The 273472-nt window shown below is 39.1% G+C and overlaps 5 protein-coding genes, 1 long non-coding RNA gene and 1 other non-coding gene across 12 annotated transcripts; 4 read left to right on the plus strand and 3 right to left on the minus strand.

Moving 5' to 3' along the window:
* Positions 1 to 8280: 8280 nt before the first annotated feature.
* GCH1 (GTP cyclohydrolase 1) lies at positions 8281 to 57678 on the minus strand. 3 transcript variants are annotated; one of them, XM_030319162.1, is made up of 6 exons: positions 57203 to 57678; positions 28664 to 28773; positions 25519 to 25574; positions 11897 to 11928; positions 10877 to 10961; positions 8281 to 9698 (listed from the first exon to the last, which is right to left on the minus strand). In XM_030319162.1, the coding sequence occupies exons 1-6, from the start codon at positions 57540 to 57542 to the stop codon at positions 9608 to 9610; spliced, it is 714 nt and encodes a 237-aa protein (XP_030175022.1). In that variant the 5' UTR covers positions 57543 to 57678; the 3' UTR covers positions 8281 to 9607. The 3 variants fall into 3 exon arrangements, with proteins under 3 accessions (XP_030175022.1, XP_030175019.1, XP_030175020.1); XM_030319159.1 differs by having other exon boundaries at positions 9670 to 9970; XM_030319160.1 differs by lacking the exons at positions 10877 to 10961; positions 11897 to 11928 and having other exon boundaries at positions 9670 to 9970.
* Positions 57679 to 57895: 217 nt separating this feature from the next.
* LOC115516482 lies at positions 57896 to 118330 on the plus strand. The gene is made up of 2 exons (XR_003969560.1): positions 57896 to 58157; positions 118277 to 118330. It is a non-coding gene; the product is annotated as an uncharacterized LOC115516482 (long non-coding RNA).
* WDHD1 (WD repeat and HMG-box DNA binding protein 1) lies at positions 96051 to 163915 on the minus strand. 2 transcript variants are annotated; one of them, XM_030319154.2, is made up of 26 exons: positions 163826 to 163915; positions 163514 to 163606; positions 153856 to 153967; positions 147389 to 147540; positions 146135 to 146246; positions 145910 to 145960; positions 144896 to 144991; positions 143068 to 143160; positions 142178 to 142284; positions 141679 to 141820; positions 135182 to 135392; positions 132209 to 132396; positions 130196 to 130380; positions 127442 to 127683; positions 124706 to 124843; positions 122860 to 123016; positions 115947 to 116061; positions 115154 to 115285; positions 109558 to 109775; positions 109342 to 109460; positions 109099 to 109155; positions 106829 to 106872; positions 106049 to 106216; positions 104469 to 104599; positions 99591 to 99729; positions 96051 to 96859 (listed from the first exon to the last, which is right to left on the minus strand). In XM_030319154.2, exons 2-26 carry the CDS (start codon positions 163588 to 163590, stop codon positions 96659 to 96661), a joined length of 3387 nt encoding a protein of 1128 aa, XP_030175014.1. In that variant the 5' UTR covers positions 163591 to 163606; positions 163826 to 163915; the 3' UTR covers positions 96051 to 96658. The 2 variants fall into 2 exon arrangements, with proteins under 2 accessions (XP_030175014.1, XP_030175015.1); XM_030319155.1 differs by lacking the exons at positions 96051 to 96859; positions 99591 to 99729; positions 104469 to 104599; positions 106829 to 106872 and having other exon boundaries at positions 106064 to 106216; positions 163826 to 163905.
* A 93-nt stretch (positions 163916 to 164008) lies between these two features.
* SOCS4 (suppressor of cytokine signaling 4) lies at positions 164009 to 183789 on the plus strand. Of its 2 annotated transcripts, XM_030319157.1 has the most exons (3): positions 164009 to 164287; positions 167326 to 167358; positions 177512 to 183789. In XM_030319157.1, the coding sequence occupies exon 3, from the start codon at positions 177604 to 177606 to the stop codon at positions 178927 to 178929; it is 1326 nt and encodes a 441-aa protein (XP_030175017.1). In that variant the 5' UTR covers positions 164009 to 164287; positions 167326 to 167358; positions 177512 to 177603; the 3' UTR covers positions 178930 to 183789. The 2 variants fall into 2 exon arrangements, with proteins under 2 accessions (XP_030175017.1, XP_030175016.1); XM_030319156.1 differs by lacking the exon at positions 167326 to 167358.
* Positions 183790 to 185357: 1568 nt separating this feature from the next.
* On the plus strand, positions 185358 to 200458 carry MAPK1IP1L (mitogen-activated protein kinase 1 interacting protein 1 like). Of its 2 annotated transcripts, XM_030319164.2 has the most exons (5): positions 185375 to 185518; positions 187388 to 187489; positions 193430 to 193451; positions 194139 to 194843; positions 196070 to 200458. In XM_030319164.2, exons 3-5 carry the CDS (start codon positions 193434 to 193436, stop codon positions 196079 to 196081), a joined length of 735 nt encoding a protein of 244 aa, XP_030175024.1. In that variant the 5' UTR covers positions 185375 to 185518; positions 187388 to 187489; positions 193430 to 193433; the 3' UTR covers positions 196082 to 200458. The 2 variants fall into 2 exon arrangements, with proteins under 2 accessions (XP_030175023.1, XP_030175024.1); XM_030319163.2 differs by lacking the exon at positions 187388 to 187489 and having other exon boundaries at positions 185358 to 185518.
* Positions 200459 to 218300: 17842 nt separating this feature from the next.
* LOC115517377 lies at positions 218301 to 218410 on the minus strand. The gene has a single exon (XR_003969830.1). It is a non-coding gene; the product is annotated as a U6 spliceosomal RNA (small nuclear RNA).
* A 34559-nt stretch (positions 218411 to 252969) lies between these two features.
* On the plus strand, positions 252970 to 271600 carry LGALS3 (galectin 3). Its single transcript, XM_030319158.1, has 6 exons — positions 252970 to 253060; positions 260135 to 260156; positions 261845 to 262252; positions 264318 to 264406; positions 267924 to 268089; positions 271301 to 271600. Exons 2-6 carry the CDS (start codon positions 260139 to 260141, stop codon positions 271454 to 271456), a joined length of 837 nt encoding a protein of 278 aa, XP_030175018.1. The 5' UTR covers positions 252970 to 253060; positions 260135 to 260138; the 3' UTR covers positions 271457 to 271600.
* The last annotated feature ends 1872 nt before the right edge of the window (positions 271601 to 273472 follow it).

Consider the following 273472-nt stretch of genomic DNA (forward strand, 5'->3'; position numbering starts at 1 on the left):
GTAACTATTGTCTGGCTTACTCACGGGCAGAAGTAAAAGTAAGCTTTTCCTTAATATCATTTGTGCTGTTTGAATTTTGTTCTAAGTACATGTGTTACCAGTATAAAAAAATTTTTTTTTAAATGTGAGCATTTAAGACTGTATGACCAGATGAAACAATACACGTAGCCAATTCACAACCCTATCTTTGCACTTTTGAGTTCAAAGGACAAGGCCAATTTACATTTTCAAAAATCAGATTCCAATTCAAAACAATGGGGGCTCAGCGTTACAGAGGTCACCTGGAAAAGATTAACTAACTACGATGATGAGCTGTTATGAGTAATCTAATGGCCTGAGCCCATTGACTAATAGAAAGACCAACAGATGGAGCAACAAGATAGGAACCTCTGTTCTCTAATCCAGTGGCAGTGATGCAAGTCATTTAATCTTCCTAGAGCCCAAACTTGCTCACCGATAAAATAGAAATGTTCTTTATTCAAGAAGACGGTCAAGAAAATAATACTGTGGGAAGTTCTATTGAATGTTTACCCCACTTTAAAAGATCACCTTGGGGATGCCTGGGTAGCTCAGTCAGTTGAGCATCTGACTTCGGCTCAGGTCATGATCTCACAGTTCATGGCATTTGAGCCCTGCATCGGGCTCTGTGCAGACAGCTCGGAACCTGGAACCTGCTTCAGATTCTGTCTCCCTCTCTCTCTCTGCCTCTCCCCCACTCACTCTGTCTCTCTCTCTCTCAAAAATAAATGAACATTTTTTAGATAGATAGATAGATAGATAGATAGATAGATAGATAGATAAGCAAGCACCTTGTAGGAGCACCTGAGTGGCTCAGTCGGTTAATTGTCTGATGCTCAGGTCATGATCTCCCAGGTTCGTTAGTTTGAGCCCTGCATGGGGCTGTCTGATGTCAGTGCAGAGCCTGCTTCAGATCCTCTGCCTCCCTCTCTCTGTCCCTCCCCAATGTGCATGTGCTCTCACTCTCTCACTCAAAATAAACAAACATCAAAAAAAAAAAAAAAACCCAAAAAACAAGCATCTAGTAACAACTTTTCCAGATTTAACATTGGGTACACATGCACATGTGCACATCACACACAGTGTTAAATCTGGAAAATTCTTCTTCCATCCCCCCAAAATTAAAATGCAGGAAACAAATGATCGGTTTTTAAAACTCAGGGTTTCACCTTGATTTACATTTTTTTTTACAATGCTCTAGCTAAAAAGGCCATGAGAATTTATTGTTGACCTATCTATACTTCAAATGTATAAGACCCTTTTTATTTTACAATTATTTTCTAAACATTAAGTTTATGTGGAAAATTCTGTTAAAATATTCAAGGATTGACATAAAAAAATCACTCTCCCCTTACCCCTTCATTGTGAGGTGATTTTGACAATTGCTAAGCAAGAAAAGGTCAAATTAGATTTGAATAAGGACTTCAAGTTCACATGCTCCTAGTGAATCAACTTTCAGGAGAATCAACTTTCAATCCAGAAATGAGAAATGAGAAATTTTGCTCTGAGATTAGTTGTCCTTGGTTAAAGTTACTTTCCAAATGACCAATATGAAATAATCCTGTGGTTCCTGCTAGTTGTTTTAAATTGATTTTAAAAAAAAAATTTTTTTTAACGTTTATTTATTTTTGAGACAGAGAGAGACAGAGCATGAATGGGGGAGGGTCAGAAAGAGGGAGACACAGAATCTGAAACAGGCTCCGGGCTCTGAGCCATCAGCCCAGAGCCCGACGCAGGGCTCGAACTCACAGACTGCAAGATCATGACCTGAGCTGAAGTCGGCCGCCCAACCGACTGAGCCACCCAGGAGCCCCAAAATTGATTTTTTTTTTAAATTTACTAACTTTTCTGTCTCTTTTCAGTTTATCCCTAGGTTGTAGATGTGAAATGACCCTCCAAAGAGAAAAGTCTCCACAAAGAAATTTACCAGTTAAGATAGGATATGACTGAAAAAATTAGTATCATCACACATATAATGGGAAACCCCACAAAAAGACAAACTAGAAAGAAAAATATCCCATTGGTCTATTCACTCAGCACATTTCAAATAAGAAAAAATCCAGGAAAAAAAGAGGGAGAAGAAACTCATCCTAAAATGAGAAGAAAATCAACAAAACAGAAGTGTGACAGCCTCAGAGGAAGTTTTCATACATGCCCAGGCATTTCATCCCAGACTCCCCTCGACACAGCCTTCTCTGCACTGACCAACAGCCAAACCACATCTCTCTGGGCAGCACAGTCAGTTCCAGAAGTTAAAGGATTTCTCAAAAGGTCAGGGTTGTGGACACATTGCTCAAACCAAACAGGAGAATGTAGAAATAAGAGGAAAAGAGGATGGATGTATTAGGGCTGTGTAATACATGTGCTAGGAGTTATCCCAACAGGATTTGTAAGCAAGTCATAACTACACCATTAGGGAGAGAATAAAAGAAGCTGCTTATAAACAAGACCTGGTGTGTCACTTCCTTCTCCACCCCAGTCAGCCAGAGCCAGCCTGGTATCCTTACTCAGAGGGCCATACAGATGTAACAGCAGTCAGGCACCCAAACACTCCTACCGTCCAACCCAAACCTTGGAATTCCCCAAGGACAGGACCTCAAAGTGATGTCAAGTCCTGGCGGATTCACTATTTCCAGTCCTATAATAACCCTTCCACCTTAACCAAATCTTGGCAGCCAAGGAAGCCATGTGGCAGATATTTTAAAACTAAAGCCTATCCAGAAAAGACAGACACCTCGCCCCACCAAAAAAGGAATAAACTCTATTCCATACCTGGGTGGGTGTTACTGGGTTACAAAACTAAAAAGAGGTGTGTCCAAGTTGAAGGGTGAACCTGCACTACTCAGTGCTGCCTCAGGATCCAGGCTGCCTTGGGAATAGGAGTTTAAGGTCATGGAGGAATGTCATGGAAGACAGCAGCCCTTTCTCTTCTGCTTAATTGAAGTTTCACTTCATTCGGGCAGCCACAGACATCCCAGCAGTTGACATTTCATGAGCTCACAGGGACTTCTCCAAAAGCAAATGACCAAATAAATGGTAAGGATAGTATAAAAGAAAGGGAGCAAGAGGTGAATCTACAACTTTACACAGACTTAAGAAACATATCAACCAAAGAATAATCCAAAGAAGAAATTAAGAAAATTCTATTTACAATAGCATCACAAAGAATAGAGTAGGTGATGAATACATGGAGCACAGATGATACTTAGGGCAGCAAAAACTACTCTGTATGACAGTGTAATGGTGGATACACATTATTATGCTGCATTACTATATTGTCCAAACCAATAGAAGGTACAACACCAAGAGTGAAACCTAATGTAAACTATGGACTTTGTGTCAATGTTGGTTGATCATTTGTAACAAATGCACCACTCTGCTGTAGGATGATGATAATGGGGGAGGCCACATGAGCATGGGCAGGAGGTATAGGAGAAATCTCTGTATCCTGACCTAAACTGTCTAATAAAGTCTGTTAAAATAAAATAAAATAAAATAAAATAAAATAAAATAAAATAAAATAAAATAAAATAAAATAAAATAAAATAAAATAAAACAAAATAAAACAAAATAAAACAAAATAAAATAAGATACTTAGGAATAAACTTAACCAAGATGGGGAAAGACTTAAACAGTGAAAACTACAAAACAGTGATGAAAGAAATTAAAGACATAAATAAATGGAAAAAATATCTCATGTTCATGGATTATAACACTTAATATTATTAAAATATTCATACTACCCAAAGAATCTCTACATTCAATGAAATCCCAATGGCCTTTTTTGCAGAAATAGATTTATATGGAATCTCAAAGGACCCCAAATGGCCAAAACCATTTTGAAACAAAGCCGGAGGCCTCACACTTTCTCTCTCATTTCAAAACATATTACAAAGCTACAACAATTAAAATAGTGTAGTTCTAGCATGAAGACATATAGACCAATAGAACAGAATAGACAGCTCGGAAATAAAACCGCATGTATATGATCAAATGATTTTTGACAAAGGTGCCAATGCTACACAATGGGGGAAGAGAATCTCTTCAACAATGGTGTTGGAAAAACTAGGCACCCACTTGTAAAAGAATGAAGTTGGACCCATACTTTACACCATACACAAAAATTAACTAAAAATGGATTAAAGATCTAAACGTGAGAACTAAAACCATAAAACCCCTAGAAAAAAGCATAGAGGGAAATCTTCACAACGCTCAAATGGGCAATGATTTCTTGGATATGACACCAAAGGCATAGGCAACAAAAGTAAAAGTAGACAAATGGGACTACATCAAACCTAAAAACTGTGCATCAAAAGAAGCAAAGACTGAAAAGGCAATCTATAAAATGGGAAAACTATTTGCAAACTATTTATCTGATAAAGGGTTATAAAGAGCTCCCATGCTCAATAACAACACAAAATAAATAACCTGATTAAAAAAAAATGGGCATAGGACCCAAGTAGACTTTTCTCCAAAGAAGATATACAAGTGACCAATATGCTTATGAAAAGATGCTCAAGATCACTAATCGTCAGTGAAATGCAAATCCAAACCACAATGAACTGTTATTTCATGCCCCCTTAGGACGGCCATAAACCAAAAAAGCTGGAAAATAACAAGTTTTGGTAAGAATGAGGAGAAATTAGAACACTTGGTACACTGTTGGTAGGAATGTAAAATGGTACAGCCATTTTATGGAAAACAGAATGGAGGTTCCTGAAAATTTTTTAAAGAATTACCATATAGAGAGAATTATAGAAATTCTATAATCCCACTTCTGGGTATATATCCAAAAGAATTAAAAACAGGTTCTCGAAAGAGACTCATAAATATGGAGAATGAACTGAGGGTTGCTGGAGGGATTGTGGGAGGGGGGATGGGCTAAATGGGTAAGGGGCATTAAGGAATCGACTCCTGAAATCATTGCTTCACTATATGCTAATTTGGATGTAAATTAAAAAAAAAAAATAAAGTTAAAAAAAAAGCAGGTTCTCGAGGAGATATTTGCACACCCATATTCATTGCAGTATTATTCACAATAGCCAAGAGGTGGAAGCAATCTAAATGCCCATGAATACATTAATGAATTCTAAAAATGTAGTAGATACATTGTGGAATATTATTTAACCTTTACAAAGAAGAAAGCCCTGTCATATGCTACAACATGGATGAGTCTGGAGAATATAATGCTAAGTGAAATTAAGCCAGTCACAAAAAGACAAATACTGCATGATTCTACTTTATATGAAGAATCTAAAGTAGTCAAACTCAGAAACAGAAGCAGAATGGTGATTACCAGGGATTGGGGGGAGGGGGAAAGAGTTCAGTGGATATAAGGTTTCAGTTTTACAAAATGAAAAAGGTTCTAGAGATCTGGTGTGCAACAACGTACATATAGCTGTTACTAAGTGTATACTAAAAATGGTTAGGATAGTAAATTTTATGTGTTTTTCACCACAATTAAAAAAAAAAAAAAACCAGATCAACCAATTGCAATGTATGGAACTCATCTGTAGCTTGATTCAAACAAGCAATGAATAAATTTATGAGACAATGAGGGAAAATTGAATGCCAACTGGATATTTGATATTAAAGCATCATTTTTTGTGTGTGATAATGGATTTTTTTTTAATTTTTTTTTCAACGTTTATTTATTTTTGGGACAGAGAGAGACAGAGCATGAACGGGGGAGGGGCAGAGAGAGAGGGAGACACAGAATCGGAAACAGGCTCCAGGCTCCGAGCCATCAGCCCAGAGCCCGACGCGGGGCTCGAACTCACGGACCGCGAGATCGTGACCTGGCTGAAGTCGGACGCTTAACCGACTGCGCCACCCAGGCGCCCCGATAATGGATTTTTTTTATGTGATTCCTCTCCTTTTAGATAATCAAATATTTCATGGGTGAGATAATATCTGGAATTTGCTTTGAAATAATCCAGCGGGGATGGGAGGTAACGGAGGAATCAAGATGGCCATGAGTTGAGACTTATTGAAGCTAGGTGATGGGTACACAGGGGTCACGTAATTATGTACTATCTACTGTTATGTATGTTTTTTTCTTTTTTTAAATTATTTTTGGGGCGCCTGGGTGGCTCGGTCGGTTAAGCATCCGACTTTGGCTCAGGTCATGATCTCATGGTCCGTGGGTTCGAGCCCCGCGTCGGGCTCTGTGCTGACAGCTCAGAGCCTGGAGCCTATTTCAGATTCTGTGTCTCCCTCTCTCTGTGACCCTCCCCCGTTCATGCTCTGTCTCTCTCTGTCTCAAAAATAAATAAACGTTAAAAAATTTTTTTTAATTATTTTTTACGAAAAAATTTTGTTAATGTTTATTTATTTTTGAGAAAGAGACAGAGGGTGAGAGGGGGGAGGGGCAGAGAGACAGGGAGACACAGAATCCGAAGCAGGCTCCAGGCTCTGAGCTGTCAGCACAGAGCCTGACGCAGGGCTCGAATTCACGGACCACAAGATCATGACCTGAGCTGAAGTCAGATGCTTAACCGACTGATGCTTAACCGACTTACCCAGGCGCCCCTGTTTTTTTTTTTTTTTCCATAGTAAAGACTAAAATAAACATAAACCAGGTACCTCGGGGGAGAGGGGGGCGGCTATCATGTATTTATACTTCACCTTGAACTCATCTGCTGAGACTCCCTCTTCTCATCATCATCAAGTGGACCCAGGCCCTTCAGGGTGAATCCAGGTGTTCTGTGTTGGCATCATTCTCTAAAACCTTTGGTGTCTGCAACTGCTCTTTCCCTAAGCGACAAAACAGGGAACTCAGCCAATCTTTAAAAGTGAAAAAAAAACTCAGGGGCAGCAACTTGGGCTTAGTTGAGCAGCTCGTTGTTCTACTGAGTTATGGTTTTAGGAATGTGGTATTTCAATAAGCATTTCTAGATTGGGTGGCTAGATTCACCGCCCAACGGTCCACAGAGTCCTTGAAGGAGCAGCAGGCCACTCCAGAGCCCCAGAATCTGGGCACATGGACATTAGTGAAAGGCAGGGGCCTCTGCCTAGGTAGAGCAGCAAATGGGGAGAAGAACCCCAAAGGAGGTATGGACAAGGGCACCAGACACAGACAGAAAAGAGGCAGCAAAAGCTTTGCACTTCGTTGGAAGTTTTGTCCAAGGCAGGCTCTTCCCTAGAAGAAGGAGGGAAACTCTCTTCCACTCCCAGCACTGCCTGGCTCCCTGCCCCAGCCTGCTCTTCCTCCAACAGCTCCCACACAGAAACAGCACCAGTTCTCAGGAGGCTGATGTTTTTCAAACTTAGATTTAGGACAATAGGGACATGAGGGCCACTCAGACTCCTCACTCTTACCCCAGACCTCCTCTTCCCTTACCAGCCAGAGGGTGAGGACAGTAATACCCAAACCAAATACCAAAGGAAGACAGAGAACCCCAGGTTAATTTCTACTGCCACTGGGATTTACATTTTAATAGCTTGATGACTGAGGGAAGCCCTTATGATGGGTATCTTTGATAAAAGAGAATACAATTAAAATAATCTATTGTTATATCTATACAAGTGGTTCAGAAAGAAACTACTTTCACAAGAAACTATGGTATAACACTTTAATAATTTCAATAGAACCAACTTCAGGAACAGATGCACACATACATAAAATTCAAACAATTGAACAGTGTACTTAAATGCATCAAATTCTTAAAAATCCCCAAAATGGATTCACAGATATGAAAATTTTAAAGTACTGCAGACTAGAGTAAAACAGACAAGATTATTACTTTGCATTTACCAATAAGACAATAGCCTGTAGATACATTAGACCTTTATGAGAACACTTGTAGGAAATGTTAGAGACTCATTAAAAAGGAATACAATTGATCTCAGAAAGATGAATTTATAGCTAATAATTTCTTTGGTCCTCCAAATCACATCTTTTTTTTACTTTAAAATACCAAACATGAGTTGAGTGCTTAATTCTAGTTCTTAAATGTCTAAACATTAAGCAGGATAATGTTTATATAAGATTAGATTTTTTTAAAGGAACTCAGAATGAATTAACACTGTATTTCAGAAACTCCAAGTATAGAAAAATATAGAAAATAGAAGTAGGGAAGAATTTTTTTTTTTAAACATTACTTCTGGGGGCGTCTGGGTGGCTCAGTTGGTTAAGCAAACAACTCTTGGTTTCAGCTCAGGTCATGATCTCATGGGTTTGTGAGATCAAGCCCTGCATTGGGCTCTGTGTTGACAGAGCAGAGACTGCTTGGGATTTTCTCTCTCCCTCTCTCTCTCTCTGCCCCTACTCTGCGCATGTGCGTTCACTCTCTCTCTCAAATAAATAAATAAACTTAAATAAATAAATAAACAGCACTTCTGCCACCGTGTCCCATCATAAGTCAAATGACATCAAAGTGGCAGATTTAGGACCATCAAGGTTAAAGAAAGCACTGCAATTAGTTCTTAAGGTAACAGAATAAATCTGAAGAGCATGAGGTCAACCAAATAAGAGACTTTTCCATGGAATGACTGTGGTTGTGTTTTTGCAGGGGAGTTGGGTTTTTTCTTTGTTGTTTTAATTTGGCCCACACTGCCCCAGTGGAGGAAATTTCAGGTAGTCATTAATAAGGCAAGAGCTTCCTGGAAGAAAAGACCTATATACCACTTGAACAGTTACACTGAAGACAAGACCCACAGGGACCACAAGAGGAGCCAATATGGGGGCTTCCTATATTTTCCAGTAATTCCAGAAAATTACAGTGCATTTTCATAGGCACCAACAATGCAGCTTTCATTAAACATTGGATATCGGTCACAATGCAGCCCATGGTTAGTTCATTCTGCCATCTTTCATATTCACAGAAGCTATGGTTCTGCAGACCTGAAAATGATGGACATTCTCAAAAGTTTCTGGAAATACATAGAAAAATACTTGATAAGACTTTAAAAAAAGTTTTGAGGCATCTACAAGGAATACACAAAGTAAGCTTGCAAGAGACTTCTAAAGGTAAAATTGTGAGGACTAGTTATTTGCAGTGTTGGTACTTAAGTCTCATAAAATAATGGCTTTTTAAAAAAATGGCAAAGGTAGCTACACTCTAAGTGGTGTGATATTCGCATCAAGGCACAGAGAGTTAAATGTCTAAATCCCTGTATGTTGACATGTATTCCCATTTACATTCGTAAACAAAAGGAACAAATTCTTTGTACTTGAATTTAAAAAAGAACAGAAAGTAGAAACGTGACAGTAAAATCAAAAACATAGATATCCTACCACCTTCCCTTTCATGACTAACATTATAACTGGACAGTTAAAAAATAAATATATAAAAAATAAAGTGCCCTGGCAGTTTATGAAATGTGATTATGGTGGAGCCTGTTGGACTTTGTGTTTGCAGAGCAATGCTGCATGCTGTACAGGGATTATTTTAAGCACTATACCAATTTTGTTTGGGGAGGGGGAAAAAAAAAAACAGTATATTGGCCATAATTTCCTCCCATTCCCAAAATTCCTACGCTTATGAACCCAATTACCATAGTATTTGAACAAAATACTTGAGTTTTTCTTCCTTTCCAGCACCCAATGGTTATCCAAATGGCAGTGATTTTGTGCATGTAACTTACACTATTTGGCAGTTTCCTTGACAGTTACCACTAAAAGGTGGCAAGAAGAAAGTAGAGGGCTCACCCCTTTATTAATTATTTTTATTTCATTTCTATAAATAATTATTAAACACAATTAGTGACAAGGGATAAAGTTCACATCTGTAACAACTGGAAACAGAATGTACAAACAGTTAAGACCAGACAAACAATGTTTCTAGTGGCATGATCTGCAAACCACAGGACACACGCTGAAGTTCAGCTCTTAATGAGAGTTAGAAACTCTTCCCGAGTCTTTGGATCTTCCCGGAACACACCCAACATCGTGCTGGTCACAGTTTTGCTGTTCATTTTCTGTACCCCTCGCATTACCATACACATGTGTCTACAAAACAAGACAACAGAGGTGGCTTAAAGAAATCGACAGTTGCTGGTTTGGTTTTTAAAGTAAGAAGCAAGCCAAAAAGTTAAATCTGATTATACTGAGTTCACAGCTACCAGCTGTATCCAATATCACTTCTTAGACAGATTTGACCTGAAGTTTTCATTAAGTTTCTCAGTGGTTGAGTCTTTGATGCATGTAGCAGAAGGGGAAAAAAAGGAATTTTCTTTCTTGTGAAAATACTACAAGGGGTCCGCAGAAATACAACAACTTCTGGATAAAAAGAAATACAGAATTTTCACTTGAACAATCTTTAGGACCCAGACAACACAATGCTAGCTTAGGTGCTAGGAGAAACACTGAAGTATGCTGGTCTCACCAGGCGAATCCAGAGAATGGTGACCACAGTGAGCCTAAGCAACCTGATGAGGCCAGACAGCATGCACAGCACAGAGCTCATGCCATGCCAGGAGAATGGAGAAGATGTGCGCAATTCCCATAATTCATTCTCACTTAAATAAGTGTCTTCAGGTGCCCTGTGCACACAGTCTTAGCTCCATTTTTTAAAACGTGTGACAAAATATCAGGAAAAGTCTGCATAGAGCAACAAAGAGCTAAAGAAGAAATCAAGAGAAGACATAAAATGCCACGGTTGCACAAATCACTACACGGATGACTCCCTACACCTCCATAACCCTCACCAAAAACAAAACAAAGCCTGTCTCCTGTACCCAGGTTCCTATATCAACAACGCAGTAAATGAAAGAGGTTAAAAAAAAGCTTCAGTCTCAGAGACAGAAAATGGGACAGTGTCAATTGTGTGCCACCACCCAGCGCTGGGAAAAGAGCAGCACTAAATATCATTTCCATGCACCACAAGGACATTATGAAAGGCAAACATAGACTTACGTTGCTTCCACCACCACCCCAACTCCAGCGGGCCGCAAGGCTTCTGTGATGGCTACCGCGATTTGTTTTGTAAGACGCTCTTGAACTGTGGGTGTGACAAGAAGCTTGGTTTAGGAGTCTGACACACCCAGCCGTCTTTAGAGTATTTGTTGTCTTTAGAATATCTGAAGTCTTAAAAAGCAGACTTCTGTGAGGTTTCAGAGCCAAGGCACACCAGCTTTTCCCAGTTTGCTTTGTCTGCTGCCTGGCCCACAGGGGGCAGCTGTTCAATTCCCTCACCTGCAGAATAAGTACTGACGGGGGCTCAGCACCACTGGAGGGAATGGTAAGAATGACAGCTGTCTCTTAGGTGTGCAGTGAGACCAACAGAATATTGATAACAAGCACCTCCATGCAAATGAACAAGTAGCTCGCCACATTATTAACAAAGGCGCTACAGTCCAAGTATTGAATTGTATGTAAAGCTGGAGACCAACCATTTAACCTATGCAATGCAGTTCCTGTGCTGAATAAACAACTCATCTCTGAAAACACATTAAGAGTGTTCACTGCAGCACTGCATCTATTTGAAAACTGACAAAATTTTCAAACATCTATTAGAGCAGGAAATGGTTAAATCAAGCCCCAGCACAGCCGTACAATGGAATGCTAAACAGCCAGCAAAATCAATGAGACAGTTATGTGCATGTGGGGAAAAAAAATGTTTTATTTGTTAAGTGAAAAAAAATAGGGGGAAAAAAGTGAAGCCCATTACATACAATATGAGGACATTTAAAAATATAATAAAAATAAATTGATTTCAAAATGTTGGTAGATGCATGAAATACGAAGGAGTGTGCAAATACATCAATGATTTCTTCTGGAGGCTTGAAACACTGCAGACTTTCTCTATCTTATATTCCTATGAGGTTTTGATTTTGGTAAGTCGCATGTATTCTACTTGAAATAAGAACAACAACCAAAAATACTTTTTCCTTAAGAAAAAAATGTTTTTCTGTAAATAAATGTTTAAAAGTTTACCTTGTAATCGTCTACTATAGATTTCTACAATCCTAGAAAAGAAAGAATCGTTTTAGTTAATCATAAATTAGTTTGAAGTGGAATTCATAAGGCTTCTTCAAAAGACTAAAAGGACTTTATTGAAGCAATTGTAGGGTGTGGGCAGGAGATTGAATCTTCTAAGAGGGGAAAAGATACAAAAACTAATGGAAATGAGAAGAGGGAGGGTCTTGAGGAGACCACTAAGCATGACACAGAGTGGTACTTCCCAATGTCCCCAAAGAGAGAGAATTAGATGAATATTCACTTAGGAAAAACACAATGGGACGTAAGTTTAGAGCTCCCAAGTCATCAATTTTAGGCCAAGTCTCAAGTGTTCTAATTAGTCATATTGTTTAATCACAGCTTAAAGTTCAAGTTAAAAATAAAAGACTATTTGTTAATTAATAGCAGGCCACTGTCAACTATTGTACCCACTAAACCTATTAGGATAATCAGATTAGAACTGAACAGACTTCTTCAGACATCTCTTTATAAGATAGATCTATATAAGCACTCAATACGATTAACTCCCCAAATTAAAAGCCTCCTGATCTTCGCTTATAACACAATCTGTCAAGTGATGGATTTTCCACTTTCAACATCTTTCACTCTAACTTGTGAAATGTAAAGATGGCCACGTGAATTACTCATTTGAGGATAACAATTCATGTTAAGGATCTTTTTTTCAAAATTTGGCTTTTTAGTCCTGAATTTGGACTCAATTTAAGGATCACCTCACCTATGAGGCACTTTATGGCTCTTCCTCCCACCACTATGCTGCTCAGATAAAACTGAAAAGTTGTTCCTTTATATCCATTACAGCCAATAAAGTCAGTAATGGGTATGCCACCCTGTTTACCACTCATCCTGAAGGCAGGAGCCACCCTGATTCTTCTTCGTGTTTCTAGTAGATTTACAACATTGAAGGAATACATGTTTTCAATTTTGAACAAAAACCTGAGGAAGGATGGTATTCAAGCTCCTGGATAGGTCTCATTTCTTCCGGACCAAATCTTTCTATATATTTCTTCTGACAGTTCTCCAGTTGATTATTTTCTGTTGTATTAATAGGAGATGCCATTAATTTAAAAATTAGTAATGTCGGGGTGCCTGGGTGGCTCCGTCTTGATTTCAGCCCAGGTCACAATCTGACAGTTCATGAGATGGAGCCTGCATCGCACTCCATGCTGACAGTGTGGAGTCCGCTTGGGATAATCTGTCTCCCTCTCTCTCTGCCCCTCCCCAGCTGCGTGTGCTCTCCTTCCCTCTCTCTCTCAAAAATACACTTTAAATAAATACATAAAATAAAAATTAGTAATGTTTTCCTGCTCATAGTCATTTCTTTCTCTCGAGAATTTCAGGTACAACATTAGACAACAGTGATAATATTAGGCATCCATATTTTGCTCTACACTTTAACAGGAATGCCTCTAACATTTGCTATCACCCATGATGCCTGCCTGTTTCTGGCAGATAGCCACTCTCCTGCCAAAGGAAAGCCATTCATGTAGATCATTAATTGAGTGCCTTCTACATGTATGATTATGTGATAAGCAGGGCCCCTGTGCTCAGAGAGTTTATAATTTATTCTTAGTTTATTCATTTTTCATTTTTAAGTAAGAAGTTGGCATTGAATCTCTGTCTTCTCAGCATTAAAAATAATCATATAGCTTCCCTGAATTAAAAAAAAAAATCTTTATTTTGCCCTCTTCCTTGAAGATAATTTGTTGAGAGGTATTTGTTGAAAGTAGAATTCTAGGGGCACCTGGGTGGCTCAGGCGGTTGAGTGTCTGACTTTGGCTCAGGTCATGATCTTGCAGTTTGTGAGTTCAAGCCCCATGCCGGGCTCTGTGCTGATAGCTCAGAGCCTGGAATATGCTTTGGATTCTGAGTCTCCCCCCCGCCTCTCTCTCTGTCCCTCCCCCCACTCACACTCTCTCTCAAAAATAAGCAAATATTAAAAAGAAAGAATTCTAATTTGACACTGATATTTGCGTTTTAACGTTGCCATTAGCAAACAATCATCAGTCTAATTGTCATTACCCTCTTAGGTAATATTTTTCTCTGCCACTGCTTTTATGACATTTCAGAATGTGTACCCTGAGGTTTTTTTTTTTTAATTTTTTTTTCAATGTTTATTTATTTTTGGGACAGAGAGAGACAGAGCATGAACGGGGGAGGGGCAGAGAGAGAGGGAGACACAGAATCGGAAACAGGCTCCAGGCTCTGAGCCATCAGCCCAGAGCCTGACGCGGGGCTCGAACTCCCGGACCGCGAGATCGTGACCTGGCTGAAGTCGGACGCTTAACCGACTGCGCCACCCAGGCGCCCCAAGGTTTTTTATGTTGTGTCAGATGGGGGTTTAATTTTATTTGCCCTGTTTGGGATTCATTAGGGTCCCTAAATCTAAAGACTATGTTTTTTTCCATATGCTCCCCAAACCTTTTCAGCCATTACCTTCTCTAATATTGCACCTACCCCATTACCTCTGTGATCTCCAGGAATTTCAATCAAGGACATATTAGACCTCCTCAGTCTTCCATATCTCTTACATTCTCACTCATATTTTCCACCTAGCCCTCTGTGTTACATTCTGTGCAATTTCTTCAGACCTTTCTTCTAGTTCACTATTTTTTACTGTGTCTAACCTGCTATTTAATGTAACTGTATTGGGCTTCAATCCAATTATCACTTTTTTTCCTAGAAGTTTTTTTTTTTTTTTTTTTTTTTTTTTTAAGAAGAACCTTTTTTTCTTTTTTGAGACAGAGAGGGACAGAGCATGAACAGGGGAGGGGCAGAGAGAGAGGGAGACACAGAATCCGAAGCAGGCTCCAGGCTCTGAGCTGTCAGCACAGAGCCCGACATGGGGCTCAAACTCACAAACCGTAAGATCATGACCTGAGCCGAAGTCAGACGCTTAACCGACTGAGCCACCCAGGCGCCCCAGAAGTTTTGTTTTTTTAATCTAATTCTGAAAATTTGCCAAACTTTCGGTACTCTTATTTTCTAACGTATTCGTTGTATATTCTGCATCTGCTAGCTTCAGTCTCTTCCCTGTTTGACTATTTGTTTCATCTGACTCTGACCCACGGTAGGTTTTTTTTTTTTTTTTTTACTTTTGGTGAACTCATGCTCCTTGGAATTCTTTGAAGCTTAAATAAAAGTGCATCAGAGAATGAGCACTTGTCTCTGCCAGGTGCTGGAAGGCTACCTCATTGGCAACCTCTGAAATTAAATTACTGCCTTGGGTTTTCTGAGGACCACACATGGTGATGTGAATTTTGAACCCAAATCCTTGTGAATACATAGTTATGGGTTCTTTTTCTTGCACTCCCCAGAACAAAGCTAACAGGTAACATCTCTCCCAATTTGGGGTGGGATAGGGAGGACAGAAGCCTGACTTTGACTCCAGTGCCAGCTAATTCTTGTGAATTCTCACTGGAATTGCTTACACTTCCACCAATGTTTGAAATGTTCACACACATTATATCTCCATATGCTATACTAGGAGGGATATCATTACCATCTAGTTTACCATACTCCCAGAATCTATAGTTCTTGGAGTTAACCTCCTTGGGTCATGATGAAAACAATACTTGTGCCTGTTAGAGGAGTTTTTTGGGGTTTTTTTGTTTGTTTTTGGTATTTAGGATTTTTACAACTACATTTATAAGTGAGATTAGTCTATAATCTTTTTAAATGCTAGCTTTATCAGACTTTTACCAGGAATAGGTAGCTTTATCAAATTAATTGTATAGCTTTTCAGGTTTACCTGAATAATTTATGCAACATTGGAATTAGTGGTTACTTGGAAGTTGCCTATTAAATTGACCATCCACTCCTTTCCCTCCCACCCAACTCACATTACTTTGACTTTTTCTAATGGTTACTAGTCTATATAAGTTTTCCAACTCTTGGTTCATTCCCTTCTCCATCTTTTTTTTTTTTTTAACTTAAGATGTAAAGTTTCTAAAACATACTTCTAGTTACATAGCCTCTCATTTCTAGGTATAAATCTTTCTCCTCTCAGACTTCTAAGCAATCTATGATGTATGATATTTTGGGTTTATGTTTTCTATTCTTTTTTAATTTTCTAATTTAATCATTTGATTTTCTTCTTTCCCATTTGTTCTATTAAACTTGCTTTACAATTTCTTTTTCTTTAAAAAAAATATTGGATGCTTAATTTACTTGTAGTGTTTCTTTTAAAAAAATTTTTTTTAATGTTTATTTATTTTTGAGAGAGACAGAGACAGAATGCAAGTAGGTTAGGGGCAGAGGGAGAGGGAGACACAGAATCCAAAGCAGGCTCCAGGCTCCAAGCTGTCAGCACAGAGCCCAACGCGGGGCTCAAACTCACAAGCTGTGAGATCATGACTTGAGCCGAAGTCAGTCGCTCAACCCACTGAGCCACCCAGGCGCCCCTGTAGTGTTTCTTATTTAATAATGAAAGCATTTGTGGCTAAAAATTTATCTCCAAAGTGCAGGTTTTTAAAATTTTCATCTTTACTGAGATATAATTGACATACAAATTATAAAGATATTTACAAGTGTATGTAAGATATTTAAAGTGTAGACTGTGATTTGATATATGATGCACTGTGGAAAAATCCCATCTAGTCAATACACCCATCACCTCACATATTTATCTTTTTTTTTCCCCCAGTAAGAACAATGAACACTGGAGTACAGATATCTCTTCAATATTCTATCTTTATTTCCTTTGGATATATACCCACAAGTAGGATTGCGGAATCATATGCTAGTTCTATTTTTAATTTTTTGAAAAATCCCCATACTGTTTTCCATAGAGGCTGCACCAGTTTACATTCCCACCAAGAAAGTACAAGGATTCCCTTTTCTCCACAGTCCCACCAATACTTATATCTTTTTTATAATTCTGTAGCCATGCTAACAGATATGAGGTGATATGTCATTGTGGTTTTGATTTGCATTTCCCTAATGATTAGTGAAATTGAGCACCTTTCACTTACCTGTTGGCCATATGTATAACTTCTTTGGAGAAATGTCTTTTCAGTTCATTTGCCCATTGTTAAAAATTGGATTGTTTCTTTGCTATTGTGTTGTAGGAGTTCTTTATATTTTTTTGCACATTAACCCCTTACCAGTTATGTAACTTGGAAATATTTTCTCCCATTCTGTAGGTTGCTTTTTCATGGTTTCCTTTGCTATGCAGAAGTCTTTTAGTTTGATGCAGTCCCACTTATTTATTTTTTATTTTGTTGCTTTTACTTTTCCAGAAAATCATCACCAAAACCATTGTCAAGGAGCTTACCCCCATGTTTTCTTCTAGTTTTATGGTTTTAGGTCTTATGTTCAATCTGTTTTGAGTGGATTTCTGTGTATGGTATAAGAAAGGTATCCAGTTTTCCTAACACCATTTTTTAAAGTTCACTGATTTTTTTTTTTAGTAATTTCTGCACCCAACATGGAGCTCAAACTCATGAACCCAAGATGAAGAATCACACACTCTACCTACTGAGCCAGCCAGGTGCCCCCCCAATACCATTTGTTGAAGAGACTATCCTTTCTCCATTCCTTGCTCCTTTGTCATAAACTGGTCATATACACATGGGTTTATTTCTGAGCTCTCTATTCCATACCTTTGGCCTATATGTCTGTTTATATGTCGTTGCCATTCTGGTTTGATTTTATAGCTTTGTAATTTAGTTTAAAATCATAAAGTGTGATACCTCCAGCTTTTTTGTTCTTTCTCAAGATGGCTTTGACTATTCAGGGTCCTTTGTGGTTCCATACAAATTTTAGGATCATTTTTTCTATTTCTGTGAAAATGCTGTTGGAATTTTGAAAGGGATTGCATTGAACCTGTAGATTATTTTAGGTAGCATGGACATTTTGACAATATTAATTCTTTTAATCCAATAACATGAGATATTTATTTGTATCTTCTTCAGTTTCTCTCATTAATGTCTTACAGTTTTCAGTGTACAGATATATTACCTCTTTGATAAAATTTATTCCTAGGTATTGGTGCAATTGTAAATAGGATTGTTTTCTTAATTTCTTGGACAGTTTGTTAACGTATAGAAACACACTGACTTCTGGATATTAATTTGTATCCTTTATAATTTATTAGTTCTAACAGGTTTTTGATGGAGTTTTAAGGTTTTTTTCTTAAATTTATTTATTTTCAGAGACAGTGAGATTGTGTGGAGTATGTATGAGGGAGGGGCAGAGAGAGAGAGGGAGAGAATCCCAAGCAGGCACCATGCTGTTAGCACCGAGCCCAACATGGGGCTCAATCCCACGAACCATGAGATCATGACCTGAGCCGAAATCAAGAGTTGGATACTCAACTGACTGAGCCACCCAGGTGCTCCTTTAGGGTTTTCTATATATAATATCATGTCATCTGCAAATAGAGACAGTTTTGTCTCTTCCTTTCTGACCTTGATGTTTTTTCTTGTTGTATTGCTCTGGCTAGTATTTCTGATGCTACATTGAATTAAAGTGGTGGAATAGGGTATCCAGGTGTTCTTGTGTTGTTCCTGATATTAGCTGAAAGCTTTTCCTCATTGACTATGATATTAGCTATGGGCTTCTCATATATGGCCTTTATTATGTTGAGGCACATTGCCTTTATATCCAGTTTGTTGAGAGTTTTCATCACAGATGGATGAATTTTGTCAAATGTTTTTCTACATCTGTTGAGATTACCATATGACGTATACTTCATTTTGTTAATGTGGTTTATCACTGCATACGTTGAAACATCCTTGTATGCCTGGAATAAATCCCCCTGGATCAGAGTGTATGATCCTTTTAATGTATTGTTCAATTCAGTTTGCTGGTATTTTGCTGAGAATTTTTATATCTATGTTTGTCTGGGATATTGGCTTATAGTTTTCTTGTATAATTTTCTGTTTCAATATCAGGTTTAATGCTGGCCTTGAGAAATGAATTTGAAAGTATTCCCTCCTATTCTATTTTTTAGAAGAGTTTGAAGAGGATTGGTATTAATTTCAAAGTGCAGTTTTTTACTTTGAATTGCACACACTGACATGCAGTGTTATGATTTTCTATCACATCAAAGGAGTTTAAAAGAAATTTAACTTCCAAATAGTTGGTTTTTAAAAATAATTTATTAATATATAGTTTCTTATTACACAATAGTCTATTCATTTTTTTTAAGTTACAGCTAGTTTTTGACCAAAATCCTATTACTCTGCTTTGTATATCCTTTTTTGTACATCTCAATCAAACATTGAGAGGTAATTGGTGTTCCCACTCACTTCTTTGGAGTTTGTCAGTTTCTCTATGTATTTCATCTAGCTCCTGTTCTGTTTTGAACCCATTTGACAAAAAAAGATTCATGACCACTTTTATTATGCAAACTTCAATATAAGAGGACCCACCTTGTCTCCTTTGATAAATTTTGCATTTTCAGCTTTTGTAATTTTTTTTTTTTTTTTTTTTTTTTTTTTAGAGAGTGAGCATGAGTGGGGGAGGGGCAGAGGAAAGGAGAGAGAAAATCTCAGGCAGGCTCTGCTCTTCCAATGAGGGGCTCAATCCCAAGACCCTGGGATCATGACCTGAGCCAAAATCAAGAGTCAGACACTTAACCAACTGAACCACACAGGCATCCCTGTAATTTTTTTTAAATAAAGGGGGCATGATTAGGTACTTATAAAATCTGTGTTAGGTCCTGTTTCCTGTGTTGCATTATGCTTTCTCTCCTCTTCCTCCTCCTATGACAACTGGGAAAGTAACCTGGTGACACCTTTGCAGGTAGATGGTATAATTTAACCCTTGCAAATCTTAACAGTATTTTTGATGCCTTCATATAACTTGACTTGTCACCAGGCTGCAAATTCTCAACCATGGCTAGAGCAAAGAGCAAAAAAAGCAGCAGAGGGTAGAGCTGGATCACAGTGGGACTTGCCAGCTAAAGTAAGGAGTTTGAACTTTATCTTAAAAGCTATGGGGAGCTACATCAAATCCACACTTTAGAAAGTACATCCTAATAGTGTATGAGAGCAGATTTAAGGATGCAGAGAGATTAGAGGCAAGGAGGAGTTCAGGGTTTTATAATCCAAGAAGAACATATGCAAGGCCCAACAGAGTGGCAGCAAGGATAGCAAGAAGGCAGCATGGTAACAGGAGGGAAGTGGGGGTGCTGTAGGAGGTCAGTGAGCATACAACAGCAATGGATGGATTCCTTCTCACTCCTTGCTCCAAAATACATTCCAGATGGAGTGAAGATTTAAATATAAAAATAAGGCCATAAAAATAACCCAAAAACATGAGTTTATGACTACATAAAAATTTTAAACTTCTTTATGGAAAAATGATATTATCAAACAAAAACAGAAGACAAATGACAAACCTGGAAAAATTATTTGCAGCACCTGACCTAACTGGTTTAACATTCAAAGAGCTCATACAAATCAGTAATAAAAAGATATGCAATCCAATGGAAAAATTAGCAAAGGCTAACTAAGAGAAGGCAGTTTCTATAAAGATTCAAACTCTATTTAAAAAATGCAAGTTTGGGGCGCCTGGGTGGCGCAGTCGGTTAAGCGTCCGACTTCACCCAGGTCACGATTTCGCGGTCCGGGAGTTCGAGCCCCGCGTCAGGCTCTGGGCTGATGGCTCAGAGCCTGGAGCCTGTTTCCGATTCTGTGTCTCCCTCTCTCTCTGCCCCTCCCCCGTTCATGCTCTGTCTCTCTCTGTCCCAAAAATAAATAAACGTTGAAAAAAAAATTTAAAAAAAAATGCAAGTTTTAAAAGTGCAAATTAAAACAATAAGTACCCTATCCCACTTATCAGTTTGGCAAAGATTGAAAAGTGTGATGAGGGGCACCTGGGTGGCTTAGTTAGTTACATGGCCAACTTTGGCTCAGGTCATGATCTCATGGTTTGTGAGTTCAAGCCCTGAGTCAGGCTCTGCTGACCGCTCGGAGCCTGGAGCCTGCTTCAGATTCTGTGTCTCCCTTTCTCTCTCTGCCTCTCCCTTGCTGTCACTCTCTGTCTCTCTCTCTCTCAAAAAATAAACATTAAAAAAATTTTTAAAAAAAAGTGTGATGAAACTCAGTGTTGGCAAAAGTGGAGAAACACACACACCCTTTGACCTATTATTAGAGTATAAATTGATATGCTCTTTTTTAGAGAACAACTTAGTAATAGCAAAAATTTGGCTACCCTGAACCCAACAATTTAATTTCGGTAATTTACACTATACAAAACATGTTCACCAAAGCATTTTTTCTACTTTTTTTAAAAATATGAAATTTATTGTCAAATTGGTTTCCATACAACACCCAGTGCTCATCCCAACAGGTGCCCTCCTCTTTTGACAACAGTCTTAAACTGTAAACTCTCTATCAAAGACTGATTACATGAATTATATTAAACAATTAAAGAAATACTATGTAGCCATTAAAAGGGAGTCAGACTTTCTGGACTAAAAGGTGTCCAAAGGACTTCAAGGTTTTTTAATTAAAACAAAAACAAAAACAAAAACACAAAGGGGCACCTGGCTGGCTCAGTCAGTAGAGCATGTGACTGACCCTTGATCTCAGGTATGTGAGTTCAAGGCCCCCCCCCCCCACCTTGGGATTACTTAAAAAAATTAAAAATACAAACAAAAAACACAAGTTGTAGTACAGAATGTAGGGTATGATCTCTCCCTTTTTTGTTTTGTTTTGTTTTGCTAGTCTTAAAGTGATATATGTTTGTGTTTGCATAGAAATTTTCTGGAAGGACAATCTCTAGCCAAGAGACAAGAAATGTCTAGTTTTAACTTTGAGTAATGGAAATAGAAAGGAAAGCTTTCCCTTTACTCACTCATTTGTATTTAAGCTTAACTGGTAAGTACGTTATTTTTATAATAGAGAGAGGGGCGCCTGGGTGGCTCAGTCAGTTGGGCATCTGACTCTTGATTTCCGCTCTGGTCACCATCTCCTGGTTTGTCAGGTAAAGGCCCGCCTCAGGCTCTGCACTGACAGCTGACAGCATGTAGTCTGCTTGGGCTTCTCTCTTCCTCTCTCTCTCTCTCCTCTGCTCATGCTCTCTCAAAATAAATAAACATTTATAATAGAGAAAAAAGGAAAAAATAATGTCCTCCTTGTAATCTAATGCCCACCCTACCTTTCTGACGATCTTGCAGTCATCCCTGCCTACATCTCTTACTTCTGTCAGTTAATCTATCGACTTGCCTCTGCTTACGCATTTACCATACCCAAAGGAATTTCTCTTCCCTGTAGGATTTTTTTTAAATGTCTTATTTATTTTTGAGAGAATGTAAGCAGGGGAGGGGCAGAGAGAGAGTGGGGCAGAGGATCTGAAGACAGCACAGAGCCCAATGTAGGGCTTGAACTCACGAACCCTGAGATCATGACCTGAGATGAAGTCAGATGCATAACCGGCTGAGCCACCCAGGGGCCCCTCTTCCCTTAAAATTCTGCTCAGTTTCCACCTCTGGGTCTTTCTTTCTTAATTTTTTTCAACATTTATTTTATTTTTGAGAGACAGTGACAGAGCGTGAGTGGGGGAGGGGCAGAGAGAGAAGCAGACATAGAATCTGAAACAAACTCCAGTCTCTGAGCTGTCAGCGCACAGCCGGATGTGGGGCTCAAAATCCACAAACCTCGAGATCATGACCTGAGCCAAAGTCCGACACTCAACGAACTGAGCCACCCAGGGGCCCCTCTTCCCGTAAAATTCTGCTCAGCTTTCCACCTCTGGGTCTCCTTAATCCTGCCAGGCCACAGTCATCTTGGCTCCTCTGAACTCAGAGCTCCAAACCAGGCATTTCTGTGGTACCTGCTGCCTCATATTGCCCACCCTCCATGAGGGCAGTGGTTGTGTCCCACTTCTCTCTAGCAGTCATCATGGCTGACACAGCACCCTTTCACAGTAGATACTCAATAAATAGATGAACCACAGCTAACCTGAGGCACTTCAATTCTATATTCAAGATTTAACTATGTTCACTCAATTATTCTAAGGCAAGAAAATGAATACATGTTCAATGGATATTTAGCAACAAAATGAATTCTTTTTTTTTGTTGTTAAGATTTTATTTTTAAGTAATCTCTACACCCAACACAGGGCTCAAACTCACAACCCCAAGATCAAGAGTGGCAGGCTCTACCAACTGAGCTAGCCAGGCGTCCCAACAAAAGGAATTTCTATTCAAACTACATTTACTCTAGAATTCTACTAGAGTTAAACCAGATCAACTCACTTCTGGCATTTTCTTGTTACTTAAGGCTTTACTGTTTGATATTTGACTTCCCTGGCACTAAAAGGTCATTCATTTAAAGGCAAGCATATAACAAACTTCACATACAAGATTAAAATGAGCAGTGAAGTTTTGCTAAGACATTCAGCTTTCTTTATGACTCTTCATTCCCTAAATATTCCACTTCTTATAAGAAATAAACTGGATAAAAATCTTAGCTTTCTTTCCTGTTTAATAAACACTTCAATCAAATTTTTCTTTACAAATATCTGAAAGTAACATACACTCTGTTCTTTAGTTTCATGTTCCTTTTTTTCCCTTAAGTTTAATCCTATTAGTGTAAAGACGAACCCCATGCTAATCATTAACTTCTTTGTATTATTTCCTAAAAGCTTAATTATTTGAGATCTTTCCATTTCACTAGGAAAGGAGGTAACACAAGCATCAGCAGTGCCCAAGTTTCTATATAGGAAAGGCATAGGGTTGGCAGTCTTGCTGAAAGGGAGGGTGCCAGCAGACTGGGCCTGCAGCTAGGTTTGCACAGAAACTAAGCTGGTTTTACTTAGACTGTGGCTTATCAAACAGTAAGAATAACCAATTTTAGTACAGACACTTCTTTCTCAGTTGACATGACTTTATTATTTGGGAGTAAGTTACTAGGGAGGAGACTGCTAATAGAAATTAAAGTAGGATTTTTTGCCCCCTCCCATTACCACCAACATCCACCCACCCCTCGGCACTGCCACTGGGTACAGATCACTGAAAGGTGGCAAGATGTTTCTGGATTTGTGTTAAGAGCCTTACTGCAGTGAAGCAGTTACAGCTATGACATAATAACATCTTTTCATGGTACAAGTAGCCCTGTCTGATGGAGAGTGCTAAGCAGGAATGAGGTCAGAAACCAGGGAAGTTAAATTTCTCTCTTCTACCTACTTTCTCCTTAATCCCAAGAGGAATGAGTAAGAAAGTGGAAGAGAAAACAAAGTAAAAAGAACAGCTGTGTAGAGCAGCTGTCAGATTGCTAGCGTGGTTTTTACAGATTCCAACACAGAATTGAAAAAGATCTGGACCACCATTTCAGGATTGTGATGAATCCCATTGTCTAAGTGGAAAAGCAGCAGGAATACATCAGAGTCACAGTATATATAGTTAGTTTGGTCACAAAGATTCATTTATTCAAAATTTTTTAATGTTTACTTATTTTGAGATAGAGAGAGAAAGAGGTAGGGAGGGGCAGAGAGAGAGGGAGAGAGAGAATCCCAAGCAGGTTCTGCCCTGTTAGCACAGAGCCCAACGCAGGGCTCAAACCCACGAACTGTGAGATTATGACCTAAGCTGAAATCAATAGTCAGAAGTTTAACTGACTGAGCCACCCAGGCACCCCTATTCCAATTTTGATATGGTCACTATAATCTCAAATTATCCAAACTTAGCTTGGTTTGGGGCGGGGGGGCACCTGACTGTATGTTCATCGCCTATTACCTCATTTTGTCCTTAATTCTCTCCCAACACACACACAACCACACCTCCCAGCATTCCTCCATACCCAGGACTCACTAACTCCAAACAAAGAAATTACAAAGAAGAATATTTAGGTGCAATAAAATACTGGTTGCTGAGCTATCAGAGATACATGAACACCAATCATCAGGTTGATTTTTAAACACAGATGACAGTACTTGTATATTACCTCTCCTTCCTAAAGCCCAAATAAAAATAGTAGCAAAGGAATTTTTTAAAAGGCATGAACCCACAGGATAAAGAAGGGAAAATAAGACTGTAGTAGAAAAGAGAAACAGAGAGGAGAGTAGGTATTATTTTTGGAATATTGCTGAGAAAGCCAAGGAAGGCACAGCACAGTTTTGTGCCTGCAGAGGTATCAAACCAGAAGTGAATGGATGGCCCTGCAGGACCCCAGAAGATGCCCACAAATACTCAGGTGCAGAAGACCCCAAATGGTAGTATGATTAAAAGTCTGAAAACAGTGCAGTGGAATTAGACTCCTGCTCAGGTTTCCTCTCCCCTCCCCCGCACCCACTGTTAGTAAACCACCCTTAAACATGGGGGGCTGGACTGAATGCATCCTGGTCCTTTCCAGGCTCTACAGAGAAAGGTATGAACTAAGACTTCAAAGATGTGCCAGTGGGAAGAGTTGTGGAAGGTGGGGGAGAAAGGCAGTGATGGATGAGAATAAAAGGGATTTGTGTCTCAGGTCCTCCAAATACGCTTCTCTCTGTGACTATAAATTTTATGTTGTAATGTGACTTCCAAGTTAGATCCACACCAGTCAAGAAAACAAGCCTTATGAGATTCTAGCCATATAAGGGCAGGTCCTACAAATCTGTTTTCCTACTCACCACACAGTCATACTTACCTCGCAAGTTTGCTAAGGCCAAGGACTTGCTTGTTAGGAAGATAGCCAATATGAACCTTCAAAGAAGAGACAGAAATCACGAGTTAGTTGAAAATCGAGTGCTTCTTTGTTTTTTTTTAAAAATTTTTTTTTCAACGTTTATTTATTTTTGGGACAGAGAGAGACAGAGCATCAACAGGGGAGGGGCAGAGAGAGAGGGAGACACAGAATCGGAAACAGGCTCCAGGCTCTGAGCCATCAGCCCAGAGCCTGACGCGGGGCTCGAACTCACAGACTGCGAGATAGTGACCTGGCTGAAGTCGGACGCTTAACCGACTGCGCCACCCAGGCGCCCCTCGAGTGCTTCTTTGTAACAAAATAAGGAAATAGAAGACAGTATATGTATTATGTAATTCAACACGATGAAAATGTCTCTTTAAAAAATCTAGAAGTTTTGGGGCACCTGGGTGATTAGTTGGTTAAGTATCCAACTCTTGATTTCAGCTCAGGTCATGATTTCAAAGTCATGAGATCGAGCCCCACGTCAGGCTCTGCACTGAGCATGGAGTCTGCTTAGAATTCTCTTTCACCGTCTCTCTCTGCCCCTCCTCCGCTCATTCATTCTTTCTCTCTCTCAAAATAAATAAATAAACTTAAAAAATCTAGAAGCTTTAAGACTTAGAAAATGAAGGACTAACAAAAGCATTTAGAAAATTACAGATGTGCAGGAAAAGGAAAATATATGAATGACTATTAATGAAATGACAAATATGAAATATAGTCTTGATATTTCCTGGTGAAGCTAAACTCTTGATACAATTCTTCCAGTCTTTATTCTATTGAGGGGACATTCTCTCAAGACAGTGCAAATTATCCTATAGCAACATTAAAATGTAGCCAGGAGAGCTTCCTTTAAATGGCCCAAACTGGGGGCGCCTGGGTGGCGCAGTCGGTTAAGCGTCCGACTTCAGCCAGGTCACGATCTCGCGGTCCGTGGGTTCGAGCCCCGCGTCGGGCTCTGGGCTGATGGCTCAGAGCCTGGAGCCTGTTTCCGATTCTGTGTCTCCCTCTCTCTCTGCCCCTCCCCCATTCATGCTCTGTCTCTCTCTGCCCCAAAAATAAATAAACGTTGAAAAAAAAATTAAAAAAAAAAAAAAAATGGCCCAAACTGTAACTGTGAACACTGACATTCCGCACATCATAGTGGCCTTAAAAGTCCCACCCCACTGCACAGAAAGAGGGTCTCCATGTCCTTTGTCATGGTTGGTGGCCCCATCTCTAAGCTGCTGGAGAATACTATCTTCCTGATGGGAGATAAAGGACACAGCTACAAATGTGACTTGTCAAAACCTGGACCTTAAGATCTAGGTTCTTATAGGACCTACTATGAGGCCAAGCCAATTCCGTAATCTTAAAAGTCACTAACATCTAATATGTCCATGTTACCTCTCTTTGAGCCAAGTATTAAATTATGGGAACACATTAGTTCTACAAAAGGCTAATAAGTAAGTGGCCATTTGTAGGCAATCAATTAACCTAATATAAAAGTATAGATTTATTTGCATCATGGTTTGCTAGCATTTGTTGCATTCGCTCACCTAATTAATATCTACTGTACATGTGAATAATGGATATAGTAGTAATTAGTGATTTTTCATCTATTAGCACTGTGCTTTGGGAATTTAAGAATACCAATTCATCACCTTCCTGGTCAGCAGAAGGAGAAAGTAAAGTAGCACCTGAACTATTTCAAAGAAAAATTAGAGAGTTGAAAGTTTCCCACAGAGCTAAGATCTTCTGTACCACTTGAAATTTTATACTTATATGCAGAGCTATAATTTGTTTATTGTTTGTACTACTTTTGATCTTTCTGAAGATCTTAAGTCATTTCAATGTCGATTTTAGAGAAACACTGCTGAACAATAGATTTTTTTAAAAGTTAGCAAGAACACAAACACAGAGATAATCATAGCAGAAGGTAAGAGGATATAGTGAGAGGCTGAGCACAGATCAAGTTCCTAAGTCTAGCCCCAACCCAAATCACTAACTTCCTCCGTCTTCTTGGACAAAGCCTATGCTTTCTGGGCCCAAATTCCTCACTTACAATAAAAGGTAGTAAGATAAGCTCAAAGGTTCCCTCCTTCTTGAAAATCCTGAGCTCTTAATTGCAGGCACACTGGAGAGCAGGGGAGGGGCAAAGGGAGGGGAGGAGGGGAAGAGGGGAGGAGGGGAGGAGGGGAGGAGGGGAGGAGGGGAGGAGGGGATGGGGGATAGGAGGGGAGGAGGGGAGGAGGAAAAAGAGAAAGAGAGAGAGAGAGAGAGAGAGAGCACGCGCACACATGAATCCCAAGCAGGCTTCACACTTGGTGTAGAGCCCCACACGGAGCTTGATCCCAGGACCCTGGGATCCTGACCTGAGCCAAAATCAAGAGTCGTATACTCAACTGACTGAGCCACCCAGGTGCCCCCAAAATGAAATATTTTAACAAAAAAATGTGAAGCAAATGTTAACACATTAAATTTAGGTGATGGGTATACAGGTATTCATAACACTATTTGCTAAGTCTTCTGTTTAAAAACTATTAATAAAAAGTCAAAACAAAATAAAATTATAATGGGAGAGAGAGGACAGGACTACTTTTGGTCCTACATCCACGGTTTCAAAGATATGCTTAAGTACAACAAGCTAGACAATATTAAGCAGCTTGCATTAGATTCACTGTTCCTAATACAGAAAGAGTTAGAAACAAAGTCCACTAATACTATGACCTCTGCCATAAGAAATTCTGCAATCATTGCTGCTCATGCCATATTACACAAAAGTACATCTTGGATCAAACATTATTTAGTCAAAATAAAAAGCAAAGGTTTTCAGAGTCTGCTGCAGCTACCTTAAAAAAAAAAAGGCAACTTTATCTCATTATTTTAACCAATACCATGGTACTTACTATGAAATATTTACCCTGAGGACCTTCAGCTACTTGGTTTTTGTTTTGTTAATTTCAAATTATTAGATTAGTCAGGTTGATAAAGAGTAAATGTTTATGTGTAATTCTACATATCTGGGATATTAGGAATTAGCAGGTGATGATTTTAAAGATAATAATCCTAATTTAAAAATTTTTGTTATATTTTAAAATTAACAGGAAACAGAAAAAACCCTTACCTTTCCAACAAATGGAACCAGATGATGTTCACACATGGAAAACATATCTATGTCCTTCACAATCACCATCTCATCATGATCTTCATCAAATATAGCATCATTTAGGACATCTGAAATCAGAGGCTTGCTTTAGTAACATTTCCAATTTTACAGAAAGATTCAGAGTAGAAAAACTAACAATCTCCACGGTTAAACAGAGATTGACAGTCAACAAAGACAAAATGTTAATCCTAACTAAAATGTTAAGGAAAAATGCGTTAAAACTAGTTATTTTTCTCCCACCAAATTAGCAGTCTTTTTCTTTAAATGATGAAAACAACCCTTAACTATATAATATTACATAACAAATGCAGGATTACAAACAAATGTGTCTGCTGCATGAGAAAAGGAGAAAGGAAGAAATATGCAAAACAAGAGTTCTGGTGACGAAAGGGAGCTGTTTTCCTTTTCTTCTTTATATTTTCTTGTACCTAACACTTTCTCTATAGTGGATGTGTAGAAAACCTTACCTGACTTCTGAGGCCAGAAGTCCTTAGCCATCTAACCTCTGAGGCCAGATCTCAACACCCATAAACTCGACATTATCTATCCCCCAAATACTTGTTTACTCATAAAATTTACTAATTCTTGAATGCAAGCACAAGACTTATTCTAAGCAGTTACATTTTTCCCTAAGGAACTAAATGCTATAATTTTTATGTATATGTCTGCCCAGATTAGCTTTTGACCTCTGGACTCTGGCACATATGGCCAGGCATACAACAGACATTTAAAAACATAAAAGCTTTATTTGTTAAACGTGCACTGATAGCTGGACATCATGGCAGCCTACATACATTCAAGACTCCAAGCCGTAGGATTTCAAGGATCCGGGGATACCCATCTACATAGTACGATGAGACGGAGGGGGAGGAGGTGAATAGAGTTTTGCGGCCACCTACAGTTAATCTCCCCTCAGAAAGCCAGGCTGCAGTGTGAGTCACAGGGAAGTGCAAACGTCCACCCACACAGCCTGACCTTCAGTGGCTCCGTTGTTGCTAGAATAGAGGCTCACAGATATTGAGGCTCACAGATATTGAGTCATCACCGAACCACAGTTATCATCCCCTGAGTCAGGCTATTCAGAGACACATTTGATTGTGGAGTGGAAAAGTCATTAGCGTGGTCAACAAACGTGAATATGCAGGGTTTAGACACACACAGACAAACACAACACCCCTGGTAGGAGAGGCTGATAAAAATCCACGGAAGAAAAGGATCAGTGTCATCCTTGAAGTAAATACTTCGCCAAAAACAGTTTTCTATTCTGAATACTCTGCCCTAACCTACAGTCATATTTCTGGAAGAAGTCTAAAAATAGGCCCTGAGTGCTCCCCAAAGTATCCTGGATTTCTCCAAGATTTTTAAGTAATATTACTGCCATGCATAGCTTATTAAAATCCTTAGTCATACAAGAAAACCCTGAAAGTAAAACAAAGTTATTTCTTAAAGAACAAAAGAATTATCAAACAGAAGCATTCATTTTCTCTGACAAAGAATGAGAGCATCCCCATTCTAAGTTGTGACAACTACCATACGGCACATGTTAAAAGCTGGTCCTCAAGTTAGGCTAAATTAGTGTCTGGGTCCATTACTAAGTAGCTGTTGGACCTTGGAAAGACTATTCTTTGCCTCAGTCTTCTAAGCTGTAAAATGGACATGAAAAAAGCATCTACATTTTCAGGAGTATCCTGAGCATTAAATGAGATAATCCACATGTTTTTAGAAGTACGCAGGTGGATTAAGTAGTAGTTGCTGTCATTACTGTTACTATAATTACGGTTGAGGGAGTGGCTAAACTATGTGTCTCATGCACACTAATATACATCAGAATTTAAAAAGCAGTAATTTGCTTCTAGGAGACAGACTACAGAAAAGGAAAAAATAGTAATTTTACACCGAGGAAACCTGGCAAACCAAGTGATCCAGTTTAACTCTACCAGTAATAAGACATAGTAATAACATGTAGCTTCTGGTAAAATGTGAAAAGGGCACATCACCTCTGTGGTGTTCTTCCCCCGAAGTGTGTGACTGGAGTCTAATTACTAGACAAACTGAGGGACATTCTGCAAAATACCTCAACAAGCACTCTTTTAAAATGACACGGGGGGAAGGCGGTGTGTGATAGGCTCAGCTGGTTGAGCAAATGACTCTTGATTTTGGCTCAGGTCATGATCTCATGGTTCACAGGATCAAGCCCTGCATTGGCAATGCACTGAGCATGGAACTTGCTTGGGATTCTCTCTCTTCCTCTCTCTCTGCCCCTCCCCTGCTCATTCACACTTTCTCTCTCTCAAAATAATAAACATTAAAAAAAAAAAAACACAGAGAGATGGAAAGACTGAATTGTCACAGATTAGAGGAGACTAAAGAAACATGAAGACTAAATGCACTGGAAAAACTAAAATCCACACAAAGTCTATAGTTTATAGTATTGTACCAATATTAATTTGTTAAATATTTTTAAAGTTTATTTATTTTTGACAGTGTGTGAGAGCGTAAGCTGGGGAGGGGCAGAGAGAGAGGGTGAGAGAGGAACCCAAGCAGGCTCCGCACTTCAGCACAGAGCTGGACGTGGGGCTCAAACCCATGTCCTGTGAGATCATGACCTGAGCCAAAATCAAGGGTCGGACATTTAACCAACTGAGCCACCCAGGCGCCCCCCAATATTAATTTCTTAAGAAATGACAACTATACCATGGGCCATAGGAGAGGTTAACATTTGAGGAAGCTGGGGCAATGGTATATAGAAACTCTCTGTACCATCTTTGTAAGTATTCTGGTAAGTCTAATGTCACTTCAAAATAAAAAGGAAAAAAAAGCAATAGGACAATGCCCATCAACTGGAATGTATAAACAATAGAGCACTATTCTGCAATAAAATAGAATAACTACTTATATATGTACTAATATGGCTGAATCTTCAAAGAATTATATACATAGTGAAAGAAGTCATATACATTCACACAAAAAAAGTATGTATGAAATTCTAGGAAAGAGAAGTATAGTTAGAGAAAGCAGACAGATGGTTTAGCAGGGACCAGAGGGGCGAGAGGATTGGCTGTAAAAGGGTAGAAGAAAACTTTTTTGGGTGATGGAAAGAGTCTATACCTTCATTGTACTGGTGGTTGCACAACTGTATGTATTTGTCAAAATTCAAATTGTACACATGAAGTTGTTGAATTTTATTGAATTTAAGTTATCCCTTAGTAGAGCTAACTTTTTAAAATAATCTTAAAAGAATATAGAATAACATGCAACCTTTTGTGTAAAGAAAGTGGAATGGGGGGAGATATAAACATATATATGCTTATCTTCAAAAAGAAACACTAGGAGAATAAATCAAAAAACGAATAAAAATGATTATGCATAAAGGACTAAGAAAGCAGGAGAGAAGGGATATGGATAGAAGTGAGACATCTTTAAATATGATTTGTTACATAGTTGACTTTGAAATCATGTAAATGTTTTACATACTTAAAATTAAGCCAAAAAGAAAAAAACCCAGTGACCCCCATAAATCTTAATGGTTTGTGGTAATGGAACAATATTATGTTGCCTATATCCCATTTCGTGAAAGTGAACCCAGACTATAAACTTGACCTAGCTGAATCATTTTTCTTCAATAATGAAGTTTCCCTGCTATATTTATTTATGTTTTGCTCCAACATATCTGAAAGCTACCATCTGTGGCTAATAAGAACAAAACACTATCACAGATTGTTTTAATTTCCTGCCTGTTATCAGCAGCAAGAAGGTAACCCTGGAAACAAGGATTTATGGCATTCTGTTTCCTACTCTTGGTCATAACCAACAAAGAAAACTGAAGGGGCCTCCAAAAGTTGAAGGTTTGTCTATTACAATACCACACAAAGAAAAATGTAAAGGTATACCTTGCTCGTGTCATTAATGATTAAGCAATGACAACAAATAACCCTGCTGGGCAGCGATCCCTTAAGTAGTTAATCCCTTCCTGAAAGTACAGTTAGTCAGGTCCACAATAGGAGCCCATGTACCTGTTTAAGCACCCCCGGAAGCAGGGTGCTTCTCAGACTCCCCCAGGGGGCTTGTCAAAACACAAATCACTGGACCCCAGTCCCAGAATTTCTGATTTAGTAGTCTGGGTGGGAATGAGAATTGACATTTCTAACAAGTTCCCAGAAGATGCTAATTCTCCTGGTATGGGAACCATACTTTGAGAGCCCCTGTATTTTTTTTGTAGATTTTTTATCTAAACGTTTATTCATGTTTGAAAGGCAGAGAGAGACAGAGTGGAAGTGGGGGTGGGGAAGAGAGAGAAGGAGATACAGAATCCAAAGCAGATCCCAGGCTCTGAACTGTCAGCACAGAGCCTGACGTGGGGCTTGAACTCACGAACTGTGAGATCATGACCTGAGCTGAAGTCTGACACTTAACCCACTGAGCCACCCAGGCACCCCAAGAGCCCCTGTATTAAAGTTGTATTCATGTTTTGTGCTGCTACACAGAATCTTCACACCTTCAAAATGCTCCTACTCAAACATAGCAATATAAGAAACACAGAACTGCTTCTGCCATGGTGAAAGGCGGTAGGAGTAACAGGAAACCTCTGGGAGAGATTCCCCACAAAAGAAAAATTCTATCTAATGGAATTTCTTTTTAACGAATGGTAATAGGAATTAGCATTATCTAGGATGTTTGGCACTAAAATTTAGAGATCTCTGAGGAAGCCAGAATTTCACACCTGATGCAGCTTCCTGGAGAACAGCATTAATAGGCAATGGAAAAAGGCTTGGAACATTGAATGTACATCCATCCTAACAGATAAGAAAGAGAATGGGGTCTGCCTACCGATTTATTTGAAAAAATTGTTTCTCAGTTTATTTATTTTGAGAGAGAGAGCACGAGCAGGGGAGGGGCAGAATGAGAGGGAGAGAGAAAATCCAAAGTAGGCTCTGGGCTCTCAGCACAGAGGCTGATGTGGGGCTCGAACCCACAAATGGTGAGATCATGATCTGAGCTGAAATCAAGAGTCAGACACTGAACCAACTGAGTCACCCAGGCAACCTATCTGCCTACTGAATTTAGAACTAAGACAGCAAAACACAGTGACAACTAATAAGGCAGGAAAAGTTTCTTTGCTCTTGGCTGGAATTAAATCAACTTAAGGGGCTAACAGCCACCCTGACTTAGTGGAGAAAGGTCTGAATTACTGGCCCAAACCCCTCAACATCAGAGCTGTCTCAACCAGCATTGGGCACTTACGTCATATACCTCCTGGTACCACCGTTATGTCTGTAATTTCTCCCAACCTTGGAGCAGGAATTGTAGCTTAAGACTTTATGAAGTTTCAGCACAGTACCCTATATGCCATTCACAGAGCCAGAATTAAACGCAAATTTTCCATTTTATCCAATTAATATGTCAGTCTCTACCCTGTGATTTACTTCCTTAAGATAGATTTCAAAGAAAGGACTCCAAAAAAACTGATGTGGCCAAGGGAACAGAAAAAATATTATTGCAGCATTATTGGTAATAGCAAAATTAAGGATTTAAATGGACATCAGAAGAATGATTACACAATCTGTGTAGAGTGATGTAATAAAATATGGCCCAGCCATGAAAGTCAGTGAATCTAAGCTGAATTTATTATTTCCTGAAACAATGTCCAGTGAAAAAAGCAAGTATTAGAGGCAATAGCGGATACACACAGTAATATCCTTTAAATGAAGTGGAAGCAAAAACCACATGTTGCTTATGGACCTACATATGAAATAGAAGTACAAAAATAGGCATGAGAGTAGAGATCAAATTCAGGATAGTGGTTAACTCTGTGAGGGAGGGGAACAGGATCAGAAAGAGGTATCTATGAAACTTATCTGTACTTTCCAAAGCAATTATAGCAAAATGTTAATATTTATTAAAACCAGATGAATGTCGGTTAAACTAATTCTTTGTCCTTTTTCTTATATATTTGACGCATTTCATTAATTAAAAAAATTTGGAGCGCACCTGGGTGGCTCAGTCGGTTAAATGTCTGACTCTGGGTTTCAGCTCAGGTCATGATCTCACAGTGTACAAGTGTGAGCTCACATCGGGCTCCGTGCTGATGGTGCAGAGCCTGCTTGGGATTCTCTCTCTCTTTCCCTCTCTCTCTGCCCCTCCCCTGCTTATGCTCTCTCTCTCAAAAATAAATAAACGTTTTAAAAAATGTTTAAAATTGTTTTAATTGCGTTGTTCATGTACACGCTGGTGTTCTGGGTTTTTTTCCTGGGGGGGAAAAAAAGCAAAAACCCTGAAGTTACCTTTGCACAGAAGTTCTGATGCTAGAGTGGCATTACACAGGAAAGACCGAGCCTGCTTCATGTAACACTGCAAACTCCAGAAACTTCCCTTGATCACACTCTGCAATTAAAACAAAGACTTCTTCTGCCTTCAGTGTGGCATTAAAACATTTTGCATTTTACTCCTGTTTGAAAAATTTGTCCTACAAGTAAGGGCAATGTTAAATTAAAAGACGGAAGAATATCACCCTCTCTGCCTTCATTTCCATCATGATGGTGCACCTCTTGTTAGCACTTCCAACACGCATAGCTTCACAAGATAGAGCGAACATTTGTAAAACTTGGCCGAAATAAGCATGAACTCAAACATTCCACAGACTGACATAGGTGGAAACTAAGATGACTTTAGACAACCATTCATACCATCTGGAGTAGGCAGAGCTGTGGCACAGCTCTGATATGCTCTGTGAACTTATTTCAGAAACTGCGAATTTGTCAGCAGGAAAGATCCAATGCATTGCAGAGAAAGTAAAAGTTTGGTTATTTTGCAAATTTTCATTTCTGTCATCCCTGGCAGAGATAAATTCCCATGCTGCTTGTAAGCAATTAAAATATAGCCAAGGGGCTCCCGGCTGACTCTGTCACTAGAGCATGTGACTCTTGATCTCATGGTTGTAAGTTTGAGACCCATGGTAGGTGCAAGGATTACTTAATATCTTAGAAAATAAATAGGAGCACCTGGATGGCTCAGTTGGTTGAGTGCCAGACTCTTAATTTTGGCTCAGGTCATGATCTCACAATTCGTGGGATCAAGCCCAGCACGGGATTATGTGCTTAAGTGTGGAGCCTGCTTGGGATTCTCTCTCTCCCTCTCTCTCTCAAAATAAATAAGCTTCAATAAGTTAATAAATGAATAAAAATTAAAAAATAAAATATAGCCAAGACAACATGGATGGATCTTGAAAGCATTATGCTAAGTGAAATAAGTCAGAGAAAAATATTGTATGCTGTCACTTACATATAGAATCTAAAAAAAGCCAACCTCTTAGAGAGTAAAATAATGGTTATAAGGGGCTGGGAGGGTGGGAAAGATGGGGAGATGTTGGTCAAAGAATACATACTTCCAGTTAAAGATGAATAAATTCTGGGGATTTAGCGCACAGTATTTTTTTAAGTTTTTTTTTTTTTTTAAGTTTATTTATTTTTGAGAGAGCGAGAGAGAGAAGAGAAGGGACAGATGATCCTAAGCAGGCTCTGTGCTGACAGCACAGTGAGATCTGTGCTGTGAGATCGTGACCTGAGCCAAAGTCAGACACTTAACTGACAGTCACCCAGGCACCCCACAGAGTATTTTCTTTTTTAATGCACACCTTTTTGATTACAGTTAACGATACTGTATTACATACTTGAAAGTTGCTAAGACAGTAGATCTTAAATGTTTTCATCACAAAAAAGAAACAGTGATTTTGTGATGTGATGGAAATATTACCTACCTATGGTGGTAATCACATTCCAATATACACGTGTATTAAAACCAACACGTTGTACACCTTGAATTTACACAATGTTGCATGCCAACTTTTTTCTCAATAAAACTGTAAAAAAAAAATGTAGCCAAGGCTATTGAAATAAATGTACTGGTTGCGTTAAAAATAGTACTGGTATGCATCCTTTTTTTTTCAATCTTTATTTTTGAGAGAGAGAGAGACAGAGCATGAGCAGGGGAGGAACAGAGAGAGAGAGAGAGACATAGAATCCAAAGCAGGCTCCAGGCTCTGAGCTGTCAGCACAGAGCCCCATGTGGGGCTCAAACTCACCAACCATGAGATCATGACCTAAGCTGAAGTTGGATGCTCAACTGACTGAGCCACCCAGGCACCCCTTGATGTGCCTCCTTTATTTGCCAAATGCAATCCTGGAAAGCTGTTCCCTTCTTAGCTGGGCTTGTCATGAACATAATGTCTGTTGCTGAGGGCATGTTCTCACATGATAACATAACCAAGACTTTTTCCTAATTACAACAGTGTTTGTTGTAGTTTATTTATAAGACATTGAAGTACTGAAATAAGAAAATAGAAGTACACAAATTGCTCTACCTAAACACCATTACTTAACTGGCCCCTAGAAAACCACATACACGCAGTGGTTCAAAAAGCATAACAGTAAATTAGAAAAGATGAAGTTTAAAAGTCCAGAGACCCAAGTTCTCATTTGGACTTTGTATGGACTGTGACCTGGGCTACAGGATCGCCACAGGTAAGAGAATGGTTTTTGGAGAAGGAATTTAACAAGACTCCCAGGTTCTTGGCTTGTACAACTCTAGGGATGTTGGAAATCAATGCCAAATTACAACACAAGTTATCCACCCACTCCTACTGGTCAGTCACCTTTTGAGATGCGCAAAGGTACTGGCTAGTGGCTTTCAGTACTGAGGTAGGGAAAAGCACCTGTTTTAAACTATTCAGATTTTTTTTAAGGATAAAACTCAAGGCTATCAATCCTATACATTATTAACTCCCAAAGTTATCCAAGCCTCCAAGCCTAAGAAGGATCGGTTTTACTACTCTGAAAATTTGTGGTAGACAAAAATTAGAGCCTTAAAAGGCTATCTAAGGAAAGAAATAAGAGTGTATTCAAGGAGTCATTTAAAAAAAAAGGATGCACACTTGCCAAATATAGTCTTTTAATTGGATAACTTTGTATATCTTTCACAATCCAGCTGTTAAACTGTAAATGGAATTTACAAAACAGATGGTGGTAACAAGGTCTGGTTCACAGCAGTTCTAAAGAAAGAACACACCAATCTGATAAACTATCCATTTGCTTCAGAAGCCTTTAATAGGCTCATCCTTTATCATCCTACATTCACTTATGCCAAGAGATATCATACAGATGGATGTTATAGAACCATCTGTAATCCTATCCAACAAATAAGTACCAGCAGGGTGTGCAAGCCACCATCATTACTGACAAATGATTAAGGGAAAAGGGATCACGCTTTAGAACAGTGGATCCCACATATGGCCAATCATAGGGAGCTTTGGAAAATACACCTTCTCAAGCTACCCTGAAAAATCTGATTCACTAGCTGTTGGGGTGAAACCAGGATTATTAAATCTTTTAAAAACCCAAGCAATTCTGATGACCAGTTGGGCTGGGAGCATAGGCTTTTGAGAGAGGTTGAGGGTTAAAAATGGACCCACTACTGGCCTTAATTTGCTGTTTAGCAAGGTTGAACAGTTGGCAATGTTAATTCCCCACCATAAACCCTCACTATAGTCACCAACTCAGAGGATGACAATTCCTGTGGAACACTGTGAGGTCTGCACACCAGCTGGGGAAGGAGGCTTGGAACAGAGAGTGAGATTGGATGGTGAGGTGGGGAACAGGATGGGGAGATTAGGCAAAGAAGCTGGAGCCAACTTTCCAGAGGTCCAGTGAAAAGTAAAGGAAGGAGGACCTCACATAAGAAAATTATATCCATATCCTAGAAAAATATCAGCCATTTAAGAAACCAGTTGGGTCCTACATACTGCCAGCTCACTATAAATCAGTTTCAAGGGTAACATGATCAAGTTTTCATGGGAAGTTCTGTACTAGTTTCTGAGCTGGACACAAATATATCAAACATGACCTCAAGAAACTTAAGATCTGGGGAAATAAGAAAATAAGTGAAGGGAATTAAGAGTACACTTATCATGAGAAGCACCGTAATGTACAGAATCATTGAATCAGTATTTGTACACCTGAAACTAATATAACACTGTCCATTAATTATATTAGAATTTTTTAAAAACTCAGCCCCCCAAAATGGAAGGCATGCCTAGAAGCTAAACTATAGAAGCAATACTTTATATAAAGGAAAAATTATAAGCTGGAAGAAAACATACGGCTATATTGAGCATAAAAATTTGATCCAGGCCTTAAGGACAGATTGAAGGAAAGGAAGGGAGGGTTTTCCAGAGGGGGTAAGGAAGAGAGATATTATAGGAAATGAAATACAGAAATACAGGAAACAACAAAAGGTAGAGTTGACTGCCTGAGTGGGTCTATGCATTCAGCAGAAACAGATGCCCTTCTATTTCCGAGCACATAAAATTGAATTTTACATTTCGCTCATGACTTCTTTCAAGTCCTGTCTTATTCTGCAGTCGTCAAAACAGTTATTATCCCCCATTTTACAGATGAGCAAACTGATGCTCTATCTGGAAACATTAAGTGCCTGCTAAAGAAGAGTGTACCTGTTGGCATGAAGAGCTGGATTTTGACCCCCTGTCTTCTGACTTACACATGAGAGCCTTATCACCAGCCACCATGAGTCTGAACCTGACCTGTGAGAACAATGGACTCAAGGGGGAGAGCCCAGAGGCAAGGAACCAGAATCAGAAGTTGCTGCACTTCAGTCACCATGAGGTGACAGGCCTAAAGCCAATGACAGCAAAGGAAACAAAGAGAACCAATCTGAGGTTTTAAAATAAAAGTAAGATTAGTGATAAACATGGGGGTTGAAGAAGAGAAGTGTCAAGGTACCTGCCAGCTCAAGAGAACAGACAGAAAGAATGGCTTGATACCCAGAGGCTGCCAGAGCCCAGAGCTGGTGCACATTGGTTGCAAAATACTGTTTTACCAACTATTTATTTGGTTTATATGAGGAAAAATTCTGTAATTTAATGCTACTTTGACCTTTACTTTTTGAAATGAAACTGGAACAGTTCAGGGGAAAGGAGAATCCCATTAAATCTTCAAACTAATAAAAAGGCTTGAGGAAAAAAAAAAAAAAAGAACCTCTCTATAGAAGTTTATCCTAGGAAACCAGTAAAGAATCGCTTTTACAAACCAACCACAGTCTTCAAATCTTCAAGATCCACATATTTTATGTCTCTTGGTGTGATATGGTGTGAAGAAAATAGCATTCTTGCTAAAATGGTTTTCCTGGAATTTAATCAAGCCTTTAGACCTAACTTCCACTTCCAGGAATATGAAAGAGATAGAAACAAGTTAAATGAAAACAAGAAGAAAACAAGCAGACAAATCCCAAAGGTGGAAGATCTTATAGGACAACTGAGAATTGGATAAATCAGTGTCACAGGGTGGGGGAGAGGAAAACAAGAAATCTTCTAGATTAAAACCTAACAATCAAATATAAATGTATGGATCTTGAGTGGGTCCTAGCTTAAACAAGTCATGAGTAAAAGACATTTGGGGCAACAGAATTAGGTATTAATTCTACTGTTATGAATGTAGATTAGGTATTAAAACATATGAAGAAATTAATAGTTAATTTTGCTAAGGACACTGTAAGTGGTTAAGAAGAAAAACACTTTCTAAGGTGAGATTTCACCTCTAAATACAGGTCTCTGATTTGTTCTCTGTAAAATAGACCATGCCAATGTGGCAAAATGTTAATTTTGAATCTAGGTAGTAAGTACATAGCTGTCCATTATACAATTTTGTCTATGTTTGTGTTTGAAAATTTTATATAAAAAAATCAAAAGTAAAATAAAATGTCACAATCCTGACAGAAAACACTGTTTCCTTGTTATTACTGTGCTACCAAATAATCCAACAATCCCTCTTCTAATTGATATGAAACCTTATTAACAGACTAACACCTCAAGAGCTAGTAGGACTAGCAATTGCTTTTTCTTCTACAAGTATCTACAATACTCCTGAGGAAAAAGTCCTTAAATAAGGGCTTTGTCTAATCCAAGGGGCCATAGGTTAGAAGACCACAGCATGAAGAACGTTTTCAAAAATGTGTGTGACAAGAAAAAGAGAGAGATGTGTTACCATAGAAACTTCTGTGTGGCTTAAACATTCCAAAGGAAATCAGCACCCCTAGCAACGAAAGAAGCCTGAGATTCTTAGTAGGACCTCACCTGTCAGCTGCTGGAAGTCAACACAGCGAGCGATGAGGCAATACTGACAAGCACACCCATAGTACAAAGACTCCTAGTCCAACTGCCCCTCCCTGTAGACCAGACCCAGAAAGCCTTGCAAGGGACTTGTCTAGGGTCATAAACTACTTAGTGGGGATGCTGTGACTAGTCCAGACTAGTTGTTCTTCCCATTATACCAGGATGAGTTTGTTGATGCACTAAAATAGTTTAAGAAACACCAAAAGGACCTTGGGATTGTATCAGTGAACACAGTTTCTAACACACTAACTATAAAGCTGAAACACTTGACTGTCTTATAAAGTACTGCACTTGTGGGGTGCCTGGGTGGCTCAGTTGGTTGAGCTCCCAACATCGGCTCAGGTCATGATCTTGCAGTTTGTGAGTTTGCTGACAGCTCAGGGCCTGGAGCCTGCTTCAGATTCTTTGTCTCACTCTCTCTCTGCCCCTCCCCTACTTGCACAAGCACTCTCTCTCTCTCTCTCTCTCTCAAAAATAAATAAACATTAAAAAAAATTTAGAAATAATAAAGTACTTCACTTGTAAAGAGCCCCACCCTCAAATTATGTTGGTGGTGGAGGAATAGAAAGAAATGGATATCAAAATGAAAGCAAAAAACAGCATGGAATAAGCATGACCTCCACTGAGACAAAGCAAGGGCACTAGCAGCTGTAAGCTGTAAGCTAAGCACTTTGTGCTGCTGAAAGGCAAGTTGTTCCTGGTGGCGATCAGTGGCACACCTCCAGGATTGCCTGTGCATTAACAAAATATTTAATATATATTAAATACATACATATATATATATTTAATGTTTTTATTTATTTTTGAGACAGAGAGAGACAGAGCATGAGCAGGGGAGGGGCAGAGAGAGAGAGGGAGACACAGAATCCAAAGCAGGCTCCAGGCTCTGAGCTTCAGCACAGAGCCTGACGCGGGGCTTGAACTCACGGACTGTGAGATCATGACCTGAGCTGAAGTCGGACGCTTAACCGACTGACCCACCCAGGCGCCCTCAAAAGCACTTATATTTTGAAGGGGTAGTCAATAAGTTCTTTGGCAAAGTCCCCAATATCAGTTAAATTCCAGCACCTACCACCTCCGTTGCTGCTCATGAACCACTTACCATAAAATAGATACGATTGCATTTGAAGCTATGTTATTAAGAACTTCCTTGTTTGGGACATTTGTCAATGGCCTCTGTTGAACTGGGTTCTGATTCCTACTTAGAAAAATAAACACTCATCTATGTACATAAAACATATCATACCTCAGAGCAAGAATCATATGTTCCTGGCAAAGCTCTTCACTGAAACAGCACTTGGACCAACTGGATCTCAAAAGACTTCAATGCAGAAACTCAGCAATGGGCAATTTCCTTACCTAAAACTGCTTTGTTGTTCAGACTCTAGAGAGGCAATGGCTGTTAATAAATGGGTGGTGGGGTGGGGATCTTCATGGTGAGCAACCAAAACCAAAAAAAGATAGTGAAAAAAAAAATTAGAGGAAGAGAACAACAGATAAAAAGGGCCAAATATTTCAGACAAACAAGGCTTGGGCAGAATGTCTCCCTCGATCTACAGCTCCATTGTGGGAAGAGACACAGTGGTTCTTCAAGCTAGACTGCGCACTAAACTAAAATACTAAACTGCCTCTCATGAGGGGACAGTGATGCAACAGAAGGAAAAAAATGCAGGCAAGAGGATGGAATACTACAAAACTTCAAATCATGGTGAGGAAAGACCAGAAAAAATCAGTTAAGTATTTCAGCAGGAAGTGATCTATTCAATTTAGTAAAATTACACTGGCAGTAATGGACTGGAGCAGAACAAGCTAGGCGGCAAGGCAACCAGTTAAGAAGTCACTGTACTACAGGGTGCCTGGGTGGCTCAGTCAGTTAAGCGTCCGACTTTGGCTCAAGTCATGATCTCACAGCTTGTGAGTTCAAGCCCCGTGTTGGGCTCTGTACTGGCAGCTGACAGCCTGGAGCCTGGTTCAGATTCTGTGTCTCGCGCTCTCTCTCTCTTAAAAATAAATAAACATTAAAAAAAAAAAAGTCACTGTACCTCTGGTAAGAGATGACAAAGAATCAGAAGTGAAGACAAAGTCTAGAGATACTCGAGAAGTACAAGAGCCAGGACACGAAGCACAGGTAACCAAAGAGATTAATAAGAAGTTAGAATCACAAATAAACCAACCAACCAGATTATAAAGACTAGACCAAATAGCCCAACTAGCAACATGCATTCAAGTAAAGTTCATAGAAGGGCTGGGTGGCCAAATGGACTTTTAAAACATTAGGGGTGCCTGGGTGGCTCAGTCAGTTAACCATCCAACTTTGGCTCAGGTCATGATCTCATGGTTTGTGAGTTCAAGCCCTGAGTCAGGCTCTGTGCTGACAGCTCAGAGCCTGGAGCCTGCTTTGGATTCTGTGTCTCATTCTCTCTCTGCCCCTCTCCTGCTTGTGCTCTGTCTCTGTCTCTCAAAAAAATAAATAAATGTAAAAAAATTTTTTTTCAAGTGGCTAAAATGGTAAATTTTATGTTATGTATATTTTACTACAATAAGAATCAAACAAATAAAAAAAAAGAACATACAACATGCAAGTGTATCCATTTAGATAAGGTTGCAAATATACAGTAGGGAACACAATTTGGATAGATTAGCACAGATGGAACATAATTATGTTGTAGTATATTTGCCTAATTGTTCAAGGTGTTAAAGTAAGTTTGTATCTCTGAAATTTATATACCTGGTGGTTATAGATAAAATTACTTTTAATGAAATATTATTTATAACTGCATTTAACAGAAGGTACAAGCCCTAAAAACTAACATTTAAAACAGAAAAGTTCCTTGGGGCGCCTGGGTGGCGCAGTCGGTTAAGCGTCCGACTTCAGCCAGGTCACGATCTCGCGGTCTGTGAGTTCGAGCCCCGCGTCAGGCTCTGGGCTGATGGCTCAGAGCCTGGAGCCTGTTTCCGATTCTGTGTCTCCCTCTCTCTCTGCCCCTCCCCCGTTCATGCTCTGTCTCTCTCTGTCCCAAAAATAAATAAACGTTGAAAAAAAAAATAAATAAAATTTAAAAAATAAAATAAATAAAACAGAAAAGTTCCCAAACAATAAAATTATTAAAAGACTCACATATATAAAATACAAAATGGCCACAACACAATTCAATGTGCTTTAAACAAAATATATAAAATTTTGGTCTTCAGATATCTCCCTCAAAGGATGAAATAGGGAAAAGTTTGTTATAATCCACCTTAGAATTGAACACAATTTAGCTAAGACTTTTGCATTATTCATGAATTCCCCTAATCAAAAACTTCATGAAATCTCTTTCAGTCAGGGTAGTAAGAAATGCCTCAAACATAAATCTACTTGGCTCTCTCCTTGCTAGAATTCAGGAAGAAAAGCGGATTCCTATGTATTATGATCCTCACATATAAATGGATCTTCATATAAAATTGTAACATAGGCACTTTAAACCTGAGGGGGCATGATGTCGATTAGAACATGAGCGCTGTAGTCACAAATACCTCGGTTCTGCTCCGTGACCGCTGGCAAGTGACAGCATGTACCTCCTCAGTTTCCACTTCTTTAGAATGGGTCCAACCTTCAAGTTGACAGGCGTATCATGTGAGATCACACGTATACCACCTGGCCCACCTTCCCAGAGTTTTGGGTTCATGCTTTTGTCTGACACCTAAGGGTTTCACTCAGCAACATCCAGCATCCAGCATGTTGATGCCTTGATACACATCAAGGGGAAACTCACTTGATCCTGCCAGTCAGAAAAAGATACCTCAAAATTTTGTTGTTTTCCAGAATTACTCCCTAACATCCTAGAAGCTGGCTTCTGACCACATTAAGCTATAGAAACTACTAACATCATCCCCTTCAAATCTCAGTCCTCATGGCTAACGCGTACAAAATGTCTATAGAGCTTCCTGTATGGCAAGCATTGCCCTTACCACTTTTTGTGTACTAACTCATTTCATCCTCACAATAACCCTATAAGATGCATGAGTACTATTGATAGCTCCATTTTACAGATGAGGTAATTGAGGCATTGCTCACAAATAACAGAATTTGAAGCCAGGTAATCTGGCTCAAGTTTACACTGTCTCATGACCTCTAGTTTTTGTTCCTTGTCTCTCTTAAAACCATTTTCTGCCAACACACTGTTGGATCTCCTGCTTCTGATATGTCCTTTTAAGACTGTCTGCTGGCTGGCACAAAAACAGACACACAGACCAATGGAATAGAATAGAAACCCCAGAACTAGACCCACAAACGTATGGCCAACTCATCTTTGACAAAGCAGGAAAGAACATCCAATGGAAAAAAGACAGCCTCTTTAACAAATGGTGCTGGGAGAACTGGACAGCAACATGCAGAAGGTTGAAACTAGACCACTTTCTCACACCATTTACAAAAATAAACTCAAAATGGATAAAGGACCTAAATGTGAGACAGGAAACCATCAGAACCTTAGAGGAGAAAGCAGGAAAAGACCTCTCTGACCTCAGCCGTAGCAATCTCTTACTCGACACATCCCCAAAGGCAAGGGAATTAAAAGCAAAAGTGAATTACTGGGACCTTATGAAGATAAAAAGCTTCTGCACAGCAAAGGAAACAACCAACAAAACTAAAAGGCAACCAACGGAATGGGAAAAGATATTTGCAAATGACATATCAGACAAAGGGCTAGTATCTAAAATCTATAAAGAGCTCACCAAACTCCACACCCGAAAAACAAATAACCCAGTGAAGAAATGGGCAGAAAACATGAATAGACACTTCTCTAAAGAAGACATCCAGATGGCCAACAGGCACATGAAAAGATGTTCAGCGTCGCTCCTTATCAGGGAAATACAAATCAAAACCACACTCAGGTATCACCTCACGCCAGTCAGAGTGGCCAAAATGAACAAATCAGGAGACTATAGATGCTGGAGAGGATGTGGAGAAACGGGAACCCTCTTGCACTGTTGGTGGGAATGCAAATTGGTGCAGCCGCTCTGGAAAGCAGTGTGGAGGTTCCTCAGAAAATTAAAAATAGACCTACCCTATGACCCAGCAATAGCACTGCTAGGAATTTATCCAAGGGATACAGGAGTACTGATGCATAGGAGCACTTGTACCCCAATGTTCATAGCAGCACTCTCAACAATAGCCAAATTATGGAAAGAGGCTAAATGTCCATCAACTGATGAATGGATAAAGAAATTGTGGTATATATACACAATGGAATACTACGTGGCAATGAGAAAAAATGAAATATGGCCTTTTGTAGCAACGTGGATGGAACTGGAGAGTGTAATGCTAAGTGAAATAAGCCATACAGAGAAAGACAGATACCATATGGTTTCACTCTTATGTGGATCCTGAGAAACTTAACAGGAACCCATGGGGGAGGGGAAGGAAAAAAAAAAAAAGAGGTTAGAGTGGGAGAGAGCCAAAGCATAAGAGACTGTTAAAAAACTGAGAACAAACTGAGGGTTGATGGGGGGTAGGAGGGAGGGGAGGGTGGGTGATGGGTATTGAGGAGGGCACCTTTTGGGATGAGCACTGGGTGTTGTATGGAAACCAATTTGTCAATAAATTTCATATAAAAAAAAAAAAAGACTGTCTGCTGGCTCTTCTCTCATTCTTCTTACTATCTAAATGCAGACATCTTCTAAAGTTTTAGGCCACCCATCTCCTATCACTATTGTGAGGAGCCCAGGTACTCTCCTCGCTTCAGGTATCAGCCTTATACTGATAATTCACAAATTTAAATCTCTGGCCTTAAACCATAATGCCATCTCTTGGCTTATTTAACTCACTCCCTCTTCCTCTGTACAAATGCAAATCTAACCACCCTCATCTAAAAATTTGCTCCAGTTGCTTTTAGTGCATAACAAAACGCTCCAGAATTTAGTGGTGTACAACGATTTTATTATGTCCCTGGATTCTGTGGGTCAGGAATCCAGACAGGACACAGAGAAGATGACTGGCCTCTATGCCTCAATGTCTGTGGCATCAGTGGAAATGGCTGGGAGTTGGAATTACCTGGGGGAATCTACTCCCCTGTCTATTTTTCAATACTAGCTGTTGGGGGAGACCTCGGGTACAGCCATCAGCCACAACACCCACCTGTGGTCACTCCATGTGGCACACCTTCCTCACAGCATGTCTGTGGCCTTAGGGCTCCAAAGCGTCCCACAGTCTTAAAACACTTCTCAATTAATCCAATGTTACAGTTTTTCCTCACCATAAAGAAGGACTAGATGAAGTATCATGTGCTTTCTCACATACCTTCTTAATTCTTAGAAGAGCCCAGGCAAAGCAGGTATTACCACCCTTTACAAAAAGGGGAAAACGACAAAGTTTAGAGATATACCAGTAATTATACAGATAGTTAAAAGACAAGATCCCATTCAAACTCAGTCTCTATGTAGTAATGATCACAACAAAGATCAAGCTCACAAATATGTATGTCCAACTATTTTTCTCTAATTTCAGGGTAAACATTTTCGGTTACCAGATTTTTCTTGTTAGCTAGCTAGTTAGGAATTTGAAACAACTTTGCCATGATACTATTTTTTTTAACGTTTTATTTATTTTTGAGAGACAGAGCATGAGCGGGGGAGGGGCAGAGAGAGAGGGAGACACAGAATCTGAAGCAGGCTCCAGGCTCAGAGGCACAGAGCCCCACGCAGGGCTCGAACTCACATGCTGTGAGATCATGACCTGAGCCGAAGTCGGACACTTAACCGACTGAGCCACCCAGGCACCCGCCCCAATATTATTGAATTATCTATTTGAAAATAAATGCACATACCTCAGAAATCAAAAACTGGAAATGGTGAAAAGTCTTGCTTCTACTCTTATCTGTTACCCCAGTTCATATTCCTGATGAACATGTAAGCACTTGTGTATCCTCCAATTCTTAATACGAATATAAACAACATGTAACTATGCCCCCTCCCAATTTTCCCTACAAAATATAACTCCTCTGCATAATTTAGCCACTCTAGGGGCCTAGACATTGAGGTTGCTTCCACATTCAACGCTACAGTGATGAACTCTGAGCATATGTCATTTCGTGTGTACAAGTACCTAAGATAAATTCCCAGAAGCAGGATTTTCAAGTAGAATATATAAGTTTATATATGACAGATGTTGCCAAATTATCCTCCATAAGGATAGTTACCCTTTCAACAGCAGTATTTGTTTCTCCATCACCTTAATAACATAATAGGGTATCAAATTTCTGAACTTTTGACAATCTAACAAGGAAAAAAATGTATCTTGGTGGGAGTCTGTGTGCATTTCCCTTATTGAGGGTGAGGTCAAGCATCTTTCCAACTGTTTAAAGATTCTTTGTATTTCCTGGCCCTTGAACTGTCTGCTTACGTGTCTTCCCAATTTTTCAATTGTGTTTCTGGCCTTTCTCTCACGTTAATTTTTAGTATCTCTTTTTATATTAGTGTGATTATCCTGTCATCTCTGATAGGAATTGTAAATATTTCCTCCCATTCTGTCATTTGACTTCATTTGTATTGGTATTTCATATGTGAAAATTCATAGTTTTTATGTAAAGTTTAATTATTTTCTTTTATGGCTTCTAGACTGAGTCACAACGAGGTAGATATCCACTGCAGAATTAAAGAAATTAACAACCTATATATTTTTAAGCTTTATTTTAAATACTTTTAAACTTACTAAATAGTTGCAAAGATAGCCTAAAGCATTCCCCTATACCTTCTTTATAAAACTCCAGTCGACAAATCCAAAAGGAATTAAAGAACCAAACATCATTATTTTGCAACTTCTAATAATTACTGAATGGCTGGTAACACCTAAAGTTGATCAACTGTAACATCACAAAAAAGATAGACAACTAGATTATTTAGCTGCTTCCTGACAGAAGCCCATGCCACACCTCTGAATTATTCTTGACTAAGTTTAAGAGTTATTTTCAGTGTGGGGGCAGCGAGGCATACCTCTAAATCTACTAGTATATAAGCAATACAGGAGCTAAAGGAACATGTTAAACTAAATCATGAGAAAATAATGAGCAAAACCCAGAATGTAGGAAATCCTATAGGACAGACGACCCTGTTTCTTCGAAAAGTTATTAGGGGATAAAAAGGAATATCAAACTGTAACAAACTAAAAGAGAATTAGACATTTATCAAATATAATGTGTGAATCTTGCTTGAATCCTTATTCAAAGAAACCAATTTGTAAAGAACACCTGTGGGAAAATCAGAGAAATGTAAACACTGGTTAGATATTCTAAAGTAAGGAATTTATGTTAATTTCAAGCATAATATTTTTAGGTTTTTATAATTTAGATATAGTGAAGTATTTATCAATGAAATGACATATCTGGGATTTGCTTTAAAATAAGTCAGTGATGGAAGGTATAGGAGGCAGAAGGGATAACACAAGATAACCTATGTTTATGTTAACAGTTGAGGCTACGTAAAAGGCACTTGGCAGTCAGCTCGTTATGTTATCCTAATTTTGTGTACATTTGAACACTTATATAATATCTTAAAAACTGGTTACAATCCTGACAGATTTTCTAGAGATCCTTCCTCATGATAATTTTTATGTGCCAGGGAAACAGGCCAGTCACTTCAATACCTTGAAATAATATGTTGGTTGACTGTAACAGTTACCTCACCAAACAGGTGAGTTTCTGTAGGTGCAGGACTCTATGACTCTACAATATGTCTAAAGGGTGTCCTCTGGCCTAAAGTATTCAAGAGATGCAGTCGGAATAACTTGTAGCTTCTTTCATAAAGAAAAATCCTCTGCATTTTTCTTTAGTGTATAAAACAGCCAGTATTATGGAGCACCTATGTCTGAGCATTGTAGAAGAAAGATAAGAGTTAAGAAGGGGCCTTTGTCTTTATGAAATAAATTCAAACATTCATCAAGTCGTCCACATGTGCTGGGCAATTTGCTAGGGATTCAATAATGAGTACAAACAGTCCCTCTTCCGCAAAAGAGTCTTTTAAAAAACTGCTACTGAGGCTATAATCAGACAAAATTCTAGTGAGTAAATGTCCTCTCAGCCCTGACTATAACAAATTTACCTCAGTTCACAAAATCTTTGATCAGCCCAATCCAAATTATCCCCTAATTACCACAAACTGAATAGAGAATGTAGAACCGTAGGGAATGTATTCATTTATATAAACGGGAATTAGGAATGGTTCATATAATCCAGGACTCATAATCTAAGATTCATCAAAGATTAGATAGTTGCCCTCTCCTGGCAAATTTTAATACTGCAGTCTGGCTCAACCTAATACTGGGATCAAATTACAGGGGTATACTGCAAATAAATCAGTGCGGGAATACCCAGCCATGAAGGAGTTTCAAGAGCTGAACAAAGAAAACAGCAATTTTTTAAAAAGGAGAGGGAAGGGGGTAAGGGGGAGTTAAATAAATCAGTAAAATATTATTAATAAAATTAAACAGAATGTCAGAGATTAGGACTCTTATTCTCTATCATCCTCCCAACACTGCTACTTTCAAGATAGGATCTTGGACAGGTCCTCTCTGTAATTTCAGTTTCCTTACCTATAAAATGGGAATAATATCACCTACCCCCTAGGGCTCTTGTGAAGGCAACAAAGGTTATGCATGTCAAGGACTCAGCACCTAGTTAAATCCTCAGCAGTGTCTGTTGTTATTCAGATGTCAGCTCAGGCTTCCCTGCTTCTATCTCCCAACACAGATAAACTCCTCTGCTAAGTGCTCTCCTTGAGCACTCTTTATCCTTACATCCCTCTATCAGTAATCACACACACACACACACACACACACACACACACACACACACACACAGGTGATTCTGATGAATATCTGTTTTTGTCCAAAAGATTGTAAATTCCATAAGGGCAGACACTCATCCTGTGTTCCTAGCATTCAGTGCGGGGCCTGGCACTCAGCAAATTTGTTAATTGAAACTGTAAAATTGCCAGTCTTTTGAATAATCATATTTAGCACTGGTATAGGTATAGGTTGAATTGTGTTCCCTCCCCAAAAAGATACCTTGAAATCCTAAACCCTCATACCTCAGAATATGACTTATATGGAAATAAGCTAATTACATCTGCAATTACTGTAACTAAGACGGGGCATACTAGACTACAGTGGACTCAGTCCTAGGTGACTGGTATCTTTAAAAGAGGAGAATTTGGACAGCAACAGAGGCAGGGATTAGAATAATGCGAGCAGACAAACACTGAGGATTGATAGCTACCACCAGAAGCTGGGCAGAGGCAAGAAAGTTCTCCCCACTACAATTTTCAGAGGGAGTATGGATGCACCCACACCTTGATTTTGGACTTCTAGCCTCTAAATAACAGAGCTCTATTGTCTCACAGTTCTAAACATCCCAATTTGTGATACTTTGTGTCAGCCAATGAAACTAAGAGAAGTATTAATTTGATGGCTTTGTTTGGTATTTAAAGGTATGTATAGGGATTTTTTTTTTCTCCAAGGCCAGAAAAATTGTTTATAGATAATATATATTTTTTTATTTTTAAAAAAATTTTTTTTCAACGTTTATTTATTTTTGGGACAGAGAGAGACAGAGCATGAACGGGGGAGGAGCAGAGAGAGAGGGAGACACAGAATCGGAAACAGGCTCCAGGCTCCGAGCCATCAGCCCAGAGCCTGACGCGGGGCTCGAACTCACGGACCGCGAGATCGTGACCTGGCTGAAGTCAGACGCTTAACCGACTGCGCCACCCAGGCGCCCCTAGATAATATATTTTTAAAAGAAACCATTAGGGCAAGTTTTTCCCGTCTATTCTCAATGACTTCTTAATGGCTTTTTAAAAACATGCTCATTTTTTTTTTAATGTTTATTTATTTTTGAGAGAGACAGAGAGAGGCAGAGAAAGAGAGGCAGAGAGAGGGAGACAGAGGCTCCGAAGTGGGCAGCAGACAGCAGAAAGCCCGATAAGGGGCTCAAACTCATGAACCCTGAGATCATGACCTCAGCTGAACTTAACCAACTTAGCCACCCAGGCTCCCCTTTAATGTTTATTTATTTATTTTGAGAGAGGGGGAGAGTGTGAGCAAGGGAGGGGCAGAGAGAGAGGGAGAATCCCAACGCTGTCAGCACAGAGCCCGACAAGGGGCTAGATCTGACAAACCAGGAGATCATGACCTAAGCCAAAATCAAGAGTCGCTTAACCAACTGAGCCATCCAGGCACCCCCAATGACTTCTTAACAGCTTTAATCAACTTTGACTACTCCCCAATTCCAGTCATATATTCCAACAGCCTCATTATTTTTAGTTCTTTATTCATAGTACTCTTTCTGGCAATAAACAGAATTAAGTCCTACATAAGTATTCATTAGCAAAATAAAACAAAAATCATTAGTGAATCAAGATTTATTTTATTTTTTTTTAATTTTTTTTTCAATGTTTATTTATTTTTGGGACAGAGAGAGACAGAGCATGAACGGGGGAGGCGCAGAGAGAGAGGGAGACACAGAATCGGAAGCAGGCTCCAGGCTCTGAGCCATCAGCCTAGAGCCTGACGTGGGGCTCGAACTCACGGACCGCGAGATCGTGACCTGGCTGAAGTCGGACGCTCAACCAACTGCGCCACCCAGGCGCCCCGTGAATCAAGATTTAGATGAACTACATACATCCAAAAATAGCACCTCAATGATGAGATTAAGTTTTCTTTAATATACTTTCTTTTTTTTTTTTAATTTTTTTTTCAACGTTTATTTATTTTTGGGACAGAGAGAGACAGAGCATGAACGGGCGAGGGGCAGAGAGAGAGGGAGACACAGAATCGGAAACAGGCTCCAGGCTCTGAGCCATCAGCCCAGAGCCCGACGCGGGGCTCGAACTCACGGACCGCGAGATCGTGACCTGGCTGAAGTCGGACGCTTAACCGACTGCGCCACCCAGGCGCCCCTCTTTAATATACTTTCAAACTTGGGATGTAAACTCACCTTTCACCCACGATATGGGAGGGATAATAAAAAATTTGACTTTCTGTCCCCATTCATACCTTATAAATTGTTACAATTTTTAGTTCTTCATCAGTCTGATTTGTTAAATCACAAAAATCTATGATTCAAAAAGAAAAAAAACAAAAACTTTTCTAAGTGCTAAGCACATTCAGCACGAAGTGGCTAAGACTCATTTTTGTATAAACAAAGTATCTAATTGCCTTGTGTTATCTTTAAGGAATATATATCATCTTGCAGTGAAAATGATTGAGGCAGGGACAAGACTCCTCAACCCTGGCGGGTTAAGAAGTTCATCACCTGTGGTACCATCTCCTCATGCTACATTATACACATGCTCAAAATTTGGGACACGGTCAACTTGATTTATAAAAACTGCTTTGGCATCCTGGATAAGACAAGCTAAAACCTACTTTAACTAAAAATGTGACAGAAGAGTCAAGACTCTTGAGTGTTCTCATAAATTCATAAAGAGGACAATTGATGGGACAAGTTACATGCACTTAACCTTTAGTAGATAATGTTATTTTAAGAATTATTGCCATTTACACCCAGGAGGGCACAGGGAATAGAAAGGGTCAGACACAGACAGGGACAAGACGACCAAGAACCCCAGAGAATAGTAGAGCCTCCAATGTAATTAAGGTTCTGAGTAAAATATAGGAAAGATCCCTTATTGAGAAAGGAGACATCATCAAGCTAAACTCTGAATACATACAAAAACTAGGATGTGGTTAAATGGAAATGGGACAGCAACAGATAAAGATGAACTGGTCTAAGAATCACCATGTGATGCCAGATTCAAGAGAGAGCCAGTTTCTGGGAGAGGTGACAGTATCTCTTTCAGAACTCCCTCCCAGGCTACAAGTTAAAGCCCAGTGGTGAACAATAACCAGGAGGCTTGCACAACCCTCACATAGTCCCATCCCCGCTGATCAAAGATGTACCCATGGTAAGGTACACACTGGAATGTAGAGGAAAGGTCATGGAGAGAAGGGGCAGTGCAGGGAGAAATGACAAATTCCCCAGAACACCAGAATTTAGCATCGGTCCACTCAGGAGAAACAAAAAATAATTCGGAGAATAATTTGGGGAATTTTCTATTTTACAACACTGAAGTCAATACCATTAACCAGGAATTAATATAGACAGATATAAAAATACAGAGTATCTTGTTTACAAGCATATAAAAGTGAGAGTTTGAAAGAAGTTTGTTTCTATCCAAAACAATTTCTAGTAGTCACTGACTTATGCTCTCTAAAGAAATAAAAATTAGAGATTGTGCAGAATTGTTTTATTAGTCTCTGCCATATTTGCTACAGACTTAAAAGTCTCCTTCCTTCTCTCTCCCACCTAGGCTGGCCCACGATCTGGACCACTGCCATTTGAAGTTTATTCCTTTAAGTTCAGCATCATCCTCATTGTCCTCTCCTCTCCGTCTTCTGTACCTCTAAGAAATAGATGTTAATTCCTTAAGTATGATCCCTTAGAGGCTTTCAAACTTTTGACCACAACCCACAGTTCAGAAATATATTAACATCTGGAGCCAGTACACACCAAAAAAATATACCTCTAAAGCGGACTCAGAAGCTCCTCACAACTTGTATCCTTACTTCATGTTATAAACGCATCTTTCCCATTCTACTCCACCTACTTCATTTTTTTTAAATGTTTATTATTACTGAGAGAGAGAACGCAAGTAGGGAGAGGGGCAGAGAAGGGGAGGGACTGGGGGAGGGGGGCGGACAGAGATTCCGAAGCAGGCTCCACACTGACAGCATCCAGCCCGATGTGGGACTCGAATTCACAAACCATGAGATCGATCGTGACCTGAGCCGAAGTCAGATGCTACACTGACTGAGTCACCCAGGCGCCCCTCCACCTATTTTTTTAAGTTTTTTTAAAATTTATTTTGAGAGAGACAGCAAGCAGGAGAGGGGCATAGAGAGAGAGGGAGACAGAATCCCAAGCAAGCTCTGAGCTATCAGTGCAGAACTGGATACAGGGTTTGAACTCGTGAACTGTGAGATCATGACCTGAGCTGAAATCAAGAGTCGGGTGCTTAGCCAACTGAGCCACCCACGCGGCCCTACTTCACCTTTTTTTAGTGCTGGTAACCCAATGGTTAGGTCACAACTCACAGTTTGAAATACTTAGTAGATAAGACACAAGATAGCAACATAAGAAAGGAAGTAAGAGTTCGGCATTCAGGCTGTGGGAATTCAAACACCAGCCCTACCACTTGAAGCTGTCAACCTCTCTACCTCAAGGTCTTTATCATGGGGATAAGAGAACAGTGTTTATCTCAAAACTAAGGATTAACCAAGACTCTCCACAGAAAGCACTTAAAGCATCAAAATATTCAATTAATGGCTGGTAATAATTCTTAAATGGTCTGTGGACTTTTTTCATTATGGTAAAATACACATAAAATTCATCATTTTAACCATTTTAAAGCGTACGGTTCAGTGGCATTTAGTACATTCACAATGTTGTACAAATATCACCACCTCTCTAGTTCCAGAACATTTTCATAACCCCAAAAGGAAACCCATTAAGTAGCCACTCCCCATTCTATCCTCCTCCCCAGGCCTGGGCAACCCCTAATCTACTTTCTGTCTCTAGGTCCAGAGACGTTTTTAAGTAATAAATTAACATTTTACTGAAACAATTTTCTAAGGTATACGGAAGTGTTCTTTGGATTCATTAGCCCTACGGCTCATGAAACAAACTTCTGCTCACCATTTGTTTAAATAAACCTTGTGGGTTAGGTAATTGTGACCTGTCTTTGGAGTCAGAAACCCCTCCTGTGAATTTGGAGAGATTCCCAAAGTCTGACCCGTGTTATGGAGGAGACTGTATTCAGTGTCCACAAGAGACAGAATGAGCAAGACCCTAAAAGAGGTTTCTTCATTACCTTGTGGAAGATCACCGAATGACAGAATATTCACCAAATGCAGACTGCTTATTCTTCAGTCTCTGCATTTTGAAATTCTGCTCTTGAGTCTCGGAAATTTTTCCATCAAGAGGTAAAAAAGTGAACTTGGACACAGAACTAGAGGCCCATTTCTTGGCTTTAGTGTGTAGTATCATTTCCTTTTGGGGCCCCACCCCTCTCTCACTGATTTCCCACCCTTCCTTTGGGGTGTGGAAGACTGGGCAAAAAATAACTTTGTCCTTCCCAGGATCTACTGGGTGAGTCGCCGGATACTTGATCAAGAAAATAACAGGGACAGGGAGTTACTTTGCAAAGCAGCACTGTTATTCCTTGAGACATGATGAAGGCAGAGACTTCTCAGGCCAAATAAATAAATGTCACTAAGAGGCACAGAAGATTTGAACTGGAAAACAACGTCCTTGGTCCCAGTTGCAGAAGTCAGACTATATCTTTCTCTTTTGTGAAGACCAACACCGTTCACCCAGCAAATAAGCAGTGAAGTCCTCATTTTCCATTCTCCCTACCCATCCCCTACAGCTTTCTGGCCTTCTGGGTGAAAGCCTGACCCGCCTCAAGCACGGATAGCATTGGGCAAACCCGGCTTAGAGGTACTCCGATTCCGGGTCCCAGAGCTCAGCAAACCTTCCCGACTCCCAGGGAAGAGCTCTATGGCTTTTGAGCTTTTACAGTGGGGGCGGGGCTTCAAACAGCAAACTAGCCCGAGAAACCTCACGCCTCAAACCCTGGGAGCATCCTGAGATGGAGTTAACTTGATGTGGACACAAACTACACCTTTCCGAAGACCCGGGTGCCCCCTGGCAAGTCAGTGAGAGTGCGGATCTCTGAGTTTGCCACAAAGGATCACCCCCAGCCTCCAAGCAGACGAAGCCGAAGTTTCACCCCAGATCTATCAAAGAGTGAGACCTCGAGAAAAAGACCTGGGAAGCCCTCCCTTCCGCAAGCGCCAGGTGATCCTAATCCTGGCAAGTGTGGGTCCAGCACGTGCTTCAAGCATCCGGCCCTGGACGCTCAGGCAAAAGGGGCTCCAGCCGCCCACCTGGCAGGGAGCTCAGTGACCGCGGTCCCAGCGCCCCGAGGCTCAAGGAGACGGCTGCGCGCAAGGCAGGGAGGACCCCGCAAGGACTGCTGCGCGGACCCTTGGGGAGGAGAGGCTGCTGCCTCCCTGGGCGCCAGAAATGCGTCCCGCGCAGGGCTCTCTCCAGCGGGGCCAGCGCAGAAGGCGGGGTGCGGAAGGGACAGCACTCGGTTCACTCCGCCAAGAGTGAAGCAACTCCGGAAACTTCCCGGAGCCGGCGCGCGCCTCCCGCCGCCACCTACTCGGCGCCCCGCAAGCCAGAGCAGCCCGCGCCCACGCCGCGGGCGGGCGCACTGACCTGAGATGGTCTCCTGGTAGCCCTTCGTGAAAAACTGCATGGCTGTGGCCGCCCTCCAGGGCGTCTTGAGCAGTCCCTGCCGCTGGGGGTCCTCTCCTAGCGAGCGCAGGATAGACGAGTAGGCGGCCGCCAGGTTGGGGAGGTTCAGCTCATTATCCTCCTCGCTGCGGGGCCGTTCACCCTTCCAGCCGTCCGCCGGCTGGACGCTCTTGGTTTCCGGCCGCGGCGGCTTCTCGGCCGGCCCGCTCGGCCCCGGTCGCGGCGACTCCCCCTCGGGGAACCCATTACTGCACCTGGCACCCCGCGGCTTGGCCGGCGCCCGCACCGGACCCTTCTCCATGGACCTGCCGCTGCCGCTTCGGAGGGACTCTGGGACTCTTCGGGGACTGCAAGTAAATTGCACCGGCGGCCGCAGGCAATAGGCTGTGGCCGGGATCACCTGAGGAAAGTAGGCGACCAGCCTGAAACACTCTTCAAGCCAGGGACAGCTGAAGGCTAGGAAGCGCGGCGGTGCCTCCTTTTTATGGGCTGGAGGCTCTGGCGGCGCCGCGAAGCGTTCCCATTGGCCGGAGCCTACGCGCGTCACGGCGCTCGCCCCGCCCCCTCGCCCGTCCTCTGCCCCGCGCCCGAGAGGGGGCGGTCCCGCGGGCTGGGCGCAAGCGGGGCTCGACCCCGCGAGCTCCGGAAAGGCAGCCGCCGGGGGCAGTGGAGCAGACCCGCGCCAGCCGGGAGGAGGGGGTTGCATCCCTCGGGTTGTGGCGGCGCGAACCGAATCCGGACGGAGGCAGATGTCGAGTGCTGGAACCTAGGCTGGGGGATGCACGCTCCGGGCGCCCGGCGAGCCCTCTCCTCTTCGGCAAAGAGAATGCTGCTCAGAAGTGCTCGTGTCCCCTCGCTGTAGGAGAGATGACCAAACAGGTGGGCTCGCCGGGGAAAAGACTGCGTTAAGCTGTCGGTAAGGAAACCAACTCTTACGCTTTTAGGGCGAGAGAATAATATGACATGACACTCTTGCGTTCGTTAGTTTAAAATATGGCCAACGCACCTGCCACCTACGAGAACCCACTCGCTGCTCTGAGGGAGAGTGTTGCACCAAGTGGACCTTACGTGAGTCCCTGTATCTAGGAGGATGGCATTTGTGATGGCCAGAACTTTGGCCCTGGAGAAGAATTGATTTGTAAGCGAGGAAAAGTTAGGACTTTCATTAAAAACCCATTTGCGTTCTGTGGGTATTTGGTACTGATCATTTTGGAGTGACGTGCTAAGCTCCTTTCCCCTGATGTTGGTACAAATTGTGAAACGTTATTGATCAACTGGACTCGTAACCAGTGACATCACCTTTGACTGTTTTCTTTAAGATTAAAAAATGTGGGGTTTTTTAATGGGCTTTTTATCCCCCCTCGCTGGGGGGATTATTTCTTAATGCCAAAGGTAGGTTTTAAACATGTGTCAAATTATTAACATGATTTGCTCCAGAGTTTCTCATGCTGACTTTCTGACATATATACAGGTATTTGAACAGCTTAGAATCAGACGAACCAGGAGGGAAGCCCTTGAAATTATTCTATACTGATATATAATATCAGTATTATATCATATTTTATGATGATTATATTTATTAATATTATTACTTATTTATATGTATTAATTATTTGTTAATATTATAATTATTAATTAGTATTATTGGAACAGGCGTAGCCCTGTTGTTAACATCAAGGAGGGAAATATGGAAATTACTTGGCCTCCTCAGCACCTTTAGTCTAAAATAGAAGTATTTGGGCGAATGTGCCTTTTAAAGATAATTGTTGAATTTCTACATACATTAAAGACCAAGATACATAAATCAAGAAACATGACCATCTCTTGGAAAACCTCTTTGTCATTCTGCTAACATTTTTGTAAGTCCCCCCTGCCCCCCCCCCATCAAATTCTTGCAACACTTTTTCCCTGTAAATGCACTGCCCACTGTCCACTGATATTTCCTGGTCAGAGTTATCCACTGGGTCTCAAACTGCTTCAGCATAGCTGCAGACAGCGTTAAAGAATGGTCTTGTAGGGGTACCTGGGTGGCTCAGTTGGTCGAGCGTCTGACTTTGGCTCAGGTCATGATCTCACGTTTGAGCCCCAAGTGGGGCTCTGTGCTGACAGCTCAGAACATGGAGCCTGCTTCAGATTCTGTGTCTCCCTCTGTTTCTCTGTCCCTCCCTGCTTGTGCTCTATCTCTGTCTCTCAAAAATAAACATTAAGAAAAAAAAAGAATGGCCTTGTATTTAACAAATGAAAAGAAAGATACCAAGTGAGGTACTTTTTTAAATGGAGGGATTCAATGAAGACGCTTTCAGTAAGAATTTTTTAATTTTTAGTGGCAATCTTTTTCCTTCCTTTAAAAACATTTGTGAACGTTAACTAATATCATATTCCCCAAAGACAACTTCTAATTAAATTTTTACCCTAAAAATTAACATTTTCTTATAAACACTGCTACTGAAGCATTAGCACTTTTGTTGCCAAATAATGCAAAATCTCCAGATTTGTTCGATAATATAATTAGTTGTAAAATGGAGGCAATGCCTTTCAGCCAAATGCCCAGAGGTAATATAAGGAAACTTTAAAATCACCTTTATATAAACAGTTTAACAGTGAAATGTAGGTACTTGGCAGGGGTAGTTACAAGTGGAAATGAGAGAAAAAAGAGGAATAAACTAAAATAGGAGGGACATGTTCCCAGAATTTATTAGCACAAAAAAGTGCAACAGTAAAACTATGTGCATTCTCAAGCAGGAATTGTAATGGCATGTATGTATCTAACCCAGTAAGGGACCCATTTTCACCTTGGACCCAACCTGGGAGTTGCTTTGTATCAAAAGGCCAAGGAATTTTTTTTTTTTTAATTCTCCCGCTTTTGGGAAAGTAGCAGAACAGAGAAACAGATGAGTGAGATCCACAGTATCAGAGATTGAATACTGCAGGGCTATAGAAATATATAGTCACTTGCCAAGGGTAGCAGGGAACTAATGTTAGGAATCTGTCAATGGTAACTGGAAAAAAGGAAATTTCTTTAAATACACTTGATGGTGATTGTATATTTGAGATTCAAACTTTAGAGGATATTCTTGCATAAGGTGGAAAAACACACAGGAAAAGTGTCCTTATTCCACTCCTAACTTCCAGAAATAGGACTATGGAATCAGTGCAATCCTGAGATGTCTCACGAAATCCCTCAAATGTCAGGAGAAGCAAACTAAATTGAGGCCTTTATCTTTCTTCTCTTCTGACTGAGGAGGAATGGGACAACTTTTGGAGAGAAAATGGAAGAACACAAACACTGAGCTGAGTCTCTGAGATGGAAGGAAGGATCAAGGGCTCCACGCTGACTTGAGGAAACTGTCCAAAGCCCAAAGGTACCTCACAAGGGTAGGGTAGACATACCCCAAATGTCACATATTCCTGGCAGGGGATCTTAGATACCATTTCAAAAGAACTACCACGTGCTAAAAACAGGGATACTAAGGAAGAGTACACTCTACCACAGATGAACACTGTCCCAACCTTCATAATCCCTTATAGAAGAAAGGATATATTACAGTCACCTCAAGTCCCCAACTGTAGCAGAGTCAGCAAAGCAAATGAGCTTCTGCAATAATGGGAAACACAAAGAAGTCACCCTCAATAATATCAGGAATGGATAGAACAGAGAAATAACATGGCAACCATGCAAACGTGTAACAGCCAAACTAAACTAAACAAGGGCGGAAATAAAACAGCACAAAGAAGACACAAACATAAAGAGTGCAACTGAGTAGGAAGTAAAGCTCATGGAACAGAAGCAAATTGCTCACAAATGTTTTATGCTATAAAACAAATTAATAAAAACATGGGTTCAATATGATAAAAAAAACCAAGATAATAAAATTGAAAAAGGAGTTACAGATCTAAGGAAATATATTGAGGACCATCATTATTATGGAATTTATTTAAAAGAACTATATATAAAATAGACACTGTTAAAAATTTAATTACTGGGACACCTGGACGGCCAACTCTTGGTTTTGACTCAGGTCATGATCTCATGGTCATGAGATCAAGCCCCATGTGGGACTCCACACTAGGCATGAAGCCTGCTTGGGATTCTCTCTCTGTCTCTCTTTCTCTCTCAAAAAGTAAAAAAATAGGGGTACATGGGTAGCTCAGTCGGTTAAGCATCTGACTCTTGATTTCAACTCAGGTCATGATCTCACATTTTGTGGGTTTGAGCTCTGCATGGGACTCTGGGCTGACAGTGCAGAACCTGCTTGGGATTCTATCTCTCCCCTCTCTCTCTACTCCTCCCCTACTCATGCATGCTCTCTCTCTCAAAAAACAAAACAAAACAAAAAACTAATAATAAATAAAAATAAAAATAAAAAATAAAATAAAAAACCTTAAAAAAATTAATTACTGACATGGAGAAAGGCAGGTGAATGAATGCAGAATAAGAGACAAAGATAAGAGCTATTAGAGAAGACAAAGATGATCCAGCATAAGAATAATTAGGGTTCTTGAAATAGAGAACTCAACAAATGGGAGGGACTATAGTCAAAAATATGATACAAGCAGATTTCTGTACTAGAAATAAACCCTTATATTTATACGCAGTTGATTTTCAAAATGAGTGCCAAGATGATTAAACAGGGTAAGGAGTCTTTTCAACAAATGATACTGGGACAATTGGATACCCTCTTGCATGTAGCAAAAGAAAGAACTTGGTGGTGGGGAGATGGGTGAAATAGTTGAAGGGGATTAAGAGGTATAAACTTCCAGTTATAAAATAAATAAATTACAAGGAAGAAAAATACAGTGTAGGGAATATAGTCAGTAATATTCTTTACTTTTTTTATTTTAGAGAGGGAGTGTGAGCAGGGGAAAGGGGCAGAAGGAGGGAGAGAGAGAAAAAAAATGTCAAGCAGGCTCTACACTCAGTGCAGAGCCCAACGTGGGGCTCAATCCCACAACCTTGGGATCATGACCTGAGCCAAAATCAAGAATCAGTCATTCAACTGACTGAGCCACTGAGGTGCCCCTTCTTTTTTTTAAGTAGGCTCTACACCCAACATGGGGCTCAAACTCATGACCCCAAGATCAAGAGTTGCATGCTCTACCAACTAAGCCAGCCAAGCGCTCCAAGTCAGTAATATTCTAATAACATATGGTGACAAATGGTAACTACAGTTATATGATGAGCATTGTCTAATGTATAGAATTATGAGTTCACTATGTTATACACCTGAAACTAATATAACATTGCATGTCAACTATACTTTAAAAAAAAAGAAGTTGGATCACTATCTCACATCATATACAAAAATTAACTCAAAATAGATCAAAGGCCTAAATGTAACAGCAAAAATTATAAAGTGCTTAGAATAAAACATAGGCATAAATCTTCATGACCTTGGATCAGCTAATTAGAAATGACACAGAATGAAAAGATGCTCAACATTACTCATCATCAGGGAAATACAAATCAAAACCACAATAAGATACCATCTCATACCTGTCAGAATTGCTAAAATGAACAACACAGGAAATGACATGTGGTGAAGATACAGAGAAAGGTGAACCCTCTTACACTGTTGGTAGGAATGCAAACTGCTTCAGCCTCTGGAGAACACTATGGAGGTTCCTCAAAAAATTAGAAATAGAACTACCCTAAAACCTAGCAATTGCACTCCCAAAGGATACAAATATAAAAATTCAAAGAGGTACATACACCCTGATGTTTATAGCAGCATTACCAACAATAGTCAAACTATGGAAAGACCTCAAGTATCCATTGACTAATGAGTGGATAAAGAAATGTGGTATAGGGGCACCTGGGTGGCTAAGTCGGGTAAGCATCCAACTTCAGTTCAGGTCATGATCTTACAGTTTGTGAGTTCAAGCCCTGTGTTGGGCTCTGTGCTGACAGTTCAGAGCCTGGAGCCTGCTTTGGATTATGTGTATGTCTCTTTCTTCTCCCCCCCTCTCTCTCTCTCTCTCTCTCTCTCTGCCCCACCCCACTTGCTCTCTGTCTCTCTCTGTCTCCCAAAAATGAATAAACATTAAAAAAAAATTTTAAGAAGATGTGGTATAGATACACAATGGAATACTATTCAGCCATCAAAAAATGCAATCTTGCTATTCACAATGATGTGGATGGAGCTAGAGTGTATTATGCTAAGTGAAATAAGTCAGAGAAAGACAAATACCATATGATTTCACTCATATGTGGAATTTAAGAAACAAAACAGATGAACATATGGGAAAGGGGGGAAAAAAGAGGGGGAAACAAACCACAAGAGACTCTTAACAATAGAGAACAAGCTAAGGGTTGATGGAGGGAGGTGGGGAGGTGGGCTAAGTGGGTGATGAGTATTAAGGAGGGTACTTGTTATGATGAGCACTGGGTGTCATATGTAAGTGATGAATCACTAAATTCTACTCCTGAAATCAATATTACACTACATGTTAACTAACTAGAATGTAAATAAAAATTTGAGAAAATAAATAAATGGCCATTTTTAAAAATGTTTTTATCATTTATTTTTGAGAGAGAGAGAGATAACATGAGCAGAGGAGGGACAGAGAGAGAGGGAGACACAGAATCTGAAGGAGGCTCCAGGCTCTGAGCTGTCAGCACAGAGCCTGACACGGGTCTCAAACCCATGAATTGTGAGATCATGACCTGAGCCAAAGTCGGACACTTAACCAACTGAGCCACCAGATGCCCATAAATAAATAAATAAATAAATAAATAAATAAATAAATAAAATGACTCACGAAGTAGAAGCAAAAAAGGGAAAAAGAAAAGATAAACTAGGCTTCACCAAAATTTAAAATATAACCCACAGAATGGGAGAAAATACTTGCAAATCATGTATCTAACAAGGGACTAGTATCTAGAATATATAAAGAACTCTAACAACTCAATAAAAAGACCAATAACCTAATATACAAATGGGCAAAGGATTTGAATTGACATTTCTCCAAAGTAGGTATACACATGACCAATAAGCACATGAAAAGATGCTCAACATTAGCTATCAGGGAAATGCCAATTAGGGCCTAAGTGAATATTACTTCACACCCCCTAGGATGGCTGTATTAAAAAAGATGATAACAAGTATTTCAAAGGATGTGAAGAAACTGGAATTCTTATACACTGCTAGTGGGAATATAAAATAGTGCAGCTGCATTAGAAACTGGCAGCTCCGGGGCGCCTGGGTGGCTCAGTGGGTTAAGCGGCCGACTTCAGCTCAGGTCATGATCTCGCGGTCCGTGAGTTCGAGCCCCGCGTCGGGCTCTGTGCTCACAGCTCAGAGCCTGGAGACTGTTTCAGATTCTGTGTCTCCCTCTCTCTGACCCTCCCCCATTCATGCTCTGTCTCTCTCTGTCTCAAAAATAAATAAATGTTAAAAAAAAAATTAAAAAAAAAAAAAAAAGAAACTGGCAGCTCCTCAAAAGGTTGAACACAGAATTCTCATACGACCCAGCAATTCCACAACAAGTAGAATCACAGGAGTAACAAAAACATGCCTGTACAAAACTTGCACATGAATGTTCATAGCACCATTATTCACAATAGCCCAAAAGTAGAAACAACCCAGGGGTGCCTGGGTGGCTCGGTTGGTTGAGCATCTGACCCTTGATTTCAGTTCAGGTCATGATCTCCTGGTCATGAGATCAAGCCCCCACATTGGGCTCTTTGCTGACAGCATGGAGTCTGCTTGGGATTCTCTCTCCTTCTCTCTCCACCCCTCCCCCACTTGCGCTTTCTCTCTCTTTCTCTCAGAGTAAATAAATAAACATTAAATAAAAGTGGACACAACTCAAATGTCCATCAACTAATGAGTGGATAAACTGTGATATACATGTACACTGGAATATTATTCAGCCATAAAAATGAAGTACTGATATAGCCAATAACATGGATGAACCTTGAAAACATTATACTAAGTGAAAAAAGCCGATGCAAAAGGCCACATATTGTGTGATTCTATTGTATGAAATACCTAGAATAAGCAAATGCATCAAGACAAATCAGATTAGTGGTTGCCAAGGCCTTATGGGACTAGGGAGTGACCACTAATAAGTGTGGGGTTTCTTTTTGGGGTAATGAAAATTTTCTGGAATTAGTGGTGATATTTGCACAACTTTGTGAATATATTAAAAACTACTAAACTGTACAGATTAAAAGAATAAATTTTATGGTATATGAATTATATCTCCATAAAAAAGGATATTCCTCTTAAAAACTAAAATACAATTTGCAAAAAATATGTATATATATCCATATATATATAATTTTCTAGAACAATATCTTCTAGAAAAATTTAAGACAGAATGCTTAACACCAAGCTGGATAAACTTCAAGAATAAGGACAGTTTCAAGGATAGAGTTTTTCAAGCATCCATGCAAAAAAACAAAACAAAACAAAACAAAACAAAAACAACAAATTGCCTAAAAAGGTTTGGGAGTAAGGACATAGGCTATCCTCCAGTTTTTCCACAGCAACAGTCATTGCCAAAAAAACAATACAATTTTTTTTCTGAAGGAGAAAGTTTTATAGCTTTAAGGAAAGTAAGTTATACCCACTCAAGAAAGCATTCAAAGACAAGGATACACTGCCTCAAACATGTATGAACTCAGAAAACACAATGTGTATATAAGTTCCTTACTGAGAAAATCACTTGATATGAGATCCTGCTAATTAAGAGATAATCAAAATAAAGAACTCAAGAATTAAGATGGTATGGTAAGCATTTAAATATAAAATCAATTTAAATTTTTTAAATATAAAAACAATTCTAAGTATAAAGCCAATGCTAAAACACCTAATATCACTGTCACAGAACAGAACATGAACAGTATGAACCTGGACAATATAAGAATAATACAACTAACCAAAACTAAAAATTGAAGAAAGGGAGATGGGCACAGTCTTCACCCTTCATTAAAAAGGGTCAGTAATACTATTTAAGGTGGTGGGACGCCTGGGTGGCTCAGTCGGTTGGACATCCAACTTCGGCTCAGGTCATGATCTCTTAGCTTGTGAGTTCAAGCCCCACGTCGGGTGGGCTCTGTGCTGACAGCTCAGAGCCTGGAGCCTGCTTCAGATCCTGTGTTTTCCTCTCTCTCTGCCCCTCCCCCACTCTCACTCTGTCTCTCAAAAGTGAATAAACATTAAAAAAATTGTTTTAATATTATTTAAACTGGAACATATTAGTAAAAAAATCTTCATTTTTTTTAGCTTTAGAGGAATTGTTAAAGAAATACCACAAAGAAATTTTATGTGTCAACTTGCCCAGATATCTGGTAAAACATTTCTGGGTTCATCTGTGGGGCTGTTTCCAGAAGAGAGTAACATTTGAATTGGTGAACTGAGTCAAGAAGATTGCCTTCCCCAAAGTGGGTGGGCATCATCCAATCTGTGGTGGGCCTGAATAGAACAAAGAGGCAGAGGAAGGGCAAATTCACTCTCTCTGCTTGAACTGAGACACCCATCTTCTCCCACCCTCAGGCATTGGACATCACTGCTCCTGGTTTTCAGGCTTTCTGACTCAGATCAGGACTTATATCATCAGCCCCCCTCATCCTACACCCGTTCTCAGGCCTTATGGACTCAGACTAAAAGTATGGCTCTGGCTTTCCTGGCCTTCCAGCTTGCTGAAGGCAGATTGTGGGACTTTTTGGCCACTATAACCACGTGAGTTAATTCCTATAATAAATCTCCTCTTATATATCTCTCTATATATATTTTATTGGTTCTGTTTCTCTGGAGAAACCTAATACAGATTTTTCGAAATAGATTTCTTCAGATTTGCTTCAGATCCCTTTTCTTCTATTGAATTCAAATAAAGTAGATGTAAGTGTTTCTTAAAAAACAGAATTTCTGATAGGATGCTATTTGGCAAAGGGTTTCAACCAGCTTTTACTGAAGAACTGGAAATTCATATTATAATGCCACTGCGTGGTATTCATAGTCAGCGATCCACTAAACTGTATGTGGTTCTCATTCTATAGGATAGGCTCAGTTATAAATTCCATTAAAATCCCAAGTATAGAATAAGCCACATGGAACCCCAACTGAAGACTGGATCCTGATGCCCAGGGTAGACAATCAGGTAAATGCCATTTGGGAATGCTGTTATAGCCATGTTTCTCCTCTGGGTGTGTAACATGTTAATTGCAGCATGGGAAATATGGTAGGGAAAGCAAAATCCAAGTTCCTGTTTCCTGGGTAGCTATGAAAAAAGTCAGGCAACACGTGCTGTCATCACCCTAAGTTGTACTAAAGATGTGAATTCATAGAGAGAGCTAGATGTGAAGCATTCTTCAGTCTGTTTGATGATGGGGGTGAGAGTGGGGCTTCAGTCCTGGGATCCCTTCCTTCAATTACTTCCCTGGCTCAGGACCACCTGCAAACCTTCTGTAAAATGCAACAAACCTCTTTCTATCCATGTTCCATTTAAACTTGTCTATGTGAGTAGGCACCAATAAAAGATCCCCTAGAGACAATTTCCCCTATCCTGTATTGGACCCAAAACCAGATGTGAACCTTGAGGTTGAGAATCCCAAGGCAACAAGGAGAAATTTAAAGTTTCATGAAATAGTCCAAATGCTTTCACTTTGAGCTGGTTCTCTCAGGGTTTTAATCCAATTCTGAGTATGTTTAGGGGGCCCTTTCTGGTCTAAAACCCACAATGTGCAAAATATTTGTGGTTTTAGAGATTAACAAAATTAAGTTTGTAATCTGCTCTCACTGAGTTGATAAACTTCAGAGAGGGGTTCCATTGCTATGGCCCCAATGGCCCCATGATACCATCAAGATCAGGAGTCATTTATTCGTTCAACAAATATTCAGTGAACATCTACTATATGTTAGGCTCTGTGCAAGGCACAGGGAATACAACAGTGAAAAAAGACACAAAAACTCTGCCTTCAAGGAGCTTACATTTATTCATTCAACAAGTTCTTTGATGTTGTTATGTCTACAACATATCTGCTTTTTATTATTACTGATTTTGGAAAAATTCTAGAGACTGTTGCCCCTTAAAAAGTAAAACTATGTAAGCTCACAAGTTAGAAAAAATAAGAGTCATGTAATGTTGTGGTTAAGAAACAACCTGTGGTGTCACACTCTGTGGGTTCATGCCCTGGCTCCATTAATTATCAACTTAGTGACCATGGGCAAGTCTCCTAACCTCTTAAAGCCTCGATTTCTGCATCTGGAAAATGGGTGGTATAGGACTTTCTCCATAGGCTTGTATGGGGATGTGAGACTATCCATGTAGAGTTTAGCAACAGCACTAGATACATAACAATTGAGTGACATATGTTAGCCATTGTTAGTGGCAAGGTTGTTTAAAATACAAAAAGAATATTTTAATTATTGAAAGATCCTTTGGAAAAGGAGTATTTAAGTATCGATTTACTCAAGGGAATCTAGTTCGGATCAGAAAAGCTTAGTGACATCTCTTATGATTAACTGAAAATTAATCAGAAATTAAAATAATGTGAATCAATAAGAATATTTAGGTCTTTCAGTAATAGATTGTAATTGGGGCAAAGCTGTGTAAATACTGCAAGTTCATTATCTTATTTAATGCACTTTGTACAACCCCTGATCGTGGAAGTACAGAATTATACCTATTCAGTGAATACATTTCCTGTTAAATGCCCATGCATTGAGCTCCTGACCAGGCACTGTGCAGCGGTATGAGTCAGCAAGAAAGGCTGGCAAACTCATGTATGACAGAAAGAATGAGGCAGTGCTCTGCAAAGAGTGCCATCCCCAACACAGCCACGTCTGATGGCAAGGCTGCACATCCCATCCTGGAATGTCCCCTTGTCCCAATGTCCTCTATCAGTTAATGTGCTACTTATTTCTGGAAGATTCCTAGTTATCCAGAGTAGAGGATTTGTTTTCTAGTCAGCGGATGCTTTCAAGTGGTAATTTAAGTGTCAATGAAAAATAAACAAAAGGTGTTGCAAATTCTGTAAGATCTTAGCAGTTCATTGAAGCTCTGTTGTTACTGAATGTATCTCCCTCTCAGTTGCCTGGGGAACTGCATTTTAATGTCACACATCAAGCAGTTCTTTCCTGAATGTAATTGTAGTTTTTCTGATGCCATGGTTAAAGCTGTTCAAATGTTTGGCTCCTGGCAAATACTTCCTAACATCATTCACGACAGTGATGGATCTGAAGCAATTTTAATACATTTTTAAATCCTACTAACTTGTTAAATAACCAGAGAAAGAATCCTATATAAATTGAAAATATCTTTATTACCAAAAGAGGTGTTTGGGAAGATACATTCAAATTTGTAATGATCTGATGTTTTCAAGACTGTGGTTGGTCCTTTGCAGGATTTCTTCTAGAGGGCAGCCATGATCTCTTATGAGAGAGGTGCCTTATAGCGAGATGAAGGCCCGCACTGGATAGACCATTGGTTTCTGACAGTCACTGCTAGATGCCTACCCAATATTTTTTCTCACCTTCTTTGTTTACTGAAGGATCTCCAACTTAGTTCAGAGAGACAATGTGCCTGGACTTGGCTAAAAACACACATTTTCCAAGCTCTCTGTAGCTGCAGTGGTCTTGTGGCATAGTTCCATCCAAAGAATTATCAGCCACTGGGTAGCACTTCAAAGGATATGTGCCTTTCAAAGGATATGGATAGGTGCTCAGCTGATAGGCACATTGTGTCCTTCACATTCTTTCTCTTGCCAGGAGTGCTGAGGCCATGCTCAAAGGATCAGTCATCTTGTGGCCACAAGCACATGCTCTGGATGGCTGAGCAGAAGGATAGGAAGCTCCTAAGTCCCTGATAACACAGCAAAGCCTTCTTTCCAGCCCTGGACCACCTCCCTCCAGGCTTCTCATTACTTGACAAAAGTGAAACGATTTATCAAACCACTAGTGTTTGAGTCCCTGTCATTAAAAGCCAAACAACTCCTAACTGACACAAAATTTGGTACCTGTAAGCAGAATGCTGCAGGTAAGAAGGGAAACTAAGTGTTCGGATAGAGGGCTTTAAAGACCCACCTGTTGGAGGCTGGAAAGATAGTGGTCCCTGTTTTGGCAAGGCATTTGATCAAACTGGCTCTGCTGTACCTTGCTTACTGTGCCTCATTTAGCACTATGATGGCAGACTAGGAAGAGAGAAGGGATCTTGTCCATTGGTAGTATTGCCAAGTCATTCTAGATGAGCTCTGCTACCTCCAGACTTCTTACTGGGTAAAAAGAATGATCCTTTATATTTTATTTGCATTTTACACTATAGAATCCATTCTAGTTAAGGCACATAAATGAGATGAACAACTCCAAGTACTTTGCATGGTGCTGGGTATATGAAAACTATTTCAGAGGAATTTGCTGAATAACTAAATGGAACAATCTTATCATCCTATTTTTGTCTCACTTCAGAATGTGCAAGGATAAGAATCTTGCTTTTGTCGGTTTTACTATTATCTGCTAATTTATTATCCTTGCTTCAGGAAAGTGAACAATTTACAGATTGAATAAATAACTAGATTGGAGGGGCACCTGTCTGGCTCAGTTGGTAGAGAATGTGACTCTTGATCTCAGCGTCATAAGTTTGAGCCCCACATTGGGCATAGAGTTTACTTTAAAAATACCTACCTACCTACCTACCTATATACATACATAACCTACACAAACTGGACTTTCTGATATCCATCCCTAGCCAAAACATAAGACAATAATAAAACACTTTTTGAATACTGTCATGTGCCAGGCACTGTTCTAAGAACTTTAGTAACTGATTTATTCTTCACCACAATGCCATAACATAAGATTATTGATAAGTTAGTTCTGTCAGTGGAAACTATTATTATAATAGTTTTGTATGTACAGAGGGCACAGGTAAGCTAGGTATCTTGTCCAAGATCACATACTTAGAATGAGTGAGTAGCAGAGCCAGGATTAATCCAAGTGTGTTAGCTCTTGTATACCACACTTTAATGTTACATTAGTATTATTTTTCTTCATTCTTTGTCATCATTCTCATTTTGCCTTTGGCCTCTGTGCTAGTTGCTCTTGCCTTATGAATTTGGGCTTTTTAAAGTCTTTGCTTGATCATGCTATGTATTTCTTCTTCTATCCACCTGTGAGGAGGTGGTTCTTGGGTTCAGGCATCATGTCCCCCATGGAGGCAGGCTCTCTATACAAATGATTAATGTTTATACTTGATGCTTTAAAAAAAAAAAACAAAATTGTAAATTTGTTTTATTATAACAGTGAGGCAGAAACATTTGCTAATTACTATATGACTAGTGTAGCAGAGAATTCTAGGTGTTTCTGTCTACATTGTCCCCTTCTTCTAAAGTAATAGAATCCTAATATTAATATGGGTACATGGCCACCCTGAATGAAGACACTGTGCAGCCATCCTCACACTTAGATGAGGACACTGATTTCTGTTCAATGGGATGTTCAGAAAAGGAATGTATGCAACTTTTAGGTTGCATCTCACTTCTTATAGCCTGGAATAGGAACATCGGGGCTTAATGGAATATGTAGACAAAGCAATTTCCTATAGATGGTGGAACCACCAGACAGATGGAGCCTGGAGCCTTGGTGACTATGGAGCAGAGCCACTCTGTCAGTCCAGTCATATACTTGAGAGAAAAATAAATTCCTCTGTTGTTTAAGCCACTGGTATTTTGGACCTCTATTGTTGGCTAATAGAGCCAACAATAGAACCTATGTCATAATTAATACAACTGGGATATACAATTTAGACTTCAGAGCCAGACCTAAAGAAATACAAATGTCAGTCATATCATGTTGGTATCCTGCATGATTTATCTGAGTTACCAATCTTTAACTGACATCATTGTTGTATAACTCTGGATTGCAGAGGAGAAACTCCACATTTTAACAAAAACAACTCTGAATCTTTCCTGGAATTAGACCCCTCCCTGATGACTTCTAGTCTCAGAGCCTCCAGATCCCTTTCTGTAGCTGTCAGGGACTCTGTTTAAACTATCGGAGAAATGATCTTGCCATTCCCCTTTGACTTTCTAGTTTTTTCTTGTTTGAGTCAGTGTTTGAATGTCTAGACTTGACAACTGGGGTGTGGTGTAAGGTGACAACCATCCCAGTTTGCCTGAGGTCTCCCGAGTTTTAGCACTGCAAGCACAGAAAAACCCTCATTCTTGAGCAAACCAGAATGGTTGGTGACACTAATTATGCTTAAAATATATTACTGTTACTTTTCCCAGAGCTTCTGAGTTTTTATCTATAACTACCTTTCTACTTTCTTTCTTCCTTTCATTCTCAACCAACACTTGTTGATTGTCCATCATAAGCCAAGTAGAATGTTAGGTGTTAGAGAAGTACAGAGAATAATAGGATAAGGACCTTCTCATCTACTAAAAGAAGCAGATGTGTAAATCTAATTACAATGCAGTGTAATAAATACAATTAAAGAGGGAGTGTGAAATACTTGGGGAGTACAGAGGAAGCAAAACTTGAAATACTGGTTGTGTTAGGAAAGGGCTTCATAAAGGAGGGGGCATTTGGTATGCATCTTAAAGATGGTTAGGTATTCACCAAGCAGGGAAATTGCTAAGAAGTTGCTTCTTACTACTTAGTCCTTCCTTTATAATGGAACTGTAATCTGAACAGAAGTTCAATACAAAACAAAACAAAAAAACAAAATAACAACCCTGGAAACGGATGCTGATTATTCATGATTATGTGAAATTTTTGTCTGAATCTTTCTGCCGCTCAGAAACATGTTATAGTTGTTCTGGTTAAAGAAATGCAAACAGAAGTTGTTGGATGGATGCAAAGACTAATTGAGAGGGACATACAGTTGATTCAAGTCCTTTTGCCATTTCTCCTTTGCTTTCCTGGGATTCCGGGGTGTTGACTGGCACTCTTACAGCCATCTTGGACCATGAGGCAACTTTCAGAATGAGTGCACTAATGATGGCAGATTGGAAAAATAAGAGGAATCTGGCCCGTCATTACTATAGAGCAATCATAGGAGTCCTGGACTATCCACCTCAGGACTTTTACAAAAGAAAAAACTCATCTTTTGTGTATTCATACCATTGCTATTTAGGGGGTTGGGTTAAATGAAGTTAAACCTAATCACAAAGGATATAAGTAACTAGTCAAAATTTTAGTGATTACTGTAATAGCAAACACCCACTACTACTCTGACAGTTTGAGTAAGAATTCTCTGACATAGTACAAAATATACAGACTTCATTGTAGATAATAGAAAAATATCAGACAACTTTTGGCCATATCCCACTTCACCCATCTCTTTTCAGATGCTGGGTCCCTCTCCTACCACTTTTCCTCTTCTCAGGATTAGCTCTTTTTTACCCACCATGTCAACCATTACATTCCTGTCCATTTATTTGGTAAATTAGTTCATCTATACTCCAGGTCTCAGTCTTGCTAAGTCCTGATGATCATGTACTTTCTATTCCCAAAAGATATTTTGCTTATTATAGACAATTTTTCTCCCCTAAAAAGAATACTGTATTAAACTAACATTTTCCCTCTACATGTATGTTATCTCAAAATCCCAAAGCTTCCTGAAACAACTTGTAGCTATTTCTTGCAGTTCTCTATAACTTAATATCCATGGAAAAGCTTGGTCCACAGAGGAAATTCCTAACCTAAGATGTATGGATTGAGTTTATCCTGTTAAAAGAGAAACTGAAGCATATTAAATTTTTAAGAGTTTTTGAGCAAAAATTGATTCCAGTCAGGCAGCACTAAACCAGAAGTGGTTAGAAATGCTCCACCAAAAGGAGTCAGGGAAAAGGCTTATAGAGAAGTTGTGGAAACAATGCAAGGAAATTATTTGATTGACTATAGCTTAAGCGGTTGCCTTATTTGGGAAAGCCTCGTTGGCTGTTTGTGATTGGTTGCTATCCTTAGGTTTTGATTTCTTTACCATGAGTAGTTTTCAGTCTTAGGATTTGGTTTGCTTAGTCAGGCCACGAAGGCATTTAAGCTACCTCAGTCTAATGGACTCCTTGTTTAATTAATTTAACAGTCTAAAGCCCTGACAATTTCTTCATACTCCATCGGTGCAGTATAAATGGCTTTTCTAAATCTAAGGAGTGTGATCATTAATATTAAAGCTGTGTGTGTTTGTTTATACCCATCAGGTGAGTTAAACTGCAGTCCTGTTCAGGTATCAGACTTACATTTTTGTGAGGAAACCTAGAGACAAAAATATTAGAATTTTAGACTGGTAGGGAGGTATTTTTGAGCAGGAAAGCCTCAGCACCCCTCAGTTTCCAATGAATAAGAAGCCCCCACTCCCAACCTTCAGCCTCTAAACAGCTGTCTTCGGCTTCCATGTACCGAAAGGTGAGGGGGGAAATGAGAGAGTCTTTAGTGGCATTGGAAAAAGGAGTATATCCCAGCAACAACCACAAATCCTGGGCCTTGGGAAATAGCATTAAGTAGGTAGGTATATCTGCAAAGTTGGGAAGAATCTAAATGGAGAGTTGTATAAACTTTCCTCTCCAAGGCTAAGTCAATTTCCTCCTCTTAACTCCCTGGGTTTACTTGACCTGTTTCTTTCCTCTTCTCTTGGCTTATTCCCCGCTTGCCAAAATCTGCCCTTCTCACTTTTGTTGTATACCTAATATTAATTATTATTTAAAGAAATGAAATATATTTCCAAACTGTGTTCGGGTGTATATCTATATCAATATCAATATAAATATTGATATCTTCTTATTGAAATCTACAAAGAATTATATAGGAGTAGGTGGTTGTAAAATTTGAGGATGAGTTTGGGAGATGTAGCTTAATTAGAAGAACAATGAGACTCTCCAGAATGTTAACATAATAGGAGCCTGTGTTTCAACAGTATATCCTGGGGTGCCTCGGGGCTCAGTCAGTTAAGTGACCAACTCTTGATTTCAGCTCAGGTCATGATCTCATGGTTCGTGGGATTGAGCCCTGCATCAGGCTCTGCACTGACAGTGTGGAACCTGCTTGGGATTCTCTCTCTCTCCCTCTCTCTCTGCCTCTCCTGCACTCATGCATGCTCTCTCTTTTTCAAAATAAATAAAGTTATATATATATATATATATATATATATATATATATATATATATTCATACATATATGATTCAAACCATGAAGAGAACAGGCCCTTTTGGGCCAAGGCAAGAATGGTATCCAACTAAATAAGGATCAAACAGAAATCAAGAAATGGCCAGAAGGCAGAGAAACTCCCCCACACTCCATGTCCCCTCACCACACTCCCTCAATCCAAAAGAGAAAGCCACAACTGAGCACTAGGCTGATATAGTCTTTACATGGAAATCTGTGAGCAGTGGCAGAGATTGAAAGGACGGGGAATCCTTTGTGAAGAGCCTCTGAAAGCCATCCGTTCTGATTTTGGCAATGATGTAGAGAAAGAACACAGTTTGGCATTTAGACAGGCCTGTGGAATTCCAATTTAGCCCCTTACTAGAAGCTCTGTACCTTGGGCAGGTCTGTGTACTTCATTTTCATCTTCTGGAAAATGGGACTAACAGTATCCTCCTTGCAAAGCTAATGAAATGATTTTTAAAAATATAATGTATATGATATGAAAGTAGATTAGTTGAGAAAGGGCACAGTGATATTTTACTGAGCTTTCCGTTTATGTTCTGGGCACTTTTTTATATGTAAACATATTTGACTTTTGTTAAATTTGAAAGAAATGACATACATAAGGTCCTAGTACTGTGCCTAAGAGATTCTAGGGATTCAATGAGTGATAGTTGTTATTTGTTGTCCATTTTAGATGTGAAAACCTGCTGAATTATATGCGATTGAGAAATCAATAAGAATGAAGCCCGATTTTAAAGGTTCTGATTAGTTTGTGCAGAAGCATAACATGTCATTAACAACCCACATGGGAATTTGAGAAAAACTGTTATTAGCATTACAGAAGGAAGTAGCTGGAAGGTGTGGAAAACTACATTTCATATCATTGAAGAGGATCAATTTTATTGTTATATAGCACTTCACCTAGTTCCTATGTCCCATTAGAGATGCCCTAAAATCTTCCCCCCTCGTCTGATCCATCCACCATTTAGGCCCGCTTATGTCCATTTTAAATGAAAAATCGGTTTCCACTAGTTAAACACGCAAATTTTGCTATCAAAAAACTGGGATGAGCTTTGATATAATCAAGGTGGTTGATCTAATCAGGCCTTGATTTAGTAGCCCTATTTATTATAACACTGACAGGAGAAGACATTTAAAATGAAATACTCATTTTCATAATTTTCTTTCACTATCACAATTTTCCAAACAGTTTGGATACAGGATTTTATTGATTTGAGTCTGCATTTATTTAGATGTCAGCAATAGGAGGACTCCATAAACCAGAGTAGGAAATAATAACCCAAATATATACTACCCCTTGACTCCTAACTTGCCCCTACCCCACAATCCACGTTTCCCAGACTGACACCTTTTAGTGTGTCAGAATTAAACTAAAACATTAACTATTGACCAAAAAAAAAACAAAAAACAAAACAAAAAAAAAAAAACAGTTATAGAGGAGCAAAAACATATCTTTAAACAAGATCTGGAAGTTCACTTATTTGGCTTAGCCCAGACCCCAGGGAAAATTAGGATCTGGTTGATGTTATCAGCTGAAAAGAACAGATCAACATGAGTTGCCAAGTTTAAATAAATGAACAGAGGTGATTAATAGGGAAAGGGGGCAGAGAAATTTAGCAGGAAGCAGCACTTCAGAGGTAAGGATTGTTATTCCCATTTTACAGAGGCAGAAACTGGTTTTTACTTACAGAATGTTACTAATTTGCTCAGCTGGTGAGTAGCATGAAGCCCCAACTGGATCAACTCACCATTTAACCCCCGTGTGGCAAAAAGGAAGGCCAAGGTATCAGCAGTTTTGGATGTAGTTCCTGCCTTAGGAGAAAAAGGATGGAGGGCCTCCCTCCTGACTCTGATGGCTCTTGGAAGACCCAGGGTTGACAACCAAGGCCTAGAGGATCACTGGGACACTTTCTTTCACACACCATTTGTCTTCCACCTGTCGCCTAGCCCTAAGACCAAATTCCAGTGGGATGCACAGCAATTTCCGTATTATTGATGTCCACTAGTACTTAGATATCACTATAGGGAAGTGATCTGTCTGTGGCAGTTTTCTCATCCCACCTTCCCTTCACAACCCTGTCTGACTTTATCAAAAGAATGTAACCCACCTCAAGTATCTGCATATCTTTCTATGATACCCTGCAAAGAAGCAATTAAGAATGTTGGCATCAAAGCATAAGAGACTCTTAAAAACTGAGAACAAACTGAGGGTTGATGGGGGGTGGGAGGGAGGGGAGGGTGGGTGATGGGTATTGAGGAGGGCACCTTTTGGGATGAGCACTGAGTGTTGTATGGAAACCAATTTGACAATTTCATATATTGAAAAAAAAACATAAAAAAAAAAAAGAATGTTGGCATCTGTATGGTGAGCGTGAGTAACTCTAATGACATGCAAGTTAAACAGTTCTCAATTATTTATCTTCCCCTAGTGTGTATTAGGAAAATATCAGAAAAATTTTTCACTGGCAAACATATATCCAATTCCCACAAACAGAATCTAAAGCCATGCCCAACATCCTTTGGGCCCACAGAGAAGATTCTTATCATTTTAATATTTTCCTCTGACCACAAGGAAATGATCATTTGGCAGCTATGGGTAGAAGAGTCCAGGCCAAAGTTTGACAGACCTAGATTCCAAATCTTAACTCTTCTCTATACCGTGTGACCTTGAGAAAATACTTAACCTCTCTGGGCTGCATTTTCCTCATTTGCAAAAAGGGAAAAGCTGTTATGAAAATAATGAATGGAAAAGACCTTGTTAATAATTGTTATAATGATTATAGCAAATAATTCTTTATTCTTTTTCTTCCTTAAAATCTTCCATTAGCTTTAAACAAAATAAGAGCAAGCCTTCATCTAAGAACAAAAAGCCTAACTGGTGTTTGTGTTGCTGCACCTGTCTGTTCACTTACACAGTGTCACCATTTTCCAAGAATCAATACAATTATTTGCCCCTGGACATAGTTTCCCAGCAACACACATCTTGAACCAATTCAGGTGAATTTCCTTTGTCATTTGTGATCACCTGGCTCCTGCATCAAGTGGCTCTTTGCAACCTTCCATGAATATTAGGATTATGCCTACTCAAGGGAAATGAGTTAATGTTATGTTTATACACTGTCTTTCTCTTGGGATTTTATGATACTGAGCAGTCATAGCGAGGCCACCATAGTCTCTTTGAAGGGAGTTTGGCAGGTATTTTTGTGCCATACAAACAGAACAGGACAGATTTATTCCCAGGGTTTTCTGACTGGAAGGAAAGGCAGGAGTTTCAACAACTATTGATGATCAAGAGACACCCAGGAAATAATCTGATTTTCCTGCACAAGAGGCTACCCTGACATTTTCTCTCTTTCCACTGGGAGCAGGCTGGCAAGTACCTTGAAGGCAAAACAACAGTCAAGATATTGCCAAACCATTTAGCAAATAGTATATAAAATTTCCAGGTTTTAAGTGTAAATATCCTTCACTTTAATTTCCCTTTATTCCTTCCAAATCAAATTTTTTAAACTTTATGTTGTTTGAATTCCTGTAGGCAAGATGTTTACTTTGATATTCACTAAAGTGGTTTTTTGTGATTGCTAAGCAAATTAATCATACTTTTAAATAATAATGTACAGTTTTTATTTTGAAAAATGATAATTATTTTTGATAGGGCTAAAATCCCGTATAATCTCAACACAATTGTCATCGATTTGCTGTATTTCTTTTTAATATTTTTAATTTCCTGCATACAAACGGTTATTTTTATTTCACATTGTTATATTCCATTGGCAACCTGCTTTTTTCTTTCACCTCTGTATTACATGAATTTTTCCATGTTACAACAAAATTTTTATAGATGCTTTAAAAACAAGTAGCTTACAAAAAAAAAAAAGAAAAAGTAGCTTACTATCCAGTTAATTTGATAAATCTTTTATTAACAATAGAGTTCAGAGGCGCCTGGGTGGCTCAGTCAGTTAAGTGTCTGACTTCAGCTCAGGTTATGAGTCTGAGCCCTGCACTGTCCTCTCTGCTATCAGCATGGAACCCACTTTAGATCCTGTTTGCCTCTCTTTGCCTCTCTCTCTGCCCCTCCCCTGCTCACACTTTCTCTCTCTCAAAAAGTAAACATTAGGGGGAAAAAAACAATAGAATTCACTGTTATTGACTATCACTCAAGAACAATCATTCTCAGATGACCTTTGCCAGGGTCCTAAATTTGTACCAGGCATAGATAAACAAACTACTCTTTACTTTCAAGGTACTTTTCCTTATTCTGTACTTAGAAAAATCTAAAGTACAGGAATATTACAAGTGCTGTGTCCTTGCATAAGTTATTTATCCTCTAAACTCAGCCCTTTTGTCTGTAAAATGGGGATGATAATAGAACCCAGTTCAAGAACATGTGAAATCAATTCCTTTCATATGCTAAGCGATCATAAATGCTACTGATAAATGAAGTGTGTATTTGTTAAAAGATTCATTTCCAGTCAAAGTAAATGGAAAAGGAACTGTTGGACTTTTTTTGTTTTTTAAGTATATTTATTTTGAGAGAGAGAGCAACAGAGAGCAAGCTGGGGAGGGGAAGAGAGAGAGGGAGACAGAGGATCCAAAGCAAGCTCTGTGCTGAGAGCAGACAGCCCAGTGCGGGGCTGGAATTCAGGAACCTTGAGATCATGACCTGAGCCAAAGTCAGACGCTTAACCAACTGAGCCACCCAGGCGCCCCAGGAACTGTTGGGCTTTTATTAACAGATATTAAATTAGGTTATGACCTTGCCCAAAGCGTAGGGGACAGCCTAGAGAAATATGTCACACAGTAAATGGAAAATGTTAACTCCTGATCCAGCAGTGCCGCGCTTGTCTTTGTCAGGCACTGCCAGGCTCCCTCTTTGGTCTGGTCTCAGACCACGACACAGCCACACAGCGGCTCTCTGCACTGGTCAGCTCAGTGCCTCCAGGCAAGCTAGGCCAAGCTCCTTTCAGTTGTCAAAGCAAATCTCAGAAACTCCACCAGACAACACAAGATTGCTCTCCTGCAAAGGGCAGGACATGTTATTTTTCTTTAGCCTCCAAATGTCTAGATGGTATTCTAAGCAAAATTTTATAATGGAGTCCACATTTGAAATTTACTATAAGATATTTTTCAAAGATTCTAAAATGCCTTGTATGGGGAAGAGGAAGAAAAACTATGATATTTTCAAATTTAAAAAAATTATTTGGAAATAATTTTAAAGACAATTTGCAAAACGAGCACAAAAAATTCCCATAAACCCTTCTATGAAATCTCTAAAAAACATTTTTAAGTTTATTTATTTATTTTGAGAGAGAGAGGACATGTGTGCGAGCAGGGTAGGGGCAGAAAGGGAGGGAGAAAGAATCCCAAGCAGGCTGTCAGTCTGGAGCCCAACGTGGGGCTCAAACCCATGAACCGTGAGATTATGACCTGAGCCGAAATCAAGAGTTGGAGGTTTAAATGACTGAAGTCAACCAGGCCCCCTGAGATCCCTAAATGTTAACATTTACCATGCTTGCTTCATCATATCTCTCTCACTATTTCAAGTCACTGAAAACTGTATGAGCTCAGTGTATTTTCTTTCTCTTTTTTTTTTTTTTTTTAAGCAAGCTTTCTGCTCAATGTGGGTCACAAACTCATGACCTGGAGATCAAGAGTCACATGCTCTAGACTGAGCCAGCCAAGTGCCTCTCAATGTATCTTATTTATAATCATTTCCTTCATGTGAACTAGTACTTTTTTCCTATAATTTATAACTCAGCATATGCTTCTATATGTATACATACGTATACACACACAGACACACGCATTTATAGTTTATCAAAGCGATGAACACATATGGCCAAAAAATTAAATAGAAAAGATGACTTTATAATGGAAAGCCATAGGTCTTTTTTTTATTTTTTATTTTTTTAAGTTTATTTTTTTTGACAGAGACAGAGACAGAGTGAGTGGGGGAGGGATGGACAGAGAGGGAGAGAGAGAGAATCCCAAGCAGGCTCTGTCAGCATGGGGCTTGAACCCACAAACTATGAGATCATGACCTGAGCCAAAACCAAGAGTCAGATGCTCAACCGACTGAGTTACCCAGGTGCCCCATGCAAAGCTATAGTTCTACCCTCAGCTCTGCTCCTCAGAGGCAATATTTTAACCAATCCCTTTTGCCTTGGGTTCTCCCGAAACCTACACATCTCTAAATAATACACTTCTACTATTTCTTACTGATCAACTGTGGACATTTTGTTTTAACTTCCTACCATGAAAAACAATTTAGCCCATTTACTCCCTCTCTCCCATAGAGATATAACTATTCTTGTTTTTCTGCTGGTCACCTCGGTATCCTCAACAAACATGCTAAGTCTCCACTTGTGTTCCAGCCATCATGGAAAGACAACTGGTCTGCCACTTTGTAGGTAAAGGATATTAATATTCTAATTCCTTACCCTCATCCCTTCATCTAAAGGCTGCCCCTTTTTTTACATTGTCAATTTATAACATTTTCATCCTGTTTTAAAACCACCACTCAAATGTCCATAATTTGTCTAAGTTCATCTTACAAGATGGAAAACTAATAAGAATTTACATTTCCATGATGATGTAAACGTGAGTCACTGCAGATCAAGTACCATGTTAGGAGTTCTTTTCCACAGGGCCGGGCTCATGACCACCTGTCACTTAGTGGAGAATATTCCCCATGTCAAACTGAGATAGGGATTCTAACCTTTCACCTCCACTAAATCCCTTAATCGAATCTTCATCTTTTTCCAACTTCTCACTACTACCTGGTCAGTCATTGTCTGGGCATCTGATTTTGTCTCTTTGGCTTACTCCTCCTTTCTCAGGCTTGTGAGCACGCAGGAACCCCCTAAATGCCAGAATGTGCTGGCTCTGGTTCTCCATAAAAATTTGCTTACTTTCTTTAGAGCAGCCTTTCCTTTCAATTGGTTGCCAAGAATGAAACAAATTCAGTAGAATTCACATAAATTCTAGGTTTCTCTCTTCTATTGAAAAATTACCAGATTGGGTAACTGGACTCTGATTCTGCAGTAATGTGCAGCAGCCCAGCTTTCTTCCATTTATTTCCTTTACTCGTCTGACCCCCGTGGTAATGGGTGTTCAACCCTTGAAATACAGACTTGCACTTAATCTCCTTGGCTCCAGCCCCACGTCTCCTTCCTGCCTCTCTCAGGTTCCATGGGGCAGGCTGTGCCTCTCCTGAACAGTATTCTGTTCTCCTTATGCGTTCGTTCTCCTTATGTATTCTCCCTCCCTCAACATGTGGTCCACGAACCAGAACAGTCTCAGTGGCATCACCTGGGAGCTTGTTAGAGATGGGGAACTTTGTCACCTGCAGTTTAACAAGATCTCTTAGTGACTCCTAGGCAGATTGAGAAAAGAACGGGTCTAGACTATAGTTTCTTGCACTTGCTTCATTGGGCATCCCCCCCTTTTCTGTCTTCCTAAATATATTGAATTATGCATGGATGTTCCCCACCCTTTTCACTTCATCATTGATTCTTTTTAAGTTTATTTACTTATTTTGAGAGAGAGAGTACGAGAGAATCTCAAGCAGGCTCTGCACTGTTAGGGCAGAGCCAGACTTGGGCCTCAAACTCACGAACTGTGAGATCATGACCCAAGCCAAAATCGAGTCATATACTTAAACCAACTGAGCCATCCAGGCACCCATTGATTTTGTAGATTTATTTACTGTTTTAAAAAAATGTTTTAATGTTTATTTATTTTTGAGAGAGAAAGAGAGGGTGGGGGAGGGGCAGAGAGCGAGGGAGGCACAGAATCTGAAGCCGGCTCCAGGCTCCAAGCTCCAAGCTGTCAGCACAGAGCCTGATGCAGGGCTCGAACTCAGGAACTGTAAAATTCATGACTTGAGCCAAAGTCAGATGCTTAACCGACTGAGCCACCCAGGTGCCCCAATTTATTTGCTTTTTATTTTCATTTCTTTTCCATATTTCATAGGATCTCTAGAGACAAAGGAAAAAAGTTGTGTGGTTGGTAATTCAGCATTTTGACAGCCTTCAGACATAGGTCTTAAAACACTAGAGCAATAGAAAATTTTGCCATGTGCTGTTTTTGTTTTGTTTGCTTGCTTGTGGTTTTCAGCCATCCTCTCAACGAGAGCACAGATGTGAGAGGGGATGACAGATGTTTATGATCTTAGTGGAACAATTTCTCACGCAGGAGTCTCCTGATGCCCTCTGGTTGATTACTTTACACCTGGAAAACTGAGAGACTCTGCTGCCTGTAAGACTGGTGGCCACCATTCTGCCAGAAATTACAATAAAAACAAAAGGAATGGAACAGCTTAGCAGAGACATGCAAAACCATGTTTCTTTGTTGTTCTGGGTGTATTTTTATTTTTAGCATCACTACTGCGACTGTACATTTGTCCCAGCCCGTCATCCAAGTATTTGTGGAAATTAACTGCAATGTTATGAATGTTTCACAGATGGATGAACCAAAGCTGATGAGAAAACAAACTGGTTCTGATCTTTTCACCATTTTGGGGATCTGAGTTTTATCTGGCTGAAAATAGATGTTTTCAATCAGAAACTGTACCACGTAGATTTTTTTTTTCCTGCCAGAAACTGAATACCCTACTAAAGTAGCTTGAAGTAGTGTCTTTCAAAATTGGCTGCACATTGGAATTACCTGGGAAACCTGGCTTCCACCAGGCAAGGTCTGATCTCATTGGTCTGGGATGTGACCTAGGCATTGAGGGTGAGTCTCATGTACAGCCAAGGTTGAGAACCACGGGCTTACACAGAGCAGACACTTATTGTTTCACTTAACCACAAGTCTGGAGATGGCACTGTAGGCATGGCTCAGGGACTCACTATGTCATCAATGACTCAGGCTCTTCCCAACTTTCTCCTTAGTCATTCTTAGCATGTTGTTAGTGTCTCCACCCTGATACAGATGGCCGCTGTAGCTCTAAACATTAATGTGTTCAAACACAGCAGGAAAAGGGAGGACTTGTTCTTTGTCAGCAAGGAAAGCTTTCTAGGAACACGCCCCTCTCCCCCACCTCAGATTTCTTCTTATTTCATCGGCCAGAACACCCTCAGACCAACTACCCAATGACCAGTAAAGAAGAATGGCTTGTATCAGTTACCCTGTTGCCATTACAAAACAAAATGAGGGTTCCATTAAGCTAAGTAAAAAGAGGGGGATGACTGTTAGGTGGGCAATCAACAGTGTCTGTCTCTGCTATCCCAAACACATTAGCGACAATTCATCATTAACCTGTGGGATGCCATCAGGCTCAGTTGGACTTTGTATTAATTTTTATTTTCTTTTTAGTGCAGTTCTATTTGTAAGAAGTAATATTCCATGACTTTAATTCTTTCTTAGGGGTCTTCCAAAGAACAAAGAGAAATTTAATTTAAAAAGAAACAGAATAAAACTCATTCTGTTTTGGTGATTACCATATGGGTTCACTGACACTTTTGTAAATTTAAGTTACATTAGGGGATCTTATTGATCTGATTTTTCTTTATGTTTTGCCATTTCATCATTTAGGGAATTCTTTCTCATACTCTTCAATTTTTCTTAGCTATATTTTTTTAGAAGTTTATTTTGAGAGAGAGAGAGAGAGAGAGAGAGAGAGCCCATGCATGAGCAGGAGAGGGGCAGAGAGAGAGGAAGACAGAGAATCCCAAGCAGGCTCTGCATTGCCAGCACAGAGCCAGATGCAGGGCTCGAACCCACGAACTGTGAAATTACGACCTGAGCTGAATCAAGAATTGGACACTTAACCCACTGAGCCACCCAGGCGCCCCCTCACTATATTTTAAAAAGCAATTACATTTTAAGAAAATGGAAAAATGATAGATTCACCTAAAAGGCTGATACCATTGTAATGTTATCCTTCAGTTTTCTTTTTTTTTTAATGTTTATTTATTTGAGTGAGAGAATGTGTGTGCGTGCACCACAAATGGGGGAGGAGCAGAGAGAGAGAGAGAGAGAGAGAGAATCCCAAACATGCGCTGTCAGTACAGAGCCCGTCTGAGGGCTTGATCTCACAAACTGTGAGATCGTGACCTGAGCCAAGATCATGTGTTGGACAACTAAGCCACTGAGCCACCCAGGTGCCCCTATCCTTCGGTTTTCTTACTGCATTGCCCAAAGTATTGGATCAGTTTTCAAGAAGGAATAAAAGAAGACTGGAGGAACCATTTTATAGTTTGCTTTAACATTTCACAGAACAAGTTGAGATTTCAGAATTTTTCATTTTCCATCCATAGTAGCAAAGGAAAAGGAATTGACAAGGGGAAATGTTTCAAAATTATTAGATGAATCAGAAGATAAATGCAAAGACACAGATAGCAGCACTCTAGACTCTAATGATGGTGGAATTGATCAGATAAATGAAATCTCAGATGAGTTTTCAGATGATGATGTTTCAGATGAATTTTCCCAAACTCAAAAATCAATAAATGACCTATATATTTCTAAGGACAGAGAAGGAAATATGGTATTTTCATCCAGTTAATCATTCATTCGACAAGAAACATGTTATTATTATACAATATTTTGTGACAAGAACCTGGACTATCTCGTTTTGCTAAAAGGATGTATGATAGTATTCTTTATATCTCTCTTATTGTTTGTACACCAGTATTTGAGTGGTTTGTTGTGTATAAATTCTTTTTTTTTTCAATTAAAAAAATTTTTTTTAATGTTCACTTATTTTTTGACAGCAGAGACAGAGTGTGAGTGGAGAAGCATCAGAGAGAGAGGGAGTCATAGAATCTGAAGCAGACTCCAGGCTCTGAGCTGTCAGCACAGAGCCCAATGCAGGACTTGAACCCAAGAACTGCGAGATCATGACCTGAGCTGAAGTAGGACGCTTAACTGACTGAGCCACCCAGGTGCCCCTGTTATGTATAAATTCTTGTTAACTTTTCTAATAAAGTTTTTTTTTTCTTACTATCCTTGTATATTTCTACAAATTAATCATAAAATGACTTTAAAATGGTAATAGGGGCACCTGGGTGGCTCAGCCGGTTGAGTGTCTGGCTTCGGCTCAGGTCATGATCTTGTGGTTTATGGGTTCGAGCCCTGCGTTGGGCTCTGTGCTGACAGCCTGGAGCCTGGAGTCTGCTTTGGACTCTGTCTCCCTCTCTCTCTGCCCTTCCCCCACTCACGCTCTGTCTCTCTCTCTCTCTCTCTCAAAAATAAACATTAAAAAAATAAATAAAAATAAAATGGTAATAACTATTGTTCTTGGTATATTGACAAAGATTACTCAGATTACCCAGTTGTGGGCTCAGAATCCTTTATCAGTGTCAATGAGGAAAACATACTGTTTAGGAGAGGCATTGTGCCAGGCTCTGAAGATACACAGAACAGGCCTGGTTTTGAAGGGCTTACAACCCTATTGGGAGTCAGGAATATAAATTTTTTCCCATTAGCTACAAATGTCATTGTCAATCGTAGGATATCGTCAGCTGTTTCCCCCCAGCTTCCTCCAATGTTAACTCCTTAAACAACTATAGTAGAGTATCAAAACCAAGAAGTTGACATTGGAACAATTCATGCAATTTATTCAGATTTTACCAGTACAGATTTATTTGTGTATGTGTGTGTGTGTATAACTCAATGCAACTTTAACACATGTAAAGCCTTGTGAAACCACCCCCGTGATCAAGATACTCAACTGTACCATCACCACAGGACTTGCTCTTGTCACTCCTGTATAGCCATATCCCTCTCCTCCCCATCTTTAACTCTATCAACCACTCATCGGTTCTCCAACTGTATATTATTTTATGAATATTATATAACTGCAATCATATAGTGCAATGGAAACAAAATATCCTTTCAGGCTGGCTTTTCTTAGCATGATTTCTTTGAGATTAATACAAACTGTTGTATGTATCAATATTTTATTCCTTTTTGTTGCTGAATTGTGTACCATGGGATGAACGTACCATAGTTTGTTTTACCAGTTAGCCATTGAGGGACATTTGGGTAGTTTCTAGTGTGAGGCTATCAAGAATAAAGCTGCTATGAACAGAGATGTACAAGTTCCCGTGTGAAGTAAATTTTCATTTCTCTGGTAAGTGCCTAAGAGGGCAATTGCTGGTCATATAGTAAGTTCATTTTAGTTTTGAAAGAAATTGCCAAATTATTTTCTAGAGTGGTGGTACCATTTTACATTCCCACAGCAATATGAGTGAGCCCATTTCTCTGCATCCTCACCTACATTTGGTATTGTCAATATTGTGCATTTTAGCTGCTCTGATACGTGTGTAGTGTATCTCATTGTAGTCTTAATTTGAATTTCTCTAATGGCTAATGATATTGCACATCTTTTCATGTGTTTATTTGCCATCTGTATATCCTCGTAGTGAAGTGCATTTATGTCTTTTGCTCATTTTCTGATTGGACTGTATGTTTTATTTTTAATGCTGAGTTTAAGAGTTCTTTACATATATATTCTAGATACACCCAGTAACTATTTTTAATCAGCTGATATAGTGTTTAATTTGAGGGAGAAATGATGTCATGAAGAGTCTCTATCTCATTGAACCACACTGATACTCCTCCCTCTTTAGAAAAACCATCTATATCAATTCCAATCCAGCTGTCTTCATCAAGGAACACTCTTGGGGGTGGGGGTGGGGGCAGGTTCCAACCCTAGACAAAACTTTTTATTTGCCATTAATCTGCTTCACACTCTTCTTTAAAAATTAAAGTGCCAGCTCTTCATCCTTCTTGCTCTAGGGTTTTTGTTATCAGAGCCACAAAAGCAGCTGAGATAATGTGGACATGGCAATTTTTCTGTTTGTTTTAACATCTTCCCCCAACTTTTCCACTTTCACTAGATGGGTGTCTTCTGCCCACTCATTTCTCTGCTTCCCCACAACCTTAGTTTCCCTCTGCTGTGGTTATGGCACTCACTTCTACGTGCCTATGAAGCTCACTTCCTCGGGTTAACAGATTCTGCTTCTGTGTCCAAATTCCATGTTTCTGGGAGAGAGATTGGGTCCCTGAATATTGGGGGCAGTTGTGCATCTCCAGTGCAGCTGTGGCCTGGGGAAGTGCAGGCAAGTGGTATGGGGTAGGTGTCTGTTCTGGGGATCTGGCCTGTGCAGGTTTTCTGAAACTAAGGAGGTCTGAGTAGAAAATTACTGTCATTTTTATTACAAGGACCAGAGGGAAAAGAAAGTCAGAGAGGTTAAGTGGTTCTCAGAGCCATGTAGCTCCAGTAGAAGAAGTAGAGGCAGGACAGAAACCCTAAACCTATCAGGCTCCAATGCTTGCACTGTGTCGACTATGCTAACCATCTACCAACATGGTTCCTGCCCTCGAAAACCTGGGTCTCTTAGTGAGACTAACAAGTATGCAGTTACAGTAGAAACACATGAATTCCAACACAGAAATATACCAGGAGAAAACAGAAAACAGAGATCTGTTAAATGAAATATAATTTATAATTAAAAGAACAATAGCATTATTCCTTTCTTAATGAGTTTTCTAGTAGTTTAACTCTATACTTATTTTATTATCCTCCTCATCAAAATACTTTACTGTGTTTATGAGCCCTTGGGTGACGTGGTTCACTGACATACAGAGTTAATTCCGTAAAGTGATAGAAAAAACCAGAATAGCACAAATCCCTGTAAATAAGATACATGCTTTTATGCAATTTTTGCCCTTCAATCAGCTTTAACTAACTTTCTAATGTTAAATCAATGCTATATTCTTAGGATTAAGTCAATAGGATAACTAAATTGTATCTTTTTTTTCTACACTATGGGATCCGGCCTACTAAAATTTTTAGGAGTTTTCATCCATGTTCATCAGTGAGATTTGGTTTATGATTTGCCTTCTAGAACTAACTTTGTCAGATTTTGATATTAAGATTATGACAGCTGCTGTATTCAATAATTTCTATAAGATTGGAATTTTTGCTTGACTGTTGATAGAACTTGTTTCTAAATTCATCTAGCCTGGTAGTTTCTTTATAAGAAGAATTTTTAAATATTTTGAGAGAAAGAGAGAAAGCATGTGCAAGCAGGGGAAGGGCAGAGAGAGAGAGAGAGAGAGAGAGAGAGAGAGAGAATCCCAACCAGGTTCCACACTGTCAGCACAGAGCCCGACATGGGTCTTGAACCCACAAATGGTGAGATCGTGACCTGAGCTGAAATCAAGACTTGGATGCTAAACCAACTGAGCCACCCAGGCACCCCAAATACAGCCTAAATTTCTAAAATTGGTTACAGACTATTCAGATATTCTTTTCTTCAAATCAGTTTTTTTTAAATAACAACTTCATAGAGACATGCCATACAGTCACCCACTTAAAAGCATACAATTCAGTGGTTTCTAGTAAATCAGAGTTTTACAAACACTGCCACTATCCAATTCCAGAACATTTTCATCACTCCAAAAAGAAACCCTGCAACCATTAGCAGCCACTTACCCTTTCCTCTTAGTCCCCAACCCCAACCACCCAAACACTTTCTCTCCATAGAGAGAAACTGCCTATTCTGCACATTTCATATAAATGGAATCAATCATATAGCATATGGTCTTTTGTGACTGGCTTCTTATAATATTTTCATGTTTCATCCATGTTGCAACATGTAGCAGTACTCCATTTTTTTTATTGCCAAAATTTTCATTGTATGGATATACCACCTTTGGTTTGTCCATGCATCACTTGATGGACATTTGAGATGTTTTTACTTTTTGGCTGTTGTAAGTAATAGTGCTCTGAGCGTTTATGTACAAGTTTTTGTGTGGACATATGTTTTCATTACTCTTGGGACTTATACCTAGTTGTGGAAATGCTGGGTCATAACTCTGTTTGTTTGTTTATAATTTTAGAGAGAGAGGGGCGCGTGGGTGGCTCAGTCTGTTAAGTGTCCGGCTTTGGCTCAGGTCATGATCTCACGGTTTGTGGGTTTAAGCCCTGTGTTGTGCTCTGTGCTGACAACTCAGAGCCTGGAACCTGCTTTGGATTCTCTGTCTCCCTCTCTCTGCCCCTCCCCTGCTCGCACTCTGTCTCTCTCTCAAAAATAAATAAACATTAAAAAATTTTTAAAAAATATAATTTGAGAGAGAGTGAGCGAGCAGGAGTGGGGCAGAGAGAGAGAGAGAATCCCAAGCAGACTCCAAGCTCAGCACAGAGCCTGACATGGGGCTTGATCCCACAACACTGGGATCATGACCTGAGCCTAAATCAAGAGTCAAACACTCAGCTGACTGAACTGCCAAACTACCATTATATGTTCCTATGTTCCATTATCTGAGGGTTCCAATTTCCCCACATCCTCCTCACCAACACTTGTTATTGTACATCTTTTTCATTATAGCCATCTTAGTTGGGGGTGAAGTGATATCTCTCTTTGGTTTTTTTCATTTTCCTGATGGCAAAAGATATTGAGCACCTTTTCATGTGTTATAGGCCATTTGTGTACTATCTTTAGAGAAATGTCTGTTCGAGTCCTTTGACCATTTTTAAATTGGGTTGTCCTTTAATTATTGAGTTTTAAGAGTTGTTTACATATTCTCATTTTTTTAAATGTTTATTTGAGAGAGAGAGAGCGCGCATGAACTGGGGAGGGGCAGAGAGAAAGGGAGAAACAGAGTCTAAAGCAGGTTCCAGGCTCTGAGCTGTCAGCATGGAGCCGACGCAGGGCTTGAACCCACGAACTGGAAGATCATGACCTGAGCAGAAGTCAGACGCTTAACCAAGTCACTGAGACATCCCAGAGTTGTTTATGTATTGTAGATGCAAGTCCCTTAGCAGATATGATTTGCAAAAAAAATTTCCCATTCTGTGGCTTTTTTCACGTTCTTGATAAGTGTTTTTGAAGCAGTTTTAATTTTGATGATGTTGCCTTCGTCTATTTTTGTTTGCTTGTTTCCTTATATTCAAATTCCAGTTAGCTAACATACAGTGTTATATTAGTTTCAGGTGTACAATATAGTGATTCAACACTTCCACACATCATCCACTGCTCATCACAAGTGCACTGCTTAATCCCCATCACCCATTTCACCTTCCCCCCCCCCCCCCGCCCACATATTTCTCTTGTTGCTTGTGTTCCTGGTTTATATCTAAGAAATCATTGTTTAATCCAAGGTCACAAAGATTTACACTTGTTTCCTTCTAAGAATTTTATAATTTTTAGCTCTTACATTTAGGTCTTGATCCATTTGGACTTAAATTTGTTTTAAGTTTATTTATTTTGAGAGGCAGGGAGGGGCAGAGAGAGGGGGAGAGAGAGAATCCCAAGCAAGTTCCATGCTCAGCCTGACGTGGGGCTCGATCTCACAACCATGAGATCATGACCTGGGCTGAAAACCAGAGTTGGATGCTTAACCAGTTGAGCCACTCAGGTGCCCTGGAATTAATTCTTTTTAATGGTTATTTATCTTTAAGAGAGAAAGCAAGTGAGAGAGGACAGAGAAAGGGGGACAGAGTATCTGAAGTGGGCTTCGAGCTGACCGAGAGCCTGACACAGGGCCTGAACCCACAAACCACAAGGTCATGACCCAAGCCGAAGTTAGACGCTCAACTGACTGAGCCACCCAGGTGCCCCTGGAATTAATTTTTTTATACGGTGTGAAATAGGGGTTCAATTTCATTCTTTTCAATTTCATCCAATTGTCCTAGCATCATTTATGGAAAAGACTATCCTTTTCCCATTGAATTGTCCTGGCAATCTTGTAAAAAATCAATTGACTATAAATGTGAGAGTTTATTTTCTAGACCCTCAATTCCATTGCATTGATCTATAGGTCTATTCTTATGCCATGTTGTAGCTTTGTATTGTTTTGAAATTGTGAAGTGTGAATCCTTTTTTTTTTTTTTTTCCCAAAATTATTTTGGCTATTTTGGGCTCCTTGAATTTCCATATGAATTTTAGGATCAGCTGGTCATTTTCTGCAAAAAAAGCCAGCTGGAATTTTGATAAGGAAAGCATTGAATCTGTAGATCATTTTGGGAGTATTGCTATTTTAATAATGCAATGTTAAATCTTTTGGCCCATAAACACAGGAGGTCTTTGCATTTATTTAGGTCTTCTCTTATGTCTTTCAACAATGTTTTGTAGGTTAGAGTATAAGTTTTGCACTTATTTGTTAAATTTATTCCTAAGTATTTTAGACTTTTGATGTCTTCAGTTTTAATAAGCTCCGCTTTTGTAGGTATTCATTTCATCAAAACTTTCCAATTTATTGTCATAAAGTTATTTAGAATAGTCTTGAATTAGTGTTCAACCAGAGAAATAGAAGCAGCAGGAGAAATTAAAAGATTTATTGCAAGGAATTCATTCACACATTGTGGAGGCTGGAAGACAAAGTGTGGAACCCCAGATCCACAGGGTAGACCTCCAAGAAGGGCAGGCAAGGAATCTGGCTTGAGCCGAAACTGCTGTCTACAGGTATAACTTCTCCCTCAGGAAAGCCTCAGTTCTGCTTTTTAGTCTTTCAAATGATTGAATCAAGCCCGCCCATATTATCTTGGATCATCTTACTTCAAGTCACCAGATTATGGAATTTAACATAATCTATAATATACTTTCATAGGTTATACTAATATACTAACATAGGTTAGTGTTTCATTGAATAACTGGCAACTGTGGCTAAGCCAATTGACAAATAAAACTGATTGTGATAGGCCTATGAAAAATCTGTACCATCTGTAGTTAGTAAATTCCTCTTCATTCCTAGTATCACTTATCTGTGCTTTTCATCATGATTAATCTTGCCAAGTATTTTTCTAACTTGCGTCTTTCAAAGAACCAACTTTTGGCTGATTCCATTATGTTTATTTTCAATTCCATCACTTTTTGCCTCTTATGATACAGTTCCAGAGAAGGGAGAAATTGGTATCAACTATTAGTCCATTCCAGCAAAAGGCCACACTTAAAATTTTAGGCTTAAGTTGTTTTTTTTTTTTTTTTTTTTAAACACTTCTTGGGATCTATGTGAAAGAAAAGCACATGCACAGAAAAAAGCCTAATGACATATATCAAAATGTTAAGGGGTTATCTCTGGGTATTAGGATTGGGGATGATGTTTTTCCTCATTCTTCCTGTATTTAATATGTACTTTTATAGTAATGTGTACATATGTATAATTGCTATGTTATACACCTGAAACTAATATAATACTGTGTCAGCTGTACTTCAACTAAAAAAGTATTATTTCTAATTAAATGTGATGGAGGACTATTTTATTTTTTAATGTAGGTTTCTTGATTGATCCTAGATTGGGGCGGGGGAGGCTAAATGGTACTTTGGGGGAAATTTTAATACGAAATGCATGTTAGGCAATAATATTCTTCTCTTAAATTTCTGTGGCATAATAATGATATTGTGGTTATGTAGAAGTATGTCTCTTTTTAGGGGACACATGTTGAGGTACTGAGGGGTAAAATGTCATGATGCATATTTCAAATGACTTGAGAAAAACACTATTTATAAAGCATGTATAGCAAAATGTCAACAATAAGTCAATCTAGATAAAGGGTGTATGTATGTTCACTATACTACTTGAAATTTTCCAAAATAAAAATGGGAGAAAATTATATACTTCTATAATAAAGCAGTTGGAGGACAACAAAGGCCCATAAGAAACCAGTCACTGATGAAGATACTTTCTACATGGATGGATCTCATCCTTTTGTCTCCAGGGATCTGTTCCATGTTAATGCTAGTGGCTCACCACAGGCTGCTGCACCGACCGGAGAGGCTGTAGAGTACCACAGCCCCCGGAGTTGGCAGGCCTAACTCAGTGCTCACTAACTTGCTCTCTGGAATAATCAGATGATGCCCTTTTGATGACTGTGAAGTATTAAAATTACCTCCTTTTTGAAAAGTCTTTACTACCAGTGAATGAAATTAAGCAAATGGCAATATTCAACAGCACAGAATAAGCTCAGAATAGGCAATATTACTGCCATCATGATGGTGGCTAATATATTCATTTATTTCTGTTTCCACTTTCCCACCATTAAGCACTAATTCTCTGGAAAAGCAGTTTTTTGGTTTTTTTTTTTTTAGGGTTTAATCATACACAGCAAAGGAATAAGGATAAGGTCTTGGTTTCAAAGTTCTGATTTATGAGTTAAACCAAGTCAATACAAAAATGTTCCTGTGCTTGCTATGGCATATACAAAAATGCTCCTTCAACCAAATAAAACTAGGGGACTAAAAACACTTTTTGCAAATCCGTGGTATTATCAGGTTCCTATAGATCTACAATATAACACTGAAGGATTATATCCTATGTACAATAAGCAAGTTGAGGAAATAACAATACATGTCTACTAACACCCTTTCCAAAGTATTATAAATAAACTTTTACTTCAGGATCTTGAAATAAAAATTCATACAGTATTCACAATGAAACCCAAAGATAAAGCAAGATGAAATAGTCAACAGCATGATTAAGAATGCTGACATTTGGGGCGCCTGGGTGGCTCAGTCGGTTGGGCGTCCGACTTTGGCTCAGGTCACGATATTGCGATTTGTCACGTGATTTGTGAGTTCGAGCCCCGCGTTGGGCTCTGTGCTGACAGGAGCCTGGAGCCTGATTCAGATTCTATGTCTCCCCCTCTCCCTGCCCCTCCCATGCTCTTGCTCTGTGTTTCTCTATAATAAATAAACATTAAAAAAAAAAATAGCTGACATTTATAGAAAACATTACTATGTACCAGGAATTAAGTGCTTTTATCTCATTTAATTCTCATTAACAATGCTATGAAGTAAAATTATTAAAACCATTTTACAGATGAGTGGTCAAAGGCTAGAAATTTGCCCAAGGTTCATTCAGCTGGTACATACCATAGTGGGTCTTCAGACCCAAGTAGTTTGGCTTTGAAATCTGTGCTCCTAACCATTGTGCTGTAATATCTCTCTATACCAGCCACTAATTAAAACATCAGAAATGTATTCCTTCCTAACCTTGGTCATCGTGAGATGAGTATCTTTGGCTTCTACATATCTAAATTTTCAACATATTATATTCCTTCCAACATATAAAACCATTCTCATCCTGAGCCACCTGATTTTATTTTACTACAACCCGCCCCTGACTCTGCCAAGCCCACCCCTGTATTCTGCCCTCATTAAGTGGCTGCATTTGCATTAAGCTCTGCCTAGAATAACAAAAAATGTATGAAATATTTAAATCTTATTTGTTCAAAATAAAAGGAGTTAAACACTTTCCCTCTTTACTCCCATATCAAGGCTTCGAAGACTTGCTCAGGAAAATACTGCTGATGTTGATAATCAGAGGATCTTACCAGGGGCACATTATGCCCCGGAATGAAAAACTTTCAAAACTGTCCTCCATCTTCTCTTCTGTGTGTTATGATGTGTAGCAGGATGGGGGTGATGGTAGAAATTATGGTAATAAATGTAAACTATGTTTTCTAGAAACATTTTCATTTCATGGAAAAATGATAAGACCACAGCAAACTATGGGGTGCCTGGGTGGCTCAGTAGGTTAAGGCTCTGACTTTGGCTTAGGTCATGGTCTCACAGTTTGTGAGTTCAAGCCCCGCATCAGGCTCTGCGCTGACAGCGGAGAGCCAGGAGCCTATTTCAGATTCTGTGCCTCCCTATGTCTCTCTCTGCCCTCCCTCCCTTGCTCACACTCTGTCTCTCTCTCAAAAATAATAAACATTAAAAAAAAAAAGACCACAGCAAACTAAATTTGGAAATGTGAAAGTCTTATTTTTTTAAAAACCAGGCTATACAAAGACAACTGAAAGCCATACATGAAGAAATTTCCAAAACAAACAAATGAAAAAAATCACACCTACAAAATTATTTACATGTTGAGGGCCCATATTAAAAAACATGTTCCCCAGTCCAATATAGACATAGAGAAACAGTCTACGGTAACACACCTGGAAGAGGATTTCTGTAGTACTTCCCAGTATACGACACAAACCAAATGAGGAAACCCCTTGAAGGTACTTCAATGTTCAGAGGTTTTAAGACCTTGGCTTTGATGATTTTGAAGGTAAGAAACAAAATCAAACTGGCTTCCACTGTGACATGCCAGTGGCTTCAAGTCAGTGCCTACAATCATAATGCTTCTGAATGGCCTTCTATTTGGGGGCAGAGCAATCTGTAGGCATGAAAGTTTTTACACACTCCCTGTTACTATATTACCTTAACAAAGACAAAAAGTTGTCATTAAACTCTTTTAAAAATATATAACGAATTTTCTAAAGATAACATTTTTTTTAAGTCCAGATTCATCAATGATGAGTAAAAAATCTATTACTTCCCTAAGGTCATTTCCTTAACTCTGTCTATTCCTGCTTAAATGCAAAAGCTGATAGTTTCTGATTGGTAGACAGATCTAAAGGTTTTTGCTTTTTTGGCAAATTCAGATTCTCCTTTGCTTTTTCTTTCTGGTTTTCAGTTTCATGACTTTCATCAATCACACGTTTTCGCTTCTTTGCTTCAGCTCCATCACTTGTAGTACCTCCTTTGGCCTTGGTAGCCCATGCCTTTGTAAAAATATGGGAGAAAAGATTTTTAGGCAATAACAAAGAACTAGGAAGGAAATGATTTCCTCACTTTTTTAGGTAACAATCCTGTATATAAAAAGCAGCATTAAAAAAAAAAAAGCAGGGGCGTCTGGGTGGCTCAGTCTCTACCACCTCATGCTCTGTCTCTCTCTCAAAAATAAACATTAAAAAAATTTTTTTTAATTAAAAAAAGCATAATTAGTACTTGAATTGTTAAGCTAATCATTAAGGATTCTCATTGTTAACAAATGTCTTATTAATTGCAGAGCAGGTTAAAAAATTTATGTCTACCTCTGTAATATTTCAACCTAAACTCTGCTTATATTTAACCATATTAAGTGCAAAATATATAACTGCAGGTACTTTTTTTAAAAATGAAACTTTTTATTTTGAGATTTTTCATATGCAGTTGTAGGAAATAATACAGAAGGATCTCGTGTACTCTGTTCCCAGTTTCCCCCAATCATAGCATCTTCCAAAGCTAATATATCACAACCAGGGTACTGACATCAATACAATCCTCCCATTTTTACTTCTACTCATTTGTGTGTATGTGTGTATGCATATTTAATTCCCATGTAGGCTCCACATTCAAGATACAAAACAGTACCATCACCACAAGGATCCCTCATGTTGTTCCTCCAACCTACATTTCTCATCCAGGCCCCAACTCCTGGTAATTAGTTCTCTGTTCTTCATCCCTATCACTCTGTCACTTCAGGAATGACATTTCAGATACTCTTTTGGGGCTGGCTTTATTCAATAAGCACAAGAACCTTACAAAGTTCAGTCATTTCCATCTGTCTCCTAAATCTTTTTTTTTTTTTTTTAATTAGAGAGAGAGAGAGCAAGAGCGTGTGCATGAGGTGGGGAGAGGGGCAGAGGGAGAGACACGGAATCTCAATCCCAATGCAGGGCTCGATCTCACAACCCTGGGATCATGACCTGAGCCAAGATAAATATTGGACGCTCAACTGACTGAGTCACTTAAATCTATTTTAATATGTAATAGTTCCTCCTTCTTTCACTTTATTTCCTTTCCATTTATTTACTGTAGAAAAGAGACCCTTTGGAGCTGTAGAATTTCTCACATTAACAGACTGGATTAAGGTTTAACTTAAAAATACTGATTACATTTTCAAGTATTCAAAAACACAATCACATTTTTTACTGCATAAGATCATTTAGATACCATTTATCTAATTCTTTTTTTTTTATTTTTTAAAAAAAAAAATTTTTTTTTTCAATGTTTATTTATTTTTGGGACAGAGAGAGACAGAGCATGAACGGGGGAGGGGCAGAGAGAGAGGGAGACACAGAATCGGAAACAGGCTCCAGGCTCCGAGCCATCAGCCCGGAGCCTGACGCGGGGCTCGAACTCACAGACCGCGAGATCGTGACCTGGCTGAAGTCGGACGCTTAACCGACTGCGCCACCCAGGCGCCCCTATCTAATTCTTTATTATCCTTTTATAAAGTCTTACAAAAAATGAGAAATACAAAGTTGCCAATGAGATTCTAAATAGGCTTGAGGTGGTTGGACCAGTTTCTAGCTTCCTCATTTTGTAATAGCTTTATTCTTAAAATTCAGTTTATCAAGGCAAGTATCTATTTCACCAGGTGAATAGTGCATGCCCATGCCGCATACTGCATCCCTGGGGAAATGATATCTGAGGATTTAATTGATATACCACACACATTCCTTCCCCTTGCAACAGAAAGCTGCTCCTAGCCCTCCCTCATAACGCAGAAATTTATACAAGGGGCAATAAGGTACAAGCCATCTGTCCTAATTTCCACATGAAAGGCTAGAACAGAACACCAGGTCTTCCACTGCCCGAAAAGCAGTACTCTCACTTTGACTTTGTTTTTGTTTTTTTGTTTTTTAAAGTAAGCTCTATGCTCAATGTGGGCCTTGAACTCACAATCCTGAGATTAAGAGCCACATGCTCTATCGACTGAGCCAACCAGGTACCCCAGTATTCTCATTTTATATTCAATGTGGAAGTAAATAGCATTTTAAAAAATTCTGCTTTTTAAAGAAATTTTTTAAGTTTATTTATTTATTTTGAGAGAGAGGTAAAGAGAGAGAGTGAGTGCAAGCAGGGAAGGGGCAGAGAGAGAGAATCCCAAGTACCCTAAGGTAGTAGTCCAAACATGTATATTTAATTTCATTTTTACTTCTTAATTTTATTTGCTTTTGATTTGTAAGTAATGTACTTTTTCTTGGGGTATCCTCCTAACTTACAACATGCAGGAACTTATACAGATATAAACAGTACATATGACCCAAATTTAACCATTAGCACTAATAACTATTACACATCCATATGTTTAGAACTAACATTTCAGTTATTTAATTTCCTCTCCACCAAGAGTTTACCAGAATATATGCAATTTCCAGAACAGAAAAAGGCATTTTCTATAAGAATTTTTAAGACCTAGGGGGCACCTGGGTGACTTAGTCGGTTAAGTGACCAACTTTCGGTTTTGGCTCAGATCATGATCTCATGGGTTCATGAGTTCAGGTCCACGTCAGGCTCTGCCCTGACAGTGCTGGGCCTCCTTGGGATTCTCTCTCTCTGCCCTTCCCTGCTTGTGCTCGCTCTCTCTCTTTCTCAAAATAAATAAACAAATTTGAAAAAAACAAAAACAAAAACAAAACCCCTGGGAATTTACTAAGATCTCAATCTCAGCAAAATTATTCTTACCTTCCTTTCTTCAGGTGACAATACTCTAAATCGAATCATTCCTTCTTTTATTATGTCTGCTTCATCTGAAAAGTCAGGATTGTCAGACAAAATATTACTTCTGTTTTCTTCCAGCCACATCTGGAACCCAGTCTTTGGCCTAAAATAGCAATTATTGAAAAAATTTCATACTTAGGACACAGTTTAAAGTGCTTTATGATTTTTCAGGTTAGTAATTAACCATTAGTCTTTGCATACCTATATATACTAAGAAAGACACAATTAATTACACTTGTTAATATTCATACTACATATTACCTAAAACTGCTTGAAGACCATGGAAATAATGAACTGAAAAACCCCTTGTAAGATCAATTCAAAGGGTTTACTCACATATGTATTTTCCAAGTGGAGCAACCATGAACTCTGCACTTTCAGCTCCTTTTTGGAATGCTGACAGGCTCAAGGTCTCCAGTTTCACTCAGCCCCTCTGGCCCAGTAAAATTCTTCCAATCCTTGGTGGGTTCTTTCTCCATTTCCAAAACCAGCTATCTTTAATTTTTACTTTTCTCAAGCTCCTATCTCATCCCCTCACCATTGCCCTCACAGATGACCTGGGCGTGTATGTCCTTTCTCATATAATTATTATGTAAAGCATACACACAGCATACTTATCAATTTCATTAGACTTGACTTTTTTTTTTATGTTTATTTATTTTTGAGAGACAGAGACAGACCCTGAGTGGAGGAGGGGCAGAGAGTGGGGGAGTCACAAAATCCAAAGCAGGCTCCAGGCTCTGAGCTGTCAGCACGAGCCCAATGTGGGCCTCAACTCACAAACTATGAGATCATGACCTGAGCCAAAGTCAGATGCCTAACTGACTGAGCCACTCAGATGCCCCTAGACTTTGCTTTTGACACAAATTATCTTTAGGTCACAAGTGAAGATTTAATGCAAACATTTAATATTTACTGAGCACTTACTATCTGCTAGGCATTGTTCTAAATACTTTGTGTGTATTACCTCATTTCATCTATCATAACCCTATGAGGGTAGGTGCAATTACTATCTCTATTCCATAGAGGAGGAAATCAAGGCTCAGAGATGTGAGATAACTTAGGGGCGCCTGGGTGGCTCAGTTGGTTAAGTGTCTGACTTCAGCTCAGGTCATGATTTCACGGTTCGTGGGTTTGAGCCCTGTGTTAGGCTCTGTGCTGACAGCTCAGAGCCTGCTTTGGATTTTGTCTCCCTCTCTCTCTGCCCACCCCCGCTTGGGCTCCATCTCTCTCTCTCAAAAATGAATAAATATTAAACAAATTAAAAAAAAAAAGAAAAGAAATGTGAAATAACTTACTCTAGGTCACACAGATAGCCAAAGGCAGACCTAGGATTTAATACCTTGGCAGTTTAACTGCAGAGTCCCCATACTTCACACAGCAGCTGTACTGGCCCTTACTACACTGTAACCAAATGGATCTTGAATAACAAATTTAAATATACAGCAAAAATTAGTGGCAAAAATACCAGAGGAAAATGTTTATGATAAAATTTTATTTTACTTATTTTTAAACATTTATTTATAAAGTTTATTTTTGAGAGTGACAGAGTGCGAGCAGAGGAGGTGCAGAGAGAGGGAGACACAGAATCTGAAACAGGCTCCAAGCTCTGAGCTGTCAGCACACAGTCCCAGGCAGGGCTCGAACCCATGAGCAGCGAGATCATGACCTGAGCTGAAGTCGGACACTCAACCGACTGAGCCACCCAGGCACCCCTATGATAAAATTTTAAATGGAAACAAAACCACAGGTTGTAACATTCCATCTCTGATGCAGAGCCCACTAAATGTAGAATCTTAATTTTTTTTTTTTAACATTTATTTATTTTTGAGACAGAGAGAGACAGAGCATGAATGGGGGGAGGGCCAGAGAGAGAGGGAGACACAGAATCTGAAGCAGGCTCCAGGCTCTGAGCTGTCGGCACAGAGCCTGATGCGGGGCTCGAACTCACGGACCGTGAGATCGTGACCTGAGCGAAGTCGGACGCTCAACCGACTGAGCCACCCAGGCGCCCCAAGAATCTTAATTTTAATAAAAAAGATTTAAAAAATTATCTTTATGAGTAATTGAGGGATTTTTGTCTAAATTTTTTAATTTTTAGAAAAACAAGCTATAAAAAATATTACTAGCATTGCCTAATTTGTGGAAATATACAAATTTCAAGTAATCTTAATATAATTCTGCTTCCAGAAAAATAATAGAACAAATCAAAACAAATGGTAAACAAAGTTTCTTGAATTTCCTGAAATTAATAAACATTCATTTTAATCAAACTTGAAGTAATGTCACAAATCTAGCTAACAGCAGGCAATCTCCCTGCCCCTAAACAGCTGTTTTTCTTTTTTTTAATTTTTATTTTTTAACGTTTTATTTATTTTTGAGACAGGGAGAGACAGAGCATGAACAGGGGAGGGTCAGAGAGAGGGCGACACAGAATCTGAAACAGGCTCCAGGCTCTGAGCTGTCAGCACAGAGCCTGACGCGGGGCTCGAACTCACGGACCGTGAGATCATGACCTGAGCTGAAGTCGGCCGCTCAACCGACTGAGCCACCCAGGCGCCCCTAAACAGCTATTTTTCAAAAGAAAAACAAAACTGAACATTTCTCTTCTGATTCAGTATATCAATACTCATGACAAAATATTTGGTTAAACAGTTATAACTCCTTAATGACATTCCAATTAAATAAGTTTTCTATATTGAAAGTACAAAAAATTGAATCTTCTTAAATAAAACCTTCAAATGCTTAATACCTAATTTGAATTCAGGGCAAAACAGAAAAAATAAAAACCAAAGCTACCCCTCAAATTACACTGGTTAACATGAGGGATGCCTGCTAGCTCAATCGGTAAAGCATATGGCTCTTGATATCGGGGCTAGGAGTTCGAGCCCCACGTTGGGTACAGAGATTACTTAAAAATAGACTCTTTAAAAAAGTAGATAGATAAATAAACTGGTTAACAGGAGATATTCAATGATAAAAATGAAATGGTGACTTTTTCTTTTTAACTGAGGCATTAAAGTTTTTTTAAAAATGTTTATTTTTGAGAGAGAGAGTGCAAGTATGGGAGGGGCAGAGAGAGAGGGAGACACAGAATCCGAAGCAGGCTCCAGGCTCCAAACTGTCAGCACAGAGCCCAATGCGAGGCTCAAACCCATGAATGGTGAGATCATGACCTGAGCCAAAGTCTGATGCTTAACCTATTGAGCCACCCAGGCACTCCTTAACTGATGCATTTTAAATAAACCCAGCATTTAGAGAGATCACGAAATGTAACATATTGCACTGGCAAACAAATAGGATACAGGAAAATAGGAACTCATTGCTCGAGGTATAGAAAATGATACAAGATTAATGGAGAAAAATTTGGCAATGTCTATTGGAATTACAAGTGCACATTAACTTGAATCATACAGATATCCATCTTACGGCTATATGTATATGTGAGAAATGACATTCATATAAAGTAATTCATTGCAGTACTACTTGTACTATAGCAAAAGACCAGCAATCACCTTCTGTCCACCAGTAGAGAACTGAATAAATTATGGCATATCCATTCAATGGATATAAAAAGATTAAATAAACTGTGTAGTAATATGAGATGATCTGCAAAAGCTGCTATGTGAAAAAATAGTAATGTACAGAACAATGTGTATGCTACCATTTCTGTTAAAATAAACAGATAAATACAAGTGTTTGAACACTTACAGAACAATTCTGGAGGGCTATGTAAGAAATTTGTTGTAGTGACTATTTGTAAAGAGGGGAACTGAGTGGATATGGAAGATATTTATTCTTTATCAGACTTTCTTTTGTATCCTTTCACTGCTTCTCCCACTTAACTATATTTATTTTAAAACAAAAGAAGAATTATAAAATATATGTTTTAAATTTTAATTTAAAACAATTTAAAGCACAATACAATTTATTTTATTTTATTTTTAAAATTTTTTTACGTTTATTTTGAGAGACAGAGTGAGATAGAGCATGAGCATGGGAGGGGCAGGGGGAAGAGGAGACACAGACTCTGAAGCAGGCTTCAGGCTCCGAGCTATCAGCACAGAGCCCGATGCGGGGCTCGAACCCACCAACTGTGAGATCATGACCTGAGCCGAAGTAGAACGCCCAACCGACTGAGCCACCCAGGCGCCCCGTAAAACATAGTACAATTTAAAACACATATATAACTTATCAGAGCATACTTAAGTATTAAGTAGACATTAACCAATATTTATGGTCTCCTTAAAGTTATGTATTCAGGGATGCCTGGGTGGCTCAGTCAGTTAAGCATCCAACTCTTGATCTCAGTTCAAGTCATGATCTCATGGTTATGAGATTGAGCCCCATGTTGGGCTCTGTGCTGGGCAAGAAGCCCGCTTAAGATTCTCCCTCCCTCAGGGCACCTGGGTGGCTCAGTTGGTTAAGCATCAGATTTCAGCTCAGATCATGATTTCACACTTTCTGAGTTCAAGCCCTGCATCGGGCTCTGTGCTGAGAGCTCAGAACCTGGAGCCTGCTCTGGATTCTGTGTCTCCCTTTCTCTCTCTGTCCCTCCCCTGTTCTCTTGCATGCTCTCCCTCTCTCTCCCAAAAATAAATAAATATTTTAAAAAATTAAAAAAAAAAGTATTCTCCCTCCCTCCCTCTCTCTGCCCTTCCCATGCTCTCTCTCAAAATAAATAAATATTAAAAAGAAAGTTATGTGTTCAGAATGTCCACCACCAGTGCCAATGTATTATTTGTAACAGTGAACAAGACAGTTGCATAATTTTGTATTGCTGTTTCTGTATGTCTTTTATTGGAATACTGAATCTTGAGAATAATAAATTTATGTACTAACCTTTGACTTTCAGTGTTTTGAGGACATGGAGCTGGGGTTTCAGATGATGAATTTTTAGGATTTTCTTCATTCGCATCCTCATTCTTATCAGCTTGGGAAGTTCTTTTCTGGAAATAGGATGCTGCAGATGCCTGTAAAAACAAACATAATGAATACTGCAACAAAAATCTAGTACAATTTTATACACTACAATCAAGTTTTGAAAAATGTGGAAAAATATTTATAATTATTTAGTATTCTTATACCAACATGTGAAGTCCTGAAGTTCTCAGTTGAATATAAACATGCCTATAGACATAAAACCCAAAAAAACTATTACTTCAAATTCCATGCTTTCTAAATGAATAAAATTATATAAAATGGAAAAGATAAAAGATCTATTATACTAATGACAAATGTGAGGTGAAATACCAAATCTGGGATGAAATCTAGAAGGCAAAATCAGAATACGGAAGAAGGAAAGATTGGGGCCGGCATCATCATTAAAAAAAAGATATGCGTCAGAATCATCTGGGAAATTTTTTTAAAAGCCAGACAGATGCCTGAGTCTTTGGGGCCTGAGTATACACAGTAAAACCTTGGATTGTGAGTAACTTGTTCTCCAAATGTTTCACAAAATTAGCACACATTTCTAACAAACTTTAACTTGATAAATAAGCAATGTCTTGCAATAGAAGTAGTATGTTACACCATGATCACAACTGAGCCAATGTTTTTCTCTCTCTCACTGGCTGCAAGATTGTGTGTGATCATCTTGCGTGCTCAGATGCTCAGTCTCAGGCTGCAGTGTTTGGCAGAAATCAGTGATTTTTCAGAACATAGGAAGGTGCCCACAACTGGCACTAGTTTATTTTTTGTCACTTCAAAGCACCTGTGGACAGTCCTCCGCTTTTCCATACAAGAGTAAGCTTAGGAATGCTTTGTTTCATTCTAGGCAGGCTGCCTGCAGATATAGACCCTTTCCCCTGCTGCCTTATTGATAGTTACATTAAATACAGTGTATGACAAAACTTTATTAATACTGTATGGTAGTCAACATTGTGCAAACGTATACAATGGCCCCCATGAAGAAAGAGATTCCACTGAGCCAACAGATAGCAGTGATTCCATTAATGATAGTGATAGCCGTCCTACACAATAACCCTCTACTCGTCTCCCTCACACCAGCCATGAAGGTTTTCAAAGGTAAGTGCAGGTTAATTTATTTTTCTTTATACTTTGTATTTTATTTATTATTTTGTATTACAGTAATCATTTTTATGTGAATGTTTTTGGGTTGTGGAATGAATCATCGGAGTTTCCATTATTTCTTATGGGGGAAATTCGCTTTCATATACAAGTACTTTGGATTACAAGCATGTTTCCAGAACAAATTATGCTTACAAACCAAGGTTTTACTGTATATATTTTAAAAAGTGATTCTGAAGCAAAATCAGATTTGAGAACCACTACCCTCCCTAGGCAATCAATGATAAACAACTGGAGCCTCCTGCCCCATACCTGAAAGAGTGAACAAAAACTAAAGCAAGACAAACAGATCATGTGCTACTTGTTGCTGATGTGGGTAGTTGAAATAGTACCTGCTTAGACTTTGGCTTTGGAACTAAAGGCTTTATAACTGGAGACTTTTCATTATTTGTAGCTCGACTGAGTGCAGATTTCTTGGATGATTTGTTCATATTGTCTAAAATATTAGTAGAACGTGCTGAATTCACTGAAATGGCTGGCTCTTTGGAATTGGCTGATACCTAAAGAGCAAACTACTATTAGCATTTTATGTTTAAAGAAGAAAAACCCCAAGAGATTCATTTTTCCTCTAAATTTCTGTTAAGTCTAGGGGCGCCTGGGTAGCTCAGTTGGTTGAGTGTCCAACTTTGGCTTAGGTCATGATCTCATGGCTCATGGGTCAAGTCCCATGTTGGACTCCCTAGTGTCAGCACAGAGCCCGCTTCAGGTCCTCTGTCCCCTCTCTCTCTGCCCCTCCCCAACTCATGCGCTCTCTCTCCCTCTCTCTCAAAAATAAACAAACATTAAAAAATGTATATTTAAGTGTCTTTTAAGTCTATATTGTGTCACATTTGTAATTGAATACATTTTGTATAATCCATATTAAGACTGACACACATATTAAATATAACACATCCCTAAGAAAAACAGGGACTATCGTTCAAAACCATAGGTATTCAGAAGATAAGTCTTAGCCCAAGCATGAACTAGTGCTGCTTTCAACTGTTTTCACAAAGATCTGTTTCAATCTTTAATGTTTCCAAGTCTGAGGAGGGTCATCTGGTGGTTTGGAAATATTTCTCTGTATAAAAATGTACTTAAAAACATGTTAAGTATCACTGGAAAGAGTTTACCTTGAAGGGGTTTACTCGTCCTTGGTTGCTAGAGATAACTGCACCTTTCATAAGAAAGAAACCCTCACTTAATAGTGGTAAAACATAGAAGACTTCTGACTTCTGTAATAATAGGTCATTTTAATCTGTATTATATAAAAACAAATGTGCTTTGCAACTTTAGAATTAACAACTCTATATGACCTCCTATCTATTTTCCAAGACAAAATAAAAGTAAAAGCTATTAAATGGAAACTATCCCAACTTCTCACTATGAAATATATAAACCTGTATAGATCTATCCTTTTCTCCTGTTACCATGGAAGAATGGTGCCTTATTTTAGCTAAGGTTAATAATTCATCTACTTGTGCTCTAGATCCTATCCACTCCTGCTTTGTCAAGAAACTTGTCTTATCGACGGCTATTCCATCTTTGGACTTTTCACTCTTCATTGACTACTCAAGTTTCCTAACAAACAAAAACAAACCCTCTCAATTTCACATCACCTCTAGCCACCATTTATTTCTCCCTCGTCTATACAGTCAAATTCTCAAGAGTTGTCTACATGGTTATTCCCAGTTCCTCACTGCCCCTACATTCCAACATCCACAATTATACAGCTTCCAGCCCTACTACCCTATAGAATTTGTTCTTGCTAAGGACTCAATAAACTCCATTTGGCCAAATCTGGTGGATAGTTTTCAGTCATCATCTTATTTGACCCCCTCAAAAGCATTCTACATAGCTAAGTGTTCTTTTCTTCTTGACACTGTCTCCTCCCCTTGACTTCTGAGATTCCCCATTCCCACCTCGTTCCTCTTTGATCTCATTCTCTTTTGATGGTTCCTCCTCCTTAACCTCCTGGGCCTAATGTTTAAATGTTGGGGATTCCCTCCCCTAACTGCAATTCTTTAATCTCAAATAAACTCTCATTTGACTCTCAAAAAAAAAAAAAGAAAAAATGTTGGGGATTCCCTACGCCTAACCTCACTTTTCTTCTCACTTTATATCCTCATCTATGCCCAGGGTTTAAATTGCTATGGTTATGCCAATAATTTTCACTTTACATCTCCCTCCCAGACTACTTTTCTAAGCTCCTAACCAAAATATCCAATAGTAATTCATCATCATCTTATCAAAATCTGCATTTCCCTAGTGTTTTCTGACTCAGTAAGTGGTTCCATCATTCACTCATGTATTCAAGCAGGAAACTGAGTCTTTCTTTACACCCTAAACTTCCATACTCTCTACATCTTTTTCAGAAACACCTCTTCAGTTCTTCTCATTCTTTCATTGGTCACCACCACCCTATCCAAGCCACTATTCAACGTCACTTTTGGAATTCCTCAGTAGTCTCCTTATTTGTGTTCCTCCTCTGCCAGTGTGCCGTGCTATGCCTGCTTAAAGCCTACAACAGCCTCCCAGAGACCTTAGAATAAAGATCAAAAATCTTTACTGTGGCCTACATGGATCTGCATTATTTAGCTCTTGCCCATCACTCCCAAACCACTCAGCACCACTTTCTCTCTGCCTGTGCTCTTCACACCACTCTTACAATCTTAGCACATGCTGTTCCTTAAGTCATACACTTTTCCTCTGCTTCTGCTCTCACCCACTTTTGCCTAGCTGACTCTTAATCATCCTGCAGGTCTCTGCTTTAAACATTTCATGAGGCCTCCCTTGGGGTTCCCACCTATCTATCACCACTGACTAGATTAAAGCAAACTATTATATACTCCTCTGTACATGTTTTTACAGGTAAATTTTAAAAATCAAAGTAATTTATATACATGGTTTAAAAAGTTGGGGAGTGCCTGGGTGGCTCAGTCGGTTTAAAGTGTCTGACTCTTGATTTTGGCTCAAGTCATGATCTTATGGCTCATGGATTCGAACCCCATGTCTGGCTCTGTGCTAACAGCACAGAACCTACCTAGGATTCTCTCTCTCTCTGTGCTAACAGCATAGAACCTGCCTGGGATTTTCTGTCTCTCTCTCTCTCTCTCCAAAATAAATAAATAAACTTAAAAAAAAAAAAAAAGTCAGTTGGTACTATATAAGATTTATGCAGGAATCAACCATGCATGTCCACTTAACTTTTGGTATCTCCCACCTAGTCAAAGATAATAGGCATTTAATAAATATTTGTAAAATGACCAGCTTCACAAAATTTCTGATAAAAACAAACTTAGGATGGCAGAGTATGTGTGTGGGGTGGTTTAAGTACATATATCACTTTAAAAGACTACTTGAACAATTTTCCTGATATTACAAAATCACAAATATTTCTTACCTGACTTAACAGCTGGCACATCAGAGGAGTTTGCATTTTTGGAAAATGGATTCTGTCCTATAAAATAATTAAGATAAAACAATGCAGTGTAAATGGGGAGATAAAGTTCCTCTCTATAATCAACAATCAGCAAAGGTGTCTTGACACAGTACAGGTATTCAGTTTTCCTCAGCCAAGCAAAATGAGGAAAGCCACAAAATATTGCATTTCTCATCTTTAAATTGCTTTAAAAATGTATCTTACCAAACTTATGTATTTCTGGTTTTTCTTCTTTATCATCAGCTTCTCCAGTATCCTCTTCATCTTCTTCAACTTGGTTTCTGAGCCTTAGCTGGCTCCACTCTGTAGTAGTATTACTGTAACTAAAAGACAATAATATTGTTCAATTAAGAGCTATGCAAAGACCAATTAAATTTTCAGAATAGTAAAGAATAATTTAAACAACTGATTATTTCTTACCCAGCATTCAGCCCTTTTCTGAAATCTTCTTCTTCTTCTTCTTCCACCTGGGTTGCTGCCAATTCTGCTGCCTTTTCCACAGCCAGTTCACTAAGTCTTTGGGCCAATATTAATCTCCGGGAACGAGAAGCATATTTAATGGCTAAATTCACAGCATTTTGAGTCATTAAATCAGCAAGTTCCACACAACGAAATTCCCGCTCCAGTTTACAAGAAAGCTAACCCAAAATGGAAAAAAAAAAAAAAAAAAAAATCACATCAAGCAAAACTTTTAAAAAATAAGAGAATGATACTACTAGTATCTGAGAAAATACTGGTTTTCTAGATAATGTATCTCACTGATTCTAAGATGCATAGTTTTTACTCAGTTTAGCATCTCTGAAAGTAGGAAGCATCTTACAATTTATGGTGGGTCAGAGTTTGCGGCATTTTTTTGGCTTATATAAATAAAATAATGGTGCATTTTACAATCACTAGTAGCTTAGATTCAATGAAATAAGGCAGGTGATTTCAAGCTATTAATTACAAAGGAAGTAAGATTTTCCTTTAAAATTCAAATGTGGTTTTCTTAAACTCATTTTGCTGCCCACCCACCCTCATCCTGCCCTCATCAAATAGGGTAGCAAATTCAAAGAAGGAATAAATTATAAATGATTAATTAGTTATTATTTTTCCCAGAACTGGCACACAAATACTACAAGTGAATCTGGGGGGAGGGGGGAGGTGGGAGGAGTAGATTTATCCACTCATTTTTAAGTGTGATTGTCTATGATTTCCAATTACCAGAAATAGTTATACAACTTAACAAATAAACAACTTCCTTTTTCTTGCTGTATTTTAATAAAAATTTCAATAAAAAACAAAGGGCATTCATTAAATATCTTTGAAAACACTTGATTACTTTTTTTTTAAGTTTATTTTTTTTTTAGTTTCATTTTTTGTTTATTTTTTAATTTACATCCAAGTTAGTTAGCATATGGTACAACAATGATTTCAGGAGTAGATTCCTTAACGTCCCTTACCTGTTTAGCCCATCCTCCCTCCCACAGCCCCTCCAGCAACCTCTGTTTGTTCTCCATATTCAAGAGTCTCTTATGTTTGGGGCGCCTGGGTGGCTCAGTCGGTTGAGTGTCCGACTTCAGCTCAGGTCATGATCTCACAGTGTGTGAGTTCGAGCCCTGCATCAGGCTCTGTCCTGACAGCTCAGAGCCTGGAACCTGCTTTGGATTCTGTGTCTCCCTCTCTCTCTCTGCCCCTCCCCCGCTCATGCTCTGTCTCTCTGTCAAAAATAAACAAACATTAAAAAAAATTAAAAAAAAAAAAAAGAGTCTCTTATGTTTGGTCCTCCTCCCTGTTTTTATATTATTTTTGCTTCCCTTCCCTTATGTTCATCTGTTTTGTATCTTAAAGTCCTCATATGAGTGAAGTCATAAGATTTTTGTCTTTCTCTGACTAATTTCCCTTAGCATAATACCCTCTAGTTCCATCCATGTAGTTGCAAATGGCAAGATTTCATTCTTTTTTATTGCCGAGTAATACTCTATTGTATATCTATACTACATCTTCTTTATCCATTCATCCGTCAATGGACATTTGGGCTCTTTCCATACTTTGGCCATTGCATATAGTGCTGCTATAAACATGGGGGTGCATGTGTCCCTTTGAAACAGCACACCTGTATCCCTTGGATAAATACCTAGCAGTGCAAATGCTGGGTCAGAAGGTAGTTCTATTTTTACTTTTTTGAGGAACCTCCATACTGTTTTCCATAGTGGCTGCACCAGTTTGCATTCCCACCAACAGTGCAAAAGAGATCCTCTTTCTCTGCATCGTCGCCAACATCTGTTGTTGCTGGAGTTGTTAATGTTAGCCGTTCTGAAACGTGGTATCTCATTGTAGTTTTGATTTGTATTTCCCTGATGCTGAACATTTTTTCACGTGTCGGTTAGCCATCTGGATGTCTTCTTTGGAGAAGTGTCTATTCATGTCTTTTGCCCTGGGTTATTTCTTTCTTCACTGGGTTATTTGCCAGTGATATACCCTTTCTTCACTGGGTTATTTATTTTTTGGGTGTTGAGTTTCGTAAGTTCTCTATAGATTTTGGATACTAACCCTTTACCTGATATGTTGTTTGCAAGTATCTTCTCCCATTCCGTCAGTTGCCTTTTAGTTTTGCTGATTGTTTCCTTTGTTTTGGAGAAGGTTTTTATTTTGATGAGGTCACAATAGTTCATTTTTGCTTTGGTTACCCTTGCCTCAGGAGACATATTGAGTAAGAAGTTGCTGCGGCCAAGGCCAAAGAGGTCTTTGCCTGCTTTCTCCTCTAGGATTTTGATGGCTTTCTGTCTTACGTTTAGGTCTTTAATCCATTTTGAGTTTATTTTTGTGTATGGTGTTAAGAAAGTGGTCCAGGTTCGTTTTTCTGCATGTCGCTGTCCAATTTTACCTTGCTGAAGAGACTGTCTTTGTTCCATTGGATATTCTTTCCTGCTTTGTCAAATATCAGTTGGCCATACCAACAAACATTTCTGGGTCCATTGCTGGGTTCTCTATTCTATTCCATTGATCTGAGTGTCTGTTTTTGTGCCATTGATTATTTTCCTTTTGGTATGCATTCTGACAACTCAAAGTGAGGCAACTCAAGTACAATGTAAGGAAAATTAGTACTTCAAAGACTAAGGGTCTCATAATTCATAGAGTAGAAGGATTATTTTGTTACTCAGACATCCCACATCTGATGGGTCAGCACAGAAGCTTTAGATAGTCACCTGCATGTCCTTTTCAAGTTTTCTACTATCACTATTGTATAAACAATACCTCTTAATCAGGGTAGTACTCTGCCTCAGAGGGTGTTTGGAAATGAAAAGAAGTAGTATGGTTCTCATAGTAACAAGGTTAAACTTCAGGCATTTGCCAGGGGGACAGGAATGCTAAAGAAATGACCAGTCCTCAAGCTACTGATACCCTACTAACAACACTGTCCCAGAGGAAAAGCTCCTCTAATGATAAATGGTAAATAAACCAAACATATTTTCTTACATATGTTGTACAAAGAGAAAAGGTTACTAGTTACACAAATGACATTTTAACTTTTTTTTTTTTAATGTTTATTTTTGAGACAATGAGAGAGACAGAGTGCAAGCGGTGGAGGGGCAGACAGAGGGAGACACAGAATCTGAAGCAGGCTCCAGGCTCTGAGCTGTCAGCACAGAGCCCAATGCGGGGCTCGAACTCACAAACCATGAGATCATGACCTGAGCCGAAATTGGACACTTAACCGACTAAGCCATTCGGGTGCCCCTACAAATGACATTTTATAAAAGAAACAAAACTTACTTTACAATAAACTAAATTTCTTTAATACTAAACTCAAGGCAGTGTTGCATAGTGGTGACAGTAGTGAATACCACCTTTTGGAAACTGGAGTTATAATTAGCTCTGTGGTCTTAGATACCACTTTTCCCTCAGAATCTTTTTTCCTCAACTTTGAAATGAAAAGTATGGACCATTTACTCTCTCAAGAAATACTGAAGTCTATTATGTATTACACACCATATAAGCACCCAGCATACAGTGGTAAAGGAGACGTGATCACTGTCCTTAAGGGGCTGGTGCAAAATGAACAAAGAAATTAGGTTATACTCCTCACCATAAACCAACCTCAAGTGAGGACACGAACCATATGCACTTTATATTTTAACTATAGTTATATATCAAATATATATATATATTTATCTCTAGAGATAAATAGACTTAAAATATCCAGGGCATGAAACCTGGTTACTGGCTATAGACAAACTTTCATCACACGATTGCTTAAGAGATGACAAAAGGCAAGCATATCTATAATCCTTATCAAACAAAGTTCTTAAGATTACTCAGCCCTGGAGGTCTAAAAGCCCACACTCAAACTTTATTTTGTTGTAGGAGCTATAGCCAGTTCACAAATTTTATTAAACATCAGAATACCTGGAGTGCCTGTGAAAACATAGACAAGTGACCAAAAGCAAAAAGGGAGATAGCACCAGAACAGTTTATTTCTGCCTATGATCTTAGTTATAGGTAATGTTTCAAATATGTTAACTGCAATATCAACTTGGAAACAGAACTTTCAAGGAAGAAAAACACTACTGGATGCAACTTAAGAACTGGAGGTTGTGCCCTGTTGGTGGGAATGCAAACTGGTGCAGCCACTGTGGAAAATAGTATGAAGGTTCCTCAAAAAATTAAAAACAGAATTGCCATATAATCCAGTAATTCCACTATTGGGTATTTACCCAAAGAATAAAAAAGCAATAATTCTATAGAAATTTTCTTTTTTTTAATTTTGAGGATGGGCGGGGCAGATAGAGAGAGAGAATCCCCACCAGGCTCTGCACTGTCAGCACAGAACCCAATGCGGGGCTCGATCCCATGAATCATGAGATCATGACCTGAGCCGAAATCAGAAGCCATATGCTTAACTGAGTGAGCCACCCAGTTGCCCCCCAAAAGCACTAGTTCTAAAAGACATATGCACCCTTATGTTTACTACTGCATTATTTCTAATAGCCAAATTATGGAAGTAACCCAAGTGTCCATCCATAGATGAATGGATGAACATGTGGAATATATATACACAATGGAGTATTACTCAGCCATAATAAAGAATGAAATCTTATCATTTGCAATAACATGGATGGATCTAGAGAGTATAACGCTAAGTGAAATAAGCCAGTCAGAGAAAGATAAATACCATATGATTTCACTCATATGTAGAATTTAAGAAACAAAACAAACAGGGGTGCATGGGTGGCTCAGTTGGTTAAGCATCCGACTTCAGCTCAGGTCATGATCTCGCAGTTGGTGAGTTCGAGCCCTGTGTTGGGCTCTCTGCTGTCAGCACACAACCTGCTTCAGATCCTCTATCTCCCTCTCTCTCGGCCCTTCCCCTGCTTGCTCTCTCTCAAAAATAAATAAACATTAAAAAAAAAAAAAAAGAAACAAACAGGAAAAAGAGACAAACACACTTTTGGGGCATGTGGGTGGTTCACAGTCGGTTAAGCACCTGACTTTTGCTCAGGTCATGATCTCACAGTTTTTGAGTTAGACCTCCACATCAGGCTCACTGCTGACAATGCAGAGCCTGCTTGGGATTCTCTCTCTCCCTCTTTCTCTGCCTCTTCCCACCCCCATTCACATGCATGTGTTCTCTCTTAAAAATAAACATTAAAACAAACAAACAAACGTACAGACTCTTAACTGTAGAGAACAAACTGATGGTTACCAGAGGGGCTGTGAGAAGGGAGAAGGGTGAAATAGGTGAAGGGGATTAAAAGCACACTTATCTGCTTATGATCTTAGTAACAAGGTAATGTTTTAAATATTTTAACTGCAATATCAACTGGGAAACAGAACTGAGTAGAGAACTGTTGAATCATTGTACTATAACCTGAAACTAATATAACACTGTTAATTATATCTAATTTCAAATTTTTTTTAATTAAAAAAAAAGATTTTGAGGTTGTGGAACTTGGTGCTAACTCACATACTTTTAGGAAATACAATCTATAGAAAAGTGTAACTTTAATTTTTCCAGTATATTTATTTTACTCACCGCAAGCATTTTCATTAAAAGTTCCTGTTGTTCTTTTATTGCTTGATTTTTACTACTTTCTTCATATTCATAACCATTTTTAGCTAAATAATCAAGGTGATTGTGAAATATAACGGAACGCCAAAATTGTTCCTACAAAAGGGAAAAAACTGCTTAGAGAAAACTATCAGCTTAATGCCAGGCAATTGTTAAATATTTATCTTAAGATAACAGTTTCTGAATAAAATATTTTTTGAAATATTCTTTCTATAGTTTATTTTATAATTCAAATTTTAATGTGATACCAAAGTTTGACTTTATCTTCTATCCTTAAAAAAAAGGGGAATATAGTATTTTAAACAGTTTCTTAGCTATCATAGTTAATGCTCAGAGAACTTGTTAAACTATTTTTTAAGAGACCGATTTGCTTCTTGGTTAGAGAAACTAATTGCAAGGTTTCAAATGACTTGATGGCACAAGGCTAGGACCATAGTGGGGCAAGCCTGGTGCCTAAGACACAAAATTTATGGAGGCCCACTCTCTCAGGCACTCAGCCCAACTCTGACAGTGAATGCCTTGCCCTAGTGAGGCCCTGATGATCATACTCATTTATCTCATAGACAAAATCCCTGGAAGTAGTGATGGCAATCAGTTACCCTGGTGGTAATAAGCAGTCCTCCCTCCCTGCTACAACTAATTATTTAATTATAAAGTAATGAGTAGTCAACAATGGTCATCAGGGTAATTTTTAAATGTCTACATCATAAGCAATGTATTATCAAATTCAGAGTGTCAAGGCAAGATTTCCACATACCTCCATTTGTCCTTTCTCTGTTGCAGTCTGACAATAAGGAAGCTTAAAGGATAATATAGCTACAGCAGGGCGTGGAAGGGTGGGAGGAAACCGAGAACCTTTACAAGGAATGCACCTGTCAGTAAAGAAAAAGTCTCACCACAAAAATTTCCTCCAACATCATAAAAACTGCTAAAATATAAAATTTCCAAAAGTCAGTAACTTGGAATATTATTCCAATAGCTAGCTTAATAATAAACAATAAACTACTCTTTTTTTTTTTTTTTTAAGTACTTAGGGGTACCTGGGTGGCTCAGTTGGTTAAGTGTCCAACCACTGGTTTTGGCTCAGGTCATCATCTCGCAGTTTGGGAGCTCGAGCCCCGCATCCAGCTCCGCGCTGACAGCACGAAGCTGGCATTCTCTCCTTCTCCCCCCACACTTGTTCTCTCTTTCTCAAAATAAAAAAACTTAAAAAGTAAAGTACTTCAGGCCTGATTAGGTATAAAAATTAATCCCTCCCTATGCATTTCAAAAATCCCTCTTTATACCAGCTTTATTAAACTACCACTTAAAGTGAAACAGGCCTGGGGCACCGGGGTGATTCAGTGGGTTAAGCATCCAACTCTTGATTCTGGCTCAGGTCATGATCTTGCAGTTTGTGAGTTTGAGCCCCACACTGGGCTTTGCACTGACAGTGTGAAGCCTGCTTGGGATTCTCTCCTTCTCTCTCTGCCCCTGCCTCACTCTCTCTCTCTCAAAATAAGTGAATGAACCTTAAAAAAAAAGAAAGTGAAATAGGTTCTCATCAGCTTTTCCTTAGCAAACTGCCCACTTTTAAAATACAGAAGCTGTGCCATAAATAGCTGTCATGGGATTCACATTATAAAACAGATCACCCAAGATAAGATACTGATGAAGCATATTCACTTTTGTCAGTCTTTTTACTGCTGGTAAAAAGTGTCAAACAAGAGAAAAAGATGGTGAAATGTCCAATACAGATGAGTGTCTATTACTAGATATTGGTGTGAAGCAGAAAGTCCAGTATCATTTAAAAGGTTATAATATATACCTGCTCTGCTAAATCAAAGGTTGCCTTACATGGTAATAAATAGCTTAGTGGGCAAGAACACTGTCTAAACCTTTTCTGACTAGGACATGTAAAGTATTTAAAGATGCCCCTCAGCATTAATACTAATGGAATTTATTAATTAAAAAGCATTCATTAATCACAGAATGATATATGCACATAGAATACTTTTAACTTATGTATTCCAAGTTATTTTAAGGAAACCACTGGAAAACCATACCTACACACTGTAAGTACCTTAGGCAAACTTTCTAATTTTTATAGTCACTTTAAAATACAGTACAATGTCCAGTGCTTACTAATAACCACCCACTTGATTTATAGTACAGCCTTTTGGTCATGGCTTAAAGTCATGCCTTTCTTAAAGGGAAATATTATGTAGGTTTAAATTTTTTTTTCAAAAGTATCTTCTCGTATTATCAAATGCCCACTAGAGTAGTTAAAAATTAAATAATGGCAGTACACAGGAATCTTTTTCAAACTACCCAGGTCCCCTTCCTAGTGAGATTTGAACACACCTTTTTGTTTTTGTGACCATACAATAAAAATACAAACGTTTTTAGAGTTCCAGTATTTTTGTTTATTTTGTTTTTTATTTTTTTTAAGTTTTTATTTATTTTTGAGAAATAGAGAGACAGAGCATGAGCTGGGGAGGAACAGAGAGACAGGGAGACACAGAATTTGAAGCAAGCTCTAGGCTCAGTCAGCACAGAGCCCGATTAAACTTGTGAACTGTGAGATCATGACCTGAGCCAAAGTCGTATGCTCACCCGACTGAGCCACCCAGGTGCCCCCCCCCCCAATATTTTGAACATACAATCTCATTTCTTCTTCTTCCTCCCCTTTTATGAGCTCATATAAATCAGTGGTTTTCACCACACAATATGAGGTGGCAGTGTGAATACCTACAGTTTGAAAAATCTCTTGTGGCAATTCTGTCATTCACAAAAGCCAGTGGTTTATTAGTCATGCAAGATGAAAAAGGGCATGTGCATTCAGAAAAGGACAAGTCCAATTACATACACATATACATATATTAACAAAACCAGAAAGAACATTGGGAGTAATCTTAATGCCTTAACATTATTTTTTCTGTAAAAAGACATACTCTCTTGTGTAAAAACATTTTATAGCTCAAATACTTTACTGATTTAGTCATAGTAAGCAATTATCACTATAAAAACCTAGGATTTTATTAATAGTTTTTTAAAGCCACATTTATATCAAAGCAGAGTACTAATTCACATTTCTTATCCTTTTAGACTTGAAGTAAAAAGACCTGTTATCCATTAAGTGTCCCTTTCATGGATGAAGAGGAAAAACAAACTCATTTGACTGCTAATTTGGTGGTTTTTGCCTACAATGAATGAGCTTCCTGGAAACTATGTGGCTAAACCAGCTGGAGAAGATGTGAAAAAATAAACTACAGTTTACTAAGACAAAATTACTTTAATTCTTTTTCAAATAAACCATAAAACTTGTTCTTGTGTTAAAGAAAGAGTTGAAAATATATCAAACTGGAGACGCTTGGGCCAATATCCAGACTAAGCTTCCCCTCAGCAATGAGTTTTGCTTTGTGTTCTCGGTTGCATGGAGGAGACTTTGTTCACAACTTGTTTTGACCGTTTACTCAGGAGCTGATAATGATTTTACTAGCCAACACTTCCTGGCTACTGACCTTATTTACCTTTGTGTAATATAGCACATATAGTCAGTACTATAACAAATGCTTGTTAAATGAACAAAACAAAAAAAAAATTTTGTCTTTAAGCGTGCCAAATAACTCTTAAGAGCTTTTAAAAAGAAAAAAAAGATGTTTATAGAGAGCAAATTAGTACCACACAAAATTAGTAACCTCTCAGTTATACGTTAACCAGTAGTGATCATGGAAAAAAAAAATCTTCAGTGGAAACAATAAAGACAATTTTTGCTAAAAAATTTGCTAGAACAGAGGTAGGAGTGGTATTTCTACAGATTAGTAATTACTCATATTCATAATTAAAGGCAGGTGTTTTGTACTGATTCAAATGACATGTTTTTAATTCTTTTAATTATATCCCTAGGAGTTGAACAACTAGGTCATATGGTAACTCTGTATTTAACCGTTTGAGGAACTGCCAAACTGTACCAGTTTATATCCCACCTAGCAATGTTTAGGGTTCCAATTTCTCCACATGCTCAACAGAACTTTCCAACTTTTGGGTGATAATCATTCTAGTGGGTATAAAGTGGAATCTTTGTGGTTTTGATTTGCATTTCCATAATAACTTACGATGCTAAATATGGTTTTATATGCTTATTAGCCATATGTGTATTTTCTTTTGAGAAGCGTCTATTCAAACACTTTGCCTATTTTTTAATTGAGTTGTCTTTTGAGTTACAAGAGTTCTTTATATACTCTGATACATAACTCTTATCACATAAATGATTTGCTTCACTGTTTAAAAAAATCTACATAGTATTAATTTTTTTAAATGTTTATTTATTTTTGAAAGAGAGAGAGCGAGCATGAGCAGGAGAGGGGCAGAAAAAAGAGGGCAACAGAGAATTTGAAGCAGGCTCCAGGCTCTGAGCTGTCAGCACAAAGTCCAATGCAGGGCTCAGACTCACGAAGCCTGAGATCATGACTTGAGCCAAAGTTGGACACTTAACCAACTGAGCCACCCAGGCGCCCCTATATAGTATTCTAATGTATAATTGTATATAATGTTATTTCCCTATTCTTCTAGTAATGGAAATTTAGGGTTCCAATCTTTTCTCAGTATCAACAATCTTACAATGTAGAAAATCTTTCACATGTATCATCATTCCCACATGTGCTAGCAGCAGTACTTCCTAAACTTTAATGTACACACGAATCACCTGAAGATCTTGTTAAAATGCAGGTTCTGATTCAGTAGGTCTGAAAGTGATGCCTGAGATTCAGCATTTCTAATAACTAAGCTCTCTGGTGATGCTGATGCTGCTGGTCCATGGATCACACTTTAAATAACAAGTACCAGTATGTCTGTAGGACAAATCCTAAGGCAGAATTATTGGATCAAAGAGCATATGCATTTCTAATTCTGGTAGTTCTTGACAAATTGCCTTCCATAGGGATTGTAACCAATTTATACTCCCATCAGCAATTACAAACGTGATTATTCCCCCATAGCCTCACCAAGAGTGTTATCAAATTTTCAGATTTTCCTCATTTGATAAGAAGAGAATTTTAGTTTTGATTTGTATTTATCTTATTTTGATATCATCTTTTTATATATTCAAGAGCCATTTTTATTTCCCTGATTACTTCCTTTCTTGGAAGTCTCCAATTACAGCTTCTATGATATGACCCTCAAGTGATTTTTCTCTTACTTGCTTAGCTAATAGTCCTCTTCCTCATTCAAAAGCTACGTGTTCCAATATCTGACCTCTAAATGTCGGAATTTTTTTTTTTAATGTTTATTTATTTTGATAGAAAACTCGTGCATAAGTGAGGGAGGGGTAGAGAGAGAGGGAGAGAGAGAATCCCAAGCAGGCTCCATGCTCAGGGGTGAGATATGGAGCTTGATCTCACAACCATGAGATCATGAACTGAGCCGAAATCAAGAGTTGGATGCTTAACCAATTGAGCCACCCAGATGCCCCTCTAAATGCTGAAATTTCTAAGTGTTGGATTCTGTGACCTTTTTTTGTTACTCTTTCTTCTATGTGATCTCACTTATTACTATGACTTTAAATACCTTCTATATTCTGGTGATTCCCAAATTTATATCTTAGAATCATGTATCTTCTTGATATCTCCATTTGGACATTTTGCAGGCAATTCAAACTTAATACAGCCAAGAAAGAAATTGTTTTTATCTCTCTTATTTCTATAAATGGTATGACTATCCGTCTAGTTGCTTTAATTGGAAACATGGGTGTCATTATTGAGTCTTCTCCATCACTACCAACCCCCAACCTACCAGAAAATCCTGTTTCTTTTTCAAGTTTACTTACTTGTTTTGAGAGAGAGAGAGAGTGTGTGCAAGCAGGGAAGGGGGGGGGGGGGGGAGAGAGAGAGAGAGAGAGAGAGAGAGAGAGAGAGAGAGAGAGAGAATCCCAAGCGGGTTCTGCACTGTCAGCATGGAGCCCTACTCGGGGCCTGAACTCACAAACCATAAGATCATCACCTGAGCCAAAATCAAGAGTCAGACACTTAACTGACTGAGCCATCCAGGCGCCCCAGTCCTACTGTTTCTATCTCAAATCTGGTTCCCATAATTTCTGCTGCCCCCACACTAGTTCCAGCCGTACTTATAGCTCACTTAGATGACTGCAAAATCCTCCTTAGTGTTTCTCAGTGAAGGCACTGATAGCATTTGGGAATGACAATCTGTAGTTGAGCAGGACCATTCTGCACACTGCAAGATGTTTGACAGTGCTGGCCCCAGTTCTCTAAATGCCAGGGTAACCCCAAATCATTGTGACAGCTATAAATAATACCCCACATTTCTCACATCTCCAAACATCCCCACAGAAAGCAGGATAAATCCCCTGGGTGAAAACTTGTCTCCCTACTTTCAATCTTACCTCTGCCAATCCATTTGCCACATATAGTTTCTTTTTATAGTATAAATCAGATTACATCATTCCCCAGATAAAACCCTTGAATAGCTTCATGACACAACTTCAAATAAAATATTAACTTCTCTGTATGGTCTATAATGCAGCCTGGTCTAACTTTCTGAGATCATGCCTCTCACCAATCCTTGCTTCTTGTATGCTATTCACATTTACATTCTTTAATTCTTTAAACATACCTAGTTCTTTCCGATCTGTGGTCCTTTATACATGCTGTCTATTCTGCAATGATCATTTGTCACTTCACTCTTTCCAAACAGACTTCCTGGCCTCGAGTCTCATTTTAAATACTACCTCTATTAAGAGTCTTATGTGATGATGCTACCTAGAATGTGTCCTTCTGTTATTCTCCACCATGGGTCTGCTCAGATTAATTTATGGTATTTATCTCAAGGAGTAATTAACATTTACTTGTTTCTGTTATCTGTCTCCCCAATCAGTCTATAAGCTCCATGAAAGCAGAGATCTCTTTGTTCACCAAGTACCTACTCAATGTCACTGCCAGTTGTTGAGACCAAAAAGACATCAGGTTTCAAAAGAGAGAAAAGTACCTAATACAATACTGAATAGGGACGACACGGATTGAGAGTTTTACACTACGAGTCAACTACTACATTTCTACTAGCCCTCTGCCTGGTGACAAAAATTGAGCCTTATAAAAAAATCTCAAAAAGCCACTAAATTATTCAATTCTAAATCACAGTTTAAAGTTAAAGGCAGAGGGGCACCTGGGTGGCTCAGCTGGTTGAGCATCCAACTTCAGCTCAAGTTATGATGTCACAGTTTTTGTGAATTCCAGACCCATATCTGGCTTCGTGCTGGATAGTGCAAAGCCTGCTTCTGATTCTCTGTCACCCCTTTCTTCACCCCTCCCTCGCTGTGTGTGCTGTCTCAAATAAACATTAACAAAAAAAAAAAAAAAAATTAAAAAATAAAATAAAAGGCTGCAGTAAAAGATGAAATGCCACATTTAACCAGAACTGTCTTCCCCATCTGGCTGAAATAATACTACAGTCACACTAATATGCTTAATTTCTATTTAGTTTAAGTCCAGCAATCAGTTGCAAACTTCAAAATGAATATAAACCAATTTCGAATTTAGTGAATATGGAAAGCAAATAAATGAACTAAGGTGAAAGAGAAAAAAAAAAAAAAATTAAATACCTTTAAAGAGTACAAAACAAAAAATTTCAAAGTACTTTTTAAAAAAGAATCAACTAAGCATTTTGTAATAGCCCACCTCAGTTGCTGGGGGTTTTCATGGATACCAACCACCCAGTAGTGATCAGATTTTCCTTTACAGTGTTCTCTTGTGTTACATACAGGAGTCCATGTATTACCAAGCCCTCTGTTAAGCATTCGAACAGTGCCTTCTGAATCCACATAACAGGGGGTACCTATACACCAAAAGAAAAAGAAATCACTTGGAGACACAGCTACATGTTTGTTAAATAAATCCTATTTCAAAAATACATACCAATGATTCAACTTTCAGTTCAAAAGCAAAAAACAAAACAAGGCGAATAATTCAAGATTATTTCCCACAAAACTTAATTAGCCGCACAGAATAAGCTCTAACTCAATAGAAGAAAAAAACCTGCCTGTGATAGGACTAAAATTTACTCAAGAGAATAAGCTGATAGTTTCAGTGAGAACTATGCCACCTGCTGGAATATAGCAATATTTTTAAAAGCCAATTTCAATAAAAACGTTAAATTCTGAATCTGAAGTTTTGCTGGTTATGAAAGACTAGAAAAACAACCAGAACCTAATGTACCATGATGATGTAGAGAAATTTGCCTTTAGTACTCTTCTTCCTCTTGCTCTTTCTTGGCCTTGTCATTGTGTTCCCCAACTCCTAGGTAAGCTATTCTGTTTCCCACTTATTCTGCCCCCATCTCAGGAAGTGCATAGCATTATTCCCTAATTATCCCTTGTATCTGTGACTTCACACACCTCTCACTCTGCAAGCAGCAGTTATCCTTAAGTCTAGATCTGATTAGTAATTGGCGGAAAAAAATAAAGACATATAAATGGAAGTTACAAATGGTCACATGATTAGAACATAAATGACCAATAATATCCCACTAGAAAACACATCCAGAAATGGTTGATTTTTAATATAATTTACTGTCAAATTTGCTGGCATACAGTGTAGTGTGTACAGTGTGCTCTTGGTTTTGGGAGTAGATTCCCATGATTCATCACTTAACATACAACACCCAGTGCTCATCCCAACAACTGCCCTCCTCAATGTCCATCACCTATCTTCCCCTCTCCCCTACCCCTCCCTCAACCCTCAGTTTGTTCTCTGTGTCCAAGAGTCTCATCGTTTGCCTCCCTCCCTCTCTGTTCAGAAATGTAAAAGACAAACTGGAGTTTCCAATAATATAAGTGAAGGGCAAGAATCTCCAATAGAAATAATATTTTAGCTAGGAGACAGGGCTAAATAAGGTATTTCAAATCATCATCAGTTATAAGCCACTAATAAATGAATCTATAAATGTAATTTTTAATTTCTTAGTGCTACATGAGGAAATGGAAAAAGTGAATTTTAAGAACATATTTTATTAAACCCAATATATCCAAAATATTATCATTTTAACATGTAATCAATGTAAAAGAATTATTGAAATTTTTTACTTTCTTTTTTTAAACTAAGTCTTCAAAATTCTGAGAGTATTTTATACTTATAGCACATCTCAGTTTAGATTAGCCACATGTGACTGGGTTACTGTAGAGGATAGTGCAGCTATAGAAATTTCCAATTTTCTGTGTAGAATCTTCAGGAAAAGCCACAACTTCACCACTGATTTGTATCTCCTCCTTGGTACTCATAACAAACTTTTAGAGAAATATATTTCTCTCTTTGTAAGTTTTCTAACCAGAATTCACATGAAGAACAGATCTTATACATAAAATAATGGCTACCTTGCCTAACAATTCCAGTTTCCCACTGCCAACATAATTAAGAAATTTAAACATATAATATAGACATTTATCTTTAAAAGTTAATTAGGAGTAAAACAATGGAACAATTTCTCCTGGAAAAATGTTTTTAATATAAACAAATGGGTTTATCTTGCCTTCAGCTGAAAATCCAACCCACACTATGTAGGATTTCCTCGTAAGAGGAAGAGGATCACCATGTAAAATTTGCTTTTTCTTTTTCCCCAGCTCTAGCAGTTGAACTCCAAGGCACTGATCACCATCAAATCCTGTACCTAGTGAGAAAATATAAATATAAATCAGGTATCAAAGGTTATTTAGCTATAATGCAGTCTAAAGTAATTTCTGTGACTTGAAATGATTTTGTGATAAATTCTTAGATTAACTAGCACTACTTTTTATGGATAACCCACCTGACTGACATATCATTCAGGTATTAGAATACTATATTACATGGACTACTTATATAAAGTGATATTAAGAGGTAATTCATTCACTCAAATATTTACAAGAGCTTATATATGCCGGGTATTGGGGCTACAATGGTAAAGAAAATGAAGTCACACTGTTCTCATGAAATTCATATTCAGGTAAGAGAAGACTAATTTTTAAAAAGAAAAAAATGCTAAGTGTCTCCAAAGAGTTAAAATAATAATATGATACAGAGCGTTACACTGAATGGTTACCTTAGATTAGACAAAGGTGGCCTCTTTGAGAAAGTGAAATTTAGCTGAGACATAAATTGCAAGTTGGAGGGGTGCCTGGGTGGTTCAGTCGGTTAAGCGTCCAGCTCAGGTCATGTTCTCATGGTTTGAGTCTGAACCCTGCATTGGGTTCTGTGCTGACAGCTCAGAGCCCGGAGCCTGCTTCAGATTCGGTGTCTCTCTCTCTCTCTCTCTGCCCCTCCTCGTGCTCTGTCTGTCTCTCTCTTAAGAATAAATAAGCATTTAAAAAAATGCATGCTGAAGCCAGCCATCCAAAGGTCAGGGGGAGGAGCGCTATAGTAAACAGAAGGAACAGCTAATGAAAAGGTCCTAAGATAGGGACAAGCTTGGTAAATTTGAAGAATACAAAGAAGCTAGTATTGCTAGAATGAGTAACAAGAAAAAGTGGCAACAGATGAGGTTCAAGAGGCAAGCAAAGGTCAGATCATGTAGGACCCTGCTGGCTGTGATGAAAAGCTTGATTTTTATTCTAAAGCAATGGAAAGTCACAAAAACTTGAGAAGGATGTGTTCTGACTTTATGTTTTTAAAAAATCACTTAGGTTGCCAGGTGGAGAATGGATTGTGGAAGGCAAGGATTGAACCTGACAAGCTAGTTACGGGACAACTACAATAGTCCAAGAGAAGACATCTGGGTTGAACTGGGGTTTCAGTGGAGGAGATGAAAACAGAGGGTTTGGAATGTGTTATTTCATAGAACTGACATGATGGGGTTGACATGGGGAGTAAGGGAAAGGGAAAACTCCATGATAACTCTTACATTTCTGCCTTGAGTGGCTGGATTAATAGTATGGTATTTACTCAGATGGAGAAAACTAAGTGAAAGGCAAGGTGGAAGGGAAAAAAAACCCAAAGGTTTTATTGTGACCAAGTTTGAAATGCATATCAAAACTCTACCAAGAGATTTCAAGTAGCCACTGGATATGTAAGTCTGTAGACACAAGGAGAGGACAGGGCTGGTGATATTAATTTATAAGTCATGGACATACAGATGTATTTAAAGACATAGGCCTTGAGGACATAACCCAGGGTAGTTTCTCAAACTGCATTTTTGAGCCACGAGTCATGAAATCAGTTTAAAGTTGCAAATAGCATTTAAAGAAAACTGAAATCAGAGAGTACATATTGTCCATGAGACTTCTGTAGTTACATTTACTGATATGTATAGATTAGCAAAATAGAGCATATTTCTTACTAGGGCTAAGCAGTCAAAAGACTGAAAGCTCCTCATCTAGAGAGGTACTAGAGAAGAGGGATTGTGACAGAGTCCTGGAGCACTCCAGCTAAGGGGATGGCATAGGAGGAGCAGCTAGTGGAAGAGCTGAAGGAGTTATCAGTAAGAAAAACATCAGGAGTGATGTCACAGAATCCAAGAAAATAAAGTGTTGGGTGGGGAATGGGTAAAATAGGTGATGGGGATTAAGAAGTACATTTCTCATGATGAGTACTGGGTGATGTATGGAATTACTGAATTACTATATTGTACACCCAAAACTAATAAAACACTATTTTAACTATACTGGAATTACAATTTTTAAGAAAAGAAAGCGTTTCTGATGGAATTACCAAAAAATAAGCATAAAAAGATTATTGGTAATCTTTTTTTTTTTTTTTTTTTAAGTAAGCTCTGGACCCAACATGGGGCTTCAACTCATGGCCCTGAGACCAAGGTCCCATGCTCTACCTACTGAACCAACCAGCTGCCCCATATCAATAACCTTGAAAAAATCAGTCTTCAAACAGTGGTGGGGACTAAGGACACAGTATAAGGTGAGGAAAAGGAAGCAGCAACTTTTTAGTCATATTAAAACTGTCTTGGTCTTGCACACTGGAAGTTACTTTATTTTTTTTTGAGGTATTTAAATGCTGAAAATTCTTATGAGATATAGACATGGAAGTAACTAGCCAAGTTCTACCTTGGAATTCTTTCTAGAATATAGTTTTTCTATAAATAAAATATTTTCATTCCTACTAGTGAATACAACAAAATTCTGTACATTCATAGATTACACAGATTCAAATGCTAAAATGAATGCAAAAGGATGTATATAATCCAAAACAAAGTATGAGAAAGACAAAGAAAGCTCAAGTAATTTTCATTTTACTTCAAGTCATGGCAAGATCATAAAAGACTAAAAAAAAAATCTACCTCTATGATAAACAATGAAAAGCTGTTCTCCATGTCCTGCCATTGATACTACAGGCCCAGGAAGACTGAAGACCTCTTTTTGAACACCTCCAATAGTGAACAATCGAAGGAGCAAGGCACTAGTGGCAGCAGCTGCCCATCCCAGACCAAGACATATGGCTTCAATATCTTCATTCTGAGGCATGTCTACTATCCACTCTTTGCTTGAGTCCCAAGAACTAAAGTGCAGGCAGTGAAGCTTGCTATAAATTAAAATAAGACAGAAACAATCAAACATTCCTATTTGATGTGTTATATATATGAAGCTAATCATGATACCCAGTGACAAAAACCAAATAATTTTTCTTTTAAACATAAATGGTACAAAAATAGCTTTGAAATATTTATGAAATATCCTTAAAATGGAATGTATTAAAACCATTAACAGTCATGTTACTGAAGAATACTTAAAAATACAGGAAAATGCTCACAACATAATGTTAAATGAAAACAGGCAGACTAAAATCGGCAGAGTATGATCGATCCTAGGTTGCAAATACACAGACAAATCACAACTAAATTTTTAAAAAGGGAAGAAACATCAAAATGTTAGTTCTTTCACTGTAAAAAAAATTTAATACAGGAAAACAAAGGAAGAAAGGAAATACAATCACATATAATCCCACCAGCTAGATCACCAACCACTGCTAACAATCTGATGTTTCCAGTCTTTCTTATTTACATTTATTTATATTTATACACACACACACACACACACACACACACACACACACACGAAAGTTATTAAGGTTAAACTTGGGAATGCAGATATTACAGTATTTAGAACCAGAGGCAGTATTGATTTACTGAAGAGTAATTTTAAATTCAATTTTAAAATGAAAAGTAACATTGTATTCAGCTGTGAAATAATATACCCAGGAAAACAAAGAAAAAGATATCTGGAAAAAAACTGTACATGGAAATAAATGTTCTATTTATGTAAGATTCTGAGTCAGAGACATGGAGTCAACAGTGGTTTCTATTAGTAAACTGATTTAATTCAATAATGAAGTATAGAGTGGATTTTACAATGTATAAATTAGGAAACCAATTAAAATGTATTTGTTAGACTCTAATGCATACTCAATCACCCATGGATCTCATTAAAATGCAGATTCTGATTTAGAAAGTCTGGGGTGGGGTCTGAAATTCTGTTTTCTTTTTTTTTTTTTTAAATTTTTTTTTTTTTTCAACATTTATTTATTTTTGGGACAGAGAGAGACAGAGCATGAACGGGGGAGGGGCAGAGAGAGAGGGAGACACAGAATCGGAAGCAGGCTCCAGGCTCTGAGCCATCAGCCCAGAGCCCGACGCGGGGCTCGAACTCACGGACCGTGAGATCGTGACCTGGCTGAAGTCGGACGCTTAACCGACTGCGCCACCCAGGCGCCCCTGAAATTCTGTTTTCAATAAGCTTCCAGGTGACCCATGCCCCTAATTTGTGAACTACACTTTGAGCAGCAAGAAGCTAATGTATCCAATCAGAAAGATTTTAATTTCAAATCACCTCAGAGTCGGTAAAAATCTATGATCAAGTGTATAAACACTACAATCTGCTGAAGAAGAGAGATCAGGAGAGGGTAATCTGGCTGAAATAACAGAAAGTTAAGTAAAAATGTTTTTTCTTCTTTAAAAAAAAAAAAAGGATTCAGCCTCTACTGCTTTTCCACCATATTTTTTTTGTCATTTTTCCAAATATCATTCTCCCCCCTTCTTTTTTTTAAAGAAGTTTCAAGGGGTGCCTGGGTGGCTCAGTCCATTAGGCGTCTGACTTCGGCTCAGGTCATGATCTCACAGCTGGTGAGCTGGAGCCCCGCGTCGGGCTCTGTGCTGACAGCTCAGAGCCTGGAGCCTGCTTTGGATTCTGTGTCTCCCTCTCTCTCTGCCCCTCCCCTGCTTGTGCTCTGTCTCTGTCTCTCAGAAATGAATAAATGTAAAAAAAAAAAAAAATAAATAAATAAAAAACCCAAAATAGCGAAGTTTCTAATCTAATTATAGTGACAAAAAAACCCAAAACCAACAAACAGAAAACCCAGGTGACAAAAAACTTGTCCAAGGAAAGTACTGGATTAACTGTCTAGGGATACAAGAATATTTTGGGTGATAAAAAATAATTTTGAGGGACGCCTGGCTGTCTCAGTTGATATAGCATATGACACTTGGTCTTGGGTTGTGGGTTCAAGCACTACACTGGGTATAGGGAATTCCTTAAAAATAAAATCTTAAAAGAAAAACTTTTTTTGATTGGGACAGTGGTTATCTGAATATATACACATTCGTTAAACTCATCAAATTGTACACCTAAAATGGGTGCATTTTATCGTACATAAATTATACTAATAAAGTAAATTTAAAAAGGACAGGGATTTATACAAAAAGAAATCTAGAAGGATACACATCAAACTGTTAACAGTGGTTATGTCTGACAGAATTCTGGGGGGACTTTTTCTTCCTAAAAATTCTGTACTGCTTAAGAATGTTTGTTTATAATTCATATGTATTATTCTTGTAATACTAATGAAACACAGTAACAATATAAAAAATAGCCCCATTTCTCTTGCAATTACAAACTGTCATATCTTCATTTGTAGTTAGAGAATGTAAGTGAGGGGACAATTAGGCAAAAACAGACATGTTCTGAAGTCTTATGTATGAAACACTTCTATATCTAACAACTCAGCAGTGACGAATTCTTCCTAATAATCTTGAATTTACCTTGCTAGTTCATCCGAGCTTTCACATGCCAACAAAATAGCTTCATGAGAAAGATCTGCTATTGTGTAATTCAAAGTGTTTGATAAATGTGTTGCATGGTGTATGGAGGTATCATGGAACTCCACATCTATGGCATTGTCTTGTTCATCATTATAGCAGCGAATAATTCCAATAGAGTTCCACACCTACAAGCATTAAGGTTAAATACAAGCTTGAGAAAAATTAAAAGGTCCTAGGATCAGTAGACTAAACTACAATTTAACAAATACCATAATTCAGTCTGTATCGAAATTTAAGTTATGGGAACAACCACAGCTCATCTACCTTTAAATAGTTTCAAGTAAGAGTAGTGACATCAGGACTACAATTATTATCTACTCTTTTCATGAGAAGAAGGCACATACTTATTTATTAGCAAATGGAGTATTCCATTTAATATTTTAAAAATTATACTACTGCCATAAAAAAATACAATTTTGTACAACCAAACCATTAAATTCCCCAAAAGAAATATTTCAAAACTGTATTTACTTATAAATACAGACATAAATGACAGCATATTTTCCTGTTCCAACTAACTGGCTTAAATTATAAGAATAAATATATACATTTTAAAGCAACATAAATTGATACCATTTAGAAAACTTATCTTCCATCTATGTACACTACAGGTTCACACTAGGCCCTAGTGTTTCCTTTCCTCTACCACAAATAACTATACATAAAACAATTGACAATAAAAAATTAAGACCTATTACTTGATGATGATTACTGACAGCAACAAAAAGTCTTATTAAAATAAAACATCAATTTAATATTTACCTACAAATTTATGCCAGGTGGATACCAGGCAAAGTCCTCATGAGGTGGAAAACCTCAAATAACCAACAAATAAAAATATTAAACTTTTTAACTCTCAAGCTTAAAATAAAAAGCTAATATATTCACTTATCCATTTTAGAAATATATATTTTTTTAATCTTATTTTTTATTTTTTTTAATTTTTGAGACAGAGAGAGACAGAGCATGAGCAGGGGAGGGGCAGAGAGAGAGGGAGACACAGAATCTGAAGCAGGCTCCAGGCTCTGACCTGTCAGCACAGAGCCCAACACAGGGCTCAAACTCACAGACTGTGAGATCGTGACTTGAGCTGAAGGCGGACGCTTAACCAACTGAGCCACCCAGGCACCCCTAGAAATATATTCTTAATGCCTACTGTGCCATACCTTGCTCTTTTTTTAAGTTTATTTATTTTTGAGAGAGAGAGAAAGTGTGAGTTGGAGAGGGGCAGAGAGAGAGAGGAAAAGAGAAAGAATCCCAAGCAGGCTTCCACATTGTCAGCATAGAGCCCAACGTGGGGCTCGAACCCACAAATAGAACCGTGAGATGTGACCTGAGCCAAAGTTGGATGCTTAACCGACTGACCCACCCAGGCGCCCCATACCTTGTTCTAAGTGCTATCAATAAACAAAACAGAAACATCTCTTATCCTTCGGAGTTTACATTCCAGTGGGGTGGATGGGGAAAAAAGGCAGAGAGTTTTTTTTTCCATAGCACTTATCACTTTCTAATATATCATACTAAGAGTTGTCTTCTAAAAAACATCTTCTCACTAGTGTTTTGGAATCAGTATAAACTATTATATAAAAATTAATATGAGAAATAAAGTTTGGAAGTATAACCAAGAGGTACTGCAAGATATAGTCACATTAACTTTATGTTCATTTTGTCACTCTGCAAAGCAGAATTTTATTTAACATAATAAGGTTGAAATAAGATTAAAACTGAATTAACCATAAAAAAATAAACCACAAAATTCTGTACCAAAGTGCTGTAGGCCAGTTAATCAAGGTTTTTAAAAATATTTTTTACCAAACAGAATTAACTATATTGAGAAAAAATTCTTAAAAGAATATATAATATAATATAATATAATATAATATAATATAATATAATATAATATAATATATAACATAAAACTATTTTGAAGTTAAGTGTAGATCCAAAGCTTACCATGAATCTATGAGTGAGATGCACGGGTGTAGAACCTGACTGGAATGGCTTTTGCCGGGGAGTTGGCATCGGCCCATCATAAAATGGCCTTTGGGATGTTACAAGTGGTAGATTATGAATGCTGTCTGCCTGATCATCTTCCTCCTCCTCCTTGAGAAGATTAGAACCAGTTTTTAACATTGTAACATCTAGAAAACAAAGAATTATAATTAGAGAATCATAAATACCAATGACCTAAAAAAAAAAAGCATTATAAAATCCAAATAACATTTTCCATTCATACTTAATAATACTAACATGCTATCTGCCTCCTTCACTGTGTTAATGTTTACAGCAATGGTGCAAAAACAGTAGAGGGTAAAACTGTTGGTGCTGTGACATAAATCCAGGCAGCGGCACCCATCTGTATTAGCAGTAGACTCACTGTTAACCACCACTCAATTGCAGTAAAAATATCAATTCTGTTAAACCCTAATCTTTGCACAGATTTTTAAAAAATGTTCTCTGTGCTAAAATGAGAAGTGTGCATGAAGACGTGTGATGTCTGCCTCAGAAAAAAAGAAACCATTTGTACAAATGAGTTGTAAGCTGAACTGTTGATTTTCTCATGAAACACCATTTTTACTTGAAAGAATGCCAGATAAAGTATGATTATGCTGACTTTGGTATTTTGGTCAACATTTTCTTGAAAATAACGAAGTAGGCTGGTCATTTAAGAAAAATAACTGACATAATCTGTTGCCAATGATAAAATTTGAGTTTTCAAGCAAGAATCAGAAAACTTTTACCTGCCACCATGAGCTTGACTGCTTCCTAATATTTAAAAACTTCTGACAAGATTGGTGATGATACTAACAAATACAATCCTAGATAATGTATCAGTATTACAAAGGCCTTTAAATCTCAGTGAACCAGTATTTTCTAAATTACCAATGCATGTATTTCAAAATCAAACATGGTAAACTAAAAGATCCATTCAAGTCAGACCAATGGATCTTAATATAATATAGTTGGAAATTTCACTGGAGAGTTTTCAGATTCCACACTGCAAATAATCTTTATGAAATGATCACTTGTTGAGTTTTGGTACAGTAGCAAAGGATATCCACAATTATTTCAATAGGCTATTGAAATACTTCCTTTTCAAATTACATGTTTGTGTTGAGCCTGAATATTCTTCACATACTTTAAGCAATTAAGCAAAACAACACGTATGTCAGTAGAATGAATTCTGAAGCATGAAAGAATTCAGTTATCTTCTATTCCAGACATGGAATAAATTTTCAAAAGAGTAAAATAATGCCACTTTTCTTATTAAGTTTTTCATTTGAAATGTTACTTATGTTTACATACATACATACATACGTAATAAATAAAAATTTAAAAAGTAAATAAATATATTTAAATTTTGTTTTAATTTCTAACATGGTAAATAACAGTATATAAATTCCATAAATAATTCTCTTTGGGGTCCACAAAAGTTTTTAAGAATGTAATAAACTCGGGGCGCCTGGGTGGCGCAGTCGGTTAAGCGTCCGACTTCAGCCAGGTCACGATCTCGCGGTCCGTGAGTTCGAGCCCCGCGTCGGGCTCTGGGCTGATGGCTCGGAGCCTGGAGCCTGTTTCCGATTCTGTGTCTCCCTCTCTCTCTGCCCCTCCCCCGTTCATGCTCTGTCTCTCTCTGTCCCAAAAATAAAATAAACGTTGAAAGAAAAAAATTTAAAAATAAAAAAAAAAAAAAGAATGTAATAAACTCTGGAGACCAAATATTTAAGGACTCCAGTCCTATAAAACCCTATATGATTTAAATGTAGCAAAATTTACCGCCATAAAATGTATTTGGCATTTTACTTGACAATGTTCAAATGTGCTATTTTAGCAGTTTATTTGAAGGCTTTTTTACTGTAACATCAATTTCCTTAACAGACACTATTATTCGTATTACTTTTTATTAAAAAAATTTTTTAATGTTTATCTTTGAGAAAGAGAGCAAACACGCAAACGGGAGAGAAGCAGAGGGGAGGGGGGACAGAGGATCTGAAGGGGGCTCTGTGCTGATAGCGGAGAGCCCAATGGGCTGATCTCGTGATCATACATGACCTGAGCCAAAGTTGGACACATAACGGACTGAGCCAACCAGGTGCCCCTATTTCTTCTTGAGTTAGCTTGGTAGCTTATGTCTTTCAAAGAATTTGTCCATTTTATCTAAGTTGTTGTATTTATGGGCGCAAAGTTGGTCATACTATTGTTATTATTTTGTTATTAATAGCAGTGCTATCTCACAGAAATAGGAGTTATATATATAATTAAAAAATTTTTAGTAACCATATTTTAAATAGTAAAAAAAGGTTTAATTTTAATATTATACTATATTAAAGTATTATAATTTTGACATGTATTCAATGTTAAAAAACGACTAAAATATTTTACATTCTTTTTTTCATACTGTCTTCAAAGTCTGGTTGCATTCTATACTTATAACACATGTCATTTTGAACTAGCCACATCTCAAGTGTTCAAAAGCCACAGCTGGACAGTACATATCTATACAATCTATGGTGACAGCCCCCTTTCATTACTTGTATTAGTCATTTATGCCTTCTCTTTCTTTCTGATCAGTCACGATAAAGGTTTAAAAATGTTACTGATCTTTTCAAAGAACTAGCTTTTGGTTTCACTGACTTTCTTTACAGCTTTTGTTGTCAATATCATTGAATTGTTTTTTATTTCCTTCCTTCTGCTAGTTTGGAGTTTAATCTCTTCTTCTGTTTCTAATTTGCTAAAGCAGAAGCTTAGATAATTGATTTGAAATCTTCTTTAACATAAGTACTTAATACTACATACTTCCCTCTACCCACTACGTTAGCTACATTCTACAAACTTAATAATGACTTCAAATAATAGTTTTAATAAAAAAATTGTAAAATATCAATTGACAGGATGAATCATCACATCCACAAAGTCAATACATACCAACTGAGTTTTCATCATCTTCTAGAATGTGACTTCGCTGTCTAGGACGACCTGAAGCCAGCATGAGGTCGTCATCTTCTTCCTCATCATTTATAATTCTTTTTGAAAAAGAAGGGGTCTCCACTGCATTGTCATTTAGAAAATCACCAGCATTATTTGCATCATCTCCATCAAAAAGATCACTGTAATCTTTTTCTACTCTGCTAGAGACCTTGAACAAATTAACACAAATTACAAAGATTAGTGAACTATTTAAATAAATGCAATTACTCAAAAGCCAATTCTGTAATGTGCACCTATATATTCTACCAAGTAAGTAAATTCCCTGACAAGAATTAATTAATAAATGTATTTATAAGAATTATATTTCTGTGAGACTTAGTCCATATTTTAATTTTTTTTTTAACATTTATTCATTTTTGAGAGTGAGAGAGACAGAGCATGAGCAGGGGAGGGGCAAAGAGAGAGGGAGACATAGAATCCGAAGCAGGCTCCAGGCTCTGAGCTGTCAGCACAGGGTCCGACGTGGAGCTTGAACTCACAAACTGCAAGTTCATGACCTGAGCTGAAGTCGGACGCTTAACAGACTGAGCCACCCAGGCACCGCCCCCCCCCCAATCCTTATTTTAAATGCCTTATAGTATTTATGGATGGGACAGAAGTGTACAACAGACATATAAAAAAAATACTGTATATACCCAAATACAAGGCAAGGTTTTACTCCTCAAAAGTCATTCTCCAGAGAAGTGACCTATAAGTTCCTACAAAGTCTCTCATTAGTCATTCATTTTATTTTTAAAAAAAAATTTTAATGTTTATTTTTGAGAGAGAGACAGAGTGTGAGTGGGGGAGGAGCAGAGAGAGAGGGAGACACAGAATCTGAAGCAGGCTCCAGACTGTGAGCTGTCAGCACAGAGCCCGATGTAGGGCTCGAACTCACGAACTGCAAGATCATGACCTGAGCTGAAGTTGGACGCTTACTGACTGAGCCACTCAGGCACCCCATTCATTTACTTTTATTTTAAACTTATTTTGTTTTATTTTGCTTAGGTAGGATATGTTTGCTTTCAATTATCTCAGTTAAAGCTAGTTTTTTGTGGGGTTTTTTTTTTTTTTTTGATGCTTATAAAAGTAAATGGATAGAACCAATAAAAAAATAAAGGAGGCAAGGAAATTCAACATTAATCCTTCATTCCTAGGAATATGAACATACCATTGCAAACACTAGATGTCACTGTAAATGATTTTTTAGATCACTTTATTTATTTATTTGTTAGGTAATCCCCACATCCAATGTGGGACTCAAACTCATGACCCTGACATCAGGAGTTGCAATGCTCTACTAGACTAAGCCAGCCAGGTGCCCCATAAGATCACTCTGAAAAACAAATAGTTTCTCCACATCCTCTCCAGCATCTATAGTCTCCTGATTTGTTCATTTTAGCCACTCGGACTGGCGTGAGGTGGTATCTCAGTGTGGTTTTGATTTGTATTTCCCTGATGAGGAGTGACGTTGAGCATCTTTTCATGTACCTGTTGGCCATCTGGATGCCTTCTTTAGAGAAGTGTCTATTCATGTCTTCAGCCTATTTCTTCACTGGATTGTTTTTCAGGTGTGGAGTTTGATGAGTTCTTTATAGATTTTGGATACTAGCCCTTCGTCCAGTATGTCATTTGCAAATATCTTTTCCCATTCTGTCGGCTGCCTTTTAGTTTTCTTGATTGTTTTCTTTGCAGTGCAGAAGATTTTTATCTTGATGAGGTCCCAATAGTTCATTTTTGCTTTTAATTCCCTTGCCTTTGGAGATGTGTCAATTAAGAAATTGCTGCGGCTGAGGTTAGAGAGGTTTTTTCCTGCTTTCTCCTCTAGGGTTTTGATGGTTTCCTGTCTCACATTCAGGACCTTCATCCATTTTGAGTTTATTTTTGTGAATGGTGTAAGAAAGTGGTCTAGTTTCATTCTTCTGCATGTTGCTGTCCAGTTCTCCCAGCACCATTTGTTAAAGAGACTGTCTTTTTTCCATTGGATATTCTTTCTTGCTCTGTCAAAGATTAGTTGGCCATACATTTGTGGGTCCAATTCTGGAGTCTCTATTCTATTCCCTTGGTTGACGTGTCTGTTTTTGTGCCAATACCATTCTGTCTTGATGATTACAGCTTTGTAGTAAAGACTAAAGTATGGGATGCCTCCCACTTTGGTTTTCTTCTTCAATATTACTTTGGCTATTTGGGGTCTTTTGTGATTCCTTACAAATTTTAGGATTGCTTGTTCTAGCTTCGAGAATGCTGGTGCAATTTTGATTGGGATTGCATTGAATGTGTAGATTGCTTTGGGTAGTATTAACATCTTAACAATATTTATTCTTCCAATCCATGAACACGGAATGTTTTTCCATTTCTTTGTATCTTCTTTAATTTCCTTCATAAGCTTTCTATAGTTTTCAGCATACAGATCTTTTACATCTTTGGTTAGGTTTACTCCTAGGTATTTTATGAAACAGGAACCCTCTTGCACTGTTGGTGGGAATGCAAACTGGTGCAGCCACTCTGGAAAAGTGTGGAGATTCCTCAAAAAATTAAAAATAGATCTACCCTATGACCCAGCAATAGCACTGCTAGGAATTTACCCAAGGGATACAGGAGTGCTGATGCAGAGGGGCACTTGTACCCCAATGTTTATAGCAGCACTTTCAACAATAGCCAAATTATGGGAAGAGCCTAAATGTCCATCAACTGATGAATGGATAAAGAAGTTGTGGTTTATATACACAATGGAATACTACTTGGCAATGAGAAAGAATGAAATGTGGCCTTTTGTAGCAACGTGGATGGAACTGGAGAGTGTTATGCTAAGTGAAATAAGTCCTACAGGGAAAGACAGATACCATGTTTTCACTCTTATGTGGATCCTGAGAAACTTAACAGAAGACCATGGCGGAGGGGAAGGGGGGAAAAAAAGTTACAGAGAGGGAAGGAGGCAAACCATAAGAGACTCTTAAAAACTGAGAATAAACTGGAGCGCCTGGGTGGCTCAGTCGGTTAAGCGGCCGACTTCAGCTCAGGTCATGATCTCGCGTTCCGTTGAGTTTGAGCCCCGGGTCGGGCTCTGTGCTGACAGCTCAGAGCCTGGAGCCTGTTTCAGATTGTGTCTCCCTCTCTCTGACCCTCCTCTGTTCATGCTCTGTCTCTCCCTGTCTCAAAAATAAATAAAACGTTAAAAAATTTTTTTTAATAAAAAATAAAAAAAAACTGAGAATAAACTGAGGGTTGATGGGGGGTGGGAGACAGGAGAAAGTGGGTGATGGGCATTGAGGAGGGCACCTTTTGGGATGAGCACTGGGTGTTGTATGGAAACCAATTTGACAATGAATTTCATATTAAAAAAAAAAGTGAATAGTAAGCAGATACACTGTAGAGCTCACAAGTGACTCCTATAGCATGAATGAAAACTGTACAAATGTTAATTAAGACAATGAAAACTTGTGGTATAAAATTATTTTTTTACTTTTTTTTAATTTTGAGAGAGCAAGTGAGTGTGAGTGGGGGAAGGGCAGAGAGAGAGGCGGGTGGGGGAGAGAGAAAATCCCAAGCAGGCTCCACACTGCCAGCACAGAGCCTGATGTGAGGCTCAGTCTCACAAACTGTGAGATCATGACCTGAGCTGAAACCAAGAGTCTGACTGAGCCATCTAGGCACCCCAAGTATGGTGTAAAATTCTAATGATAGCACCATTAAGATTCAAAAGGAACTGGGGTGCCTGGGTGGCTCAGTTGGTTGAGCATCCAACTCCTGGTTTCAGCTTGGGTCATGATCTCGCAGTTCTTGAGTTCAAGCTTCGCATCAGGCTCTGTGCCGACAGCTCAGAGTCTGAAGCCTGCTTGAAATTCTGGGTCTCCCTCTCTGTCCCTCCCCCACTCACGGTCTGCCTTTCTCTCAAAAAATAAACATTAAAAAAAATTTAAAAAGATTGAAAAGGAACTTTATCACAAATATTTTAGATTGAGTACATAAGATTGTGTTCTAGAAAACTAATGTTTAATGAAATAAGAGAACAGAAAACAAATGCTTCTAAACTCCTACATTTAGACATATGACACAATAGTGTTTCAGTTTTAATCATTATCTATTTAATCGATCCTATTAACTTCCCTATATTAGGAAAGATGAAGATTTGTTATAATTCTCAACCACCCCTACTCTTATATTTATGTACATCCTCCCAATATAGATAAATTCTCATTTTGGTTGGATCAATATGCAGGAATTAGATTATTACGACCATTTAAATGCTATTCCTAGTCGAATAAAGATAATAGCAACACTTATAAACTGTGCTAGAGACTGTTCTAATTCTATACATAACTGATATAATCCTCACAATAAAATCCTAGGTAGTAGGCATTATTCCTATCCTCATTTTATAAATGTGGTATATAATGATCACTTTTCCCCTCTTACAACTTTTTTCCTGGAGTTAAAAATCTTCTCTCTCTTTAGGTCTTTTTTCTTGGATAGATTCCCCAAAGATGATTCTTCCAGTCTCTTGCCTGAAAAACCTAAGACTGACTGACAACGCTCTAGGAGTCAAGGATGAAAAATAAGCTGAGAATTTTAACATTCAAGTATATACACTTTCATTTAATCCTTTTCAGTACAGTATTCCTCTTTTGCCCAGTGCTGTTCAACTGTACCCAGTGTTCTGACCAAAGACCTTCTCTGTTTTACCTTTTCCAGAGATCTAATCTCCAGCATCCTGCCAGAATATACATGGCGGTGAAGGAAGGCAGTTACCTAGCTATGCACACCAATGTTGAGACTGGAGACATCTACTTGTTAATTAAACCAACCCTCCTATTTTTAGCCTCACTTCTAGAAGTAACTAGTGCTACCAAACTCTGAATCATTGAGGATTCAGTCAGGCAAGCTGAACTGCATCCCAGCTTTCCCCCAACTGCAGTCTTCGGAATCAATTTTTTGACTTTTTGAGAAGCTAAACTTAGCTTCCAATCATGCTTCTGTTTTTCAGCCTCCAAAATTTTGTTACTATCACCACTTCAACTGTCTTCTTTAACTTTATCAGATTATGCATTTAAAAAGAACTATTTAGTGTAATTTTAGTGGGTGTTCCAAATATCAGGTTGTCTGAGCAGACATAAATGGATGTATTAAGTCCACGATCTTTAACTGGAACTCTAAACCAAGACTTAAGTTTGACTGGGTATATTTGCCAGGCAGGGGGAATAATGAACAAAACCAAGGACTTGTATAAAACAAGATGGCCTAAAATGAACAAATCAGGAGACTATAGATGCTGGCGAGGATGTGGAGAAACGGGAACCCTCTTGCACTGTTGGTGGGAATGCAAATTGGTGCAGCCGCTCTGGAAAGCAGTGTGGAGGTTCCTCAGAAAATTAAAAATAGACCTACCCTATGACCCAGCAATAGCACTGCTAGGAATTTATCCAAGGGATACAGGAGTACTGATGCATAGGGGCACTTGTACCCCAATGTTCATAGCAGCACTCTCAACAATAGCCAAATTATGGAAAGAGCCTAAATGTCCATCAACTGATGAATGGATAAAGAAATTGTGGTATATATACACAATGGAATACTATGTGGCAATGAGAAAAAATGAAATATGGCCTTTTGTAGCAACGTGGATGGAACTGGAGAGTGTGATGCTAAGTGAAATAAGCCATACAGAGAAAGACAGATACCATATGGTTTCACTCTTATGTGGATCCTGAGAAACATAACAGGAACCCATGGGGGAGGGGAAGGAAAAAAAAAAAAAAAGAGGTTAGGGTGGGAGAGAGCCAAAGCATAAGAGACTGTTAAAAACTGAGAACAAACTGAGGGTTGATGGGGGGTGGGAGGGAGGGGAGGGTGGGTGATGGGTATTGAGGAGGGCACCTTTTGGGATGAGCACTGGGTGTTGTATGGAAACCAATTTGTCAATAAATTTCATATATATAAAAAAAATAAAAAATAAATAAAAATAAATAAATAAATAAATTAAAAAAAAAAAATAAAACAAGATGACCTATTTAAAGCAATTTAGTTAGTAAGGCTGGATGGCTAAGCATTAAGAGATATAAGGATAGCTCTAAGAATTAAAGTGAATTCAGAGCTGAAAAAGTTGATAGGCTACACTAAGTTATAATTATTAACTCTAATTTTATCTATATTTACTTAAATAACAATCCCCAGAACATCAGGATACTAAAATAGTACTTCACAAAGGTATTCCTTATAAAGCCAAGGAATATTAGTAGGCATTATATTGAGGGGAAAAAGTTTCTCAGTAAAATATATTTGGGAAATATTACGTTAAACAAGTTTAAACAGTTTTCTTTATGATAAATCATTAGTGAGCCTCTAATAATAATAACGAATTATAACTTTCCAAGAAAGTAATGTTTTTTGTGATGTTTTCCAAATCCATATGACCACAAAAGACTGAAGAAACTATTCTACCACATATTACTTATTACCTTACTACTTGATGTCTTTCCGTTGGGTTCACAAACATTTTCCAGGAGCCCTAGATTTCCTTCTGCATCAGTATAAGCTATTCGACCAGAAGTAGGATGCCATGCCAGGCCACAAATTGCATAACCTTTTTCATGTTTCACCCTAAAAATTAAAAAGTGAGTTCTTAAAACGCTACCAAAAAATATATAAACTATACATTTCTTTAGGAAAATTTTAGTTAGAAAACGTTAAATGATTTCTAACAAACTATTAACTATGTTCGTATTTTGACAATAATAATTGTAAATTTGTAATGTTTCAAAATAAAACAAACCAAAATCTAATAGGAAAAAAAAAAAAAAGCAAAAGAGGGGTGCCTGGCTGGTTCAGTCTGGCGGTTCAGTCAGTAAAGCATACAACTCTTGATCTTGGAGCCATGAGTTCAAGCCCCACACTGGGTGTACAGATTACTTTTAAAAATAAATACACAAACAAACAAATAAATAAGTTGAATCATACCTTTCCATGCAACCTTTGGTTTCCACATTCCAAACTATAATTAAACCATTAATACTCCCTGCAGCTAAATATTGCCCACAGGGAGACCAGGTTACTATATTCAGGGCCTATAGGAAGAACAATAAATAACAATTTGCATAATTTGAAAATAAACACTTATTGCCAAATTCAAATTTTTATAACCCATATTTTGTGTAACTTCTAATTAAATCAATTCACAAATGGCAAGACAGTTTGCTTATTCAACTTTCTTTTTCAATAATAATTCAACTATCACTAAGCGGTTATTACTTTGTTTACCATGAGAAAATTATGCTGGCACAATTTTAAAAGCAAAAGCTAAAAACTGTTATTATCCTAGAGAGATAACAAAAGGTATCCTCTTAGCAGTCATCACCAAGATGAAGAGAACTGGTAAGTGAAGTGAACTGTACTAAGCCACTGCTGACCTACTGGGCCTCTTGTTTCCTTACGTGCCGAATGGGTGTGTGTAAGAGGAGAGAGAGAATATAGAGCAACAACCTTTCCTGCTCTAAAATTCCAGAGTCCATGATCATAAGTCTCAATAAAACTCATTTAACAATAAAGGCTAATTACTGATCATGTGAAAATAACATGTTCTAATACTATGTTAGAGTTAAATTTGACTTCTTATAAATTAAGAAATTTTCTTACCGACTTCACAAAGAGAAAGCTCAGACAAGACCTAGCAAAGACCTATCTACTGTCCAGTTACTGGCTAAATGAAGACAGGTTGAGGGACAAAAGACATGAACAACAATCTGGCATTGTTCTCCATTTCCAACAACACTTAACTGCGATTATATTTAGTCCAAGTATACCTGAAATATTCCTGTTAGCTAATTCAAAGTGTCACTTATAAAACTTACCTGAGAGATGAAATTATCTGAAAGATCAAACTGATTATTCCAAGTTTCTCTTCTATATAGCTTAACAGATTTTTCCACAGGAACTGCCAGTAACTATTAGGAAAGAAAAATGATTTAAACAAAAATTTACAATAAATTAAATTTGAGAGGGAAAAAAAGGCAAAAAGTTCATCAAAATAAGCCTAGAAAACATAAAAGCAAATTTGTATTTTAATTGGCAACTAAAAACTCAGAAAACTACTTGAAATTTTGATAAGCAAAGAATGAATGATCACTCTATTTGCTTGCACTGAAAACCAGAGTACTTATAGTTATGTATTTTTAATACTGCTCTTCAGGAATCTAAGCCCTTTGGATCTAAAAATTCATCTCATTTGCTAAAAGGAAAGAAATAGATCCAGAATGCTTTAAACATCTTAAAAGGAAACGTATCGACTTACATATTCTTCCAAGCAAATAGAAAAAATAAAATCAGTATATTCTATGTTTATCACAAAAAGAAAAAAGTATTATTTATGAACAGAAAAACTATGTTAATTGTATTGATTTTTAAATTAATTAATGTTTCATAAGCAAAGAAAAATAAATTCTAAATTCTACAACTATCACTTAAACGCAGAATGTAATCTTAAGAGTTCACATGATATAGGGGCATCTGGAAGGCTCAGTCAGTTAGGCATCCGACTCTTGATTTCAGCCCAGGTCATGATCTCATGGTTTCGTGGGTTTGAGTCCAGTGTCTGGCTCCGCACTGATGGTATGGAGCCTGCTCAGGATTCTCTCTCTCTCTGCCCCTCCCACGAGTGTTATTCCTCTCTGTCTCTCAAAATAAATAAATTAACTTAAAAAAAAAAAAAAAGTTGATGATACAAAGGACATAGGTTAAATAAAGTCTCCCTCCCATCTCTAAATCCTATTTCTACTTCCCAAAGGTACACATAAGCATAGACTCTACAAGAACACATAGAGGGGTGACTTTCATTCCTGATTTCTGCTCAGGTCATGATCTCACAGTTCATGGGTTCCAGCCCCACGTCGGTCTCTGTGTTGACAGCTCGGAGCCTAGAGACTGTTTTGGATTCTGTCTCCCTCTCTCTCTGCCCCACCCTCAATTGCATTGTCTCTCTCTCAAAAACTAGTGTTAAAAAAAATTTTTTTTTCTTAATTCCTAAGAATGGAATATATTTTTTTCTTTAAGTCTTCTTTTACTGCTCTTGATAGCAAGTTAAAATTTTTATAGCTCTTTCACATTTTTGGTAAGTTTATCCCTAGTTATTTCATCTTTTTTGATTTCACAGTAAATGCATCATTTTTTTCCACACCATGTTTTCTAAATGGCTATTATTTATATATGATTGCTAGTGGTTTTGTGTATTAGTTTGTTTCCAGCTACCTTATTGAATTTTCTTATTAGTAATATTTTTCCCTCCATTGATTTCTTAAGATCTCCTTATATTCAAGCATTTCATTCTCTTTCCTCTCTTCAAGCAGGTCCTATCTTTCTACCATCAGTTACTACCTCCAAAATGTGAAATGGTAGTAGAAAGAGCAGACATAACAAGACTGTTTCCAGAGTTGTTCCATTAAATACAATGTAAAGAATATGACATTAATTCATTCAAAATGTACTCTTCAGAAAAAACCTTTATGAAGTTAAAACGTTTCTTAAAACATTTCAGAATTAATTAGTTGGCTTGGGGCACTAAAACTTATAACCTACATAAAATAGCTAAAACTTAAAAAACGAATTCTACTATTCTCACATTCAAAGTTGACAAGAACTAGAAGAAATAACAAAAACAAAGGTTGAAAGATAAGAGTCACTTACCTTCCCACCTTTTGGCTGCCAAGCAAGTCTGCAGATTGATTTTGCATTTATCACATCATTGCATTTTTGTAGCAGTGGCCAACTAATAGCACATGTCTGATTTTTAAAAAAGAAATTTATTTCTCTTTACTAAATTTCTTCCAAAAAGATATGCAGAATAGAATAAATTTAATAGGTGATTTCTTCAAACTGATATATGGCTAAGAGAAAAGCAACTTAATTCACTTTCATCTAATTATGATGAAATTACTAAATTACTTTAATTCACAGGTATAAAGAGCAAAAGTCTTAAATAATTAAATTAGAGTATTTCCTGTGTAGAATAAGCGAACAATATACTCTGAATAAATGTACACACACACACACACACACACAAACCCCAATACATTAAAATATTAAAGTGTCTACAAAAATAAATTTAAGAGATCTCCTAGAAAATGTTAAGGTGTCAAAGTCAACCCTTCTGAACAGTTCAAACATGAGGGGAAGAAACTGTGCCTATTGAGGAGGCATACCTGTGGGGGATATTTTTCTCATCAGCCACATGATCTCTAGAATGCCTCAGGAAGAATTAATTGTTCCCTGTGCCAATCTAGAGAGCACTTTCTTGATATCTCCTTCAAAACTTTTAACAGGTTGGTTAGAATAAGTCGTTTATGTGATTCTCCAAATAAAGTGTGGCCAATGTCTTTGTTTTTGTATCCGCAACATCAAGGTCCCTACACATGGTAGTTCATTTGTAAATATACATTGACTGAATTTTCCCCACTGATTTATAAAACCTAAAAATGAAATATAAATCTATTGCTTCCCTTGTGATTGGGTACAAAAGCAATTAGTCTTCAACACACTTTTGCATTAGATTATCATAGGATTTGATCACAGAAACAGTATTCAATGCTACTCAAAAGAAAAAAACTAAAAAGAAAAAGAATTAATTTAGCCCAATGATATGTAACACCCCATTTATGACAGAAATGAGCAAAAAGTTTTAAATTCAAGTTGAGAAGTTACCTGATCTGAAATTTGCCACACTTTGACAGATCCATCACAACTAGCTGATGCCTGCAGAAATAAAACAATAAATTTCTCTATAGTTACAACCATAATACTATATGGAAACTGGTTCAACTGATAAATCAAACAGCCTTTTTATCAACTGTGTGAAATATTCTAATTCTCTTATAATTTTAAACATACTGAAGAAAAACAAACAAACAAAGGGGAAAAAATGATTACCAGAAAGATGTCCTTAGGATCAAAAGAAAGACTTAAAATAGGGGCATCATGTCCTCGAAATGTTTTCTGTTGGCTGCAATCCATCACATCCACAACTTTGACTAGAAAATCACTGTGAACAGTAAGAGTAATGTATAACAGGCATTAATATAAATGTCAATACAAAGCCTCTCCTAAAACCTGACTCAAATATTTCAAGAGTAAATGCCGTAATTTTTTTATAGCAATTTGTAAAGTTTGGCATCAAAATTTAAGGACTTACCTTTTAATTTTGCTCTGTAAAAATACCATAAACACGATTCAAGACTTCCCATTAAAATACAAATACTTTCTGGGGCTCCTGGATGGCTCAGTCATTAAGTGTCTGATTTCCACTCAGGTCACGATCTCACAGTTCGTTGAGTTTGACCCCTGGTCAGGCTCTCTGCTGTCAGCTCAGAGCCCACTTCAGATCCTCTGCCTCCCTCTCTCTCTGCCCCTCTCCTGCTTGCACTCTCTTTCCTTGTCTCTCAAAATTAAATAAAAACGTTAAAAAATAATAAAAATTAAAAAAAAATTAAAAATAGAAATACTTCCTAAGTGACTTCCTCAGTTACATCTTAAGCTTCTATTATTTACCAATTAATTAAAGTCACGACCATTTTTTAAAGTCTCAATAATATTTATTTAATTTTTAAAAGTTTACCCATTTATTTTGAGAGAGAAGGAAAGAGCAAGAGCGGGAAAGAGGCAGAGAGAGAGAAAGAATCTCAAACAGGCTCCGCATTGTCAGCATAGAGCCTCATGCAGGGCTTGAACCCACAAACCGTGAGATCATGACCTGAACCAAAATCAAGAGTCAGATGCTTAACCAACTAAGCCACCCAGGCACTCCTCAACCATATTTAAAAGTACTATGCCTTTTACTCCACCTCAGCAATTTAATTGTTTTTTTTCCTGTGACAAATAAGCATCAAGAGAAACAACAAAAATCCTACAGTACAGTCCACATTCTACCCTAATGATTTTTGAAATTTTGTATCAAACTATCTTGTTTCCCTAATCTGTTTCAGCATTTACTGAACAGGTTGTCTGCAAAGCAATGTATCTCAATTCACAAAGAGTAGGTTGTCCTCAAAAACCTTTACTGAACACTTGAATATAAAAATTAACAACAACAAAAAAAGAGCAAAGTCCTGAAAATGCTACCCTGAAACCAACACATGACCATTCTGTTCTAGTATTATTTCCTTTTCTGGTATCAAAGAGCCTCACCTAGATCCGGCAGCAATTTTTACACCATCTCCATTAAAGACCACATGGTTTGCATTCGTGGTAAAGCGAGTCAATATACCATCTGGAACTCCTTCAGGAAATGTGTGGACTTGAATAGTATTGTTAGATACTGCAGTGACCAATTTCCCATTCTAAAAGAAAAATAAAAGAAATATTACAAAAAAAAAATCCAAATCAATTGAGAGTCTCTTCACACTTAACAATCCTATAAAAAAAATCTTATAAATGTAGTTAATGTCAAGAGAAAAATCATCACTCACTATACAACTTTCCTGAATGTCTATTAGCAAGAAAAATTTATTTACTACCTTTATATAATTTAATTCCCCCTTCACCAGCCAAATTTTTAGCCTCTGGATTTTCTTTTTTTAATGGTGGTTCTTGGGGCTTTTTTATGTTTGGTTTTTTTTAATGTTTATTTATTTTTGACAGAGAGAGAAAGAGACAGACAGACAGAGAGCATGAGCAGAAGAGGGGCGGAGAAAGGGAGACACAGAATCCAAAGCAGGCTCCAGGCTCTGAGCTGTCAGCACAGAGCCCATTGCGGGGCTCGAACTCATGAACTGCAATGTCATGACTAGAACCGAAGTCAGATGTTTAACAGGCTGAGTCACCCAGGTGCCCCAGAAAGGTGGTTTTTGTTAATGTTTATTTATTTTGAGAGAGAGAGAGAGAGACAGACAGAGACAGAACGCAAGTGGGAAAGGGGTAGAGACAGAGGGACAGAGTGTCCCAAGCAGGCTCCACGCTGCCAACACAGAGCCCAACATGGGGCTCGATCCCACGAACTGCAAGATCATGACCTGAACGGAAATTAAGAGTCGGACACTCAACCAAGTTGTCCAGGTGCCCCTTAAAACACTAGACAGAAAGATGGTGGAGTAGGAGGATCCTAAACAGAGTATACTTAGAATGATGAGCAACGAATAATGTATAGAATTGTTGAATTACTATATCATACACCTGAAACTAATATAACACTATACGTTAATTATACTGGAGTTAAAAATATAAATAATTTTTTTAAATAATAAAATTAAATTAGGGGTGGCTGGGTGGCTCACTTAGTTAAGCATCTGACTCTTGATTTTGGCTCAGGTCATGATCTCATGGTGGTGAGGATGAGCCCCACATTGGGCTCCATACTGGGCATGGAGCCTGCTTAAGATTCTCTCTCTTCCAGGGTGCCTGGGTGGCTCAGTCAGTTGAGTGTTTGACTCTTGATTTTGGCTCAGGTCACGATCTCATGGTTAGTAGTTCAAGCCCCAAGTTGGGCTCTGTGCAGATAGCGCAGAGCCTGCTTGGAATTCTCGCCCTCCTCCTCTCTCCCTGTTCTTCCCCAGCTCATGCTCTCTCTCTCTCTCTCTCTCTCTCTCTCTCTCTCTCTCTCTCGCCCTCCTCCTCTCTCCCTGTTCTTCCCCAGCTCATGCTCTCTCTCTCTCTCTCTCTCTCAAAAAAAAAAAAAAAAAGATTCTCTCTCTTCTTCTCCCTCTGCCCTCCTGTGCTCGCACATGCACTCTAATAATAAACATTAAATAATAAAATTAAGTTTAAAAATTAAGAACACTAAATAAATGGAAAATTTTAGGATATGAAAATGATCAGCAGAGACCATTGCTTTGCAGAGATTTTAGCTAAGAATCATAAAAGGTAAAGTATCTGCCCTGGAAACTTAATTTTATTACTTCTCTAGGAGGGGCTCTGATAAATCATATGGTCAATTTATTAATTTAGATTAAATGGTAACTGCCAAAAAACCAAATACTCAAGTTTGTTAATGAATATCCTATAGCAACAGATCTCAGCCATATTTGCACATATAAGACCCTCTGTCTATCTATAGCACCTGCTCTCACTCCAGTGGAAAAAGAACTTAGTAATACAGTGACATGTTACTATACAGAAAAATTTGGGAAGATGTATACATCTGTTCAAGTAACAGTACAGATGATTCAGATTTGAACTACAATATATACTTATCTTCAAATACTGGAAAACTGGTAAAAAGTACTGTTTATGCCTACATTGTAACCACTGGATGTAATTAAACAATCCACAAAAGACTACATCTATAATGTTGAAGCTAACAATAATTTAATGTGAAAACAAGAGAATCAAGGAAAAACTATAACCAACTCAAGACAACACTGATGATGCTACATATTCTTTGGCAAAACTGCAGAAACACCCACTATCTGTGTGCATATACAGGAATTATGCAACCTGGTTGTGCTTTACTTGACAGACAGATCTCTCAGTAAAATCAACGAAGCACCCTCAGCTCTAATAAACAATTTCGGTAATTTTTAAATAACACATTAACTAGCCCTCTATTCATATGAAAATATTAAAGTATATCTATACTTCCTCACCCAGGAGACCTGAACAAAGGACTTGTTTTGAAATCAATTTCCAACCAATCTACTGAGAAATCAAATCACTATCAGTACTTTGTCAACTAGTAAAATTGAAAAAAAGAAAAACAAAAAAGAAAACACCCAAAAGATCAGGGCTCTGGTCAGATCACTCTTCTCCCTGGTGGACTGACAGGAATGGATCCCAGCACCGGCTGACTTGAGCTCTAGTCCACAGTGTTTCTTACCAACTGTGTCATTTGACCTTCCTCAGAGCTTTGACTTTCCCATGAATAAAACAGAGGTAATTCCACATACTTCTCTATAACTTTGTTAAAAGGCCTTGACAACGTAAAATACCATGCAGACGTTAACTATTACTTAACCAATTGATTAATTTCAGTTTCACTATTTTAGAGTGATATTTTCTCCATTTTGTTATCCAATAAAACATCTAACTGTACTTTCCTGTACCACTGACTCCAAAACCATAAACAATTATGTTTTAAATGAAATGTGTTGTAAAGCTGTCAACTTTACATGGTTATTTGGTAATGTCATTTCAATGAAGTACCATCACCTTTATTTCTAAAGCCAAAGAAAACATTTTAGCGCAGATTATCAGATTTCTAGTGGACTGAATAATGACCCCCGAAAGGCATGCCTAAATCCTAAACCTAGGTACCTGTGAATGTGATCTTATTTGGAAAGAGCATCTTTGGCCGATATACTAAATTAAGGATGTAAATCCAATGATTGGTGTCCTTATAAGAAAAAGGAGAGGAGATTTGAGACACAAAGACACAAAGAAAAAGGCAATGGGAACATGGGAGGCACAGATCGATGTTTCTTCCAACCAAGCAACACTGAGGATTACTGACAACGACCAGAAGCTAGGAGAGAGGCATAGAACAGACTCCCTCAGAGCCTCTAAAGGAGCTAACCGTGCCAACACCTTGGTTTCAGGCTTCTTGCCTTCTGAACCATGAGACAACAATTTTCTGTTGTTTTAAGCCACCAAGGGTTTGACAATTTGTTCCAGCTTCCCTAGGAAACTACTACAAGACCACTTTTTTTCCTTCTTTACAGTCTTCATATATAAATGTAGTGCATACTTACTCTAGAAGAAAAATAACAACATGAAAGTGTTCTGGGCAAAGAGTGAGTTTCCCTACTCTTATGAAGTAATCTCTGTTAACATTTTGAGTTAAATCTTTCTAACTTTCTTACACACATATGCAAATTTCAAGTATATATATGTCTGTGTATCCTTAATTTTAACAAACATAAGACTACACAATACAGGCTGCTGTGCAACTTTTTAATTTTTCAACTCACTGTAAACATCTTTGCTGATAGATATATAGCCACACCCTCATTTTTTTTTGTATCTGCATAGTATTACATTACAGGGCTCTACCAATTTACAAAACAAATTCTCTTTTGAAGAACAATTGGTTCTAATTTTTGCTATTATAAAAAGTAGTTTTACTAATATATCCTTGTCCACATAAATATGAAAGTATGTATTTCCTCAGGGTAAATAGCCAGAAATGACTATGTGCATTCTAAGTTTGATGTATGGTATCAATTTACTTTTTAAAAAGCTCCCCAGTTACACTTCCAGCAACTGTTGTGCAATACTGTAAAATAATAGAAAATAGATATTAGCCTTTACCTCCCATTCCTGGCAGAGTTCTAAAACCCTTGAAACTTCCTAAGTGATAAGACTACTAGGAACAGCTTTTGTTCTAATATTTGGTCTTTGACCCTGGTTCCTGACACAAAGCTCTTAAATCTCTTGGGATTTCATCGGTGATAGAAATGTCTTTTGTCCTAAGGAGGCAATTCTTGGCAGACTCCTGGATAACTTCAGAATGAGGGCTCATGATTAGAAAAATCAAACCATGGGGCGCCTGGGTGGCTCAGTTGGTTGGGTATCCAACTTCAGCTCAGGTCATGAACTCACAGTTTGTGAGTTCAAGCCCCACATCAGGCTGTATGCTGACAGCACAGAGCCTGGAGCCTGCTTTGGATTCTGTGTCTGTCTCTGCCCCTCCCCACCCTCTCAAAAATAAATAAACATTAAAAAAAAAAAAATCAAAATTAGAGGCTTGGAACTTTTAGCCCTACCCCACTTCATCCAGGAAAGGGAGAAGAGCTAGAAATGGAATTAATAAACAACCATGTCAATGTAATGAAGCCTTCATAAAAATCCCAATAGCATGAGGTTCAAGGAGTTTCCAGGTTGGTGAATATATTCACGTACCAGGAGGATGTTCAGACCCCAACTCCATGGGGAAAAAATACCCTCCCAGACCTCATACTATGTATCTCTTCATCTGCCTGTTTACCTGTACCTTTATCTATACTTCATTATATAATGAACTGGTACCAGTGTTTCCGCCTGAATTCTGTGAGCTATTTGTAGCAAATGACTGAAACCATTTCATTTTCAGGGGGGGGGGGGGGGGCGGTGCATGGGAACCTCTGATTTGTAGCCAAGTAGGACAGATGCTGTGGGTAAGCTGGGGACTTACTACTTTCAACCTGTATCTAAAGTGGGGAGCAGTCTTGTGGCACTGAGCCCCTAACCTGTGAGGTCTGTGCTAACTCTGTGCTAGTGTCAGAATTGAACTGAACTATAGGACACCCAGCTAATATTACAGAAATTTGTTTGGTGTGGGGGAAAAATCCACACATCCAGTGGTTGAGGTGTTAGGAGCATGGTAGTAGTGTGAGTGTAACAGAAAACCACAAGTGAGTCTTTTTCATTTACAAATACTTCTCCAAATCCTCACTATTGTTGGAATTAGTGATATTTTTCATCCTTGCCAATCTAATGGAAAAAAAAAAATTCTAGTTGTTTAATTTGTACTTCTTTGCTTATTAGTGAGATTTAACTTGTATCTAATGTATGTTAGTCTTTTGTATTTTTCCTTCTGGGAATATATTTTCTCTTATATGTGACCATTTAAAAAAGAATATCTAATATCTAAAGACCATCTCATTCAGGGGTGCCTGGGTGGCTCAGTCAGTTAAGCATTACATCTGACTTTGGCTCAGGTCACAATCTCACGGTTCATGAGTTCGAGCCCCACGTCAGGCTCTGTGCTGACAGCTCAGAGCCTGGAGCCTGCTTCAGATTCTGTGTCTCCTTTCTCTCTGCCCCTCCCGTTTGCACTGTTTCTCTCTCTTTAAATACACATTAAAAAAAATAATAAAATAAAGACCATCTCATTAATTTACTTTAATGAGCCTGAGTTTGAAAATATGTATTTCTGTGAAAAGATTTTTTTCTACCCAAATACAATACACTCAACTTAAAATTCATCACAAATTAAAAGTTTAGTGGTTTTTAAATATTTAGATTGCCAAGTCCTTCTGAAAAATGTGTCTCCATTCTCCAAATGACCTACATCTCATTTCCAGACTTACCTTACATAAAACATCAGAAACATGAAACACATAAATATCTTGAAAAGCTAGAATATTCCTCTTTTCTAGTGTGATTCTTCAAGTTATCTAAATTAGTGAACTAAAAACCTGAAAATGCCATGGAGTTTTCTCTCAAAGAGAAAAGGGAACATTTAAATCTCAAAAGAAAACATATAATTTCTTGCATATATTTTAACTGGTTTACCATTAACACATTAATCATCTTTAATAAAACATCCAGATTTAAAAAATTTTAAATATTTATTTATTTTTGAAAAGAGAGAAAGCAAGTGGGGGAGAAGCAGAGAGAGGGAGACACAGAATCTGAAGCAGGCTCCAGGCTCTGAGCTGTCAGCACAGAGCCCGATGTGGAGTTCAAACTCACAAACGTTGATATCATGACCTATGCTGAAGTCAGATGATTAATGGACTGAGCCACCCAGGTACCCTAAACCATTCAGATTTTAATGCCATTCAGATTTAGGTTTTACCTGTAAAAATTTATGGCATTATACATATTTGAATATTACTATTTCATAAGAGAAACAAAAAATACCTCTACATTCAAAACTTCAACAAAAATATTCTTCACCCTTGCATAAAAATCACACAGCAGTATCATTTCTCATTGTTAGCTGTAACTGTTTTCAATACCTTCAAAGCACATGAATATGCCTTTTCTCCAACGTTAATAGATTTAGGATCATCATCATCCAAATCTTCCCAAATCCTCACATCACCATCACTTCCACAAGTCACAATACAACTGTGGAGGAAACACAGTCATTAAAAGGTCACCCAGTTTCAGCCTTATTAATTTTTTTAGAATACTACTTTATCTTTTTTTCCAATAAAATCAAGGTGTTAATCAATGTTTTCTTATTTTACATACCTAAACTTCAATAACGAGGACTGCTAATCTCCTATTCTATAAAATGAAAGGTGAATTTAATGTTCCCTACAGTTCCTCCCTGGCATAAAATTCTTTGTAATAATGTAAGAAAGATGAGTGTGTAATCTAACAACAGGGACTAGGTCAACCTTGCTCACCATTGTGCCCCCGGCACAAAGCAATCTCTGACAAATAGAAGCCTTGATAAATGTTTGTAAAATGAGCAAGTGGACGGATACAAGAACTCAATTATCCAAAGCTGATTATTCAAATGGCTGTAACTCTCAAATCTTGTTTTAAACCTCGTTTCCTGGTGCTTTATTCATTTGGTATGTGTCCTATCTGTAGGTGTTGTGACACATACAAAAGGAAACAAAACACAAAAATAACATGGTCAATGGCAAAGAGAAGCCATATAAAGAACTATAGAGGTTCAGAAGAAAAGGATTAATTCCCACCTGGAAAATCAGAGGGATTCAAAAGAAAGAAGACACTGGGAAGTCAAAGGGCAAGTAGGGCAAGTAGAATTAGATATGCTGAGATTGGTGAAAAGAGCAGCTCCAAACAGAGGAAACCAAATGAACAAAAACACGATGTTAGTAAAGAATGGGGAGGGGCGCCTGGGTGGCTCAGTCGGTTGAGCGGCCGACTTCGGTTCAGGTCATGATCTCGCGGTCCGTGAGTTCGAGCCCCGCGTCGGGCTCTGTGCTGACAGCTTGGAGCCTGGAGCCTGTTTCAGATTCTGTGTTTCCCTCTCTCTCTGACCCACCCCCCCCCCGTTGGTGCTCTGTCTCTCTCTGTCTCAAAAATAAATAAACGTTAAAAAAAAAAAAATTAAAAAAAAAAAAAGAATGGGGAGTTTACTTAGCAGACAGTACAGGAAATTGAGGAAAAAAAATTTAGATTGGGGGTCATCCTATTCACAATGATCTTAATGTCAGAGTAAGGAGCTTGGACTCCCTTCTATAGGAAGTAAATAGGAGGACCGTTAGTCTGTTTGCCCAGGACTTTCCTGATTTATGCATCCTGCTAGTTTGTAATCTGTCCTCGATTTTTCACTTTAAAACATATTAGTATCAGCACACCTGGCTGACTCAGAAGAGCATGTGACTCTTGATCTCCATGTTGGGTGTAGAGATTACCAAGGAAATGTATAAACTTTAAAAAATAAATAAATAAAATGTAGTATCTTAAAAAAAATATATTAGTATTACATGCATCCAAATTTGTTGGGTGGGTTTGACAGACCTCTTCTTTGCACTTCCAGCTTCTGGCATGGTCTTGTTTAGTAGTGTAACATGTACAACGAACAGAGTTCTCACTTTATCACATGGGTAAATCTGAAAGGCAACCAGTGACAACCCATCTCCCCATTCCAATCCTTTCTTTATGCAACATAATACCACCCTTCACAGACAACAGGTGTTAACAGTTGGTTCACTTTGATTAAAACCAAAGTGAAAACAGTCAGGAGGCCCTAGAGAGAACGATTTCTTTCAGTCTTCAATGGTGATGGGATAAGTATTTCATATTGCTTTCCCTACTATTTGCTGCAACCAGCTAGCCAGCAAAGGAGATGAAGAAAGTTGCAGGTGTCAGTTGGTGGTACCATTAGAATATTAGAGTGAAATGTGGTGGAATTAATGAGAAATATATGCAAAAAGTAGCTCAACAGTCCCCTGAAGAACTTTTAGAGTAGTCTGAATATTCTTCTGACACTGTTTTTGTCACTTACTATAAGAATAAAACATTCATTTTATTATTGATTATGCCTTTTAATGAAACACCTTTCAGTAGCAACAAACTAAAAAAAAAAGATATCAAGTACACGTTTAACAAAATATTAAACACTAAATTTCTGCTTCTCAAGAAGCTGATAATAAAAATGTTAACATGAACAAAATGTTAGTGGACATTTGCTACAGGGGCTGTTGTGATAATACCAAACACAGGAAAGACAGAAGACACAGAACTCCTGAAGAAACTTGAACATCTACTTTGTAAGCTAGTAGTTATCTTGAAACTTCCTGAAAACCATGTTTCTGCAGCTGCAGAAAGTGAGTTGGCATCTTGTCAGGCATGACTTTTCATAATAATTCAGTACTGTCCAATAGAACTTTCTGAGAGGATGGAAATTGTTTGGCTCCTGAGCAATTAAAATGTGGTTTCAAATGTGGCTAGTGTGACTTGAGGACCTGAATGTTAAATTTAGTTAACTTTAATTAATTCAAATCTAAATAGCCACATGTGGCTAGGCTATTGTACTGAACAGCTCAGCACTAGAACAAACAACAGTGGTTCTAAATTAATTTTGTTCATTTTTCATTTTTTCTAGTGCAAGTAGGAAGTAAAGTTATAGCTGTTAATATGCAGTCACCATTAGTAAGAGAACTTTTCGGCGCGCCTGGGTGGCTCAGTCGGTTAAGCATCCAACTTCAGCTCAGGTCATGATCTTGCGGTCCTTGAGTTCAAGCCCCACATCAGGCTCTGTACTGACAGCTCAGAGCCTGGAGCCTGCTTTGGACTCTGTGTCTCCCTCTCTCTCTGACCCTCCCCCGCTCATGCTCTGTCTCTCACTCTCAAAAATGAATAAATGTTAAAAACAAAACAAACTTTTTTTTTTTTAAAGAACTTTTCAAACAGTTAAATGATACTGGTTTTATCACAATGTCATTACAACGTTTAAATAGAAAATCAGTCAGATTGATTCCAATAATGGTTTAGTTTTCTCTCCAGTTCACAGAAACAAAGTAAAGCTTCTGAAAGTTTATTCTGTGGAAGTAAAACATCTAACATTATTGGGAATTCTAACGTCATTTGCAAAGTTTAATGCTAAAGATAAAATTCTTAATTTTCACAGTAATACCCATTTTGGTAGAGCACAGCAGTGTGGTAAAAACAATGCACTTACTAAATTAAGAAATCTATGAAACACAAATGTAGTTGGAATTGAAACTATAATTCATAACCAAATGAACTATAAAAATGTATGAATCAAAACAGAAGCCACAGTAGTTGAATTTTGAGATAATTTAGTTTATACCCACAACGACTGAACAAAATTTTCAAAACAAACTGATATTAGATACACGAAAATACTTCAGCATTGCATGAGATGGTTTCTCTCCTGCCCATCAATTAGATTTTTAAAATATATGAGTCTTTGAAGAGTGACTTTATAAAACCTAAGTGTCCTATAATGATGGTGTTATTATCATCATCATCACCACCACCACCACCACTATTGGAAACACGTTCCCTAAGTCTTAGTTGCATTTTGTTCAAAATCAGTTAACGATCTTTAAGCATTCAACTCAAGCGTTTGAAGCTTTTGGTGAAAGGCAGTTAATGAAAACAAAGCTTATGGACAGGAAGACACTAAAATTTATCCCTACAAAAGCAAATTAAGAATTGAACAACTTGTACATTAAAAGCTGAAAGAGTGAATGATATCATTTTGAAATTCTCTCATTGTACTCTGGAATATCTTGACTTGTAAGAAGAATCTTCTGAGGGAACCCCTCTTTTTAGCTATATAAATTTATATTCTGTGCCAAAACAAAATGAAACTGAGTAGGCTTAAAATTTGTGAAACATTCAAAGAAACCAGAAAACTTACTTGATGAATTAAAGAAAAAAAAATACATATATAAAATATAAAAAAATAAAAAGTAAAAAATATTGAAGAACTTACTATTGAAAAAGGGTACTCTGAATGAAGGTAAAAAGACAGAACCCATAAAAATACTGAAAGTAAAAAATTTACCCATTTCAATTAAAATAGATTTTTAAAAATTGAAGACTCTTCCAGTTAGTAGAATTTTCTGAGCTTACCAGGTATGTGAGAACCTAAAGAAAGTTATTTTCTTATACTGAAAAATATTATGACCCTAGGGCACTTGGGTGGCTGAGTCGGTTAAGCGTCTGGCTCTTGATTTCAGCTCAGGTCATGATCTCACAGTTCATGGGATGGAGCCTGCTTGGGATTCTCTCTTTCTGCCCCTGTGCTGGGGCTCTCTCTCAAAAACAAATAAATAAGCATAAAAAAAAAAAGAAGAAAAAATATTATGGTCTTAAAAAAAGAGTTAACTCATCTCACTTCAAGGTCTCAGCATAAATGCAACTCTGAGGATGACTGCAGCCAATTTTATAAGAAAAATAAAAATAAAAATAAGACTATATTGAAAAAAACATATTTTTCAGAAAAATGCCATGTTAGAGACAGGCTAAAAGAACTGACTAAAGTAGATGAGTACGTACCAAGAATATTCTACTTATGTAAATATTTATATGTTTAATATTTAGAAAATCAATGTAAATTTTTTAAATGTTTTAATATCATAAATATGTCTTTAGGAAAAATATTTTAAAACAGGTTTTTGTGTTGTTGTTTTGTTTATTTTAGAGAGAGAGAGAGCACGTGAGTGAGCATGAAAGCAAGGGAGAGGGGCAGTGGGAGAGGGAGGGAGAGGGAGAGAGAGGGGGAGAGAGGGAGAGAGAGGGGGAGAGAGGGAGAGAGAGAGAGAACCTCAGACAGGCTCCATGCTCAGCACAGAGCCTAACTGGGAGCTTACTCTCACAACCAGGAGATCATGACCTGAGCCGAAATCAGGAAATCAGATGCTTAACCAACTGAGCCACCTAGGTGCCCAAAACACTTTTTGAACAGAAATGTTATAGCTCTATCAAAACAGAATAATTTGCTAATCAATAAATAATTTTAAAAATTATAATTTTAATTCTTTTGAAATCCTTCTCCCCATTCCCAAAGGTGTCCCGGTTTAGATGATAAGAAAACCACTGTAAGTTTCTGAGTATAAGGACTAATTATATCATGCCTTTATCCTCTTTGTGACATAACTACAAGAAGCCAATGATTACCAAGGCATTTCTCACCATCTAGATTCTCCATCCTCACTGAGCAATGTTCTTTTCCTAATCTGACCACCTCTCCCAAACCCTTCCATTGTGCCTCATGAAATTCATGGTTAGGCACCAGACTATCCTCAGCTTTTTTCCTGAACACTTCTTCTGAGAACACAGATTCCTCTTCAATCCTCTTAAAAGGTGGTTGATTTCTGGGGTGCCTGGGAGGCTCAGTCGGTTAAGTGTCCAACTTCAGCTCAGGTTATGATCTTGCAGTTTGTGAGTTCAAGCCCCGCGTCAGGCTCTGTGCTGACAGCTCAGAGCCTGGAGCTTGCTTCAGATTCTGTGTCTGCTCCTACCATGCTCATGCTCTCTCTCTCAATAATAAATAAACGTTAAAAGAAATTTTTAAAGGTGGTTGATTTCTCTTCTACATTCCTTTGGGGCCTGTCAGTGGGCCTTCGTTCCATTTCATTACCACTTCCATTCTATTGCTACACCCCACTCTCTTTAAAAAAAGGAAGGGGGGGGGTGCAAAAACTGCTATGAGACCACCTACAAATTCCTAAAGAGAAATCTCCCATATTCCCTAAGGATTTTTAGCACAAGGTTCATTGTCATTCCCTAACAACACTATGCCTTTTAAAAAAAATGTTTATTTGTGAATTTTGAGAGAGAGAGAGAGAGAATGAGCAAGGGAGGGGTAGAGAGAGAGAGAGATAGAGAAAATCCCAAGCAAGCTCCACACTAGCAGCTCAGAGCCTGACTCGGGGCTCTATCTCCTAACTGTGAGATCATGACTTGAGAGCTGGATGCTTAACCCACTGAGCCACCCAGGTGCTCTGAACAACACTATTCCTATCATAATTCTTAGTATTTGTAATATCCATATACACGAAGCCTTCTTATACTAAGTCTTGTCCTTCACTTCATCTCAGACTCCCATTGTCATAGAGTAGATTTTGTCTTTACCAATATTGCAAATTCTTCATAATTTCAATTTCAATCATCCTAATCACTTATCTTTTTACCTTATACCCTTAATATCCTAACTTCAACCATTTTTTACTTCTATTAGGATCTACAATCTATTGAAACTAACTTCTCACTATCTCTCACTCCCTCACAAATTCTCACATCCCTCCTAATCTGGCTTAGATTCCACAACCTGTTCTTAAAATCACTTCTTTGCATCATCCTCAAACCCCCTCCCTTTGTCATACTTACCTGACAAAACCCCAACCCTGGTTAAATCCAACTCTATGCCCATTGGTAAGTAACATTTGCAGCTAAACGTGGCTAGCAAAAAACACATAACTAGGTTGTCTAATCTCACTTTAAATTCATGATCACTAACCTAAAGTAGACCATTAGTGTTGCCCACTATTCCAACTAACTATATTTCCCTAGGTCCTTCTTTTCTTTTTTTTTTAATTTTTTTTTAATGTTTATTTATTTTTGAGACAGAGAGAGATAGAGCATGAATGGGGGAGGGTCAGAGAGAGAGAGGGAGACACAGAATCTGAAACAGGCTCCAAGCTCTGAGCTGTCAGTACAGAGGCCGACGCAGGGCTTGAACTCACGAACCGCGAGATCATGACCTGAGCCGAAGTCGGACGCTTAACTGACTGAGCCACCCAGGCGCCCGTAGGTCCTTCTTTTCTAATCATCTATCTCATATCTACTCCTCTTTCTTCAAACCCCCACAGCCTCCCCACTCTCAGCTAAAAACTTTGCTTCCTATTTTACTCAGAAAACTGAAGCAGTCTGTAGAAATTAGCCTCATATTCTCACTATCCCTCCTAGGTGCTCCTTCCCTCCACTTGTGAATTTGACCACGTTCCTACCTTTGGCCACTTTCTCTCCCTTGTGCACTATATTGTAACCCCTCTTACCTACTCAAGGCCATCACTCCTGCAATTCTCCCTCTTCCTACCATAACATCAACTTATCCCTCCCTGGGATATGGATCATCTCCATTCATACATATACTGCATCTCTCACTTTAAAACAAAAACCTTCCCAGGGTGCCTGGGTGGCTCAGTCAGTTAAGCGGCCGACTTCAGCTCAGGTCATCTCGCTGTCTGTGGATTTGAGCCCCGCGCCAGGCTCTGTGCTGACAGCTCAGAGCCTGGAGCCTCCTTCCAATTCTGTGTCTCCCTCTCTCTCTGCCCCTCCCCTGCTTGCTCTCTCTCTCTTTCTCTCTCAAAAATAATAAACATTAGAACAAAAACCTTTCCTGACCTCACAGCCCTATCCAACTACCCTTACTCTTTGAGTGCCATCCTCACGACTCTAATTCCTCCCTTTCCAGTTTTATGAATACACTGCAACAAGGTTTTCATTCTCACCACTCCATAACAAAAGCTAGATCACCCATATTACCAAATCTAATGGTAAATTCTCAGTCCTCAACTTGACCCACCAGCAGCATTTGACATCGTTTATTATTTCCTCCTCCTTAAAATGCTTACTTCATTTGGCTTCTAGACATCATTCTTGTCTCTTGGTTTTCTACTTTTCTAGCCAGCCCGTCTTAAGTCTCCTTAGCTGGGTCTTCCTTCTTTAATTGGATCTCTAAATATTTTGGAGTGTCCGAGGGCTTAGCCCTTAAACTTTTTTTCTCAACTACATTTACTCCCTCTCTAGGTGATTTCACCCAAGTTCATAGCATTAAATATCTATTTATTAACTTCCACATCTAGATTTCCAGTCAAGACCTCAATCCTTAACTCCGGGAGACATCAGCAAAAGATACAGATTTCTATTTCTAGCTCACATTTCTTAGCTTTAGACCCATATATCTAACTGTCTACACCTCTAGTTGAATATCTCAAAGAAATATTCCAAATGTTCAAATGTAAACTCATAATCTCCACTCTTCTTCTACCTCTGAAATAAGCTCCTCTCCAACCATTTCAGGTATCTGTGAATGGCACTGTCATCTCCCCAAATGTAACACCCAGAGACATAGATGTGATCCCAGACATCTCCATCTCCTTCATCATTAATGTCTGATCTATCCTGTTGATTCTACCTTTTAAATATTTCCTGAATGCATCCTCCTTTTTCCATGTCATGTCTTCTCTAGTCCAAGCTTCCATCACACTCCACAAGACTAATGCAGGTACCTCCTCAGTCTTTCTGCATCCACTTCTACTTTTCCACTTCATCTTCCACATAACTTCTCAAAAACAAGAGTCTGGGGATGCCTGGGTGGCTCAGTCGGTTAAGTGTCCGACTTCAGCTCAGGTCAGGATCTCACAGTTCATGAGTTCAAACCCCACGTGGGGATCTATGCTGACAGCTCAGAGCCTGGAGCCTGCCTAGGGTTCTGTGTCTCCCTCTCTCTGCCCCTCCCCTGCTCGCATTCTGTCTGTCTCTCTCTCAAAAATAAACAAACACTAAAAAAAAAAAAGTCTGATCACATCTCTCTGCTTCAAGTTTTTAATACCTTCCTATGGCTTTTAAAATGAAAACAAGATTCCTCAATAAAGCCCAGAAGGTCTTGGATAGGATGCCCATTGCTTACCATCACAGATTTCATCTCTCATCAACCTCTGCATCACACTCTACATTTTGGCATCACTAGCTTTCTTTCTGTCCTTTGAGCATACCATGGTCCCTACCCCACTGGAATTTTTCAGGGTTCCCTCTGCCTGGAATGCCAACACCACCACCCCACTGCCACCCCCCATCTCTTTATACTCCCTAACACCTACTCAATCTTCAGATCTCATCTCAAGAAACACTTCTTCTGAGAAACCTTCCCCACCTTCCAAACTGTATCGACGTTCCTTCATATATGCTTATCATTATACCTATCATTTAACATTGCTAAGTATAATTCTAAACGTACATTCACTGTGGTGATTAATCTGTGCAGAATGTCGGTCAATCTAAAAAGACTCTAAGGTCAATGAAGAGACTTGTTTGTACTACTGTATCTCTAGCCTCCACCAGAGTTGACACGCAAATATTTTTTCAATAAATCAATCAATATAGGAGTAACAGTGGAAGCCACGAAACTGGATAGTACTGCAGAGTAATGAGATTTAGAAAGATAAAAAAGAGACCAGAATAACCCTGGGAAAAGATCACAATCAATTAAGCAAAGGAAGTAAGCTGGGGGGAAAAAAGTCAAAAGTTAGAAACAGTAAAAAAGGAAATAGTATCACAAAAGCCAAGGAAAGACACAACACCAAAACGACAGAAAGGGCCACTGAATTTGAGAAAGAGGCAGCTAGCCATCTGACAAAATAATCACGCGGGATGCAGAGGACAAGTGAACAAAAGATAAATATGGGAGAAAGCTCACATCTTTCCAACTCCTCTGGAAGTAAGATTTTACACTCGTTAACTTTTTAGACATACTAAAACTACAAGGACGGCCCGAATCGAACAATAAACCTAAGGAAAATACATGTGCCATTTTAGACTTCAGTCTTTTTTTTGTCTGGTTGTGTCATTTTAGGCTGCTTATCTGACGCAGAACAATAAATTTTGTAATATTTACACCTCAAACGTTCTTTTTCGTTTCTCAAAGTACCTTACCTCCCCAAATCATCAAAACAGACATCTGTGTGTCCCTCGGTATGTCCAAATCTCATCGGCTTCTGAGTGGCAGGCATCTTTCCTTCTACCCACCTAAAAATGTTTTTATCAAAACTAGTATTAGTTTAAAGGGGAGGAAAAGCCGGTGGCTGAAGAAGAAGCAGGGAAGTTAGTCTCCCGGTGGCCCCCTTTCCCCCACCCGAGTGGCACAAACAAGACAGAGCAGAGGGTCTGCCAGACAATTAGCCGGGAAGGGGACATGTTTCCCTTCGGTGCGCTGTAAGGACACTGGCAGCGCAAGGGGGTACTCACCGAGAGAACCGAGCTACGCCGGTGAGGAAAAGCGTGGAACAAACGCCCGCGCCGGGCCGCTTCCCGCGCTCTGGCGTGCTCGCTACCACTGCGCCTGCGCCGGCCCGCCCGACCGCCCACGCCCGGCGCAGAGCAAGACCGAAGTCGCCGGGTGGTGGCGTCAGCTACGCGCCGCTTGCAAAGGAAAAAGCCGGTTGCTGGGGGAGTGAGGAAGAAAGGGAGGGTGCCGAACACGGAAGTGATGGCAGCGCCTTGGGAGCAGGTGGAGGCGGTGACCGCATCCTCTGAGACCAGAACCCAGCGCCGAGGGGTGTCAGCTTGCAGAAAGGCATCCGCCTTATAGGACCTACAGGAGGTGCAGGAGTGACTGGGCCTCCCTTCACCTTAGCGAGTACCCAGAGTGATGGCGATGGTGATGGCGGCAGTTACTCGGACAGCCCCAGTTAAGCTGCGCTCTGAGAGGTGAGTGGGGGAAGGGTGGTTGCTGCCTGGCCTTGTCGATTGGGGTCTGCTACCGCTTTCCAGGCTCTCCTAACATGCAACCATATCCGAGTTCCTGAACTTGTCCAGCCCCTCCGTGGGGCCCTGCTAAAGAATGAGGTATTTGAGCATCTTCTCCCCGGGGGAGCAAGACTCTTCCCAAACCTTTCATCTTGGCATCCTTCGCGCCCTCACCTTGTCGTTTCTATGGAGATAAAGAAGGGAAGACTTTAATCTTAGTTCTCAGTCTCTGGAGGTATGGCCCGTACATTAATGCTTATTTGGGGGGCACTCTTTACATATATATATAACCCAGAAGAAGAAAGTAACTTGGGTTTCCCCGTTTAGACCCGACCTGAAGTTCACTGGAGTGAGTACTTAGATCTAAAAGAAGAGCCAGAACTAAAATATATTGTTGAATACTTCGCTCCTTGCAGTCTGCGCGAAGGTCTTGGCCATTAAGTTTATGGTTTAGATTGTGTCCCCATGTTGGTGGACCAGTCTCTGGTGAATACCTTCACAATTGCTTATTTTTGTGGTACCCACCTTGTAGTCTCCATCGGACACTAGTTTATGACATAAATGAGACTTTTTTTGTTATAGAGATTTCCCCATTGTTTTTTAATCTAGTCCCATTGTGAAAAGTTGCACAGTTACACAAACTTGCTATTGTTCTTAAGGTCTTGGCATTGTGTGAAGAGTTGTTTTGAGTACTAGCGCTCCCAGTAGGCTTCCTAGATACTTAAGTTTGGTATATGAATGAAGAGGAAGAATGATGAGCCGAAAATGAGCTTGGGATTTATGGGAAAATAGCCAACCTATTGTTGATTTCCCACAACAGCCAAAGATACCTGAGATGATTCTTTCTGAGTGACTTAATTTTATTTGGATATCATTCGTTAGTTTTAACATAGACTGATTTGTGATTTTTTTATCCAAGTGAATATAACTGGATAAACTATGGGATTAAAGATGAACTCTGATAATATTTGTCTCTATACTGAGTATATCATGATGAGATTTCAAGGTAGTAATATTCAGACCTCAGCCTAAGAAGAATCTATAAATTGGACCAACAGTTATAGGTATAAAATAACCTAACTATGATATCTATAACACCATGTAACTTTAAACTCTGAATGGTGTCTGTGCTTCTCTCCCTTCACTGTCTTAGCAATCAGGCCCTGTGATTCATAGGTTAAAGAAAAATTTCCTTTACAAATTTCACATGTTTGACAAGAACTTGGGCCTTAGAGTTGAACAACTGTAGGTTTTAATTTTCACTCTGTCAGTTACTCATTGTATGACCTTGAATATGCTTTACTTTTTCTGCATGTCATAGTCCTCATCTCTAAATGGAGACATTACTTCCATTGATTGTTATAGTATATAGGAGATACTCATGGATGTATAAAACTAATTGTTACTAATGTCTGTTGTTATTAACAGGGTGCTTGGGTGGGTACTTAATGTTTTTATTCAAATTGGAATTTATTTTTGTTTAAATCATTAAGCAAAATTTTTAAAATAGTTTTCAAACATTAAAAGATGTATTCTTACTTTTGCGAGTATAATATTTTCACAAGTCCCATTTCTCGTTCAAAAGCCTGCAAATTTTAATGTCAATGAGTTCATGGCTTTGTTGATGGAAACTGACATTCAAACAACATGTATTAGACAGTGTAGTAATGAAATGCATGTAACTTAAATGTTTGCAAAATTGTTTGGTTATTTAGGATAACATAGCTTTTTTAAAAAATCCATTGTAGCTGTCACTGATCTGGCTGTCAAAATTTTCCAAATGGATTTATTTATCATTCATAGTACGTGTCTCACAGGAGTGGGTAGCTGAATGAACTCACTGAAAATGATCCCAAGGTCACAGTTTCAATGCAATGAAGATTAGCTTTGCTCTCTTGCGACCACTTTTAGGACCCTTAGGTTCACAAATACTGTTCTCAAGGGCAATAGGGTGAGAGAATACGAATATATATTATCATTCTGCTGATGGTGATGAGTGTTATCTATATCATATACTCGGAGAGACTCAGTTTATCTGAGAAGTATATCGGTATTACCTTATGGAAGGAGTTTAAAAAATGCCTTTTCAATACAATGTGTACTCGATGTAAAAATCACTAATTATGTGAAAGAAGGCTGGAAGAGAAGGTTAAAATAACTGAAGGGAACAGAGTATTGAAAAAAATAACAATGAAGACAGTTTAGAAATCTGATTTGTGTATCTCTGAAGGTGTCCTGAAACTTACCAGCTATTTAATTTTTGGAGTAAATATTACTTGGCATATGTATAAACTTCCTAAGGTATAAAAGGCAATATAGTAAAAGTTCTATTTCCAGCTATCCAGTTCCTGTGGCTAAAGACAGCCATACTATTTGATTATGTTGTTAACATGGATAGTGGATCCTTACACAGCAAGACAAATATAATCACTCTTTTATTGATGAAGAAACCAAGATTTGGAAAGATTGTGGTTTGTCCAAAGTCATACTCCTACCAAATGTCGGAACTAGAAGTAGAGCACATGTCTTTTTTTTTTTTTTAGAGCACAGATCTTTTTCCTTCTGGTTCAAGGTAGTCTACTATACTGCCTCTCCAAATCATAACTGTTGCCATAAAACTTAGAATTTAATAAAACATATCAAGACACTAAAGCATTTTATTTAAATGAATCATCTTAAAAGAATCATCTTATAGTAGTTTGTTAACAACTAGCATAGGTAAAACGTCACCCAGGCTAAAATGTAAGCATATGTAATTATTGTAAAACAGTGGAAAGAGTAATTTATAATTAGGTAAAAAAAAAAACCTACCTACTATTTCTGTTGAAATCTATATATTTACTAAGTTAGCTTGCAAGAAACTACAGTTTCTTTAATAATTAAAAGTTTGGTTATTTATACCCATAATATTTTTATAAAGAATTTATAAAGTTTTATAACTTTCTAAAAAGACACTGTTTAATATCAGGAATAACATAAAGTGTTTTATGATATTTCAGATGCTGAAGCCTCCTCCATCTCAGATTTTCGAGGTATATTTTTGTGTAGATTTTCTAGCCTTATAGATGGCCTGTTTCCTCTTGTTACTTTTTAAAAATTTTGCAACTTTCCAACCTCTCGTTTTTAGAAATTAACTTCTACGTGAAAAGTTCTGAATAATAATAGAAGGTAGCAAATATGTATTTTCATTAAGCTCAATGCTATGCTATTTTCATATGCCTTAATCCTGGCAGTAAAAACAGGAGACAACTTGCATTATCCAGATTTTACAATGTGAAAACTGAAGCTAAATTAGATTTTAAAAATCAGGTGACATAACTAGTAAGTGACAAATTCTGAATTTTAGCCCATGTTTGATGATTTAGACCCTTATGCTATTTCATCTGTACCATGCTTCACTTTTTTTTAAAGTTTATTTATTCATTTTGAGAGAACGAGAGAGAGAGAGAGAGAGAGAGAGAGAGAGAGTGACTGCAAGCGTGTGCACCAGCAGAGGATGGGCAGAGAGAGAGGGAAAGAGAGAGAATCCCAAGCAGGCTCCACACTTGTCAATGCAAAGCCCGATGTGGGGCTCAAACTCAAAAACGATGAAATCATGACTGGAGCCAAACTCACCAGTCGGACTCCTAATCAGCTGAGCCACCCAGGCACCCCACCATGCTTCATTTTTAATTAAATATAGTGTAGTGAAAAAGTGCAGATTATTAATTTTTTATAGATCTTTAAAACATTAAAATTTTCTCTTTAGACTAAATTTCTTTCATAGGAAAAAAGATTGCAAGGAAATAAGCCAAAATGTCTAAACTGATTGTCTCTAGGTAATTGAATTATAGTTTTTTCCTCCTTTTTAAACTTGTCTGAATGTTCCATATATTTTATACTGAGCATATATTGTTTTTATATTTAAAAATTACAAATTGGAAAGAAAAAATACATCCGTTCAATCTAGTTTATTCCCTAAAGAGTTGCAATCCTCTATCTTAAAGGTTCTGGTTTCTGAGATTCTTTTAAGGTCCTTCCACTTTTAAAAGTCTAGGTACTGCCAGCTTAGTTTTCTGCTCTCTTTACTCACCTTCTTCAGTAACAGGTTCCCAGACATTTCTTTTTGGCTCAGGGAATGTACAATCATTTAAATATTAGACCAAGTTAATGTTTCCCCTAAAATGTGCTCTAGAAGGATTTCTGTAAGCCAAGTATAGGAAACTAGGGCTTAACCAGGCTTCTTAGCTGAAGGACCTCTCAGAACTTTTACGAAATATGCAACATGATCTTTCAGAGGGGAAGCCATTCCTAAACTTGTTTGTCAAAGAAACCCCTATTTCTCTAGAAATTGTATTAACATCTTTTAGAACTAGTGTCCACAAAAGTAGATTGGGGGACAGTGACGTAAGCAAACTATAATTGGGAAAGTAAATGGAGAGTGGGGAGAAGAGGAGAATGTAGTGGTACTAATCAATAATTCCTTTTGCTTGTTTTGTTTTGTTTTTTTAATCGGATTAAGTCTCGTGAGCCCTTCCTTGGTAGCATGAATAAAAGAGACACTAAAAATATTTACTGAAAAATGAACCTGTATTGCTTTTGTAATGAGAAAAAAATGTATTTTAGTTTGGAGATTTTTTCATATGAACAAATTTATTTTTCACATTTTTTTCTTAACATTTCAAGGAATTCATCTGTCATCTACTATCCAGTGTATTCCATTTGTGGGCCCTAAATGTGCCACAGAATCCTCCTTAAGTATCAGACTATGATCAAATGTTAAAGACTATGACCCACAGAATCTAATTCAAATATCACAGACTATGATCAGAATGCTTTCAGGGAGTTTTGGGCCACATAATGGCAAGTAAACTTTGGAATCATGAATTTGGTAAGGAAATTCCCAGGTCTGAATTACTACCAGAGTAATAATTTATTTTTAAATTCTTAATGTAGTGTAATAAATAATTCTATTAGGATCAAATTTATTTTAATTTAGTATTCACATGAATTCTGGTCTTAGATATGTATCAGCATTATAGATAAAGTACTTGTTCAATGAATAATTAATATATACAATAATGCTCTGGTATCCAACATTATAGAGAATACAATGAGTTTTCCAGATTGATGAAGTTTATCCTTTTAATTACTGGCTTTTTAACAGTTTTCTGTAGAAATCTTGAATTAAAATCACCTATCTGGCCTTATTCAGTAGAACTAACTAAATGTTATTTAAAGCTTTTGCTTGTAGAATGTTCATGTTGGATTTCATTTTCATTTCACCATCCTTGCAACTGGTGGTAGTATTTGGGATCAAATGGTTACTGAATCTGGGAACTTGCTTTCTTGAAAATGACTTTTATATAAATTTGCTTTTTAGATATTTGCTTCTTGCTTATTAAGAAATAATTTTGGGGGGGGCGCCTAGGTGGCTCAGTTGGTTGAGAGACTGACTTCGACTCAGGTCATGATCTCATGGTTTGTGAGTACGAGCCCCGCGTCGGTCTCTGTGCTGGCAGCTCAGAGCCTGGAGCCTGCTTCTGATTCTGTGTCTGCCTCTCTCTCTGCCTCTCCCTCACTCATGCTCTGTCTCTCTCTGTCTCAGAAATAAATAAACATTAAAAAAAAAAATTTTTTTTTAAAAGAAATAATTTTTTTGAAAGATGTCACTGTGTGCTCCCCAGAGCAATGTAATTTAGCTGCCTTCATAAAAAATTAATTATTGAATCAAAAGCCAAAGTAACTTTCTCCCAAGTGATTTTTTTTCACCCTCTTAAAACAAAACAAAACAAAACAAAACAAAACAAAACAAAAACACCTCTGCAGTTACCAACAAAGATCTTTGATTTGTCAGCACGTTTTAAAATATCATCTTTGATTTCTATACTACATTAAAATGGTAGTAAAGCTACTTTCTTAGGAATTTGTGTCTCTTCTGCTTCGTTTATGCAAAGTCCATAAAATTCCAAGAATTAATGATAGGCTATTTGAAAGGATTTGACAGATTTAGAACCCTACAGTTTTTTTTTACATTCAGATTTTACCTGTATAGGCAAGACACCAAAGCACTTCTCCAAAATTCATCTTTAGTCTTGAAAAATATAACAATAAAAATAATTTTGTTCTCACTAAAAATTAATGTTATTTTTATTGGTAACAGTGTGATTTAATTTTTTTACTTTTAAGAATTTTAAGGTTTAATGAAACTTGTGGAAGAGATTAGAAAATTATTTTTCCATGCATCTTAAGTGTAAAGATGTGAGAGTTTATATACATGATGCATTTTTATCATTTTTGTAAAAAAAATCATGTAATAGGGAAATTTGAATATCTTTTTTATAAAAAGATTTCTCCATAGCATGTTTTCTTTAAGCAGTTACTTTCATAGTAATTAAGATGTTACCTATACCATGAAATGACCACTTAGATATTTTGTTTTGCCTTTCTTTCTTCATATATCTGCTAAATAGCTGCCGAGAGCAACTTATCCCAGTAAATAAAGATCATCAATTTTAGAACACCTGTCATTTTGTGAAAGAAAAATGCATAGCTCATCTTCAATTTCAACAACTTAAGTACTTTGCTCTGAGGTAGCTAGCAAACCTAGTATGTTATAAAATTTCCATCATTGTGTCTATTTACAAAGTATTGTGAAGATTTACTTATTTAAGGTAATATAATCCATAAATCTTTTCCAGTAACGTGGAAGCAGGTGCAATCCATAAAGGTGAACAAAGAATTGGAGAGGGCTGGCATCAGGTCCTCAACTTTTTGGAACTCCTATTCTTCTCCCAGGAACAGCACACCATCCAGCACGTAACCATCTGACAACAAGTGATGGGAACATTGCCAACCATGTATTCAATATTAATAAATTTTAATTTTTCTATTATTTATACAAATATAAATAGAAGTTAAATTTTCTTACTACCTTGAAGATTACAACATTAAATGACATTCTAGCCCATATACATATATTGATACGGTACGTTTTACCAAATCAAATTTTTGCAATAATTTATAAAAGTGGGATGAACTTCTGAAGATGAATTCAATTTTCTAGCAAAAGGGGCGCCTGGGTGGGGCAGTCGGTTAAGCGTCCAACTTCAGCCAGGTCACGATCTCGCGGTCTGTGAGTTCGAGCCCCGCGTCAGGCTCTGGGCTGATGGCCTGTTTCCGATTCTGTGTCTCCCTCTCTCTCTGCCCCTCCCCCATTCATGCTCTGTCTCTCTCTGTCCCAAAAATAAATAAACGTTGAAAAAAAAGTTTTTTCTAGCAAAAGAATAGCTATGTGAAATTTATATAAGGCTATAGTTCTGAGATACTTTTGAAAATAAGTCAAGATTTTCTGTGCACAAACTCAAAGTACAGATAAATGTATGGAAAATTCATCTAGGGCAATGGTATTTCATTTTATTCTGTGGACACCTACAGCATTTACACACATAAGAACAGTTAACCTAAAATCCAGAGATACTTAACTGATAGGTACCTAGCATATACAAGTTGGTAAGCCTTGCCGAAGTAAACCTGTTATGTTGGCAGGTAAACTTTATTAAGGCTGGAAACTAGTTCTCTGGGGGAAAATGTCAAATTATTCTCTAGCTTCGTGGTCTGTTGAGTTTCAGCTATATCTGGCATATTGATCCCTTTTCACTTTGAAACATTTTGTTATCCTGAAAATTATATTTGCTCATAAACTTTGTAGTTAGAATTCGGCTAGAGACAGAAGTATTCTTGTGATTTTTGTCATTATAAACTATTTCTATTAAACTGGCTTACGTGCCTTAATAAAACAATATATCTAATATCTTTCTTTAAAAAGAATTTATTGAGTGCTTAATACATTTAGGATCTGGCTGAGTATTTAACATACATTATTCCATTTAATCCCCAACAGCTCAATGAAATAGATGGCATTAATATCTCCATTTTTCAGATGGAAAAAACTGAGGTTTCAGGTGATATGGCTAGTATAAAATAAACTGGACTCAAACCATATTACTAATGCCCATTGTCATTGTGCTGTGGAACTGCATCCTTGTCATATACATGCATAGAGATATTGAAAATGTTAAAATGGTTACTGCTGGGTGATAGGATTATGGATAATTTTGGGTTTTTCCTCATAACTTGAAGCTTAGTTTGAATTTGTCCCAGTGAGTATGAATTATTATTCTTTCTATCAAAACGATATATGTGCCTAGGTTAAAATTTAAACTAAACTGGAAGTTTAGATAAGCTAAGAAATGCTGCAATTGAACCCATCCCAGAGGCATCTACTTTCAATCTCTGTTTTTCTGATATTTACCTTTATATTTCTAAATCATATGCTTATACTTCTTTTTCTTGGTTCATCAGTTACCAGACATCAGTTGAGTTTCTCTCATGATAGATGAGGATTTAACTCTTTTAGTTTCCTTCTTTTCATTTTGTTTTCTCAATTATATCAGAGTTTTGGTGAATATGTAAATATCATTCATGGCTGAGTCAGGTGTTTTACAATTCTGTTTTCTTTTTTTTCATTTTTTTAATGTTTATTTTTGAGAGAGAGGGAGAGAGACAGAGCACAAGCAGGGGACGGGCAGAGAGAAAGGGAGACACGGAATCCAAAGCAGGCTCCAGGCTCTGAGCTGTCAGCGCAGAACCTGATGCGGGGCTCGAACCCATGAACCACGAGATCATGACCTGAGCTGAAGTCAGATCCTCAACTAACTAAGCCACCCAGGCACCCCTTTCTTTTTTTTCTTCTTCTTTTTTTTAATGTCTATTTATTTTGAGAGAGAGCACAAGCAGGGGAAAGTCAATTCTATTTTGTTTTTTTTTTTTTCCTCAAGATCCTCCACCTTGGAGCCTATGGCCTTGTGTAGTTTTATCGACTAGTTGCTCTGGATACCCTGTTGTCTAGAGACTTTCCTTCTTCATCACCCTAAGAATTCAGATTTCCTTTCTGCTATGTTAAATGTCTTATTTCCTGTGTTATATCTTTTGATGTGTTGTACGACTCTAATTTTAGAAGACTATCTTCCAGTATGAGGTAAAATTGTTGATGTTTTGCATGTCTGGAAATTTGTTGTTTTTTTTTTATGCTTATTTGTTTTTGAGAGAGAGTGCGCAAGCCGGGAGGGGGGAGTAGAAAGAGGGGGTCAGAGGATCCAAAGCAGGCTCCATGCCAACAGCAATGAGCCTGATGTGGGACTCGAACTCATCAACTGTGAGATCATGACCTGAGCCAAAGTTGAGCACTCACTCATCTGAGCCACCCAGGTGCCCCTCTTTTCCTGATACTTGATTGATAATTTGACTGGTTGTCTCTTCAAAGTTGGAAACTAGCTTCTAGATTCCAAAACTAGCCTCTAGCTCCTAATATTACTATTGAGAAACAGATGCCGTTTTATTTACATTCCTTTGTGACTTTTTTTCCCACAAGAAGACTGTTCTTTATTTTTTTAATTTTTTTTTTTTTTTTGGCTTAGACTTGTTTATTTAACTACGGTAAGAATGCTTAACGTTGAGATCTACTCTCTTAACTATATTATGTGTTCATCTCTAGGGTTGTAAAATTTTAGAATAATGTAGCCCATTGTGTATTTTGCCCCAATGTGCTGGGTACTGAAAGCTCTTTCATTATGGAGGCTCATGTACTTTGGTTCTAGGAAATCTCCTAATGTGGTTTCTTGTATAGTTTCTCCCCCTTTATTTTGTTATTTGGTATGAAATGTATGAATGTATGTATTGTTCCTCTAGTTTTCTTATCTCTTCTAATTAACCATTTTTTCCTACTTCCTAGTATTTCCTCAATTTATCCTCCAATTTTCCTGTTGAATATTTTATTTCTGTAATCATATTTTTAATTCCCAAAGCTTTCTTAAGTATGATTGTCCCATACTTCTCTTGCTCATTCATAGATGTAATATCTTCTCTTAACTTGGAAGAAATCAGTTTTGTTTTCTGCTCTTTTTATAGGTATTGTTTTCTTTCAGTTCTTAATGTTTTTTTAGTTTCTGTTAGAGACTTTCCTCAAAAGTCTGATGACCTATGACTATTCATTCATATTCCAGAGTGAATGAAGGACAACAATGCTGCCTGACAGCTGGGAGTAGGTGGGGCTTATGGACTAGCAAGCTTCTCTGTATGCTTGGTTGGCCTTCCAGCTTTTTATTGAAGGAGTCCCAGGTGTCAGCATCTAGAGGTCTTCTCTCCTTGTCCATTCCATTCTTTGGCAAAGTCTCTTTTAATTCCCTATTAGGAGATACGAGTCTGGATGCTGGAGTTCTGGAAGCTAGATTGAAGAAGGAGGCAGGAACTTTCATTCTGATTTTAATCCCAACCTCCCTTCTACCCCTGTGTCTGGTATCCAAAGCCCTGAGCCTCTCTGGTTCAGTTTCTCCAAATGATAAATATCCCATCTCCTCTAAGTGTAGGAGTAAGAACCAGAGCTGTACATCTGCTGGAAGTACGTACCTCTCCATTTTCCACCCTGTTCTCCACCCACATTTTCTATAGTACCTGGTGCCTCTGGGTCCTGGACTTCGCCCACTCTGTTGGCTTGCTTCTCATTCATGTCACTTCTGTGCCTACTGTTACCTACCTCTCTGTTGGTACCTCTTCTGTTGCTGAGTCAGATATTGGTCCTCCATTCATATTCTGTCCTCATATTTTGTGATTCAGGTGATAGATATCTGCTAGTCTCATTGAAGATAAAAGCTTTGTATTTTAATTTCTGATTTTTCCTTGTTTTGGGCTAACTTCTGAGAAAAGGATGAAGTGAAAAGATTTTCACTTGGCCATTTTATTTATTTATATTCTCTTATCTTCTTATTGAGAGAATTCTTATTCTCTTGAGAGAATAAGAGATAACATGAGTGGGGGAGAGGAGCGGGGTGGGGGGAGAGAGGGAGGGAGGGAGGGAGAGGATCTTAAGCAGGCTCCACACTCAGTGCAGAGCCTGATGCAAGGTTCAATCCCATGACCCTAGGATGGTGACCTGATTTGCAACCAAGAGGTGGATCGTCAACCAGTTAAGTCACCCAGGTGCCCCCACTTGGCCATTTCAAGCCGGACAATTATTTATTTTATAATCAGAAAAAAACAAAAAGCTACTTTCATTTTGAGAGGAAATGAGGTTATACTACTCACTAAGATATTTAGTAATAGAAAGCAGCAGGTATAGTAGCTAAAGAAGCATTATAATCACTAAAGGATTTTATAGGAGACTTGGTTATTGAAGACAGAACTTGAGAGAAACTGAAACAGGCCCTGGTAAAGGTGGGAATGTCGTCAAGAACAGAGAGAGAGTTTATCTCTGATAATAGGAACAGTACAATGTAGGGGTAACAGGGAGGCAAGATGAAGGAGCTCTTATCCAGTGTAGTCGAGTTGGTCACAGAGTTTAATAAACTGCTATATTGATTTTTTTAGTAAATCACCAGGCATTTCAAATCTTACATATTTGTCACAACTGAGTAAAAAAAGTAGAAACTGGGGCACCTAGGTGGCTCAGTCGATTAAACATCTGACTTCAGCTTAGGTCATGATCTCACAGTTTGTGAGTTTGAGCCCCGTGTTGGGCTCTGTGCTGATAGCTCAGAGCCTGGAGCCTGCCTCAGATTCTGTCTCTCTCTCTCTCTCTGCCCTTCCCCCACTTGCACTCTGTCTCTCTCTCTCTCTCAAAAATAAAAATAAACATAAAAAGAAAAAAAGTAGAAACTATGTTGTATTAATGAAAAATATCTGCTTGGGACTCCCTTATTACTTTTTTATCTTGAAAAATGTGTGCAGTCTCTTAGTAACAAGTGTCTCTTCTAATCCATGACTCTTCATATTCTTCAGCCTACTTTGTTTCTTCTCCTTGTTTATTTTTGCTCAATGGAATTTAGTCAATAAACAGCCAGAGCATACTGTTGAATATAATTTTGGCATACTAAGTGATGATGTATCTTCCAAAATTATAATTAAAAATATTTTCCCTATAGATTTTAAATGACTATATACTAGTGAGCCCACTAAATAAAAATAATCAGTATAATCACCAGGTGCCATTCAGTGTTTAGCAATGGAGTACTTTATTTGGCAAGTCTGACTCATTAGTTCACAGTTTTAGGTACTTGCTTAAGTATTTACTACAGATGTTTGTTTCAAATCATATTGCTTTGAAAATACATTCAAGTGGCTATAAACATTTACTTGACTGTCAGGATTGTAATGTTCCTCTGACATAATCAAAAACTTAATCATAATTAGTGTGCTGAGTGAGACTGATTTTCTCAGTTTCCAAATTCAACTTTGATCTGTAAGATATTTGAGATTATAGAATCCTTACCCCCAATTCTGGGTTTAAATCTTATTCCACCTAAGAAGAGTTAATTTAATCCCATCTATGACCAATCATTACTATTTGTCTTAATAAAATTCAGTATTTCACATTGTAAATTCTACTATATCTAGCCAATTTCATGGGAAAGTCATTGCCCTATAGAAATTTATACCTGTTTCTCAGAATTACCAAGAAAAATACAAGGGTGTGTGTGTGTGTATGTAAAATAACAAATTTTTATTCTATTCCATATTTTCTAAGAATTGCCTAGACTAATAGTGAAATTGAGCAATTACTGAAATGAGTTGACAGAATTGAATTGCAAATGCTTGCATGGCATTCATACTGTTCAGTGGTGATTATTTAATAAATTTTTAAGAGATTTTATAACTTAAAAGTTCATATTTTCAATCAATAGGAAATAAAACAAGGAGAGGGAAGTAAAGGAACTATAGGGTAGTGGTTCTCAAACACCAAGTCATAGATTTCTCACTGTCTCTTACAAACAATTCACTGACTGGTTTGCTGTGAAATAAAAATAAGGGGAGGAAATATTGGCATAAGCTGTATCTCAAGACTAGAAATTATTCACATTTTGAGCATACAGTTTGGCTAAGAGAGGAAGCTTCAGTTTTTCTAATCTATATTGAGAATTAGGTGTGGGAAAAGAACTCAGGTTCTTGACTCCCTGGCCCTATGAAATTATTAGTATATAGTAAAGCAGATTATTTAAATGAGAACAAAATATCTTGGAAATGCCTTCCAATATATCCAGTACTCTTATCTTGTACCTGTACTAATTTTCGTTTTTCATCTTCTGTCGGGGGTTAATATATAAACTGTATACAAAATGAATGACAAATGACTAATGATTTTTTTTTCTTTAGATACATCCAGAGAGTGCCCAGAAGAAACTCCCTCCTGGAAAAACTAAAAAAGCAGTATTTATAACACTGGAATTTGTGGATAATTTATCAAAATGGCAGAAAGTAGTGAAAATAATAGCAAAAATGTAGATGTAAGGCCCAAAACTAGTCGAAGTAGAAGTGCTGACAGAAAGGACGGGTATGTGTGGAGTGGAAAGAAATTATCTTGGTCAAAAAAGAGTGAAAGTTGTTCAGATGCTGAAACAGTGAATGCTATAGAGAAAACTGAAGTTCCTTTAAGGAGCCAAGAAAGGAAGCACAGCTGTTCATCCATCGAGTTGGATTTAGATCATTCCTGTGGGCATAGATTTTTAGGCCGATCTCTTAAACAGAAACTGCAAGATGCCGTGGGGCAGTGTTTCCCAATAAAGAATTGTAGTGGTCGGCACTCTTCGGGGCTTCCATCTAAAAGGAAAATTCATATCAGTGAACTCATGTTAGATAAGTGTCCTTTTCCACCTCGATCAGATTTAGCCTTTAGGTGGCATTTTATTAAACGACACACTGCTCCTATAAATCCCAAATCCAGTGAGTGGGTAAGCACAGACTTGGCTCAGAGTGAATTGAGGGATGGTCAGCTAAAACAAAGGAGAAATGTGGAAGAAGAGGTGAACTGCTTCTCACATACTGATGTTCAGCCCTGTGTCATAACCACCAACAATGCTTCATGTAGAGGTGGTCCTATGACTGGCTCTGTGATGAACCTGGTTTCAAATAACAGTATAGAAGATAGTGATATGGATTCAGATGATGAAATTATTACACTTTGCACAAGTTCCAGAAAAAGAAACAAACCCAAATGGGAAATGGATGAAGAAATCCTGCAGCTGGAAACACCTCCTAAGTACCATACCCAGATTGATTACGTCCACTGTCTTGTACCAGACCTCCTTCAGATCAATAACAATCCATGTTACTGGGGAGTTATGGATAAATATGCAGCTGAAGCTCTACTAGAGGGAAAACCAGAGGGTACCTTTTTACTTCGAGACTCAGCACAGGAAGACTATTTATTCTCTGTTAGTTTTAGACGCTATAGTCGTTCTCTTCACGCTAGAATTGAACAGTGGAATCACAATTTTAGCTTTGATGCACATGATCCTTGTGTCTTCCATTCTCCTGACATTACTGGGCTCCTAGAACATTATAAGGACCCAAGTGCCTGTATGTTCTTTGAACCACTTTTATCCACTCCTTTAATTCGGACTTTCCCTTTTTCCTTGCAACATATATGCAGAACAGTTATTTGTAACTGTACAACTTACGATGGCATTGATGCCCTTCCAATTCCTTCTTCTATGAAATTATATCTGAAGGAATATCACTATAAATCAAAAGTTAGAGTACTCAGGATTGATGCACCAGAACAACAGTGCTAGGAAAAGTGTAGGTATATGAGAATGATTATATACATATTTTCATTTAATATTTTATTTTTCTTATACCACTTTGAATTTTTCTACAAGGGCAGTTGAAATCCAAAATAAATCTCTGCCCTAAATTTTACTTCCAGATCAGTTTATTTTTCTTATGATAACAATAATTGTTTAAAGTTACACAGTAGGGGTTAATGAATATTTTTGACCACGTGTTTGGTTTTTGTTTTTACCAAATAGATTGTAAGATTTTTTTTCTTAATTGTAATTTGCTTATGATCCAGGGATATTTGGAATTTGGTAGGCAATGCAAATACAGTTAAGTAATCGGTATTTTGTATGTTTCTTTAAAAATAATCTTATGTTCTTTCCTAATGTAAATTCCTTGTTAACCTATGCCATTGGCATTCCTATACATAAAATATAGTTTCCCTGTCCCCCTTTCAGAGTTGTTTTAAAATTCTTCAGTAAAGCTGAGTGTTATAATTCACAATCTATACTCAATGTAATTGAGTTTTGTAATTTAATAATAGGAATGCTGAAGGTAACAAAATGGTTTAAAATTAAACTTGAAGTGTTTCACTTTAAATATTAACTACTACTAAATTTGATCGATTGGGAAGAATCAAATGAGAACATGACTTTTTGGAGGTGAATTTATTTTCTACACTGTGGCGTGGTCATTTGTTATTTTTGAATAGGTCTTTCACTCAACTTAGATGAGTTGCTCTTTTCAGAACATGAATATTGTTCCTTTCTCACTGGAAGCTTAAAAAGTAATGATAACACTATCAGTAACTAGTAGTTACTAACATATTTAAGCAACTATGGGGTTTTTCTGTATTTACTTATGAACTGTTGCTTCTAATTAGCCTTTTTATAGAAACTCTGAGCCTGTTACTTTGGGGAAATGCCACAATATTATAAACAGCTACAAATTGCCATTGATAACCAAGGAGGACCTAAGTAGTCTTCATTATTTTAAATTGAGCTTGACTAAAGATTTAAGAAGTAAACATGGAGCTCAGTTTTTAAGAAGCTTGATATTGGTTTTGATTTTCAGGTTTCAAATACTTACTCCTGTTTTCAGAATTAACATGTCTTTACTGTGGCTTCAACAAAGGGAAAACATTTTGAGAGCTACATGGCTTATGCCATACTGAACAGTACTGGGCACTGGGACTAATATTTTAAATTTACTGTCTCGATAGGGAAGTATATTTAGAAACATCATTATCCCAGTATAATAAAGGTAAATGGAGTGATAGCCTATCTAACTCCTCTTTTTTTTAATAGTCAGTGCATAATTTCCTAGATAGTAGTTTCTTCTGGTGAGCTGTCTAGCCCTTTGTACAAAGTGGCATTTTTAATATCATAGTAATTGATTTCTCAATGCTAATTTAGGTCCAGTAGTAAGCTACTTCTACCTGGATTGAAAGAAATTTGACTCAACTTTCCAACTCAGAACAGGTGTTTCATAGGTATCATTGCTTTTATGTTGAAGTAGCATTTTGCTTTCCTGCAGTTCTGTTAACATAAAGATGGCATTTTTCAGTAATAGCTTTAAAATAAATTTTTAGCCATTACCACAAAATTGAACCAGGAAAATCTCTGTTACCATTATCTTCTATCATTTTTTTTTTCTCAGTGATCTCAAAATTGTCTTGGTTACAGCGAGGGGTAACTACTAAGTATGGCACCTGTCTATGGAGTAATGAGGCTCAGGATATCATTAACACCGATACTAGGATAAATATCTCTTCTAAAGATGATATTTCCCTTTTACAAAAGTAGAGAAGTCTCATACTACCTCATCTTTTATTGTGACGCTTTTGTAGATCACTGAGAAGCTTGTCTTGTTTACCAACAGAACACTTCCTAAATATCCATTTTTGGTGAAAGAACATTAATAGTATATTAAGAATCTACCCGTGATTATAGTTTTTTATCAGAATTTGATAATGAGACTTTCTGTTTCTGTGAAACAATTATTGTTTTAAATATTTTTCTTTTAAAAATAACTTTTTATCAGTACAGAAAAACCTAAGGGATGACTAGCTAACAAGTATTCTGTTAAAGAGTAATTTTATAAAGAAAAATGAAATATAATTATGTTGTCTTTTATAATGGTAAAAATTAATGTTTATATGAAAATCAAGATCTAAGTAGCTTTTCATATATTCAAACTGGTTGCTTGTGATATATTTTCTCTGGCTTTCTTATTTTTCCAACTTCAAGGTATTAATAGCTGTTAACATTTTCAAAATACTGCCATATATATAGCCTTGAAGTAGATCTAATAAATGAGAGCAGGGAAGAGACTTATTTACTCTGAAATGGTTTGTATTTTTCCTTTGGTGTTTGCTACAGTGAAAAGAAATCTGGAAAGTAGAAATATAAAGACTGGAGAAGGGAATTGTTTACCATGAAGGAAAAAGAAGAGTAATAATAAATTAATTTTTAAAGCATTAAAGAATTGAAATTTAGAAAGGTTAATTTCTTTCTCAGTGACTTTGTGAGGACACATTTGGAAGAGCATCCAGTATTCACAAACTAAATTTAAAAATGTGAAATATGTAATTATTGGAATATATAACTAAAATGATTAAGTTTTGAGAGGAACACGAGGAAAAATACAAATATATCTAAATATAAATTTTGTAACTAAGTTTGTTGGCATTTGAAAAGTGTAAATTCCAGAGTTGAGAAAGCATTCAGCATGGTGGAAATGTGTAGAGTTATTGGTGAGAAAGGATGGAGCTAAAAGAAACAAGATAAAATATTAAAATTAAGAATTTAGGCATCACCTCAGGGAAGAGCCTTGACAGTGAAAGGGAACTACTTAATCGCTAATAGCTGGTCTGGACCAGACACTTAACTGCCCTTTGGGAATCATCCTGCACTAATCAGGAAATAAACTTGACTTTTCTATTTCTCAAGCTTTTCAGGACACCACCGTCACCGCCACCACTGCCACCACCGTGCATCTTTTTTTTAAGCTACACAGCATCTTGATTCATACTATAATTCCTGAAATATGCTGAATGGATATGTTTTTAGGTTCCTTGAGCATTTTTGTATAAAGAATCATATGTGATCTTTCTATAGCCATGCCATTCACTTAAATAATTCATACAGGGAATGGCTTAATTTAGAGGAAGACCTAATAGGAAGAAGATTAAAGGAAGCTTTTAGTCAGCCTGTGGCTAGATTTATTGATTTGGTGAACCGAACTGTTTTCTTTCCTGAAATTCAGCTAATGGTCAAAGAATGGCTTTCAGTTAAAGTTTTGACTTATTATAAATAATATAAAGAATGTCTTAGCAATTAGAAATCCTTTAAAAAGTAGAGCAAATGTGGCAAATAGGACTCATACAAATTCCATTTCTTTTGATAAGAAAAACACAAACCATTATCATTTATTCATGAGCCAAAGCCATTAAGAAGACAAATCAAGTTATCAGCTTCCTGTCTCTCTGAAGTTTGGATCATTTTATAGACCCACATAATAGGTTTCTTCCTATGAAACAAAAACCTTAAAACCTAACTCTTATAAATATACTCTTAGCTTTCATTTATAATCTTTTTTGTCACTTTTAGATATGATTATAGCTAAAATCTGTGTAATCAATAGGTTATACATTGATTTTAGTAGACAGACTTCACAGGAAAATAGACATAATTATTTCTTGAGACAACACAGGGAGAACAATGTTTAAATGTAAACCTGTGTGTTAAGTAATTTAATACCCAAAGGAATAAAAGATTTTAAGTCATGCAGATTATTGTTTCTAATTTGGAAAAAATTCTTCACAATTTTGGTTTTAACCATAATCAGTTTTACGGTTATTATTTCTAAAAAATGAATGCAAAGCACAAAGGTTTTTTTTTTTCCTTTTTTTAATGGCATACTAGAAGTGAGCAGTGCTACAAGAGTCTGTACTAATACGTTAATAATGTTGGACACATAATGGAGGTAACTTTTCAAATGGATTGGCTTCTAGGTAGAAATATAGACTAATGGATATAACCCAATGGGAAGGGACTTGGGGCACATGAATCCTATTTCAAATAAAACCAGAATCTATTTTTTGTTTACTTTTTATTTTCAAATAGATTACTCAATCCTAAATTTTTACCTTCATCTAGCATACAAAATGTAGGTAAATAATACTTGTCACTTGACTTGCTGAAGGTTAGTTCTTCATTTAAGAGGTGACTCTTGGAGCATACTTGAAAATAATTTCTGTAATTTCTTGAAAGTAATGTGATGATAGATTTTCAAAGTATCCCTTAGTGGACCCTGCAAATTCACATTCACTTCTAGTCTGTAATAGGCTTTCTTGGCTTGGTTTGACAATAGAGATAACAGTACAATATGGATTTATGGTTTAGACTCAGGAATTGGATGAACAGTTCCAATTTCCTCCTACCCTTAATAAGGTTTATGTAAAATTGATGTTTGCCTAAGTTATTTTAAAAGTTGATTACATCTGCAGGAAGTAAAGATAATCAATCACTTTTGTTGTGGTTGTAATCAAATCTAAGCTTTCAGGCTTAAAGTAAAACTTGAGAGGAGGTTTACTTAAATTTTGTTGACTTTGCTAGGATTGAATAAATTCTGTGTAAACCAAGTATGAACTTGATATATACTTGAATATACAGAGTTTAAGTAGTAACTTCGCAAAGCTGTTAGTACTCTTGTCAATCAGGCTTGTGTGATCTTCCCCGTACCCAAAAAGAAGTAGACTGTTTACATTTTTATTTCTAATCCTGGAGTTGAATGTTTCTTCTTCGGTGTGAGTTCAAATAAATTGACCTGAATAAATTTTCACTTCTTAATTAAACTTCATATATAAAATACAAAGGCTTTGTGTCTTGTTTTTAAAACATTGTATATCCTGACTTAGCACATTCAACTTAAAATCTGAAAAAAATTTAAAAATCTATATTACACATTTTCTAATTTATAATACACTTTCCATCTTTGGTGTGTCAGTTTGGGTCTTCCAGAAGCAGATGCCAAGATATTAAAGGTGCAAGATTTATTGGGGAAAACACCTATGAAGAAAGAAAGTGTGGAAGTCTTCATACCACTTTGCAAGTCTGACATACATGAAAGAAATTCGAAGGTTGGGTAGGGTGGGCTTCAGACTGCAGGACAGTTGTGAAAAAGCTAAATGGGGATTTAGTTTCTCAGCAAAGGGTGCCTGTGGGAGCCCACATGGGACAGGAACGGTCTAGCTCTAGAACTCTCACTATGCTGTTATTGGCTGGGAGCATGGGAAAACGAGGCTGTCACTCTGATATGTGACCTGGACCAAGGTGAGATGAGGCACTCGACTTGGGCACAAAAATTTTCTGACCAAAAATCTCAGTAATGAAAAGCAGTATTTCAATGCAACATTTTTAAATCAGTTTTTCAAAAAATTCTAATGAAAAAAAGTTAAAATTTTAAATAAAGTAGTTTTGCTGACTTCCTGACTCAGACTTCCTTATAGCTCCATAAGGCACTTAATTTACTGACTCCTGAGGGCAGGGCAAGTGGTTCACGCTAATACCATTTTACATAGACCATTTTCCCTGTTTAAAAATAAGTCTTCCCTAGGCTTAGGTATTTGCATTTTCTCTATTACTCGTTTTTCAGTATGAGAAGTGTGTGTACTGGTGGAGCATACTCAGGAAACCTTAGTTTAGGTAGTTTCTAGTAAAGTGCCCCTCCCCAGTGACCCACTATGGGGTTACACAAAGCAAAATGTTGTAAAGATGTTGCACACTTCCAATATGTTTTGATATATGTATTATATATACATATTATATATACTGCATACTATATAATTATGGCATCTTCATTACTCGCTAGCAGTTTCCTTGATGGCTGGGGAAATGTGTCAATCATCCTTCAGACGTGACAGTAAATAGGTAAAAGGTTTATTCAGAGATGAACATGTGGCGAGGAGAGCCATTGATCAGGAAGAAGCTGCAAAGACAGCTGGTCTTTTAGTTAATATCAATTGTCAAGCCATTTGTAAACGTCTTCTCTTTCCTGTTTTGTTCCTTTAGCTCTCCCCAATTTTGGCCCCTGGGCCGGTATCCCCTAATTGGGCTGCATCCACACCCAGCCAGCTTCGAGGCCCGAGTGTATAAATCTAAGCATAGGAAACCCAGAATCTGACCTCAAGCCACTCCAGGAAACAAGTTAGCAATTTCCGCCACGCTACTCAAAACGTCACTGGCTACAGAAATTTCCACCGAGTGCTCAGAATTCCGGAAAACCAGGGAGCTTTCCTCCCGCCCACCAAAAGAAAGCTGCACCGCCCCGCCGGGCAGGCTGCAGTGCCGCAGGGAGCCTGCGGGAGGCGCGCGAGGCCCGGCCCGGCCCAGCCCCGGTAGGAGGGGAGAGCGCGAGCGGGGGCGGTGCGCTCGCCGCTTCCTGTTCCGGCGCCAGGAGGAGCTGCGCGCTGTTAGTGCTGCCGCTGCTGCTGCCGCTGCCGCCACTGCCGTCAGTCAGTTCGCGCTCGGTTCTTCCGCACCCGGTTCGCTCGGACCCATCGCCGCTTGTAGACTTTACTGCGGTGTCGGATCTTGCTGGGTGAGGCTGCTTCGGCGCTAGGGGGATCATTGAGGGGAGGAAGGGAGCTTGCTCAAGCGAGAGGCGGGCGTGGTAACAGAGGTACCTCGAGTCGCCTCTTCGGGGGCTGGGAGTCAGCGTCTGCCCGCGCCATCTTCCTACGGGCTGCCGATTGCCCCCCAAAACCCCCCAGGGAGAAGGCGTCGGAGGCAGGTCACGTCGCGCCCGACGGGTTTCTCCGCTCTTGACGTCAGGATCGGTTTGGGGGCGGGGCGGCGAGCGGGCCCGGCCCCTCCCCCACCCCTTCCCTGGCGGCGCGACCCGCTCGGAGGCCGGTTCGCTCCGGTTGATCCCGGACTCCCTTTGTTCGTTTGGTCCTAAAGGGCTCCGGGCTCTCACCTCTTGGGCCCGACCCCCACCCCGATTCATTAGTGTCTAATAAAACGGGAGAGATAGGCCTGAATAGAGTCTTGGAGGAATCTGGCACTTGTTTAAGATTATCCGCAATGTGACAACGTTCTGGTCATTACCAAAGGGCTTGATGGCAAATACATTCGATGAACACACAGGACAGAAGCCGTGAGAAGTGCTGAGTTCTGTGATACTGTTTTTTTAGGATTTAGGAGCTTATGTTACGCTTGGAAGCTTGTATATAGCTAAAACCATTTCCTCTTTGAAAATCAAGAGCAGTGCTTTTACTGGATAAAATTTTTAACGTTGACGCTTCACACCATACTAACCTGCCCGAAAAAAACTTTTCGTGGCATTACTGCTAAAGAAATAGCACCCTTACACCTGATGATTGTAAAGGCCTGTCTTGAACACGAACCTTCACTACAGGCCAAGGTAGCCTTCAGAAGTCTTTGGGAAGTTCTTTGTTCGGCTGTATTCATTGGGCTGGAAGAACAGAAATTTTTCTTGGTACTGGTGTCTCTGAACCTCCCATTCAAAACTAGTTTGTCTTCAAAACTTGAGTTGGGTTGTGTATGTTAGAACGTTCTTTTCCTCTCTCCAGGAGGAACGGAGACCCATTCCTTAACTACAATCCTTGGGGCCAGTGTGTTTTGGAATTGAGAAATCTTTGGATTTTCTCTTCAGATCTTAGAGAATAAGGTGCATAGACAAGAGATCTCACCCCCGCAAAGTCGGGGCAGCATCCCTAATCCAAATTAATATTTGTGTAGCTATAGGTGTGCTACACTTTATGGAAACTATAAATATCAAGTCCGGTTTTGCCACCAAGTAAGTTTTATGCCAAACTTGGGAATGTTTCTTTTATTTTCGTAAGTTTCTGACTTGAGAAGCGCAGATAAAGGTTTGCGGACCTAGAGTAGCGAGTGTAAAAGCTAACGTTTGTTGAGTTTTCCTTGTGTGCCAGAAAGTGACCGGGAGATTTATTATGTAAGTCCCAGGGCAGGTCTGTGAGGTTGATATTATTCCTGCTTTTACCTCTGACGTTTGGAGAGGTCAAGCTGTGTAGAGCCAGCCAGTGAAGAGCTGCAGTTATATGTAGGCATTTGTAACTCTTTTAACCTGTGCTAAGCTATATGCCTATGTACGCAGGAAGAGGAGGTGGCCACCCACTATTTTTCGAGCGCTGTTATTATAGGCACTTGATTTATGAGTCCCGTTTAGTCTTTCACATCACTGGCCCGTTCTTTATAGTTGAAGAAACGGAGGGTCACTCAGGTGAGCTGAATGTGACTGAGACATTCAGACCTCAGACTAAAGGCCCTCTAAGACTTCTGTTCCTCCCCTTTCTGTATTCCAACCAGTCTGAACTGCTTACACTTCCCAGGGTGTACTCTTCAGCTTTTCCGCAGTTGGCTCTTCTCCTAGGGCCTGTCCCACCATTCCCTACACCCAGCTCTTTCTTCATTGTTCTTCCAGGCTGCAAAGGAACTGCCTCTCAGGATTCTTCCCCTGAGACTCCCTTCCTTGATTCCTTTAGGAGCTCTTTGAGGTTCTCTCGGTGCCCTGTGCTTACCTGAGGTAAGGTAGTTACTGTTTAAAGGGTAGTTCTCCACCACACTGTGAATTCCTTAAGCATTTATTCCACACAGTACTATTCACTTTCCCAAAGCCCAACAAAGTGCTTGGTATGTATGTTCCAGACAGAAGTATCCAAGGAAATGTAGAAAATATGGCTGACATAAGGACCCAGTTCCTTGAGTTGCCAAATGTAAAATAGAATGTATCTGATAAAAAGACCAATACTAAAAACAATGATGTATTTTAACTCAAAATTTGTATTTTCGGTATATTACTGTCATCTCCCCCCGTACGAAACAAATCAGTGCAAAAGTCCTGATTTTTCTTAGTTTCTTCTCATTTTCATTTTACATGTCTGTAGTACTTCATAGATTATTAAATATGCTACTTTTTTTTAAGTTTATTCATTTATTTTGAAAGAAAGAGAATGTGAGTGGGGGAGGGTCAGAGAGAATTCCAAGCATGCTCCCTCAGCACAGAGCCTGATGTGGGGCTCAGACCCGTGAGGTGTTTGTGAAATCATGACCAGAATCAGCAGCTTAACTGACTGAGCCACCCCGGCACCCCTAAATATGTTACTTTTAATTATCTGTGAAGTAGTCAGGATTTAACAACTGTTTTGTGGATGATAAATGGTCTCTGGTTAAAGTTTGCCTTAGTCAAAAGACTTATTCAAAAGGATTGACGTCTAGGTTTCATAACTGTCTACTCCTATACTCTTTATCACTACATCACAGTTTGATGGCCCTTTGAAATATTCCTTGTTGAGTAGTCACTAGTAAGTAATTTATGGAGTTCCAACTTTTAAAAAATTTTTTTTTTTTCAACGTTTATTTATTTTTGGGACAGAGAGAGACAGAGCATGAACAGGGGAGGGGCAGAGAGAGAGGGAGACACAGCATCGGAAACAGGCTCCAGGCTCTGAGCCATCAGCCCAGAGCCCGACGCGGGGCTCGAACTCACGGACCGCGAGATCGTGACCTGGCTGAAGTCGGACGCTCAACCGACTGCGCCACCCAGGCGCCCCTGGAGTTCCAACTTTTTAAAACCTTGTGATTGGACTGCTATTTTACTCTAAAAGCCATGAGTTACAGAAATATTTTACTCTTCTAGTATATGTCAAAAGAAATTTTGTACTGTTTTAAAATTACTAATCTCAGGATGCCGAGGTGGCTCAGTCAGTTAAGCATGTGACTTCGGCTCAGGTCATGATCTCACGGTTCGTGAGTTCAAGCCCTGTGTCTGGCTCTGTGCTGACAGCTCAGAGCCTGGAGCCTGCCTCATAGTCTGTGTCTCCCTCTCTCTTGGCTTCTCCCCACCCTCTCAAAAATAAATAAACATTTTTTTAAAATTTGTTTAATAAAATTATAAATCTTGGGGCCCCTATGTGGCTAAGTCACTTAAACATCTGACTCTTGAACTTAGCTCAGGTCATGATCTCACGTTTCCTGAGTTCGAGTCCCTCGCTTTCAGTGTGGAACCTGCTTGGGATTCTCTCTCTCTCTACCCCTCCCCTGCTCATTCTCTCTCTCTCAATCTCAAAATAAATAAACCTCGAAAATAAAATTACTATTCTTGCTGCTTCAAAAATAAAATTAGTATTTTTCAGGTGATGCATAGATCCTGCCATAAAGTAGTAATGGAAAGTTTTAGAAGTAATAGCTTTAGAGTAATCCCAAAAGAGAAAGAGTGGAAATCTTTCTTGATTATAAACTTTTGGGGAGGAGTAGGAAGGCCACTTCAAGGTTACATTGGCCTCATCTTAATAATTAGCATAATCCAGGTATTTGGGAATAGATTTTTAGAAAATCTAGATTTTTAAAAATGATGTAACTCTTCTCACATTCAAACACTAATGTCCAACTCTATTTCTTACCTTTTTACAATGAAAGTATTCTCCAAAGAGTAAATTAGGCTGTTTCCCATTAATATGAACACTGCAGGGGAGCCTGAGTAGCTTAGTCAGTTGATTCTGACTCTTGGTTTTGGCTCAGGTCATGAACTCACAGGTCATGGGTTTGAGTCCCTCATTGGGCTTCGTTACTTTAATCACAAGATTTGAGAACCTACAGGATGCCTGGGTGGCTCAGTTGGTTGAGCCTCTGACTCTGGATTTTTGTTCCGATCTTGATCCCAGGGTCTTGGGATCAAGCCCATGTGGGGCTCCACATGGATCCTCTCTCTCTTACATATAAGAATATAAGATTCTTATATGTATTCTCTAAAAATATACATACATATATAAAGATTCTTGGAGCGCCTGAGTAGCTCAGTAGGTTAAGCTTCCAACTCTTAATTTCGGTTCAAGTCATGATCTCACGGTTCATGGGTTCGAGCCCCACGTCAGCTCTGCGCTGGCAGGGCAGAGCCTGTTTGGGATTTTCCCTCTCCCTCTTTTTCTGCCCTTTCCCTGCTTGTGTGCACTTAACTCTCTCTCAAAATAAATAAACATTAAAAAAATTAGTTTTTAAAGCTTAATAATTAAAAAAAAAAAAAGATTCCAGTACCTCCTTTATCTTCCAGGGTTTAATTTTTAACTTCAAATTTGGAAAGCCAGAGTTGCTGGGAAAGGAGTAATTCTGAAGACCCATATAGCAAGACCACATGAAAATGAGTGGATTGCTTTGTTCCCCTCTCCAGAATTAATGTGAACTTTGATACAGAACCATTTTGTTTCAGAAAGGCTCATCCTATTTAAAAAGTGTGTTAGTCTTATTTATATAGACTAAACTTTTCATGCAATGAAAAGTTTCTTCAGGTGTTAGTCCTAAGAATTTACTATTGTGTGATGTGCTATTTTAGTATAAAACAAACCTTAACATGGGAGTGAATGGATAATTGTATTTGCTCTACGTTCAAGATGTGTTTTTTGACATTCTGGATAAATAGCAAGGTTATAGCAGTTCTGACTTAGGCTTCATATACTTTTTATCATTCCTCACAACTAAGAATACTAAAAAACAAAACTCTCAGAATGCAAGGATGGCTCAATATTAAGCAATTTTTATATGTAATTAACTAAGTTGATGGCTTAAAGGAGAAAAACTGAAATCAACTCATTAGATGTCAAAAAGATCTGAGGAAATTCATGTCTTCCCTAAATGTTTTTTTCTCTAGCAAAATGGAAATAAATAAATCTAGCAACATAGGCATAGACTTCTTTAATTTTTTCAAATCTCAAACTAAAATTGGGAATTTTACTTAAACATTAGAGGCGTTTTGAGAAGAGTTGGGAACAAGAAGACCACTGTGCTCACTATCACTATTTAACATTTCATTGTGAAGTTTAGCTAACACAAAGGAGAAAAGAAGTTAGTTTGGAAAGACAATGTAAAATTATTCTTTTGCAAATGGCATAATTCTTTACCTGAAATCCCAGAGAATCAGCCGAGTCAGGAATAAAATAATTTAGTAATATCACCACTTACAAAATTAATACACTAAAATTTAAAAAGTCTTAAATAGGGGCGCCTGGCTGCCTCAGTAAAGCATGCAACTCTTGATACTGGAGGTGTGAGTTTGAGCCCTACATTAATTAAAAAACATAAAAACAAAAAAACAAGCTTAAAAAACTATTGACAAATGACAATGATGGGAACTAGGAAGACATACCTTGTTCTTGAATGAAAAGTTTTGATGTTTTGAATATATTGCATGTTCCCTATATTAATCTGTAAATTTAATGCAATTCCAACCAAAACAGCAGCGAATTCTTCTTATTTATTTTTCTAAATGATCTGGAAAAAATAAACAATATTCAGGAAAATCTGGGGTGGGGAGTGAACAGTAACAACAGGTCAACTTACATTAAAAATTTGTTAAAAATATAAAGGTACTGAAATTAAGATGGAATATTATGGTGCAGATCAGTAGAAAATATCAGATTTCACATTATCTGTGGGAAATAATGGAGGCTCTATAGCCTAGTGGTTAAAAGCCTTGGCTCTGGAATCAGACTGTACTGGAGTTTGAACCCCTTTCTACCTGCCACTAGCTCTGTACCTTTAAGCAAGTTAACTTGATGAGCTTCCTCTTCTGAAGCTGTAAACTGGGCAAAAGAATTTTGCATCTATTCAATGAGATCACCTATGTAAAACACTTTTAGCAGAGTGCCTATTCATGGTAAACACTGTGTAGGTATTTGTTGTTAGGAAGTATTTGTTGCTCATAGTGGCAGTAGAATGTATTAAGGGTAACTGTCATATCCATTGAGAAGAGATAGATTATACAGCAATTATTGCTTGAAAGAAAAAAAGATTTTTTAAATTTTTTTTTTAAATATGAAATTTATTGTCAAATTGGTTTCCATACAACACCCAGTGCTCATTCCAACAGGTACCCTCCTCAATACCCATCACCCACCCTCCCCTCCCTCCCACCACCCATCAACCCTCAGTTTGTTCTCAGTTTTTAAGAGTCTCTTATGTTTTGGCTCCCTCCCTCTCTAACCTCTTTTTTTTTCTTCCCCCCTTCATGGTCTTCTCTTAAGTTTCTCAGGATCCACATAAGAGTGAAAACATATGGTATCTGTCTTTCTCTGTATGACTTATTTCACTTAACTCCATCTACGTTGCTACAAAAGGCCATATTTCATTCTTTCTCATTGCCATGTAGTATTCCACTGTGTATATAAACCACGATTTCCTTATCCATTCATCCGTTGATGGACATTTAGGCTCAGAAAAAAAGATTTTAAATGAAACCATATTACTACTGTTACGAAGCACAGGTAAATTTTTTGTCTCACGTTTCAGAGCTAATTTCCTTACAGTTTAACAAAGCGTTAAAAAGATTTACTACTAAGTTGTAAAATTATCAAAGGCAAAAGAGTACATACTATCTTACTCTGTTCATTGTGAAGTTAAAGAATAGGCAAAAACTAAGAAAATGATTGCTGAGTGGAAGGAGGAGTTGATTGGAAAGTTAGCATGAGTAAATCTGTAGTGAAGGAAAATGTCTGTGTCTTTCTTGGTTAATGGGGCATGTATAGTTGTCAGCTTGTTGACCTGAACACCTCACATCCCATGCATCTTATTGGGTATTAATTGTACTTCCCTTTTAGAAATTGACAAAAGTGGCCCAAGGACATGAGCAAATTCACAAAATAAATTTATTCTGATTTGGGCATGAAATTTAAAAGCAGCTCTACTTTCCACTTAATTCTAAAGATGTAAGTTGAAACAACAAGGTGGCAGTTATTAACTTGCCCTAATTAAAAACTGTTTACAATTTAAAAAATATCCCGGGCGCCTCAGTGGCTCAGTTGGTTGCACGTCCGACTTCAACTCAAGTCATGATCTTGCAGTTTGTGAGTTCGAGCCTTGTGTCGGGCTCTGTGCTGAGAGCTCAGAGCCTGGAGCTTACTTCGGATTCTGTGTCTCCCCCTCTCTCTGCCCCTCCCATGCTCATGCTCTGTCTCTCTGTCTCTCAATAATAAATAAATGTTAAAAAAAATTTTTTTTTAAATATCCAGTGGTGAAGAGAAGTTTAAAAAGATAGTGTAAATTTGCAAAGGACTCTAAAGTGTCATGACCTTTATAAAAGGTGGATTTTAGATAGCCTTACCTGCTGACTATAAATTTCACTTCTAGTACTTTTTCCTGGTGACAGATTCACAAGGATATGTGTTCAGAAGTGTTCACTGTATCATCGTTTTAAACCGCTCAAAATGCAAATGACCTAAACCATCACCAAAATGAGAGTGCAGATCACTTTTTTATATTGGGGATCACTTTTATATGACGTGCAGCCAGTAAACAGGGACGACATTTGTAAAACCACATGAAGTGCTATGGAAGTTTTCCCTATTAAAAAAAAAAGAAAAAAGACATTATATACATGATTAAGTAAAAGTGGTATATGCAGAGAAAGTTCCTCACAGGATATACAAGAAGTGGTAAGCACTGGTTTTGAAGTATTCTTTTTTTTTTCTTTCTTTAGGAAAATGTCTGATGAATTTTCGGTAAGTTGATACATTTATCCTTCATAAGGTTTTTGACTCTTGAAAAAATGACATAGTTCTAACTATGGACCTCAAGTCTTTTAATTTGAAAGAGATGCTTTGTGTGATTCTTGCTGGGGGCAGGAGGCACATGTGATTTTAATAGATGATTTGCCTTTATTGAGTTAGATATAATATGTTTGAAAATTTGTATGTCTCTTTATGAATCCTTAAATTAAAAAATTTAAGAAGTGTTGTTACTTGTGTTCTCTAGTAACTTGGCAATGTTAATAATAGCATTTATTGGATATTATATACACCAGACACTGTGTTAAGGATATTACATGAACTATCTTATTTAAGCCTCAAGTTAATGCTAAAGTTTTTTGTTTGTTTGTTTGTTTTTAATGAGGAAACTAAAGCTCAGAGAGGGTATGTAACTTGTTTGCTGTAAAGCCAGGATTCAAACCCACGGTATTTTGATTTATCATATTTAGAAAATTTGATCTTCTCTAAGGAATTTGCATTGTGAAGTTGGGTTTATATTAAATGAATTGTTTTTAAACTGAGCAGCCTGCCTTTTGAAGATGTTCTACAGGTTTATAATCCCTGATTCTGTAGCTTACTGTCCTTTATGGGTATATAATCATGTTTGACATGGCTCATCCCTGAAGAAGATTGATAAGACATGCCTGTTTTGTATTCCAGTTGGCAGATGCGCTACCTGAACACTCCCCTGCCAAAACCTCTGCTGTGAGCAATACAAAACCTGGCCAACCTCCTCAAGGCTGGCCAAGTTCCAACCCTTGGAATAACCCAAGTGCTCCACCTTCTGTGCCATCTGGACTCCCACCAAGTGCAACACCCTCCACTGTGCCTTTTGGACCAGCACCAACAGGAATGTATCCCTCTGTGCCTCCCACCGGACCACCTCCAGGACCCCCAGCACCCTTTCCTCCTTCTGGACCATCATGTCCCCCACCTGGTGGTCCTTATCCAGCCCCAACTGTGCCAGGCCCTGGCCCCACGGGGCCATATCCTACACCAAATATGCCCTTTCCGGAGCTTCCAAGACCATATGGTGCACCCACAGATCCAGCTGCTGCTGGTCCTTTAGGTCCATGGGGATCCATGTCTTCTGGACCTTGGGCACCAGGAATGGGTGGGCAGTATCCTACCCCTAATATGCCATATCCATCTCCAGGGCCATATCCCGCACCTCCTCCCCAAGCACCAGGGGCAGCACCACCTGTTCCGTGGGGCACTGTTCCACCAGGAGCCTGGGGACCACCAGCACCATATCCTGCCCCTGCAGGATCATATCCCACACCAGGACTCTATCCCACTCCCAACAATCCTTTTCAAGTGCCTTCAGGACCTTCTGGTGCTCCACCGATGCCTGGTGGCCCCCATGTGAGTTAAATTTATTACTTAAAATGCACTAATAGTCACATAAACACAACTGAAAGATTACTTGCCTCCAGTTTGAATAGATTAGAAAGCTTATAAAACTTTTTAAGAGAAGGGGTGTGTGTATATGAGATAAGAGTACATTTCAAGCTTGAGATAAAGCATTGAAAAGAATAAAACCTACGTATTCTTGGTACTGAAATTAGGACAATTTCCCAAAGATCCCCAAAGACTTTGTAATGTAGTAAGCAATGTCCTTAACATCTTTGAGGTAAACTCAGGTGCATTTCATTAGACTTCTTTTTTTTTTAAACATTTCTCAATCATGTTTTATAGCATCACCACAAAGTACAGTTCAGTAAAAACAATCTTGGTCTGACTTGATACAGAGAGCGATTTTTAGAGAATCTAAGGCAGTGAATATATAACGTTGCCTGTTCTTCCTGTAACTCTCCATAATGTTTCTCAGCCAGAGTTTTGTTAGGTCCTCGGCAGCATTGAGATCGATATTATATCACTATTCTGCATTGTCAGTTACAGGTAATGCTTCATGCTTTACTGTCAGCCAAGCCAGAGTAGTAGGGTTGACATCTTAGTTGGAGAACCTGTCTTGGGCATATGACCAAATAGAAAAGCAGCCCACTTCCTCCCGGAAGGAAGCCAAGTGAATCTTCAGAGTCCTGATTCTCATTAGGGGAAAAAAGTCAACTTACTCTTAACAAAATAATCAGATCTCCAACTAGATTAATCAAATATCCACCTCAACTGTAAAGGAAAAAGAATCTTTTTTCTTTTTTATAATTTTTTAAAGTTTATTTATGAGACACACTCACACACATGAGTGGGGGAGGGGCAGAGTGAGAGAGAAAACACAGAATCTGAAGGAGGCTCCAGGCTCTGAGCTGTCAGCCCAGAGCCTAACACAGGGCTTGAACTCCCAAACCATGAGATCATGACCTGAGCTGAAGTCAGACTCTTAACCAACCGAGCCACCCAGGTGCCCCAGAAAAAGAGTCTTAATAAAATGCTCCCAAAACTCACTTTCATTAGTATAAATTCTTGCTATATGTATTTTCTTTAAAATTTTTTTTGCAAATTGTAGCCAAAATAAATGAGATGACTTGCTGTTTGGACTTATTAAGCAATACGTTTATTTTAAGCCACAGCAAGGAGTTGTTAAATTCCACTTACAAAATCTAGAGGTTTACTTTTTCTTTTTTCTATTGCAGTCTTACCATTAAGTTAATGGATGAAGAGAGGACGCTTTGCTTTTTGAAGTACATATGTATGCACATGAATGCATACATAAAAATTGGTGGTTTCACTGTTCTTAGAGGGCATTCATGAAAGAACAACTCTTGCACCTCTCAGAGAAGATATCTGCCTCTTGTAACTTGGATGTATAGTACATCTGATGGATACAATCAGATAAAAATGTAAAAGTAAATCATTCAAATGTGATTTTTATTTGGTTTTTATGGAACGCTAAAGTGATGAAGTATATTGAATAGCTCTTTGATACAATTTGTCTAAAACAAGTTTTTGATTTGTTTAAATTATGAAACCACACACTTAAAACTCTAAGATGATGTGGATTATTGTTAGAATCTGCAACCTCATTGGCAAATTATTTCAAATATTTTTCTATAATCACTTTTTCCCCTAAATAAACACACTTTGAAAACAATCACATTGTCATAATTTAAACAAATGATGCCTCTCAACATCTTGAGCTGCCCTGTCTACAGGATGACCAAATCTGGTCCTCTTGAGGTTGTAGTTTGGATGTATGTTTTAAAGCTATTGGTAATTATTGTCTGATGTTGAGTTCATTAGCCAGGCAGTGTTTGCTTTTGTCCTTGATCTTTTAGTAAAAACTTGTCTTTCATTTTGAGTTCCACCTGATTTGCTTCATTGTTAACCAGATGGGTCACACATGTCTAAAATCTGCCATGTATGAAAACTTTTTTCTTTTTAATGCAGGCCAACATGTGTGTAAATTATTATTAGAGAATTAGCGATCTCTGTATTACTTTGGAATAGATTTTGAGATGTCAATATTGCTTTGGAAAGAACTCAAAGAAGGAAATAATTCTCTCTGTCTTGAACCTCAAGCCAGAGGAAGCCCTGGAAATTGCTTCATAGTGACAACTTGCATTCCCACAAAACGCTCTTCTACCCAGACCCTTCCAGGAAGATGGCTCTCCCTCAGTTCTTGAAGGAGCACATCCCTTAGTTTCTCTCTGATTCAGAAAACTGGCACACTCTAGGGGTCTAGTGTAAACACGTAAAGCAGTTACGTTTCAAGAACTTCAGTCATTTAGACATGACTGTTCTCTTTGTACAAGCGTGATCAAAATGTGTCTGTGTCTTTCGGAGTCTGGTTAAGCCGGGTCATGGTCTCTTGCATAGTTTCCTGCATCTGTCTGTAAAGTGCTTAAGGCTAATTGGTCAGTTCTGTATTTGTTGACAGGTAAACAGAATTGAGTGCCATCCTTCACAACTGTCCTCTAGTTCTAACACTGAAAATAATAAGTGTAGATCTCTGCAGTTGAGTTGAAAGCAGTGTGACTGTTGCTTAAATAAGTGTAACCACCAAAATAGCCTAAGTAGTTTTTTGGCACCTTATCTTTAAATCAGATTCTTAGATTCTTAGAACGATGTTATTTGTCAGATAACATTTTGAAACTTTGAATGTATCCGTCGGGTTACTAAAATATGTTGTGAATTTCTTGACTAGTATAGGAGAGATTTATGTTAGAGCTCTTGTTTTTGCTTAGAAATGAGATATTTAGTAGTTTGTTTCTCTTATAGTTGAAATGTCAAGAATGCCAAATGCTGCCAATTTAATGGTTTGATAGCTACCTCCTTTTAAGAAAGCAAGATGGTCATCTTTGAGAAGAACATTCAGTGTTTAAGCTCCTTTTTAAGTAGATGATAGAGTCAAGCTTTCAGAATTGAAACTGAATTGTTTAGATATTTTCAGACTGGGGAATGTCGTTAGACAGCTCTTACATAGTGGCACAAGCGGTCTTTTTTTTCTTCCCCTTGCAAGGCAATCTGCGACTATCTACAACACTGTTGGAATCTTTTGTCAAAGTAGCCTCCCATTTACAAGGCAGGAGCCTTAGGTATTTTAGCTTAGGGATCGGGCAACATCCTGTCAGCTAACTGGAGGAATAAGACGGGAAAAGTGAGATAGCAAAAATCTCCTTGTGGTTATTTTGGTTGTGCTACATTGGGGTAAGTTGACAGCTCTGGCTTTAGATACAATATTTAACACTAGAGGATGATGTTTGACTGAAACAAGTGGCAGCATGTTTGGGAATCTGTCATTGCGGAGTCTGTTTATTAGAGGAGAAAATCTGCTAAAGGATTGGGAAGGACCAGGAGCCTGAGATTTGGAATTACTACCCCCAATAAGTATATACATTTGGCTAGTAACCCATACTGCCCAGTGTGGCCATGACACAACACCTTTTCTTTGCTTTTCGAGGACTTTCCAACTAGTAGTTGGGAAATTTTTTTTTAACATAAGAATGGGAATGAAAGGGACTAGAATTTACTTTTATACTCCTTTTAGCTTTTTAGAGCATTATTTCTCAACTTGGGAGAGTCTTCATTCTTGTGGGCACTCTGGGACAAAAACGTATTTTTAGGTTCAGGGTAAAGTTAAAAGCAGAAGTTATTTCAGTGGAGGAATGGGGGAAAGGTTGCGAGGAAGGTTTTTTTTCTTTACAGGGGAATAATGTTGCTTTCGAAACAAGTGCTAGGCTGGCATCCGTTTAGGGAGGAGACCGTTTCTTAGAAAAGTTTGCCTGGTCTTTGAAGGGAATACATGGTGTGGGATATGCTGGCACTTGGACTGTCTCAGAGCAAGAACTTTAAGACAAATTTGATGGAGATCATTGAGATGTGTTGAGGAATAGTGCTTCTGGAGTTGGAATCTTAGATTTTGAAATGTCGAACCTAAAAATGACAACAAAAAATGAAAATAAAGACCTTAGGTCCTTATCACACGTGCAGTTTCTCAAGAATCAAGGTTCCTTAAACGAGTGTGTGAACTACCTTGGCTTGTCCATACTGGACTTAGCCTGACACCTTTTCATGCTTTTGAAGATGGCTGTTTACAAGTCTGACTCCACAGCCCTGTTTTGTATAAAGTAATGCATCGATTATTCAGGAGTAGACAATACATTTGTTTTAGTTACCCCAGGGCCTCCTTCTTTCTGCCTTGTTTTTAGTGTTTATTGTTTTCAGTAGAGAATAGTAAAAGGGGAGAGAAGAAAGGGGGTGACTTTTTGGCCTTGGTCTGGCACACCACTACAACAGAATATTGGCATAGAAGTCAGTTTTGCCCATAAAATTTTACCTCACAAATAATTCGCTACATATCGTACTCAAACGTACAGCTTTTGAAACTATTGGTATAGATGAACGAAGCCCTACTCAAGTCTCAATTACAATACTGTGCCTGGTTTGCATATCAATTAGTTGCCTATACTTCTAAGTGATGAGTGCCAATGTCTTCCTTCCTCACCCTGAATAATCTAGTGCTAGATTTATAAAATGCCAGGGTTATAAACCCTGGAAATTAAAGCTAAGCACAGACCTGCAGGTGTTGGTTTTTGAAAAACAAGGTTAGAATCAGATGAATCACACTGATATATGTACTATGCATAGAAAGTAAAGGGTGACTTTCAGGGAAGACTATAATTTAATCTTAAGCAATATTTAGTATTGAAGACAGACCCTTTTTATTTTCAGAATTCTGCCAAGTAAAAGAAAAATTGTCAATAAAATAATCAGTATTAAAGAAATGCCATGCAAGCTTCTGGCTATAGAAAACACTGAGAACTGCATTCATTTAAGAGACACTTCAGTGTCTGTTCCCGGTGCTTTGCCAGATTCCAGAGATACAGAGATGAAAGAGAATGCCTGTCCTGCAGAGGCTTACAGTCTAGGGGTGGCATTGGAAAATTCAGTAGTGCACCCATTTTTGGTTTACCTAGATAAACATTTTAATTTGCCACTGGTGGAAATTATAGAACAGCCTTTGGACATTTTAAAGAGCAAAGTATGGTATACCTTTTTTTTTTTAAGTAAGAAATTAATGTTTTTCAAGATCGTAGTGTTTGTCAGTGCAGCTATTCATGTGTGCAAAGTAACGGGACGTTTTTCCTCTTCAATTCCTCCCTGGATGAAGGCACTTAAACTGCCTGTCCCTGGTTAGCAGATACTGATTTGTTGCCATTAAGTAAACTTGACTTCTTATGCGTGCTCTATAAAAAGGTTTTTTTTTTGTATTTTTCTTAATATTGTGATTTTTTTTTAAGTTGACTTAATAATGACAAATTTAATGTATGTAATTGTCTATGCATTTTAAGTTAAACTGCCTACAATGTGATTTGAGACCTAGACATTTGTTTGTATTATGAACTGTAAGCAATCTGTTTGAAACGTTAGGTTTATCACCTGCTGCTGTATTTGTAAACAAAGACATATGTTGCTTTAAGAAGTAATTATAATTAGGAATAGTCTATGGATGTGATACTTGATATTTTTTAAGATAAACTTGTTTGCTTTTGTGTATTATACCAGAAAACTTTTTTAAAAAATGTATTTTCATGGTTTTATAGTTTTTCCATGTATCTTATTCTGCAGCCCAGTTCTGGGCTTCCCTGAGAAGTCCTTAGTCTAATTAACTGCAAAATTGTTGTCAGAAAGAAAGAAAGAAAGAAAAAAAGAAGAAAGAAAGAAAGAAAGAAAGAAAGAAAGAAAGAAAGAAAGAAAGGAAGGAAGGGTCTGAGACGCTCCTCTGTGTGTGACCTGCATTCACGAAGGCATTTAAATAGGCTGCCTGGGAACAACCCTCCACAAACCCACTTTCAGCAACATGGTGTCCATTGTGTGGGTTTCTTCTTCTCCCTTCAAGGCTATGTCATTCTTTGTAACCAGGTTATCTGTATAATCAGAGTTTCTCTGCCCCAGCTGCCACCACCCCCACTTTCTTTTATGAAAGATTGTTCTATTCTTGTCATAACTACTGTGCCTGTGGTGAGGGCCACATTAATAAACTTGGTACAGTTCACCATTCCCTTTCCACAGGGGGGTTTGTTAGCCTGCCTTGAACCCCAGTGTGGTTGGGGCTATAAACGAGTCACTTGTACTATATTACGCTTTTGAAAGAGCCTTCTGCTTTTTGCCTTATAATTGGACACCGTGCAACTGTAAATTTTTTTAAGTTGCATTTGATGTCTTACTTCCTATCTCCTAAAGGTGGGCTAGGGTTCCTTCCCATCATGAGATGACAGTGTTTCAGCCAACACCTTCTTCCCTGGAGACCTGACCCAAGCAGGTTCTCTTTTTACCACCATATTAAAACTTAGCACCAATCCTTTTGCAGCAGGTTTCTAAAGCAAAATAGAATCCTATTCGCTTACTTATTTTCAGTAAGACAATGCAATACACAATTCTAATACCAGAAGAGAATTTGGGCCATCCCTCAGTTTGTTCCTATGGCATGTAAACATGATTCTCCTCGTGTGGGCATTGAACAGTTCCATTTTTACTCTTATTTTGTGGTGCCCTGCGCTTCCGGGGATGAGGAGAAGGTAGAGCTTAGTCCCTCCCTACTCTGTGCTTTCACTAAAGCAATTCCACTCTTCTACTTTATCATTTTACTTACTGTATTAGCTTGGGCTGCCATAACAAAACATCACAGATTGGGTGGCTTAGCCAACAGAGATTTATTTCTTAAAGTTCTGGAGGACAGGAAGTCCTCCCATCAAGGTGCTGGTCCTGCTCAGTTCCCAGTAAGGACTCTGTGGCTTGTAGATGGCCGTCTTCTCACTGTGTCCTCATAGTGGAGAGAGAAGAAGCAAGCTCTGTTGTCTCTTATAAGGACACTAATCCCATCTGGGCACCCTACCCTTGTAACCTCATCTAAATGAATTACTCCCAAAGGCTCCATCCTCGAGTACCATCACATCCAGGGTTAGGACTTTGATGTGAATTTGGGGGGACACAAGTTGGTTCATAGCACTTACAGATAAGTTGCTTGGGGGAACAGATGTTTTGCTGCTTTTAAATTTCAGAAATGGTTGTAGATGATGGTTTCTTTGTTGAGGTTTGCTGAAATCACAATTCTAGATTCACAAGTATAATAGAATCTCAGGCCACCTAGAATTCTAAGCTATGCTTACGAGTGTTAGTATCATCTAAGGAAATGTAACACTTTGGTCAGTTTTTGCTGTGGTCCTTATTTTATGTTAAGCCTCTTTTTTAAACCACCATTTAGACCAGCATTCCTTAAAGTTAGGTAGACAGATTAAAAAGAATCCTTTTTTAGAGATAAGGAAACCTTAAAAAGGTTATTTAAGTAAATTCCCAAAGTCATAGTAATAAAGGACGGCGCCAACTCTGTCACCAGGGCTTAGGGTTTGTCTACTTTTTGTTCAGGCATCCAGTACCCTTTTTATGCAGTTGCTTGCTTACCAGTCTAGACCATTGCCTTTTCTCTTCCACTTGTTCTTGTTCCCTTAAGCTGCCACTGGTAGGTTCCAAAGCTGTGGGAAAACTCCCAAAATAACTGGTTAACTTTTTAGACAAAGAGATCAAGTTAAATAGAGCTTCATATATTGTCCTACTTAATGGCTTCGTTTACTGGGGGCTAATGATAGCTTCTATGCACATTTTACATACGTTAGCTCATTTGATTCTTAACACCTCTGCTTTTGAGATAATACACAATCTAGGAGGAGACGAAAACAAGTAGTTGACACTACTAAACATTTTATGTGCACTATCTCAGTTAAGCCTCCCAGCAAACCTCTAAGACAAGGACAGTTCTCATCCCCATTTTATAGATGATGCAACTAAGGCTAAGAGGTTATAGAGATCACACAGTTCCTATGTAAAGAACTGAGATTAGAATCCTAGGTGTGACTGATAGCAAAGCTTTTCGTGTATACCACTGTACTACAGAATGCTGCTACTAAGAACATCTTACATGTGCCTATCCTGGTTGCTTTAGTGCTGTAGTTCTGCTTCCAAAATTGTATACCTAGAAAGTCCAATCCATCTAACATTGAACATTACGCAGCTGGCCTTTTACACGTTTTGTCAACTGAATCAGTTTCATTGGATATTCACTTTAAAGAGCTAGGGTTTGTGTTTGAAATGCATATTCTTATAGTTGATGGATAAGCACAATTCTTAAACTACTTAGAACTTAGTTATATCTTCATAAACAAAGGCAAATTATGTTCAAAGGCGTAGCAGTTAAGAGTAGGTTTAAGATCTGGATATAAAGTTGTTAACGAAAGGTAATGGGTGATCAAACCCCTAGTTGCAGTCCTACCAATTATTGAGCACACTGGGTATCTAGCTGCCCCTCGGTGAGAAAGGCTTGGACAAGGCTGTCAGAGTGGCCGAGACAGAAGAGGTCTCTGTTAGCAGTGGAGGAACAGCCAAGATGTACAGGAGAACTGTACAGAGGGTGGGAGAGTCCAAGGAAGGTTCTGCCAAGTATGGCTTGACAGTTCTTTTTTTAAACTTGCTAGTACAGGACATGCTAAGTTAAAACATCTGAACTGTTGCCTAGTTACTGCAACACACAAAAATCCCAAGGACTAAACTTAATGAATACCTGGATCCCTTCTTGAATGCCCAAAGAAATCTCTACAAAAAAAAGACCCAACTACATGACTAATGATTAGGAAGAACTAGCACCCACGCTTTTTGTAGAAGTGGGATGAAGAGGATTAATGTGAACTCTACAAACTTCACCAGATTTCTTATCTGAAAAGTAGTAATAAGTCTCCACCTCTGGTGAATCTGCAATAGAAATCTGATCAAATTCTAGAAGGCATCCATTCATGGTTCAGTGAACAGCACAACTGCTGGGGACTCCAGGGAACAGAGTTTTTAGCTTTGAGCTCAGCTCAGCAGTGCGATTTGCTGCAATTGACTAGCTTCCTGTGCTCACTCACTTACCTTACGATAAAACAGATCATAATGCTCAAAGTATCCAAAGTACACAAGGGGGAAAATGGAACACTCTTCCCTCTAGCCAAAGGGATGTATTTGGTGCATTAGCATAACTAAAAGATTACACCACTAGTATATAATACCTATATTAATATTCCTCTTTCAAATTAGGTTGTCCTAGAGCGCCTGAGTGGCTTAGTTAAGTGTCTGACTCTTGATTTTGGCTCAGGTCATGATCTCACAGTTTGTGAGGTCACCCCCTGTGTCTTCTTGGGATTCTCTCTTCGTTTCTGCCTCTCCCCCCACTCTCTTGCTCTCTCTCTCAAAATAAACTTAAAAAATTAGATTATCATGCTTGGGGCCTAAACGCTACATAATGTGATAAAACATTTATTGAACACCAAGGTTGTACTATAAGTGTTCATACATCTCAGTTTGCCTGGAACAATTCTGGTTTATGTTGTCCAGGTGTAATTATTAATAGCACCCTCCTTGTATTCTCAAGTGTCCTGGTTTTGAGGATAAATTATTATATGGCTATCCTAACTATAACAAAAAAGAATGCAAGTGAAGATTTTCTGTATGTTTCCTGAGATATAAAAATTCATCCTGGGGTGCCTGGATGGCTCAGTTGGTTAAGCATCTGACTCTTAATCTCAGCTCAGGTCTTGATCTCAGGGCTGTGAATTCAAGCCCCATGTTGGGCTCCATGCTGGGCGTGAAGCCTACTTAAATAAAAAACACCTCATCCTAAAGAACATGGTTCACATATCAATTAGGCTGCCACTTAATACAGCATCTTTTCTTTTTTTCAATGTTTATTCATTTTTGAGAGACAGAGGGTGTGAGCAGGGGAGGGGCAGAGGGAGACAATCTGAAGTAGGCTCTAGGCTCTGAGCTGTCAGCGTAGCCCCACGCGGGGCTCAAACCCATGAACTGTGAGATCATGACCTAAGCCAAAGTCAGATGCTTAACCAACTGAACCACTCAGGCACCCATATACTTCATCTTAAAGGTGAAGAAAGTTACCCAAGTCACTCAATTGCAGCCATATCATCTTCAGCAAGTCCTACAGGCAAGAAGCACACATTCTAGTTCTAGAATAGAAAGTCATGCCCTTTTTAGGGGAGAGGAGATGGATAGAGAAGGATTGATGGGAATACTACTTTTCTGGGCATCTCTCCAAGGGTTTCTGCCTCATGGCCTCAAATGTGTCCCCTACCCCCCCTCCAAGTTCTGAAAGCAATTTTCCTTAAAGTTCCAAGTTTCTTTGTTGTTGTTTTTAACTTAATCTTCTCACAAACTGAATAGCACTGAAAATTATGTCCAGTTTTTTGGATCTTTTAGCCGCTGCATACAGACATTACCAAATCTGTGGTAGAATTGCATTGCATTTCCTCCAGCCCTGGGCAGACATGAGTGTTTCTAATTCATTAGTGGTGGGACGGGACAGTGAAATTATTTCAAAGGGTACATTAGTGGCAGGGAATAAATAATGAAAACTTGTTAAACCACTTCACAAATATCTGCTGGCTGGAGTAATGGTTCTCACTTTTATGGTCCTTGAGACACATTTTTTTTTAATGTTTATTTTGAGAGAGCGCGCCTGCAAGTGGGGGAGGGGCAGAGAGAGGGAGAGAGAGAGAATCCCAAGTAAACTCTGCACTGTTAGCGCAGAGCCTGACGCAGGGTTCCATCCCATGAACCGTGAGATCATGACCTGAGCCAAAATCAAGAGTCAACGCTTAACTGAGCCACCCAGGCACCCCTGAGACACCTTTCTTAGTACTGGAACTGGTGGCTCTCCTGGAAGGAGTGGACACTTCAGGGACAGGCACACGATATCCCACTAGCATTCCTGTTTGAGTAGAATGCCTATGGCCACGACCAAATTCTCTCGCAAGTTTTCTCACGTAGTTTCACAGCAAAGTTCTTGCCTATCAGAAACCATTTTTCTTGGACACTGGCTCACTGGTATTCTCCACCTTTCCTCCTGCTGTTTGAATTCTGCTTTTCACCATCTGCAACACTGCTCAGCTTAATATTCTAATGACCGTTGCCATAAAAGTACGTGTCCCCAACTGTGGCAAAAATTAATTTTTCACATTGACCACAATTTACTGACACATCTGTTCTCAGTACACTATTGTGCTGCAGTGGTTGTGAAGTCAGAATCAGAAACAGCTCTCCGGAAACATCAGTTTGAATAGAATGTGAAACCGCAGAATACTCCCAAGTTTGCTGCTAGCATCTTTCACACAAAGTACCTGGAAATCACATCTGACTTACTCATCCAGAAAGTATTGCTCTCAAACAACTCCTACTCTTTGTATAATGAAAAGCATATTGGCATTACTGGGGGAGGGTTGGGGGAGGGGTACGCAGAGGACTGGGTGGAATCCGATAATATTCTATTGAGAGGGATGATGGCTATATTATTTATTTAACTCCAAAGATACATAATATTCTTGTATATACGATTTGCATGTTTTTTTAAACCACATGGGGCGTGGGCATCTGTTCTTGAAAGGAAACCCCAGTTTCACCCAGACTCTCTCTGAGAAAGGTGGACAGGCAAACCTTGGTGTTAACTGATGCCCCAGGCATGTACCAGTAGTGTGAGGCTGTGCCCAGAGTCAATGTTTTTCCTTTATGCTAATAACTGAAGATTTCAATTGCTTTAGGAAACAGATGGTTGTCATTAAGAACACAAAAGGATAAAAGGTCTGCCCAGTGATCCACTCGGTCTAGTATCCAGTCAGACAATGGAACCAAGAGATGCTTTGTGAAAGAGCATAATTGGTACATAAACTTAGTATGCCAAACCCAGCACTAGACAAATGGAGAAGCAATTGTAGAGCATGCTATTACATGAGGCATTGTGAGGCATTAGCACAAAGAGAATCACAGAATAGTTTTAGCCCCATAAGTACAGACAGAGACAATAGGGATGATACGTTCCACGGTGTAGGTGGAGAAAAATGAGGAAAACCTAAGAAGAATGAGGATTGAGGCAGTGCAATGCAGTGGTAAAGAGCACAGGTTCTGGAACCCCACGTACTGTATTTAAATACTGTCTCCACCACTTACTAGATACATCACAATGGGTGAGTTACTTAAACCACTTGGTGCTTCCATATCTTCAGCTATAAATACTATAAAACAGTAATTCCTAACTCTAGGGTTTTGAGAATTAAAGCATTTAGTGTTTGACATCATAAGCACTCAACGAATGTGAGCTAATCATGGGATCTGGAATGCATTGTTTTAGGTTTGGGCCTACAAGGATGTTACAGTCTAGTAGAGAAAAGAGAAAAGTGAACGAGCCATTTCCATCCAGTGTCATGTTACTGAAGCAGGAGACACAGAATCCTCTGAGAATATCCAATGAACACCTAATAGTTAAATGGCTACCATGTTTTGAGCACTAACAATGTGCAATCTGGTCTCCTAAGGGCTTTAATCACATTATCTCATTGAGTTTTTACAACAACTCAGAGCAAGGGGTAAAATTCAGCTCTGTCCAGTGCAGAGCTATGTTCCTTCCCCTTTGGGATGCAGGTCTTCATTAGTGCTTCAAGGAAGTTTGCACCTCAGAAAAAGTCCTGTCTCAAGAGAAAGCACAAGAGGGAGACTGTCCTCACCTCCAGCCACTTTGCCTCCAGCCATATTTGCCTAATCACGTCCATCCATTTGAAAGCAGGTGACTTTGGGGTGGGCAAGGGAAATTTCAAGCCCCAGGCATGGGTGTGAGAGTGAAATCCGAGAGGTGAGAGGCAGGCAAGTACCCTGAGGAGGAACTGATTGAAGCAGGTCTAGTATAACTGTTCTACCGCTAAGGAGCTGTGTTCCCAACATTGCAGAGAACGTGCCCACCCTGGAACAGCTTTCCATGCATTCTTCCCAGCAACACCAGCAGCATAATTGCAAACACAACTTGCTTCATGGCTCTCCACAGACACACCAGTCCTTCATGCCAGGTTTTGGGAGAACATACAAGCTATTCACTGCAGTCTCAAGCTCACTGGGAACTCTGAACACCTCATACTTAGAAAGAAAACATTGCTTTTCCAAAGCTCCTTTGCTCTAGATTACGTGAGAGACGTTAGCCTGTATATGCTGATGTCAAACTCTTCTCTGATAAGGGAATAGATAAGAGAGGCATTTCTTGGAATGAGTATCTAAAAAGAATCTGAGGAGAATCTAAGCCTTGGAGAAAGGGAATTGAGAAGACTTTGACCTAAGGCAAGGGAAGACAAAACTGCCCTAAATTCATTGCAAAATACATCAGCACCTATATTGTTTTCAATCATTCAACTGGACTTATTAACCACTTACTCTGTGCCTTGTGCTGGTGATTCAGTAGTGAAGTAGCCAATGCAGTTTCCACTCTCACACATCTCACAACCTCATAGAAGAGACAATCATTAAGTAATTAACACTTGTGATAAGTGATAGGAAAAAAAGCATAACCTAGTAGGTAGGAGTTGAGTAGAGCTCACCAGAGGAAACAATTTGAAGGATGAGCAGGATTTACACAGGTAGAGATTGGGAGAAGGGTGCCAGGAAGAGAATACAAGAGTGTCAAGAAGAAGGCCGCTTTGTGTGCAGAAGAGAGGGAGGGGCCAGAAGTGGGAGTACTTGCCTGCACGTTGGTGTTGGGGGGCAGAGGCTATGAAATGGAGCAAAACAGGATAGAAGACCTATGATCGGCTCTATTTTTCCTGTGTTGTCTACTAAATGAAACATGCTATCTTCCCATTGATACATTCTCCAATAAACTCAGTTTCAAGTCTTTAGAATCCCTTGACCATCCAGGATAATCATGTATAGAGATCTGGGTTCCCTGAAGTCCTGTTAGGCATATTTTCCCAGCATTGTGGAAAAGGAAGTGTCCTTTGTATAATCTTAATACCTTTCAAAGCACCTGCCTATGCAGCAGTCTATAAGCCATTTGTGAAAGAATATTGTCAGCACTGTGCTGATTGGGGAATGGGGCACCGTCCCTGGATTTATTCCAAAGGGTAAATTAGAGAAACCCTTGAATGAATAATTTGGTCAGTTCACTCCCTGAGTAACTTCAATTTCCCTATCTTGCTTCTTGTCATAATTTTCTTTCTAACCCAGAAAAGCAGAATGTTTATAAAGTACACAAGGTATACTGCTTGGCCTACACCTGCTGTAGTAAACATCTACATTTCCCAGCCCTCTTTAAGGCCTTGCACAGAGCAATTCCCAAGGTAGCATCTCCTAAGATGTGTTCTGTGATGCACCTGGAGTAAAGTGGTCCATCAGTCAATAGGTTGAGGACAGTACATGTGATATCCACTCACAGAAAGTTACCACTCACAGAAAGGTTAGTGCATTAGGGCACTAACAAGGCCTATAGTAAAGAAACCCAGTATTTCCCATATGTATTTAATTGCAGGAACTCTTTGTTTGAGTAAGTATGTTTCTATGGCAATACTAGCTGAGGGTATTGCTTATTTTTTATTTAACACTTGTTCAGTGGGTGGTATGTGTAAAGTAGGTGACTATGTCACAGAAAGAAGGGATAATAGGGGGAGGGTTTAGTGCATTCAATGTACAGTTTCAAAATATTCAATTCTATAGAGGATAAGAAAAGAAATGGGTGGATGAACTCATAAGATACATCAAGTATAGATCAGTAATTAGTAAGTAGAGCATGTATGGATTAAACATCAATGAAAAGGGCTACAAGATCCAAGAGTACATGAGGTAATAACATACCTGCAGGGCACCTGGGCACTAAATATTCAATGATACATTATATATCAATATTCATGAGTCCTTAATTCGACCACCCACTAGTGTTACCTACTAGTGTTCCACGTGCCGTCCATGGCTGTTCAACAGACTATATGACAAGCTACAATTCTGACTAATTGCACCTCTCTAACGGAGCAAGTATCATTGACCCAGGATCCACTTGTTTGAACCTCAACTCTAGTCTTCATGTCTGCAGCAGGAAAAGCTGATGCAGCTGAGATAGAATACATATAACATAGTATGCCCCAGGATAGTCCTATCGATGCCACTTGTTCCCTATCCTAAGTGTTTAACTTGACCATTCTCCCCCCCTTGCTTCTCACAGTGCTGTACACTGATTTAATAAAAAGTGTGATCCATGCGTTTCAATTGGGTATGTAAGCCTTTATATTTCATGAACTCTAGGATAGCCTGCCTACTGGTGTACTTGGAGCCTACTCAATTTTCCACATGACAGAGTGACACACACAAAGATTTTTAAAATATCTAATATACATAGTCAATAACATTGATAAACGTAGGTTACATTGATCAGGAAAACCCCCCACAAATTATCAATAGTAAGAATGAGAGATGACATTACTACACATTATAAAGACACTAAAAGAACACTAAGGAAATATTAACTTTATGCTGATAAATTCAACAAGTGATGAAAGGGACAAATTCCTTGGAAGGCATAAACTACCAATACTCACTCAAGAAGAAATAAATAATCTAAATAGCCTCATCTGTTAAATTGAACCTTCTCACAATAGTACAACCACTTTGGGAAACAGTGGGGCAATTCCCTAAAGGATGAAACAGACTGACTTATATGACCCAGAAATTCTATTCCTAGGTATATACTCAAGAGCAATGAAAACATATGTTGACACCAACACTTGTAACAAATGTTCACAGCAGCGTTATTCATAATAGCTAAAAAGTGGAAACAAATAAAATGCCCATTAACTGACGAATGGTTAAACAAAATGTGGTATATCCTCACAGTAGAATATTATTTAGCCATAAAAATGAATGGAATACTGATACATGCCATAACATAGACAAACCTTGAAAACATTATGCCAAGTGAAAGAAGCCATTCACAAATGACCACATTGAATATGATTCCATTTATATTAAAGTGCAGAATAGGCAAATCCATACAGGTTGCCAGGACCTGGGGAGAGTGGGGGAAATGGGGACTGACTCCTGATAGGCAACAGAGTTTCCCTTTAGGATAATGAAATGTTATGGGATTTGGTTGTGGTGATAGATGCATAATTCTGCAAATATAGTAAAATCCACTGAATTGTACACTCTAAAAGGGTGAACTTTATGCTCTGTGAATTGTATCTCAATAAAGCTATGATTAAATCAATCTTTGTAATTTACCATATTAAAGACAAAAAAGAATCATATGAATAGATGCAGAAAAATATGTGACAAAATCCAACATCAATTCTCGGTTTAAAAAAAAAAAAAAAAACACCTTAGCCAACTAGGAATAGAAGGAAACTTCCTCAACCGGTTATAGGGCATCTACAGCTAACATTATACTAAATGGTAAAAAAACTGCATTCTTTCTAAAATTAGAAACAAGGCAAAGATTTCTACTCTCACCATTTCTATTCAACACTGTACTGGTTCAGGCAGTGCAATAAGGTAAGAAAAAGAAATAAAAGATGATTAGATTGGAAAGGAAGTAACAAAACTGTCTATTCATAAATGACATAACTGTCTATGCAGAAAATCTTATGGAGTCTACAAAAATCGGTATTAAAAATAATAAGTGAGCTTTAGCAAGTTTTCTGGATATAAGTTCAATATATAAAAATAGTGTATTTTTATATACTAGCAAATAATTGGAAATTGAAATTAAAAACAATACTGTTTACCCTACTACCAAATATATCAAATGCATAGCAATAAATTGACCAAAATATGTATGTCCTATACTCTGAAAACTATAAAATATAGTTGAGATAAATTAATACCTCAATAAATAAAGAAATATTCTATACTCATGGACCAGAAGACTTAATACTGTGAAGACAGTTCTCCCTAAATTTATTCAACGCTATCCTAGTCAAAACTCTAACAGTTTTTTTCATGTAAAAATTGACAAGCTAATTCTAAAATTTATTTGGAGGGGCTCATGGGTGGCTCAGTTGGTTGGGTGTCCAACTCTTGATTTCGGCTCAGGTCATGATCCCAGAGTCCTGGGATTGAGCTCTGTGTTGGACTCTGTGCTGAGCATAGAGTTTGCTTGAGATTCTCTCTCACTCCCTCTGCTCCTCCCCCATTCTCTCTCTCCAAAAAAAAAAAATTTTCTTTTAGTAAAATTCATTTGGAAATGAAAAAGACATAAAATAGCTAGACAAATTTGGAAAGCTAAGTAATCAAGATAGCATGGTATTGGCATGAAAACAGATCACTGGGGAACAGAGTGTGGAAATAGACCAACATATATATGGTAAATTGATTTCCAGTGAACATGTAAAAGTGATTTAGTAGAGAAAGGATCCTTGGATTAGAATACCAAAAGCACAATCCATAAAACAAAAAATTGATAAATTGTACTTCTTTACAATTAATAACTTCTTTTCTTTGAGACACTATTAAGAGAATAAGACTAGTTACGGACTTAAAGAAAATATTTGTAAACCATATGTAGGACTTGTATATAGAATATATCAAAAAGTTTCAAAACTCAACAATAAGAAAAGCAAACACCCTAATTAAAAATAGGCAAATGATTTGAACAGACAGTTCATCAAAAAGATACATGGGTGGCAAAAACACATTTACAATGTCATTAGGGAAACTCAAATTATAATCACAAAGAGGTATCATTACACATCTATTAGAATATCTAAAACTAAAAAGACTAACCATACCAACTCTTGTCAATGATGTGGAGCAACTGGAACTCTCATGCTACTGGTGGAAATACAAAATAGTACAACTACTTGGAAAATAATTTGGTCATTTCTTAAAAATTTAAACATACCCACCTTAGGGCCCACCCATTCACTTCCAAGGAGAAAGTATATGTTTATGCAAAGACATGTACACAGATGTTCATGGAAGTTTTATTTCTAGAAGTTTATTTCTAATACTTCAAAACTGGAAACAACCCAAATGTTCATCAGTAAGTGAATGGATAAACAAATTGTGGTGCATCTACTGAGTAATTGATACCCTCAACAATGGAATACCAGTAATCAATACACTCAACAACATGGATGAATCTCAAAATAATGCTGAATGAAAGAAGCCAAAAAAAAAAAAAAAAAAAAAAAAGAGCATACCATATGATTCCATCTGTATGAAATTCTAGAAAATGCAAGCTAATCTGCAGAGGCAAAGAGTAGACAGCAATTGCCTGAGGACAGGAAAAGGGATTACAAAAGGATATAAGGTAACTTTTGGGAGAGTATGGATATGATCATTTACTTGATTGTGGGGATAGTTTCACAGGTGTGTACATGTTAAAACTTATGACATTTTATAGTTTAAATACATACAGTGTACATTGTGTGTTAATTATCTCAACAAAACTATTAAAAAGATCAGAGAACAGGGTTTTCCAAAGTAAATGAAGTACCTATTTAAAAAATAATATTCAATATTTATTGAACGTTTTTATATACCAAATTCTATTCTAGTTAAGAGTTATTACTTCCTTTCATCTTCCCAGTAACCTTATAAAGGAAGTACTATTATTCCCATCAAGTAACTCACTCAAATCCCACAAGCCAGTGAGATATTAAGCCAGAATTCAAACCTCGGACCATTTGACTTTACTACCCATAATCATAACCACTATATAACCTGGATCCAGAAGGCCCTCAAGGAATTTGGAGTCCAGTGTAGAGACAGATACCACCCTCCAGCCTACAAGAGAGTAAATGAAAGGGAGAAAAGGGGGAAATTTGGTGAAGATTAAACTAATCTCTTGCTAGGTCCCAAACTAGACCATTGACCTAGTGGCATAGGCAATGCTCTGGATAACAGAGTCCTGGTGCTTCTGTCAAGTCACTGGACAAGGAAGGGGTTGGGGAAGGATAGGAAGCCTCTGTCTAGACTAAGGGAGATTGACCATGCACATTCAGTTCAGGCAGTCCCACCAGTCAGGGCTCCTCCCGTTTCTGCCCATGTTAAGACAATCATCAGAAGCAACTGAGCAGACATTGCCTTGACCCATTTCAGGAGTTCCAAAGGAGGTTTTTAATTAGAAGATCTAAGATTCAGAACCGGGATGAGCCCTTTCACTGCTCGGTATTTCCACTTCCTCATCTCTAAGATGGGGAAGTTGAATTAGGTGTTGCTGTGGTTCCTTCTATGTCTCACAGGCTTTGTCCTGGCCTGTTTTTATGGTTTTCCCAAAGAGTATGAAGGCTCTGATGGGGATCCATGAAGTGTCTAGAAGGGTGACTTTACTTCTCTCAGCAGCTCTGCTGACTACAGGGAACTATACTGAGATTATAAAACAACACCATTAAATAACTAGAAAGGAAAATCATTAACGGCAGATGCCTTTATATCAATACTTTTGTGATTATCAAAGTAATAGACGTTAATTATAGACATTTCAGAAAATATAGACTGTGAGGAAAGAGTTAACACAGCATTTCTGGTTGCTTGCTCCTTACATGTCTTCAAGAGACCCATGAGTAACCCTTGGCAGCCCTTAGAGTGTTCTTTATATTGGTGGTTGATGACTTACATACACCAGGACCAATGGATCGTACCATACGTGCTTCTCAGGGGCACTTTGCACAAACATCAAGATCAATGATGTGCACCTAGTTTCATTGTTAGGGTTGGGTTTTGGTTACCAGAGTTGGTTGCATACATAGTAGGATATACTTATGTGACCAGCCCCCTATAAAAGCCTTGGACTCTGAGACTCAAACAGGCTTCTCTGGGTAAAGACATTCTATATATGTCCCTGAAGTTAATGGCGAAAGAAAGAGTACTCCTGTGTGGCCTCCACACTCCTGTGTGGAAAGACACTGAAGTCTGTGTTGAATGTCTGGACCCCATGAGTGCATATCTTTTTCCCACTGCTTTTGCTCTATACGTTTTGCTATAATAAATCTTAGTGAGTATATAACCTGCTGTTGAGTCCTGTGGGTCCTTCCGGTGAATCACTGAATAACACAGAGATAAATATATAAATACACACATATATATAAATTAACCCAAATCCGTATACTTGGAGATAACCACTTGGCTAGCTTTAAAAACAAGGTTTTGACCAACCAAATCATCTTACAACACTTGATCTTAGCCAAAAGGCCGAAAAGTGATCCAAATCATCTTACAGAAGACCTTCTAAATTGTGAGAAGGCAAACAAAACTGCTAATTAAATTGGTAAATTGTACCATGGAGTGAAGATTAAATTTTATGGAAGCCCTGTGTTAGGACTTACATAGTTTTACTGTTTTAAATGATTACCAAGATTTACTGAACTTTACTTTTGTGACATAATAATGGTTTCATATATGACTTAATCATTAATTCAGAATCCAACTTTTAATCTTGATTGGGTTCCTATGGGAACAGTTAGGACACTTTACAAGAAATGGCTTTATAATACTGCCCAAGAACTGGTTGTGAAAAGCAGAGACTTCCTGTCTCCCTAAGAGTCTAGGGAGACAATGGGGGGGGGGGTAGTGAATGAGACCAGCTACCCTTCCATGTACCCCTCATTCTATAAATCACCCTTTTTTTTGGCAGCTTCCCTCTATGACCTTAGTAATAAAAATAATTAATAATAACTACTAACATTAATGAGTACTTATTCTGAGCCAATCACTATTCTAAGCACATGTTTTCTCTTAATCTTCACAACATCATATTCAGTAAATGCTACTATTCTCCCCTTTATAAAAATGAAGATACCAAGGCTAAGTATAATTAAATAGCTAGTTCATGAAACTAGTAAATTAGATGTTACTGGGACTTGAACCTGAACTCAGGTCAGCTGCCATACTTCATGTCCCCTTATGTTTATACAAATGAGATGTCACTGATATAAATGGGTTTTAGAGTTAGGTTTTGTATTAGGGTTTTCAGGGAAACAAAACCAACAAGATACACACACACACACACACACACACACACTCACACTCACACTCACACACATTCACAGATTTATTTTAAGGAATTGGCTCACACGATTGTGGGGGCAGACAAGTCTGGAATTTGCAGAGCAGGCTGGCAAGCTAGAAATTCAGGGAAGAGTTGACGTTGTAGTCTTGTATTCAAAATCTGGAGGCTGGAAACACCCAGGTTTCTATTTTGCAGTCTTGAAGCAGAATTTCTTTTTCTTCAGGAAACCTCAGTTTTTGCTCTTAAGGTAACTACCCACATTATGGAAGGTAAAAAAGTCTACTGATTTAAATGTTAATCACACATAAAATGTAACTATCATAGTTCTGATTTTTCTCTTTTGAAGAGGAAAGGGAGGGTGGATCCCCAGATGTGATTTACTCAAGACTAACCCCAAGATGAGCCTGTTACCCAGTGAAAAACCAGTCCCATGAGTTGGCAAGCCTCTTAGCCACAGCCATGCAAGTGTGGCATTGCCCAGAAGAGGGCACTGCCTTCTACTTGTGTAACATTTGTGCAACCATCTGCAAGGGAACTAGGAGGATAGAAAAAATGTTGACACTACTTTCAATTATTGTATTTTACAGTCCCCGATTCATTTTAGCACAACCTTTGGTAGAATAAATGCCTGTGAACTTTTAGTTGTACCGTAAGACCAAAGGACCTCATTGACAATATTCACACTTTATGTTCAATAACGCAGGAAGACATGGGATGATGGTGTCCTTCTGCTTTCCTGGTGCATTATAATTGGTCTGGTCAGGCAGCATCAAACCAGTTTTTCCCAGAGTAGGCCAACTCAAGCTGATGCAGGGGGAAAGAAAAAGCTGAGGCATTGGCAACTAAGAGAGAACTGGGAGGACCCCTGGGGCTCCAGGCAGTTGAGGAAACTTCTAGCAAGATTCACAGGATAGGTCTGGGAAGTTACTTACTGTGTTTGGGTTTGAGACAATAACACTGCAGGCCCCTTTGGCAATACTACTCAGTCTAGCTGAGCAGTTAAGCTAATCTCTGGATTCTTAATTGGGAATGGAAATCCGCATAAATACAGTTATTCTTTAGTTCTCATTGATAATTAAAAATCCCCCTTCCCTGCTTCCATTTTAATGAGAGCTTCCATTTGTGCAGCTTGAGATTTTGCAGAGGCCTTTTTCATCCCACAGAAAGTAATAGAGCAGGTACCAATTATTTCCAATTTACAGTTGAGGAAACACAGAGGTTAAGTGCCTTGCTCTGGCTCCCCTGTAATCCAAGCCTGGAAGGAGACCAGAAACCTGGGGCCTGATCTTAGCTTTGTGCTTTGTCCCCTACCAAAAATACATTCCTGGGGCGCCTGGGTGGCTCAGTCTGGTTGAGTGTCTGACCAACTCTTGATTTCAGCTCAGGTCAGGATCCCAGGATCAGGCTCCACAATCAGCATGGAGCCTACTTAAGATTCTCTCTCACACATGTACTCTCGCTCTCACTCTCCCCTATTCTCTCTCTCTAAGTTAAAAAAATAAAAAATACACCCCTAACTCTCATTTACTGCTATTCCAGGGTCCATTAAAGATGCATATATGCAAACACTGTGAGCTGATAATTCCACTTGTAGGAATGTGTGCAATAAAACCCCATCAACATAGAATGGATAAATAAACTGTGGCATATTTCTTTTTTTAATGCTTACTTATTTTGAGAGAGAGGGCACATGAGCACATGCAAGCCAGGGAGGGGCAGAGAGAGAGGGAGAGAGAATCCCAAGCAGGTTCTGCACTGTAAGCAAAGAGCCCAAAGCAGGGCTTGATCCCACAAGACCCTGACCTGAGCTGAATTCCAGAGTCAGAGGCTTAAGCAACTGAGCCACCCAGGCACCCCATCTGTGGCATATGTCTATCATGGAATACAATATAGCAATGAGAATAAGTGAAGAAGATCTACACAAAATGTGAATAATTTCACAAGTATACATAAAGTTCAAAAACAGGCACAAATATAAAGTGTTTAAAGTTAGGTTACTGGTTATACCTCAAAGGACTAGTAACTGGGGGAGGAGTGGGTACAGAGGTCTTCTGGGGTGACTCTAACATTCTACTTTTTGATCTACATAGTGGTTACCAGGGTAACATAGGTGTGTTCACTTTGCACAAATTCACCAAGCCATACATTTACAGTGCATGCACTTTTCTGTATCTGTTACACTTCAAGAAAACAATTTTAAAGCCCTGATTCGTCTAAATGAATCACCTTTCCGTGAGCAAACATCAGGACTGCCCACATGAAGCTTATCCTCAATTACACCAGATTTGTTTGTTGCTCTAACAGTGACCACATCACCATTCCCCAGAGTTTCCAAAGCATTGAGAGAGCAGGTCAACAAGGGTCTTTGCATTTGTGCATGCAAGAATACATTTCAGGAGGGCTGCCACCTAGGAAGTTCAGCACCTGCCTCCAATACTATGAGCATGTGTTCTTTCTTGCGTGTCCATAAAGTAAGGAAGAAAGAACTAAGCAGGATAAGCCAAACACAGAAAACATCTCATCCAAATGCAAAAGCTCTCTTGACTATGTCCCATTTTAAAAGTTCTTATTTTTGTATGGAAGGTTTCACAGGTTTGCCTGTCACCCTTGAACAGGGGCCACACTAATCTTGTCTGTGTCGCTCCAGGGTTTTCAGTAGATGTGCTGCCAAAGTGAGCACACCTGTCTCATTTTTAACAGCCAATGACACTAGCACCATTTTTCAGGAAAAATAAGAAACCTAACCCCTGCATCCTAGAGTGCAGACAGCACCTCTAAACAAGAGGGCATAGGGCAGCGATCAAAACTGTTCCAAACTGTGGCAGGCCCTAGTGAAGTGAGAGATGGAACCCAGGGTACTGTCTGCTTCTCATTAGCTCTTATTGCTTCTTGCAGGAACAAGGTGTTTGAAAAATCTTTTTTTATTAATTTTTTTAAAAATTTAGAATTTATTTTTGAGAGAAAGAGACAGAGTGAAAGCAGGGGAGGGGCAGAGAGAGAGAAACACGCAGAATTAGAAGCAGGTTCCAGGCTCTGAGCTGTCAGCACAGAGCCCAACGTGGTGCTCGAACTCAAGAACCGTGAGATCATGACCTGAGCCAAAGTCGGACACCCAACTAACTGAGCCACCCAGGTGCCCTGGTGTTTGAAAACCTTAAAAGACAAAAGTACAACAACGTATTAGATCAAGGGTTGGCAATCTCTGTCCATGGGCCAAGGACATTTGGTTCAGGGTTACACACACACACACACACACACACACACACACACACACACACCATACTTTCTCAGCTGCTTTGGAGAGCTCCTACCACCACTGCAGCTCTTGTATCTTCTACATCAGTGATTCACTGCTGTTTCAGTCCCACACTCTATCTCAGGGGAGAAAGACTGAGAACCACTTAGACAGATAACCACTTCCATACTCTCTCCAATTGGATTATGTGTGAAGGAGCTGGCCCTCTTTCTTTCCTCCCAGTGGCCAGGGGGACACCAGCTGTACTTTTTGCACCTTTCCATCATATGGTGGGGATGTCGGAATTCTGGTGGCTGGTCCATGGGCATGCTGTGAACACAACCACAGAATAACAGGGTGAGAGAAGAAGCCAGGACTGAGCCAGGGTGGTGTTCTTCCAGGGTCTAAATGAATCCTGGAGGTAGCAGAGATCCTCTGGGTATGCATACCTGGAGCCCAACACCAGGAATTTTCTGGCAGTGGCAACACTCAAAGCCAGGTAGATGTCACAAAGACATATACACAAAGAAGCTCATTGCAGCATTGTCATTATAGAGAAAAATGAAAGGCAACTGAAGCCACCAGCAACAAGCTGTGTTCATTATATGATATCGTCATATACCATGGATTATATTGCAGCCATGAAAAAGAAATGAGGCTGCTGTATATTAACTAACACAGAAGGTGGTCTACACCTTGAAGTTAAATGATAAAGGCAGGATGGGGAAAACTATATATAGTGTAATTCCATTTATGTATTATAAAATCCTGAGGCATGCACACAGTCTCACACCCACTAGAAAAAGATCTAGAAAGATACACACCAAATTATTATCAGGTTACCTCTGGGGACAGGAATGGAAATAGGGAAGTGAGGGAGAACTTTCCAATATTGAAATTTTCATTTATATATTATTTGTTTATGATGGACAAATAATAGTTCTTTTGTAATTTGAAAAAGCAACTTAAAAAAAAACAAGACTATGGGAATGGGTTATGGAGGAGGCACATTTGATGTGGGTGATCAGCACAGCTAGCAGCTTCTGTGACTCACGCCCAAGGGCTGGGAAGTAGACTCTCTGAGAGCTGGGAGAGAGACTCCAAGCTCCTGATTATGCAGGACAGTTCCTTTTTTTCCCCCCTTCCTGTTCTCCCTCCTTGGGGTCATGTGCTCTTGGCTCTCTTTGGATCACTTCTAACTCTATGCAGCCAGAGGAGAAGGGCCCCTCCCTCAGAAGACCCAGGGAGGATGACTTGGGCCTACCTGGCCCTAAGCCTTATGAAGAAATCTCCTCTTTACCTTGGTGCCCATTGCCTCGGGGCTCTTTCCCTGGACCTTTGTATCAGAGCACAGGATCTCCAGAGGCTGAGGGAAAAGGTGCCACAGCACTTGGCAACTTTTAGTGTAGCCTTCTGGGGCTCTCCACCCAGATTCCACCTTAGAATTGCCTGGGGAGCTTTGAAAAAATATAAACCTCAAATATAGACATATATGTTGAAATAGAGAATAAATGTTTTGTTGTGTCAGCAAATGACCAACGTTGGGTAAAACAGAAATTTTCATCCATTCCAGAAGGCGTGTAATTGGTTAAGAACCTTTTGATAAGTCGTTGGACAATATTAAGAGTCTAAAATAGTTTTATATTATTTTGTCCAGTAATAAAACTTCTGGAAATTTCTCCTGGTGAAAAGCAAAATGCCTCAAATAAGGAAAATTTATGTGAAGAGTTCTCTCATTATGTTTCCTTTTGTAATAGCTAAAAATCAGAAGCAAACTAAATGCTCAACAAATGTCAGGTGAATGGTTAAATAGGTGTACTCCATGGAACATTTTGTGACAATTAAAATTGTAATGAAAATTTGCAAAAGTCAGTTAAAATGTAGTAATGATGAGGGGTTTCTGGGTGGCTCAGTCGGTTAAACATCTGACTCTTGATTTCAGCTCAGGTCATGATCTCATGGTTCGTGAGATCAAGCCACACGATCTCATAATTCTCTCTCCCTCTCTCTCTGCCCCTCTCCTGCTTGTGTGCTCTCCCTCTCAAAATAAATTAATAAACTAAAAAAAAAAAAAAAAAAAGAGGTTCACCGCTAAAAAGATTCTGGCTCTTTAGGAGAAGGTGCTGCAGCCAATTTGCTGTTGGGCCAAAGGAAACAAATGCAAATTGAATAGGAGAGAGAAGCTCAGGAAAGGCAGACAGCAAAAAAGGTTGATCACCAGAATATAACGATCCTTTTATGGCCCAACATTCTGAGGACCTCAGAAGAAGGGTAACATAGTGATGTGGCATGATTGGTGGGGCACCAAAGAGCCCCCTGCTTATAAATGTCCTCATCTGGTGCTGTGTTGCCTGTAATTCCACTATTAGGCTAACTCCACTTGGGTTATTAAGTATTGCCCATTCATTGTTGCCCTCTTCTAAAACATAGACTCCTGAGAGGAATAACACTTTGACTTGACAACAATTTAGTGGAATTAGTTCATGATTTACTCAGCCAATTTGAGTACCTACTCTGTGCTTGGTACTACAGTAGGAATTGGGATACTATGGAGGGATGACCTCATTAAGGTGACTAAGACTTAGTTCAAGTCAGAAGTACCTACTGAACACCTCTTGTCACCTGACAAGGAGCTGGTGCTGGGACAGGAGGAAGACAGAAAAATGCCCAACACTGTCACCTCCCTCAAGGAGCTCACAGCTTTTTTTTTTTGGGGGGGGGGGGGTCCAAGCACACAAAAGACAGAACAAGCAACTGCTTATTAAACTACTAATATAATCAAGGGCCGACATGAATAGTGGAGCTCAGAGCCTTTGTGTCAAAGAGTCTTTTCAGAAGCTTTCATGATTGAACCACACTAACCCTTTTCATTAGGGAGCCTGGAAAAGAAGCTATTATAACCCAACTGTTTTCTAAATATTAACATGGGCGTGACTTCCTGGTTCCGAGACCTCACCTTAGTTTCTACCCCACATGCTATAGCTCTGGCTAGACTGAACACTACTGAAAGGGAGCTATTCATTAAGCATTAAGCATTAAGCATTAAGCATTAAGCAGGGTGCTTGGGACTCACCCACCTTCTCTTCCTGTGCCCCAAACTGGCCATCTGCCACATTTGGTGGTGGGCTGAGTGGTTTCACATGTACTAAACACCCACAAGATACATGGTTTCTCTCTATCATAGTCATGCTCACAAGGTACCCTCATGAGAAAAGCCTCACTAGCTTCTGGCTCCAGCTGTCATGGGAAGGAAGGATTATGACAGTCACCCAAGTCGGGAAAGGAAGCAAGATTTAGAAACAGAAGAACAGGTGTGGCTCAGAATCCAGGCATCAAGCAGGACCAGACGGGACAATATTACCAAATTTTAAGAAGGAGACTTTTCATGAAATTATGTGCCTTTTTATGAAACTATCTTTAGTAAATTGTGTGATCCTCGAAGCACATTCCAGGCCAGAGGTCCTTTGGGGCTGGATCAAAAGCCCAGAAGGAATGAGGAATGTAGACTAGTGCAAGAACAAATCAACATCTAGCCCAGAGGAAGGGCAGAGTCATTGGCACCACGGCTCAGAAAAGACTGGAAGCTCAGAGCTGGAAGCTCAGAACTGGAAATCAAATCTGGCATTGCCAAGAAAGAGTAGACAAAACAAAATCTAAGGCCAGGTACTGTGGTGGCACAGGCCTCGAGGGGGAGAGCACAGAGTAGGGTCCAAGTTGAAGATGGGTGTTCAGATCCAGGGGAGCCAACTGATGTCTACAGACTAAGCAAAATACTGGAAAAGTGGTTGCCTCTGGTTTGGGGGATGGTGGTGTTGCTGACTGGGAAGAAACATGAGGGGACTTCCTGAGAAGATACAGAGATGAATGTCCTATATCTTGAAAAAAGTGTGGGTTACACAGGTATATCCATTTGTCGAAAGTCACTGAATTGTAGACTTGGGATTTGTGTACTTTAATGTATGTTAAGTTTTACCCCTCAAAATTGTAAACTAATTAAACTCTCATTAGGCTTACTTTAAGTGGTGCTAGGGATTAGCAATTCTGAAACTACGATTTGTGTATTCTTGACCTTGAGGTTAATGGGAGCCAGATTTCTAAGTGCTGGGGAAAGAAATTACAAATATGGAAAAAGCATTTGTTGTATTAGAATTGGAGTTATTAGAATAAATATATATTATGTCACATATATCTCCAACATATTTCTAATATATATCTATGCCTCTATATGTATCTATTTCCATTTGTATATGTAATATTACCTAATTCTGTCTGGTAAGAGGCCTAGAAACAGTGACACACCAGTAAGAATGAGCACTTTTAGCACCCAGATCTTGGTTTCTAAATACCATTACCCACTAAAGGAACTAGCGATTCTTGAGAAATGGCTTATTCTGGGGCTATGGGCAGGAAAAGTAGAGGTTGAGCCTGGAACATCTTATTTTGCAAGAAGGTAAGGAAATGCTCAAAGAATCATGAAAATATGTTCAAAAAGACTCAAGAGCCAGCGGTAAGAGGTTCCCACTCCCCAATCTGGAACAATTTTAACATCAAAATAAATAATATTTATAATGGATTGTACTCCACTGATAGCCTAAGAATCATGTTGATATAGATAGATAGATATAAATGTTAAGGGAAACCTCTTTATTACAGTAGAATGCAAAATGAGAGTTGTAGAAAATCATCAGAGGATGCCAAAATGGATGGGTAAAAGTTTGATTTAAAAAAGGATAATTACAGGGGCACCTGACTGGCTCAGTCGGTAGACCATGTGACCCTTGATCTCAGGGTCATGAGTTCAAGTCCCACATTGGTCATTGAGCCTACTTAAAAAAAAAAAAAAAAAAAGGGATATGCAATTTTGCTACTAGGTATTTACCCAAAGAATTCAAAAATACTGGGGCACCTGGGTGGCTCAGTCAGTTAAGTGTCCAACTCTTGGTTTCAGCTCAGGTTATGATTTCATGGTTTCATGGGTTTGAGGCCTACATTGGGCTCTGTGCTGGTGGTACAAAGCCTGCTTGGGATTCTCTCTTTCCCTCTCTCTCTGCCCCTCCCCCACTCACTCTGTCTCTGTCTCTGTCTCTCTCAAAAATAAATAAATAAAATTTAAAAATTAAAAAAGAAGAGAATACAAAAACACGAATTCAAAGGGATACATGCACCCTGATGTTTAGAGCAGCATTATGTACTGCAACCGAATTATGGAAAGAGCCCAAATGTCCATTGACTAATGAGTGAATAAAGAAGATGAGTTATACACACACACACACACACACACACACACACACACACACACACATACACACAATGGAATATTACAAACTGTAATAATCAAGAAATATTACTCAGCATAAAAAAGAATGAAATCTTGCCATTTGCAATGACATAGATGGAGCTAGAGTGTATTATGCTAAGGAAAATAAGTCACTCAGAGAAAGACAAATAGCATATGATTTCACTCATATGTGAAATTTAAGAAACAGAACAAATAATCATAGGGGAAAAAAGAGACAGAGATAAATCAAGAAACAGAGAACAAACTGATTGTTACCAGAGTGGAGGTGAGTGAGGAAATGGGGATTAAGGAGTGACCTTGCCATGATGAGCACTGGGTGATGTATGGAAGTGTTGAATCACTATATTGCATACCTGAAACTAGTATAACATTGTATGTTAACTAACTGGAATTTAAATAAAAACTTTAAATAAATAGGATAATTACAGAGATGTAAAGTATGCAGCAAATGACTTGATGAAAGAGAAAAATAATAACTTCATAGCATCAGATACCACTCTACCAAGTCATCAGGGCTAAGATCACTATATTGTTACAAACCAATATCCCATATCACATGCCCCCGATTAGGATGCTTGGAGAAGAGCACACTATCAACTCTGTGGTATTCCTGCCAAAAATGCATAACCTGAATCTAATCATGAGAAAACATGAGGCAAACCCAAACTGAAAGACATTCTACAAAATAACTGGCCTGTACTTTTTTTTTAAATGTTAAGGTCAAGAACACAATGAAAGGCTAAAGAAATGTCCCAGAATAAAGGAAAATAAATAGACCTGATAACTAAATGCTATGTATAATCTTGGATTTGATCCTCAGGAGAGGGAAAAAAAAGTAAGGACATTTTGGGGGCAATTAATGAAAGACATAGTAGTATTGTATTAATGCTTAATTGCCTGATTGTGTAACTGCACTGTAGTTATTAAGAGAATGCCTTTTTGGAAAATTCATACTGGAGCCAATAGGAGCACATCTCCATCTTCAATGGGAGAGGAGAGTGGGAGAGAAAGAGAGAGAATGATAAAGCAAATAAGGCAAAAATGTAAACAAACAAATCATAAGTTGTAGAAGTTCCTTGAACTGTTCGTGTAATTTTTCAGTAAAACTGAAATTATATCAAAATAAAAGGATCTCCCCCAAAAACGAAACAAAGCAAACAAACGTATGGGTGTGGTCAGCAGCCCGGAGGCTTATGCTTCCTGCTAGGACCAGAGCCAGCCCAAAGCGTGACCATTTCAGTGCCTGCAGGAGGGAAGGGTGGGGGGAGGGGGGGGTACCTGCAGGGTAGGCTTAAGTTGGCAGGCAGTAGTATTATGTAAATTCTGTCAGCGACTAGACCACAAGCTGGGTGCAGTTCCTGGCAGGGCCATCCTGTCCTTACAGCAGAGAGGCCTTTACAGCTGTTTTGTGTCAGATGATTCATAGATAACATGCAATGGAGAAGAATCATTGGTAAATGTGTGAACTGTGCTCGGATTTCAATTTTTCATAAAACAGATTCTTGTTTAAGTCTTCTGCTTTTGTTATAGCCATCAGGAAATAGAAATGTGTTTGCATTTTTGCAAGGAGGCCTGAACTTTTAAAATCTGGTAAAAGAGTTTAAGGTTCAAAGATTTTAAGGTATAATCAGTTAAGATTTTCCCTTTTAGTAAGAGTAGTAATTAAGGCATAAACTTTCCCTAAGCAATTTCTTTCCAAAAAGAAGCATACATTTAAAAATAATTCATTAATATCTCCTCTATGACCATTATTCAAAGGTTGGCCTTCTGCCATGGCTCTAGAACACAGTGATTTTTTCTCTGTCATTTCTTTTTTTGGCCAAAGATTCTAAGAATCTCTGAACTGTTAATTATATAATTTCCTCTGGTTTGTCCCCCAGAAGCTTAACAGTCAGATTTTTTTCCCCCAGCAAATTGAATGCCCCACAAATCAAAGACCAATTCTCTGAAAGTAAGACAGGCTTCTTCACACGACCTTGGTGGCTATCAACTGCCTTTTCTCTAAGAGGTAGCCACTCTGCCTGCTCCCTTCAAAATCAATCCCATTATGTAAGTTCTTCCTAACCTCTAACTTACACCTCCTGGCTGTGCCTGGGAAGGGCCAAGAGTGACTGCAACACTGGGGAGTGGAACCAGAATTCATCTTCCCTTTCCCTCTGCCTACCTATGGGGAGCATTTCTAACAACCATCCAGGCTCACTCCCAGGCAGCCCTTACTGAGGCTGGGTGGGGGCCAGGGGGCAGCACGTAGCCTAGCCAATGCTAGAGAAGGCACTGTCTCCCTAGGAGGGCCTGGAAAACACAACTCATTAGAGCTAGGCTGAGTCATCAGGGTGTGGAGGCTGTTGGACCACATTCTTGCAACATAACAAGCAAACAGAGTCCAGGCAGAGAACATCCCAACTGTGGATTCTGTAATACTTTTCAAGGCCAGTTCACAAAGGCATTCAGCAGCACTGTGAACGTGAAATAAAAGGCATACAGAACCACAGCTCCAAACAGGCCGATTGGAACTACACAAGGTTAGGTTAGCCTGTAGCTGACCAGGACAACAGAGGAAGAGGTCTCTTCTGGGACCTGAAGGCCCTGGCAGACGGAAGGCATGAACCCAAGTGAGTGTCTTGCCAGCCTTTGGTCTCCAGGCTTAACTACTCTTGGTCTTGAACTCCTAGCTGGATAGAATTTAGTGAAGCAGAAGGTAGCCCTTCTTACCCCTGAGAACCCAGGCAGAGAGGAAAAGTGCTTTGAAACTGAGATCTGTTTGGGGCGCCTGGGTGGCTCAGTCGGTTAAGTGTCCGACTTCAGCTCAGGTCATGATCTTGCGGTCCGTGAGTTCGAGCCCCGCATCGGGCTCTGTGCTGACAGCTCGGGGCCTGGATCCTGCTTCAGATTCTGTGTCTCCCTCTCTCTGACCCTCCCCCGTTCATGCTCTGTCTTTCTCTGTCTCAAAAATAAAAAATAAACGTTAAAAAAAATTAAAAAAAAAGAAACTGAGATCTGTTTCCAGGGTATAATTGCTTCAGTCTCTGAAACTGGAAGACCAGGATCCATTTTCTTAGAGGCCAACAGCAGGCTGAGAGGCAAGTGTAGTGGAGCAAGAAGAGTCAGGCAGACAAGTTGAGCCAGGCCTAACTTATTTTCTTTGAGGCTCAAACCCATTCCTTTCAGGCAGTGGTCTGGAGGCAGACACCTGGCTCTGAGACCAAACTAAATGTTCATCCTTATGAAGAAATGCTTCTAATAGACCAAAAGGTGGGATCCTGCAAGAAGCAAAAAATGCCAAGACTAATGCACTGGTGTGATGGCCACACCCTACCTCCCCAACCAGACATCTTAAACCTGACATTTAATAAGCCATGAGACACTTGTTTTCACTCTCACCATCAAAGTATAGGAAGACAGATGCTCTCTGCCTTTTTGCCTTTGGGTATTTTTCTCCTGCTTCCTGAGCTGTGCTGGGGAGAGACAGAGAAGAAAAGGAAGGAGAAACCCAGGAAGATGAGAGAAATTCTCCCCATCCTTTAACAGATTTCTGTTCTGCTCCTGTGGTTGAGGGGCCAGGGCCTGGGCTGGCTTATCTGCTGTACTCACATTCTGGTCATTTTCTCTCTAAAATAAGGATGGCCAGCACCTCCACTTGTGTTAAATGTTTCTGTCCGGGGCCTGTATACAATCTTGCAAATGTGTCACTGGTGGCAAGGAGGGCCGGGTGTGGTTGCAGACAGACAGACGCAAGTCCATCTTTGCCTCTGGAAAAACAAGTTAAGAGGCACACTTTCTAAAGGCAGCCAGATCCCTTCCCAGTCCAGTATATTTGACTTTGTTATGGGATACAGAAGAGATGAGAACTAGCATTTGGGTGGGGGCGGCTAAGTGTGCTGGACACTTTAGCTATGTTCTCCCTTACTCCCCCAACAACTCTAAGGCAGGTGGTATTGTCCCCATTTTACAGATGAAAAAACTGGTGCTCTGTATTTGATAGGGTACTAGCTACCAGACCTTAGGTAACTGGCAGAATTAGGATTTGAAGCCAATTTGTATGTACAAAAGCTGATGTGCTTTCTACGGGTCTGTGCATACTGTTCTTTGTCATCCCTGGTCACCCAGTGCTTCTTACATCTTTCCTGATTTGTCAAAGATTGCCAGGAGTGACTGAGAGGTCATGATTTGACTTTCATCTCTTAATTTTATTTGATTTGAATTTTATTTTTTTATACAGTTGACCTTTGAACAACATGAGTTTGAACTATGTGGGTCCACTTACACACAGATTTTTTTTTCAATAAATACAGTACAGTACTGTAAATATATTTTCTCTCCCTTATGATTTTAATAACATTTTCCTTTCTCTAGCATACTTTATGTTAAGGATACAGTACCTAATATATATAACACACTAAATATGTGCTGGTTGACTGTTGATATTATTGGTAAGGCTTCTGGTCAATAATAGAATATTAGTAGTTAAGTTTTAAGGAGTCAAAAGTTATAGGTGGATTTTCGACTGCACAGGAGGTCAGTGCCTCTAACCACTGTGTTGTTCAAGGGTCAACTGTATACTTGGATTTCATTTTAAAAAAACATTTTAAACTATTTTTTAAAACTATAATTAAAAACATACACAGGACACCTGGATGGCTCAGTTGGTAGAGCATCCAATTCTTGATCTCAGAGTTGTGAGTTCAAGCCACATGTTGGGCAGAACCTACTTAAAAAAAAAAAATGTTAGCTAGCTACCAAATTAAAACACATAGCACAATAGAAACACTAGCACATAAATTTCTGCTGACAGATTTTTGAGCAAATCTTGGTCCCTCCCTCCTTTCCTCTCTCTCTCTCTCTTTCTGTCTTTTGGCTAACAGGGACTTGAAGTATAATTTGTCTACAGTTAAAATGCACAATTCTTAAGTGTACAGCTCATGAATTTTCACATATATGCACTCCATACAACTACTACCTATATCAAGGTTTACACAATGTTTAGCATTTCAGAAAGTTCCCTTGTTCCCCTTTCAAAGTCATTAGCCCTTGCTACCCTCCCACCACTAATCTGACTCTATCACCATAGACTAGTTAGTCAGGTCATTGATTAGGAAGCTTATGGGTATGCACTGGCCTTTTGTGTCTGTCCCAAGAATGCAGTGCTCGGTCAACTGTCACACAAGGCTCAAAAGCACCTATTTGGTCCATGTTAGGTCTCAGTGGGCTTTCAAACAAATGCATAACCTGCCACATGGCTCTCCTGCTTATAAAAAGTGTTGGGTAGGAGTGCCTGAGTGGCTCAGTCGGTTAAGCATCCGACTCTTGACTTCAGCTCAGGTCGTGATCTCACAGTTCATAGGTTTGAGCCCTGCATCCGGTGCTGTGCTGGTAGCATGGAGTCTGTTTGGGATTCTTTCTCTCTCTCCCTCTCTCTGTGCCCCTCCCCTTCTCAAACTCTCTCTTTCTCTCTCTCTATCAAAGTAAGTAAATAAGCATTAAAAAAAGTGTTGGATATTCCATTTCTGTATCTAAGACAAGAAATTCAACAATCTTAATGATTTGATTTAGAAATTAAAAATGTTTTGGTATTCCTTTTTCAAACTTCTGGGTCTGTTTATACAATAGATGACAAAGCAAACTGATTTAAAAAATATATATATCTGTTTTACTCTTTGCAACTAAAATTATATATACAAGTGAATTAAATGCCAAGCTTGGCAATGGTTATATCTATATTAATTATTTTCTTTTAATTTTTTAAGGTTTATTCATTTTTCAGAGACAGAGAGACACAGCATGAGCGGGGGAGGGGCAGAGAGGGAGACACAGAATCCGAAACAGCCTTCAGGCTGTTTGCTGTCAGCACAGAGCTCGACGCAGGGCTCGAACTCATGAATGGTGAGATCATGACCTGAACTGAAGTCGGATGCCTAACTGACTGAGCCACCCAGGCGCCCCTATTAATTATTTTGAATTTTGGTATTCATCAAAACAGTAATTTTCCTTCATATATTAACTTTATAATTGAATGCTAAATAAATTCTAACTTAAAATATATACAAATTATCTTGTAAATATTTTTAAATTAGGGTTCATTTAAGATTTGTCTGGGGGCGCCTGGGTGGCGCAGTCGGTTAAGCATCCGACTTCAGCCAGGTCACGATCTCGCGGTCCGTGAGTTCGAGCCCTGCGTCGGGCTCTGGGCTGATGGCTCAGAGCCTGGAGCCTGTTTCTGATTCTGTGTCTCCCTCTCTCTCTGCCCCTCCCCCGTTCATGCTCTGTCTCTCTCTGTCCCAAAAATAAATAAACGTTGAAAAAAAAATTTCTTTTTTAAAAATTAAAAAAAAAAAAAAAAGATTTGTCTGAAGAACTTATACTAATAAAATGTTTGTAACCCACATCCTAGGACATAATTTGTCTGGGCAGAGAGACTTGGCCCTTAAAGTAGCTAGATTTTTTCTTCCTGACAGCCATTTACCTCAGGCTTACATTGTTCTGAACTGCCCTGTTTTTTTCCTGTCCAGTTGGAAGCACTTTCTCTACTTGCGGAAGCAATGGAAAAAAGTACGGTAAAACCTTGGGTGGCAGGTAATTTGTTCTGCAGTTGTTCCACAAGATGAGCAAACATTTCTGATTAATTTTAACTTGATAAACAAGAAATGTCTTGCAATAGGAGTAGTATGTATGCTGAACATCACATGATCACAATGGTTCTTCTCTCTCTGTCTCTCTTGCTGTGGGACTGTGGGTGATTGTCTCTCATGCTCAGATGCTCAGTCTCAGGCCATGGTGTTTGGCAGAAATCGGTGATTTTTCAGAATGTTGGAAGATGCCCACAACTGGCACTAGTGTATTTTTTGTCACTTCAAAGCACCTATGGACAGTCCTTTGCTTTTCCATACAAGAGTAAGCTTAGGAATGCTTTGCTTCATTCTAGGTCAGGCGGCTTGCAGATATAGACCCTTTCCTCTGCTGCCTTATTGCCAGTTACATTAAATACACTATATGACAAGAGTTTAATACTGTGTGAGCGTATACAGTGGCCCCCGTGCAGAAAAATTCCATTGAGCTGATAGATAGCAGTGATTCCATTAGTGATAGTGAAAGTTGTCCTACACAATAACCCTCCTCTCTCTTGTCTCCCTTACACCAGCTACAAAGGCTTTCAAAGGTAAGTGCAGCTTAATTTGTTTTTCTTTATATTTTGTATTTTATTATTTTGTATTATATTACAGTATTATAATCATTTTTATATGAATATTTTTGTGGAATGAATCATCTGAGTTTCCATTATTTCTTATGGGGAAATTTGTTTTGATAAATGAGCACTTTGGATTACAAGCATGTTTCTGGAGTGAATTATGCTCACAAACCAAAGTTTTACTGTAGTTACCACTCCACCACCTTCACCAGGAGAGCCTTACCTGTGCCCTTGTAAAACTGGTTTTAGAAAGCTCCTTTTTTGAGTGTGTGTGTGTGTGTGTGTGTGTTATTACAAGCATTTGGGGATTATCATTCTTGCTCCCTGTGGGTAAACATTACTTTTCTATTGTTTTTCGGGTGTGGAGTTTGGTGAGCTCTTTATAGATTTTGGATACTAGCCCTTTGTCCGATATGTCATTTGCAAATATCTTTTCCCATTCCGTTGGTTGCCTTTTAGTTTTGTTGGTTGTTTCCTTTGCTGTGCAGAAGCTTTTTATCTTCATAAGGTCCCAGTAATTCATTTTTGCTTTTAACTCCCTTGCCTTTGGGGATGTGTCGAGTAAGAGATTGCTACGGCTGAGGTCAGAGAGGTCTTTTCCTGCTTTCTCCTCTAGGGTTTTGATGGTTTCCTGTCTCACATTCAGGTCCTTTATCCATTTTGAGTTTATTTTTGTGAATGGTGTGAGAAAGTGGTCTAGTTTCAACCTTCTGCATGTTGCTGTCCAGTTCTCCCAGCACCATTTGTTAAAGAGACTCTTTTTTCCATTGGATGTTCTTTCCTGCTTTGTCAAAGATTAGTTGGCCATACGTTTGTGGGTCTAGTTCTGGGGTTTCTATTCTATTCCATTGGTCTATGTGTCTGTTTTTGTGCCATACTTTTCTATTGTTAAAGAAAAAAAATTAGACCATTTTCAAAAGTCATTTCCTAAAATAAAGTAGGGTAGGAAGGCCTGGCCATGAGGGCAATGAGTCATCAGAAGGCAGCTTGGAGAGAACGTGGGGCTTTGGGCATGAGCTAGGGAAGCCTTGCTTAATCTTCACAGGACTCACATCAATGAGCCAAATAGGATGTCAGGCCCTTCCAACTTGAGAAAAGGGCCTAGTGAGCAGTTTAGATCTAGTGAATGTATAAGAAGGTCAGGTGGAGAATGTTGGAGGTACAGGTGGAAGGCAGACAGGTCCTAGGATACTGGCTGGGGCCACTCAGCTGCTGGAAAAGTAAGATCCAGAAAGCTACTCAGACTGTCTGAAGTTTGACTTAAGGCAGAACCAATCTTAACTCTTGGTTGGGTAACACACATCACAGGCACATTGCACAGGGACAGGAGCTGGTCCAAGCAAAGAAGACCAACTCTAGTTGGTGTGGGGACCTGAGGCCCTGAGAAGAATCCCTGGGCTCCCAACCTAGATTAGATTCAAACAACTTCAGAGCACAAGGGCCAAAAGGCAACCAAGAGGCCCTAACCAGAGTGAAATCTGAGAAGTTTCTGGAAGAGGCTGCACAGGCCACAGTCAGACAACTAGGGCAATCCAATCCCTCCCCTGTCTGAAATTGGAGATTATGACTCTAGTATCCAACCCTGAGGCAGTGGATGAGTAGGAGGATGATTTTCTAGATAAAACCTAAACCAACAAGTCCCACTAGAGCTTCTACAAAGGAATTAGGGATGCAGGAATACAAGATGCCTGGTCCTACTTGCATCAAAGTATGACATCACCAGCTACTATAAACTAAGTTTCGCTCTGGTTAACTGCCCTGTCATTTGCTACCTTTGTTATCTTCTATTTCTCAGTAATCAGCGGTGCATTGCGGTGATTAAGAGTGGTCAAGAAATCAGACTTCCTGGCTTTATATTACAGCTTTGCCACTTACTAATTGTGTGAACTTGGTTTTTAAGTGTCCTTGAGTTTCTACTTCTTTATCAGTAATGTTGGAATAATGATAGGACCAACTCAAGAGGTAAATGTGATTAAATGAAATCACACATGTAAAGCCTTTGGCACAAGATGAGGATTCAACAGAAGTTTGCCTGTGGTGATGGTGAGGGTAGACATAATAGCAGCAGTAGGAGTAATGGTAGTGACAAACCAATGAGCAGTCGTGGACTCATCTTAGGGGTGGGAGGGTAGAAGAGTAGAGAGGTGGTGCCCTGTAAGTTTGGGTTGCAGAGGAATCTGACAGGAAGAACTTCCTACTGTGGTTAATCTAGGGTTCCTCATCATGCAAGTTGGCTCCCCTCAGCCTGCCAACAGCTCTGGAAGTCCTCCCTTCCTTCAGGTCTTTGCATTGGAACCATCTCAGTGGGTTCTTCAGTGGGAACCTGACTGATCTAATACCTGATGGTGGTTGTGTGTCTTTCCATCTGTCTTTCATGCTGGTCCTCAAACCAGCTCCTTCACCCAACTTCCCTCCTTGGATATGGGCATCAGCATTTTCCTAAGCACCTTAGTATGACTTTCAGTCAACCCTGACTGTCTTTTTCCCCTCCTTCTGAGCCCCCACAATCTTAATCCTCACATCCTGAGACTCTTACCCCACAGAATCTTTCATGCCTTCCCCTCCTTTCCTTTCCTATGGCTTCTCCTTCCCATCTAAATCCTTCTTACTGTCTACTTAGGCTATGACATCCCAACTAGAATTCCCTGCCTCAAGTTTCCTCCCTTGCACCTATAATTCAGCCTATGATTTGCCACCAGACAAATCTTCCTAAAACTGGGGCTTTAAAACTTTTTTGGCCATGACACTCAATAAGAAATATATTTTACTTCACAACCCAGCACACACATATAAAACTTACAAAGCAATGCTGTACTCTGACATTTTTAAATTTATGACCCAAGAAATTGACTTTGTGACCCACTAATGGGCCATATCCCACGGTTTGAAAATACTGCCTCAAATAGTTCTAATTATGTCATTGCCCCAGTGAGAGCTTTCCATATTCCCCATCAGTGACTGAACTTACTATAAGTTTTAATCTGGCTTTAAAGGATTCTATAGGATGACCCCAATTTGTGTGTCTAAACACACTTAAACTCTCTCGGCCTTGACCATCTAATTTATAGAATGGAAACAAAAATATTTTCCCAGCCTGAAGGCCAGGGGTAGACCAGATGATCCAGTTAGCTTCCTTTCTAGGAGCTATGATTCTGGAATTCTAAGTGCCCAATGTCCAGTAACCAGACATGTCCCCTCTCTGGTCTCCACTCCCCACTCCCATCTATGTCTTTGTTCATGTTCCTTCAGTCATCTTTTTCCATATTCCTCTAACTTCCTATGCTGAAATTCCATCAAAGTTCAGCAAGAGCAAAAGACACAAGAAGGAAAGAACATATTCAAGGAATGCAATTAGTCCACTGAGGGTAGAGCCACTAAGGCTGGTATGTTACACACTGGTGGGAAGAAAGATGAAACTTAAAAGGTGGGCTAGGCTACATCATGCCAAGCTGAGACCCTCAGGCTAAGGTTTCATTTGAATTCAGAGGCCATGGGAGTCACTGATGGTTTCAGAGCAGATGTAACATAATCAAAGGTAAGGTTTAAGAAGACTGACTTGCCTGGAGCTGGAGATAACAGAGATTATTTCAATAGTAAAACTGACATAGCCCAGAGGTATCAGGCCAGGCTAGGTGGTATCAGGACAGGATAGACCAGGGATGGATCTGAGAAATCCAGGCAGGCAGCATCTAGGAGGTTCAGCTTGGGCTGCAGATAAGCATCATGGAGAGCAGAAGGAACACTGAGTGTGGAAGTATAAGGAGCATACTTGAACAAAGGGCCAAAAAGGTGTCCGGCTTCTGCCAGCTCTGGTAGCACAGTGCGGAGACACAGCCAGGATCCGGGACTCGGGCGGCCAGTCCTTGAGAGGGCTGGGGAGAGCAAAACTGCTGGCATAAAAGAAAAGGAACCACCCTTTACTCAAGTCCTGTATGTGACAGTTTCTCCATCAAGCACCTTCACACACCGATCTCAGTGACTTCAAAGCCTGAAGTCTGAATGACACCAAACTGCCCATAAAGTCTCTGAAGACAAGAAGCAAATTCTTTCTCCTCCTGGGACCCAGTGCAGTGCTCACCCCGAGGAGGCCTAGATAAACATTTGTTGGATCGAATTAAAAAGGGATTGTCATTCTTATCACCCCCCCCCCCCAAGATATCACTGCCTATTTGTCTACCTTCACTGGGGATTCTTGGTGTCCTGGGCCTTACACTGTTTAACTAAAAGGCCTGAACACCAAAGCTCTGTGGCTGATTATTTTGATACTCTGAATTCATTAACCTCAATGTATTTCTAGATAAAAGGCTTGAGGTGCAGCCTCAGTGACTGATGATGTGTGAACAGCCAAGGGAGAAATGAGCGTTACTGTCGTCTTTCATCTCAAAGGCCTTGGGGATAGTGAGAGCTCAGCTCTGCGGCAAAACATGAACTATAAATCCTCATGAGATTTGTTTTCCCTCACACAGAGGGAGAAACCAGCACTATTATTATGTCTCTTTTCATGTGCTCTCTTCCAGATATACCATTAACATTTTGGTCTCCCCACCACCCAAGGTGCTTAGTAGATGGGTGGAGCCACTCAAGGAAGGAAGCTACTCATGGGAGGAAGCTGAGCCTCAGGTTCCTGGGATCTGTGTGTACCCCACTGTCACTCTGGCAACCCCGACACAGGAGGGAGAGGCTGCCTGTGGTCAACACACTCCTGAAGGTGAACAGGGGATGTGTGACTCCCAGGAAAAGGATGTAGAACTGTTTCTCTTGGTAAACTCTCCATAAGCCTGTATTATTCAGAATGTATGGCTCCTAGTTATTCAATCCACACTAAAAGCCCCTTTGTTAGCAGGAAAACAGAGGGAAGGCAGATCAATTCTACTTTTGAGGCTCCTGATATACTAAAAAGAAAACATGCACATGGCTAAACAAGATTTTAAATTTTTAGTATATTGGGGCCCCTGGCTGGCTCAGTTGGTAGAACATGCAACTCTTAATCTCAGGGTCGTGAGTTCAAGCCCCACATTGGGTGTGGAGCCTACTAAAAAGTAAATAAATGAAAATAAAATCATACTATTTTTTAATATGTTTAATTATTTTTGAGAGAGAGAGAGAGAGCACAAGCGGGGTAGGGACAGAGAGAGAGGGAGAAACAAAATCTGAAGCAGGCTTCAGGCTCTGAGCTGTCAGCGCAGAGCCTGACATGAAGGTCAAACCCACAAACCATGAAATCATGACCTAAGCCAAAATCTGATGCTTCACCAACTAAGCCACCCAGGTGCCCCCAAATCATAGTATTTTTAATGTTTGTGCTTTTAAAATTAAAATTATAGGGGCGCCTGAGTGGCTCAGTTGGTTAAGCAGCTGACTTCGGCTCAGGTCATGATCTCGCGGTCTGTGGGTTTGAGCCCAGCGTCGGGCTCTGTACTGACAGCTCAGAGCCTGGAGCCTGTTTCAGATTCTGTGTCTCCCTCTCTCTGACCCTCCCCTGTTCATGCTCTGTCTCTCTCTGTCTCAAAAATAAATAAAACGTTAAAAAATTAAAAAAAAAAAGAATAAAATTAAAATTATATAATGAACATTGTCTTTATTTCCCTCCTGAAAGTATAACTTTGTGTCTGAATTCATAACCTCACCTGCAGATAGCACAAAAGGTCAAATTTAAGGCTCTTTATGAATATGGGTCCTGAATATGAATATAGGATTGCCCACAATCCCACGCAGAGTGCCTCTGTCTCCTCTACCATGCCCTAGTGCACAGAGGACTTAACTGCAGATCATTATGGCTTTGACTAGCGCCAGAATATCCACTGCTTCCATTCAACTGCCCAGGCTCCCTGTGACTTCAAATCAAGTCTGGAGCTTTGATCTACCTCGAGGGGCTACACCCAGATTCAAGACTCCATACTTGTCTGAGGCAAGTCTCCTGGGTGGTGAGAGCCTTTGCTGCCAACTCAGCCAATAAACCGTGCTTTTTGGCTTGAGTTCCATCTGTGATTTCCCCACATGCACTAAAATTGTGAGAACGCCCTATTTCTAAATGCTTGGACACGCTTACCTGTAGCAGCAGGACAAGAAGGGATTTCCCCAGAGATACTCTTGCTTGGGCACATAACAAACGACTCTAAACCCACTGAGCGAGGAATAGGAGGTGCCCTGATGTCCAAACACAGAAGCACATGATTTGATTTCCACTGTGATAATATGGGGGAACTGCTAGCACCATCTTTTAAAAAACATCCAAAGAGGGGCACCTGGGTGGCTCAGTGGGTTGAACGTCAGACTTTGGCTCAGGTCATGATCTCATGGTTCACGATTTCATGGTTCATGAGTTAGAGCCCCATGACGGGCTTTGTGTCAACAGCTCAGAACCTGGAGCCTGCTTTGGATTTGGTGTCTCACTCTCTTTGCCCCTCTGCCACTTACTCTCTGTCTCTCTCTCTCTCTCTCTCAAAAAACAAAAAAACAGCCAGAGACCTAACCCAAAGCATTAACACATCTGCTCTATAGGGTATTGGCTTTGGGGAACAATGGTCAAGGAACCCATTTCTTTGGACTCTGCTTCTTCTCCAGCTTTGGGAGGACTGAAGCTGGAGGCCTCTGTAAGGCCAACTGACCTCTGAGTCAAAACTTTGTTGGGTTTTCCTTACTCAAACTTGTCCTCTAAGAATTTCATACTCGTTTCAAGAGAATAAAGGAGTTAGCACTCAACCATACAATCCCCATAAGGAACAGGGGTTCTATCCCTTCTAGAAGTGGGAAGTCTGAGACCCTAGGGCCTGCTCTGTGTCCTTGAGGTGCCACTGATTCCTGTCTCAGAATTCACTGACGTTTGAAAATATAAAGAGGTGGTGAGGAACAGGCAGTGACACAGTTAGAGAGAGCTGTCTAAAATAACTCAGGAGCCTGGAAATGATTGATGTATTAAAGTGTCTACCCTTCAGAAAAAGCAGATAAGCAGATGAGAAAGAGCAGAAGCAATAACATAGAATTTACAGTATCATTAAAGGAATAAAAATATTTTTTCATATCAATCTCATCTTAATTATAAAGAGGAACAAATTGATGATGTCACTGCCACTATTGTGTTTTTTGGCAAACAGCTATATAATTGTGTTTCCTCACAGGCTATGGCAAAGGGAAAACATTAAAAAAAAATTTTTTTTTTTAATCCCAAGGGGAAAAAAAGACACAAGCAGAAGGAACATTTTTTCCCCCAGACTTGGCCATACTTATATTTTAAAAAGTAGTGCTTCTCTAAGCGTACTTCTTCTAGAAAGCTTCTGCTGACCAGATAAATGCTAGAAAACTGAGCTGGTTACTCTGTATGTATCTTGGGTGCTATTTCTTACTGTTTGTTTTTGTTTTTGTTTCTTGAAAGAGAGAGACAGAGTGTGAGCAGACGAGGGGCAGAGAGAGAGGGAGTCACAGATTCCGAAGCAGGCTCCAGGCTCAGAGGTGTCAGCACAGAGCCCAACATGGGGCTGAACTCACAAGCCATGAGATCATGACCTGAGCTAAAGTTGGACCCTCAACCAACTGAGCCACTGAGGTGCCCCTTGTTAGTTCTGGAAATGAGAAAATTATAAAGAAAGTACCACCTCCATCACGAATTACTGATGTCACAAATCCTCACATGACTTTGTGTATTTCTTAAAGGAAATAATGACCGTTGCCTTCCCTCTCTTTCTTTGCCTTTAAAAGTAAAAATTCTAGGGGCACCTGGGTGGCTCAGTCAGTTAAGCATCTGCCTTTGGCTCAGGTCATGATTTCACGGTTCGTGAGTTCAAGCTCCGTATCAGGTTCTCTGCTGCAGCATGGAGCCCACTTCGGACCACTTCAAAAAAATAAATAAACTTTGAAAAAAAAAAAGAGTGATAATTCTGGTATAGCTTTTATATGAATTCTGCTGAATTCATTTATCACCAGCTAAAAATGATTTTCTCCAACCCCTACTACCAAGAACATTAGTCCAGTGACTCCTTCCTTCAGGTCTAAGAAGAAGCAATGTCATGCAGCCATTTATTCACTCTATGGAGTGCATATTTATTCAGTGGCTGGTGTTTTACTGGGCCCTGAGGATAAAATAGTGACCAAAAAAGAGCCTTGGACTCGTGGTAAGAATCACACCAATAAATGTAAAATTACACTCTGTGATAAATGTCTGTTGTTTCCAAGAACTCCTCCTTGTTCTTAGTTCTTAATTAATCTCTTCTTGCTTCTGTGTGTACCTGCTGCCTCCCCTCTTCAACTTCTATCTCCTCCTATTCACTTGATCCTTCCTGCTCATGCTCTGGTTTACACCCTTAACCCCGCCTTCAGAGCTCTTGACAGAGTAGTTTTATATTCCTCACCTTATTTTCAGCCACTGAACGACATAAGTTGGTTCCTACCAAACCCATACTACTGAAAATGCTCTCTCAAGATGGGCACCAAGGATCTCCCCATTACCAAATCCTCACTGCAATTTTCAACATTGCTCTTGACCTCTCCTCAGTGTCTAACACCCCTGACTACCTCCATCTGTTAATGTTCTTTCCCTATCAGACAGTGCTCTCTTCTTTCTCCTTACAATGCTGAGGGATTGGGATTCCCAGGGTTCTATCCTTAGCCCTCCTCCCTTCTATTCATTCTGGGAGATGGCATTCACTTTCTACACCTCAATGACTCTTTCTCTTCCTTCCTTCCTTCCTTCCTTCCTTCCTTCCTTCCTTCCTTTCTTCCTCTCTTTCTTGTGTGAGAGAGAATCTTAGGGAGGCACCACACCCCGCAAGGAGTATTTGAGTATCTCAGATTTGAGATCTGAGTATCTACAAAACAAAGCTCATGGTTTTCCCTTCTAACCCGTTTCTCTTTTGTTCTCTGTCTGAACAAATAACATCACTTTCCATTCAGGTACCCAAGTCAGAAGCCTGAAAGTTATCTGTGACTATCCTCTTTTCCTCATTCAGGCATTCCATGTGCCATTGAGTCCTATTAGAGTTCACACCTGAAATGTCCCTTCCAACAAAGGATGGCAAATAGGTTTCATGTAATATACTGGCTCTGATCAATTAGTAATTGCTACTACTATGTTGAGAGCACTGTGTTGGGAAGGATTCTGAGGCAGCCTCTGATCTCACCAGCATCTGACCTCAGTTCCTAGCTTCGCTGTGGGTGGTGGTATACATGCCAGGTATTCGCCATCCAGCTCTAAAACTTCTTTGGTAAACAAATGGAGATAACCTCTTCCTTCTCCCATTGCCACTGCTCTGGATGCTCTCTCAGAGTTTTACAATAGTCTCTTATGTCTCTTTGTCCCTTTTGGCTCCTCTTTCCCCTGATTCATCATTCATCCAGCCTGTGCTTTATCCCTCTAAAACAAAGATATATCTAATCATGTCTGTTTAAAAAGGGTCCCCCTGGGGCACCTGGCTGGTTCATTTGGTTAAGCATCCAACTCTTGGTTTCAGTCAGGTCATGATCTCATGGTTCGTGAGTTTGAGCCCTGCATCCGACTCTGTGCTGGCAGTGTGAGGCCTGCTTGGGATTCTCTCTCTCTCTCTCTCTCTCTCTCTCTCTCTGCCCCTCCCCCTCTCACTCTTTCTCTCTCAAAATAAATAAATAAACTTAAAAAAATAATAAAGCATAGGCATTAATGGCCATTCAGAATCTGACTAGGGCGCACCCACCTCCCCCTACACTTCCCTGAGCTCTCTCGGGCAGCACAGAATAGCACCACGGTTCACAGCATGGACTCAAACCCCACATCAGCCACTTCCTAGTTGTATGACTCTCAGCAAGTTATTTGACTTTGTGAGCCTCAGTTTCCTTATTAGCAAAATGGAGGAAAATAGGGTTGTTGTGAGGATGAGAGGAGTTAAGTGATAGAAAGCGCCTGGCAGAGCTCTGGTGCACAATAAACCAACGTAAGTATTCTCTCCCATTGCCCGCATGGGCACACTCGGCCCTCACTGGATCTGGTCAGGCTGTTTCCATTGGCCCTCCCCCATCTTTCTGCACTTCCTGGAAGAATACCTTGTCCCTTGCTCCATCCTCCTATAGCACGCACCCTGTTCCGCTGCTCCAGCAGTCATTACACTGTACCGTAGTTATGTATGTGGGTGTCTGACCCAACAGTCGGGACTTCCCTGAGGGCAGGAAACATGTCTTACCTGTGTGTCCTCTACAGGAGACAGGTTATGCCTTACTGATGACGTGATGAACAAGTTGGCAGCGGAGGCAGGATGAGCAGTGGGTAGTGATAATGGTTATAGTTGAAACTGTTGTTTATCTGAAAGGGAGGTAATAAATAAGTTAATCTCCTGGAATGCTTTACCAGTAGTGGGTAGACTTTTCTTGCTTTTATATGAAGACATCAAGAGGAATCAATCCCTCAGCTCTTTTTCTTTGCCCCCAGGAAGGGCTTTTACTAACTTCAAGGTTATAATGCCCACTCTCATCTCTATAAACATGAACTGTACTTTTCATGGCCTAATTCCTACCCCACCTTCAGTTCAATGCTAGATGTAGAACAAACAGAAGCTTCTTGTTTAATTGTAAGACCCTTGACATCTACTCCTGATTGGATCATGGGCAGGGAGCTCTGAGTGTCCCATGATCAGAGTTATTACAGCTAATGATAATAAGGGATCTGGAGAGCTTTGATTTACAACTTGGATTAGAAGGAGTTAGCCTTCCCCTGAGAAATACCTATCACCATTTTCTGCCTCATGCTCTGATATGATTTAAAATGTGATTTTGTGGGCAACAGACTTCCACAGTTTATAGTAAACAGTCAGCTGTAACTAGGTGCCTCTAAGCTTCTCTTCAAGGCTCATGACCTTGATTCTGTCCTTGTGCATTCAGAGTACATGGCATGCCCTACAAAGTTTCAGAAAGGGGAAAATCCTCCTTCACATTCTCCTATTTTCTGCACAAACCAGATCTCCCCAGTTCATTCCACAGAGATATTTATGGTTGCTGACTAGCAAATGCATTGAAAATATGCACAGCACGTTGCCAATGGATCTCCACAAGAGCCTGTCAGTCCTGCTCTGCCCGACCTGCCACCACCCTGCAATGTCCAGAGTTCTGTTTGCACTGAGAGCTCTGGGGCTCCAGGGAGGCGATGCCTATCAACAGGGTCAGATGCACTTTCCAGCTGGCCTCACCTCTGCTTTCCCCAACCTGGCAGACTAGTGGGTTGGAGAGGTTGCAGTCAGTGTGTTTTGACTGCTTCAGCTTCAGTAAAGGCCCATATATGCTTTATATGGGAAATCCATATAAAGCAAGCAATGTATTTTTTTGTGAGGGAAAGCATGATTTGGGGGGGAGAGAGGAGGAAAGAATCTGTTGAGGGATGTGTGGGAAGCAGAATATAGCACGATGGAGGCCAGAACTCCTGGGGATTTGTTAGGGATGAAGATCAGAAAATTGTGGATCTGAGCAAGCCTGGGCTGACAGTGGACAGGCTGCCTAGCAGAGAAAGTGCAACCCAAGGCCAAGTTCCCAGAAAAGACTTCCCAATAGTAGAGTGTCTCCCATGCCCCTGGGTGGGCAGTGTGCATTCAAGTGAAGACATCCTGGAACAGGAATCAAACAGCAGTAGCTATGGTGACATCACCAGAAGCCAGTTCTCTCCAGTGCAACTCTAGAGCAGCACACATGGAGGATGCAGGCTTCCACAATCAATGCAGACTCTCCGGGGAGTTCCCTGAGGGCCTACATTCTGTGTTAGGGTGTGACTTGGTGGCTTGTGACAGAAACCCGTTCCAGGAAGCCCAAGAAGAAAAAAGGATTTTAAAAGCCATGGGGTGGTGGGGTGGTGGCAAGAGTGACATATAAAATCCAAATGCAGAAATGAGACTAGCCCTCTGAAAAGGCCTGGAACCAGGAGTTGAAGTACTTTAGCCCTTTCTGTGTGTCTTGTCTCACAGCCACACGTACCAAGTGACTGATGGTCTCTCAGGGGCTGAAATCCCAGCTCCCAGGTGAGAGACTCCAAGTGCTCAGCTTGTTTCAATAGTTCACTCCTGATTCTATCAACTCTGGCTCGGGTGAGAGGTCATGACGTGCTAACATAGCTGCTGGGAGCCGCCCTGTGAGTATGGCAAGGAGAGGGCTTTCAGGGCAGGAGATGTGCAATAGATATCTATTCCAGCCCTTGTTTCCATTGCGTTGTCCCCTCTTTCCTCAGATCTTTACATGGCTGCCCCCTTCTTGTTATCTCAGCTCAAACATGACCTCCTTGGAGGAATGTTCCTTGACCACACCAACTAAAGTAACAATTGTCCTCTCCCCGTTCCTTCCCATTTGCTCTCTGTTGTGGGCTGAAGTGTGTCTCCCCAAATTCTGTATGTTGAAATCCTAACCCTCCGTACCTCAGAATGACTGTATTTGGAGATAAGGTCTTTAAAGAGGTAATTAAGTTAAAATTAGGTCATTAAGGTGGGCCCTACTCCAATAAGAGTGGTATCCTTATAAGAGGAAATTTGGACAAAGACATGTACAGAGGAAAGAACACATGAGGACACAGGGAGGAGACAGCTATCTAGAAGTCAAGGACAGAGGCCTTTCAGAAGAAACCAAGCCTGTAGACACCTTGATCTCAGACTTACAGCCTCTAAAATTGTGAGAAGAGAATCTGTTGTTTGAGCCTCCCCATCCGGGAGAGCTGCCTCTCCTAGGGTCTTGCCTTTGCATCATGGTCCTAAAATCTCTGTACCTGTATAAATCAGCCAACCTATTGTCTGAGGATTAATACAGGGCTTCTCCCTGATTTCAAACAGCACAGTGATCTGTACATAGAAGTTACTCATTGATGTTTTTAATGATTTTATTAGACTGCTTTTTTTTTTTTTTTTTTTTTAGAGAGAGAGAGAGCCAGGGAGAGGGGCAGAGGAAAGAGAGAGAGACAGAGAGAGACAGAGAGAGAGAGAGAGAGAGAGAGAGAGAGAGAATCCCAGGAAGATTCCACACTCAGCCTGGAGCCAGATGCAGGGTTCCATCCCTCAACCCTGGGATCACCACATGAGTTAAAATCAAGAGTTGGACACTCAACTGACTGAGCCACCCAGATGCCCCTAGATTGCATTTTACACTTATCTTGGAAGAGTTTGTAAAGGCTTCAGATTGGGTACTAATGAGTCCTTTTTACTGCATGTATAGAAGTTATAAATTCCCTGGGCACACCTTGATCACAGCAAAATCCTTCTGTTAGTTTTAAGAAGCATTAAAATGGCACCGAAGGGGACATGTGAGTAAGGAGGTGAAGCCAAAAGCATGTCTGATCCCACCATTAGATGTAAGCCCGCTAAGTAGGGAGGCATGAGCTTTATCTATCTCTGAAATGACTCAAGATAACTAGAGAGAAAGGCAAGAGGGTGACTCATCCCTTGTCTCTATAACAACTCTTTTGGCTATCCCAGCAGCTAACCCCTTAAGGGAAGTGGTACGTTGCTAGGCCACAGGCCTCATGACTCAAAGTCTTAAGACTTATGTGTTTACTCATTTTCTTAAAGAGACAAAGGCCATTCCTGTGGGTAACTCTTTTTTAATGTCCATTAGTTAGTCATTTACTATGGATGACCCATTCAAGTAAATTGGCTGCCAGATTCCCTCTTCAGAGAAAGGATTATATTTTCATAACTAATTCCTAGCCACACAGTGATTCATCCCCAACACACAGTGACTTCTCTGTGCAAGCCTAAAGACAAAAGAATCCCATATATAGGGAACCATCTGTGAAGGATGCTGTATTGGAGTGAGTCTTATAATCAAGGAGGAAGAGCTAGCAGGCCCTTGTGGCCAGGGTCAGGTAAGTAGGGGGGAGAGTGCTCGGAGGGACAGTCCAAGTTAAACTCTAAATTTGAATGTTTGCTTCCTCCAATTTCCTTCTTAGCAATACAGTTTTATATACATCACATATCCATTGTTCTTGGACATCATAGGATCCCAAGTAGCTCACATTATAAGTCTACTTGGGTTGCTTGACATAATTTCTAAGTTTATAAGAACCCTGCAACCCATCTTACATTTTTAAAATATTTATTTATTTATTTATTTATTTTATTTTATTTTATTTTATTTTGTGAGAGAGAGAGAGAGAGATAGAGTGCGAGTGGGGGAGGGGCAAGAGTGAGGGAGACACAGAATCCCAAGCAGGCTTCAGGCTCTGAGCTGTCAGCACAGAGCCCAATGCAGGGCTTGAAACCATGAACTGTGTGAACATGACCTGAGCTGAAGTCTGATGCTCAACTGACTGAGCCACCCAGGTGCCCCTAAAGGTTTTTTTTAATGTTTACTTATTTATTTTTGAGAGAGAGAGTGAGAGCAGGGGAGGGGCAGAGAGAGAGAGGGAGACAGACAATCCAAAGCAGGCTCAGAGCTGTCAGAGCAGAGCCAGATGTGGAACTAGAAGTCACAAACCATAAGATCATGACCTGAGCCAAAGTCGGATGCTTAACCAACTGAGCCACCCAGGTGCCCCAAACACATTTATTTTAAACATTTAAAAATTATAGGGGTGCCTGGGTGGTTCAACCAGTTAAGCGTTTGACTCTTGATTTCAGTTCAGGTCATGATCTCACTGTCATGGGATCAAGCCCCGAGTTGGGCTCTGTGCTGAGTGGGGAGCCTGCCTCGGATTCTCTCTCTCTCCTCTGTCTCTGCCCCTCCCCAGCTATGCTCTCTCTCAAAAAATAACATAACATACAATTAAAATAAAATAAAATAAAATATTTAAAAATATCTTATTTTTGGAGTTATTTATAGATGTATATATATATACACACTAAATATACCTATATATCTGTATCTATATATTTTTTTGGTAAACTGTAATTTGGACTTTTCATTAATTTCTACCCTTCGATCCCATTGTATTCATGAGATTATACCACAATACCACATTTCCAATTTTCCATTTTGGTTTACTGAGTGAAGTCATTACCCAAAACATAGAACATGTGTGATTGCATCACTAGTTTACATCATAACCACCAGCTGGCCAGTTCAAACCAGGCTTCCTTTGTCCCACTGAGGTTATTTATAAGCTCCCCATAGTCTTGTTCTTACATGAGCAGCCTCTCCCCTGCTCAGTTCTTCTGCTAAAGAAAGTAGTGTGCCATCCCCGTCAGTGGCAGTATCTGCCCCATCCCTTGGGAAAGGTCCATTATCTCCTTGAGAGAACTCTCAGTGACACTAGGAGAACCTAGTGAGAACCCTAATGTCTGTCCCAGGAATCTGCTCTGGAAATCCCTGAAGAGCCAGCACAGCCTGGGGTATATGCAGAAGGGGAAGGAATGGCTGCCTCCCAGGGGAGGACTGTTTCTTGTCTTGTCTTGGGCCTGATACAGCTTCTCTCAACGCTTTCTCAAAGACAGTCCATTCTTTCCTCCCTGGGGCTCCAACCCCGCAAAAGAGGCTGGGCAGAGATTGGTTCCAATATCCTCTTCATTCTTTAGCACAAAATCCCTTCCTTCTCTAGCCCAAAACCCAAAAGCTCCAAGATATAGGTCAAGCACATACAGAGGCTTTCTCATACATACTATTAGCCAGACACAATCCAGTATGAGACAGGAAAACCATTCCTTAGAATTAAAACATGAATCCACAGAGCAACTCTCCTCCTTTATTCTCTCAGAGATCATTTCACCTTGTGGTCAATTCCATTTCTGAATGACCCCTTCCAACTTTAAAATCTACCAACTTTTGGTGACGTGTTCTTGGTAGTGTTTTTTTTTTCTTCTTTCCACATCTCTCTCCTTCATGTCCTCCCCCTCCTCTTTCCCTCTGTTCCCTTCCTTCCTTCCTTCTTTCCTTCCTTCCATTCTTTAGTTCTTTCTGTTGTGTTCTTTGCCTCAACTTACTGAATGTCAAATATCCCATTTCCAGACACTTATTTCTCAGACCCTGATGTACTTTCCACTTGATCTATGTTGTGATCTTGGTCATATTGAATACTCTGTGCCTCAGCTTTCTCATCTTTAAAATGGAGATAAAAATTACCAGCAAAGAAATTGAATCAGCAATCAAAAAACTCCCAACAAACAAAAGTCCAGGACCAGATGGCTTCACAGGTGAATTCTACTAAACATTTAAAGAATAGTTAATACCTATTCTTCTCAAACTATTCCAAAAAATAGAAAAGGAAGGAAAACTTCCAAATTCATACTATGAAGCTAGCATTACCTTGGTACCAAAATCAAATAAAGACATTACAAAAAAAAAAAAAAAAAAAAAAGAAAGAAAAAAGAAAAAGAAAGAAAGAAAGAAAGAGAAAAAAGAAAAAAAAGAACTACAGGCTAATATCCCTGAAGAACAGAGATGCAAAAATCTTCAACAAAATATTAGCAACCCAAATCCAACAATACATTAAAAAAATAATTCACTGAGATCAAGTGAGATTTATTCCTGGGTTATGAGTGAGGGTGGTTCAACATTCACAAATCAATCAAAGTGATACATCACATCAATAAGAGAAAGGACAAGAACCAAATGATCATTTCAATAGATGCAAAGAAAGCATTTGAAAGTACAATATCCATTCATGATTAGAAACCCTCAACAAAGTAGGTTTAAAGGGAACACACCTCAACATAATAAAGGCTATATATGAAAAGCCCACAGCTAACATCATCCTCAGTGGGGGAAAACTGAGAACCTTTCCCCTAATGTCAGGAACAAGACAAAGATGTCCACTCTTAACACTTTTATTCAACATAGTACTGGAAGTCGTCGCTATAGTAATCAGACAACAAGAAGAAATAAAAGGCATCCAAATCAGTAAGGAAGAAGCGAAACGTTCACTATTGCAGATGACATGACACTATATATAGAAAACCTGAAAGACTCCACCAAAAAACTGCTAGAGCTGACAAATTCAGTAAAGTCACAGGATACAAAATCAATGTACAGAAATCTGTTGCATTTCTATATACCAATAATGAAGCAGCAGGAAAAGAAATTAAGAAAATAATCCCATTTACAATTACACCAAAAATAAGATATCTAGAAATAAACCTAATCAAAGAGGTGAAAGACCTGTACTCTGAAAACTATAAAACACTGATGAAAGAAACTGAAGATGACACCAAGAAATGGAAAGACACTCCATGCTCATGGATTGGAAAAACAAATATTGTTAAAATGTCTATACTACCCAAAGCAATCTACACATTTAATGTAATCCCTATCAGAATACCAACAGGGTTTTTCACAGAGCTAGAACAGAGTCTGAAAATTTTTATAGACAAAAAACCCTGAAAGCCAAAGGAACCTTGAAAAAGCAAAACAAAGGTGAAGGCATCACAATTCTGGACTTCAAGTTGTATTACAAAACCATAGTAATGAAAACAGTGTGGTGCTAGTACAAAAATAGACACATAGATCAATGGAACAGAATAGAAAGCCCAGAAAAGAACCCATAACATGTGGTAAATTAACCTTCGACAAAGCAGGAAAGAATATCCAATGGGAAAAAAGAATATCTCTTCTTCAAATGGTTCTGGGAAAACTGGACAGCAACATGCAAAAGAATGAAACTGGACCACTTTCCTAAGCCATATACCAAAATGAACTCAAAATGTACTAAGACATAAATGTAAGACCTCAAACCATAAAAATTATGGAAGAGAACACTGGCAGTAACTTCTTTGACATCGACCACAGCAACTTCTTTCTGGATATGTCTTCTGAGGCAATGGAAACAAAAGCAAAAATAAACTATTGGAACAACATCAAAATAAAAAGCTTCTGCACAGCCAAGGAAACAATCAACAAAACTAAAAGGCAACCTACACAATGGGAGAAGATATCTGCATATGACATATCTGACAAAGAGCTAGTATATAAAATATATAAAGAATTTATAAAACTCAATGCTCCAAAAAACAAATAATCCAATTAAAAAATGGGCAGAAGGTAAGAACAGTTTTCCAAAGAAGACATACAGACAGCTAACAGACACATGAAAAGATGCTCATCATCACTTATCATCAGGGAAATGCAAATCAAAATTATAACGTGGTATCACCTCACACCTGTCAGTGTCCAGAGTGTTAACCATTACACCATGGAACGCCACTCACCTCACACCTGTCAGAATGGCTAAAATAAAAAACACAAGAAACAACAGGTGTTGGCGAGGATGTGGAGAAAAAGGAACCCTTTTGTACTGTTGGTGGGAATGCAAACCGGTGCAGCCACTCTGGAAAACAATATGGAGTTTCCTCAAAAAGTTAAAAATAGAACTACCCTATGATCCAGCAATCACACTACTGAGTATTTATTCAAAAAATACAAAAACACTTCAAAGGGATACATATACCCTGATGTTTACAGCTGTATTACTTATACTAGCCAAGATATGGAAACAGCCTAAGTGTCCATCAACTGATAAATGTATAAAGAAGATGTTTTACATATCACAGTGGAATATTATTCAGCTATAAAAAGGCATTAAAATCTTTCCATGTTGTAACAACATGGATGGAGCTAGACAGTATAATGCTAACTGGTATATAACAAATATCATATGATTTCACTCATGTGGAATTTAAGAAACAAAACAAATGAGCAAAGGGAAAAAGAGAGAGAGATAACCCAAGAAACAGACTTTAACTATAGAGAAAAACTGATGGTTACCAGAGAGGAGGTAGGTGGGGGAATGGGTGAAATAAGGGATGGGAATTAAGGAGTGCACTTGTCCTGATCACCACAGGGAGATTTAAAAAACTTGGGAGGGGTGCCTGCGTGGCTCAGTAGGTTGAGCGGTCACCTCAGGTCATGATCTCACAGTTTGTGAGATCGAGCGGAGCATCCAGCTCTGCAACTGACAGCATGGAGCCTGCTTGGGATTTTCTCTCTCTCTCCCTCTCTCTCTGCCCCTCCCCCACTCACTCTTTCTCTCCCAAAATAAAAAATAAACATTTTTAAAACCTTGGGAAAAACTAAATAAAAATAATAAATAAATAAATAAAATGGGGATAAAAATTCCTGCCCCCATATATATATATATATGTAAAGCACTAAGCATAGTACGCAGCACATTATAAGTGCTCAATGAATATTAGCTCTTATTACTCCTAACATTATTGTTTGATATACACATATGTTGTGAAATGATTACCACAGTAAAATTAGTTCACATATTCATCACCTCACACATTACCATTTTTTGTGTGTGTGGTGAGAACATTTAAGACTACTCTCTTAGCAACCATCAAATATGTGATATAGTATTTTTAACGATAGTCATCATGCCATACATTAAATTCCCAGAACTTATTCATCTTGTAACTAAAAGTTTTTACCCTTTGACCAACATCTCCCCATTTTCTCCCATACCCCTAGACCCTGGTAACCATCATTCTACTCAGTTTCTATGAGTTCTTTTAGATTCCATATATAAGTAAGATCATATGGTATTTGTTTATCTCTGCTTGGCTTCCTTCACTTAGCATAATACCCTGAAGGTCCATCCATGCTGTTGAAATGGCAGGATTTCCTTCTTTCTCACAGCTGAATATTTCTGGGTGTGTGTGTGTGTGTGTGTGTGTGTGTGTGACATTTTTTTTAATCCATTCTTCCATCAACAGACACTTAGGTTGTTTCCATGTCTTGACTGTTGTGAACAATGCTGCAATAAACATGGGAATGCAGATATCTCTTCAAGATAGTGATTTCATTTCCTACCCAGAAAGTAGGATTGCTGAATCATATGGTCATTCTATTTTTAATTTCTTGAGGAACCTCCATATTGTTTTCCATAATGGCTGTACCAATTTACATTCCAACCAACAATACACAAAGCGTTCCTTTGTTTGCATCCTTGCCCACACTTATCTCTTGTCCTTTTGATGATAGCCATTCTAACAGGTGTGAAGTGATGCCCCATTGTGGTATGGACCTGCTTTTCCCTGATAATTAGTGATGCTGGGTGCCTTTTCAGGTACCTGTTGGTCAGATGTCTTCTTTGGAAAACTGTCTGGTTCAGGTCCTTTGCCCATTCTTTAAATAGGGTTATTTGTTTTTTGTTGTTGTTGTTTGTTTTTGTTATTGTTGTTTGCTATAGAGTTCTATGAGATCCTTATATAATTTGAAGACTAACCTCTTATCAGATACATAGTTTACAAATATTTTCTCTCATTTTTTAGGGTGTTTTTTCATTTACTGATTATTTCTTTTGCTATGCAGCTTGCTAGTTTGATGTAGTCCCACTTGTTCATTTTTGCTTTTGTTGCTTGTACTTTGGAGTCTTATCCAAAAAAACATTGCCATAACCAATGTCAAGGAGCTTTTGTCTTGTTTCCTTCTAGGAATTTTGTTTTGAGGTCTTACAATTAAGTCTTTAATCCATTTTGAGTTGATTTTTGTGAGTAGATATCAGAACTTTAAAAAATTCATCTTAGGCATCCTTAACCATTTCACTCAGCTATTATTCAGTGAAATGATACCAAATAAATACCTTTTCTCTTGCAAGAATCACTATTTGTTGTAAGAAGTTTTCTTAGAGTGGTAGCTTTATCCTATTCCTGCCTCTACCAAAGACTTTTGTGTTTAAACTGTTCCTCCTTCAGGGGCGCCTGGGTGGCACAGTCGGTTAAGCAGCTGACTTTGACACAGGTCATGATGTCAAGGTTCATGGACTCAAGCCCCACCTCAGGCTCTGTGCTGACAGCTCAGAGCCTGGAGCCTGCTTGGAATTCTCTGTCTCCCTCTCTCTCTGCCCCTCCCCCACTAATTCTTCTTCTGTCTCTCTCTCTCTCTCTCTCTCAATCTCTCTCTCAAAAATGAGTAAACATTAAAAAAAAAAATGTTCCTCCTTCATCAGGACCCTGCCCAACCTTTGGGGAAACAAAGACTTTCTAGGAAGGTATTCATTATTTCATTCATTCATGAAAAAAAATATTTAGGGAGAACTTATTACACACCAAACACTGGGTAAGATGTGGGGAGCAAACAAGCAAAAGTAATTTAGGGCCGTCAGAGCGAGGTAGCACCCACATCACAGTTCAGAAAGTGAATGAATGCAGGGCCAAGAACCGGGACCTCCGCCCGCGGCCCTCCCTCCCTCCCACCTATCTCACCCAGCACCTCAGAAAACTTGCCAGCGCCCTCCCAGTGACACGAGTCACCGTGCACTTCTAGGAAAGGCTTTGATACTGAGAGAGGGTTTAGGGAAAATAAATGCAGAGAGGAGAGTGTCCTTAATTCAGGCAGCAAATAAGCAAACATGGTTAAAACAAGCCAGCAAGCAAAGCGTTAAATAAGCATACTCTGAAAGCTTCGCAGACTCTGTCTCGGTCTGAGGAGTGACCAGGTGAATCTGGAGACAGGGCGGTGAACGTGGCCACAATTCCAGGTCTCGAGGGGGGCGGGCGCAGGAGACCGACTGGAGGCTGCGGGGCTGGGGGTCTCTCCAGGTCAGGAGCCACTGCGGCGCCGGGTGTGCGGTGGGGCAGTGCCCGGCCCCACGGCAGGGAGAGGCCCGGGTGTGTGTGGGTGGAGGTCCCGCCCCGGGAGAGGCGGGCCGGCCGGGACTATTTGAGGCGCGGAGCCACCGCCCCGCCAGGGATCGTACCAGGTCGCTTGAAGTTGCCCCCCGCAGCAAGCTAACTAGGGAGCGCTGGGCTGTGGGGTGAGTGGCGGGGGCGCCTGGGGACGGGGGACGGGGACGGAGCCTGCTGTCGGCCCCGACGGGGCAGGGGCGAGAGCGCCCGCGCGGGGGTCGGGGGTCGGGGGCCGGGGGCCGCGGGTGGGCGCGGAGAGGCGGAGGGCCGCGGGCGGAGCTGGGGGAGCCGTCCTGGGCAGGGGCCGTAGCCTGCGAGCCCTGGAGGGAGCGGTGTGCGACTCCGGGAAAGTTAGCGGCGCTTTGCACACACTCAGGCACTTTGCTGGGCGGGCCCTGGGTGTGTCGGCGGGCCCTGGGTGTATCGGCGGGCCCTGGGTGTATCCGCGGGCCCTGGGTGTATCCGCGGACCACCCGCCGGGGCGCAGGTCACCCTCCGCAGAGACTGGGAGGCTCGACCACGGCGTCCCGCCCTCCCGCTGCGCGCCGGGGTTCCAGTTCGGGGTTAGGAAGCCGGTCCCCCTTCGCGGGAGGTGGGGAGCCTGCCCAGGGACTCTGGAGGCGGCTCCTGCGCCCCGGGACTGGGCTGCGCGGCCGCTGCATCTGGCTGTGGGGCGCTGGGGCTCTTCCAGCAGGCCTGGCGGCGGCAGGGGCTGCAGCGGCTCTCGGGGTGCTGATCCCTCAGAAAATGGTGATGCCCCGGGGCCTGAGTGGGCATGTGCCCGGCTTGGCGAAGACCGCACATCTTAAGCTTTTGCAAATCGGTGACTCATCCCTGCCCAGATTGGCTAACTTGGGCATTAACATCCCGGATCTGTGCTGAGGACGTGTAGGGTGTGGCAGAATGGTGGCCCAAAAGTGCAGAGCTCCAGCTGGGGGCAGCTCTTAAGACATGTATGAAGATGTATTCTGAATTATCAGTTCCTTACATAAAAACACTAAAACGTGTCCATTCTGAGGAGTAGGACCTTAATGCCAGAGAGTCACATAGGGGACACGTAAGGTGAGACCCCCCCCCCCCCCCCCGTCAAGTTAGTGATTGCTAGTCCAGATACTGTGGAATGTTTGTAAAGTGACTCCTGGGAGTTGGGTCTCTGGACAGTAAGGACAGGTGAACCGCAGTGACCCAATCTGTTTCTCGGATTCTGGGAAAGGAATGGAAAAAGTTCATCTGTGTTCTTTGGAAGATTGGAACTGCTTCCTAAATTCATAATGTTTGGGGGTTACACTTAGAATCAGCATGTTCTGGGGAAAAGTTTGATGATGGTTTTTGAATGTGTTGAGCTTAAAAGTGTTAGACGAATGCCTCACCACGTTACTTAAGTAGCAGAAGAGGGGGCAGTCTGCCTGATAGACTGACCCCCAAAGCTAGCTTTTTTTCAATGGAATAGGCAAGTCTCACTCTGTTCAGAGGTCTTTAATCAATATTTCACTATGCTACAAATATACATAAGTGCTTTACTTATTTATTTTTTTAATGTTTTACTTTTGAGAGAGAGAGAGAGAGCAAGTAGGGGAAGGACAGAGAGAGGGAGACACCAAATCTGAAGCAGGCTTCAGGCTCTGAGCTGTTGGCACAAAGCCCAACATGGGGCTCTAACTCATGAACCATGAAATCCGGAACCATGAGATCATGACCTGAACCCCAAGAGGTGCTTTAATATAAAGACTTTTTACTTATTGCTAGTGACGTCAAAAGGCCAGTATTGGTCTCTCCTATAACTTAGGTACTTATTTGCCTAGCATCTCATCAGGCAGACTCTAAATCTTTTTTTTTAAGTTTGTTTGTTTGTTTGTTTGTTTATTTAGAGATGGGGCGGGGGGAGGCATGAGTCAGGGAGGGGGCAGAGAGAGAGGTAGGGAATCTCAAGCAGGCTCTGTGCTGTCAGCTCAGAGCCTGATGTGGGGCTCGAACTCAGGAACTATGAGATCATGACCTGAGCTGAAGCCAGATGCTTAACCGGCTGAGCCAGCCAGGTGCCCCTAGACTCTAAATCTTAACTGCAGCAGAGACTTATATTCATATGTTATAACTTGAGCATCTCATGTTGACCTTAAATAAGATTGGCTTATAAAGTTAATGTATCCGAGACTCATGGTAACTTATCTAAACCATAGCCTCTCTTTCCTGTGATAGTTTGGGAAACAGGCTCCTCCTGAGGACAGCTGAGTTAGCATTTGGTATCTAGTTCCTGAACTGGTTCTTCTCATTAAATTCTGAGTGGTAAGCCTGCCAGAACAGTGCTTGCTATAAACTTCCAATTTGCTGCTGACTAAGTATCATGTGTTCTCTCTTGATTGATGTTCAGCTTTTCCATAGGGGGAAAAATCAGTAACTGAGAGGCGCAAGGTAACTTTACCTTCCTTGATGCTGAGGAACTATGATAAGAAGGAAATCCTAGTAAAGGACCAGTTTCCTTTATTCCAACTCAGCATCACCGAATTTGGCCTTGGAAAGTGGATTTTCCTCAAGCCCTGTTCCATGTTTCGGCAACTGCCTCCTGTATTCTTCGGAGAGGAGTGTGGGCAGTGCCTTGGGGTTCTGAGGAAATACATTCATGATCCACTTCTCTTTCAGCTCGTATAAAGGTCAAGGCCCTTTGTGAGCAGAAATTTCAGAAGTGCTCCCAGGAACCCTGACTACTGGACTAATTGCTAGGTGGGCCTAGAATAGCCTAGTACAGTAGATAGCTACTCTTTATTAGAGGGTAAAGTACAATTAACAGCCAATTAAAATGGTCTGCATTATGACTCATGTTTAAATTCCTTATTCCAAAGCAACACTGAACTACTTCCTGTAGGTTTTTCCAAATATGAAGACCCAGGTAGTACTTCCTCAGTGTTTTGTTTTGTCTTTGATATAGTTTCTTTTCTGGAGCTTCTAAATTCTCTGATTCTGGGAATGGCAGGATAGAGTTCATATATCTATAGCATCTGTAGGGTGAGAAGTTTTTTTTTTTTTTTTCATTTAATTATCTCTTTATATAAATCCATCTAAAAAGAAAGAAAGAAAGAATTTTTCCAGGCAACTAAGAAGACTTTTATCCAGGGGCGCCTGGGTGGCGCAGTCGGTTAAGCGTCCGACTTCAGCCAGGTCATGATCTCGCGGTCCATGAGTTCGAGCCCCGCGTCGGGCTCTGGGCTGATGGCTCAGAGCCTGGAGCCTGTTTCCGATTCTGTGTCTCCCTCTCTCTCTGCCCCTCGCCCGTTCATGCTCTGTCTCTCTCTGTCCCAAAAATAAATAAACGCTGAAAAAAAAAAAAAAAGAAAAAAAAAAAAGAAGACTTTTATCCAAATAGTTTTTTTTTTTTTTAAAGTTCTATGGTTGCTAGATTTCAAAAAAGCATTGGTTATAAACTTTTTCAAAAAAGAGATCTGTTGGTTGAGAATTAAGATAGCAAAACAGTGCATACCCAGTTTTTGGAAAAGTACACTTTATTGGTTTAAATATGGTTATAATTAGTAAAATGACTGTGCAAAATGTCATCGTTGTATTCGGTATTGGATACAGTGAGTGTTGGAGCTCACTGAATGAGTCACCCAGCTTTTTCTGACAAAAACATGATCGTTTTAAATTTGTTTATAGTTTCAACATGTTATGTAGTTCTGAGTGAATAAGCCAGAGAATTAATTTCTAAGTGAAGTAATAAACACTTTTTAAGGACTATATTTTAAAATTTCAAAGAGTGAAGATTTTACATTAGTATAAAATGAGTTTGAATTAAGAGTGAGGGTCCTTGGACCCTTGGTTGTTGGCCTGCCAAGGACGGAATGACTTTGGGCCACCATATTAGCTTTCTAAGCCTCTGTTTCCTCACCTCTAAAGTGGGAATATTAACCTTCCCCTGAAAATCTTATAAGATTATTATCAGAATGAAAATAGGAAAGGTATGGGAAAGTGCTTCATAAACCAAAAAGTACCACACTAATGCAGGATTTCATTATTCTAATGGGCTTGTCTAATGTGTCACAACACAATCCAAACTGTCACCCAAGGCTTTATGTGAAACACAGTGGAAAGAAATTGAAATCTGCTTTGTTTCTCAAATTGTTTTGGTTGGAGCTGGAAATAAGCTGAATATGCTCCAGCAGAGACTTTAGGAAGAAATGTTAAATTTTGGAAATGCTGTCTTTTTTTTTGGAAATGCTGTCTTTAGTTTCTGGTTTTAGTCAGCCTTTAAACACATCTTAGTTTGATAGGTGTTATATTAATAAGATACTTTATAAGGCCAATGGTACAGATTTAGCTAGTTTTTTTTTTTTAAGTTTATTTATTTGTTTTTAGAGAGAGAGCAAGTGCGAGCAGGAGAGGGTCAGAGAGAGAGGGAGAGAGAGAATCCTAAGCAGGCCCCAGGTTGACTGTCAGCATAGAGCCAGACGTGGGCTCCATCCCACAAACCAGGAGATCATGACCTGAGCCGAGATCAAGAATCAGACGCTTAGCTGACTGAACCACCCAGGCACCCCCAGATTTAGCTGGTTTTAACTATTGAAAATAACTTTTTGGCTTTTATTGACCTGTATATCTACATTTTTGGAGGGATATACACACTAATCAGCTTAAAGTGTTTACTCAACCAGGCACAATTTTGCCCTCCCTCCCCTGCCCCCAGGATATTTGGTAATGTCTGAAGACATTTCTGGTTGTCACAATGGGGAGGGGGGGTATTGTGCTACTGACATCTTGTATATTGAAGCCAAGAATGCTGTTCTACATCCTGTAATGTTCAGGGCAGCTCTGACTCTGACAGTGTATCTGACCTGAAACGTTAGTGGTGCTGAGACTGTGAAAAAGCCTTTGCCGAATGGGGATATTTAAGAGAAGTCAACAATATGTATAAAGTTATAAATCTGGGTCTTTGGCATGTTGCCTAGGAATGGAAGAAAAGTTTGTGTGATCAAAGGAACTGAACTCTCTGCCCACCTTGAAGTTCAAGATTATTTCCTACTGCTGTCCAAAACGAGAGTCTTTGCTTTCTTAAGAAATGTCCCTTCTAGGGCGCCTGGCTGGCTCAGTCAGTAGAGCATGCAGCCCTTGATCTCAGAATTGTGAGTTTGAGCCCCACTTTGGGTGTAGAGAGTCCTAAAAATAAAATCTTTAGGGGCGTCTGGGTGACTCGGTCAGTAAACGTCCGACTTCAGCTCAGGTCATGATCTCACGGTCTGTGAGTTCGAGCCCTCTGTGCTGTAGCTCAGAGCCTGGAGCCTGCTTTGGATTCTGTGTCTCCCTCTCTGTGCCCTGCTCGCTCTCTCTCTCTCTCTCTCTCTCTCTCTCTCTCAAAAAACATTAAAAAATAAAAATAAATAAAAAAAATTAAAAATAAGAGACATCCTTTTTTCCCCCTTTTCTGTAACAACTCTTCTCTCAAGTTCCTCTTGCGGTGGCAGCACACTTTTCTAAGCAGTGGTAGCCTTTTAAGGAAGGAACACCAGCAGAGGAGCACCTGACTTCTGCTTTAAAAGATCAAATGCTACAAGAAACACATGAATATAAGCCCTGGGAGCGTCACTGTGACTTCCTAGCCAAACTGCCAGCAGTTTTCCACTTTAGAAGATGGACACGGTGATATGCTTAAACTGCTTCCAAATATGTTTGAGAATGCCGAGATTAAAAAGGAGATGTGCAGAAAAAATCAGTAGGAGGTAACATTTAACTGGGTATAAGTAACAGCAGAGTTTGATAAGGTATCTGGTATGTATAAATGAAGGAAGGATATTAAGTCCTAGGAGGGGTTCTGCCTTTTTTTTTTTTTAACCAAAAAGTGTAATATTTTACAATTTTAGGACATATCAATTAGGATCTCTTGGGGTAATGTCATTTCTTAAAATAATTTAGTAAATCTCACAAGTGAGCAACTCAAGGAAAAAGAGAGTCTGATTGTTTAAGGGCCAGGTCACTTTGGCAGGTGATCCTGATCCGAGAAAACTCACCCAGGCCCTCAGGAGTCCCAGGTTGTCGTCCTCCCCTCACTGCCAGAGCACCTGCAGCAGGGATACGTGTGAAATATCTTCTATGGTTAGAGCCATGGCTCAGGGAGAGGAGCAGGAGAAAGCAGGAGTGATACGTCAAGGCCTCCCCTGGAGTCAGCTTTGGGCAAAGCCAACTCTGTTTGGTATCATCCTACCCAAAAATATTTTCCTCCACATTGTCTGACTCTCCTCTCATCTCCTCTCCTCTTTTTTTTTTTTTTTTCTTCACACCCTTGTTTGTTATACTGCTGGAGTTTCATTTGGAATAAAAAATATCTTGAAATAAAAAAAGGAAGAAAGGGGGAAGAAAAGAGGCATCTTGTGCCTGCCTTTCATTTTCATTGCTCCACATCTGATCTCACCTCTCCTTTAAGGCTTAGCTCAAACAATACCACCTCTTCCCCTCTTAGAAGTAATAGTTCTAGTTGAGATGCCCCATCACACAGTCTGGTCACAGTATTGATCCCTTGTGATCCCTGCTGGCCTGTGAGCCCTTTGACCATACAGATCTTGGCCTATCCATCTTCAAACCCAGACAAGAGCCCACACAGTGCCTGACCCAGAGCAGGCATAAATATGTGCCATTGGAGGAATAAATGATTGGCAGTAGCTACACATAGGGGCACTGGTTTTCAAATCTCAGTAGAAATCAGTCAACTCTGCTTTCCTCCTAAAACCCGGAAGATGGCATGGGGCTGATCTTGGGACCGGGAAGGGAGGTGGGTGATTACCCTTTGTAAGAGGCTGAACCCTTTGTAAGAGGTGGTGGAAAAAGCTCCCAGGAAGGAAGGTGTGGAGGATCACTGATGAACCAGGACTGTTTGTGTTTTTACCAAAGAAAGGGGCAGAACATTTTCTTCCTTGTTCTTCTCTCTCCTGTCTTGTAGGCCTCAGGATTCAGAACACAGGCTAGTATGATTAGAGTTTAAAGTTATTAATTAAATAGGGCTTGGTAATCTAGCTGGAGTGCATTCCTGCCCTTTGATGAGCTGTTTTGGTAGTTCCAACACCACTGATTTAGGCGTATCTAGGGAATAAACTGGCTGGGGAATAAAATGCCTGCCTATAGATTGTCTAGAACTGCCCAATGAACTATTTGTGATGTTGTGTTGATATGGAAACTGGTCAAATCTAGGATCAAATGATAACCTATCTTTTTTTTCCTCCTTTCAGGAAAATGGCAGACAGTTTTTCAGTAAGTGTTTTATGTTTATTTTCTTAATATATATTCCATGTAGGCTGAGGACTTTTTTTTTCCTTTACCACCAGACATTCCCTTCTAATTTTCTCACCATTTGGCTTCTTCTGGCTTTAACTGCCCAATGAGGGCTTATTAGCTGAAGTCTTGTTTTTCCAGAAGCAGATTCAAGAAGAAAGCGAGGCAGATAGAGGCCTGAGACTCACTAATAGTAACTCCTTTACTGAAAAGCCTGGGGCAGAAGCAAGTGGATTTCATGCTCAGGAGCTGAGAAATAGTATGAGCAATGGGAAGTGTGGTGCAGTCTGAGCATCCTAATTTCTGTGATTGTTTTTCTCACATCAGTTAGAGAGTATGTGCTTTTACATAGAGGAAGGCTAGCTCCTGACTTTGGCAAATTATAAATGGCAGCCCTCCATGCTCTGAAATGATGGAGGCAAGAATAAAGTGATACAGGAAATGTAGCAGCTGTGCAGACGTCCCATGAGGCAGAGAGGAAAGGAGAGATACCCTGGCTTCTCACTTCTTCCCACTCTTTAATCTCTTGCCAGTACTGCCCCTTAGCCAGACTCTGGAAGCCTGGCAAACACCATCTGCAGGGGTCAATTTCCCTGAGATCAGGGCAAGGGAAGGAAGAGGGATGGATTTGACCAGCACATTGGGAATATGGCAGGGCTGACTCTTTGCTATCAAACATGGAATTCATTGAACTATGGGAACTCAGGCCCATCACCCTGACCACCTGCTATAGGGCATCTTTTCATCTGAACCATGTAGTTGTTTGATTTTGATAAGCCATGATCATCAAAATGCAGATAAGGCAAGTACAGACCTGTATCAGACACCACTGTGCATGGCCATGCACCTATTGTGCCTGCCTGGGCCAGGCTTGCGGTTCTGCTAGAAATTAGAAATGGGACTAGGAGCCCTTTGAGAGCTGCTAAGAATGTAACTACCCCTGTCCAAAGTCCTCTTCTGGAATGGTCTTGTGAAATGGGATGGAGACTCTTATTAAGCTATCCTGGTTCTCTCCAAGGAAAAGTCTGTGCCATTGGATAGATGTGTTAACTTTACCACGTAGTTAATATATTGACCCACTATGGCCAAGAAAGTATAGCAATCATTATTAGAATAACAATCAATCAATAAAATGCATTCTTTATGGCAAGACGATTCATGTTGAGAACTGTAAATTGTTTTACTTTCCATTTTCTGTATGGCTCCCCTCCTCCCCAGACAGTAATCAACCTGGAATCCCACTTACTTAATGGCATGATCGGGCCTTTTAAAAAAAACCTAAACTTTAAAAATTTTAAATAGTCCTAGATTTACAGAAAAATTGCAACGATAGTACAAAGAGTTCCAGTATACCCAAGCTCACTTTTCTCTATTGTTAATGTCTTACATTAGTATGGTACACTTGTTAGAAATAATGAACCAGTGCTGATACATTCTTACTAAAAAAAAAAAAAAAAAGAATAAAGTGATGAAGCATATGTAATCTCAAAGTTTCATTTTAGTCTTAGGAACTGCAGACTATTTAATAGGTGGAAAAAGTTTGGTTGATATGAATTTCATACCTTCACCATATCCCTCTACTTCTTAGATCACATATTCCTGTTTCCTGAAAATTCTGTTTTTGTGAATGTTTTTCCTCCTGTAATTGTTTACGTCTTTCTTTCCAGCTTAATGATGCTTTGTCTGGATCTGGAAACCCAAACCCTCAAGGATGGCCTGCCGCATGGGGAAACCAACCTGCTGGGGCAGGGGGCTACCCAGGGGCCGCCTATCCTGGTGCCTACCCTGGACAGGCACCTCCAGGCGCCTACCCTGGACAGGCACCTCCAGGAGCCTACCCTGGACAGGCACCTCCAGGAGCCTACCCTGGACAGGCGCCTCCAGGAGCCTACCCTGGACAGGTGCCTCCAGGAGCCTACCCTGGCCCCACAGCACCTGCTTATCCTGCACCAACTGCACCAGGAGCCCACCCTGGGCAACCGAGTGGGCCTGGGGTCTACCCTCCTCCTGGACAGCCAAGTGCTCCTGGAGCCTACCCTGCTGCTGGCCCCTTTGGCGTCCCTGCTGGACCACTGGTAAGATGGAGTTAGTTGTTTCATATACTTGATTGTGATCAGGACAAAGCTAATGAAGAAAGAACACAACAATTGTCTGGAGCATTGGTGCCATTACTTTGCTGTGCTGTGGCTGGGAGCTGGCTCTGCACACTGACATGCAAAGGGCTTCAGAGAGACCTGAAGCTTTAAATTCACTGGTTAGAGCCACTTTTCGAGGACCAGCCATGATGTACATCAGTCCAATAGAAAAAAGTAGTTATTTGTATTGCGTTTAGTATGCATACTGTTAGTATAAAGAGAAGTCAGTGTATCTTTTGAAGACCTTTGTAAAGCAGCTTTAATATAAATGAAGTCAAGATCATAGTAATGGGGGAACATTTTGGTTACTATTATTAATATACACTGAGTACATAACATGCACCAGCAGTGTGCTTCCATGTGAATGATTTCATTTAGCCCCAAAACCACCCTAGAAGATATGTTATTATCCCTACTTTACACTCGAGGAAATGGGACAATAGAGAGTCATACAACTTGCCCAGGGTCATAGAGGGAATGTGTAGGGAAACCAAGGTAATGTGGTTTTGAAAAACCTTCTAAAGGTAATTTTGTGATCTAAGGATTGAATTTCCCTTTATGTTAAAACCCACTTTAGTAAATGAATTCTAAATGTAAAATCTAACTGTGGGGCTCCAGACACATCTCAGACACAGATCCTTCCCTTCCAGATGTATAGACTAGTTGGGGGATAACATACAGATGTGAGGCAAGTGTTTAGTAGTAGCATGGGATCAGACCCTTCCAGGACTATGTGGTTGCTGGCACAGGTAGCGTCTGACCTGCTTTTAGGTCAGCTTGGAGGAGAGTGCAGAGAAGGTGTTGGGAGTGTGGGAGGCATTGAGCAGGGCCTTGACCACAGTTAGTCATTTGTAGACAGATGGGGACGTGGAGGATGTGGAAAGGAAGAGGCAGATGTGAGAGAGGTTACAAAAGAAGCCCAGGAGCTAGTGGTTAGGTCTTAGGAGTCAGAGATGACTGGGTTTTTGATAATGGACAACTACAGCACCGGCCAAGGGACAACCCCAAACAGGAAGTCGGGAATGAGACCTGATGGGGGATGGGGAAGAAGAGACAATTCCAGCTCACACCTGTTGGATATGAGGCATTGTAAGCAAATTCAGGAGGAAGTATAAGGCCTGGAGAGAAAAGACTTGGGTGGTGGTTGAACCCAGGAGGAAGAAATTATGAAGGGAAAAGAGAAGAGCCAAGAGAGTTTTGGGAATATTTACAGCACCTTAAACATAGATGGCCAATAAATTTTTGTGGAAGAACTAGGGAATGTATTAAATAAAAAAGTGTTCATTTAATACATAAATTATCTGCCTTTAAAAAAACTAAACTTTAAAAATTTAAAGTTCTAGATTTACAAAAAAATTGCAAAGGTAGTACAAAGAGTTCCTGTATACCCTACACCCACTTTCCTCTGTTGTTAACATCTTAAATCAGTAAGTATCTGCTAAGTATCTGCCACATTCAAAGCACCCTGTTGATGTCATGTAAGTAGAATTTAGGAGAACTCACAAGTCCCCAAATGTGACACAATGTCTGCCCTCAGGGAGCAAAATAACCATGGTGAAGTACATTATGTGACAAAGGTCTTAAGAGTGGCACAAAGTTGTGTATCTAAAATTGATACAATTATATCTCAATAAAAATAATAAAAAAAGAGTAGCTAGCAAAAAATGTTAGTGTTGATTGCAAGGTCTAGCTTAAGCCTTTCCAAAAAATAGTCCAAGTGAATGAATTATAGATTGGGATGTCTTAGTAATTCCTGAGAAATACAGTGCTCCAAAAGGGAATATGTTCTGTCTTTGGTACCAATTAACTGATGGTTTTATTCTTGACTATTGCTTGTGCATGGAGGAAGCCTTATCTCTTCAGGCCCTGTGCAGGGTGGCCTGAGAGTCTGGAAAAATGGCTTAAATTAGGATTATATGTTATTCACATTCAGCAACATACTTTTCTTTCTTTCCCCAAGAAAATATGACTCTTTATTAACACATACATGTTTTTTTATCCCCAGACTGTGCCTTATGACCTGCCTTTGCCTGGAGGAGTCATGCCTCGCATGCTGATAACAATTCTGGGCACCGTAAAGCCCAATGCAAACAGGTAAAGAGCAAAATTAGCAACTCAAACATATTTGTCAATTGCCTCTTGAATAAAGAATGATCTGTACTGATGCATAGGGGCACTTGTACCCCAATGTTTATAGCAGCATTCTCAACAATAGCCAAATTATGGAAAGAGCCTAAATGTCCATCAACTGATGAATGGATAAAGAAATTGTGGTTTATATACACAATGGAATACTACGTGGCAATGAGAAAAAATGAAATATGGCCTTTTGTAGCAACGTGGATGGAACTGGAGAGTGTGATGCTAAGTGAAATAAGCCATACAGAGAAAGACAGATACCATATGGTTTCACTCTTATGTGGATCTTGAGAAACTTAACAGAAACCCATGGGGGAGGGGAAGGAAAAAAAAAAAAAAAGAGGTTAGAGTGGGAGAGAGCCAAAGCATAAGAGACTGTTAAAAACTGAGAACAAACTGAGGGTTGATGGGGGGTGGGAGGGAGGGGAGGTTGGGTGATGGGTATTGAGGAGGGCACCTTTTGGGATGAGCACTGGGTGTTGTATGGAAACCAATTTGACAATAAATTTCATATATTAAAAAAAAAAAGAATGATCTATTTTGGATTTTAATGAAAATTCTAAAGCTACACATTTAGAATTCTATCCCGTAGAATTGGGATTATCCCATAAGTCAGTGTATGTTCCCACCGAGGGACAAAGTGCCCCTCGCTCAATCTTGTTTTTCTCCCAGAACCACAAGGAAACAGTTCTCCTTTGTGAGCACAAAGAGAAAGAGCAGAAAACCCATTCAGAAAAAACTAGCTTTTCCCTCACAGTGAGAGCCTTAGAATTTAAGGGAAGTAGAGCCTCAGTAATGTAATACTTGGCCATCCCTCCACTCTGAGCCATATATTGTCTAAAAAACCAAGCATGCATTTCATGTCTAGATGCCCATCAAAAATTGGGGTGAGGAGCACCTGGGTGGCTCGGTCAGTTGGGTATCCAACTTTGGCTCAGGTCATGATCTCGCGGTTTGAATTCGAGCTCCGCGTTGGGCTGTGTGCTGACAGCTCAGAACCTGGAGTCTGCTTCAGATTCTGTCTCCCTCTGCCTCTCCCCTGCTCACGCTTTCTCTGTCTCTCTCTCAAAAATAAACATTAAAACAATAAATAAATAAAAATGAAAAATTAGGGTCAAAACCACAAAGATCACACTGGATGTAATTTTGAGTTAGTGAGAGCTTGCGTATCATACCACTCTCTCCTCATACTTGTACAGATCACCCTGCAGTCATGCATGGCACAGTGCATTCTAAGATCTGGTGAGCTTCACTGCCATTTCCGCCTTCCTACTGGGCACATCAGGAGAGTGCCAGATTCCCATGGTGTCAGCCTGGTCTACAGATGTTAAGTGGCTGGATGGGGGAACCCTAGTCTTCTGAGTAGACACTATTAAAGATTTGGAAAGAAGTTAAAGACTTCATCAAAATAAGTCAGCCTTTGCCATTGGAACTGGTTTGATGGAGGTGAGCTAGGATGGAGTAAGACTGAGCTAATTTAGGAAAATCCATGCTGATTTATGGCTGCCCTGGAATGCCTGGCTCTGGTTATTACCACTAGTTATTTACATGTAATATGAGCAGGTTAAGGATATCCTGAAGACATCCAGTATACCTGTCCCTGAGGTTAGTGGTACCATTAAAGCTCCTGCAGCCATAAATTAATCTGTGTTTCTGGGTTTTGTAAACAGTGCACAAAAGGTACAAATTCAAGCTATGTATACAGGTATACAAGAATCCATAAGCAGCCTCTGTCACCTTGCTCCTCATGGATTAATGGAAACCACCTTGTCTGTTACCAGGAATTGGACTCCGCCTCCAGCTTAATCATTTACATTCAGATTGCTCATTTACTCTACCTCCAGCCAGTTTTCCCTGGTTCTGTGTGGTAGCCACTACCCTTTCCACCCAGCCTATACAGCTTCTCTAAACACAGTGCTTACCTGAACAATAAAGCTTGTCTCACAGCCAGTTATAAAACGTATATATCCTCTGTCTACGTCCTTATCCATCTTTCTTCCCCAAATACCACACAGAACCCAGCACACGTGATCCTGTGCGTATGGCACTCACGATTTGTGAATATCTGCCCTCCTTCCTCAGCCGCTATCACACAGAACCACACTGGTATGTTTGCCTTATTTAGGGTTATTGCATTAGAAACTTTAGCTCCAATAACACTAGAGATGTAGACAGAGCCTGTGGCAGATTAAAACTAATTTTGGTTGAAATGATTAAGAGGATAGTAAACAGAAAAAAAAATGGTTGCTTCTTCTGCAAAATCTGTGTGAGGAATTACATGAAAAAAAGAATGCTTAAGGTGGCAGAGATGGCAAGATCTTCCTTTTCACTGTAGAGAAAATACAGCCATTGGAATTTTTAGTCAAATACTAATTCTGTTGTCGTCTGTTTTGACCCTCTCCCTGTGAATTTAATATTGGAAGATACATTTGTGGCTGTATATGTCTGTTACTGGGCAAATGAAACAACCCAAGGAATCATTGTTAATAGGTCTAGAGTGTAGACCTTGCTTTAAAACAAGAACACCAGCTGATTCTGATGTTAGTACTCTAGGGAGCACACTTTGAGAAGCTGAGGGATAGAGTTAATACTCTAACAGTCCGAGGACTTGTGTTTGCATTAACAGCCAAGGAGAAGGAATAGGGTCAAAAAGTTAAGCCAGGACTTCCATTAATTCCACCTCACATCATGGAATGTTTAACACATTTATCGCCATGACCTCACAACTTAGCAACAGGATACCGAACATTATGTTGTCTCATTCTTGTTATTTTAGGACTTAGGTTTTTGGTTAACTATAAGGAAGGCAGGTATTCGATAGCTTTTATTTATTTGACTGGCCTGCCTTTCATAGGTATTAAAAGTAGCTTGGGAGGGCAGGGAAGAGGTAAGCATTATTATTTGCCATGTAAAGCATAAAGTGGCCCTAAACTTACATAAGGAAACCTTGAAGAGTTTTCATAGTAGAGGCAGTAAAGAGGGAATGATAGCTGAATACAATGATGTGACCAAAGACAATGAGGTAAAACAATGGAACACATACTGCCTTACTTACTTTCAGATACTACAAGAGTACATCAAATACTTGGCCTAGTATACGTTCCAATTTGAAGCCATACTCTGGTTTATTTACTTCCTGTTTAGAAAATGTCCCTGAATTTATAAACTGATTTGCTCTTTAGAAAATTATATGTTCTTTGGGGCGCCTAGGTGGCTCAGTTGGTTGAGTGTCTGACTCTTGGTTTCTGCTGAGGTCATGATCTCAAGGTTCATAGGTTTGAGCCCTATGTGAGGCTCTGTGTTGACGGCATGGAGCCTGGAATTCTCATTGTCCTCTCCCCTTCTCATGCCCCCCCTCTCTCTCTGTGTGTGTCTCAAAAATAAATAAACATTAAAAAAACCCTATGTTCTTCACTTGATACATATGTACAACTTGAATCATTTTACTAATTCTGGTCTTTGGTTTAAACAGACTTGCTTTAGATTTCAAGAGAGGGAATGATGTTGCTTTCCACTTTAACCCACGCTTCAATGAGGACAACAAGAGAGTCATTGTTTGCAATACAAAGCTGGAGAATTTATGGGGAAAGGAAGAAAGACAATCAACTTTCCCATTTGAAAGTGGTAAACCATTCAAAGTAAGTTATTGCTACTATTATATATTGATAATGTATATTTTTCATGGGGAATCACTCTAAAACCACAATGCATTTGAACTGAATTTTTTATCAACTGTCCCGGGAGACCTAACTAGAACATCTGCTCCTCATCTTAGGACCAGGCTCAGCAGGACTCGCACACTCCCCAACTCCATTCACGCATTTCACCATCGTCCCTGTTGCTACACCTTTGAGTTTAAGCTTTTCTGGAAATGAGAAAAATAGCATCTTTAATAAAAAAGGCAGAAAGTCTTGATGGTACAGTTGGGCTGAGATTTAGTTCTTTAATACAGCGTAGTTGGCATAGCAATCAAAACTAATTTTGTTAAGTTCTAAAATTAATGCATGTTTGCTTTATGAAAAGATGTATAGGTTTTCAAATTAAAAAGTTCTCCATCGTTTCTCCTTTCCCCCAACCTCACAAAGGTTGCAACTTGGTATCTTTCTAGTATTTTCTATGACATACAACACACTATTTATCTACTTTATTTAAAAAAACTTTTATTGGGGCGCCTGGGTGGCGCAGTCGGTTAAGCGTCCGACTTCAGCCAGGTCACGATCTCGCGGTCCGTGAGTTCGAGCCCCGCGTCGGGCTCTGTGCTGACGGCTCAGAGCCTGGAGCCTGTTTCCGATTCTGTGTCTCCCTCTCTCTCTGCCCCTCCCCCATTCGTGCTCTGTCTCTCTCTGTCCCAAAAATAAATAAACGTTGAAAAAAAAAAAAAAAAAAACTTTTATTAAGTAATTTCTACCCCTGAACTCATGACCCTGAGATCAAAAGTCACATGCTCTACTGCCTAAGCCAACCAGGCATCCCAACATACTTTTCATTTTTAAGCACTGCTGCAACAAATATTAGGCCCACAGTGTTGCGTTCAGAGTAGAGTGGTTTGTAGAGTAGAGAGTCTACTAATAGCTAGACTGTAAACTCCTCAAGGGCAGGGACCTATAAAGACCATATTCTACATTCGGTGGACATCTTTTCATAGTAGAACATTTTTACTTAGGGGCACTTAGATGGCTCAGTCAGTTAAGTGTCTGACTCTTGATCTCAGCTCAGGTCTTAATCTCAGGGTTGTGAGTTCAAGCCCTATGTTGGGCTCTGTGCTGTGGATGTGAAGCCTTCTTTAAAAAACAAAACAAGGGGCGCCTGGGTGGCTCAGTCGGTTAAGCGGCCGACTTCAGCTCAGGTCATGATCTCGCGGTCTGTGAGTTCAAGCCCCACATCGGGCTCTGTGCTGACAGTTCGGAGCCTGGAGCCTGTTTCGGATTCTGTGTCTCCCTCTCTCTGACCCTCCCCCGTTCATGCTCTGTCTCTCTCTGTCTCAAAAATAAATAAATGTTAAAAAAATAAATAAATAAAAAATAAAAAACAAAACAAAACAGAGGCTCCTGGGTGGCTCAGTCGGTTAAGTGTCTGCCTCTTGATTTTGGCTCAGGTTATGACCTCACACTGCGCGTGGAGCCTGCTTAAGATTCTCTCTCTTCTTCTCCCTCTGCCCCTCCCCTGCTCGTGCTCTCTCACACGCTTTCTTTCAAAAACAAGCAAATAAAACATGGTTACTTAATAGTATTTCAACTATTGAGATATGTGATAATTCAACAAGTACCCTATTGATAATTTGAAGTATGTAAATATTCTAAATGAATAAAACCTGGAAGGCTTGTTTTACTAAAATACTGTAATAACTGTCCATATCTTTGCTTCCTAGAAGAATAATTTTATTCCACAAGTGTACATATTTAAAATTTAGGTAAGATATTGCCAAAGTGCCGCTTCCAAAAGGATGTAAGGATAAATGTGCTCGCTACTAATTATTGGGAAGTGTTCCCACTGCTCTTTCCAGAACTGGTTGTTATTGATCTTCACGGCATTTGCCACTTTACTAGAGGAGTTCTACTTTAGTATGTTTATTTATTTATTGAAGTACAATTGACATACAGTGTTACGTTAGTTTCAGGTATACAACATAGTGATCAACATCTCTATGTGTCATGCTGTGCTCACAAATGCAGCTACCATGTGTCACCATACAACACTATTACAGTACCATTGACTGTATTCCCTATGTTGCACCTTTTATCCCAGTGACTTATTCATCCCATAACTGGAAGCCTGTACCTCCCACTCCCCTTCAACCATGTTGTCCATCCCTGTATCCCTCTCCCCTCTGGCAACCACCAGTTTGTTTTCTGTATTTATGGGTCTGTTTCTGCTTTTTGTTCATTTGTTTCTTTCTTTGAATTGTTTTTTAGATTGCAGTAAATGAAATCATGGTATTTGTCTTTCTCTTTTTTTTTTTTTAATTTTCAACGTTTATTTATTTTTGAGAGAGAGAGAGAGGCAGCACGAGCAGGGGAGGGGCAGAGAGAGACAGAGACAGAAACCAAAGCAGTCTCCAGGCTCCAAGCTGCCAGCACAGGGCCCAACACGGGGCTTGAACTCATGAACCGTAAGGTCATGACCTGAGCTGAAGTCGGACACTTAACCGCCTGAGCCACCCAGGCGCCCCTATCTGACTTATTGCATTTAGCATAATACACTCTAGGTCTGTCTGCATTGCTGCCAACAGCAAAATTTCATTCTTTTTAATAGCTGAGTAATATTCTATTGTATATATATACCACATCTTTATCTGTTCATCTACGGATACACACTTGTGTTGCTTCCATATCTTGGCTATTATAAATAATGCTGCAGTAAACATAGGGGTGCATATATCTTCTTGAACTAGTGTTTTTCATTTTCTTTGGGTGAATACCCAGTAGTGAAATTACTGGATCATATAGTATTTCTGTCTTTAATGTTTTGAGGAACCTCCATAGTGTTTTCCACAGTGGCTGCACCAATTTACATTCCCATGCTCAAGGGTTCCTTTTTCTACACATCCTCACCAACACTTGGTGTGTTTGTATTTTTACTTTTAGGTGTTGGGCATACAAAGACTTTGTTTTTATGTAGACACATTATTAAACTTTTCCTTTATAGCTTCACCTTTATCATTTTTTTCACTTTCTTTTGCTTAAATCTTTAAATATCTGGAGTCTATTTTGACTGCAAAGTCACTTCTTTGGAGTTCAGTCAGTTCCACAGATGATCATACAGATGAACTATGGGACATTCTTAGCTCAAGCCAGACTGGTTTTGACATAAATGAGCATTCCTAACAGTTTTGTGTATGTGCCATTTCAGATACAAGTGCTGGTTGAATCTGACCACTTCAAAGTTGCGGTCAATGATGCTCACTTGTTGCAGTACAATCATCGGATGAAAAATCTCCACGAAATCAGCAAACTGGGAATTTCTGGTGACATAGATCTCACCAGTGCTTCACACACAATGATATAATCTTACAGGGGAAGATTTAAAAAAATGAAATTGAATATGAACCCTTAGACATTTAAATCTCATGTTTACTGACTGAAAAATTTTACCTTTATTCATCAATGTCCTTCTTGTAAATCACTCATTTAATAAACATTCTAAGAGTTACCTGTCTTCATATGTCATTTAATTGGGGCAATTTATTCTCTTTTCTTTTTAAAGATTTTTTTTTTTTAAGTGACCTCTGCACGCAACATGGGGCTCAAACTCACAACCCTGAGATCAAGAGTCGCACACTCCACTGGCTGAGCCAGCTAGGCATGGGCCAATTTATTCTTGATAATGCATAATGGACTCAGTGGAAAAGGAATATGTAGCAATATTAATACTGCATTAGAGTCTCCCAAAGTTTCCTATGCTTGCTAAAATAAGAAAATAGTATTTTAACCTCTGTGTGTTTCCATAAAAACCAGAAGATACTGCAAGGAAATCATTCTCCCATTCTCTTACTTAAGGAAATATATATTCAGAAAATAAGAAAAAAAGAAACAGTTTAGGTTTTTTGTTTTTGTTTTTGTTTTTTTTTTTACTGTTAGCATTCTGGTGTATTTCTTTTCATTCCTATTTTCTCTTTCTAAACTATACTTAGCTGTTTTCAAATATAGCTGTTTTGAAACCTTGCTGTAAGTTCTCTTGGTTTTTAGGAAATATTATATTTATAAAGAAAAAAGCTCTTAATTGATCTATAATAAGCTTGAGAATTAATAGTTCCCATTGCCAACATTCTCAACCATGCCTTTCTGCCCTTCCTCATTATCAGCAAGCCCAAAGATTAACACAATTTCAAAACTAGGATGTAGTCATAGCACTTCAAAAGATCAAAATATTGTTTGGTCTATTGTTTCTATACTACCACCTCCTAGATATTTTATTATTACAAGGTGGGTTCCTCAGGAAGCAGAGATTAGAACACAATAGGTTTATGGCGGAGAATCTCACAATTAACAGCTCGGGATGAGAAAGCACACAACTGGGCAGAGGAAGAAGTTGGGCATCAATGCCTCAGCCCACCCTGCAGGGGTTCTGAAGCTGGGATGATCCTTGGGAGCTGTCAAGAGGACGCTGATCAGTGAGTAAATACAAGCCATCTGAGAAACAGTATGATCTTGGGTGAAGTGGCTGTCTTCACCTGAGGTAGTTTTCACACAGGGATGGTACCTGAAGCCTGTCTAGAAACACTTCTAGCAATTAGAGGAAAAAAAATCTTTCAGTCCTAAAGAGGGATGTGAGCAGCACATCACATCTTATTCGGAAAACTATGTTGGGGCACCTGGGTGGCTCAGTCAGTTAAGCATCCAACTCGATTTTGGCTCAGGTCATGATCTCACAGTTCATGAGTTCGAGCCCCTACATGGGGCTCTATACTGATAGCATGGAGCCTGCTTGGAATTCTCTCTCTCTTCCTCTCTCTGCCCCTCCCGTGTGTTCTCTCTCAAAACAAACTTTAAAAAATAATTAAAAAAAAGAAAACTATGTTAATTCCTTACTCTAACATTCTGATCTTGACTATTCCACAGCTATGATTAAGTGGAAAAACTTGCTAAGTGGAAAAGCTATGGAAAAAAGAAGGGACTTGGTTTACACAAAATTACTGAAGTCCTGAGCCTTGGTTCCTTTGTCTATAAAATGGTAATACAATACGTCTTTTGTAGGGTTACTGTGATTGTTGAATAAATATTGTTTGCAAAGGGGTTGTTATATAGTGGTAGGTCCTCAATAAATGGAAATTCCTTTTTTTTTTTCATTTTTGGAAAGATGTTTGTTCTAACCAGCTATATTCCTTCATTGTAACTTTAAGGATTTGCCTAATACCTCATAATTCTAGAGTCCAATAGCCCAAGAACACTGTCTAGTTGTAGGGCAAATTGATGGCTGCTACCCATCCATTCCCTGCTTCCTAATAGTCACAGTTTTATTCAGGTATAATCCTAGATAAAATAGGGAATCCTGATTAGGTAAAGACAATCCCTGGCTAAACTG

The sequence above is a fragment of the Lynx canadensis genome, chromosome B3 (assembly GCF_007474595.2).
Source record: "Lynx canadensis isolate LIC74 chromosome B3, mLynCan4.pri.v2, whole genome shotgun sequence".
Taxonomy (NCBI): domain Eukaryota; kingdom Metazoa; phylum Chordata; class Mammalia; order Carnivora; family Felidae; genus Lynx; species Lynx canadensis.

What these genes read in the sequence shown, in the direction of transcription:
- LGALS3 (XM_030319158.1), top strand. An exon ending in GCGTCCCTGCTGGACCACTG is followed by an intron (nt 262,253 to 264,317) that starts GTAAGATGGAGT and finishes TTTTATCCCCAG; the next exon opens with ACTGTGCCTTATGACCTGCC. An exon ending in GTAAAGCCCAATGCAAACAG is followed by an intron (nt 264,407 to 267,923) that starts GTAAAGAGCAAA and finishes TGGTTTAAACAG; the next exon opens with ACTTGCTTTAGATTTCAAGA.
- GCH1 (XM_030319159.1), bottom strand. Translation starts at nt 57,542, where the DNA reads ATGGAGAAGGGTCCGGTGCGGGCGCCGGCCAAGCCGCGGGGTGCCAGG. An exon ending in CTATAGTAGACGATTACAAG is followed by an intron (nt 10,962 to 11,896) that starts GTAAACTTTTAA and finishes TCACACCCACAG; the next exon opens with TTCAAGAGCGTCTTACAAAA. An exon ending in GGGGTGGTGGTGGAAGCAAC is followed by an intron (nt 9,971 to 10,876) that starts GTAAGTCTATGT and finishes CTTGTTTTGTAG; the next exon opens with ACACATGTGTATGGTAATGC.
- WDHD1 (XM_030319154.2), bottom strand. Translation starts at nt 163,590, where the DNA reads ATGCCTGCCACTCAGAAGCCGATGAGATTTGGACATACCGAGGGACAC. An exon ending in AAAATTGCTGCCGGATCTAG is followed by an intron (nt 146,247 to 147,388) that starts GTGAGGCTCTTT and finishes TACTGTTCACAG; the next exon opens with TGATTTTCTAGTCAAAGTTG. An exon ending in CAAAACACTGAAAGTCAAAG is followed by an intron (nt 99,730 to 104,468) that starts GTTAGTACATAA and finishes TTGCTATTTTAG; the next exon opens with GCCAAAGACTGGGTTCCAGA.
- SOCS4 (XM_030319157.1), top strand. Translation starts at nt 177,604, where the DNA reads ATGGCAGAAAGTAGTGAAAATAATAGCAAAAATGTAGATGTAAGGCCC.